The sequence below is a fragment of the Oncorhynchus mykiss genome, chromosome 7, assembly GCF_013265735.2.
Source record: "Oncorhynchus mykiss isolate Arlee chromosome 7, USDA_OmykA_1.1, whole genome shotgun sequence".
NCBI lineage: Eukaryota > Metazoa > Chordata > Actinopteri > Salmoniformes > Salmonidae > Oncorhynchus > Oncorhynchus mykiss.
The window spans coordinates 37,798,399-38,059,619 of NC_048571.1; the positions used below are offsets into that span (position 1 = coordinate 37,798,399).

Below are 261,221 nucleotides of genomic sequence, written 5' to 3' on the forward strand. Positions count from 1 at the left end.
TCATGCTGCAAGGAGGAATGAGGACTGCAGATGTGGCCAGGGCAATAAATTGCAATGTCCGTACTGTGAGACGCCGATCGTCCTCACAGTGGCAGACCACGTGTAGCACCTGCACAGGATCGGAACATCCGAACATCACACCTGCGGGACAGGTACAGGATGGCAACAACAACTACCCGAGTTACACAGGAATGCACAATCCCTCCATCAGTGCTCAGACTGTCCGCAATAGGGTGAGAGAAGCTGGACTGAGGGCTTGTAGCCCTGTTGTAAGGCAGGTCCTCACCAGACATCACCGGCAACAACGTCACCTATGGGCACAAACCCACCGCCGCTGGACCAGACAGGACTGGCAAAAAGTGCTCTACACTGACAAGTCGCGGTATTGTCTCACCAGGGGTGATGGTCGGATTTGCGTTTATCGTCGAAGGAATGAGCGTTACACCGAGGCCTGTACTCTGGAGTGGGATCGATTTGGAGGTGGAAGGTCCATCATGGTCTGGGGCGGTGTGTCACAGCATCATCGGACTGAGCTTGTTGTCATTGCAGGCAATCTCAACGCTGTGCATTACAGGGAAGACATCCTCCTCCATCATGTGGTGCTCATCCTGACATGATCCTCCAGCATGACAATGCCACCAGCCATACTGCTCGTTCTGTGTGTGATTTCCTGCAAGACAGGAATGTCAGTGTTCTGCCATGGCCAGCGAAGAGCCCGGATCTCAATCCCATTGAGCACGTCTGGGACCTGTTGGATCAGAGGGTGAGGGCTAGGGCCATTCCCCCCAGAAATGTCTGGAAACTTGCAGGTGCCTTGGTGGAAGAGTGGGTTAACATCTCACAGCAAGAACGGGCAAATCTGGTGCAGTCCATGGAGAGATGCACTGCAGTACTTAATGCCAGATACTTAATGCCACACCAGATACTGACTGTTACTTTTGACCCCCCCCCCCCCCCCCGCCCCCGCCCCATGTTCAGGGACACACTATTCCATTTCTGCTAGTCACATGTCTGTGGAAATTGTTCAGTTTATGTCTCAGTTGTTGAATCTTGTTAGGTTCATACAAATATTTACACATGTTAAGTTTGCTGAAAATAAATGCAGTTGACAGTGAGAGGACGTTTATTTTTTTTGCTGAGTTTAGTTAATATTTTTGGTAACACAACCAGGGCTCTAAATTAACATTTTTCATTGGTAGCACTGGTGCTCCCAACTTTAAAAAGTTAAGAGCACAACAAATTGTAGGAGCACCAATTGAGATATTGCATAGCCTATATGAATTATATTTTACCTTTATTTAACTAGGGAAGTCAGTTAAGAACAAATTCTTATTTTCAATGATGGCCTAGGAACAGTGGGTTAACTGCCTTGTTCAGGGGCAGAACAACAGACTTTTACCTTGTCAGCCCGGGGATTTGATCTTGCAACCTTTCAGTTACTTGTCCAACGCTCTAACCACTAGGCTACCTGCTTAGTTCTACTTCTGAAGCCTTGTAAATACATTTGTTAATTATAAAAAGGTGTTGATACAAAGTCATTTGTGGAATATTAGGTTTTTCATTATTTAAAAGCACTATTTTCCTATTGAGATGCATTACATTGAAAATGATACATGGTCTCTTTAAGAGCGTCAAGTTCGTGATGACAACATGCAAGAGATCTGTCATTCATTGTTTGCTATGATCATGAAAGGAGCTATCCCTTTTCCTTTCTGTGCCACCAAATGTTTGGATATACTGGTAGAGTTAAAAGGTTGTTAGCTCGGGTCTAGATAGAGGGTCTAAATATGGGTTCAGAAACGAGTAGTTTTAGCTGTAATAATGGTGCATGACACTAATGAATCTGCACTCGGGAAACAACAAGTACAGCGGAGCCTTATCATTACAACAATTATTATTAAAAAATTATAAAATATATATTCTCTCTCGCACTGGTGCTCCCAAAATAAAACAGCAAGATATTTTGTTGCATATGTGACCAAATTGATGGCACTTTAGAGCCCTGAACACTTAAGTTGCCTTATAGAGTACCACAGTAGGTGTCATAATACCCATAAAACCTAACAGTCAAACAAGGAATTGGTTCCAATAATTTTTCCACCATTCATTAGGGGATTTTAGAAAAATGTCAAATAAGGGCTGTGTTTTGTGTAGGCTTACCTTAGCGTGTAAATCTCTCTAGGACAAGGTGAATGTATCAATATATTTGCCTGCATTTTCAATGCCTAGGAACAGTGGGTTAACTGCCTTGTTCAGGGGCAGAACGACAGATTTGTACCTTGTCAGCTCAGGCATTCGATCTAGCAACCTTTTGGTTACTGGCCCAACTCTCTAACCACTAGGCTAGAGACATTTTTAATTAGCTGCTAATGTGGCCATCATAAAGAACTACAAATGCCATGATGATCTGGACGACATTGCTGAATCAAGACAAAGGTAAGAATCTCTGGATTAACTATCTAATGTTAGCTAAATTTAGTAATGAATAAAGTGGCTACATTTATTTAAACTGAAAGTTTTAAATTGACACAACACCTGTTAGCAAAGGTAGCGGGCAGGGGCGGCAGGTGGTTAGAGCTTTGGGCCAGTAACCAAAAGGTTGCTAGATCGAATGCCTGAGCTGACAAGGTACAAATCTGTCGTTCTGCCCCTGAACAAGGCAGTTAAACCCACTGTTCCTAGGCAGTCATTGAAAATAAGTATTTGTTCTTAACTGACTTGCCTAGTTAAATAAAGGTTAAATAAAGGTTCAATAAATAAATAAATAAATAAATATTTTAAAAAGATGTCAGCTAGAGATGACGTACAGGGATTTGTAGTTTTGCATTATGTCTACTTTGACACTAATTAGCATTTTAGAATCTGAAAGTAAATAGAGCCTAATATATTGACAAAATTCTCCTTGTCCGAGATAGTTATCAAAATGGTAAGCCCTACATGAAACACAGCCCTTATTTTAAATGTTTCTAAAATTCCCTATGGGAATAATGAATGGTGGAAAATGATTGGAACCATTTCCCTGTTTGACCAATAGGTTTTACGGGTATTATGACACGGGTATTATCCAATGTGGGGCTCTATACCTGTAACTACATAGTTATAAGAGCAACTTAATGTAAAGTGTTACTAACTTGTGTTATCTTTGTCTCTATCTGAATGGCTGGAGTACAATGTCACAACAACAACAACGACAACTTATTATGCAATTATGGGAAAAGTTGACAATTTTTGACACTATACACAGGCCGGACAGTGCAGTTGGGATGGCGGTGGGTACAGGAGATAAGAGGAACAACACTGATACAGGTGGGCCGCCTTCCCTGGTCCCCGTCCCCAGTCCATGTCCCCTCTCATTTGGAAGACTACTTGGCACCCATAGGGGCACAATCGGAGGGTGGGGGGGGGGGGGGGCAGAGCTGACGGTAGCTGGTACTACTACTGCTACTACACTGTAGTATTTACTACAGTACTACTACAAATCTGAGGGTAGCAGACAATTGTCTACAGCTACTTTATACTGTATGTATCCACAGGTTAAAGGACAATAACACAGATGAACCAGCCTCGTTAACTACTTCCTACAATCCTACTTTTCATTGTTAAGTAGGTAGGTGCTTCCAGTGTTGGAACTTGGAACACAGACACACATTCTAAAAAATAATACAGAGTGGGCTACATCATGTCAGATACCATACATTTTCTGAGTTAATAATGCATGTAATGGTAATAAGCAAGTGTTATACTTTGCTTTGCCAAGTCTCTTAGCTTTCAAGCACTTTAACTGAGCCTGGGTGGAATATGCCTAGACTCACACCTGTTTGTGCTCTTTCCTGCCAAATCCTATTTTATTGAGTTGGCAATACAGCACACACATAGATCTGGGAAAAGGCTATACACAAGCTACATATGACTGGACAATAACCTTGTCTTGTCAACTCCAAAGGAACATTTCCATTCTAGAAGGTGCAGTGCTTCTAGCCTGGTTCCAGATCTGTTTGTACTGTTTTGCCTACTCCATGTCAATGGCAGCAATGAAGCTGGCAAGACATCACAAACAGATCTAGGATCAGTGCTTCACAGGAAAGGAAGATATACTGCATTCACTCTCCATAGCTATAAAAAAGAAAATAAATACGCTGTAGGAATTTGCAAACCATATCCTTTTCATAAAATTATTCTTCATAAATAAAAAGCTGGAAACGGTACATACTCTGGAGCTCATACCTTTTCCACATTGTTACGTTACAGACTTATTCTAAAACAAATTAAATAGTGTTTTTCCTTCACCCCATAATAACAAAGCAAAAACATTTAATTTTTAAATTTTCTTTGCTAAAAACCTCCCAGAAATATCACATACTTTGTTGAAGTACCTTCAGCAGCAATTACAGCCTCGAGTCTTCTTGGGTATGACGCTACAAGCTTGGCACACCTGTATTTGGGGAGTGTCTCCCATTCTTCTCTACAGATCCTCTCAAGCTCTGTCTTGTTGGATGGGGAGCGACGCTGCACAGCTATTTTCAGGTCTGTCCAGAGATGTACGATCGGGTTCACGTTTGGGCTCTGGCTGGGCCACTCAAGGACATTCAAGACTTGTCCCGAAGCCACTCCAGCGTTGTCTTGGCTGTGTGCGCGGGATCGTTGTCCTGTTACAAGGTGAACCTTTGTCCCAGTCTGATGTCCGCTCTGGTGCAGGTTTTCATTAAGGATCTCGCTGTACTTTGCTCCGTTCGTCTTTCCCTCGATCCTGGCTAGTCTCCCAGTCCCTGAAAAACATCCAGGTTTCCTCCAGTCATAACGATTGGCATTCCGGCCAAAGAGTTCCATTTCTTTTGGCAAACTCCAAGCGGGCTGTCATGTGCCTTTTACAGAGCAGTGGCTTCCGTCTAGCCACTCTACCATAAAGGCCTGATTGGTGGAGTGCTGCAGAGATGGTTGTCCTTCTGGAAGGTTCTCCCATCTCCAGGGAAGAACTCTGGAGCTCTGTCAGAGTGACCATTGGGTTCTTGGTCACCTTTCTGACCAAGGCCCTTCTCCCCCGATTGCTCAGTTTGGCTGAGCGGCCAGCTCTAGGAAGAATCTTGGTAGTTCCAAACTGCTTCCATTTAAGAGTGATGGAGGCCACTGTGTTCTTGGGGACTTTCAATGCTGCAGACATTTTTTTGGTACAGTTCTCCAGATCTGTACCACCACAATCCTGTCTCGGAGCTCTACGGACAATTCCTTTGACCTCATGGCTTGGTTTTTGCTCTGACGTGCACTGTGAACTGTGGGACCTTATAGACAGGTGTCTGCCTTTCCAAATCATGTCCAATTGAATTTACCATAGGTGGACTCCAATCAAGTTGTAGAAACATCTCAAGGATGATCAATGGAAACATAAAACAAAACTGTTTTCACTTTGTCATTATGGGGTATTGTGTGTAGATTGATGAGGATTTTTCATTTACTTAATACATTTTATAATAAGTCTGTAACGTAACAAAATGTGGAAAAAGTCAAGGGGACTGAATACTTTCCGTATGCACTGTATTTTCAAGCAATTATTTTTGCTTAAATTACCTACAAATAAGCAAAAAGACATGGGCATATCAAACACCGTTTTACCACCTTTATCGATGCAAGTTCGGATCAGGACGGATGATGAGTTTAATGCTGCATTGTTTCAAATGTCTATAGTGCAGTGCTCCAATCCTCCTTCTTCACAGGAGCAGATAGATCGTTGACTGTAATACTGTTCTGTTTTGTTATTTACATTTTAGTCATGTAGAAGATGCTTTTATCCAGAGCAACTTACAGGGGCAATTAGGGTTAAGTGCTTTGCTCAAGGGCACATCGACAGATTTTTTTCACCTTGTTGGCTCGGGGATTCAAACCAGCAGCCTTTCAGTTACTGGTCCAACGCGCTAGCCGCTAGGCTACCTGCCACCCTGGTATAGACCATTCCTTCCCTTTTCTGAAATAGTCAGCATTTGAACAAGAATACGTCTTAAGAAAGAGTATCCCTCTTTGTTTCAGTAAAAACACAGAGAGAGTATTCTGATATGTTGGAGTATTTTTTCCTCAAAGAAATTTCAGAAACAGTGGATAAAGTAAGAATGTGGTTTGAAAACAGTGATTCAGTCAAAAGTAAGACACCACATACGCTTAACATGGGAGAGCACGCTGCCTCGGCATCCATCCCTTTATAGGGCACCAGAGTTCTCTCCTCATAGGGGATAAGGGCCATCTCGTTCCACTTCCTTACCCTCTACATCAACCACAATCTATCACAGTGGCATGCCCGTTCTCCGGGGGGGTAGGGGAATCCTCCATACTCTTAAGGTCTATGGACCATCTCAGCCACCCACTCCATAGGGAGATCAACAGTGTCCACCACATACCTGCCCTGTCAATCGACCACAAGCTATCACCGTTTGGCTCTTCCCCAAGTCATCTTTTACTCGATTTCTCTAAGGTTATCCTATCCTCCATACTGGTGTGGCCAGGAGTTGAAACAGCAGTGGGTAGGAAAACTAGGGAGTAGGGGCAGGTAACCAATCACCTGGCTGAACCAGCTCCACTCCTATTGCATTCTTGGACCTTGGCTCTGCATTTTGGTGTCCCGCTGTGCAATCTCTTCCTGCTTCAGTCACATGACCATCCTGCTCTGGTACACTCTATCCGGGAAGAAGTTACCCTTTTACACAGATCTACGGTCAGTTTACCCTCCTCGAACCCTAACCTTAATGCACTGGAGGAGAACATAGTAAACCTGACCTTAAATCAGTGTCTTGGGGTGACCTCCACCCCTCCCTAGGAGACACAGCAGCAGCTGTGCCCCTTTAGTTCCTCATCATCTATTGGCTGTTTCAGTTTGAGGATGGGTGGGTCCCCGCTGGCCGGGGTGTAGTAAACTGCGCTGCCATTGGAGGAGACCAGCGGCATGCGGGAGTCCACAGGGCTCTGGGGCTCGGCGGTTTCTGTGGAGCCGTTTCCAAGGTGACCGTTGAGGAGAGGGTGGTTGAGCAGCTTGGCGGCCGACCTCTGCTTTTTAAGTTCTGATAGTGTCTGAGCACGCTCCCTGGGCAAGGAGGAAGAGTCCTCGGGCAGCGGAATGGACGCCATACTCTTCGTGTCAGGGGATGGAGCCTCACCATTGGTGGCCGGCGACTGACTGGGAGCGGGCGTAGACGTCGTCGTGGAGATGATGCCGTTTTGTTTGATGATGCCACTAGGATCTTTAAGGATTTTCTGGAGCTTGGGCCTCTCCGCTGCTGGCTTCACCGGAATCACCTGGGAGACAGAGAACATTAAGATTACTGTTACTAACGGTTACTCAATACTGTTACCAACTACTGCTATCAATTACTGTAACAAACCTTTACTCTGATTTCCTCCACAAACGAAATAGACGGATAGTTGACTAACTAGACTAGAGGCTGGTCATTACTTTGTCAAATGATAAGCTGCATGGTCTTGTTTACACACACAAACATGATTTGCATTTGCGATAGGAGAAACATTCCTCCATACTAACCATAGTAACAGTCGTATTGATCAGATGGCTGTTCTCCTGGTCTGCCTCCTTCTCTTTCTCCTGCTCCTCCCTCCCTCCTTCCCTCCCACCTCTCCACACGATGGCCTCGGTCTCATATTCCTTCACACGAAGGTTGTGTCTGTCAGACAAGCTGGCCCGCCGCACCACTTTTCTATACAGAGAGGAGGAGAAGGGGGTCCAGGAATTAGTTCAGGGGTCATGGTTTCTTTGTCCTAATCCTGGCACACTTTAGTTTTATCCCAGGCTAGTAACTAGGATTCCCAGCACTAACACACCTGATTCGGCTAATAAGAAAATGCAGCTATTAGTTCAATTATGTGTTAGTGCTAGGCTGTAACAAAAACAGCCCATCCCTTATGTTGTGGCTCACCATTGAACAGCACCCAAAACTAGTGTGCAGTTTTCCTCTCTGTCCAGCAGAGGTCAGTACGTACCCACGGCTGCCTGCGCTGGACGTCCTCCTACACAGGGAGGTCTTGTGTTTGAGCTGAGACTTCATGATAATATCGTGTTTGTGTTTCAGGTCCAACAGGATGGCACGGAACTCCTCGTCCTCGCACAGGTCTACAGGTCACAGAAAGGTCAGCAGTCAGAGCTCACACATAAACCAAAACACAACAATCCACAACTTCTGCTCTGGGGTGGCCGTGTGGGGTTCCTATTGGGTTTTAGACCCTAGTACAGTGATCACTTACACAGTATAGCATCATCGTTCTCATGATAAACAGCAGGTCAGGGCAGACCACAGAGATAGAACAACAGAGAGGTCATAAGGTTCTCTTAAGTTTTGATCTCTATAGGGCCGACTTACCAATGGGTGTCTCCTCTAGGTAGGTCTTGGCATTGAGACTGGCACCGTGAGAAACCAACAGCTCTGCTACATGCATCTGGAACAATGGAGAGTATCTATGAGTATTTACATGGCCATCCACAATCACGTTCAGAGAGAGTGTGTGTGTTTGTGTTCATTTGTATGCATCTGTGTGTGTCTGCGTCTGCGTTTGCCCTTGTGTGCCTGAGCCCGTGTGTACGTGTGCCCGTGTACATTTCTGTGCACTCCTCGTGTGTCCATGCTCCCCTGTGTGTGTGTGTTTGTTACCTCACCTGACCCCAGCAGGCTGCGGCGTGGAGCGGCTGCCATCCGTCAGTGTCTCTCAGGTCCATCCTGGCCCCTCCCTCCAGCAGCAGCTCTGCACCCTGGACGTAGCCATTAGCTGCTGCAATGTGGAGCTGCATGGGGTTACAGGAGAGACAACAGATGGAATGTAGTCAGTTTAGAGTGTTCGCTACTTCAACACATATTTTTATTTAAAAAGATTCCCTGCATACTATTTTGATATAAGGCATCTAATGTCCTCTTGGGATTCTTTTGTGTCACTCTTTCTGTCCTTTCTCAGAAATATATTAACCATCGATAGACTGGGACCGAAGTTGGAAGCTAACTCTGATAGGGCTGTTACGGTGAGCGTATTACCGGTATTACCACCACACCAGCATTCACGAGTCATGACGGCAGTCAAATTCCACGTTATGGTAATTAGGCTTCTCCAAGCTATGATGCTGCTTGATGGTCATTAGTAGCATAACAAACCAGCTAACTGCCTGGTACTCAGCACTCTATTGTCCCTCTAATCACTCTGACATCAACGCAAATGTGATCTAAAATCTAAATCAAACACTTCAGGAGTAACCATGAGCTGATGTTGCATAACATTTCCACAGGCTATGCAATTGCATGAGAAAACAGAGTTTTGATGGCCTCTATTAAAAATACTTTCCTATAGGCTAGGCCTAGTATATTTATTTATGAACTTTCCGAATATTAAGCACATTGCTTCACTTTACAACAGCAGTATAGCCTACCTGGCTGGTATGAAGATGAAACATGGTAAAAACTTCTTCCATTTGTTATTTACAGTGCATTATAAAAGTATTCAGATCCCCTCCACTTTTTCCACTTTGTTACAGCCTTATTCTAAAATGGATGAAATATTATTTCCCCCTCAATCTACACACAATACCCTATAATGACAAAGTGAAAACAGGTTTTTTGAAATGTTTGCAAATGTATTAATAATAAAAAAACTGAAATACCTCATTTACATAAGTATTCAGACCCTTTGCTATGAGATTTGAAATTGAGCTCAAGTGCATCCTGTTTCCATTGATCATCCTTGAGATGTTTCTACAACTTGATTGGAGTCCACCTGTGGTAAATTCAATTGATTGGACATGATTTGGAAAGGCACACACCTGTCTATATACAGTGCATTTGAAAAGTATTCAGACCACTTTAATTTTTTCTACATTTTGTTACGTTACAGCCTTATTCTGAAATTGATTAAATATTTTTTTTCTCATCAATCTACACATAATACCCCATAATGACAAAGCAAAAACAGGTTGACATTTTTGCAAATTTATACAAAGAAAAAACTGAACTATCACATTTACATAAAAATTCAGACACTTTGTTGAAGCACCTTTGGCAGCGATTACAGCCTCGGGTCTTCTTGGGTATGACGCTACAAGCTTTGCACACCTGTATTGGGGGAGTTTCTCCCATTCTTCTCTGCAGATCCTCTCAAGCTCTGTCAGGTCAAGTTGGATGGGAGCATCCCTGCACAGCTATTTTCAGGTCTCTCCAGAGATGTTCGATCTGGTTCAAGTCCGGAATCTGGCTGGGCCACGTAAGTACATTCCGAGATCCGAGTCCCGAAGCCACTCCTGTGTTTTCTTGGCTGTGTGCTTAGGGTCGTTGTCCTGTTGGAAGGTGAACCTTCGCCCCAGTTTGAGGTCTTGAGATCTCTGGAACAGTTTTTCATCAAGAATCTCTTTGTACATTGCTCCATTCATCTTTCCCTCGATCCTGACTAGTCTCCCAGTCTCGGCCACTGAAAAACATCCCAACAGTCTGATGCTGCCACCACCATGCTTCATCACAGAGATGGTGCCAGGTTTCCTCCAGACGTGACGTTTGGCATTCAGGCCAATGAGTTCATTCTTGGTTTCATCAGACCAGAGAATCTTGTTAGATGCCTTTTGGCAAAAATAACAAAAATAAATTATTTACATACGTATTCAGATCCTTTGCTATGAGACTCGAATTTGAGCTCAGGTACATCTTGTTTTTATTGAGCATCCTTCAGATGTTTCTACAACTTGATTGGAATCCACCTGTGGTAAATTCAATTGATTGGACATGATTTGGAAAGGTACACACCTGCCTATATAATGTCAGAGCAAGAACCAAGCCATGAGGTCAAAGGAATTGTCAGTAGACAGGATTGTGTCGAGGCACTGTGGGAACTCAAATCATGTCCAATCAATTACATTTACCACAGGTGGAATCAAGTCAAGTTATAGAAAAATCTCAAGGATGATCAATTGAAACAGGATGCACCTGAGCTCAATTTCAAGTCTCATAGCAAAGGGTCTGAATGCTTATGTAAATAATTTATTTTTGTTATTTTTCATACATTTGCTCAAATGAAATGAAAAAATGTTTTAACTTTGTCATTATGGGGTATTGTGTCCATTGATAAGGGAAAAAAAACAACATTTAATCCATTTTAGAATAAGGCTGTAACGTAACAAAATGTAGAAAAATTCAAGGGGTCTGAATACTTTCCTAATGCACTGTATTATTTAGTATATGTAAAGACAACATTAAATTAAGAATAGTCTGATTGGTGACAATATTAACCTAGCACTTGTGAATGATGCCCAGCTTTTCAAATCATAGTCACTCACCTCATGTATCCTAGCCCATATGCCTATATGGTTTAATAAGGTTAGTATCACACCTCATGTATCCTAGCCCATAGGCCTATATGGTTTAATAAGGTTAGTATCACACCTCATGTATCCTAGCCCATAGGCCTATATGTTTTAATAAGGTTAGTATCACACCTCATGTATCCTAGCCCATAGGCCTATATGGTTTAATAAGGTTAGTATCACACCTCATGTATCCTAGCCCATAGGCCTATATGGTTTAATAAGGTTAGTATCACACCTCATGTATCCTAGCCCATTGGCCTATATGTTTTAATAAGGTTAGTATCACACCTCATGTATCCTAGCCCATAGGCCTATATGTTTTAATAAGGTTAGTATCACACCTCATGTATCCTAGCCCATAGGCCTATATGGTTTAATAAGGTTAGTATCACACCTCATGTATCCTAGCCCATAGGCCTATATGGTTTAATAAGGTTAGTATCACACCTCATGTATCCTAGCCCATAGGCCTATATGGTTTAATAAGGTTAGTATCACACCTCATGTATCCTAGCCCATTGGCCTATATGTTTTAATAAGGTTAGTATCACACCTCATGTATCCTAGCCCATAGGCCTATATGTTTTAATAAGGTTAGTATCACACCTCATGTATCCTAGCCCATAGGCCTATATGGTTTAATAAGGTTAGTATCACACCTCATGTATCCTAGCCCATAGGCCTATATGTTTTAATAAGGTTAGTATCACACCTCATGTATCCTAGCCCATAGGCCTATATGTTTTGATAAAGTTTGTGTCACAACTAAAGTGTCCAAATAACTTCTTAAAATTAAGCACATTCATCTGCTTTCTAACCGGTGTCGAGTTTAACTGGCACACATAAGCTGCGCGGGATTTTCTACTTTGGGGGAGATCATTTCCCCCATAAAAATGCACTTTTATAATAAAGCATTACATGCATAATCGCATTTGCCGTCACTTTCGGGAGCAGTGTTTTCCAGCTCATTGATTACATTTTGGAACATTTGCGCGTATAGCCTACTGCTGTATGCACATTGCTATGCTTATAATGTGAAGAAATTGCCTCATAGTTTATCAACATTTTAAGCTAAATGGTCAGCCTAATTAAAAAGCAACGTTTTTTTGAAGCGAGTGGTTGTATTCATTTGGGATCTATCGCATCTCCCCAACTGTTCTAGCGTAGGTTTGGAAAATGTATTTATTGCACAGAAGGACAAGTTGACCAATAGAATAGGTCATTTGTGCTATTGGGGATGGTAGATTGACATGGGCTAGTGATTTTGCTGTTGGCCTACTAATCTCGTTGGATGAAGAAAAGAGAGGTGCTTCGGAGCACGGCAGCTGGAAAATTGAAATGACTATTAGCTTATTATATTCAGCCCAAGGGCACAACGGCCACAAAAGGTATGGATTTTTTAGGGTGCATTTACGGCCACACAAGGAGGATGCCGCCGGGAAATTTAAGGCCTGGTGAGAATATTATCAAGTGCTTGTCAAATTGTGAATGAGAGAGTGATGAAGTGTGTGTAGCTTGCCACTTTTTTCAAATCATCATTAGAGTCCCATCACGCAGACTTAGAATGTATTAACCTTCAAAACATATAGCCCAACGTTTGTATCACAACTAAAGTTGTATAAATAATTCTAAATTAAACATACAGGAGGACCAGTTTCTTTGTTAACCGCTCAACACAGAATAGCTGCATGTGCGCACTTTCTTTGAAATGGTTTGGAAAAAAATTCCAATTGTGATCTTCATACTATAAAATTAAAATATGCCACAGAATCCAAAGCAAATCTTGTCTGCTAAATGAATTAGCGTGAAGAAATAGCAATCTTTTTTTTAAATGGTCTGTTTGAGATACAAGTTTGAGGTGAATTTTTTTAAAGTGTTCTTTCTCCAATTTATGCTTTATCCACAAATAGAAGTATAGTATGAGTCAATAACATTTGGGTATGAGTTAACAGAATATGAACTTTTAAAAAAGTGAGATTTTCATGAGACAGCTACTTTAAAGATTACCGCTGGTTGACAGTCAGCCAAAAGGATCATCCCTTGTCCTCGCCTGGCCTTTCACGCCTGCCTGTACATCTTTCTCTCTCTCCGACTCTCTCTCTCTCTCTGCGTGTGTCTCCCTCTCTTTATGTGTGTGTGTGTGTGTGTGTGTGTGTTTGTTTGAAAGGTTGACCTTTCCCAGTAAACTAGATGCATAAATACTAATCCATGTTATGTGGCCATTGACTGGTTACTGTATATGACCTTTGGCTCATTATTTTGGGATAGTATACTTTAATGTCCACTTCCTGATTTGTTTAATTCAATTGTCTTTATTTTCGATTGAGACATCCTTTCATGCAGTGTTTTTATATCATAATCCTTAATCACAGCATGTGATCCTCACAGTAGGCTAGGCACTGGCATGACACATTCCTTTACAACCTATACTACATTCTTATTGCCACAGCTACTCATTCAGATTCAGTTCCTTCAGTTCTTCAGTTCAAAGCACACAAAAGGTAAAAGCCCCACTGTACATGATCTCTTTATGTATATAGTACCAGTCAAAAGTTTGGACACACCTATTCATTCGAGGGTTTCTCTTTATTTTTACTATTTTATACATTGTAGAATAATAGCGAAGACATCAAAACTATGAAATAACACATATGGAATCATGTAGTAACTTAAAAAGTGTTAAATCAAAAATATATTTTAGATTCTTCAAAATATAAACTACCATAACAAAGAAAGTCACACATTCCATGTGTAATCTCCAAAAATCTTCAAAATAGCCACCCTTTGCCTTGATGACAGCTTTGCACACTCTTGGCATTCTCTCAACCAGCTTCACCTGGAATGATTTTCCAACAGTCTTGAAGTAGTTCCCACATATGCTGAGCACTTGTTGGCTGCTTCTCCTTTACTCTGCAGTCCAACTCATCCCAAGCCATCTCAATTCGGTTGAGGTCAGGTGATTGTGGAGGCCAGGTCATCTGATGCAGCACTCCATCACTCCTTCTTGGTTAAATAGCCCTTACACAGCCTGGAGGTGTGTTGGGCCATTGTCCTGTTGAAAAACAAATTATAGTCCCACGAAGCGCAAACCAGATCGCTGCAGAACGCTGTGGTAGCCATGCTGGTTAAGTGTGACTTGAATTTTTTTTTTTTAATCACTGACAGTGTCACCAGCAAAGCACCCCCACACATCACACCTCCTCCTCCATGCTTCACGGTGGGAACCACACATACGGAGATCATCCGCTCACCTACTCTGCGTCTCACAAATACACTGCGGTTGGAGCCAAAAATCTCAAATTTGGACAGATTTCCACCAGTCTAATTCCATTGCTCGTGTTTCTTGGCCCAAGCAAGTCTCTTCTTCTTATTGTATTGGTGTCCTTTAGTAGTGTTTAAAAAATATTAATTGCAATTCGACCATGAAGGCCTGATTCACGCAGTCTCCCCTGAACAGTTGATGTTGAGATGGGTCTGTTAATTCAACGCTGTGAAGCATTTATTTGGGCTGCAATCTGAGGTGCAGTTAACGAATGAACTTATCCTCTGCAGCAGAGGTAACTCTGGGTCTTCCTTTCCTGTGGCGGTCATCATGAGAGCCAGTTAAATCATAGCGCTGGATGGTTTTTGATACTGAGCTTGAACAAATTTGACAAAGTTCTTGAAATTTTCCAGAATGACTAACCCGTCTTAAAGTAATGATGAACTATCGTTTCTCTTTGATGATTTGAGTTGTTCTTGCCACAATATGGACTTGGTCTTTTACCAAATAGGGCTCTTCTGTGTACCACCCTTACCTTGTCACAACACAACTGATTGGATCAACCGCATTAAGAAGGAAAGAAATTCCACAAAAGTACTTTTAACACCTGTTAATTAAACTGCATTCCGGGTGACTACCTCATGAAGCTTGTTAAGAGAATGCCAAGAGTGTGCAAAGCTGTCATCAAGGCAAAGGGTGCCTACTTTGAAGAATCTCAAATAGAAAATGTGTTTTGATTTGTTAAACACTTTTTAAAAATATTGTATTTGAATTTGAATTACTTGTTAAACAAAATCTCTTTCTCTAAGCAATTGTACTTGAATGAAATAACATAATTGAAAAAAATATGCATAGCTCATGATTTGTATTATTTATTTTAGTATTTTTTTGTTCATCTTCATCAAGGGATCCAATACTTCCAGAAGTCTGGTTGTATATATCATCTCACCAGAGTAGCTCCTTGTGAGTCGTGGCGGTTGACGTCCTCTCCCGCAGTCAGCAGCTCCTGGATATCTCCCATCATTCTCCTCTCTACAGACGCCCGGGTCTCGTTGATCATCTCCTGGGTGATGCCTGTCAATCAAAAACAGATAAGAAGTGATATAAGTCAGACAGACAGACAGATGACACCCTGTTCTGAACCACATCTCTTCCAGCATGGTACCAACAACTACCTGTTGGATGCGTAAACAGGCCAGTAGAGTGCATTCGAAAAGTATTCAGACCACTTGACTTTAGACAGTTTGTTACATTACAGCCTCATTCTAAAATTGATTAAATGCACATTTTTACTCAAATCTACACACAATACCCCATAATGACAAAGCGAGAACAGTTTTTTATGTGCAAATAAAAATTAAAAAAAACTGAAAACCCTTATTTACATAAGTATTAAGACCCTATGCGATGAGAAGTTGAGAAGCTGAAGTGCATCCTGTTTCCATTGATCATTTTTGAGATGTTTCTACAACTTGATTGGAGTTCACATGTGGTAAATTCAATTGAAAGGACATACTTGGAAAGGCACACATCTGTCTATTTAAGGTCCCACAGTTGACAGCGCATGTCAGATCAAAAACTAAGCCATGAGGTTGAAGGAATTATCCGTAGAGCTCAGAGACAGGATTGTGTCAAGGCACAGATCTAGGGAAGGGTACCAAAACATCCCCAAGAACACAGTGGCCTCCATTATTAAATGGAAGAAGTTTGGAACCACCAAGACTATTCCTAAAGTTGGCAGCATCAGACTGTTGGGATGTTTTTCAGTGGCCGGGACTGGGAGACTAGTCAGGATCGAGGGAAAGATGAACGGAGCAATGTACAGAGAGATCCTTGATGAAAACCTGCTCCAGAGTGCTCAGGCCCTCAGACTGAGACGAAGGTTCACCTTCCAACAGGACAACAACCCTAAGCACACAGCCAAGACAACGCAGGAATGGCTTCGGGACAAGTCTCTGAATGTCCTTGCGTGGCACAGCCAGAGCCTGGATTTGAACGCAACACGTAAAGAGTTGGTCCCATGTTTCATGGGCTGAAATAAATACGCACAAAATGCTTATTTCTCTCAATCTTTTTGTGCACACATTTGTTTACATCTCTGTTAGTGAGCATTTCTCCTTTGCCAACATAATCCGTCCATCCGACAGGTGTGGCAAATCAAGAAGCTGATTAAACAGCATGATCATTACACAGGTACATCTTGTGCTGGAGACAATAAAAGGCCACTGTAAAATGTGCAGTTTTGACACACAACACAATGCCACAGATGTCTCAAGTTTTGAGGGAGAGTGCAATTGGCATGCTGACTGCAGAAATGTTTACCTTGCCATATAATTTAATGTTAATTTCTCTACCATAAATCACCTCCAAAGTCATTTTAGAGAATCTGTCAGTATGTCAAACTGGCCTCACAAGCGCAGACCACGTGTAACCACGTCAGCCTCCATGTCGGGCTTCTTTACCTGCGGGATCGTCTGAGACCAGCCACGCAGACAGCTGATGAAACTGTGGGTTTGCACAACTGAATAATTTCTGCGGAACCTGTCAGAAACCGTCTCATGGAAGCTCATATGTATGCTCGTCGTCCACACCAGGGTATTGACCCGACTGCAGTTCAGCGTCGTAACTGACTTCAGTGGGCAAATGCTCACCTTCGATGGCCAATGGCTTGCTGGAGAAGTGTGCTCTTCATGGATGAACCCCGGTTTCAACTGTACCGAGCAGATAGCACACACTGTATGGCGTTATGTGGGCGAGCGGTTTGCTGATGTCAACGTTGTGAACAGAGTACCCCAAGGTGGCGTCGTTGGGGTTATGGTATGGGCAGACATAAGCTATGGACAATGAACACAATAACATTTTATTGATGGCAATTTGAATGCACAGAGATACCGTGACGAGATCCTGATGCCCATTGTTGTTCCATTTATCTACTGCCATCACCTCATGACACAAGAGGGCGCCGTACCGGATGGCCACCGTTTTGCAAGCTCTGACTCACCTTTGCTATTTTGACATTTATTTTTACACTATTTTCAAGAAATGTAACCACTATAATTTCTTACAACTGACAAGAACTCTTGAACATCAGATGAGCAGTACATTTACCCCAATTTCTACTTCGACTCATGGGCTCTCTCTGTAATTCCAACCCAATTTTCGGGCTACCCAAGATGAAACACTGGTGTTACAGAGGCAATATAGGACAGATCCTGGAGAGATAAGGCAAAGGCAAAACCTGCCACCTCTCCCCTCCTGGCTAATGTACAACGGATGACCTCCGATCGTGGATTTGCTACCAACGGGACTCTCGGAACTGCAATATTCTTTGCTCTTCAGAAACATTTCTCTTGGACAAGATACCCCCCACGGCTATCCAACTTGATGGATTCCCCAGTCACAGCACATTGGAGTAGGGAAAATAAAATGGGGGGGTGGGGGGGTTTGCCTCCCCTTCAACCCCAACTACTGTGCCAATTCCAGCGCGGTTGAAGTGTCGACCACTTTTTAAGAATCTTTGAAAACCTGATGGTCAAATGCCGACCCTTATATCTCGAGGGAGTCTTCAGTTGTTATTGTGACTGCTGCATACATTCTATCTCAGGACAAAAGAAATAAGCTGGAGCTTAACGAACACCGAGGTTGGTGTTAAACTAAAGAGCAGGGCTACCCCACACAGAGCTTTCATATACAATCCTGATGCTACGGCAAAAGACAGGAATAAGTACAAGAAGGCCCGCTATGACCTCCGCAGAGTCATCAAACAAGCAAAAGGACAATATAGAAACAAGGTGGAATCATATTACACAGGCTCCAAAGCCCGCCACATGTGGCAGGGGCTACAGTCCATTGTGATAACAAATGAAGACCCAACCGTGATCTGCCCAATGTCATGATGGTCCTGTGAGGATCAGAATGGGTCAGATCAGCTTGGCGGTGGATGACCGTAACCAGAACCTCAGAGGGGAGGATGGAACTGGACCGGTTTGACAGCTTTGGACCGGTTTGATCAAATTAAAGGAAAGGAGATCCAGAGAGGTCTCCCTCTCCAATATTAACCAAAGGAATGTCTTTGTAAACAATCTTCCCGCCGAAACTTTAACAGTTTCTAAAGTGAATACTGTAAAAATATTTCTAACATAAGAATGCGGGGAATGGTCAGAGATGATCTATAGAAAACTAATGTCATATTGGTTTTTATTTTTTGATGTAATTAAAAAGGTTATAAAGGAAATACTGTAACTTGGAAAGTACACTTCTCAAAAAAATAAAGGGAACACTAAAATAACACATCCTAGATCTGAATGAATGAAATATTTTTATTAAATACTTTTTTCTTTACATAGTTGAATGTGCTGACAACAAAATCACACAAAAATGATCCATGGAAATCAAATTTATCAACCCATAGAGGTCTGGATTTGGAGTCACACTCAAAATTAAAGAGGAAAACCACACTACAGGCTGATCCAACTTTGATGTAAGGTCCTTCAAACAAGTCAAAATGAGGTTCAGTAGTGTGTGTGGCCTCCACGTGCCTGTATGACCTCCCTACAACGCCTGGGCATGCTCCTGATGAGGTGGCGGATGGTCTCCTGAGGGATCTCCTCCCAGACCTGGAATAAAGCATCCGCCAACTCCTGGACAGTCTGTGGTGCAACGTGTCATTGGTGGATGGAGCAAGACATGATGTCTCAGATGTGCTCAATTGGATTCAGGTCTGGGGAACGGGCGGGCCAGTCCATAGCATCAATGCCTTCCTCTTGCAGGAACTGCTGACACACTCCAGCCACATGAGGTCTAGCATTGTCTTGCATTAGGAGGAACTCAGGGCCAACCGCACCAGCATATGGTCTCACAAGGGGTCTGAGGATCTCATCTCGGTACCTAATGGCAGTCAGGATACCTCTGGCGAGCACATGGAATGCCACCCCACAACATGACTGACCCACCGCCAAACCGGTCATGCGTCATGCTGGAGGATGTTGCAGGCAGCAGAACATTCTCCACGGCGTGAACCTGCTTTCATCTGTGAAGAGCACAGGGCGCCAGTGGCGAATTTGCCAATCTTGGTGTTCTCTGGCAAATGCCAAACGTTCTGCACGGTGTTGGGCTGTAAGCACAACCCCCACCTGTGAACGTCGGGCCCTCATACCACCCTCATGGAGTCTGTTTCTGACCGTTTGAGCACACATGCACATTTGTGGCCTGCTGGAGGTTGTTTTGCAGGGCTCTGGCAGTGCTCCTCCTGCTCCTCCTTGCACAAAGGCGGAGGTAGCGGTCCTGCTGCTGGGTTGTTGCCCTCCTACGGACTCCTCCACGTCTCCTGATGTACTGGCCTGTCTCCTGGTAGCGCCTCCATGCTCTGGACACTACGCTGACAGACACAGCAAACCTTCTTGCCACAGCTCGCATTGATGTGCCATCCTGGATGAGCTGCACTACCTGAGTCACTTGTGTGGGTTGTAAACTCCGACTCATGCTACCACTAGAGTGAAAGCACCGCCAGCATTCAAAAGTGACCAAAACATCAGCCAGGAAGCATAGGAACAGAGAAATAGTCTGTAGTCACCACCTGCAGAACCACTCCTTTATTGGGGGTGTCTTGCTAATTATCTATAATTTCCACCTGTTGTCTATTCCATTTGCAAATTAAATGTATTGTCAATCAGTGTTGCTTCCTAAGTGGACAGTTTGATTTCCAGAAGTGTGATTGACTTGGAGTTACATTGTGTTGATTAAGTGTTCCCTTTATTTTTTTGAGCAGTGTATATCCCCTTTATCTGTCAAGTTTCCATCCAATACGTTGTGCATGTAATATGAATTAATATGAATCCCAGACTAGACCAGAACATCGCCAGGCTGCAGCTGCACAGGTAAAGTGGTTCAAAATCTGACCATCAACATGAGGTGGAGAGAAAACTCTCCTCTCGGACAATCACTGGTACAGCTTATTACCGGTCATAAGCCAAATATCTAGGAAAGCGAATCTAAGTGGGACCATCCTACTACTCTTCTCAAATCACCATAGTATGCTACTCTCATCACCAATGGGAACCGTCGACATGGCTGGCTAACCACTTCCAAGGAGCATCTTCCAGAGTGAACAACAGTAGAAGACGGGAAAGGGGAGACCCCTTCTGGACAGTTAGAGCCATACAAGCGTGCCGCTGAAAGGCCAACTACCTTCCTAAGGAGGGCTGGTTCCGACAGAGATAAATGGCGAACGAAGCCATTCACATGTACCGTTAAACACATTCATGATTTCTTATTCCAAACAGGTGGTGGTTCATGTTCAAAGTATATGATTACTGTGAAAATAGTTTCTAAAATGTATCAATGACAAGTCTCTCTCTCTCTCTCCCTTCCTTCCTTCCTTCCTTCCTTCCTTCCGAAAAAAAAAATCACCATATTGTGTCAGTCCACTAGGGACCTTTTCCTCATGTATTAAGTGTGTATGTTTATTCTGTGTCATTTATTTATCTAGTAAATAAATAATTAAACCAATTTGTGTAGTACTGAATCACAAGTAAGGCTGGGGGTTTTGCAGATCCAAGAAAGTTTTGACTGTTCAGAATGATGATATGATAAGAGGTTATGATTTAATATGTTGACTGTTTTATGGATGTGATAAGTAAAGACCTTTCGAGTTTAATTCGGGAGATGGTAACTCTTTAAGCAACTGCTCTCGTGGTGCCCCAAACTCCGAATGACTTAATTGCTACATTAATTGCTATTAAAAATAGTTAGTGGATTCGATAAATAACAATCATCAGATTACTGAAAGTAAAGTCACGACACTAAAAATGCCTCTCTACCAGACAAACTTATTGCATTTTGTGCACGCTTTGACAACAACAACATCGAGCCGAGTGAGGGCCATCACTGACCTAGAGGACTGGGTGATTTCACGCTCCAAAGCCGACGTGAGAAAGGTCTTTAATCAGGTCAACACCCGCAAGGCTGCGAGCCCCATTGGTATTCCAGAGTGCGTTCGCAGAGCATGCCCCGAACAGCTGGCAGGCATAATCACTGTCATTTTCAACCTCTTCTTGTCCCAGTCTGTAATCCCCATGTTTTAAAATGACCACAATCATTCCTGTTCCTAAGAACTCTAAGGCTTCATGCCACAATGATTACCGCCCTGTAGGACACACTTCTGTAACCATGAAGGCTGGTTATAGCACACATTAACTCCATCATCCTAGCCACCCTTGACCTACTCCAATTTGCATACTACCCCAACAGATCCATAGACGACGCAATCTCAATTGCTCTCCACACTGCCCTTACCCACCTAAATAAGAGGAATATCTACGTGAGAATGCTGTTTATTGACTACAGCTCAGCGTTCCACACCATTATCCCCTCCAAGTTCGTCACCAGGCTTAGGACTCTGTGACTGAACACCTCCCTCTGCAACTAGATCATTGACATCCTGATGGGCTGACCCAAGGTGGTGAGGGTAGGCAACATCACCTCCAGTACGCTGACCCTTAACACAGGAGTCTCACAGGGGTGTGCTTAGTCCCCTTCTGTACTCCCCTTTTATCCCAGGACTAGGTGGCCACGCACAACTCCAACACCATTATCAATTTGGCTGACGACATGACGGTGGTAGGCCTGATCACCGGCGACGATGAGCCAACAGGGAGTCCGTCGGTGACCTGGCAGTGTGGTACCAGAACAACATCTCCCTCAACGTCAGCAAGACCAAGGAGCTGATCGTGGACTTCGGGAAACTGGGGGGGGGGGGGGGGGACGGGGGACGGGACGGGACATAAAACAACGATACAGATGTAACCAGGTCCCATTCAATGTATAATATGAGCGGCACTGGTGCTCCCAGTGAAAATTACATGTGCATTACACAGGTCACGTTCATAAGGGAGTGTTACTTTTTAAAATCAAGATTAGGAAAGGTTTCGCTCACACCTGAGAGTTACTCAAGGCACACCGGTTGGAAACCACTGCTCATGGGCAGGATTTCCCAATCCTCTCCTTGGGCCGCCATAGAAGTTTCTCATTTTTGTTTTAACCCTAAACTGGCACACCTGATTCAATAAGTCAACTAATCATCAAGCCTTTGACTAACTGAATCAGGTGTGTCAGTTTAGGGTTACAACAAAAATCTGAAATCTCTGGAGGCGCCCCAAGGAGAAAGTTGGGACTCTGTGCTCTAGGATAGCACCATTGTGTAGCCGGAGGACAGCTATTTTCCATCCTCCTCTGGCTACATTGAATTCAATACAAAACCTAGGAGGCCTGTACTTCTCACCCCCTTGCATAGACCTACAGTTGAAGTCAGAAGTTAACATACACCTTAGCAAAATACATTGAAACACAGTTTTCACAATTCCTGATATCTAATCCTAGTAAAAATTCCCTGTCTTAGGTTAGTTAGGATCACCACTTTATTTTAGGAATGTGAAATAATCAGAAACAGAATAATTGTAGAGAATTATTTATTTCAGCTTTTATCACATTCCCAGTGGGTCAGCAGTTTACATACACTCAATTAGTATTTGGTTGCATTGTCTTCAAATTGTTTAACTTGGGTCAAACGTTTGGGGTAGCCTTCATCAAGCTTACCACAATAGGTTGAGTGAATTTTGGCCCATTCCTCCTAACAGAGCTGGTGTAACTGAGTCAGGTTGTAGGCCTCTTTGCGAGCACAGGTTCTCTCAGATCTGCCCACAAATGTTCTATGGGATTGAGGTCAGGGCTTTGTGATGGCCACTCCAATACCTTGACTTTGTTGTCCTTAAGCCATTTTGCCACAACTTTGGAAGTATGCTTGGGGTCATTGTCCATTTGGAAGACCCAAGCTTTAACTTCCTGAATGATGTCTTAAGATGTTGCTTCAATATATCCACATCATTTTCCTGTTTCATGATGCCATCTATTTTGTGAAGTGCACCATTCCCTCCTACAGCAAAGCACCCCCACAACATGATGCTGCACCCCCGTGCTTCACGGTTGGGATGGTGTTCTTCGGCTTGCAAGCCTCCCCCTTTTTCCTCCAAACATAACGATGGTCATTATGGCCAAACAGTTATATTTTTGTTTCATCAGACCAGAGGAAATTTCTCCAAAAAGTACAATCTTTGTCCCCATGTGCAGTTGCAAACCGTAGTCTGGCTTTTTTCCTTGCTGAGCGGCCTTTCAGGTTATTTCGAAATTGGACTCGTTTTACTGTGGATATAGATACTTTTGTACCTGTTTCCTCCAGCATCTTCACATGGTCCTTTGCTGTTGTTCTGGGACTGATTTGCACCTTTCGCACCAAAGTACGTTCATCTCTAGGAGACAGAAAGAGTGTCCTTCCTGAGAGGTATGACGGCTCTGTGGTCCCATGGTGTTTGTACTTGCGTACTATTGTTTGTATATATGAACGTGTACCTTCAGGCATTTGGAAATTGCTCCCAAGGATGACCCAGACTTGTGGAGGTCTACAATTTTATTTCTGACGTCTTGGCTGATTTCTTTTTCCCATGATGTCCAGCAACGAGGCACTGAGTTTGAAGGTAGGCCTTGAAATACATCCACTGGTACACCTCCAATTGACTCAAATGTCAATTAGCCTATCAGAAGCTTCTAAAGCCATGACATTTTCTGGAATTTTCCAAGCTGTTTAAAGGCACAGTCAACTTAGTGTATGTAAACTTCTGACCCACTGGAATTGTGGGTCAGACCAAACATATTGTATTTGCAGCTGTTTGAAGTTGGTGTACAAAACTGAAAGAGAACTTAACGGAAAACACAGAAATAGCACACATAGAACAGATCTACAGCTTCTTAGACATGCTTTCGATGAGAATGACAGATCTATAACACACAATTCTATGTGAATTTGGTCAGGTCGCCCAAAAGGTTAAATATTGCAGCTCTAAGAGGGGATGACCACTCCATCAACAGTGTCAACTCTCTCCTGATATGAACTGAAGCCATGTCTCATGTGCCCTCTCATCTACTGGCACATGGAATATTTATTCTCCAAGCACTGCTAATAGCTTATCCCTTTTCTCTCATTACTGTATGTAGAGTCCATCACATACGCAAACATAATCACATTATTACAAATCAATGTGACTTTAATCCTTCCTTTGATGAACTTATTATTTTTATTTTTATTAAATGAACTTATCATTTGTCTAACTGCATTGTGCTATTGTTTTTTGTTTTCCAAGTCAAATCCTGTCCTCAATGGAAGAGTTGAGCACTTCAACACCATCCATCCATGGTGAGCCTGTCCTGCATTGAAGCCTAGCCCCTGAACATCTCAACCCGTCCTGCACTGAAGTAAAAAAAAAACTCAATTCATATTCTCTGCCTCAAACCCTATTACAGTGGCTAAGTCACTGGCTTACTGGTGCTCTTCCATGCCATCCCTAGGAGGGGTGCACCACTTGAGTGGATTGAGTCGCTGATGTGATTTTCCTGTCCGGGTTGGCACCGCACCTTGGGTTGTTCTTTGGGGGAGATCTTCGTGGGCTATACCCAGCCTCGTCTCAGGATGGTAAGTTGGTGGTTGGAGATATCCCTCTAGTCATGTGCGGGCTGTGCTTTGGCAAAGTGGTTGGGGTTATATCCTGCCTGTTTGGCCCCGTCCGGGTGTACCGTCGGATGGGGCCAGTGTCTCCCGACCCCTCCTTTCTCTGCCTCCAGTATTTATGCTGTATTGGTTTGTGTCGGGGGGTTAAGGTCAGTCTGTTATATCTGGAGTATTTCTCCTGTCTTATCCGGTGTCCTGTGAATTTAAGTATGCTCTCTCTAATTCTCTCTTTCTTTCTCTCTCTCTCTCTCTCTCTCGGAGGACCTGGGCCCTAGGACCATGCCTCAGGACTAGCTGGCCTGATGACTCCTTGCTGTCCCCAGTCCACCTGGTCGTGCTGCTTCTCCAGTTTCAACAGTTCTGCCTGCGGCTATGGAACACTGGCCTGTTCAGCGGACATGCTACCTGTCCCAGACCTGCTGTTTTCAATTCTCTAGAGACAGCAGGAGCGGTAGAGATACTCTGAATGATCGGCTATGAAAAGCCAACTGACATTTACTCCTGAGGTGCTGACCTGTTGTACACTCTACAACCACTGTGATTATTATTATTTGACCCTGCTGGTCATCTATGAACATTTGAACATCTGGGCAATGTTCTGTTATAATCTCCACCCGGGACAGCCAGAAGAGGACTGGCCACCACTCAGCCTGGTTCCTCTAGGTTTCTTCCTAGGTTCTGGCCTTTCTAGAGAGTTTTTCCTAGCCACTGTGCTGCTACACCTGCATTGCTTGCTGTTTGGGGTTTTAGGCTGGGTTTCTGTACAGCACGTTGTGACATCAGCTGATGTAAGAAGGGCTTTAAAAATACATTTGATTGATCGATGGATACAATCATTCAATCACTGCTGTGATCCCTTGCCAACACTGTGTAAGTAGCCCAATAATATTTGACTATAAATGTCTTTATTAAATGGTTTCAGGTTAAAAAAAATTTTAAAAAAAAGACAATCTCTGAAACACGCTTTGTCGTCTCCGTGCAGTCCACGCCTATTCCGTGGGTCTCCCATCCTCCTACATTTTTCAAGTCACCAGCCTCCACTGCTCTACCGTTCAGCTATATTATTGAGGATATCAGAGAACTGGGACTTCAGGTGCTACAGTGAAAGCCGACTGACATATCAAAACAGTATATATATTTTTTTTATTCGCTCACCTCGATTTGCCATTGCGGTCTCGATGATGTCCAGGGTAGGGTCATCTTCACACAGGTCATAGGGCATGTTGCCGTCAGAGTTCACAGCTAACAGGTCTGCTCCACTGGGAAGGTGGAAAACCAATAAGAGATAAGTGTGACTTAATTGGTTAGAGCATAGCGATAGCAATGCCAAGGTCATGGGTTTAATCTCCCCAGGGATCAAAAACATAGTAAAAATGTATGCTCTAACTGTACAGTAATAGTCTTGGACCAAATAAAATACAGATCTGACATTAATAAATACAAGACATATAGATGGAAAGCTGCAGTGTTATATGTAGTGTGACTAAGCCACTGTCTTACTGTTGTATGAGGACCTTGACCAGTCCTGCATGTCCACAGGTGGCAGCAGCATGTAGCGGGGTCCAAAGTTCATTGTCCTGGGCGTTTACACTGGCACTACGATTCAACAGGATCTTTACCATCTCCTCATAGTTATCAATACAGCACTGGGGAGAGAGAGAGAGGTAGCGAGAGAGAGAGAGAGAGGTAACGAGAGAGGTAGCAAGAGAGGAAGCAATGGAATATTAGCTTCATTTAATGCAACAAACTAAATGCATTGATGTAACAAGACCCTGTAGAATCTATGAGACAGAATCTCTAATGCTGTATAAATGTATTTTATAGAACTTTATAATTCCACTGAGACTTGTTAAGAATACATTAAGCATCACAAAGATGTTACTCTGACATCTCCACTGCTGTGTGGGTTGTGTGTGTTCTCAACAGCAGGAAGTGGGCTAAAACTAAAACAAACAAATTACCAGGGTGTGGAAAACAGCTCTTTTCTCCATCAGAAATAATTGGAGCTAACTAATGCTCAGTGGTGGTAAAAGTACACAATTGTCATACTTGAGTAAAAGTAAAGTCACCCCCAGTCAAATACTACTTGAGTAATAGTATCTGGTATTAAATATAATTAAGTACAGTGCTGGAAAAAGTATCAGTTGTCATCTTTGAGTAAAAGTAAAAAGAAAATGCTATATGCTCCTTACAAATTCCTTATATTACGCAAAACGGGCAGCATTTCTATTTATTTAAGGACAGCCAGGGGCAAACTAACACTCAGCCATAATTTACAAACGCAGTATGTATGTTTAGTGAGTATGCCAGTTCAGAGGCAGTAGGGATGACAACACGTTTTATTGATATGTGCGTGCATTGGACCATATTGCTGTCCTGACTGAACATTCAAATATGTAACAAGTACTTCTGGGTGTCAGGAAAAATGTATGGGAGTAAAAAGTACATATTTTCCTTAGAAATATAGTGTAAAAGTAAAAGATGCCAAAAATATACATAGTAAAGTAAGATAGATATCCCCCAAAACAACGTAAGTACTTCAAAGTAGTTTTACCTAGTTACTTTATACCACTGCTAATGCCATGGAGGTGTGTCACTATAATAGGCTGTACAGAGAATGACAGAGACAAATTAAAGAAAAGGAACATAGAGATCAGAGATACTGTATGGCAAACCTTGAAAGACAATAAACAAAGTTCTCTTTACAATTATTTGTTTTGATATCTCACAATGGGGATTCGCTAAGATCACCTACTCTTGGAATAACCAATCAAAATAATCTGTTGGAGACAGACAGGTAGTGGCAAATGATGTGAGCCCATCACCTTCTTAAAATGAGGTACTCTCCAGACCTCTGGTTATTCTCGCTTCTCTTCCTCACAAAGAGAACCATTCTCTAGCTCTCCTCAGATCGACTGGATCCCTGTTTTCCTGCTTAACTGCTCACAAGTGAACCTTAAAGGACATCGCTGCCAAGCGTAGGTCTTCGGACCCTGTCGAGAAGTTGAGTACTGACCGAAAGATTTTTGTTTTGTGTAAAAATTCCTTTCTACTTCTCAGTCTCCATTGGTAGCTTGCTTCATGGCCAGCTATTGCAACTCGATTATCCCATGCTACAAAGCTTAGACTAACTTGGTAAGCTCGCTGAGTGGCACGCTAACCTCACTAGCATACCCTACCTGCAACACGTTAGCATTGTTAGCTCCCTTCTCTCGCGTAATTTAACCTAAGTTCCCCCGTTTGTGTTAACCAGAGCGACGGTCTCAGCCTCGTGGCTCATTCGGTCACAGGAGCACACTATCTGAAGACTAACTGTGCCCCCATACAGTTTTCTTCAGGCAGCACTGAGCTAGCCACGGCACCTTGACCACGAGGTAGCTGCTAGCTAGCTAATGCCCCACTAGCTTCGTGGCTATAGCGTTCTACTGTGCTCATTATTGCTAGATGTTAGCTGCAAGCATTCTAACTATCTAGCTTATTACGCTGTTTACATGAGATATGATTTGCTAGCCACCAGCCCCCACGCTTTACGCTTCTAACATGTTGTCCTTACAACAAGCATTGCTTTGTCCCCCTAGCAAGCCTTGTTCTTCACAATGTTATTGTGAATGTTGTTTTTGGCCATCATTATATTATTGTCAATGTTGTTTTTGGCCATCATTATAAGCCTGCCACACACATTATACGATACATTTAACATAAGAATGAGTGTGAGTTTTTTCACAACCAGGCTTGTGGGAAGTGACAGAGCTCATATAGGACCAGGGCACAAATAATAAAAATCATCAATAATTGCTCTTTATTTAACCATCTTACATATAAAATCTTATTTGCTCATCGAAAATTGTGAATAACTCACCACAGGTTAATGAGAAGGGTGTGCTTGAAAGGATGCACAAAACTCTGCAATGTTGGGTTGTATTGGAGAGTCTGTCTTAAATAATTTTCCACACAGTCTGTGCCTCGATTTAGTTCTCATGCTAGTGAGGGCCGAGAATCCACCCCCACATAGGTACGCGGTTGCAAAGGGCATCAGTGCCTTAACAGCGCGATTTGCCAAGGCAGGACACTGAGCGCAGCCCAATCCAGTAAACTGGCAGTGGCTTTTGATTAAAGTGCGTGGTGAGTTAAGTGGCTCTAGAAGGTTCTCGGACCGAGAAACAGCCTCATACATTTGCAATGACTTCAATTCATTTTAACCATTACGAAAATGACGGCATTTAGTTGACTGATGGACACTGACTTGCTAGTTGACTTTTGTACATTTGCAATATGTTTAAACGGAGAGGGACCATCACCAAAATGGCATTCTGAAATCAACACTAAAAACGGCATCACCATAGTCTCCAGACTGTGCCGAGTTCAACGAGACGCCCCGCTTGACCGTAGCTCGCTCTGAGTGCAGCGACCTTGAAAAAGAGAAGGCCCAAAATGAAGCCTGGCCCTAATTGTCATTTGCTTTTGGGTGACAGTGAGAGAACCGTTAGGATGATCTGTGCAAGCCTAACCTTGACCGTGTGGCATTAACCCTTAAAAGTTAAAAGAAGGTGTTTACATCAAACAGTTTGCATTGACTTCTCTCCCCATAGGAATACATTGCCTGCACCCCTAAATTCAACCTGGTGGGTTATGAATGCCTTATGAACCTGTCTTCGGTGACAATCCATCAGGCCACTCTGAGGTCTACCTGTGTTGATTCTAAGCTTCCTGGAGCAACCGGAAGTGATTAAAAATCACCCTAAAAGTGTATATCCATACCCAACCTGCAGTTTGATAGAAATAGTGCATTCAACCCTGTGTAAATCAGTCAGTTCTTAACATAAATACTTAAAACTTAAAAGCATACCCCAATGAGGATGTGTGTTGACTTATAGCTTCCTGTGTCAACCGGAAGTGTCATAAATGGTGTCACAGGGGCTGTTTCGAAGGGTTAAAAAAGTCAGATCTTTCCAAAACTTCATATGTGTGATTAGGCTGAACTGTAAATCAGTCATTTCTCCCATAAAATTGCAAAGAAAAACAAAATCACACACACACACACAGCTTGGAAGGAGGGACACATTGGGGTGAGTAGAGACATACACTGCCTGCATTAGTTAACCTTGTTGGAACTAGACCTAAAGTTCCAAAACTTTAGAAACCTGTTCTAGACCTCAGGTCGATAGTGCGTGGTGAGTTATGTGGCTCTAGAAGGTTCTCGGACCGAGAAACAGCCTTGTACATTTGCAATAACTTAAATTCATTTTTGCATCACGAAAATGACGACATTTAGAAATGTCCCAGAGTCGCAAGACTAGGTGCATTGCGACCGCCTCGGCCCATACAGACGGACCCCAACGTTTCTGTCCGATAGCTCATTCAAGGACCCCGTAGCAAGGCATGGAAAAAGTGGATTTTCAGCACCAATTAGGGTCTTGCTCGGGCACCAAATGACCTATCGAGCTGAAACTTGGGATTCGGGGTCGCCTCAACTAGGCCTACACATAACATCAGAACTGGACCCGCAGCTAGAACGTAACTACGTGTTTTACGTTTTTATTATAGTTTGAACAGAAGGTGTTGTGAATTTTGGGCCAGCTCTGAAGTATGTGATAGTTGGCTACTAAACGAGTTGGAAAAAGTGGGTTTGGTGTCAGAATGATATCTAATTGACTGATGGACGGCGACTTGCTGGTGACTATTGTCTATTGTTAAACAGTGAGGTACCATCACCAGAGTGACATTCTGAAATCAACCCTAACGAGCGATAGAGAGGAACCAGAATCACTGCCCAGCCATCCCGAGTTCATCGGGCCAGTCAATTTCGCATTCCTGTAGGATTTTTGAGCATGACAAATTCGTGATGGTAAATGCCCATTGAAACATATTGCAAATGCACGTGCACTTGCAATATGATTCAACAGTGAAAAAAACATCACCAATTGGACATGATGATGATGAAATCAACAACAAGCGATTGTTGTTCCTTTCCATCACTGCCCGGCCATCCTGTGTTCATCAGGTCAGTCAATTTTGCAATTCTGCATGATTTTTGAGCATGACAAATTTGTGATGGTAAATGCCCATTGAAACATATTGCAAATGCACGTGCATTTGGCAAATGGACATAACATCCTGATTTTGCATTTTCAAATCTTTCATATTGCATTTGGACATTTCTTATGGCATTTGGCCAAAAAAAAGTAACTTTTGACTTCCTATGAAATCATATTGCAAATGGACCAAACACATGCCTTATGCACAAGTTGAAAAAAAAAAAAAAAAAATTATGATAATAATATTGGACAAAAGTATATTCATACAGTTCTTACACGTGTAATTGACAAAAAATAAATAATAATAATAAATATATTTTTTTTAAATCGAAAGAATTTCGAAAAACGGTCCAAAAAGCACTTTAAGGGGGTGCTAGGCGTTTGAATTTTTTTTCACTTTTTCAAAATGTTACTTTTGGATGTTGACTTGTGTTGCATTTGCAATATGAAAAACCACGGTGGAGCGCGCTCGCCACCTGTTGGATTTTTAAAGTGTTACACCTGACAATTGCCATATGGCATTTGCAATCAACTTTGAACGAAATGACGCCGAATTGAGTGGTATTGGATACCGTGTATATGGTTTATCCAGTGCCAATGACTTCCCATTCATTTTTGTCCATTTCAGGGGGGTGTTTCCTTACATACATTCCCGGGTAAGGGGGCAGGTGCTCTTCGGCTGCATTAGATTCACAACTGTCAGTGTCCATGCTAGCTGGGCAAATGTAGAATTACTGATGCCAGCACTGGATTTGCTCGTGAAAGCAGAACAACTTGTGTAGTCGACAGGTGCAGGTGTAGTACTTCTGGTAGTAGCAGTACTACCAGTAGAGCTGGTACGTGTCTCTATGGACACAGGCCTTACTTTTTTTCACCATTTATCCATTTTTGAGCAAACAGAATGAGCAGCAGCTACGTTTGGCTACATATGGACCGTTAGTGGAATTCCCGCGAGGGAGTAACGGTTAATGTGATATGATGTTAATTATTAGACTATGTTGCCTGTATTTGACATTGTGTTGTTATTTGGCTTAACACTAGATGGATTAATTTTATTTTTTGGCAGTGAAACGAGGCTACTCAGTTAAGGAAAAAAAAATGATATTATTTTTGTCTTACCTGAGTGGCCTCGTTTCACTGCAAAAATAAAAAAATGAAAAAATAAAAATAAAATAAATTGTGTATACATACACACACACACACACACACACACACACACAATTATTATATATTTTTGTATTTGAATCACATTTTTATTTTCCGTACCCCCGACAGCATTGCACGTACCCCAATTTGGGAATACCTGCTATAGAGCATCTACGGATGGACTATCCAAATAAAGTGTTACCTTACCAGGTTCTAACCACTAGATGGTGTTCCCTCAATGTTAATTCAAAACTTAACCTTCAAATGATAATGATTTATAAAATGTAGAGGGAAGAGTTAAAGTTAGAACAATGGGTTTGTCCAGATACATTCATATGAAATAAAAAAAAAAACTGCCAAGAGGACTACTAATTCTTAATTTAGTCTTTCACTTTATTTTCTTGCTTCAGTGCATCTTCTATTGGAGTGATGTCGCTACATCCCAAATGATATTGGCGACCAGTTTCAGTGGTTGGTGCCTTAATGTTGTAGATTGTGCTTGTTTTTGGTACATGACATATCCTCTCTGTTTGGCCAAGAAAATTACCTTGCTGGAAACTTGAATGCTTGAATTTCACCTTCACGTCCAAGTTTTAATCATCCACATCATCTGCAATTCCAATCCAATTTTCATCATAGCAGAAAACTAGAAAATCAGAGGCTCGCACATTCACCATTGTATGCTCATCTATGGGTTTCCCAAGGACCAAGTCAAACTTAAAGGCATAATCTGAGCCAGCTTTCCCAAAAGCATGTTGAGGCTAAATTGAATCTCCGAGCTATCTCCCAAAACCACTGTTACTAAAGATGCACTTGAACACATGCATAGAACACCGAAATCCATATTTAGATGTGTTTCCTCCCTACCACGTCACTTTATACACAGAAGATCTCCTTTAAATGTAGATAAACATCTTGATTCTCTCTCTCTGTGACCGCCGGTAACTTCACAACGAAGTTGACTACGAATACAAAGTTGCCAATGTCTTTGCAGATGTTACAAACAAGTGATAGATAAAAAGATGCTTCAAATGAAAACCGAGATGACTGCATTAAAAGCTAATTACCGGTAGCCTACAGTATTAGGCTACAAATCAATTGTTCATTCATTATTAATTTGCTAATTGTAGGCGGTCTAATTTTTGCCACAATATATTTCACGATGAGTCGGCTAACACCATGTGCGCAATGACGTGCAAAATCTTGATTTAGTGCATAATTATAGGAGTAAGCAATCATTAGAATACGCCACCTCAATATTTGAGGCCATAGGTGACAGTATCTTTCTAGAAGCTGATCTTTCGTCAGTAATTTGGAATTACTCTAAATGAAGGTCAAATTTGAATGGCGAAAGGCTAATACAAGGGCAGCGCTGCCTTCATTTAGATCCTATCAGTATCGACACATGCCTCAAAGACACACTTAGTGAACATGTTTTGTGAAACACACGTTACATCTTCGGCCGTTGCAGTAAATATGGATTGTTAAAACACTCACTCCATCGCTATCGGGAAACCGGGCCTAGGGTAGTACCCAACTTCCGCTGTGGCCAATTAATATCTTGATTGGTCCTTTCTGATAGAGAGTTACTCCTTCCTCATTCTGAATCTAAACCAGAATGGTGAATTTGTATTGCATGTGTAACTGGCAACCTCTAACTTGGCTTTGCAACGCCGTCGGGGGTACGTCAAAAATTCACATTTTCAAACAGTCCATTCAGATTTTCCAATGGGGCAATACATTTGGGTGATGTTTTTTCCCCCTCGCCTGAGTAGCCTCGTTTCACTGCCAAAAATAAAACTAAACTATCCAGTGTTCAGCGAAATAACAACACAGTCAAATACAGGTAGCCTAGTCAAATAATTAACATCCAATCACATTAACCGTTACTCTCTCGCGGGAAGCCTTCACTCTTGCACAGACATTTAGAAACGAAACATGCCAATTTGAAAAAAAAGCCACAGGAGTTTGAGTGACAATTAAGATGACTTTCGAGTAGTAAGACATGTATAAAAGCAACCAATACCATTAATAAGGGGCTAGAAGCATCTTTATATGGTGAGCTACCGAGTGGCTAGGACAGGCAATACCCATACTATTGTGGAGGACTTCATTATTCCTGCTGCCACGGATATGGCTGGGACAATGCTGTGGGAAGTGGCCAAATGCCATTGAAATGCCTTCATCAAACATCACTGTTTCACGACGCATCAGTGACATGGCAGGAGATGTTTAGAAACAATTACTGTTTCGCATACAAGCCAGTGAATTCTACGCATTACAGCTGGATGAGTCAACAGACGTGGCGGGAATGGCACAGCTCCTGGTATGTGTCCGTTATGTTTATGGGGGTTCAAATATGGAAGACATCCTCTTCTGCAAACCACTGGAAACCAGGACAACAGGAGAGGATATTTTAAAGTACTGGAAAGCTTTGTGACATCAAATGGACGTTGGTGGTCAAGATGTGTTATCTGTACTGATTGTGCAAAAGCCATGACAGGGAGACATAGTGGAGTGGTAACGTGCAAGCAGTTGCTCCCGATGCCACTTGGGTATACTGCAGCATACACAAGAGGCTCTTGTAACCAAGGGAATGCCTGACAGCTTGAAAGACGTTTTGGACAGTACAGTGAAAATGGTTAACTTTCTTAACTTAAAACCTCTTAACTTCTTATGGTATAGGGGACGCTCGCGTCCCACTTGGGCATAAGCCAGGGAAAATGCAGCGCGGAAGACTCAATTAAAATGATCTAAAAATCAAACTTTCATTAAATCACACATTTAAGATACTAAATTAAAGCTACACTCGTTGTGAATCCAGCCAACGTGTCAGATTTTAAAAAGGCTTTTCGGCGAAAGCATAAGATGCTATTATCTGATGAAAGCACAACAGTAAACAAAGAGGGTAACATATTTCAACCCTGCAGGCGCTACACAAAAAGCAGAAATAAAATATAAAACATGCCTTACCTTTGACGAGCTTCTTTTGTTGGCACTCTAATATGTCCATAAACATCACAATTGGTCCTTTTGTTCGATTAATTCCGTCCATATATATCCAAAATGTCAATTTATTTGGCGTGTTTGATCCAGAAAAAAACGGCTTCCAAAATGCGCAACGTCACTACAAAATATTTCAAAAGTTACCTATAAACTTTGCCAAAGTATTTCAAACTACTTTTGTAATACAACTTTAGGTATTTTTAAACGTTAATAATCGATCAAATTGAAGACGGGTCTCTCTGTGTTCAATACAGGAACACAACAAAACAAGCTACTTTTCAAGTTTCAACAGTGTTACGCAGTTCCTAGATGGCCGTACTTCTTCATTGCACAAATGAATAACCTCAACCAAATTCCAAAGACTGGTGACATCCAGTGGAAGCGGTAGGAACTGAAAAGTTCCTAAGAAATATTGTTTGCCAATGAGAACCCACTGAACAGAGAGACCTAAAAAAAAAAAAATCTGAACGGTTAGTCCTCGGGGTTCTGCCTGCTACATAAGTTTTGTTATACTCACAGACATGATTCAAACAGTTTTAGAAACTTCAGAGTGTTTTCTATCCAAATCTACTAATAATATGCATGAGTAGCAGGAAGTTGATATTGGACACGCTATTTATCCAAAAGTAAAAATGCTGCCCCCTATACCTTAAAAGAAGTTAAGGATCTGCTAATTAGTGTAGTTGATGACAATTCTCCCGGATCCGGGATGGGTAGTTCCAAGAAAGGATCGGAACCATTTTTCAATTTTTCCTAAAATGACATACCCAAATCTAACTGCCTGTAGCTCAGGCATTGAAGCAATAATATGCCTATTCTTGATACCACTTGAAAGGAAACACTGAAGTTTGTGAAAATGTGAAATTAATTTAAGAGAATATAACATATTAGATCTGGTATAAGAAAATAGAGGAAAAAAACTATCTACTGTTTTTTTTACCATCATCTTTGAAATGCAAGAGAAAGGCCACAATTTATGATTCCATCCCAGGCAAAATTGAGATTTTAGCCACTAGATGGCAGCAGTGCATGTGCAATGTTTTCGACTGATCCAATGAACCATTGCATTTCAATTCAAACTTTAGTATGAAGACTGCCCAAATGTGCCTAATTGATTTATTAAGAACTTTTCAAGTTCATAACTGTGCAAACAATAGCATGGTATTATATCACTGTAATAGCTATTGTGAATTGGACAGTGCAGTTAATTTAACAAGAATTTAAGCTTTCTGCCAATATCAGATATGTCTATGTCCTGGGAAATTTTCTTGCTACTTACAACCTCATGCTAATCACATTAGCCTACGTTAGCTCAACCACGGGGGGGGGGTGTTCCTGTGAAAAGTAAGGCACCTGAACTCTTGGGTGTTTTCTGCATTATGCAATTGATATGGGCAGCGGCCATGTATTGCTTTTACTACATACAGAAGTGCGCTTGTTATCAAGGGGGAAAGTATTGACACATTGTTAAAAAAAATAAAAAAATTTACTGACCATAATTTTCACTTGTCTGAGCGCTTGCATGATGACACAGTCTGTGCCTGATGACAAGTTTCTCACCAAGTTTCTCGACCGGCCTATCTGGGTGATGTTTTTTAACACCTGAATGATCTGAATCTAGGATTACAGGGATTCTCCGCAACTATATTCAATGTGCGGTACAAAATTGAGGCTATGATTAAGAAGCTGGAGCTCTTCTCTGCCTGCATTAAGAACAACACACAGGTCTTTCCATCATTGTCAAATGTGATACAGCGAAGTACTTGAGTTAGCTGGGTGTGCAATTATGCATGTGCTTTCCCGAAACGGACAACAAAAACAACTGAATTCGTTATCACTTTCATGCCCAACCTACAGCCCACTTACCGAAAGCTGAACAAGATAACCTCATTGAAATTGCAACAAGCGGTTGTGAAAATGTAATTTAAAATCAGAAGCCACTGCCAGAATTTTGGATACGGTGGCGCTCAGTGTCCTGCTGTAAGCTGATGCCCTTTGCTACCACATACCTATGCGAGAGTGGATTATTGGCCATCACTAGCATGAAAACTAAATACAAACTGTGTGTGGAAAATGACTTAAGACTGAGACTCTCCAATACAACCCAACATTGCAGAGTTATGTGCATACTTTCAAGCACACCCTTCTCATTAACCTGTGGTGAGTTATTCACAATTTTTGATGAACAAATATGGTTTTATATGTAAGGCGGCTAAATAAAGACGCAAAATTATTATTATTATTATTTATTTTAAGCAACATGTATTTAGAAATGTAATATAATAAAATAGTCCTTTCTGCACACCCTGATGACAGTGATATTTGCCAATAATGTCTCTCAACTGTGCATGTCATCTTTAAGGCCTACCTTCATTACAAGAGCAGGGCTTGCACTAATCCATTTCATGATGGCATGTACAGTAGCTGTAGTTGTCAAATCTGGTATCCTTCCACATGGTTAGCCTCATTATGAGTCAAATCTGGTATCCTTCAACATGGTTAGCCTCCCTGCATCCCACTGCTGGCTTGCTTCTGAAGCTAAGCAGGGTTGGTCCTGGTTGGTCCCTGGATGGGAGACCAGATGCTGCTGGAAATGGTGTTGGAGGGCCAGTAGGAGGCACTCGTTCCTCTGGTCTAAAAAAATATCCCAATGCCCCAGGGCAGTGATTGGGGCCACTGCTCTGTGTAGGATGCCGTCTTTTGGATGGGACGTTAAACGGGTGTCCTGACTCTGAGGTCATTAAAGATCCCATGGCACGTATCGTAAGAGTAGGGGTGATAACCCCAGTGTCCTGGCTAAATTCCCAAGCTGTCCCTCATACCATCATTGTCACCTAATCATCCCCAGCTTACAACTGGCTCATTCATCCCCCGACTGTGTGATCTGAGTATGTAGCAAAAATAAATACCCACAAAATGTTTTATTTGGGTGCTAGATTGACTCAGTTCAAAGTCTGCTCTGCTGGCTGCTGATGTGGCGGCGGAGGTCGTCAGTGAGTGTAGCAGAGGGGTGAGTGTGTAGCACATGTGAGCTAGTTGACAGGTAAGTGCTAGGCTCTTTCTCAATTCATCCTTCGATTCCTCCTTCTAAAAACCCATTGATGAAGGTCCTTGTACCTTCTCCAATACAGGTGAGGAGATAGGATGCAAGTAATCAAGGAGAGACAAAGCACCCATAGCCATCTTGTGGTGATGTAGACCACCCTGAGACCTAAAGACCATGGTTTTGGTAGGATAATGGACACTGCTTTGTGGGTATGAAGTGCTGTTGTGGACAGGGGTTGCATCCTAGGTCAGCCGTACAGAGATCGTTACACCTAATGATCAAGGACTTCAGCTGCAGCTGCAAATCTGTGCAATATCATCAGACAAAATGAGTGTGACATTCAAATAAAACAAGACAAAAAAGGAAAAGTTCAACGACGAAAAAATACACTATACTTAAATCAAAGAGTCAACACTATGTAATATCATACAAAGGATGCCTATGTACATGGTTAGTGGGTTTAGACATTCATCTTACTCCAAAACAAGAGATGATCAGTGGTGTTAAAAGTACCCACATTTTCATACTGGAGTAAAAGTAAAGATACCTTAACAAAAAAAGTCACTCAGTAAAATATTACACGAGTAAAAGTCTAAAATAATTTGGTTTTAAATATGCATAAATATCAAAAGCAAATGTACAGTCGTGGCCAAAAGTTGAGAATGACACACATTAATATCCACAAATTTTGCTGCTTCAGTGTCTGGATATTTTTGTCAGATGTTACTATGGAACACAAGCCTTTCAGAAGTGTCAAATGCTTTTATTGACAATTACATGAAGTTGATGCAAAGAGTCAGTATTTGCAGTGTTGACCCTTCTTTTTTAAGACCGCTGCAATCCGCCCTGGCATGCGGTCAATTAACTTATGGGCCACATCCTGACTGATGGCAGCCTATTCTTGCATAATCAATTCTTGGAGTTTGTCAGAATTTGTGGGTTTCTGTTTGTCCTCCCGCCTCTTGAGAATTGACCACAAGTTCTCAATGGGATTAAGGTCTGGGGAGTTTCCTGGCCATGGACCCAAAATATGTTTTATTCCCAGAGCCACTTAGTTATCACTTTTGCCTTATGGAAAGGTGCTCCATCTTGCTGGAAAAGGCATTGTTCGTCACCAAACTGTTCCTGGATGGTTGAGAGAAGTTGCTCTCGGAGGATGTGTTGGTACCATTCTTTATTCATGGCTGTGTTCTTAGGCAAAATTGTGAGTGAGTCCACTCCCTTGGCTGAGAAGCAACCCCACACATGAATGGTCTTGGGATGCTTTACTGTTGGCATGACACAGGACTGATGGTAGCGCTCACCTCGTCTTCTCCGGACAAGCTTTTTTCCGGATGCCCCAATCAATCAGAAAGGGGATTCAGAGAAAATGACTTTACCCCAGTCCTCAGCAGTCCAATCCCTGTACCTTTTGCAGAATATCAGTCTGTCCCTGATGTTTTTCCTGGAGAGAAAAGTGGCTTCTTTGCTGCCCTTCTTGACACCAGGCCATTCTCAAAAGTCTTCGCCTCACTGTGCATGCAGATGCACTCACAACTGCCTGCTGCCATTTCTGAGCAAGCTCTGTACTGGTGGTGCCCGATCCCACAGCTGAATCAACTGTAGGAGACGGTCCTGGCGCTTACTGGACTTTCTTGGGCACCCTGAAGCCTTCTTCACAACAATTGAACCGCTCTCCTTGAAGTTCTTGATGATCCGATAAATGGTTGATTTAGGTGCAATCTTACTGGCAGTAATATCCTTGCCCGTGTAGCCTTTTTTTGTGCAAAGCAATGACGGCACGTGTTTCCTTGCAGGTAATCATGGTTGACAGAGGAAGAACAATGATTCCAAGCACCACCCTCCTTTTGAAGCTTGTTATTCTGACTCAATCAGCCTAACAGAGTGATCTCCAGCCTTGACATGATGTCTGCTGGTCCTTTTGTGGCAGTGCTGAAATGCAGTGGAAATGTTTTTGGGGGATTCAGTTCATTTGCATGGCAAAGAGGGACTTTGCAATTCATCTGATCACTCCACATAACATTCTGGAGTATATGCAAATTGACATCATACAAAGTGAGGCAGCAGAATGTTAAAATTAATATTTGTGTCATTCTCAAAACTTTTGGCCACGACTGTAATTGCTAAAATAGACGTAAGTATCAAAAGGAAAAGCATAAATTACTTCAAATTCCTTATATTAAGCAAGGCAGATGGCACCATTTTCTGTTTTTTTAAATGTATTAACGGATAGCCATGGGCTCGCTACAACACTCGGACATCATTTTCAAATGAAGCATGTGTTTAGTGAGTCCACCAGATAAGAGGCAGCAGGGATGACCAAGGATGTTCTCTTTATAAGTGTGTGAATTAGACTATTGTCCTGTCCGGCTAAGCTTTTAAAACGTAATGAGTAGTTTTGGGTGGCAGGGAAAATGTATGGAATAAAAAGTACATACTTTAAGGAATGTAGTGAAGTAAAAGTTGTCAAAAATATAAATAGTAAAGTACAGATACCCAAAACAACTACTTAATTAGTATTTTCAAGTATTTTTACTTAAGTACCTTACACCACTGGAGATGATTGAATAGTTAAATGAATATGGGGTTTAAAATAAAATAAGCAGAATGTCAGGGCTGTAACAGAATCCTGCACACCCAGTAGCTAGATCTTGGATGGAGTTTCTTTGTGAACTTCATCCACAGACAGGGAATAGCAGCTTTCACAGGTCTCTGTATCTGAGGTTAGGAAACATAGAAATTAGACCAGTTTAATTATTCTCAAATGATATAACATTTGATATTTCGTTTCAATTGTGCTTTTGTATTGTCATAGTTCTCTCTTTGGGACTGGACATCTGTTCTTTAGCTAGCTAGCTTAGCTACTAGCTTGGTAGCTAACATTGTTAGCAGATTAAACTTATTTTTGTGTCATAAAAAACAACTAATGGATGGCAGTCTATCATATTTACACGTAGGTAGCTAGCTAGATACCTGACATTGCCTAGAATAGATGGTTAACTTAATAAACAACTTACCCATGTGCTACACATCATCCACCACCTCCTGCTGCAGCTAACATTACTAGCCATACATGCAGGCAATGCAGCCCACTGCGTTGCTTCTTTGGGAAATCTATAAACTTTAATTTAGAAAAATAGATGTGTCTCGGGACGTAAGGACCATCCCACCAAGGAATACATTCTGTCAAACTGCAAATTCCTACCTTGAGAAAACAACTAAACTAGATTAGCTAGCTTAGCCAGCTAGCTGTTTACAGCCGCGATTTAACAGACATTCTGCTTATTGTTTACAAACACAATGAAAGTTCTTTGGGGTTCCAGGGTTCACTTCCACTTCTTCTCAAAAAGACATTTGTAAGGGTCAATAGTACAGGTCAGGGAACAATGTCATTCTGTTACCATCATGCTGTTACTGGGTGTTCACCCACTTCACTTACTGTAGGTCAATAACCAAAATAGTTATAATTTCATAGCTGACACCACATTCTTCAGGCATCTTTGAATCTTAATTCAGAGTAGGTATTTAACAGAGTTTTTGGAAAACGTGGTCACATAAATTGGAGGGAGATTTTACAGTCATTCTATTACCAAACTTTACATGTGCACTGTTTGAGTAAATGTGTTTTTGCAAAACTTTGTGGAAATTGTTCAAAGTAGTCCTCGTGCATAGAGTTTTTTTACCTTTCAAATCAATAGTTTTTATTTGGCATACTTTTAAAGTGAAAAATCAGATTATCAGCATCATTCTGTTACCGTGGAATTGCCAACACACAGTATTTGAAACATAACTCTACAGACTATGAGCTTGACAAGAGATCAGTTTGTTCTCGGGATATTTCCCTTCTTAGACACAGAATGTGTATGTCTGTGAGAGAGATTTGTTTAATAACTTCCTTATTGGCTTCAAGGAGCAGAACAGTATGACACATAATACAGGTGGTGGTGCTTATTTCTGTTCTTCCTGTGCGATATGTGTGTGTGAGATGTTTTTCTGCGTGCATGGGTGTGTGTGCATGCGTGCAAACTGTTTGACAGCAGAAGAGACAAAGTTACAAGGTACATGGTACAGTTAGTCTAGGTGATATAACATGAGCCATAGCCACAGTTGGAAAAAAAAAAGTTTCTTTTTAAACTGAAAGTCACCAGGAAGTAACCATTGTTACCACACAATTTCCTATCAAATGCAGAGTAAACACTTGTGGAAACAGTAAAGTCAAATACATTTGTAGGCCTACCAAATATTTGCCATTAATACAGCCCTAGAAACTGGCTCCAATGTGTGAAATGTACAGTAGCTAAACATGGTTTACAACTTAAATGTTGCGTTTGTACTCATGATTGGATGAAGTCAAAATCTTCAGCTTGTGTTAGGCAAAGGGTACATTTAGGCAAAGTGTACAGGCAAACCCAACCGTGTCCATGTCAAAATAATTTACCCTCGTCTGGATTACAGCTTGGCTAGCCCACCATTAGCATTACCATAAGAACCCTCTTTAAAACCCACATATTTGAGCCCACATACTAGCTGTTAGGCTAATCCCCCGAGTCTTTCCCTGTAATTCCCCTGTAGCCTGCCTCCCCCGGCCCTCTGCCTGCGCTAAGACAATGAACCGACCGGGGAAGGAAATAATGTGTCTTTCATAACTGCTCATGCAAAGTATTTAGAGACGAAGGCCTGCCTCACAAAGAGGCAGATTGTGCATCTGTGTGTGTGGATAACAACACTGGCTGTGTTACTGGGCTCTGGCTGTGGGTTGTATGGATTGGAGGGGTGGTGGGCAGGGGAAGAGCAGAAAGCAAGGCTGATGCACTGTAAAGGTCCAGGGTAACAAAATAATATTATGGAGTCAGTGTTTGGTTAATAGTACGGAATCTAATACATAAACTGTGGGCTGAAAGACAGGGGGACTGTTTTACTGGGAGGTTAGGAGTTAATGAAGGGCCTGGTGAAGCGTAGTCTCTAGACAGATGGTTTGCTTCCGGCAATGTATCAGTTGGGACGCATTTTAAGCCCCGCCTACCCAAACTCGTGATTTGTTGAGAGAGTTGTCTGTAAAAAATAAAATAAATAAAAAAATATATATTTTGGCTTACGTTGCTCCAAGGTCAGGGATATCTGAGACTAGATGGGGAGAGGAGAGAACAAGGCTGAAGTACTGTACAGTAAAGGTGTAGGCCAACTAAATATGGCCTCAGTGTTTGTTTAGTTGGAAGGATACAGAGTATGGAATACTGGGGTGTGGTACAGTTGTTTGGTATTATATCAAAACATTCTAAAGCAATCCTGGGTTACTCTTTTATAGTGGTGGAAAAAGTCCTCAATTGTCACACTAGAGTAAAGATCCCTTTTACTTGAGTCATTTTCTATTAAGGTAGTCACCCAGTAAAATACCACTTGAGTAAAAGTCTAAACGTATTTGATTTTAAATATACTTAAGTTTCAAAAGTAAATGGAATTACTAAAATGTACTTAAGCATCAAAAGTAGAAATCATTTCAACTTACTTATATTAAGCAAACCAGACGGCACAAATGTTTATTGTTTTTATTGACGGATATCCAGGGGCACAATCCAACACGCAGACATAATTTAGAAACAAAGCATTTGTGTTTAGTGCGTCTGACAGATCAGAGGCAGTAGGGATGACCAGGGATGTTCTCTAGATAAGTGTGTGAATTGGACAATTTTCCTGTCAAAATATTACAAGTGTGTGTCAGGGAAAATGTATGGAGTAAAAAGTACATTTTCTTTAAGAATATAGTGAAGTAGAAGTAAAAGTTGCCAAAAATACAGATAGTAAAGTACAGATACTTTAAAGTACTACTTAATACATTTTTTGGGGTATTTTTATTTAATTACTTTACATCACTGTTCTTTTATTCTGTGAGCAAGTGAGATTGACTGGCCTTCAGATGTGTTCAGACATTTCTTCACTCGATGTGACACTTTCGTGAAGGCACTCAAACTCACTGATTAACAGGGCATAACTGTGTCCAATTCTCAGATTCCAGTGCACTCATCATCACGTGTGAAGTAGAATACCTCTGGTGGATCTATCAGTGATAAAACAAAGCCAGCTGGATGACGACACCTGAAATTGGTGTCGTGACACTTCAGATGAGCCCGATAGCATGCGCTTACACACACACACACACACACACACACACACACACGTTATGTTCTTCTATCCTCGTGGGGACCTAAAAGAAATGTCCATTCAAAACCCTCTTTTCCCTAGCCCCTAACATCAAATAAAATGTTATTTGTCACATGCGCCGAATACAACAGACCTTACAGAGAAATGCTTACTTACAAGCCCTTAACCAACAATGCAGTTGAAAGAAAAATAAGTGTTAAGAAAGTATTCAAATTAACTGAAGTAAAAAAAGAACAATAAAACAACCCTAACCGCTAACCCTTACCGCAATTCTAACACTAATTGTGACCCTAACACTGAAGTTTAAAATAACCTTTGACCTCATGGGGATGTGGGAAACGGGGCTGAGTTTTCCTCGTTTTACTGTCCCTGGTGGGACTTGAGGATTTTATGTCCCCACAAGGATAAAAGAACCCCCCCCCCCCCCCCCCCCCCCACACACAAATACTTTCACAGTATTTGCAGCAGGTTTAAAAATAACACAAAGCTAGTGTGTGTTCTTCATGTATAGTCAATTGGTCATTATTTTCCTTTCCAGAACCATATTGGATGTAAGTTGTTATATGATACTGTTATGTTATCCTCTTGGATCTAATGTATTCTCTTTATCTATATGTGAAGTATTTTCTAACCCCATAAATAAATCAAACAAATCATTGTGCTCCAACATAGAGGCCTGTCACTGGACCAAGAAGCCCAGACCCCTCAGTCAAGACATGCTACCCATGGTCCAGAATTATGTGCCAGGGAGAGAATAGAACAAACACAAAAGTGAAAACACACACTTTGAGGTGTGGTGCTGACCATCGAAATGAAATAAGTTACTATATTTACATGACGCTGACAGACTAACGGAACATATAAACTCAGAAAATGAAATTAAAGTCGCCTACTCTTCTCTTCTTATGACTAATCGCACAGGAAATTAAATTGAGAGACATTTATTTATTTTCCATGAGAGAGAAGATGTCTTGTCACCCACCCATCACCCAGTGGTGCCAGACAGACAGAGTACAAGACAGAGCAGAGAGCTACATAAATTATACAGTATGTTCGAGATGATCAGCCTGAGCAATGTCACTGCACTGTGCCGAATCTCTCACCAACAACACTTTCTATCCAAAAACAAACAAAAATTACAGGACCAAAGTGGTTTGTTAAAAAAAATGTAACCTCAGATAACCTCCGTCGACTCTTAGATATCGTAAATACTTAATTAGAAACAACAGCTCCTTGGGTTTTATCTCTCGATGCAGAAAACACTTTTGATAGACTAGAATGGTCATACTGTATCTCTGGTCTGTCTTGGAACATATGGGAATTAGCTCCTATTTCATTAAATGATTAACCCTTTACACCCGTTGGAATTGGCCTATATGGATAGGACTAAATTGAAATGTTTCTTACAGAAAAAATATGAAATGCATATCCATGGCAGCAATTGAAAGGGAACCGTTTCGAGATTATGGGAGAATGATTAGACCAAAAGGCGAGGACACAACAGTTCACCTGACACAAGACTGAATCCAAACATTACACTGTAGATTTGATTTGAATTTGACATTTACTGTACTTTGACACATTTGTTGATAACAAAATCGGACAATACTCCGGATACATTCAGTAACATGAGAATATTCCTGGGAAATGTGGGGTAGGTGCAACACAAGACAAAAAACAATGACAAGGGTTTGAGTGAGAGAACTAACTGGTCTGTTCAGAACAACCAAGGGTATTACGCCATGTCATCTTGTAATGGTACATCAAACATAGTGATCGTGAACGTTTTATGATATGGAAATGTGAAGTGCCCAATTGAACTCACGGGTGTTTGCTTGTATGACATCAAAGCGGTATTTATAATAATCCTCAACGTCTCATCTTTCAGAATACCTAGAGTCCCAGGTGCTCAAGTTCAGAACAGGACTTCTGTCAGTCAACACCCATACAGGACTGTGAAGAGCAGAGCCAGAGCTCTGACGTCATGTAAATAACAGCAATTTCCCTCAAATCTACTGATCATGTCATCTCATTATGCATTCTCATAATTTGAGTATAGAAAGACATATGACGTCTCCTATTGCACTGTAAGACGTGGTCTTTACTGATACAGTATATCCCTTAAACAATGTCAACTACGCTTTGGTGCTTTTTTTTGCCCACAAAATGTATATTAGGTGCAAAATTGAAAAACAATGTAACTGGGAATCAAAATGGCCCATCTATACTCCAATATTTCACAATAATGCCTTGCGATCTGGAGGGCGGCCTTTTGCATCCCCCCAGTGATCCAAATGTGGAATCCGTGCCCTTGCCAATATCATGGACAGTAATGGTTTGACAACCTTCCAAGATTTGAACGACGCATACATATTACCAGCCAACTCCTTTTCTATACTTACAATTTAGGTCAGCTATGCTGTCCTAAGGAATCCCTTGGGAAACCCTACTACCAAACCATCCAACGATGGGATTTATAAATAAATGATCTGGGCTCCCGAAAGGACTGATATCTATAATATATAAACTTTTGAAAAACACATTTTAAAACTAGCCATTAAAACACATATGGTTCACAGATCTAAGTGAATTTGAAAAACCCTTTAACTGGAACAGAATATGGGAAAATTGGACCTTGGCATCCCGTAATCTGAACCATCAATTTATACATTTTAAGTTTGTTCAGACTGTATTTAACACCAAGGAAACTGGCCCCAATTCCCAACTGTTCACTGTGTCCCCTGTATCAGGTAGGCATATTCATTCATATGATGTGGGAGTGCTGTGCATTTAAATGCTTCTAGGACAAAGTTACAACATTTATTTCAAAGTGCATGAATGTAAATATTCACTGCTTTGCATTTCCTATGTTACTTAACGATGATAGCTCATTGAATCTCTCAATCAATCAGAGACCATTACTGCTGTCAGACAACACTGCCGCAAAAAAAAGATGTTGGCTCTTGATAGCAATCACTCCACTCTCTCCCAATTCGCCAGTGGATACAGTTACAATTAGAAGTTATAACATTAGAATTATCGACAGCGAGAATGAATGGTGATAGTCAAGGTATAATTGATGCCCAACACACAAAAAATACACACTACCATTCAAAAGTCTGGGGTCACTTAGAAAATGTATTTTTTTTTGTCCATTAAAATAACATCATACTGATCAGAAATACAGTGTAGACATTGTTAACTTGTTATGGCTGCAATCCCCCTAGTGTGCTACATTCAATAAATATTACAAATATTTATATTCATGAAATCACAAGTGCAATATAGGAAAACACAGCTTAGCCTTTTGTTAATCCACCTGTCGTGTCAGATTTTGAAATTATGCTTTACAGCGAAAGCAATCCAAGCGTTTGTGTAAATTTATCGATCGCACGACAAAACATTAAGTACACTTAGCATCAGGAAGCCTGGTCACGAAAATCAGAAAAGCAATCAAATTAATCGTTTACCTTTGATGGACTCCGGATGTCTTCACTCACGAGACTCCCAGTTACACAACAAATGTTCCTTTTGTTCCATAAAGATTATTTTTATATCCAAAATACCTCCGTTTGTTTGTCGCGTTATGTTCAGAAATCCACAGGAAAGAGCGGTCACGACAACGCAGACGAAAATTCCAAATAGTTACCATAATGTCCACAGAAACATGTCAAACGTTTTTTTATAATCAATCCTCAGGTTGTTTTTAAAATAATCAACAATATATCAAACGCAAATGTCTTTCACAGTAGGAGAGGGAAAAGCAATGGCTGCCCAAACTCTGTTGCCCGAGCAAAACTCATGTGACCACTTGACGCGATGTTATCGTTCTGGCTCATTTTTCAAAATAAAAGCCTGAAACTATGACTGAAGACTGTTGACACCTTGAGGAAGCGATAGGAAAATGAATCTGGTTCATATCCCTTTAAATCCAGCAAAAGGAGGCTATGGAACATTGAGTTTTCAAAATAGAAGCCACTTCCTGTTTTGATTTTCCTCAGGGTTTCGCCTACAATATCAGTTCTGTTATACTCACAGACAATATTTTGACAGTTTTGTAAACTTTAGAGTGTTTTCTATCCAATACTAATAATAATATGCATATATTAGCAACTGAGACTGAGGAGCTGGCCATTTATAATGGGCACCTTTTCATCCAAGCTACGCAATACTGCACCTGCAGCCATATGAAGTTAATGTTGTAAATGACTATCGTAGCTGGAAACAGCAGATTTTTTATGAAATATCTACAGAGGTGTTACAGAAGCCGATTATCAGCAACCATCACTCCTGTGTTCCAATGCGACGCTGCCTAGAAGGCCAGCATCCCAGAGTCGCCTCTTCACTGTTGACATTGAGACTGGTGTTTTGCGGGTACTATTTTACGAAGTTGCCAGTTGAGGACTCTAATCTGGTTAGAGCCAGTTTGCACTGTTCTGTGAGTACACAGCGTTGTATGAGATCTTCAGTGTCTTCTTCCATTTGTCGCATGGAATAGCCTTCATTTCTCAGAACAAGAATAGACTGACACGTTTCAGAAGAAATGTCTTTGTTTCTGGCCATTTTGAGCCTGTAATCAAACCCACAAATGATGATGCTCAAGATACTCAACTAATCTAAAGGCGGCAAATTGTATTGCTTCTTTAAACAGAACAACAGTTTTCAGCAGCGCTAACATAATTGCAAAAGGATTTTCTAATGATCAATTCGCCTATTAACCTCTTGGTGTTAGGGGGCAGTTTTTTCATTTTTGGAAAAAAAAACGTTCCCGTTTTAAACGGGATATTCTGTCAGGAAAAGATGCTAGAATATGCATATAATTGACAGGTTTGGATAGAAAACACTAACGTTTCCAAAACTGTAAAGATATTGTCTGTGAGTATAACAGAACTGATGTTGCAGGCGAAAGCCTGAGAAAAATCCAATCCGGAAGTGCCCCAGGTTTGGAAAGCGCTGCGTTCCAATGACTCCCTATTCAGCTGTGAATGTACCATCAACGAGGTTACGCTTTCTACGTATTCCCCAAGGTGTCTACAGCATTGTGACATAGTTTTACGCATTTCTGTTGAAGAATAGCCGTAGGCGGCCACATTGCGTAAGTGGTCACATGGTGGCTCCGAGAGAGATTCTCGCGTAAAATACAGAGGTAGCCATTATTCCAATCGGTCCTAGTGAAAAACGAATTGTCCTGACGGATATATTATCGAATGGATATGAGAAAAACACATTGAGGTTGGATTCAAAACAACTTTTGCCATGTTTCTGTCGATATTTTATGGAGCTAATTTGGAATATTTTTCACGTTGTGGTGACCGCAATTTCCGGGCGATTTCTCAGCCAAACGTGAAGAACAAACGGAGCTATTTCGCCTACAAAAATAATCTTTTGGGAAAAAATGAACTTTGGCTGTCTACCTGGGAGTCTCGTGAGTGAAAACATCCGAAGTTCATCCGAAGTTCATCAAAGGCAAACGATTTAATTTGATTGCTTTTCTGATTTCCGTGACAAGGTTGCCTGCTGCTAGCAAGGCATAATGCTATGCTAGGCTATGATAAACTTGTCTAGCGTTGGCTGTAAAGCATATTTTGAAAATCTGAGATGAAAGGGTGATTAACAAAAGGCTAAGCTGTGTTCCAATATATTTCACTTGTGATTTTCATGAATAGGAATATTTTCTAGGAAGATTTATGTCCGTTGCATCATGCTAATTAGTGTCAGATGATGACAACGGTCCCATTCACGGGATGGGGTGTCACTACAGGTTAAAATGATAAACTTGGATTAGCTAACAGAATGTGCCATTGGAACACAGGAGTGATGGTTGCTGATAATGGGCCTCTGTACGCCTATGTAGATATTCCATAAAAATAAATAAAATATATTTTAAAAATCTGCCGTTTCCAGCTACAATAGTCATTTACAACATTAGCAATGTATTAGCAATGTACACTGTTTTCTCATCAATTTTATTTTAATGGACAAAAAATGATGATTCCATATGTGCTATTTCATAGTTGTGATGTCCTCATTACTATTCTACAATGTAGAAAACAGTAAAAATAAAACCCTATAATTAGGTGTCCAAAATTTTGACTGGTACTGTATATAAATAAATAAAACGTCATTCATCATAGAGGTGTATGTATACATAAACAAGGGAAATGTGAAACAGAATAAGTGAAATTGGGGCGCATGAGGTCCTCTTGTAGGGGGAAAGTTGCACCTCCCAGGAAAACATGAGGACTTGGCATTGTGGAACCTGGCAGGACAGCTGGCGGTTGTAAATAGAAGATCTTCTGCAGTTTAGACCCAAAAGAACTCTTGAAACACTCCACCATAGCTCTCTCGGCCGTATGCCCCTACATCCACCCTTGTAAACCTGTAGCGGGCATCTTCTCTGTCTCCGTATATCGCCTATTTTTTGTGTTTCTCGATGCATAAAGTCTAGTAGATCCTGGGTAATTCGCACAAATTATATTTTCTTGCCAGTCAAGTGTCTCTCTGTGTACACTATTTTATTCTCCCGCTCGCCTCTTCCTTGCTTGAGTGTGTTGTCACTTCCTTGTTTGGCCATAGATGGCTATTACCAGCTCATCGCCTTCTACTGTCCCGGGGTTTATTGCAGCATTTGCCTTTTATTGTTTGTAATTTTTTGGGAGAAACGGAATTGAGGAAACATGAATAGAGACGGAGCCAAAGTGTGTGCCGGGCTGCATTGATTAATGCCCCGTGTCATAACGAGAGCACACCACACTGCAGGTACAATAGCATTGGCCTGGAACAACTCATTAATAACACTACCTCAGACAGGAGGTAGGTTGGGCTAGCCGAGTTATTAAACACACGCAAGTGCCACAACCCCCCCAATCTTTGGATGTGGCTGCTATTTTTTGGGGAGGGCTCAGAAGGCTCAGTTTTATATCCTAAGAGTGCAGATGATCTGGTGTTGTGGACAGACAGACAAGCAGACTGACTCTGAGCTGAAGGCCTGAGCTGGTTTTCTGGTACCAGCTCCATCACACATTACACCACCAAGCATGTTTATTTTATACGCTAACTTTTTGGCACATTTAAGCGGTTTTCAATCAGTTGATGGTGCCGGTTAACCATATATTTTTTTTTAAGTGTCTGGTGTCCTGGATTTTAGAGAGACAGAGCGACTGGGGAGAACTATTTGGACCTAAAGTACGACTGCCACTGAAAAATATGTGGATTGAAGGACTTAGTAATTATATTGTTTATAATTAGTGACAGAGGAACATAAGCTCACCTGGTGTAGGGCAGTGAGTCCATCCTCGTTGCACAAGTCTGGACTGACATTGTTCTTCAGCAGGTAACGTACTGGAACACAGAGAGAGGGAGAGAAACAGAAGGGACAACACATTAACAAACCATGGTAGAAGAGCGTGGACTTCACACATCCACGCCAGACAACAAGAACAACGACAACACACATTTAGCCTCTCTTCACTGGCCAGAGAACCTAGGAAGAGGGGGGCCACTCACAGTAAGTTCCCAGCAGGAGTTGTCCTTCACTCTTTTGCTAATGTCAAACCTCTAGTATATGACAATGCCAGGGGCACTCAGCCATGATTGAACCAAAATGGTACTAGGCTAACAGGAGAAAAAGACCCAGCAGAGTCCCGACAAAACAGTGAAGACTCAGCCAAAGATATTATCCACGGGAATCGATGGACTGCACACAAAGTGCCTAAAAACAGCACAAAGGGACAAAAAATAAAGAGGTTAAAGTGTTGAGATGTGTAGCTAATAAAGGCATCAGCATGCTTCAGTTCGGCTGGCGGCTAGCCGGAACGACCGAGTGTGCTTGAATACTCCCTTACGAGACCTTCGCTTGAAAAATGATTTTAAAAAAGCGTCAATAGTACCGTTTGTCCATTTGAGACGCCATAGCCAGTATACACTTCCCCAAAAGTCAGAATTAATCTAAGATACCTCAAGAAATCTATCATTAATTTGATATTTACCGAAGATGTTTGGTATTTTTCAATAAAAATATAAAAAAAGTGCATCAAAACGAGTATCTAGTTTAACTTCTTCGGGGTACCCCCCCCCCCCCCTTCTTCTCAATTTCTGCCTAAAGACATACCCTAATCTAACTGCCTGTAGCTCAGGCCCAGAGGCAATGATATGCATATTCTTGGTATCATTTGAAAGGAAACAATCAGCATTTTGTGGAAATGTGAATTTAATGTAGGAGAATATAACAATAGATCTGGTAGAAGAAAATAAAAGCAAATAAACATACGTGTTTTCCATTCCATGTTTATGTAAAATAAAAAAAAATTAAACACTCACACAGTATAGCCAATGTGTACTTTACACATTTCATTACAGATGATACAGTGCCTTGCGAAAGTATTCGGCCCCCTTGAACTTTGCGACCTTTTGCCACATTTCAGGCTTCAAACATAAAGATATAAAACTGTATTTTTTCGTGAAGAATCAACAACAAGTGGGACACAATCATGAAGTGGAACGACATTTATTGAATATTTCAAACTTTTTTAACAAATCAAAAACTGAAAAATTGGGCGTGCAAAATTATTCAGCCCCTTTACTTTCAGTGCAGCAAACTCTCTCCAGAAGTTCAGTGAGGATCTCTGAATGATCCAATGTTGACCTAAATGACTAATGATGATAAATACAATCCACCTGTGTGTAATCAAGTCTCCGTATAAATGCACCTGCACTGTGATAGTCTCAGAGGTCCGTTAAAAGCGCAGAGAGCATCATGAAGAACAAGGAACACACCAGGCAGGTCCGAGATACTGTTGTGAAGAAGTTTAAAGCCGGATCTGGATACAAAAATATTTCCCAAGCTTTAAACATCCCAAGGAGCACTGCGCAAGCGATAATATTGAAATGGAAGGAGTATCAGACCACTGCAAATCTACCAAGACCTGGCCGTCCCTCTAAACTTTCAGCTCATACAAGGAGAAGACTGATCAGAGATGCAGCAAAGAGGCCCATGATCACTCTGGATGAACTGCAGAGATCTACAGCTGAGGTGGGAGACTCTGTCCATAGGACAACAATCAGTCGTATATTGCACAAATCTGGCCTTTATGGAAGAGTGGCAAGAAGAAAGCCATTTCTTAAAGATATCCATAAAAAGTGTTGTTTAAAGTTCGCCACAAACCACCTGGGAGACACACCAAACATGTGGAAGAAGGTGCTCTGGTCAGATGAAACCAAAATTGAACTTTTTGGCAACAATGCAAAACGTTATGTTTGGCGTAAAAGCAACACAGCTCATCACCCTGAACACACCATCCCCACTGTCAAACATGGTGGTGGCAGCATCATGGTTTGGGCCTGCTTTTCTTCAGCAGGGACAGGGAAGATGGTTAAAATTGATGGGAAGATGGATGGAGCCAAATACAGGACCATTCTGGAAGAAAACCTGATGGAGTCTGCAAAAGACCTGAGACTGGGACGGAGATTTGTCTTCCAACAAGACAATGATCCAAAACATAAAGCAAAATCTACAATGGAATGGTTCAAAAATAAACATATCCAGGTGTTAGAATGGCCAAGTCAAAGTCCAGACCTGAATCCAATTGAGAATCTGTGGAAAGAACTGAAAACTGCTGTTCACAAATGCTCTCCATCCAACCTCACTGAGCTCGAGCTGTTTTGCAAGGAGGAATGGGAAAAAATGTCAGTCTCTCGATGTGCAAAACTGATAGAGACATACCCCAAGCGACTTACAGCTGTAATCGCAGCAAAAGGTGGCGCTACAAAGTATTAACTTAAGGGGGCTGAATAATTTTGCACGCCCAATTTTTCAGTTTATGATTTGTTAAAAAAGTTTGAAATATTCAATAAATGTCGTTCCACTTCATGATTGTGTCCCACTTGTTGTTGATTCTTCACAAAAAAATACAGTTTTATATCTTTATGTTTTAAGCCTGAAATGTGGCAAAAGGTTGCAAAGTTCAAGGGGGCCGAATACTTTCGCAAGGCACTGTATTTTTATATATTGCAAATAAAATAAGAAAGTCTAATAATATTTCAAAACTAGCTTCAATGAAAGATTCATCTTCCTGAAGCAACTCGGTCTCGCTGTCTCCATCTATTTCCTCTATAATTTGGGTTAATTTGGGATTTAGCTTTTCCGGATTTATTCGCCATAATTGAAATATATAAAATTGTTGAAAATGCTATTGAACATGTACTGCTATGCGTAACACCCGTGGCTCCGTCAAGTAGGATTTGCAAAGGCGAATGAACCTCTTTTACGCCAGAGTTTATGACAAAGGCTGGTCTTAAAAACATACACTGCTCAAAAAAATAAAGGGAACACTTAAACAACCCAATGTAACTCCAAGTCAATCACACTTCTGTGAAATCAAACTGTCCACTTAGGAAGCAACACTGATTGACAATAAATTTCACATGCTGTTGTGCAAATGGAATAGACAACAGGTGGAAATTAGTTATTTAGCAAGACATCCCCAATAAAGGAGTGGTTCTGAAAGTGGTGACCAGACGACTTCTCAGTTCCTATGCTTCCTGGCTGATGTTTTGGTCACTTTTGAATGCTGGCGGTGCTTTCACTCTAGTGGTAGCATGAGACGGAGTCTACAACCCACACAAGTGGCTCAGGTAGTGCAGCTCATCCAGGATGGCACATCAATGCGAGCTGTGGCAAGAAGGTTTGCGGTGTCTGTCAGCGTAGGTGTCCAGAGCATGGAGGCGCTACCAGGAGACAGGCCAGTACATCAGGAGACGTGGAGGAGGCCGTAGGAGGGCAACAACCCAGCAGCAGGATCGCTACCTCCGCCTTTGTGCAAGGAGGAGCAGGAGAAGCACTGCCAGAGCCCTGCAAAACAACCTCCAGCAGGCCACAAATGTGCATGTGTCTGCTCAAACGGTCAGAAACAGACTCCATGAGGGTGGTATGAGGGCCCGACGACCACAGGTGGGGGTTGTGCTTACAGCCCAACACAGTGCAGGACGTTTGGCATTTGCCAGAGAACACCAAGATTGGCAAATTCGCTACTGGCGCCCTGTGTTCTTTACAGATGAAAGCAGGTTCACACTGAGCACGTGACAGACGTGACAGAGTCTGGAGACGCCGTGGAGAACGTTCTGCTGCCTGCAACATCCTCCAGCATGACCGGTTTGGCGGTGGGTCAGTCATGGTGTGGGGTGGCATTTCTTTGGGGGGGCCGCACAGCCCTCCAGGTGCCCGCCAGAGGTAGCCTGACTGCCATTAGGTACCGAGATGAGATCCTCAGACCCCTTGTGAGACCATATGCTGGTGCGGTCTGCCCTGGGTTCCTCCTAATGCAAGACAATGCTAGACCTCATGTGGCTGGAAAGTGTCAGCAGTTCCTGCAAGAGGAAGGCATTGATGCTATGGACTGGCCCGCCCATTCCCCAGACCTGAATCTAATTGAGCACATCTGGGACATCATCTCTCACTCCATCCACCAACCACAGACTGTCCAGGAGTTGGCGGATGCTTTAGTCCAGGTCTGGGAGGAGCTCCCTCAGGAGACCACCCGCCACCTCATCAGGAGCATGCCCAGGCGTTGTAGGGAGGTCATACAGGCACGTGGAGACCACACACACTACTGAACCTCATTTTGAATTGTTTTAAGGACATTACATCAAAGTTGGATCAGCCTGTAGTGTGGTTTTCCACTTTAATTTTGAGTGTGACTCCAAATCCAGACCTCCATGGGTTGATAAATTTGATTTCCATTGATAATTTGTGTGATTTTTTCAGATCTAGGATGTGTTATTTTAGTGTTCCCTTTATTTTTTTGAGCATTGTATAACCATTACATATTGGCATTTATCTCAGCTCATTGGCTATCTTCCAAGCTAGATTTCAAGATGATCAGTGGTCATTGGGCCAAAATACAGTCAATCAACGACAGACCGGTCCTACCATTGGTGCGCAATGAGGTCATTGATTGGCGTCTTCAAAATCGGTTCGTTTCGGTCAATACGTCCCGGGAAAAGAACCATCAAGTACGGTTGTGTTAGTAACAACCAGAGGATTGCAATGAAACCAACCAGGACTGGATAAACGTTTGTTTAGTGTGTGTAATTACCACGAACGCTTTGTCCAAAGTTGAATGAGACAGAAATCACGACGCAAGCGGTTTAAAAATGTTTCGTGTTAGGCTATAAAAATGGACTTTATCAAACAAAACGGACATTCACTGTGTAGTAATACACTTGGCATTGCCACCAGAGGAAGATCTTCAATGGTAAGCAATTTATTTTATTGTTATTTCTGACTTTTGTGACGCTAATGCTTGGTTGGAAAAAGCTAGTAATACTTGTGTGTACGGGGCGCCGTCCTCAGAAAATCGCATATTTGCTTTCGCAGTAAAGGCTTTTTGAAATCTGACAGCGGCTGGATTAATAAGATGTTCATCTTTTAAACGATGTAAATACATATATATCTTACAAGAATGTTTACTATAACAAATGGTGTATTTAGAATGTTAGCTCTCTGCAGTTTCACCGGATGTTGGCCTGGTGGGACGTTAGCGTCTCACCTACCCTCAATCCCTACTGTTGACCAATCACCGACGAAGGGAAGTAGACTTCGGCTTCCGAAATTCAGCTGGCCGTTGAGAAAGACTGTGTGCCCGCACAGCCGACAAAACCCTAACCGAACTCCAAAACGTCAGTCTTTCCACATTCTGAACAAGCCAGCAATACAAACTTGTCAAAATGAACTTGTCGCGAACCCTACCGTACTTTTTTGAACAAGCGGTTGACCCCAGGGTCTCTGCAATCTCCCTCCACAAACTTAAATTATACATGCTGGTCTTTATATGGACAGATGGATAGAATCGTACTGGTGAAGGTACTTTTGTACCTCATCGGTCAATCGATGCTCGAAGTTGTCGTTCGCCATGTTTAATCCAGTTTCGGGCTGAGCCGTCAGGAAGCAGAAACTCGCCTCACCCTTCCAGTTGACCAATCACAGACTAAGGGGCGTAGACTTCAAAATGCGGCTTGCCTCCATTGAACATTTTGTGACCGAACAGCAGTCCAAAACGAACAAAAACTGTTGTAATATATGACCAAACTGTTTCAGCAGGGAAGAATGCATACACCGTAAGAGTTTCGGAATGTGTGATGTTTTTCTGCTATTAACAGGTATTACTACCCTTATTTGTTCACGGAAAAGTGTGCTGTTTGGTGTCTGGAGAGTCAGACCATCTTGACTCAATTGTTTTCAAGCCACACAGAACAATGCAGGTGATAAATGGGGGCGGACTCAGCCCCCAGAACCCTTCCCTCAACTGAACTAATCACAGCTTTCCTGAACGGAGGCCTTACATATTCCTGTTCCAGGTCTACACAACTGAAAGTGTAGAAATGCATTGCCTTGTCACTTAGAAGTCCTGAACTGCTTTCAGATTATATCATATGATAATTGTAACTATTTTATAGTTTCCTGTTGACGAATAACAAACAAGTGGTGCCCAAAATTAATTAGACGTTATCACATGACCATTCTCAACACAGACTATGCTTTCAGACAAAATTAGACGTTATCAGACTATTTTCAATACGTACTATGCTTTAGGGGCGGCAGGTAGCATAGTGATTAGATCGTTGGGCCAGTAACCGAAAGGTTGTTGGATCGAATCCCTGAGCTGAAAAGGTAAAAATCAGTCCTTCTGAGCAAGGCAGTTAACCCAATGTTCCCTAGGCGCCGAAGACGTGGATGTCAATTAAGGCAGTTGGGTTAAATGCAGAAGACACATTTCAGTTGAAGGCATTCAGTTGAACAACTGACTAGGTATCCCCCTTTCCCTTTCAGATCAAATTAGACTTTTTCAAATAGACTATTCTCGAACACCATACTATGCTTTCAGACCAAATTGTGTGTGCAGAACACGCCAGGCTTTCATAAAAGCGTACTAAATGTCTATGCTGGTACTGTAGCCCCAGACCCTCTTTCTGCTATCCTGGATTACCTCTTACATTTGCCCCATCCATCAACCCAGATGCCATTAATTGTGGATTATCATATTTCTAGAATTCATTTGAGCAGAAATTAAAGGTTATTAAAATCATAAATTAAGGTCAGGATGTTATCGCCATAGTGACTTTGGTTGGACAGTACAGCAGGTGATGTAAAGGCTTTTGGATTATTATTGTTCCCTTCCTGTGTGTGTGTGTATGTGCATGTGTGCGTGGGTGTACATGTGTTTATTAAGCCGCTGGATCTGATGCACCGTACAGAATATACTGTATAACCAGCGTGGGGAGAGCTGAACAACATAGTTGACAGACAGGCTGATCTTTCCGGGTTATTTTCACATCATTATCCTCTGTTTTGGCAGCTTTGCCTGTACTGCTTTTTCAATAACGGAAACAAAACAGACCCAGGAATGGACACAACTCTGGGGTGGGTGCTGTGATGGGCTGTGAGCTGGGGGGGTGAAGGGGGATGTTCGTAGGAGGGGGATTTGGAGAGAGAGGGAGCAGGAAAATGAGATTGGGGATGATAATTTTTGCACACATTACTAATTCCCCACAGGGTATCTGTCTTTAAAACCACCAAAACTCTCCCGCAGCTCCACACACACACGATACATTAACACACACCCCTCCCTGTTTCTCACCTCAGCTTGACCCTCTCTCAGTATAGTACGCTGTAGGCCTACAGTATACACTACCTAACCTACACTTCCCAGTTTGTCAGCAGATTTTGTCTAAGGCCTCCAGGGCATTGCTGCCCTCCTCAGCATCCCCGTCCTCTGTGATTACTGTTACTGACACACTACCTCTGACCTTCCTATACCCATGCTCAGCTACGGATTAGAAATATACTAGTCTTCTTCGCACAGCCGCTGTATCTCCAACATAACATGCGGAGCACCGTGTGTCTTGCCACACAGACTAGAAAGGTGTCTTTACTGTAATCACCGAGCGGTGAATCCGAATTTTCACTTCAACTGACATCAATGCATGACCAAGTGAACATTTGACTTCAGTGGAAGTTAAGATTCACCCTTGGCTGATTAGAGATACCATTAACATATTAACCATCTGCCCCACTTAATTGCAATCCAATTTTTTTTATTTTCCTAAACTGTCAGCTATAGCTTGGTCAGTGTTAGAGGTCTTAACGGATACACCTGTTCCCAAATACTCGAGACCCGATCCGGGAGCCAAGTGGGTCCTGATCCAGAATTCTAAATAATGTCACAGGTCTGGGTCAGACTTGATATGACTGTCACGGGTTTCAGGTATGTGTAATTTGAACTGACTTGACAGAAGGGCCTGTACAGATCCGTAAGCGACTGCTGCAGTAGAGAGAGAGACAGAAATGTAATTATTTATGATCTTGCTTTTCACAAGAGTGGAGCGTGGTACGTGTAGCTTGTTGTTGGCCAATCATAAGTCATCAACGCGGCAATAGGCTAAAGTCATAGAGCCTCGCTCTGTGTTTGGCAAAAGTTAGGAGATATCAATGGAAGATGTAATTAAAATGACAGAATTAAAAGTAAAAAAGGAGAAGGACTGGCTACTGTGACCACGAGCTACTTCATAGTTATTTGTAACTGTAGGATGAGAATGAGCATGCACTGCAGGCTCAATTATCCTTGCTAGCTAGCTTAAGTAGCTTCGCTTGGTTTGATGCAGTCAAGACAGGTACTAGGTAATATTATTTTATAATAAATAAGCTAGATATGGCAGCTATCAGTATACTATAGCGCGAGTCGACTTGGTTGGTTTCCGTCTCTAGTCAGTCATAGTCCATGAACTGAAGAATAGAAAACATTTCCTTTTTCAAAATGGAAGAACAGAACAGTCTTTGATTTCCCCTCTGGGACCATCTAACTGTCTGTCGTATGTAAACAATGTTTTAGGATACAGTTTATGCTCGATTTTAAACCGGTAATGATTTGAGTCCTGGATAGCTGTATTATTTTGGTCTGGCTTTTGAGAGGTTTCAGAGATGAACTGATTAACATCCTCTCTCGAGTCAGTGTGCTTGCTTTACTGCGGGAAGACATTGCTCTGTTAGCGGTTACCTTCTGGACAGCAGATCATTAATATAGTAAGCAACATCGATACAGTTATATATCGCAATATTACATCGATACTTTGACTACAAGTATCAATCTGTAAATATTGTGTGTGTGTGTGTGTGTGTGTGTGTGTGTGTATACGTACATACATACAAAAAGCTTATTTCTCTAAAATTGTGAGCACAAATCTGTTTACATACGTTTTCTATTCTTCAGTTAGTGAGCATTTCTCCTTTGCCAAGATAATTCATCTACCTGACAGGTGTGGCATTTCAAGAAGCTTATTTAACATAATGATCATTACACAGGTGCACCTTGTGCTGGGGACAATAAAAGGCGCTGTAAATTGAGCAAGTTTTGAGGGAGTGTGCAATTGGCATGCTGGCTGCAGGAATGTCCACCAGATAATTTAATGTTGAATTCTTTACCATAAGCCACCTCATTTATTATTATTTTTTAAATATTTTTTGGCAGTACATCCAACCAGCCTCACAACCGCAGACCACGTGTAACCACACCAACCCAGGACCTCTCCATCCGGCTTCATCACCTGCGGGATTATCTGAGACCAGCCACCCGGACAGCTGATGAAACTGAGGAGTATTTATATCTGTAATAAAGCCCTTTTGTGGGGAAAATCTATTTCTGGTTGGCTGGGCATGGCTTGGGGGACCTGTTAATTTAACATGGACCTGTAAAATTGACAAGGGTGTTGGATATAGCGACATTTAGGCTTCCTCGTTTCCCCATTCTGCTGGAGTTGACCTAGTATTTTATATTAAACCTACCTTAAGCATCCAGCTTTTCTATTTATAACTCACCCACCAAAATCCCAATATGCTGTTTTACATGTTGTGTTATTTGTGCTGGTCTAATTCCTAGAATGGAGAAGCAGAAGAATCTGAGCTCTCGGTTAATAATAATTGTTCATATGGTGCTCTTCAATCTCCCAGGTTTGTGGCATTGATTAATAAATCATTTAAATAGTACTTCAATTCAGATGTTTATATGTTATGTTTAAAAGGCATATGTATGCATTGTTTACCGTTTTGATTTCTTTAAAAACAACGTAACTGCTGGAGTTCAGGTGTTTGACGTGATTGGTGACTAGGTGCTTTCTTGTCATATAAATATGCGTATTCATTCATGATTATGGATACATTCTGCAATGAGTTAATCTAGCTTTGAATCTGCAACAGCACATGTCAACAAGTTAGTTATTTAATTAGTTATTTAATACAGCAGTGCATTCTGACACCATGAATTGAAATAGCTTTCACCTCGATCATATTGTTAGCAGACATTACAAGGGTTTAAATATAGACCTCCACTGGCTGAAAGGGAAGAGGATGTGGTAAAATAATTGTGTTGCTAATGGAGCTAAGCAGCAAAAACAATTTAAAAAATAAACTAGCCTAGTATTAATGGAACATTGTAAATACCTGACTGCTACTAGGATAGTATTCTGTACGAGACCAAATGCATAAATAAGACATATTAGTTCAATGAAATATGGAATAATAAATGAAAATGTTAAATATATATTTTGTTTTGGATTAAGGAAGCTAGCTAGCTGACAGCAAAGGTGTCAGCTAGATATGACATGCAAGCTTGCAGGGATTTGTAGTCTTGCATGATGTCTACTTTGATGCTAATTAGCATTTTCAAATCTGACAAAAGTCACCTGATAAAAGTCCCCTTGTCCGAGAGAGATTTACACGGTTATCAAAACATCACGCCAGGGAAAGCCTACAGCCCTTGTTTGAAGTGGTTCTACAATTCCTATGGGGAAAAATGAATGGTGAAGAAAAAAACAACACTTGGAACCATTTCTGTGTTTGACCGCTAGGTTTTATGAATATTATGACATCCCCTGTGGGGCCCTATTGGCCAATATTCCACACCCCCTCGGGCCTTATTGCTTAATTACAGCTTCTAATCCCTTCAGTCTGAATCAGACAGAAATTACGTGTTAACAATGAGTGTATGAATCACTGCCTTGCTGTTCCTAGCTTTGACTCAACACATTCAACGTGCAATTACTGTACATCCACACAATACACATGCACACACAAACATGACACAATGTGATACAAGACAACACTACACAATGCAACAACAAAACACAGCATCTCGAGATTGATGATCGTCTCTATGGCTCTAGTTTCTAATTTCTAGAAATTAACGTGCATACTTAAACTAATAAAAGCTCTATAATTGACAGGGAGGGAAAGTTAGAGGACTGAAAAAAGAACAGAGGATGAGAGAGATAGATTAGAGAGGAGAGTTTGAGGTGATGACGCACACTGAGGCCGATTCCTATCTGTTGGTACAAATGTTCCACACCCGTCAGCCCATGGGAGAGCAGAACAGACCACACCGTCTCTAGCAGTGAAAACAGTGGGAAAACACACAGACACACACACACACACACACACTTATGGGGGAGAGAAGGCACAGGGACTTTCTACAATACTCATATAAAGGAATCTCTGAGTGGGGTAGCCATGGTGATTATTGTACGGAATCTCCAAAACGTCTTCCTGGGCGTCGCTACATTCCGATAGAGTGATGAGGGGGAGGGGCTAGATGCTTCCAAAGCGATAAAAGATCAATAAACACAGAAAGTCTGACACACCCTTCCTGTTATCTTAACTAACCGCTGTGTGTGTGTGTGTGTGTGTGTGTGGGGAGCACACAGACCCGAGTGGACATTAAAGAAGGCATATCCTCTGAGTTCTGATAAATCTTTTTCTTTATAAAGTACACTACATGACCAAAGGTATATGAACACCTGTTTGTCGAACATCTCATTCCAAAATCATGGGTATTAATAAGGAGTTGGTTCCCCATTTGCTGCTCTAACAGTCTCCACTCTTCTGGGAAGGCTTTCCACTAGATCAGTGTTTCCCAACCCTGGTCCTCCAGTACCCCGAACAGTACACATGTTTACTGTAACCCTGGAAAAGTACACCTGATTCAACTTGTCAACTAATCATCAAGCCCTCAGTGAGGTGTGGTTGTCCAGGGCTACAACAAAAATGCACACTGTTGAGGGGTACTCGAGGACCAGTGTTGAGAAACACTGCTCTAGGTGTTGGAACATGGCTGTTGAGACATGCTTCCATTCAGCCACAAGAGCATTAGTGATGCTGGGCACTGATGTTGGGTGATTATGCCTGGCTCGCAGTCGGTGTTCCAATTCCTCCCAAAAGTGTTCGATGGGGTTGAGGTCAGGGCTCTGTGCAGGTCAAGTTTTTCCACACTGATCTCGACAAACCATTTCTGTATAATTAGCATAACACTGATATAATTTACCCAATATGAGCAGCTATTAACAGACTAACTGTATGTTCACTAATCATCACATTAGGAAAACCAAGCAGAAAATGCAGTAACCTTATACAAATGACTAAGGGAATAGGAGGTAATTTGTGATAGAACTCTTCTCCCTCTCCAATAGGGCTTATTTATCATCAATTGGTGCAATCTCTCAGTCCACACTGCATTAGTCCTATTCTGGATGTAGGAGAGGTATAACATGTCAAAGGACTGTAGGTGTGTATGGTTATCTTGTTTTTTTTCTTTTTTTAACACACACCTCCTGAGGGTGAAGAATACAGTATATAAAGCCTCAGAGACACATAGGATTGTCTACGATAATAGTACTTACCACCTTTGAACAGATGTACCGTTGGGGGTACTCGACGACTGGAGTTAGGAACCACTGATGTAGACAATAGGTTCTGCGCCAGCACTAGCAATAAAAATCACCTCAGACCAGTAGGTGGCAGTTGTGTCGCTTTCTTATCATCTGAATCAGAGAGGTGCGTGGTGTTGCCTTAAATCAACGCCCGGGGAGCAGCTGTTGTTGGGAATTAATTGCTTTGCTCAGGGGCAAAACGGCAGATTTTTACCTTGTCAGCTCGGGGATTCGATCCAGCAACCTTTCGGTACATTTTTGCCAATTTATTGAAAATGAAATACAGAAATATCTTATTTATTTAAGTATCCACACCGGAGTCAATACTTTGTAGAAGCACCTTTGGGAGCGATTACAGCTGTGAGACTTTCTGGTTAAGTCTCTAAGAGCTTTCCACACCTGGATTGTGCAACATTTGCCCATTATTAAAAAAAAAAGCTAGCTAGCTAGCTAACTATTGTGTAGCTAACGTAGCTAATGTTAGCTATGCCAAAGTAGGCATAATATACAACACACTTTTCTAGCTAGCTAGGCAACGTCAAACAATGTAGATTTTTATTATAACACATGACAATGTTGAATGTTGATTCTTGTTTTGTATAGTTCTGTAGCTAATGAGTGTAGTACTGTGGGGAAACACAGGGGAAAGCTACAGAAGCCTGTCCTACCTGTTCCATGTAGTGGTGTCTACAATTTGCGCAATTGTCTCTGAAACTTGTCACCACCATAGTCATTCATGTGGCATGTAAAAGCTAAGAACCTGATGCTGTAAATTATGTTTTGCTCAGTAAGTAAGTCCACACACTTTCCACCCTGGCAATATTTTTTTTTAAACCATTAAAATACTACTAATAAGGAAAAAGCAGGAGCTTAAGAATCACATTTTAGACCACATCCCTTTCAGAAAAGCTCTAGGCTAGTCTTTCCAATAGAGATTCTTCTAAAGTGATGCAATCTCCAGAAATCCCACAATCCCACCTGTATCAGATCAGGAGATAAAAGACTGAAACGATCTTTCCCCTTCTGTTTCATTTTAATGAGAAGCTCAGTAATATTGACAGCAACTGCAAATTCAGTGGTGGAAAAGTACCCAATTGTCATACTTGAATATAAGTAAAGGTACCTTAATAGAAAATGAATCAAGAAAAAGTGAAAATCACCAAGTAAAACACTAAGAGTAAAAGTATTTAGTTTTAAAATATACTTAAGTATCAAAAGTGAAAATATAAATAATTTCACATTCCTTGTAATAAACAAGCTGGGCGGCACGATTTTCATGTTATTTGAATTTACAGATAGACAAGGGCACACTCCAACAGTCAGACATAATTTACAAACAAATAATTTGTGTATAGTAAGTCAGCCAGATCAGAGGTAGTAGACAAGACCAGGGATGTTATCTTAATATGTGCATGAATTTGACCATTTTCCAGTCCTGCTAAGCATTCGAAATGTAACAAGTACTTTTGGGTGTCAGGGAAAATGAGTAAAAATAACATTATTTTCATGAGGATTGTAGTGGAATACAAGTAGAAGTTGTTTTAAATACAAATAGTAAAGGACAGATTACCCCAAAAACGAATTAAGTATTTTTTTACTTAAGTCATTTACACAACTGAGCACATTTAATCTTAACCTCCATTTTAGAACGTAGAACCATCTTTCCAACTGTACTGCTGAACTCAAGTCATGAACCAAGTCGAATCCTAGTGAGAAATAGGCCTCTCGGAGTCAAACATATTGAATAGTTTAATAGTTTCCATGAATAATAGTCTGGGTTGTTTTAGGAACTCAATCCAATTAGCTGCATGATGTTTGGTAATTACCAGAAATTGAAACCATTAAGATAACTGAGTGTTACAGAGTGTGGCAGTATGCTGACAGTGACTGACTTGAGATAGATGCAACCTAGCTATGAAATAAGGCCACAGTGGAGCTCCCACATGAGGAGGCTATGAGCAGCAGGAGATTGAGGGAGAGAGAATAGAGAGCAGAGAGGGAGAAAGAGAGAAGGGGAAATAAGAGCAACACAGAGAGAACGAGAGAGCAATAGAGAGAAAGAGGGGGGAGAGGGCGAGTGAGAGAAGGTGTTTTAATGGGTTCAAACACATGCTAATTCTGACTACAGTGTCCCTGTAGACCAGTGCAGCAGCGGCAGAGCAGAGGAGACAGGAATGAAAGGGAGCTTATGCAGTAGGTTACATCTGTCTGATGTACGTTGAACACTCCTAATAAACCGAGCTACGAATTCCAGGGTTTTTCTTTATTTTACTATTTTCTACATTGTAGAATAATAGTGAATACATCAAAACTTTCTCTCAACCAGCTTCACCTGGAATGCTTTTCCAGCAGTCTTGAAGGAGTTCCCACATATGAGCTGAGCACTTGTTGGCTGCTTTTCCTTCACTCTGCGGTCCAACTCATCCCAAACCATCTCAATTGGGTTGAGGTCAGGTGATCGTGGAGGCCAGGTCATCTGATGTAGCACTCCATAACTCTCCGTCTTGGTCAAATGGCCCTTACACTGCCTGGAGGTGCGTTGGGTCATTGTCCTGTTGCAAAACAAATGATAGTCCCACTAAGTGCAAACTAGATGGGTTGGCGTATCGCTGCAGAATGCTGTTGTAGCCAAGCTGGTTAAGCGTGCCTTTAATTCTAAATAAATCACCTACAGTGTCACCAGCAAAGCAGCCCCACACAATCACACCTCTACCTCCATGCTTCACGGTAGGAACCACACATGCGGAGATCTGTTCACCTACTCTGCATCTCACAAAGACACAGCGGTTGGAACCAAAAATCTCAAATTTGGACTCATCAGACCAAAGGACAGATTTCAACTGTTCTAATGTCAATTGCTCGTGTTTCTTGGCCCAAGCAAGTCTTCTTATTGGTGTCCTTAATTGGTGTAGTTTATTTGCAGCAATGACCATGAATGTCTGATTTACGCGTGCGTGTCCCTCTGAACAGTTGATGTTGAGATGCGTCTGTTACTTGAACACCGTGAAGCATTTATGTGGGCTAAAATGCCTTTGCCTGGTAACTCTAATGAACGTATCCTGTGCAGCAGAGGTAACTGGGTTTTCCTTTCGCTACGGAGCTCCAACAACACTATCAAATTAATTTAACATAAATTAGGCTACTACTCTTTCTACCGTAGGCTACATATGTTATTTTTATGTACTGCATAGACTGGAGTCCAAATGTATTAATGTCATGACACTTTCTAAATCATTAACTTATTAAAAACAAAAAACAGTTTTAAGTGAGAATAGGCATTGGTCTGAAACTGAAAAAGAAAGGAAATTCACATGAGCACCACAATGCCTATTCCACCCAAGCTTTACCAATGTTTTCCAGAACACAGCTTTGACCTACTACAGTAACTACGATGGTAATGTACTTCAAACTAGAGGTCGACCAATTATGATTTTTCAAATCCGATACTGATTATTGGAGGACCAAAAAAAGCCGATACCGATTAAATCGGACGATTTTTTTAAATGTATTTGTAATAATGACAATTACAACAATACTGAATGAACACTTATTTTAACTTAATATAATATATCAATAAAAATCCATTTAGCCTCAAATAAATAATGAAACGTGTTCAATTTGGTTTAAATAATGCAAAAACAAAGTGTTGGAGAAGTAAAAGTGCAATATGTGCCATGTAAAAAAGCTAACATTTAAGTTCCTCCCTCAGAACATGAGAACATATGAAAGTTGGTGATTCCTTTTAACATGAGACTTCAATATTCCAAGGTATGAGGTTTTAGGTTGTTGTTAATATAGTATTTATATGACTATTTCTCTCTATACCATTTGTATAGGGGAATAACTACTCCAAGTCTCAGAGCGAGTTATTATTACACTATTAGCGCGCAGCCCGCTAACTAGCTAGCCACTTCACATTGGTTACACCAGCCATTAGGCTGATAGGCTTGAAGTCATAAAAAGCGCTGTGCTTGCAAAGAGCTGCTGGCAAAACGCATAAAAGCGCTGTTTGAATGAATGCTTACGGGCCCGATGCTGCCTACCATTGCTCAGTCAGACTGCTCTATCAAATCATAGACTTAATTATAACATAACACACAGAAATACGAGCCTTTGGTCATTAATATGGTCGAATCCGGAAACTATCATTTCGAAAACAAAACGTTTATTATTTCAGTGAAATATGGAACCGTTCGGTATTTTATCTAACGGGTGGCATCCCTAAGTCATATTAACGTAAAATTCTGGCAAATTAGTTTGCAATGAGCCAGGCTGCTCAAACTTAAATATACCCTGACTGCGTGCAATGAACGCAAGAGAAGTGTCACAATTTCACCTGGTTAATTTTGCCTGCAAACCTGGATTTCTTTTAGCTAAATATGCAGGTTTAAAAATATATTATTCTGTGCCTTGATTTTAAGAAAGGCCTTGGTGTTTATGGTTAGGTACAGTCGTCCAACGATTGTGCTTTTGACGCAAATGAGCTTTTGTTAAATCATCCCCCAGCGTTGCATCGATTATAGCCTTCTTAGAAGAAGGCTAGAACTAGTCTTAGTGGAAGGCTAGGATGAAGTGAAGACAGGAGAGGCCCCATTGACAATTGTCTATAGACATTTATGTGACAAATTGCTGCGTGTTCTGAGAACCCCTGGTAATAGCACAAGGTGTTATTTTAGGCATGTATGAGAAGTGTATGTGGTCGGGGAACCACTGAGAACAGCATAGGGTGCAACATGATATATCATACACTGCATTTGAGGAACAATGGGAAAGTAGCTCTGCTTTGAAAGTTGATCAACTTGTAAACACACTTTTGAGAAAATTGCCTTTGAATGTTTTTGGTATCTCGTGAAGAGCTCTTCAGCATCGGTCACATCCTCTTAAGCTTTAGCCCCGCCCATCTCATTTCACTCTGAGCGCACACTTGGCGCTCTTGCCGATGATTTGTTTACCTATGGATAACATGGAAACAGCCTACCCAGCTCTGCTGGCAACAATTTCATGATGCTTTTTTGCAGACGTTTACTGACACCGGCCATATTCAATGGGTGTTCACACGTCACGTAACGTCCGCTAATGAGCCAGCCAGTTAAAGTTATCTATTTAAACAACAATGAACACAGTGCCAACAATGCCCCAGTGCTGGGACCTAACCAACCAGGTTCAATGTTAGCAGGCTCTAACTAGAAAAGCAAATGGCTCTGGGATATGAATAATAATGTCAGCTAGGCAGCCAGCCAGATAACGTTAGCTAGCTAGCTAATAGTACATTTTAGCTTGAAATGAAACAACTTTGTCAAAATTGTAAACATGTAATATCTGAAAATGTAGCTAGCTAACGCTAGACTATCATCATGCATGATGGACACGTCGCCCTGTCAGGAATGCCATACCACGGTTGACCTTAGTTTGAAGATGTAATCCAGAGACAGGTGTTTTCTCCATCTCTTTAGCTATCATACTCTAATTCCACTGATTTCAAAACTTGATCCTCCAGAAAGTGGAGCAACACTTACATGACTTTAAAAAAAAAATTCGCCAGGATTATCAACACAGACTGACGAGCTCAAATAGACTTCTATATGGCAGACCAATCCGAACTCATCTCTCAGCATGTCCAGCCCACTCTATCTCAGCCAATCATGGCTAGTGGGAAGGTTTCTGACTTTTTGTGTGGCTTAACCAACAAGACTCGTAATTTAACAATTTTATTTGTATTTACACATGGAATACAAGTTTGTTAATAAGGCACATGAAAGTTCACATGTTCGAGAAGGCATTTCTGCCAAAGAAGTCTTGACTTGTGACATATGCCTAGTTTCCTAAATCGGGTCACAATCAACTGAACAGGGGTTTAGCCCCGGTGTGTGAGTTGTGTGGGTGTGCAAAGTACGTGTTAAGCTGATTGACATTTGGATAATAAGCTGATTGATTGAAATTTGGACGTTAGGAGATTGAAATGTGGATAATAAGAGGCTTGAAATTGAGCTATTAAGTACTAAGTGAATGAGAGCTATCAGGGGACTATCTCACGTGTGACAGAGGTGAATTAATGCCCCAACCAGTTCTGTGAGCTGAGTTTTTCAATCTGTAACGTTATCTAGGCATCTGTCCAACACCGCCGATGGATCTACAGGTGGAGTTTGATGTATAACGTTATTATGTATGGTGATATGAAAGTTACTATAGATAAAGTAACATAATATTTGTATAATGAGTTATTATGATGACCTAAAGAAGAATATAAAAATAATAATAATAATAATAATAATAATAATAATAATAATAATAATAATAATAATAATAATATGGACTAAGGAGTGGCTTCGTAAGAAGCATTTCAAGGTCCTGGAGTGGCCTAGCCAGTCTCCAGATCTCAACCCCATAGACAATCTTTGGAGGGAGTTGAAAGTCCGTGTTGCCCAGCAACAGCCCCAAAACATCACTGCTCTAGAAGATAACTGCATCGAGGAATGGGCCAAAATACCAGCAACAGTGTGTGAAAACCTTGTGAAGACTTACAGAAAATGTTTGACCTCTGTCATTGCCAACAAAGGGTATATAACAAAGTATTGAGATAAACTTTTGTTATTGACCAAATACTTATTTTCCACCATAATTGGCAAATAAATTCATTAAAAATCCTACAATGTGATTTTCTGGATTTTTTTTCTAATTTTGTCTGTCATAGTTGAAGTGTACCTAAGATGAAAATTACAGACCTCTCTCATCTTTTTAAGTGGGAGAACTTGCACAATTAGTGGCTGACTAAATACTTTTTTGCCCCACTGTATATGAGTGGAGTAAAAATGATTCTGTTCAGAGTGGTCCCTTTATGGATCATTTGTATGATACGGTTAAAGCATTTTACGGGACTTGACTTACCCCTAACCAACAAAAACTATAAACGCTTAGAAGGTTTCCTCCACCCTGGTAATGCATTTTGAAATAAGCCCATACCCTGTTAAATATAACCAATGAATGTTGAACATGATTTTCTGTTAACTAAACTTAAAAAGGTATTTTATTGTACTCCCAATGGAGTTTCCGTTGATATCCCAAATTATGACGTTCTAAACCAATTTGTGAGTAGGCAAAACGGAGACTGCACCCATTTCCCTGTCGTCTCAGGTACCAGACTTATTATGGATGCTTCGTGACATCTACTGGGGACTAAGACCGTGCCAACCCAGTTAATACATATTGATCCCTCCAAAACAAGACATAAAATTCTTAAAATATACATTTCATAAATATTGAAGCAGAAAGTGAATTCAACAGAGATTGGTAATAAAAATATAGAGGAACTGTAGATGGAACAATAGATAGCCACCAGTACACACTGAACTCAAACAGGCTGTGAGAGACACAGTGTGGAAATTAGGAGTAGTTTGTACAGAATTGCATGTCAATGCAACAAAAACAACAAAAGATTACGATTACAAGAGAGTTGTTTACTTTAGAAGGTGCCCATTTGAACTTTACAGGACACCGGATCATCTGATGTGTCTGAAGTATAATTATGTATACCCATGGGTTTATTGACTTCCTGCCCAAGATGCAGTAAACTCAATTTAAGATTAAGAATTTTAAGGACTAATTAAAAATGTAGCATAGTGAAAACTAAGTACGTTTATTTTCTTTATCCCGGGACTGACGGAATGTCCGCTACCAAGTGTATTTTACATGTTTATCAATGATTCTGTATCTCTCCCTTTGGAAGGCTTCCTGTGACTTGGGAGAGCATTTAAAAAGTGCCCAGATCCAGCTGTTAAGGGACCTCCCAAATTAAGCAAGGCCTGGCCATTTTGTTTGTTTGTGTTTACCCCACACTCAACCCACCTATTAATTAATATTTGTTCATGGTTAATACTCTGTTTGATTTAGAAGTGTGGGGTCATTTATTTGGTTTTAGAGGGGTTTTCACAGGTTAGAAAGGATGCTGTACACAAATGAAAATGTATATTGTCAGAGTTTTGGTTGCACACAAATTCTCTTGATTAGAATTGTTTTACTGAAAAACCCAATGTAAACCTGACACACAAAATGTTTTGAAATGTTTGAAATATCTTTAAAAAACATATATTTTAAAAAAACTCACTTAAAACTCACCTGATTAGGTCTGATCACCCTCATGAGGAAGACAGGATTTTTTTTATGCGCCATGTAAAAATAAATAATTAAGAAGTGTATAATTTATCAATAGTCCTGTGTGAGATTCGGACCACGAGAAGGGCAGAGAGAGAACTGTCTAGTCTATTTTACAATTACCTTATGGGATACAACTATTTCCTTATGGATAATTTGATTTGATTTATTCTAAAAATATATATTTTGTATTTAAACAGGCAGTGTTTTTTTAATTTTATTTTTACATTATTTATCCGTTAATTTACCAGGTAAGTTGACTGAAAACACATTCTCATTTGCAGCAACGACCTGGGAAATAGTTACAGGGGAGAGGAGGGGAATGAATGAGCCAATTGTACACTGCGGATTATTAGGTGACCGGGGTTAACCGGGGTTAACACCCCTACTCTTACAATAAGTGCCATGGGATGTTAAATTACCTCAGAGAGTCAGGACACCCGTTTAACATCCCATCCGAAAGACGGCACCCTACACAGTGCAGTGTCCCCAATCATTGCCCTGGGGCATTGGGATATTTTTTTAGACCAGAGGAAAGTGTGCCTCCTACTGGCCCCCCAACACCACTTCCAGCAGCATCTGGTCTCCCATCCAGGAACTGACCAGGTCCAACCCTGCTTAGCTTCAGAAGCAAGCCAGCAGTGGTATGCAGGGTGGTATGCTGCTAGTATGCATGAATAACGATGCGATGTGTCCAAAGGGGGAATTACCGGTCCCATGGCGCCCTTTGGTAAATAGGAAAATAGTTTTTCTTCACATGCCTGCCTGTACATCATTTTACAAAAAATATATATTTTGGTAATGGACAACAGTAACATGCTGACCAATGGCACACGTGCGTGCGCCATTGCGTTCAAGTTGATTTTGTTCACCCACACCAGACACGATTAAGGACACGCAGGTTGAAATATCAAAACAAACTCTGAACCAATTATATTAATTTTGGGACAGGTCAAAAAGCATTAAACATTTACGCCAATTTAGCTAGCTAGCTTGCTGTTGCTAGTTAATATGTCCTGGGAAATAAACATTGAGTTGTTATTTTACCTGAAATACACAAGGTCCTCTACTCCGACAATTAATCCACAGATAAAACTGTAAGCCAAATGTGTTTCTCGTCATCTCTCCTCCTTCCTGGATTCTTTTCCTTCTTTGGACTTTATATGGCGGTTAGCAACCAACTTTACGGTGCATTACCAAAAAGATGAAGTCAGTGTGGACCTCAGTTCATCTTTAAAATCACCCACGTGGGTATATGCTCCTAAAAACCAATGAGGAGATGGGAGAGGCAGGACTTGCAGCGAGTTGAGTGTCACAAGTAGAACCAAGTTATATTTTAGCACCTGGCCACGCAGGCGCAGTGATTGAATAACATGTATGTGTACATTTATTTTGTGATGCGAGGGGTGTGGTCAGTATGTTACTTCAAATGGATTGAAGTTTTCCCCACCTTGAGTGATAGATGTGTATTGCTGTTGTTGTTTTGGTCTTGCTTCAATAACAAATCTCACCAGATTAGGTCTGCTGGATGGTCGGCATTTCTCCCTAAGGATTAGCCCTCTGACTCCATGACTTGTATCGCCACAGTGAGATAGCCAAGATGATAGGTGAGGGGGGTTCAACTGTGTTGTCATATGAAAATAAATAAATATCCCCCTCTCCCTCCCTCCAAAGGTGACCACCTATGCATGGGAGATATTTCGGTCGAGAACAGAGTGTGAACCTCAACAACCCCTCTAACCGGCTGTAAATGTCAACATTGGCTATAATAGCTGTAAAGGACAGTGGTGGCTCAGGTGAGAGACATCAAGGGCCATCCACTTTGAACATGTGCCATTAAAAGGAGCAACTGAAACACTATCTGAAGAACATGAAGAAATGCCAGGGAAGGCAGAATGAGTGCCGTGAAGGGGGGGGGGGGGGGATCAACAGTGCCCGTAATCAACATAAATCACTAAGGACTATAATTCTACATTTGGGTTAGATCATTTATCAAGAGTTATAATTATGATTCGGAAAGGCAAGGCTTCTAGAGACAGAGCTGTGCCCTAAAAATGTGAGGAGAGACACTAGATTGTAGCTTGGGCTAACCTTGCCCCAATCTAATTCTTAGCAAGGTTGGTGTGAAACTGTAATAACATGTATTCTCTCTCCCTCTTCCCTGTGAAATGTTATTAACATACTGTAAGGTGATGTGCCTCTGGCTGATAACATGATAGCTGCTGAAATCGTTTCTACTCCTCCAGAGGATGGTGAAAGGAATAAGCTGCCAACTCTGGATGACCCCGCATTTCCCCCTGTAGATACGGAGAATGAGTAATGATAAAAATAAAAAAAATAAACCTTCAAACAAGCTGGGGGTAAGGTCATCTAAACCCTTAATCCGTTTACATTATGTGGAACACTGAGCTGATGAGCAAGCACCAAAACAAAATTGTTAAACAACTGGTTTTATATTTTGGCTAGGTTGATGTCCCATGGACAGTTAGTGAAAAACGTAAGTCAATCCAACCCGATTGTGGTAAGAGATATGGAAACAATGATTAACATTGAGATTTTATCACCTCTGAATCTATAGACCGTTATGTATGGGTGTGCATTTTTGATACTCACTCCCATTAAGAATCCTTTATTATGATTCTAGTATTACCATACTAATTGGATTGTACAACCCAGAATGAAGGGATTGAAATGATGAAATGTCTGTCTTTTTTTCCAGTGTTGATTTCCCTTATTTTAATAGGAGTATAGAATGTGTTGATATTGAAACTAAAATCTAAATGACTACATTAAAAATTTAATGATTATCACATTAGTGATACGAGGACGGAATGTGAGGGAAATGTTAATGTTTGTGCTTTTCTTATAACTAATTTCTGTGTTCTATTCATGTGCTGTTCTATAAAACAATTTCTGTGTTCATGCAAGTGGCTGACTGTACAAATCCTCACTATCAGTAGCAGCAATTTGGCAGTACTCCCAGACCTTGTTTTGAGAACGAAATATGTGTCAGTTAAGGTCTCAGCTTAGAGAGAAGAAGCCTTGTGAGGTATTGGTCTGTCACATGTTATGAACCAGTATTGGTCTGTCACACGAATGAAATAAAAGGTAATGATTAATGAATTATGCTAAAACATGCTAATATAGCTGTATAGAAGACAACTGCTGGGTCTGCCCAGTCATTCACTATGGTGCATTAAGTTTGTTGGGAACCTCTCCAGCGCGCTGACAATAAACAATTATTAATTTAAGATCGACTTTGAGTATCCCTGTGTAAGAATTTCCACGAAAGTTTGCTCCATTTATCATTGCCTAGATCCTCACTAGTCCCCCAGTCCCTGGCGCTGAAAAACATCCCCACAGCATTGTGCTGCCACCACCATGCTTCACCATAGGGATGGTGCCAGGTTTCCTCCTGACGTGACGCTTGGCATTCAGGCCAAAAAGTTCAATCTTGGTTTCATCGGACCAGAAAATCTTGTTTCTCAGGTCCGAGAGTATTTACAGTGGGGCAAAAAATTATTTAGTCAGCCAGTGCAAGTTCGCCGACTTAAAAAGATGAGGCCTGTAATTTTCATCATAGGTACACTTCAACTATGACAGACAAAATGAGAAGAAAACAAATCCAGAAAGTCACATTGTAGGATTTTTTATTTGCAAATTATGGTGGAAAATAAGTATTTGGTCACCTACAAACAAGCAAGATTTCTGGCTCTCACAGACCTGTAACTTCTTCTTTAAGAGGCTCCTCTGCCATCCACTCGTTACCTGTATTAATGGCACCTGTTTGAACTTGTTATCAGTATAAAATACACCTGTCCACAACCTCAAACAGTCACACTCCAAACTCCACTATGGCCAAGACCAAAGAGCTGTCAAAGGACACCAGAAACAAAATTGTAGACCTACACCAGGCTGGAAAGACTGAATCTGCAATAGGTACACAGCTTGGTTTGAAGAAATCAACTATGGGAGCAATTATTAGGAAATGGAAGACATACAAGACCACTGATAATCTCCCTTCATCTGGGGCTCCACGCAAGATCTCACCCCGTGGGGTCAAAATGATAACAAGAATGGTGAGCAAAAATCCCAGAACCACACGGGGGGACCTAGTGAATGACCTGCAGAGAGCTGGGACCAATGTAACAAAGCCTACCATCAGCAAGGGCATTGAAGATGAAACCTGGCTGGGTCTTTCAGCATGACAATGATCCCAAACACACCGCCCGGGCAACGAAGGAGTGGCTTCGTAAGAAGCATTTCAAGGTCCTGGAGTGGCCTAGCCAGTCTCCAGATCTCAACCCCATAGACAATCTTTGGAGGGAGTTGAAAGTCCGTGTTGCTCAGCAACAGCCCCAAAACGTCACTGCTCTAGAGGAGATCTGCATGGGCCAAAATACCAGCAACAGTGTGTGAAAACCTTGTGAAGACTTACAGAAAATGTTTGACCTCTGTCATTGCCAACAGAGGGTATATAACAAAGTATTGAGATAAACTTTTGTTATTGACCAAATACTTATTTTCTACCATAATTTGCAAATAAAAATTCATTAAAAATCCTACAATGTGATTTTCTGGAAAAAAAAAACATTTTGTCTGTCATAGTTGAATTGTTCCTATGATAAAAATTACAGGCCTCATCTTTTTAAGTGGGAGAACTTGCACAACTGGTGGCTGACTAAATACTTGTTTGTCCCACTGTAGGTGCCTTTTGGCAAACTCCAAGCAGACATGTGCCTTTTACTGAGTAGTGGTTTGTGTCTGCCCGCTCTACCATAAAGGCCTGATTGGTGGAGTGCTGCAGAAAAGGTTGTCCTTCTGGAAGGTTCTCCCATCTCCACAGAGGAACTCTATAGCTCTGTCATAGTGACCATCGTGTTCTTGGACACCTTCCTGACCAAGGCCCTTCTCCACCAATTGCTCAGTTTGGCCGGATGGCCAGCTCTAGGGAGAGTTCCAAACTTCTTCCATGTAAGAATGATGGAGGCTACTGTGTTCTTCGGGACCTTCAATGCTGTATACATTTTTTGGTACCCTTCCCCAGATCTGTGCCTCAACACTATCCTGTCTCGGAGCTCTACAGACAATTTATTTGACCCTGTATGTGTCGATGACAAAAAAATCCAAGTTTATCTAACACTAAATATATATTTTTTGTAAAAACATGCAGAAACATTAGGCAGCTCATCTGCTCATGACATCTCTCTACCTCCCCCTCTCAAATTCAAATTGCTTTATTGGCATGAAAAAACATTGTGTCAATTAGAGGTTGACCGATTAATCGGAATGGCTGATTAATTAGGGCCGATTTCAAGTTTTCATAACAATCGGAAATCTCAATTTTTTTGGCGCCGATTTCCGATAATTATTATAAATTTTTTATACCTTTTATTTAACTAGGCAAGTCAGTTAAGAACACATTCTTATTTTCAATGACTGCCTAGGAACTGTGGGTTAGCTGCCTTGTTCAAGGGCAGAACGACAGATTTTCACCTTGTCAGCTCAGGGGTTCCAATCTTGGAACCACACAGTTAACTAGTCCAACACTCTAACCATTGCACTCCACGAGTAGCCTGCCTGTTACACGAATGCAGTAGAAGCCAAGGTAAATTGCTAGCTAGCATTAAACTTATCTTATAAAAAAACAGTCATAATCACTAGTTATAACTACTAATCCAGGTTAGCAGGCAATATTAACCAGGTGAAATTGTGTAATTTCTCTTGTGTTCATTGCACGCAGAGTCAGGGTATATGCAACAGTTTGGGCTGCCTGGCTCATTGCGAACTAATTTGCCAGAATTTTCCGTAATTATGACATATCTCGAAGGTTGTGCAATGTAACAAGAATATTTAGACTTAGGGATGCCACCCGTTAGATAAAATAACGAACTGTTCCGTATTTCACTGAAATAAACTTTTTGTTTTCAAAATGATAGTTTCCGGATTCGATCATATTAATGACCAAAGGCTTGTATTTGTGTGTTATTATGTTATAATTAAGTCTGATTTGATAGAGCAGTCTGACTGAGCAGCAGCAGGCCCGTAATCATTCATTCAAACAGCACTTTCATGCGTTTTGCCAGCAGCTCTTCGCAAGCACAGCGCTGTTTATGACTTCAAGCCTATCAGTCTAATGGCTGGTGTAACCAATGTGAAATGGCTAGCTAGTTAGCTGGGTGTGCGCTAATACTGTTTCAAACGTCACTCGCTTTTAGATTTGGAGTAGTTATTCCCCTTGCGCTGGCTTTTGTGGAGCGATGGGCAACGATGCTCCGAGTGTGGCTGTTGTCGATGTGTTCCTGGTTCGAGCCCAGGTAGGGGCGAGGAGGGGGACGGAAGCTATACTGTTACACTAGCAATACGATAGTGCCTATAAGAACATCCAATAGTCAAAGGTACAGTGGGGCAAAAAAGTATTTAGTTAGCCACCAATTGTGCAAGTTCTCCCACTTAAAAAGATGAGGCCTGTAATTTATCGTCATAGGTACACTTCAACTATGACAGACAAAATGCTTGCATTCCATCTATAGGCCTGTTTAGCACCATGTAATTTATTGGGCCATGATGCTTTATGGTTGGGTTCCATAAAGGACTTCAATCCTTGTAAATTCCAACATGCAACGTAAAAAAGATTTCATAACTGTTTTTTATTACCTTCAAAATTAGATAAACACTCACAATCCAACCAGAACTATGGGATGGAGATTGCACCGCTGTTCCTGGTTGGAGAGGTCGGGCTGCGGTTTAAAGCGACGTCCTTGAGTCTTGGCAAGGATGGGGACTGCATCCCTGTATAGGTGAACATGGTCATAGAAACAGTCCAGATCAAGGGTGGGACAGGTGTGCAATTGGTCGCAGGGCACAGTCCCGGGAGAGACTCTCCCTCTCTCATATTATTATTTTCTAAATACTTCAAGCTCTGTAAAATTGGTTGTTGATCATTGCTAGACAACCAATTTTCAGGTCCTGCCATAGATTTAAGTAGATTTAAGTAAAACACATACTTTGCCACTCTGGAGCATTCACTGTCATCTTGGTAAGCAACTTCCATGTAGATTTGGCATTGCATTTTAGGTTATTGTCCTGCGGAATTGTGAATTCATCTCCCACTGTTTGTGGAGAAGCAGACTGAACCTCTAGGATTTTGCCTGTGGTTAGCTCCATTCCGTTTCTTTTTATCCTGAAAAAGCTACCCAGGCCTTAACGATTACAAGCAAACCTCCTGGTCTTTGTGGTTGAATCTGTGTTTGAAATTCACTGCTCGACTGGGGATACTTACAGATAATGGTATGTGTGGGGTAAAGAGATGAGGTAGTCATAAAAAATATAAAAAAACTTGTGACTTGTACATTTTTACTCGTGAATTAATTTAGGCATGCCATAACCAAGGGGTTGAATACTCATTGACTTAAGACATTTCAGCTTTACATTTTTTATAATTAATTTATAAAAACGTCAAAAAACAATCCCACTGACATTAATGGGGTATCGTGTGTTTTTAAACAACACATGCTCTAACAACAAAATGTGGTAAAAGTCAAGGGGTGTGAATACTTTCTGAAGGCACAGTATATAATGATCTTGAAAATTTCAAAATTATTGAAGGGACAGGGTTAGGACACAGTAATAAAGACATTTTAATAAAACCCTGTTTTTTGGATGCTTGCTGTTGGTAAATAAGAATGTTCTTTCAATTCTAAATTTGATAGGCATTAGCAAGCCAAAAACTCACTCAATTAGTCACTTGTCCCACTCTAATGGAGGTTTGTATTCGTAAGCTATGGTGTTAGTTCGTTACAGCTCCAGTGATCACGTTAATTCTTAGCGGCCTCTCAGTTCTTCTGCCCTGTTAATCTTGTGATGCCACGGACCATATTGTGATGATGCCTGTTGGTACCATGGGTGCCAGGGAAAGAGGGAATAGTAGTGCCAGTGTATGCCAGCTCTCGCCCGTTGGTAGCAGTGCCATTCAGGAGCCCTCTCTCCTCACAAGCGCAGCCCTGTCTGACTGAACTAAAATGGCCTCAGGAATGTTAATTTGAATTGGAGAGGAAGAGTTCTCAGGAGACTGGACAGACTGTACTACTCGGAGATACAGTACTGATAGGCCACAGACAGTACAGAGTGGACTGGAGTGCCCTGCTCAGAGCTGCAGTATTGACAGCCTACAGACACAAATGACTGACAATAGACAGTATAGGGTAGGCTAGACACACAGACACAGCTAGTACTGGGGGGTCTGGACTGGACAGAGTGTACTACTCAACCAACAACAAAAACGGTTAGCTACTCTTTCTGATACATAAAACGCAACATTGATTATTGATCATTCTCCTCTACATACAAACCACAAGAAAACACTGCCCCAGAATACAGTAACCTACACTGTGTAAAAGGTCTTCTGACCATTCCAAAATGTTGTCAATTACGTAACCTGGTTTTCCAATGCCACAGGGCAAGAGAATGTCAGTAAGGAAGTCAGGTCAACATACTATCATCATAATTGATGTTACAAATCTGTAGTCATTTTAGATTGAGATAGCAACAGGAAGGCTATGGCATGGCAAGGGAGGGACACAAATAAAATATTGTTTGTTGATGGTTGTAGATTAGGTCTACCGCAAGTCGTGCTTAGACCAACTGTCAAGTCAAACTAGCGTAACTGTCAAGTTTGACCCGGTTTAAATAGTGCAACTGTCAAGTCAGCGTGTGTGTACTGTATGTATGAGAGCAGAGAAGGCAGTTATTAGGTCTCAAAGGGCCTGTTGTCTACTCCTACTTCCTTATTAGTGAGAGGAAGAGGTCCACTAAAAGACACTTAGTTTCTACAGGAGGTAATAATAGGGAGAGAAAAAGGGGAAAGCAGACCAATACTACAGTTCCACTTTTATTCTTATGCTCTTAGGGTCTGAATCAGGGAGGAGTTAAGCGCCAGCTACTCTGAATTTTGCGTAAATAATTCAAAGAATGTCGATGGGAGACTTCTGATAAAATTCAGAGTCAAGTATGTAGATCTCAAGTCAAAAATCAGGGATGCAAACTGGTGAAGGCCCAAAAAATATTACCTTTTTTTTTTTTGCACTGAATCCCAGCTAACTTTAAAATGCAAATTTCTAGTGACTTTTAGGCTGGGTTCCTTCTTGAAATTCAGGTTTCAACTGTGTACTAATTAATAACAAAGAACATGATCTACATGATCAGTCTGTGTGTGTAAAATAAAGTGGTTCATGTAAACCTAACTCGCAGCTACAAATTTTCAGGAAAGCAATCCAACGTTATTTGTTGCCTAGACTTTATTGCAAATGATAATCAAGTACACAGAACAAACAATACATTAATATTGCTGTTAGCCATGACAGCCTTTATAATAGAACGCTTGTGACCACACTAAATATTGCACTTAAAGTAGAAATTGTATAACAAAACAGGCATTGTATTTTTGCTCTATTATAGTGGCTAGGATAATAAGACGTCGATCAAGTGCACAAGGCTACATGTGTACAAAAATAACCTTCACTGAGTACATTTTTTAAAAATAAATCACCCCTAAAAGCACACAAGTGTTACAGTAGGTCAAGTTCAACACACCAAAAGCAATATCTTTGGGCTACACTGCGCATTATTACATTGTACACTTTTGCCTGTGTACATCTGTTCTACAATGTGCCAGCAGAGCATGAGACACTTTGATGGCATAATTGATTGATCTATTTCAGGCATAGTAAACCTGACATACCCCTTTTTTATCCACTGTACTGAAAACGTGAGAAAGTGTGTGGTGTTCCTTTCACCTCGATAGTGGCATCCAGCTTAAGCCAGGCCCAGCTCCAACTACACTTGATCCCTGAATCCACTTGTTTAACAAGCAACGCCTCATTTCCCCCTAATTCCCTCATTCTGAAAATTAACCACATAGGGAAAACATTAGTTCATAGATAGCTAATTAACAAACAAACTAACTAGTGAATATTTCACACAGATTGCCAGGTTCCAGAGAGCAACTAATGTTATAGCTTGAGGAACGGGAAGTCGTCGTATACCAGTTAATACTATACAGCTAATTGGTTCCTCGAGCTAACGTTACCTCATCTGACATTGTAAGGTTAGCTAGCTGTCTGACTTTGTCAACCAGCTAATATTCACACGATCAACTCAATTATTTGATCCGCTAAGTTATCTAATGTTGCTCAACATTTCTCTGGCTAGCTAACAGGCAATTCGATCCAGCTAGCAAGAAACTTAATGCTAACAATTCTTGTTCCACCACATGTGCTCCTTCACCTCAAACTCTCCAAATGCCAGTTGTTTTTCGGTTACAGCTCATGAAGTACGCTTCATAACCGCCGTCTCTAGGCTTCTCACCTACCTCTGTTGTCATACAGGGGGAAGCGCTGCTGTAACATACTGACCACACCACTTGCGTTGCAAAATAAATGAACTCATACATGTTATTCAATCATTGCACCCACACTGCTCGCACGCGTCTGCGTAGCCAGGCACTAAAATATAACTTGGTTCTATAACTTGGCATCTGTGATGCTTGACGCGCTGCAAGTCCCGCTTTTCCTCTCTCATGGTTTTTTGGAGCATATACCCACGTGGGTGATTGAAAGATGAACTGAGGTCCACACTCCAGTCCAGTTGGTGGTGGTAATGCACCTTAAAGTTTGTTACCAACCGCCATATAAAGTCCAAAGAAGAAGAAGAAGCCTGAAGGAGAAGAGATTACTAGAAACAAACTCAGTTTACCCTTGTATCTGTGGATTAATTGTCAGAATAGAGGACCTTGCACATTTCAGGTGAAATAACAACCCAATGTTTATATCCCAGGACAAATTAGCTAGCAACAGCAAGCTAGCTAAATTGCCATACATGTTTAATGTTTTTTGACGTGTCCCTATGTTAATATAGTTGCTTCAGAGTTTGTGTTGGTATTTCAACCTGCGTGTCCTGATCGTGTCTGGTCTGGGTGGACAAAAATCAACATGCGCGACCCGGTCTAGTCAGCATGTAACTGGCAAACAGCTTTTCCACACTTCACCGTCTTTCCAGAGCGCACGCTGATGCTGTGACACCCAAGATGGCTGTCTATTTAGTCACATGCTGCATTCTGTTGTTATGTGAACGATTGGCCGAGCCCAGGCTCGAGCCTTGGATATGGCCAGTATTGCTCCAAATGTGCATGACTTGTTCGCTTTCAGCCAGTAGTGACCAAACGCAAACTTTCCTCATCAGATCTACACGAATCACGTAGGTTCCCTATTTTGGATTCAAAATGGCGAATTTCGTCAAAAGGTGACTAGTTTTCATCCCTGCAAAATACCTCCCAAAAGGAGCTGTGCCTGTTTTCACTTCCTTTTAGCGGTCCTCCTCTGTTGTAATGTAATGATGGTGATACGAGAGACATGGCGAGCAGTGGTGGTGAACCAACCGAGCAAAATCACAGTGTCCAAATGGATCTGGGATCCAGAAGGTCTTTTTAAAACATCACTTAGAGGCTTTTTACACACTGCTAGTTAGATGTAAACAGAGCTGTGCTTAGTGCAGTGGGTGTTGACATCGTCATGTGAGCTTGTGGATGCAGCAGAGGAGACAGGAACCACAGAGATGAGACAAAAAAAGTTAAAATAGCTGGCTGGAGATTTTCCTCCAAAATATCTATCTCAGGATTTTCAGGCCGATGTTAAAAATGTGGATATACTGCATATTTGATAGCCACGTCATTTTCATCTCCTGTCTAATTCCCATCAACATGTAGCCCTGTCACATGATGAGGCTGTAAAGAGACAAAAAAGCTAAATCAGTCCCTCCCAATATCAACACAGAACAGACATCAGTCCCAGACACAGCAGTTTCAGAGCAATTTCGCAGCCTTCACGTAGTATCACTGGGAGCGAGACAAGGTCTCAGGGCCTCAGCTCTCGTGACGATTGCTTGGAGTGTAAATGGTGAACAGACAGGAAGCACCTCATCCGCAGCTTCAATAGGGACTGAGTTAGTACAACGTGTAACCTTGACAAGCATGGTTCTGGTCTGAACTGTAATGGACATAGGAAGCGTCATGGCAACCCATGGATAAGCAGTAGAAAAGAGGACAGTCCACATATACGTAAAAATACTTGTGTTTTACTTCATTATATGAGAACACACACACACACCACAAACACAGTACTGTTATGTTCACATTAGTGAGTGTGACTGACTGACTACAGGGTAAACGGGATGATGCTGTGGTTGTATCACACACACAGAGATCATCCCTGCAGTACACTGAAAACCAAACATTAAACCAAAGTTCAAACCATCATCAAAGCAATCTCATTACTGTAGCTAGGCTATGTAGGCTCTGTGGCTACTGGCCAGGCCCTCTAGCTCTCTGCACTCTATAGCTAGGCTAAGCACTAAGTAGTCACCCTCAAGTCTCATTTATTTTCTGAGAAAGCAGTGTAAGTGATTACTCATTATGGGGGAATTTTTTAGACTTTATTAGCAACTTTACTCTCTCGCTTTCTCTCCTTCTCCCTGCCCCAGTCTGTCAATTCCTTTGCATTTTTCTCCCTCCCCCTCTGTCTCTCCCCCTCCGCCTCTCCCCCTCCGCCTCTCCCCCTCCGCCCTTTTTACCTACATCCTTCTGCTTGCTCTCGCTCTCCCTCCCTGTCACTGAGTAGCAGTTTAGGAGCAGAGGGACAGCCCAGATTAAGAGAACCCGACAATCCTCAATTAGCCAGCTGCCACAGAGACTGATTGACTGGGTCTCACTCTGTCACGTCACACACACTGTACGCGGTTTACACTCTAGTCAACCAACACATACACACATCTTAAAAAAAAAAAAAACATTTGTTGTAATAAGGCGTCGCTGTACCATCAGTTCCCGAGTAAAGATTTGTTAACGTCATGCTTGCACCATTAATAAAAAGTGAAAACTTTCTAACCCAAACAGTTCAAAAGATCTGACCCATATCACCTGCCAAAGGTTGTTTGTTTCTTTACCACGGGTTGGGGGAGGCACATTTTACATTCATTAAACCATGTCGCAGGCCGTTCTAAAACTACTCGCGGGCTGCATTTGTTTTACACCTTGTAACATTTCGTGGGGGCAGAAACAAATGAAAATGGATCACTTATTCAGGAGCTCAATGATCACAGCAATGAATGACTGAGAAATGTCTTGCATGTTGTCACCACACACTTGACGCTCCTTAGACTGTGTACAATGTTCAATGCAATGCATCTCAATAGGATATATGTTTCTACATTATGTTAAAGCGGTACTAAAATTTAAAAAGGAACTTTCATTTCAATGACAGGTACTGCAATCAACATTTTCGATTTGTATAGTACACCCCACCGCAGTACACCCCACCGCAGCACTAGCACTGCAATACCATACACAACAGCTCAGCCCACAGGCAATCTGGATATGCTCAGAAGAAGTCCAGCTCAACTATATTTAAAATGACATCGATGTGTAACTGTTGAGAGTTTGTTTATTTGTGCACAAGACTAGAAGGGACACAATAAGTGGTGGCCTGGCAAGCAGCCCACTCACCTCACAAGTTGTGGATTTTAAACAACAACGAATCATAATGCTTTTAGTTCAGTTCTACAAACCACCAGTTTATTTCTGGAACACTGAAAAGTGTACTGTTTTAATCCGGAATAAAATAAGGCAGTAACATAACAAAATATGAAAAAAGGGTAAGGGGTTCGAATACTTTGCAAAGGCACTGTATACAATCTAACAAAACATTCCAGAACAGAAATATCCCATGTGTTCCAATGCCTCTACATTCTAAATGTATCACAGCTAGAACACTAATGTGAATATATATGTGTGACTGAAATCATTCATGCTAATGTGCAGCATACATGAGTAAAAAAAAAACAACACAATTTTCCTCCTCCACAGTCCGAATATAGAAAGTGCCTCAGGCCGTTTTAATGCCAACCAAAGGTTGACAAAAAAAATCTAATTTGAAGATGCAGAAGGCAGTTATCCTTTAATATAAAGCCACAGAAGATTGGATGAAATATACAACAGGTATGCTTTCATGTCACCATAGTTTATTGGCTGAAAGGACAGAACAGCAGCACCAGCTTGGTAGAATCTGTAGTTACACCTAAAAGGCAGACTCTAGTCAAATGTAGTGTACTATACAGGAAAAAGGGTGCCATTTTGGATGAAATCGGTTAGTTACAGAAAGTCATCAACACTTTCTGAACAACTGGGCAGTATTACTCATTAAATAAATAAAATGTAGCAGCATCATACCGGCTGGGTTTCATCTGTAGTTTAATAACAACATCTATTGAAATCTAATGATAGAGCCTGGTATGATTTGGTTGGAGTGGAATAAGCACTTTTTAGAGTTACTGTAGAGAGAAAAATACAATATAATACTAATACTGCTTTTTACTACATCACCCCATCAGGAAACAACTGTTTGGGGTGCTCTGATGGTGAAATTATCTGTATGCGCGTGTGTGTGTGTCCTTTCCTCCTACCTTCGTCAGGGTCGTTCCGTGCCGAGGCCTCTAATAGTGCCACATTAGCTGCAAACGATACATGTCGTTTGGCCTCCATGGCTGCGGCATGATTGGTGTTCCTCCTCTTGTCCGCCTTGCGCTTCTTGTTCTGCATCTCCTTCTCATAGACTGCCCATCTCTTCAGCTGCTGCGTGCGGCGCTTCTGGGCGGCCCTTAGTCGCTCCAGGCTAGGCACCTTATCCAGCTGCTGCAGTTCATTCAGAAGCTCCAGGTGGTTGGCCATGGTGGGGACAGGTGGGACCAGGGCTCAAAGGGGGACCAGGGGTTGTAGACTGGTACTAGCGTGGGGGGCTGCACATTTGGCTGTAGTAGCCAACTCCCATCATCATCATCCTCACCACCAGGACAGTTGTGACTAGACCACCCGCTGGGGAGACAGAGAGAGATAGATGACATTAGTACAAAAGAGAACGCTTTCTTGAACTCCGTAACCCATGAATTTGGAACTAAGAGACTTTTCCAAGAATATGAACCCCGGAGGCTAAAAATACATTGTGGAAGTATATGTATACTAGCCACTTTTCAAATTACAGCTGTTGAATGTCTGGGCTTAAGAAAATACTTAACAGTATACAGTAGTACTCGTAGCTTAGTAAATGCCACAAATACTTCTCAACTCCTTGTTGTTTCAGCAGGCTTAATGCCCGACTTATCTTGTTTCCTTTGATTTGAGCGTCCTTCTCTCAACGGTAGTCTGTTACATCATACTGTAGTGCACACTCACTAGACAGTACCCACTCCCCCCCTACTGTAGTACCCACTCCCTCCCTCCTGGAGTACCCACTCCCTCCCTCCTGGAGTACCCACTCCCTCCCTCCTGGAGTACCCACTCCCTCCCTCCTGGAGTACCCACTCCCTCCCTCCTGGAGTACCCACCTCACTAGAGAGAGTACCCACCTCACTAGAGAGAGTACCCACCTCACTAGAGAGAGTATACACTCACTCTCTACTGTAGTACACACTCATCCCAGTCCCAAGACAGGCAGTCAACAACACTAGTTCATGGGTACAAAAATACAGACACTACCTGCATTATTTTTTATTTTTTTATTTCACCTTTATTTAACCAGGTAGGCTAGTTGAAAACAAGTTCTCATTTACAACTGCGACCTGGCCAAGATAAAGCATAGCAGTGTGAACAGACAGCAACACAGAGCTACACATGGAGTAAACAATAAACAAGTCAATTACACAGTATAATTGTTTTTATTTTTTTAATAAAAAGAGTATATACATTGTGTGCAAAAGGCATGAGGTAGGCAAATAATTACAATTTAGCAGATTAACACTGGAGTGATAAATAATCAGATAGTCATGTGCAGGTAGAGATACTGGTGTGCAAAAGAGCAGAAAAGTAAATAAATACAGTATGGGGATGAGGTAGGTAAATTGGGTGGGCTATTTACCGATGGACTATGTACAGCTGCAGCGATCGGTTAGCTGCTCAGATAGCAGATGTTTAAAATTGGTGAGGGAGATAAGTCTCCAACTTCAACGATTTTTGCAATTCGTTCCAGTCACAGGCAGCAGAGAACTGGAAGGAAAGGCGGCCAAATGAGGTGTTGGCTTTAGGGATGATCAATGAGATACACCTGCTGGAGCGCGTGCTACGGGTGGGTGTTGCCATCGTGACCAGTGAACTGAGATAAGGCGGAGCTTTACCTAGCATGGACTTGTAGATGACCTGGAGCCAGTGGGTCTGGCGACGAATATGTAGCGAGGGCCAGCCGACTAGAGCATACAGGTCGCAGTGGTGGGTGGTATAAGGTGCTTTAGTAACAAAGCAGATGGCACTGTGATAAACTGCATCCAGTTTGCTGGTATTGGTTTGCTTCCAATGGTATTGGAAGCCATTTTGTAGATGACATCGAAGTCGAGGATCGGTAGGATAGTCAGTTTTACTAGGGTAAGTTTGGCGGTGAGAGTGAAGGAGGCTTTGTTGCGAAATAGAAAGCGGATTCTAGATTTGATTTTTGGATTGGAGATGTTTGATATGAATCTGGAAGGAGAGTTTACAGTCTAGCCAGACACCTAGGTACTTATAGATGTCCACATATTCTAGGTCGGAACCATCCAGGGTGGTGATGCTAGTCGGGCGTGCGGGTGCAGGCAGTGAACGGTTGAAAATCATGTATTTGGTTTTACTAGCGTTTAAGAGCAGTTGGAGGCCACGGAAGGAGTGTTGTATGGCATTGAAGCTTGTTTGGAGGTTAGATAGCACAGTGTCCAAGGAAGGGCCAGAAGTATACAGAATGGTGTCGTCTGCATAGAGGTGGATCAGGGAATCGCCCGCAGCAAGAGCAACATCATTGATATATACAGAGAAAGGAGGAGTCGGCCCGAGAATTTAACCCTGTGGCACCCCCATAGAGACTGCCAGAGGACCGGACAACAGGCCCTCCGATTTGACACACTGAACTCTGTCTGCAAAGTAGTTGGAGAAACACTACTAGTGTTCAAACATTCAAAATCAACAATTCCTTCTTACTGTATTTAAAACAGTAACAAAACAAAATATCCAGAAAAAATGCAAATAAAATCTACGTCAGGTTTTTACGCGACCACGTTTTCCAAAAACTCTTAAATATCTAAAGAAAGAATGGGGTGTCAGCTATGATATGGCATCTTGAGTTTGAAAATATCTATTTTGGATATTGAATTACAGTATGTATGTAAAGTGAATTTGCACCCGGTAACAAAATGTCATCATGGGTCCCTGATCTGTACTACAGAGAAATACATAATTATGGATATGAATGTCATTCTCCTCATGTTTCACAAGTCTGGTAATCACAGCGCAGCACAGTTGAGTACAGTACAATACAGCAGAGTAGGGTAGAGTATAGTTCAGTACAATATACCACGTTATTAAAACTTGTGAAACATGCGTCTATGATAACGTTGAGATTTGGTCCAGTTCGGTCCGTCTGTAGACGTTAACGTCAAGTTTCAAATACTTTTCAACATCCATCCGGTGCTCAGTGGGTGAGGATGCGGGATAAAGTAAATAGAAAGTGAAGAGGCTCATGGGTAGGTGTCAGTAAGAGCTGGGCGAGGGGACATTAACTGGAGAGAGGGTGAGAGAGGAGGAGGGGTTATCCAGACTCACTGTTTTAACACTCTTGGTTTGACCACCAGACAAGTGAAAAAAACTGTTATATGCCAGTGGAAGTGAGGACAGTAAAGCAGGTGGCCCAACTGTGGTTTGTGACTATTATGATTTCCCATTGCAGCCAATTCAGCTGCAGTAATTCCATCTCAGATTTGTTGTTAATTTAGGTAATGGAATTACAAGTTAATTTCATAAACAAAATTGATATCAGTAAAAATCCCTATAATTAATTGATGTCTACCTTTCTTGTGAACTTGCATTATCCTTCCTCCTCACATGGGGGAGAAATTTGAAAATATATTGAAGATATATGTGGGTTTTTAGTAACGTAATTACAAGTCAATGTTTTTAAACATACAGAAGGCAAATAATTTCTCAAACTAAATATAAGTGTTGACATTCGTTGGACGGGGTCTTTACGTCGACATTGTGTTTCGATGCATTTCTGATACCTTAAGACTTTCTGGTAGATGTTTTCTAAAATACCTATTTTCCATCGGTTTCTCTAGAAAGCAAAGCCTTTACTTATGCCTCATTTTTAAGATGGAGAATGGTTGAAAAATATAGATCTATGCCTTCAATTCCCAAAAGTATAAACTCTTAGCTTTCATTTGACACCCAATTTGATATGCTCCTATGAACTTAACATGTTGGTACTCATGGGTCCTTTTTGATGAAAATGCCCAGAAGCCCTTTGGTTTTGTAGTAACCAGCTCTGTGATAAGTAGACTTACTAATAACCAGCCTCAGACTTCCGGCTGTAGCAAGCCCTCAACAACAAACCAATAAATGATGTGTCTAACTATAGCAACTGGCGCATAACAGAGAATAGATGTGCCTCAATACATCAAAAGATGGGGAAATTTGTTTACTTGTTATTTCCTCTGTTCGATGCAATTTTGTCTGAACTTTCCATTTGTGAGCAAAATCATACCCTGACCGTTGTTAATTTCTCTGGTGTGCCGTTGAAACCAGACGACTGTCAGATGTCAGCCTCAGTACATTCATTCGACTCCAGTAACCACATCCTGGCCTGAACCCTACTCATCCACAGTATGTCTCACTCCCTCACTGACTGACTGTTCACCCACAACACACTATCAGTCAGGGGGATGGTTGTGACTGTCAATTCAACTCAGAACCCGATCTTGCATGCACTGGCCACGAATACTCGATTAACAGTCTGTCATGAGAGACTGGCTGCTATAATATAAATGGCACACATGGTCAAAACGTCATCATCGGATAGACTACCTATCCTCAAAAAGGCTATACAATATCTGTAAGGGAAATCATACCGAGGCACGGACATCCTCTAACTAGCCATGGTGTGACAGTGATCGGGTATAAGCAATGACTCAAAAAGGTAAAAGGCACAAGGGACAGGAGCGCAGTGCAAACAAGGAGGATTTTATTAAGAAAAATACAATTAAATCCTGGCTCTTTCAGACCTCTACAGGGTCAGACTTTATAACGGTGAAAACAGAAGCATGAAGTCGACAGGACTAGTCAAAAGCTTAAAATCATTTTGGTTGTACTCGTACTATACCTCACGTGACGTGCACTTTCCAAAACAGTCTCACCTTGAAGTCTTTGTGCAATTTGAGTGCTGACATACCCTCTTCTAAGGAACAGTGCTCAGCTGGAGGTCATTCCCCTAGCAACCATTCCTCATGCTGGCTATACTTGACCCTGCTGTACCACACATGGTTTTTAATCAATATGAGCATCAGTTTCCTATTGGGGATTCATCTTGTTAGTGTCATCTCTCATAGAGGCCAAACACAAATCTGTAAATTAAGAGGCCTATATTTTCCACAGTCCAGGTCACAGATCTATTAGGCAGTTTGTTTCACGGAGTTTCCATCTAGAAAACAACCCCCGTTCAAGCCGCTACTGCACAGAACCCTTCTGCGGCTGAAACCCGTGCAACCAACCTAGCTCTCTCACAACACGGACAGGAAGACGGCTGTAACCCAATTCTTCTCTACTGTCATCTTGTGTGTGCAAGGTCAGTGGCCACAAACTTCAGAAAGAGAGAGTAGTGTATGCACGCATTCTCTAAAAGCAGGCAAGTGTAATTCCTCCAACCATCCTTTCTCAAATCCAACGACTGTGCTTTGCCAGATAGAGGTCGGTGGAGATAAGGGATACCAACCATTTTGGAAGATAATAAAACACAAAACAGTCGGACATGGTTCCATGTCTTGGCTTGTCAATCACTTTTCAATAACCATCAAATGATAAAGCCTGAAATCAAGTGGTGGTGTTGTCTTTGTGCCAACCTTTAAAACACAGTCACAGTTCGTCTTTAAGTGGTGAGGGAGAAACGGAACAGAAGGCATTCATTTTACAGCACAGTGATTTAACCAAGACGCCAAACTGGGAAATAGAAACGCACTGATGCAGTTTAATCTGTGCTAGATTTCTATATTTTAAGGCACAGAAGAAAGTCCCAATGGATATGGCTCAGGAGACTACTGGGGTGTGTGTGGACACGGTTTCCTATACTTGTGAGTACCAGAAGTCCTCACAAGAATAGTAAACCAACTAAAATTCAGAGACTTGTAAAAAAAGAGAGGTTATTTTGGGGTTAGGAGTTAAGGTTAGGGAAAATGGGATTTTTAATGAAAATCAATTATTGGTCCCCAAAAAGTCCTCACAAGTATAGTAACACACAGCAGTGTGTGTGTGTGTGTATGTTCTGAACTGGGCTGTTCAACCGATTTCCCCTCAAGTGGTTAACTGTTCTACCACAGGGGAAAATCATGTTGATGCATAATGCAGTAACTAACACACACACACACACACACACACACACACACACACACGTGAGTTTCCTCTTAAGGATGTTAACAAGGCCTGAAACATGTCTTGTAAAGTTGGCTGGAGGTATTAGCAGGCGAAGCGGGCAGTAAAGTGAATTAGCGTCTCTCATGCTGTGTGACAAATAAGAAAATGTCCACTGTTTGTTCTGCTCAGTCTGAAAGCTAAATAGCGTCAACACAGGGGATGAGGGCCTGCCTCTGATCAAATCACAGGGAGAGTAATCACATTACCTACAGTGATTCTCACACACACACAGTATACACAGAAACCTGCTGTACTTTAACTGCTGCTGCCAGTCATTCACCCTTCTGTTTCTCCTTGCCCTATATCAAACTAGACAGTGATAGTGTGCGCACATTCTACAAACATCAGAGAAATGGTTCCGGAGAGTTTTACACTTTTAACCCAGAATTCTGATCTCAAACAGAGGACCGTTTGGGCTTACCGTCAGGACGGTCCAATCAATCACAGATTTAAAGCCAGAACAGATAGGATAACCATGTATGTGACAAATAAAATGTGATTCGATAAGCTCAATAAGGCAGCAGATTTCAGCGTTACCAGAATCGGCTCACAAGAAAAGCAGATTATTTAATGAAATCTGTTTCATCTCATGTATGTCACATATTCAAATGAGAGATGCTTTCAAATATTGTCAAAATATTACAAACTGGGCTATCTGGACACACTGCCAGTCTTTTTTGTCCTGCAGTGTCATTGTGGTCCACTCTTACTGATCACCACTGCTAGGCTAGTTGAAGTCCACTCCTACTGTACTGAGCAGCACATGTAGTGGTTCAAATACCTGCCGTCTGTTCTCTTCTCTAATATTGCTGTTATGCGGTCGACAGACGTCTACGTCGCTCGCAACAGATTTTTGCGCAGCGCCAAATCCATGACTGTATGGAGAGTTCATTGGGATGCTGTGGGGGCAGTGTTGTGTGGGCAATGAAGCTGCGCTGCTTGGTTCCTTGTTCCGATATACATAGGCTATGCATCAAAGTACCATCTCTGCATTCATAACCAAATATAATCTCAGCGACTATTTAAACATTAAACCAAACATTGTAGCCATAGAATCCCCATTAACTACGTGAAAAGGTAAAGGTTTTTTTTCTCAGTGATATGACGACATTCTATTTTCAGCTGGTATGGGAGCAAATGCATGGAAGTAGCATATCAAATTGAGATAATGCCACAGGTTAGGCAAGTGTAAGAATATTTGCCAGGGCATATTATACGTAAGTATAAATCTGATTATTGCGCACGCAGATGTGGGAACCTAAAAAGGCGAGCTAGCTTGCTAAGTCTTTAGCCAGACTAAAGCCAGCTAGCTACTACGAACAAAGGGAGATGGCGGTGACTCTTCCTTGCTTTCACCACAAGTGAGAAAACAAAAGAAAGTTGCTATCGCCCACCTTGTGAATGGAAGTCTAGGAAACACAGACTGGAGAGGGTATCATGTTACCAAAAGGTGACTGCTGCTCCAAAGCACTAGATCTTTGCCTTCCCACTCACCATGTGCCCTTTTGAGTGATGGTAAACTCAGCAAAAAAAGAAATGTCTTCTCAATGTCAACTGCGTTTATTTTCAGGAAAATTAACATGTGTAAATATATGCATGAACATAAGATTCAACAACTGAGACCTAAATTGAACAAGTTCCACAGACGTGACTAACAGAAATTGAATCATGTGTCCCTGAACAAAAGTAACAGTCAGCATCTCGTGTAGCCACCAACTGCATTAAGTACTGCAGTGCATCTCCTCCTCATGGACTGCACCAGATTTCCCAGTTCTTGCTGTGAGATGTTACCCCACTCTTCCATCAAGGCACATGCAAGTTCCCGGACATTTTGGGGGGGAATGGCCCTAGCCCTCACCCTCAGATCCAACAGGTCTCAGACGTGCTCAATGGGATTGAGATCCGGGCTCTTCGCTGGCCATGGCAGAACACTGACATTCCTGTTTTGCAGGAAATCACACACAGAATGAGCAGTATGGCTGGTGGCATTGTCATGCTGGAGGGTCATGTCAGGATGAGCCTGCAGGAAGGGTACCACATGAGGGAGGAGGATGTCTTCCCTGTAACGCACAGCATTGAGATTGCCAGCAATGACAACAAGCTCAGTCCAATGATGCTGACACACCACCCCAGAACATGATCGACCCCCACCTCCAAATCAATCCCACTCCAGAGTACAGGCCTCGGTGTAACGCTCATTCCTTAGACGATAAACGCGAATCTGACCATCACCCCTGGTGAGACACAACCGTGACTTGTCAGTGAAGAGCACTTTTTGCCAGTCCTGTCTGGGCCAGCGACAGTAGGTTTGCTCCAATACGCAACGCTGTTGCAAGTGATGTCTGGTGAGGACCTGCCTTACAACAGGCCTACAAGCCCCCAGTCCAGCCTCTGTCAGCCTATTGCGGACAGTCTGAGCACTGATGGAGGGATTGTGCGTTCCTGTGTAACTCAGGCAGTTGTTGTTGCCATCCTATACCTGTCTCGCAAGTGTGATGTTTGGATGTACCGATCCTGTGCAGGTGTTACATGTGGTCTGCCACTGCAAGGACGATCAGCTGTCTGTCCTGTCTCGCTGTAGCACTGTCTTAGGCGTCTCACAGTACGGACATTGCAATTGATTGCCCTGACCACATCTGCACTCTGCATGCCTAAGGCACGTTCACGCAGAGAAGCAGGGACCCTGGGAACCTTTCTTTTGGTGTTTTTCAAAGACAGTAGAAAGGCCTCTTTAGTGTCCTAAGTTTTCATAACTGTGACCTTAATTGCCTACCGTCTGTTAGCTGTTCGTGTCTAAAAACCTCTTTGGGCTAGGGGGCAGTATTTTCACATCCAGATGAAAAGCGTGCCCAAAGTAAACTGCCTGCTACTCAAGCCCAGAAGCTAGGATATGCATATTATTAGTAGATTTGGATATAAAACACTCTGAAGTTTCTAAAACTGTATGAATAATGTCTGAAAATAACAGAACTTATTTGGCACGCGAAACCCTGAGCACAATCCATCCAGGGGAATGTGTTTTTTATTAGTTTTCTATGGTAAGCCCTTTTTAATAGGAATCTGATTCCTGTTCCTATGGCTTCCACTAGACGTCAACAGTCTTTAGAAATTGGTTGACGTTTTTATTTTGAGAAATGTTGAAGTAGTCCTGTTCTTTCCATGTGTCACTCAGATGGACTCAAGTCTTTTGGTGCACGCGACCTTGCTTCACTTTGTTTTCGTCCGGTATTGAACACAGTATATCCAGTCTTAAATTGTATTGATTATTTATGTTTTAGGATACCTAAAGTTGGATTAGGAATGTTGTTTGAAATGTTTGGACCAAGTTTACAGGTAATTTATTAGAAACTTTGTAGTCATGTTGTGCGAGTTGGAACCGGTGCATTTCTAAATCAAATGCGCCAAATAAATTGACATTTTGGGGATATAAAGAAGGAATTTATCGAACAAAATGACCATTTGTCATGTTTCTGGGACATTTTGGAGTGCCAACAGAAGAATATCTTCAAAGGTAAGGAATTAATTATATTGTTATTTCTGACTTGTGTGTCACACCTGGCTGGTTGAAATATGATTATCATGTGTTTGTATGCGGGGTGCTGTCCCCAGATAATCGCATGGTCTGCTTTCGCCGTAAAGCCTTTTTGAAATCTGACACAGCGGCTGGATTAACAAGTTAAACATTATTTTGATGTATTACAAATGTATGTTTTGTGAATTTTTATTATGAGTATTTGTTTTTGAATTTGGCGCACTGCAATTTCACTGGATGTTGTCAAATCAATCCCATTAACGGGATTTGATCGGGAATGGGATATAAGGGATCCCTAAGAGGTTTTAACGACCGTTCCACAGGTGCATGCTCATTAATTGTTTATGGTTCATTGAACAAGCATTGGAAAAAGAGTTTAAACCCTTTACAATGAAGATCTGTGAAGTATTGCATTTTTACGAATTATCTTTGAAAGACAGGGTCCTGAAAAAGGGATGTTTTTTTTGAGTTTATATACCATTGCTCAAAAAAAAAAAAAAAAAAAACTAGTTTTTTTTTGTATACAGTTGCCGTTGTTCTGAACCCATTGCCCCCAAGTCGGCCTGACAAGTTCGCCAACCCCCACCCCTACCTCGTCCGTTGATCTGCCCTGTACAGAACTCGCTTAAGCCTGGTTGGGGCTTTTTTTCCCCTGGCTGCCAAGTACGGAGATGGCAAGTGCCTAGTATCCAAACATGCATGGCTTGAGATGCGGTCACCGGTCATGTGTATAAAGCAAGCTACCTAGTTTAAATATCAACAATACTGCCACAGCAGCATAACTTTTTTTATATATAGTATATGGTGTTCAGCTATACATCTTTTTTTCAATAGTTAACAGACTTGCCTATTTAAATTAAGGTTAAGAACAAATTCTTATTTACAATGACGGCCTAACCCTCCCCTAACCCGGTCTGCGCTGGGCCAATTGTGCGCCTCCCTATGGGAATCCTGATCACGGCCGGTTGTGATACCCGTGTTCAAACCCGGGTCTGTAGTGACGCTTCTAGCACTGTGATGCAGTGCCTTAGACTGCTGCGCCACTGGGTCACTTGAGAACATCGTCAGTATTCTGTCTAGTTAGCTAATACGGGCAGCAGAGAGAAAGAGAGAGGAGAGGTTGGGTCAGATCGTTTTAGATCCAACTGCATTAACACAGGTAGTCTAGAGGTCGACTGATTAATCAGAATGGCCGATTAATTAGGGCCGATTTCAAGTTTTCATAACAATCTGTATTCTGCATTTTTGGACACCGATCATGGCCGATTACATTACACTCTACGAGGAGACTGCGTGGCAGGCTGACTACCTGTTATGTGAGTGCAGCAAGGAGCCAAGGTAAGGTGCTAGCTAGCATTAAACGGATCTTATCAAAAACAGTCTTAACATAATCACTAGTTAACTACACATGGTTGATGATATTACTAATTTATCTAGCTTGTCCTGCGTTGCATTTAATCGATGCGGTACCTGTTAATTTATCTTCGAATCATAGACTACTTCGCCAGATTATTATTTAACAAGCGCACTAGCGAAAAAAGCACTGTCATTGCACCAATGTGTACCAAACCATAAACATCCACGCCTTTAAGATCAATACACAAGTATATATTTTTAAACCTACATATTTAATTAATATTGCCTGCGAACATGAATTTCTTATAACTAGGGAAATTGTGTCACTTCTCTTGCGTTCTGTGCAACAAAGTCAGGCTATACAGTGGGGAGAACAAGTATTTGATAACCTGCAAAATCGGCAGTGTTTCCTACTTATAAAGCATGTAGAGGTCTGTAATTTTTATCATAGGTACACTTCAACTGTGAGAGACAGAATGTAAAACAAAAATCCAGAAAATCACATTGTATGATTTTAAGTAATTAATTTGCATTTCAGCATTTGCATTTTACGTAATTCTGACATAACATTGAAGGTTGTGCAATGTAACAGGGAATATTTAGACTTATAGATGCCACCCGTTAGAGAAAATAAGGAACGGTTCCGTATTTCACTGAAAGAATAAACGTTTTGTTTTTTCGAAATGAGTTTCCGGATTTGACCATATTAATGACATAACAACACACAGAAATACAAGCCTTATGTTATAATTAAGTATATGATTTGATAGAGCAGTCTGACTGAGCGGTGGTAGGCAGCAGCAGGCTCGTAAGCATTCATTCAAACAGCACTTTCTTGCGTTTGCCAGCAGCTCTTTCCTGTGCTTCAAGCATTGAGCCGTTTATGACTACAAGCCTATCAACTCCCGAGATTAGGCTGGTGTAACCGATGTGAAATGGCTAGCTAGTTAGCGGGGTGCGCGTTAATAGCGTTTCAAATCGGTGATGTAACTCACTGAGACCTTGAAGTAGTTGTTCCGCTGCTTTTTTTCCAGGGTGGCTGTTGTTGATGTGTTCCTGGTTCGAGCCCATGTAGGGGCGAGGAGAGGGACGGAAGCTATACTGTTACACTGGCAATACTAAAGTGCCTATAAGAACATCCAATAGTCAAAGGTATATGAAATACAAATGGTAAAGAGAGAGAAATAGTCCTAATAATAACTACAACCTAAAACTTCTTAACTGGGAATATTGAAGACTCATGTTAAAAGAAACCACCAGCTTTCATATGTTCTCATGTTCCCGAGCAAGGAACTTGAACGTTAGCTTTTTTACATGGCACATACTGCACTTTTACTTTCTTCTCCAACACTTTGATTTTGCATTATTTAAACCAAATTGAACATGTTTCATTATTTATTTGAGGCTAAATTGATTTTATTGATGTATTATATTAAAGTTAAAATAAGTGTTCATTCAGTATTGTTGTAATTGTCATTATTACAAATGAATTAATTAATAAAAAATAAAAAGATAATTGGCTGATTAATCGGTAGAGACTTTTTTTTGGTGCTCCAATAATCAGTATCGGCGTTGAAAAATCATAACCGGTCGACCTCTAGTCTATACTCTAGCTGAACACCATATACTAAAATATCCACACAAGCTAATAGCCAGCCTTCATATCATCAGTTAGACAATGAATATTAAAATTGTGAAATTATTATAAGAGCATTGAAGATAAATTGGTGAAAAGAAAAATTGATAACTAGCAGATTTACAATCAACATCAATGATCAGCCTGCTCTCTTTTTCTGATGTTAATGTCTTTAGGAAGCACTGTGACAAGCTTGCTTACAATTTGTGATGAGCGAGCGTTGTTGAATAGGCTTATGCGTAAACATATGTATTCTCTACAGAGGCAGTTCGTATGTTATGAATTTCAAGATATGAATCATTATGCCGGCGGGTGCCCTTTTTTCCCCATTTTGAGCACCTGCTCCCTGAAAGGTCTGTGCACGGCCCTGGCTGGATCCCTGTAATCACCTTCTCTCTGCCACATCCAGCAGATCAACAGTTTGGCCATCTTATTGAATCACACAGATCAGTAGCGCATGCCCGGTCCAAGGTCATCCTATTTTCACGCAGCCCATGGGACGGCCATCCGATCATCCTATATCACACAGATTGACCCCCCCGCTCCAACTCTCACTCTCCATGTTTTCCACCTGACAGAAATCAATAAACCTAAATGGATGAGAGGCCATGATTGGAACAAATATGATGTGACTACACAAGAGCTGAGAGAGAGAGCTGCACCGGGACATGGCTGAGATACGGTTTAAAAACATGCTTCTATCATCACATAGTGGAGTTAAGAAAAAAATACAAAAAAATACATTTTCACCCCAAATATTAATCCAAGTTATTCATTATTTTGTGACTGTGCAACTTTCTTTAGTCTAAGTTTATGGGCAGTCAGGTCTACTTTTTGGGTGTATTACTCAGTCAGCTCCTACACTTCACTGAGAGGCAATTGCAAAAATAAGAAAGTGGGAGGGGCTATGGGTCCCGACCCCATCCATCATAGGGTTTTTCCTGGGCGACAGCGGAAGGGAAATTGCAGACTGTAGCAGGGTAGAGCTGGTCCCACTGCCAGCTGTGCAGTGAGGAGGCACAGCATTGTATTATAAATAGTTCCAGTCAAGAGCTGCAATGGTTCTCGCTCTCTCCTCCTCCTCCTCTCTTTCCTTGTTCAATTTATATCTGTCAGAGGCAGGGGGAAAGAGGCAGAGTGACAACCACTGTTTTAAATGGCAGGCACACACGCTAGGGTTGGACAATAGTACGATAGTATCATCTAATCGACAATGTTTGTATTTGGATATACTTCATTCAATTCTGGATACCTAATGGAAACGGGCGGCGCACAATTGGCCCAGCGTCGTCCGGGTTTGGCCGTCATTATAATTAAGAATGTGTTCTTACTGTAACTGACTTGCCTAGTTAAATACAAATTTGAACAAGTACTATACCTTCCAAAATGAATCAATGTAGACCCCTTACTAGCTGACTTTGCTGGAAGCTACTTTATTGAGGAAAAATGTACTTGCTATGACTGTGATATGTTGTTGTCCCATAAAGCTATCTTAAGAACTGTAAGTCGCTCTGATAAGTGTTGACTAAAGGACTAAAGTGTAAAAGTAAATTGTGTAAATTCTAGCTCTTTGAGTTGCATTCATCCTCACTACTAATTTAACTCAAGTTCTATTTCCAATAAGAAAAAAAGATGTGAAGATTTCAGTAGGGAGCTTTGTGCTGCCATCTGGTTCTTGCTCAGCCATGAGCTTCTCTGCCAGTTCTTAAGGTAGCAGTCGTTAAAGTACAGTGAGCTAATCACAGACCATTTTAACTACAATGACATTCTCAGTAACGGTTACGTAAACTTTTTAGTTTTTGACCAAACCATTAGGTCAGTTCATTTCTACATGAACGAATCTGGTGCACATCAATTTCCACCGAGTTTAGTAAAAGAGATAAAAACATTCCACCATGAAGCATGAATTGATTGGGTAAAAAAATGAGATGGGGCAAAACTTAAGTGCTGCCCTTGTTGACGGTGCGGACATTTAGCGTCAGGTAGCCTAGTGGTTAAGAGGGTTGGGCCAGTAACTGGGAGGTTGCTGGATCGAATCCCCGAGCCACAAGGGGGGGGAGAGAAACAATCTTCCATTCTTCCCTTGAGCAAGCCAGTTAACCACCACCAACTGCTCCCAGGGCGCCGAGGATGTGGACTTCGATTAAGGCAGCCCCCCCCCCCCCCCCCCCCCGTACCTCTCTGACTCAGAGGGGTTGGGTTAAATGCGGAAGACATTTCAGTTGTGCAACTGACTAGGTATCCCTCTTACCCTTAATGCAAGAGAGGAATGTACAACATACAGAGCAGAGAAGTCCACCAAAAGCACTGAACTATGTCCAGTCAGAACTCTCCCCATCATCGTTTTATGCACAGAGTTCCATCTCAAAAAGTTGTTTGAATAGCCTAAAAAAAAAGGTAGCCAGGGGCCTAATAACGACAGAGAACAAACAATATCAATGGCCAAAGTCGAATGGCACGTTTAATCAAGAGAGAGGAGAGTGCGCGAGAGAAGAGTGAGCGTCTCATGCAGGACAGGGAGAGAGCACGCGCACAAGAGAGAAATTAAACCATTCGACCACAAATAACAAAATTCTAACAAATAAATATCCAATATATACATTTATTGGCCAATTCAATTTACAAACTTCATTGCAAATAGAGATGTCAAATTAGCACAACTTAGTGAACAATCAAAGAATTCAAAAAAGGATTACCAATGTACAAACTCAGTGACCATAGTCTGGCAAGAGACAGAGACGGGCTATATTTCTTCTCTCTAAGGTCAGAGAAGAACTATATAAGGACTGTGGGTCGGGTGAAGTAGAGAATGAGCATCACTTCCTACTCCACTGCTCAAAATGACTCAACCAAAAGTACTTGTCTCTTAAAATGTAAAGAAAGAATTGCAGGATTTCTTGAACTGCCTGTTGAGGAGAAAATCTGTAGTTTCTTAGAAGAAAACGTAGAGACAGTAGATCTTGCTGCAGATTATGTACTGGCCTGTCATAATATAAAAGAGAGAATAGATCCCCCACCATGTCATACACATGAGCCCTTGTACATTTAATTTCTCCACTGCAAAAAATAACTTGTTGTTAGAACTTAACAAAAATGGCCGCCTAAAGTCGGCAAGACGTCGTCCCATGGATGTCCTCGGGAATATCACCGGGACATCCTCGGAACGAGACAAATGTCCCCCAAAGAACGTTCCCTTTGGACCATTACACAACGCTCTTAGAACGTCAGTGGGATAACTTCACACCGGAACCCTTAAGGGGCCTAAAGGGAACTTCGCCGAATGTCCTCAGGACATTTGCCAATTTTCGTGGTTTGTTTTATTTTTTTGTGTATTATTATCCATGTATAATTTTTTTATTGATATATACAGTATTATTGCTGCTCAAACATATTGTTCATTTATGTAATACTTCCCATACATTGCTCTTTCAACAGTGGCCCACCCATTCATGCCAATAAGCATTTATTGAAATAAACTGAATTGAGAGAGAGAAAGAGAAAGGGAGAAAGTGAGAGATGCAAGAGACTGTGGACATGATATCTTTGAAAACACACAATGGCCCTCAGTCAATGGCGGTCGGTGCGGTTTAAGGGAAGACCTTTTTTTTTCTATATGAGAATGGCCTTATTTCTATTACAGCATATTGATGACTGGCATTCATATTCCATTGACCCAGCTCAATGTAGCCTACTACATGATACAAACATTTTCCCTATACCCATTATGTTGCTATAAACTAGCCTACAAAAATAAACGTTTACAACATAGGTACACAGGTCGAGATATTTTTTGTAATCAAAGTGACAGACAATGACACCTTCAATACTTCCTTGCACACTATTGCCCATCTCTACCTTTTATTTATTTTTATTTCACCTTTATTTAACCAGGTAGGCTAGTTGAGAACAAGTTCTCATTTACAACTGCGACCTAGCCAATACCTACCTGATCTAGGGTGTAATCATTAGTCCAACAGTTTTAAACAAGAGTTTCTGTTGGACAAATGAATGTATGTTTATCCCGTTTCGTTCCATTTGATTCCGTTTAAGAAATGTTTTGAATACACCCCTGATCACCGCATACAAGGTTCACTTTTAAATTGCAGCCATATACAAAGAGCATGATCACTTTGCTCATTGCATGATTACTTCTCATATCTATGTTCTCTCCTCCTCTCACCTTTTCCCTTTGCTTCTGGACTTCATTGCACAACACAACAGCTGTCTGTGACCAAGCGAAAAAACCTTCCCAAGCCAAACCTTCATACCATAACCACTACACACATTTTTTTTTGTTATCCGCTACACACAACCTACATTGTTGTCAACATATTGCCTAATGTCATAGTCAACATAGCTACTAGAACTAACACGTTAGTAAACCCACTACAATCATGCAGTACAGTAATCGGTTTAGCAATTACACCGGTGGGCCCCGGTGGCAATATATTTATAAAACTAGAAACTTACCTCGACTTGGAAGAGCTCCAGTGTTGGATTGCCATAGCCAGCTAGCTAACATAGCATCCCCAAGTGTTTGAGTAGCTAGCTGCATTCCCTGGCTAAGTGAAGAAAAAAAATCTCAAATCTAGCCAGCTCTCTCCCACTTCTCCTTCCTTTTTGGGGAAACTAATTTGTTCAAAACTGTTCAACTATTGTCTCCGAGTGATCTACCTCACCCCATTTTATGCACTGCAGTACTGGATAGCTGTAGCTTATGCTTTCAGTACTAGATTAATCCGCTGATCCGTCTATTGGGTGGACAATAGGTCAGTTCATGCTTTAAGGGCCCTGATAGGTTGGAGGGCATAAGTCTATGGAAGGAGACGAGAACCACCATGGTGCTACCACAGAGTGTGCTTTTAAGGCTATTGCAAAACTGTGTTTTAATTCACTATTATTTGGTGATGTGAATATATTTAGTACTGTTAAGATTAAGATTAAGCTGTTTACCTATATTTTTATGAAATTCACTAAGGAGGATTGTCCTCCCCTTCCTCAAGGGGTAGAACTCTCCTTAGCCCACCCAGCCCAGGTCGTATGTTCCAGGCCACTGCCCAGGTCTGCCTAGCTATTTCTACAAGTCCCACTGATTCATGTAAATCACCACCTAACACCAGTCGGACAAACTGATATTCTCGCTCTCTCTCTGACTAGTGTAATACCCTGTTAAAACCATGTATTAAAAGCATTACATTTTACTACGGAGTATATTAAATTGTATTGCATCAAACAAGTTGAGCCAATCACATGAACTGGGTTTGCTGTTGCACGGGAGTTTAGGGCTCGAACGGGTGATTCTGCACATGAGAGAAGAGGGCGACGGACACTTGTTTGTTGAGCTTAAAAATGTTCACATCTTTAAAGATAACAAATTGCATTTAGCAAAGAAATACTTGCATTTAACAGGGGCAACAGCACAGTACCTAATGATGCCTCTCTACCAGACAAACTCAATGCCTTTTATGTACACTTCGATAAAAACAACACAGAGCCATGAGTGAGGGCCCCTGCTCATCCGGAAGATTGGGTGATCTCTCTCCCCGAGGCTGAGGTTTTTAAGCAGGTCAATACTCTTCAGGCAGCAGTGTCAGATGGTATTCCACAGCGGGCCAGCTAGCAGGCCTTTTCACTGACATTTTCAACCTCTCCTTGTCCAAGTCTCTAATTACCATGTTTCAAACTGACTTCCAAAATTCCTATCCCCAAAAACAGCATACAGGGAGAAAGTCAGAGACCTGACAGCATGGTGCCAGGACAACAACAGCCTCTCCCTCAACATTAGCAAGACCAAGGAGCTGATCGTGGACTTCAGGAAACAAGGGCGGGTGCACACCCACAACCATGGGTCAAGAGTTAAGTTCCTCGGTGTCTACATCACTGAGCACTTATGATCCTCTCACACCAGCACAGTTGTGAAGAAGGCACAGTAGTGCCTCTTCTCCATCAGGAGGCTGAAACGTTCTTAATTAATTTTTTTACTTCAGATTATTTTTGTCAATATTTGCACTTTTTAAAAATTACAACTGCATTGTTGGTTATATGGCTTGTAAGTAAGCATTCCACTATAAAAATTCTACACCTGCTGTATTTGGTGCATCTGACAAGTCAAATGTGATTATTAGGCATGGTCCCTAACTTTCACAGCGGCTCCATCCTTTACTGGTTGTACCACCTACAGAGGGAGGTGCGGATGGCCCAGCGCATCACTGGGGGCAAGCTCCCTGCCTTCCAGGACGTACATGCCAGGCGGTGTCTGATAATTATTGACTTCAGCCAGAGTCATGGATTGTTCTCCATGCTCCAGTCTGGCAGACGGATTTCTTTTAAGCGTCCGGATTAGTGTCCCACTCCTTGAAAGCCGCAGCTCTAGCCTTTAGCCGAGTGCGGATGTTTCCTGTAATCCATGGCTTCTGGTTGGAATATGTACAGTTGAAGTTGGAAGTTTACATACACTTAGGTTGGAGTCAGTAAAACTTGTTTTTCAACCACTCCACAAAAATCTTGTTAACAAACTATAGTTTTGGCAAATCGGTTAGGACATTACTTTGTGCATGACACAAATCATTTTTCCAACAGTTGTTTGCAGACAGATTATGTCACTAATAAATCACTGTATCACAATTCCAGTAGGTCAGAAGTTGACTGTGCCTTTAAACAGCTTGGAAAATTCCAGAAAATGATGTCATGGCTTTAGCAACTTCTGATAGCCTAATAGACATCATTTGAGTTGATTGGGGGTGTACCTGTGGATGTATTTCAAGGCCTACCTTCAAACTCAGTGCTTCTTTGCTTGACATCAAGGGATTTTTTTTTTTTTTTTTTTTTTTTTTTTTTTTAAATCAGCCAAGACCTCAGAAAAGAAATTGTAGACCTCCACAAGTCTGGTTCATCCTTGGGAGCAATTTCTAAAACGCCTGAAGGTACCACGTTCATCTGTACAAACAATAGTACGCAAGTACGAACACCATGGGACCACGCAGCCATCATACCACTCAGGTATGGAGATGCATTCTGTCTCCTAGAGATGAACGTACTTTGGAGCGAAGTGTGCAAATCAATCCCAGAACAACAGCAAAGGACCTTGTGAAGATGCTGAAGGAAACAGGTACAAAAGTATCTATATCCACAGTAAAACGAGTCCTATATCGACATTCGGTCAGCAAGGAAGAAGCCACTGCTCCAAAAAACCCATAAAAAAGCCAGACTACGGTTTGCAACTGCACATGGGGACGATGACCGTACTTTTTGGATAAATGCCCTCTGGTCTGATGAAACAAAAATAGAACTGTTTGGTCATAATGACCATCGTTATGTTTGGAGGAAACAGGGGGAGGCTTGCAAGCCGAAGAACACCAAACCAACAGTGAAGTACGGGGGTGGCAGCATCATGTTGTGGGGGAGCTTTGCTGCAGGAGGGACTGGTGCACTTCACAAAATAGATGGCATCATGAGGCAGGACAACTATGTGGATATATTGAAGCAACATCAAGATATCAGTCAGGAAGTTAAAGCTTGGTCGCAAATGGGTCTTCCAAATGGACAATGACCCCAAGCATACTTCCAAAGTTGTGGCAAAATGGCTTAAGGACAGCAAAGTTAAGGTATTGGAGTGGCTATCACAAAGCCCTGACCTCAATCCCATAGAAAACTTGTGGGCAAAACTGAAAAGGCGTGTGCGAGCAAGGCGGCCTACAAACCTGACTCAGTTACACCAGCTCTGTCAGGAGGAATGGGCCAAAATTCACCCATCTTACTGTGGGAAGCTTGTGGAAGGCTACCCAAAATGTTTGACCCAAGTTTAACAATTTAAAAGGCAAAGCTACCAAATACTGAGTGTATGCAAACTTCTGACCCACTGGGAATGTGACGAAGGAAATAAAAGCTGAAATAAATCCCTCTACTATTATTCTGACACTTCACATTCATAAAATAAAAGTGGTGATCCTAACTGACCTAAGACAGGGAATTCTTATCAGGATTAAATGTCAGGAATTGTGAAAAACTGAGTTTAAATGTATTTGGCTAAGGTGTATATAAACTTCCGACTTCAACGTTTTTGCTTTGTCATAGGGTATTGCGTGTAGATTTATGAGGGGGGAAAACAATTTAATCCATTTTAAAATAAGGCTGTAACAAAACAGAATGTGGAAAAAGTCAAGGGGTCTGAATACTTTCCGAATGCACTGTAACTGCGGTCAACTTGCGCAATACTTTAGGAGACAAAAAAAGATTGCGTTTTTCATTTCACTTGTCACATAATTGTTCATTATGAAGCTTACCGGTAGTCCCCAGTCACGTGGTGTTTGTTTAAAACACACAACAATGAGTCCAGAGCCTTGTGAATCACTCACTGTTGTGTAGCATGTTACAGTATGGCATTCACAACTACATTTTTTTGCCAACTAGATATCTTATAACTATTAAGTTAACAGTCTAAAATGTGATAAATGCTCTGCAGGTGTGCATTTGGTTGCTAATTTAGTAGCTAGTTAGCTATCTAGCTATCTTAGCTTCCTCCAAAATCAAGCCTTCGCTTGATAACAGCAGAAAATCACCTCCTGGATGAAGAGCCTTGCTGGATAATATTTGTTTGGTATATGCAGAAAACGGTTTGTTACTTGTATAGTTTAGGTCAGACGCTAACATCTTTGCAATGCGCTTGTTAGCATTTAGTTTACATTCTCTATGGTATTTTACATGTACTTGTCAGCATTGCTAACATTCGAATTACAGAGTTTTAGTGGGGTTTGAAAACAGCACCCCCCTTGTGTTCAGTGCAGGTATATCCAGGTTTGGAACATGGCACAAGGACAGTATGAAAGTATTACAATCTGGATAATGCCCAAGCATAACACATTGATATCCACACACTTACAAATCGCCAACACGCACACACCCAACCACCACTTGCTGCCATACTGTTAACCCATTATTATTATTAATAATCCAGATCACTTTCTCCTAATCCCCACCTATATCTACCTCAGATACTCCAGTATCCCTGCATATTGTACATTTGGTATTGGCACTGACTCTGTATATAGCTTCCCATCGTATTTCTCGTGTTTCATACCATTTTGATATTGTTACTCTACTGTTGGGTAGAGCATGCAAGTTAAGCATTTCACTGTGCATGTGGCATTAAAACTTGAATTTAACCCTACTTTCCTGTTACAAGACTAGTTAAGCATCCATCTATCGAATTTACCTGAATTCACCTGCTATGTGGAAGATTAGCCATCGTCGATTCAACAAGAACTAGCCTTCGTCAGATTGGGAGCTACTTTGTTCTGGGATGACCTGAAGACTTCTTCCATTGCATGCAGGAACATTTTTTGCCCTGCATTATAAATACACATCAGATTTGGAATTATTGTTCCAGGGACTTCAGTACCGTGAGTAACATTGAGATTTCCATTCATTTTTCCTGAATCATTCATAATACTTTTACTCGAGTTACCAATGCATGAGAACATTATAGCTTGCAAGCACGGGCAGTGTCAGTAAGTGTGCACTCTAAATACCTGGGGGTTATATTTTTTTATTATATATATTGAAATGGATTGTATTGAGTGAAATAATTTTTATTTAGCTAATACATTGAAGTCAAATTGCATTCCGTGTGTGGCTGCATTTTCATTGAGTCCCAATGCAATTATTGTTATTGCATGGAAGAACATTATGGAAACAGAAATCTAAGCTTAAACTATATATTAGTAATAGCATCTCGTTTTCCCCATAGCGAGTCATTATCATACAAGTTAATTTACTGAGATGTCTTTTTTACCATTGTTCTCGTGCTGATCTAAATGAGTCTGGTGAGAGGGTTACACTCAGAAGGTCTCTAGGTGTCAAGCAGAAGAGACTCTTCAGAGGAGGAAGGGGAGGCCCATTCTACTCAGTGAATTTGAGAAAATATAAATAGTGAAACATTAAAGTTAAAATTTTTAGATAAAACCACACTAAATATATTGTCCCCGAAAACAGATACAAATTTTTAAAAAAACACTGTTTGCAATGAAGGTCTACAGTAGCCTCAACAGCACTCTCTCGGGTTCGAACCATGGTGTAGCCGGAGGACAGCTATTTTCTGTCCACCTCTGGGTACATTGACATCAATATAAAACCATGGTTCTCACCCCCTTCCGTAGACTTACACAGTAAGTATGGTAACTTCCGGAGGACATCTCCAACCTATCAAAAGATCGGAGAATGAATCTAGTACTGAAAGCATAAACTACAGATAGCTTGCACAGCTGTGTTAAATGTGGAGAGTTGTTTACTCAAATAGAAAGACAATAGTTGAACATCTATGAAAAAAATAATGTCTTAAATTAAGGAGAAGCAGCAGTGAGAGAAAAATAGTTGTATTTTTTTTCACTTTAAATTAGCTAGCAGTTAGCCTACTCACCCAGCTCAAACAGAGAGGAATGAACTTATCAGTATAAAAGACACCTGTCCACAACCTCAAACAGTCACACTCCAAACTCCACTATGGCCAAGACCAAAGAGCTGTCAAAGGACACCAGAAACAAAATTGTAGACCTGCACCAGGCTGGGAAGACTGCATCTGCAATAGGTAAGCAGCTTGGTTTGAATAAATCAACTGTGGGAGCAATTATTAGGAAATGGAAGACATACAAGACCACTGATAATCTCCCTCGATCTGGGGCTCCATGCAAGATCTCACCCCGTGGGATCAAAATGATCACAAGAACGGTGAGCAAAAATCCCAGAACCACACGGGGGGACCTAGTGAATGACCTGCAGAGAGCTGGGACCAAAGTAACAAAGCCTACCATCAGTAACACACTACGCCGCCAGGGACTCAAATCCTGCAGTGCCAGACGTGTCCCCCTGCTTAAGCCAGTACATGTCCAGGCCCGTTTGAAGTTTGCTAGAGAGCATTTGGATGATCCAGAAGAAGATTGGGAGAATGTCATATGGTCAGATGAAACCAAAATATAACTTTTTGGTAAAAACTCAACTCGTCGTGTTTGGAGGACAAAGAATGCTGAGTTGCATCCAAAGAACACCATACCTACTGTGAAGCACACCCGGGGGTGGAAACATCATGCTTTTGGGGCTATTTTTCTGCAAAGGGACCAGGACGACTGATCCGTGTAAAGGAAAGAATGAATGGGGCCATGTATCGTGAGATTTTGAGTGAAAACTTCCTTCCATCCGCAAGGGCATTGAAGATGAAACGTGGCTGGGTCTTTCAGCATGACAATGATCCCAAACACACCGCCCGGGCAACAAAGGAGTGGCTTTGTAAGAAGCATTTCAAGGTCCTGGAGTGGCCTAGCCAGTCTCCAGATCTCAACCCCATAGAACATCTTTGGAGGGAGTTGAAAGTCCGTGTTGCCCAGCAACAGCCCCAAAACATCACTGCTCTAGAGGAGATCTGCATGGGCCAAAATACCAGCAACAGTGTGTGAAAACCTTGTGAAGACTTATAGAAAACATTTGACTTCTGTCATTGCCAACAAAGGGTATATAACAAAGTATTGAGTTTAACTTTTGTTATTGACCAAATACTTAGCAAATAAATTCATAAAAAAATCCTACAATGTGATTTTCTGGATTTTTTTTATAATTTTGTCTGTCATAGTTGAAGTGTACCTATGATGAAAATTACAGGCCTCTCATCTTTTTAACTGGGAGAACTTGCAGAATTGGTGGCTGAATAAATATTTTTTGCCCCACTGTATATGTGTTTTTGAATAATAAAAGTACCAAATGTGCTTCATGAGTAGTGCATAACCTCAGGTTTCACAATTCCTGACATTTAATCGTAGTAAAAATTCCCTGTTTTAGGTCAGTTAGGAACACCACAATATTTTAAGAATATGAAATGTCATAATAATAGAGCGATATATTTCAGCTTTTATTTCTTTCATCACATTCCCAGTGGGTCAGAAGTTTACAAACACTCAATTAGTATTTAGTAGCATTGCCTTTAAATTGTTTAACTTGGGTTGAACGTTTTGGGTAGTCTTCCACAAGTTTCCCACAATAAGTTGGGTGAATGTCGGCCCATTCCTCCTGACAGAGCTGGTGTAACCGAGTCAGGTTTGTAGGCCTCCTTGCTCGTACACGCTTTTTCACTTCTGCCCACAAGTTTTCTATGGGATTGAGGTCAGAGCTTTGTGATGGCCACTCCAATACCTTGACTTTGTTGTCCTTAAGCCTTTTTGACACAAATTTGAAAGTATGCTTGGGGTCATTGTCCATTTGGAAGACTCATTTGCGACCAAGATTTAACTGATGTCTTGAGGATGTTGCTTCAATATATCCACATAATTTTCCTGCCTCATGACGCCATCTATATTGTGAATAGCAGTGGCTTCTTCCTTGCTGAGCGGCCTTTCAGGTTAAGTCGATATAGGACTCGTTTTACAGTGGATATAGATACTTTGTACCGGTTTCCTCCAGCATCTTCACAAGGTCATTTGCTGTTGTTCTGGGATTGATTTACACTTTTTGCTCCAAAGTACGTTCATCTCTAGTAGACAGAACGCATCTCCTTCCTGAGTGCTATGATGGCTGCGTGGTCCCATGGTGTTTACGTGCATACTATTGTTTGTACAGATGAACGTGGTACCTTCAGGCGTTTTGAAGGTGATGTCAAGCAAAGAGGCACTGTTTGAAGGTAGGCCTTGAAATATATCCACAGGGGACACCTCCGATTGACTCAAATTATGTCAATTAGCCTATCAGAAGCTTCTAAAGACATGACATCATTTTCTGGAATTTTCCAAGCCGTTTAAACTTTTTGGGATAGGGGGCATCATTTTCACTTTTGGATGAACAGCGTGCCCAGCGTGAACTGCCTCCTACTCTGTCCCAGATGCTAATATATGCATATTATTAGTATTGGATAGAAAACACTGAAGGTTCTAAAACTGTGAATGATGTCTATGAGTATAACAGAACTCATATGGCAGGCGAAAACCTGAGAAAAATCCAACCAGGAAGTGGGAAATCTGAGGTTTGTAGTTTTTCTAAGTTTGGCCTACCGAATACAGTGTCTATGGGGTGAAGTTGCACTTCCTAAGGCTTCCACTTGATGTCCCACCGTCGCTAGAAACTTGTTTCAGGCTCTGCTATAAAGGACGGGGGAATGGAAGCTGAATGAGTCATGGGTCTGGCAGAGTGTCTCAGACTCGTGACACACGCTCCCGACAGAGTTAGCTCTCGTTCCAGTGCTTTTCTTCAGACAAATCATTATGGTTCCAACCGGAGAATTCCATTATGTTAAAAACATCCTAAAGATTGATTCTTTACATCGTTTGACTTGTTTCTACGACCTGTAACGGAACTTTGAGTTTTTGTCTGGGCGGAGTGGTCGCACCTCATGAAGATGGATTACTGGGCTGAACACGCTAACAAGTGGCTATTTGGACAAAAATGATGGACTTTATGGAACAAATCAGTCATTTATTGTCGAACTGGGATTCCTGGGAGTGCCTTCTGGTGAAGATCAAAGGTAAGTGAATATTTATAATGTTATTTCTAACTTCTGTTGACTCCAACATGGCGGATATTTCTTTGGCTGGGTTGGGTTCTGAGCGCCGTTCTCAGATTTAGCTTTTTCCGTAAAGTTTTCTAAAAATCTGACAGTGGTTGCATTAAGGAGAAGTCTCTTTAATTGTGAATAACACTAGTATCTTTTATCAATGTTTATTATGAGTATTTCAGCAAAATCACTGGATGTTTTGGAATCAAAACATTACTGTACGTAATGCGCCAATGTAAACTGAGATTTTTGATATAAATATACACATTATCGAACAAAACATACATGTATTGTGTAACATGATGTAGAAGGAAAAGCTGTGTACATTTGCAAATACTGTATCAAAATCATATGTGAAAAATGCAACAAAGATGCAGAATCATCTGGCCAGCTCACACAAAAAGCAATCTCTGACAAAAGTCCCTCTACTTCTATTTTTCAGTGAAAATTATGAATCAGACACCTTATCGATAGCAATAGCTCATGGTCCTCCTGGAATCAGATTTTTTTGTGACTAATTGGAGGAACGTAGTCAGAGAAATGCTGATGAATGTCTTGCTCAAGCTGTGTATGCAACTGGTTCACATCGGATGCTCACAGGCAATGTGTATTGGAAGAGATTTCTGAATGTTCTTTGCACAGCATACACCCTTCCAACCAGAAATGCTTTATCTACTCATTTGCTGGATGCAGAGTTCAAGTGAAGGCCAAGCAAATCATAGAGAAAGCAGAATGTACTGCAATCTCTGATGTGTGGTCGAACGTTTGTGGGCAAGGAATAATTAACAAACATCTCCACCCCTCAACCAGTATTCTACAAAAGCACAGACACAAGGGCCAACAAACACACCAGTCTCTACATTGCAGATGAGCTGAAGGCAGTCATCAATGAGCTTGGACCACAGAAGGTATTTGCACTGATGACAGACAATGCTGCAAACATGAAGGCTGCTTGGTCTAAAGTGGAGTCTTACCCTCACATCACACCCATTGGCTGTGCTGCTCATGCATTGAATCTGCTCCTCAAGGATATCATGGCACTGAAAACAAAGGATACACTCTACAGGAGAGCCAATTAAATGGTTAGGCATGTGAAGGGTCATCAAGTTATAGCAGCAATCTACCTCACCAAGCAAAGTGAGAAGAATAAGAGCACCACATTGAAGCTGCCCAGCAACACCCATTGGGGTGGTGTTGTCATCATGTTTGACAGTCTCCTGGAGGGGAAGGAGTCTCTCCAAGAAATGTCCACATCACAGCCGATATGGGACAGACCCATCAAAAGGATCCTCTTGGATGATGTGTTTAGGGAGAGAGTGGTAAACTGCCTGAAACCTATAGCAGTAGACATTGCACGGACTGAGGGTGACAATGCCATTCTGTATGATGTTCAGACTCTTCTTGCAGATGTAAGACAATAAACTGTTGGAATCATGGAAATAGGATGATTATTCTAATTATATTGTTAAAATATAAATAGTGGGCACTTTGAATACAGTATTGTTTGACATGCCAACGAATGAAAATTTTTGACAAGGTAGGAACCAAAGTGTTGATAAGTGCTTCCTCAGGGATCCTATAATCTTTGGCTACATTGAATATTCTCTCTTAGCTTCTTCATGGAGCTAACATGTTCATTCTTTGCATATTCCTCTGATTTAGAAGATATCGTTGCATAAACATGCTGATTTAGGTCTACATCGTCACTGGTATTATCAGGCTATATAGCTCATTAAGTTTGTTCTGACTCAATAGATTTATTAGCTAGCCAGCCAACTAACTAGCGATTAGCATTAATGGCTAACAAAGATTTAGGCCCAACTTGCTAAGAAAAGACAAACTAGCTGTTTGCAGATGTAAGAAGCAAACCAATAGTGCAATTATAAAACGCTAGTGAATTTATATTAAGAAGCAAATTGAAAACAGCATCGTTGTCATCAACATTGGCAGGGTAGCCTAGTGGTTAGAGCGTTGGACTAGTAACCGGAAGGTTGCGAGTTCAAACCCCCGAGCTGACAAGGTACAAATCTGTCGTTCTGCCCCTGAACAGGCAGTTAACCCACTGTTCCCAGGCCGTCATTGAAAATAAGAATTTGTTCTTAACTGACTTGCCTGGTTAAATAAAGATAAAATAAAATAAAAAAATTGTTGCATGTGCTGCAATGACCATGCAGACTGGATACAAGCGTCTCATGGTTGAGGAACAACAAATGCGCTCCTTGAGTGACAAGTCTGTATGGAAAGTAATATGGAGAGAGATGACTCAAGTAGCAAAGTACACTATAAAAATGTACGACACACACAGCGTATCACTTTTAACAAACAAAACATTCAAATACTGTTAGAGGTATACCACCCAGCCCTAGTAAATGCCCTTATCTCCTACTTGCCCTCATCTACTCTCTCCTCTTACTTGTACCACTCCTCCTCAAATGCCTGCCTGTCTTCCTTACTTCATCCCTCCCTCCACCCATTCCCAGCATCTTGAAAATTCTTTACCTTCCTCGAGTTTGTCCACCCCTCTATTACTCCCTACTCCATCCCCAAGGACTTAGGAGGATGTTTTATTCAGTCTGGATTACTTGTCCTACTTGGCGCTGCGGGGGGGGGGGGGGGGGGATAATGTATAATGAGAAAGCTTTCCTTGGTTGATTTAAAGCACTCAGGTCAACCTGATTCTAGGTCATTGTCTCCCCAGACGTTGTACCAAATCAGGCCGGTTACACAAAAGACTGTCTTGGCTGCTGAAATACTGGTACCCAGCCAGCACACAAACTTCAGCCTTCAACACACAAGGGAATCTCCACTTCAAATAATGTTTCGCTACCACTTTTGCCAGTAACCGACAATATATGGTTCTCCTCATTGATTCTCCTAGCACTGTAGAGCTGACTTAATCAATGTTAGCTAACTATCTGAGGGACCAATCAGCAACATCCTGTTGAGAAACAATGAAAAATAGACCAGGAATCTCAGTACCACGCACAGACAGGAATAAATTACTCCGGTAAGCAGAAGGGCAGAGGGGTGCATTTCATGATTAACCACTCATGTGTAATTCTAGGAACATACAGGAATTCAAGTCATTTTGTTCACCCGACCTAGAATACTTCACAATGAAATATCTCCCAAGAGAATTCTCCTCCGTCATCGTCACGGCCGTTTACATCCAACCTCAAGCCGAAACCTCGATGGCCCTCAAAGAACTTAACTGGACTTTATGCAAACTGAAAACCACATATCCTGAGGCTGCATTTATTGTAGCTAGGGAGTTTAACAAAGCAAATCTGAGGACTTGGCTGCCGAAGTTCTATCAACATATTGACTGTCCTACTCACGCTACTAAGACTCTCGACCATTGCTATACAAACTTCCAGAATGCTTACAGGGCCCTCCCCCACCCTCTTTTCGGCAAATCTGACCAGAACTCCATCTTGCTCCTCCCGTCCTATAGGCAGAAACTCAAACAGGAAGTTCCCGTGCTTTGTACTATTCAACGCTGGTCTGACCAATCGGAATCCACGCGTCAGGATTTTTTTGATCACGTGGAATGGGATATGTTCTGGGTAGCTTGCGAATATAATCTAGACGCATACACGGATACGATGACTGAGTTCATTAGTAAGGGAAGACCCCCATAAAATTGACAAATTGGCATTGGGCGAACCATATACACGATCGCAAATACCACCCAAATGGACGACAGTTCATCAAAACCATATATCAACCGGAACATTACAAGTGTAATAAACCAAAAAATCCCATAGAGGAGAGCGCACTCCACCATAGATTTTCATATGGGAAATGGTCACAAAGTCAGGTCCCAGGGGTGACATTAATTTATTTATTTTTGTCAATTATACCTATGTAGTAAACTGTATGGACATACATTTTTCTTATTTGATTGAGTTTGTCCATTAGGCCTGTTTTGTCGATTTGCCATATACGATCATAGAAAGTCGGCTTCCGAACACGAAAGTCAGTGAACCATGTCCAAATAGCATGCAAGCATGTCCATTTCATAATGGGAAGTCCTTGTGGATATACATTGGCAATGGACACTGTCAACTTGCAGAAATTCATATTCACACTGACAATATAGCATATGTGTAATGGACACTGTCCAGTCGCTCATTGGTGTTGATTTCAGCCTGTCCAGTTGGTGATGTTAAAACCCTCATTAAATACATTGGAAATGTACACTGTCCACTTGCAATATAAAATGTACAATGCCAATATATTATACTGCCATCAAGTCAGCCATCAGTCAATAAGATATCATACCGACACCAAACTCACTTTGTCCAAATCTTTCAGAAGCCAACTCTCACATATTTCAGAGCAGCCCACAATTCATAGCGCCTTCTGTTAAAACCATAAAAACATAGTTCCAGTCGAGCTGCGGGTCCAGTTCTGACATTATGTGTTGGCCTGGCTGAGGCGACCCTGAAACCCATAGAGACTGACCCTACACGTTTCTGGTCGATAGGTCTTTTGGAGCCCAAGCAGCGACCATACCCTTTTGTGACTAGGGGGCAGTATTTTTATTTTTGGAAAAATAACGTTCCCGTAATAAACAGGATATTTTGTCAGGACAAGATGCTAGAATATGCATATAATTGACAGCTTAGGATAGAAAACACTAAAGTTTCCAAAACTGTAAAAATATTGTCTGAGTATAACAGAACTGATATTGCAGGCGAAAGCCTGAGAAAAATCCAATCCGGAAGCGCCTCATGTTTTGAAAGCGCTGCGTTCCAATGCGTCCCTATTGAGCAGTGAATGGGCTATCAACCAGATAACTTTTTCTCTCTGTATTCCCCAAGGTCTACAGCATTGTGACGTAGTTTTACGCATTTATGTTGAAGAATACCCGTAAGCGGCTACATTGCGCAACTGGTCACCTGATGGCTCCCAGAGTGATTCTCGCGTAAAAATATAGGAGGTAGCCATTGTTCCAATCGGTCCAACTGAAAAACCAATTGTCCCGGAGGATATATTAACAAATAGATATTTGAAAAACACCTTGAGGATTGATTATAAACAACATTTGCCATGTTTCTGTCGATATTATGGAGCTAATTTGGAATATTATTCGCCGTTTTCGTGACTGCAACGTCCGGGCGACTTCTCAGCCAAACGTGAAGAACAAACGAAGCTATTTCGCCTACAAAAATAATATTTTTGGAAAAAAGGAACATTGGCTATCTAACTGGGAGTCTCGTGAGTGAAAACATCCGAAGCTCAAAGGTAAACAATTTAATTTGATTGCTTTTCTGATTTCCGTGACCAAGTTACCTGCTGCTAGCTGAACAAAATGCTATGCTAGGCTATCGATAAACTTACACAAATGCTTGTCTAGCTTTGGCTGTAAAGCATATTTTGAAAATCTGAGATGACAGGGTTGATTAACAAAAGGCTAAACTGTGTTTCTATATATTTCACTTGTGATTTTCATGAATAGGAATATTTTCTAGGAATATTTATGTCCGTTGCGTTATGCTAATTAGTGTCAGTCGATGATTACGCTCCCTCATGCGGGATGGGGAGTCATTAGAGGTTAAATAGTGCTGAAAATTAACTTTTTCCCGTCGTTGCTATGGGGTCCCTGAAAGAGCTATCGAACAGAAACTTCAGGGTGCGTCTCTATGGGCAGAGGCGATTTCAATGCACTTAGTCTTGTGATTGTGACTTTTCTAAATGTCGTCATTTTTGCGACATTCAAAATGAATTGAAGTTATTGCAAATGGACGAGGCTGTTTCTCGGCCTGAGAACCTTCTAGAGCCATAACTCACCGTGCACTACCGGCATAAGTCCTAAAACAAGTTTATAACGTTTCAGAAATCTAGGTAGGTTGGTTCTTTGATGGTTCGAACGCAGGTAACCATTGCAGGCTCTGTGTGTCTGTAAGCCCCACACTGTCACTCCACATTGAGAGAGTGTGTGCGAGTACAGAAAAATCACAGAAATGACCTAGAGCTCCGAAACCCACCTTAACACGCGGCAACTGGATATAACTTTTTAGAAGAAAAAAAAACTTTTGTTTAACCATCAAACGGACGTTGTACGATTTCTCATAAAATTACCATAGATAAATGTCTGGTTCTATTTTTCCTTACACCGAAGGTTTATGTACTTTAAAGGGAAGTTGTCAAATTAGTGCTGTATTACCGTTTTCACCCTTTAATCCAGGAAAATGAACATTAACTCGGAGCGTTGATACCTCGACGCCATCTTGTTTCTGGGCTAAAAGGACATTTGGCCAAACCTGTGCTCACCGAGTTTTGTCTTCGAAGTCTTTTCCATTTCTGAAAAGCTGCCATGTCTATTTGGTGCTGTTTTGTCCATTTGCCATAAGCAGCCAGTCGGCATCTGGTGGAATTTTCCGGTACAACAGAATTATTTTTTTATATCAAAAAATGTATAACGTGGAAACCAAATGTCCTAGAGACTTTATTTGATGACTTCCCGGAAGACCGGGTCCTGGGGGACGACCTGAGGCCATCGGCCTATTTTAATAACACTCGCGGATGCCTAGTAAGGGGCCGTACATTTTCAATATGGAGATCCTCAATCATACCGGAAATGCCACCCTTAATGTATGGAAGAGTATAGGAGATGTAGTACCCACTGACTATTAAAACCTACCATAACCAGAAACCATGGAAAGATGCTGGCATTTGCTCGAAACAAAGCACGAACCACCGCATTTTTATCCATGGCAAGGTGACTGGTAATAATATAAAACAGTGTAGTTATTCACTCCGCAAGGCAATCAAACAAGCTAAACGTCAGTATAGCGATTAAGTGGAGTCGCAATTCAACAGCTCAGAGACGAGACGCATGGCCACCATTGTTCCTGTATCCAAGAAGGCAAAGGTAACTGAATTTAATGACTATCTTCTGGTCAGGCTCCGTAGACGGGCACATCGCGCACCGCTCCCGAGCATACTACTCGCCAATGTCCAGTCTCTTGATAACAAGGTAGATAAAATCCGAACAAGGGTAGCATTCCAGAGAGACATAAGAGACTAACGTTCTTTGCTTCACAGAAACATGGCTCACTCGAGACACGCTATCGGAGTCAGTCCAACCAGCTGGTTTCTTCACGCCTACAGAAACAAGCATCTTTCTGGTAAGAAGAAGAGTGGTTATGATTAACGAGATGTGGTGTGATCATAACAACATACAGGAACTCGGGTCTTTTCTGTTCACCTGACTTAGAATTCCTCAAAATCAAATGCGGACCGCAATATCTACCAAGAGAATTCTCTTCGACTATAATCACAGCCGCATATATTCCCCTGCAAGCAGACACATCGATAGAGTCAAATTAAGTTTGTTCAGGGCTATGTAAACTGGAAACCACATATCCCGAGGCTGCATTCATTGTAGCTGGGGATTTTAACAAGGCTAATCTAAAAACAAGACTCCCTAAATTCTGTCAGCATACCGATTGTGCAACCAGGGCTGGTAAATCCCTGGATCATTGTTATTCTAACTTCCGCGATGCATATAAGGCCCTCCCCCGCCGACAGAAACTAAAATAGGAAGCTCCCGCACTCAGGTCTGTTCAAAGCTGGTCCAACCAATCTTATTCCACGCTTCAAGATTGCTTCGATCACGTGGACTGGGCTATGTTCCGCATTGCGTCAAACAACAACATTGACGAATACGCTAATTCGATGAGCAAGTTTATTAGCAAGTGCATCGGTGATGTTGTACCCACAGCGTTTATTAAAACATTCCCCAACCAGAAACTGTGGATTGATGGCAGCATTCGCGCGAAAATGAAAGCGCAAACCACTGCTTTTAATCAGGGCAAGGTGACCGGAAACATGACCGAATACCAACAGTGTAGCTATTCCCTCCGCAAGGCAATCAAACAAGCTAAGCGTCAGTACAGAGACAAAGTAGAGTCGCAAATCAACGGCTCAGATACAAGAGAGGTATGTGGCAGGGTCTACAGTCAATCACGGATTACAAAAAGAAAACCAGCCCCGTCGCGGACCAGGATGTCTTGCTCCCAGTCAGACTAAATAACTTCTTTGCTCGCTTTGAGGACAATAACAGTGCCACTGACACGGCCCGCTACCAAAACCTGCAGACTCTCCTTCACTGCAGCAGATGTGAGTAAAACATTTAAATACTGTACTCTATATCATCGACTGTATCCTTATGTAATACATGTATCACTAGCCACTTTAACTATGCCACTTTGTTTACATACTCATCTCATATGTATATACTGTACTCGATACCATCTACTGTATCTTGCCTATGCTGCTCTGTACATCACTCATTCATATATCCTTATCAATCAATCAATCAAATGTATTTTATATAGCCCTTCGTACATCAGCTGATATCTCAAAGTGCTGTACAGAAACCCAGCCTAAAACCCCAAACAGCAAGCAATGCAGGTGAAGAAGCACGGTGGCTAGGAAAAACTCCCTAGAAAGGCCAAAACCTAGGAAGAAACCTAGAGAGGAACCAGGCTATGTGGGGTGGCCAGTCCTCTTCTGGCTGTGCCGGGTGGAGATTATAACAAAACATGGTCAAGATGTTCAAATGTTCATAAATGACCAGCATGGTCGAATAATAATAAGGCAGAATAGTTGAAACTGGAGCAGCAGCACAGTCAGGTGGACTGGGGACAGCAAGGAGTCATCATGTCAGGTATTCCTGGGGCATGGTCCTAGGGCTCAGGTCCTCCGAGAGAGAGAAAGAAAGAGAGAATTAGAGAGAGCATATGTGGGATGGCCAGTCCTCTTCTGGCTGTGCCGGGTGGAGATTATAACAGAACATGGCCAAGATGTTATGTTATGTACATATCCTTTATCCCCTTACACTGTGTACAAGACAGTAGTTTTGGAATTGTTAGTTAGATTACTTGTTGGTTATTACTGCATTGTCGGAACTTGAAGCACAAGCATTTCGCTACACTCGCATTAACATCTGCTAACCATGTGTATGTGACAAATACATTTTGATTTGATTTGATAAACGTGTTAACCCTTGCAAGGTTGCAGTCCCAGACGGCATCCCAGCCGCGTCCTCAGAGCATGCGCAGACCAGCTGGCTGGTGTGTTTACGGACATATTCAATCAATCCTTATCCCAGTCTGCTGTTCCCACATGCTTCAAGAGGGTCACCATTGTTCCTGTTCCCAAGAAAGCTAAGGTAACTGAGCTAAACGACTACCACCCCGTAGCACTCACTTCCGTCATCCTGAAGTGCTTTGAGAGACTAGTCAAGGACCATATCACCTCCAACCTACCTGACACCCTAGACCCACTCCAATTTGCTTACCGCCCGAACAGGTCCACAGATGACGCAATCGCAACCACACTGCCCTAACCCATCTGGACAAGAGGAATACCTATGTGAGAATGCTGTTCATCGACTACAGCTCAGCATTTAACACCATAGTACCCTCCAAACTCGTCATCAAGCTCGAGACCTTAGGTCTCGACCCCGCCCTGTGCAACTGGGTACTGGACTTCCTGACAGGCCGCCCCCAGGTGGTAAGGGTAGGTAAAAACATCTCCATCCTGCTGATTCTCAACAGTGGGGCCCCACAAGGGTGCGTTCTGAGCCCTCTCCTGTACTCCCTGTTCACCCACGACTGCTTGGCCATAAACGCCTCCAACTCAATCATCAAGTTTGCAGACGACACAACAGTAGTAGGCTTGATTATCAATTATGACGAGAGCCTACATGGAGGTGGTGAGGGCTCTGGGAGTGTGCTGCCTGGAAAACAACATCACACGCAACGTCAGCAAAACAAAGGAGATGATCGTGGACTTCAAGGAACAGCAGAGGGTGGACCCCCCAATCTACATCAACGGGACCGCAGTGGAGAAGGTGGAAAGCTTAAAGTTTCTTGGCGTACACATCACTGACAAACTGAAAATGGACCACCCACAAAGACCGTGTGGTGAAAGGCGCAACAGAGCCTCTTCAGCCTCAGGAGGCTAAAGAAATTTGGCTTCTCACCTAAACCCTCACACATTTTTACAGATGCACAATTGAAAGCATCCTGTCGGACTGTATCACCGTCTGGTAGGGCAACTGCACCGCCCGCAACCGCAAGGCTCTCCAGAGGGTGGTGTGGTCTAACAAACGCATTACCGGAGGCAAACTATGCGCACTCCAGGACAATTACAGCACCCAATGTCACAGGAAGGCCAAAAAGATCATAAAGGACAATAACCACCCGAGCCACTGCCTGTTCACCGCACTATCATCCAGAAGGCGAGGTCAGTACAGGTGCATCAAAGCTGGGACTGAGAGACAGCTTCTATCTTAAGGCCATCAGACTTAAATAGCCATCACTAGCCGGCTTCCACCCGGTTACACAACCCTGCACCTTAGAGGCTGCTGCCCTATATACATGGACTTGGAATCACTGGCCACTTTAATAATGTTTACATACTGCTTTACTCATCTCATATGTATACATTATATTCTACTGTATTTTAGTCAATGCAACTCCAACATTGCGCAATCTAATATTTATATATTTCTTAATTCCATTCTTTTAGATGTGTGTATTGTTGTGAATCGTTTTTAGATACTACTGCGCTGTTGGAGCTAGGAACACAAGCAATTCGCTACACCCGCAATAACATCTGCTAAATATGTATATGTGACCAATAACATTTCATGTAGACTTCACCGTGAAATGCTTACTTACGAGCCCATTCCCAACAATGCAAAGTTAAAAAGCAAGAAAAAGTAAAAAATATTTTTTAAATAAATAGTACAAAGATAACGAGGCTATATATAGGGAGTACCGGTACTGAGTCAATGAGGCAGTTGAGATAATATGTACATTTCAGGTAGGGGTAAAAGTGACTAGGTAATCAGGATAGGCAATAAACAGTAGCACATGTGAAAGAGTGTGAAAGTATGCACACCCACACACAGTTGTTTCTCTTACTGCTAGCTTTTCAATACCACATCTCTTACCCACAGCCAGGTTTAGGGACAACTCTGTCTGGTCTGCAAGTTCCTGCTTCTAAAGCTGCAATGTGTTATGAATGGGGGGAGGGGGGGGGGGGGTTAGTGTTAGGACATAGACAAACAACACCATGATCCACAATCCATCCCCAGGTGGCAGCATCTACCAGGTCTAAATGCTGAGCCAAGCCTTTATTTGCACACAGGTGCTGCCAAATAAGGTGATAGTGAGTGACCTTTCTGGCAGGGCCATGAGGCTGCTGGTTTTATTTGATGGCGGTAAGGCCTTTAGTTTGTTTTTGAGTTTCTAGATTGGACACGCCTTGCGTATTTTTTCTTTTTGTACATATTTATATTTCGTCACCATCTGAACAAAAATTCAGAACAAAATAATAATAATAAAATAATAATAATAATAATAATAATAATAATAATCTGCCGACCAAGAGGGCAAGAAGGAGCTGGCCCTGGACCTATGGTAAGGTAGATGTCTCCTGGGTACCCACAGTCAACAAACACCTAGTTGCACACCCTTACTTCTCAAATTCATGCACACATCCAATCAGGTTACAGACCATGTAGCTAGGCCTAAGACCCCTAAACATGACAAGTGCAGCAAAATAAGTAGGTTAGTTATTGTTTTCGTAACAAATTATTAACATGATTTGTCCAGAAGAGAGAGACACACACAGAACACCACCTAATTTACCTCATCAATATTTCACAGCATGCAGATGTCAACACGGCAGAGATGAGCTAGAATCACTTAAAGTTGTGAACTAAAAAAAAAGGTTTTTAATATTAGGTTAGGGCTTCCACCAGACACACGCACGCAGCACTGATGCAGGAGGAGACCCATATTTCACTACGTCTTAACTACAACAGTGTGTTAGTCTTACCAAGCAGAGAAATCTCCTGCCCAAGTATACATGTTCTCCATAAGCGCTACATTTTCCATATCATAAATTAACTAGGCTTTTTTTTGTTTAAGTTTCACTTCACTAGTCAGAAAAGTCCTTATAGCATTCTCCCATGAGAATGAACGATATGCATCTTCTAGTGATCTATTGACAGAACAGGCACCCTTGTCAGTCACAAAGTGAGCGGTGACAGGGAAACACTGTCAGTCTACTGTATGTTCCACCCCTCAGTAACTATCCTTGTGCGCTGTGGTTGGCTGCAGTCAATTTCTTTCACGGAGGATTAAGAGAGAATGGTGCTTCTTCATAGTCTTCTGTGAGTGAATCCCTTGTAAATGTACAGTACCGTCAGAAAAGTATACAGTGCCTTCAGAAAGTACACCTTCACTTTTTCCACATTTCGTTGTGTTACAGCCCGATTTTAAAATGGATTCAATTGAGATCGTGTCACTGGCCTACACACAATAGACTATAATGTAAAAGTATAATTATATATTGAAATTTATTCACATTTTATAAAAAAAATTGAAAAGCCGAAACGTCTTGAATCAATACGTATTCAACCCCCTTGTCGTAGCAAGACTAAATACGTTCAGGAGTAAAAATGGGCTAACCAAGTCACATAATAAGTTGCATGGACTCAGTGTGTGCAATAATAATGTTCAAATCATATTGATTTATATAGCCCTTCTTAGATCAGCTGATATCTCAAAGTACTGTACAGAAACCCAGCCTAAAACCGCAAGCAATGCAGGTGTAGAAGCACGGTGGCTAGGAAAAACTCCCTAGAAAGGCCAAAACCTAGGAAGAAACCAGGCTATGAGGGGTGGGCCAGTCCTCTTCTGGCTGTGCCGGGTGGAGATTATAACAGAACATGGCCAAGATGTTCAAATGTTCATAAATGACCAGCATGGTTAAATAATAATCACAGTAGTTGTCGAGGGTGCAGCAAGTCAGCACCTCAGGAGTGTTTAACATGATTTTGCAAATATTGTACAATCCAGGTGTGCAAAGCTCTTATACTTATTTATTGTCTCAGGGGTGTGAATACTTCAATAAATTTGCTAAAAATAAACATGTTTTTACTTTGTCATTATGGGGTATTGTGTGTAGATGGGTGAGCATAAATTATATTTAATTCATTTTGAATTCAGGCTGTAAAACAACAAGGTGGAATAAGTCAAGGGGTACGAATACTTTCTGAAGGCACTGTAAGAGTTGAATTTTGTTTTTTGGCACATTATGTATTGGGTTAGGGCTTCCACCACACACACGCCCGCACTCCAGGCACACACTGATGGTGGAGGAGACCCATGTCACGACATTCCAAACTGCCTCTGGAAGCGACGTCAGCACAAGAACTGTTTGTCGGGAGCTTCTTGAAATAGGTCTCCGTGGCCGAGCAGCTGCACATAAGCCTATGATCAACATGCGCAATGCCAAGCGTCGGCTGGAGTGGTGTAAAGCGCACCGCTATTGGAATCTGGAGCAGTGGAAAGGAGTTCTTTGCAGTGAAGAAATTACGCTTCACCATCTGTTAGTCCAACGAACAAATCTGGGTTTAGCGGATGCCAGGAAAACGCTACCTGTCCCAATGCATAGTGGCAACTGTAAAGTTTGGTGGAGGAGGAATAATGGTGTGGACCTGTTTTTCATGGTTCAGGCTAGGCCCCTTTGTTCCGGTGAAGGGAAATCGTAATGCTATAACAATGACATTCTACTATTCTGTGCTTCCAACTTTGTGGCAGTTTGGGGAAGGCCCTTTCCTGTTTCAGCATGATAATGCCCCTGTGCACATTATTAGGTCCAGACAGAAATTGTTTGTCGAGATTGGTGTGGAAGAACTTGACTGGCCTGCACAGAGCCCTGACCTCAACCCCATCGAGCACCTTTGGGATGAATTGGAACACCGACTGAGAGCCAGGCATAATCGCCCAACATCAGTGCCCGACCGTACTAATGCTTGTGGCTGAAAGGAAGCAAGTCCCCCAGCAATGTTCCAACATCTAGTGGAATGCCTTCCCAGAAGAGTGGACAGAAGAAAAAAGGGGAACAACTCCATATTAATACCCATGATTTTGGAATGAGCAAGTGTCCACATACTTTTGGTAATGTAGGCCTACTGATTTGATTAAAGTGTCAACAATGGAGTAGTCAACTGTTGCTTTCTGTGTTTCAAAGGCCCTGTTTAACACCCGCTTTATTCTTCAAATCATGCCTGTAGGTCTATTCATGGACACCTGACTTTGTATAAAAGCGGAGGTGCAGTCTGGCGGGGTTCCTACCCCTGAAAACTATTTGTTTGCCACAAACTGAAAAGGGTAGGCTACATTTAAAAAAATTGCAACAATGAATTCAATTGAAAGAGTAGAGAAGCGAAGGGCGAGAGCCGTGCGTCCTCCGAAACACGAACCAGCCAAGCCGCACTGCTTCTTGACACAATGCCTGCTTAACCCGGAAGGAAGCCAGCCGCACCAATGTGTTGGAGATCTGACCAACAGCCCTGGTACCACCAGGCACTGAGTCATGCTGTCCATTTACATTGAAATGGGGCCAAAAGCAGAGCAGAGTGATGTGGAGCCCAGAGTACCAGACAAGAGATAAAACATCTATTTTACAAAGGATACCTTTTTCAAGATAAGTGGCATAATAATAACCTCTTAGAAAGCCATCCCAGAGGTTAAGGAAGTAGGTTGGTTTGCTCTGGCAGGAGAGCTAGCGTTCTCCAAATATGACCTTGAGCTAGCTCTACCCCGCCGCCGCTCCACTCTTCTGCGCCGCCACCGCCCCACTCTTCTGCGCCGCCGCCACCCCACTCTTCTGCGCCGCCGCCACCCCACTCTTCTGCGCCGCCGCCGCTCGGCTGTGCTTGGCTCGTCTGTGCTCGGCTTTTCACAACAATAAACCTCACAATGGCCCCACAGGTCACACGCCTTCCTGACATTTATGCACAGGCCGCAAACACTGAGCTAACTTCCTGTGGACACTGAACCACAGCCATTGATTGGTGCAGCAGGAGTAGACTAGCATGCTTGGGGATACTGTAGGAAATGTGGTGTTAGTGGTAGCCAGTTAGTGAGGTAGCCAATGAGAACAGTGTCAAAGGAGAAGTTTACCCAAAATCCAGAAACTCCCAAGTGTTTCCATACATTGAAACCATTTCAGTGGAGTTTGCCCTCTCCCCCGCTCTCTCCCTGGAGTGCAGGACAGAGACAGCTGCAAAAACAGTCACGTGACTCCTGATGTTGCTGGATGCAAACCTTGCTCTGCTCCGTTGTCAGTGAATGCTTGATCCCCAAATCAGCGAACAGTGGACAAATGCATTGTTTTATTGAATGTGTACGGCCGAATTAGCTATTTTTGTCAAAAGTACTTTTTCACCCAAAACATTAATTTATATAATTGAGGTAGGCGAATGCCACAGCAGCGAAGAACTGCACATGTGCGCCCATGTGGGGGGAAACCATACTAAGTAGAAACATATTTTCCAGTAAATTATACAGAAATAGTAAATACGATGTAAATACTCCTGCTGCCAACCTGTCTGTAGCAAGCACTTCAGTGAAGATGCATATGAAGGAGAGATGCCATCTAATGATATAGCTTTTGCGATTGTGTTTCCATGGACTGGATCTGGCGCAGTGCCAAAATACAAAAAGGCACATTTAAGAGAAAGTGACAAAAGCAAGCGTGCAGAGATATGCAGCCTAGCCTGATCCTTGAATTTTGAGGTGCCCTTATTGTGTTATCGCCATTGCACATGGAGACATGGACAGAGTGCGCAAAATATTAGGAATGTGTTCCCTAATGTTGAGTTGCACTCCCACTTTTGCACTCAGAACAGCCTCAATTGGCTGGGGGATGGACTCTACAAGGTGCCAAAAGCATTCTACCTGGATGCTGGCCCATGTTGACTTCAATGCTTCCCACAATTGAGTCAAGTTGGCTGGATGTCCTTTGGGTGGTGGACCAAACTTTCTGAAAAGTCCAGCAACCTTGCAGGTCTTGACACACTTAAACCGGTGCGCCTGGCACCTACTGCCATACCTCTTTTAAAGGCACTTCAATGTTTCATCTTGCTCATTCACCCTCTGAATAGCGCACACAATCCACATCAATTGTCTCAAGGCTTAAAAATACTTATTTAAACACGTCTCATCCCCTTCATCTACACTGATTGAATTGGATTTATAAAGTGACATCAATAAGGGATCATAGACTGACCAGGTGAACACGATCATAAAAAGAGAAGGTGTTCCTAATGTTTTGTGCACTCAGTGTTCATGTGAAGAGGGTAAAGCAGTATATGAACATTATTAAAGTGACCAGTGTTCAATGACTATGTACATAGGGCAGCAGTCTAAGGTGCAGGGTAGAGTATCGGGTGGTAGCCTACAAGTGACTAAATTCAGGGCAGAGGCCTGCTTAGTCGTGACAATTGAACAGTCTGATGGCCTGGAGATAAAAATACAATTCTATTTAACTCGACAAGTCAGTTAAGAACAAATTCTTATTTACAATGACGGCCTACGAAAAGGCAAAAGGCCTCCTGCGGGGACGGGGGCTGGGATTAAAAATAAAAATACATAAATGGGGCGGCAGGGTAGCCTAGTGGTTAGAGCGTTGGACTAGTAACCGGAAGGTTGCAAGTTCAAACCCCCGAGCTGACAAGGTACAAATCTGTCGTTCTGCCCCTGAACAGGCAGTTAACTCACTGTTCCTAGGCCGTCATTGAAAATAAGAATTTGTTCTTAACTGACTTGTGAAATTAAAAAAGACAGAAGCTGTTGTTCAATCTCTCGTCCCCAGCTTTGATTCAGGAAAAACAGTTTTTGAGTTGTGTGATTGAAATATCAGCAGTCTCTGGTATAGCTCTTCATGCATCATTCAAGACTTATCTGTAAAGCTGAAACGTTGTAGATTCCGCAATACAATAGAAATGTAAAGGTATTTTCAGTTTGAGATGACAAATGCTAAAGCGTGAAATGTTCCTTTAAAATTTGAATCATGCAGTACAGCTGAACTGCAATACGGATTGAATAGAGCCCGTAGTTTAAATTGTGTGCAGCACAATGGATATATAATGCACAATGTCTCAGGAAAGACTGTCTGGGTTGTCAATATTCAGTAAAGAAAACAGTCGGGCACACAACCAGGATCTACAGGCCGTGGTGAAAACATTTGCACACAAAAATACAAGGCGACGCAGTTGCATACTGCTACTGTAGGCCTCTGCATTTAATTAATTTTTTAATTTACCTTGATTGAAGCCCATTTCTGTAAACTATTAGCCAGACAAAACCTGCTAAGTTCAACAATAAATAGTGGCTAAATGTATCCTTAAGCTGACTACTTTTTCCTCATTGTTAGGCTATTTGAGGTGTCATTTTTTTATAGAAAAAGTATAAATACCAGCTAAATTCTGTATACAGCTATACTGCATGATGAAGAATTCCATAGTAAGCTAGTGTTGAGGGTGGACTGACTATTATTTGGCATTGACAGACTGGTTTTACACACAACAACTTTCTATACAAGCTGGTAGAGAGTGAGGATGACATGTCATGCAGTTTCAGATAGGCTATAAAGGACAGTTGTGTGTGTATATATGTACACACACACACACATATATGTATATTTTTTTTATATACTGGTTGCTGATTAGTATGCTGTTTTATCGAAAATGATTTTTAAAATCTGCAACGTTTGAATTCCCAACTTTAGTTACTGAAAAAGTAAATCCATTATTCCAGAGAAACTGTTAAACCAGTGGTACTTGGCTGTTTTTTGTAAGAAAAACTATAAAGCAACTGTACCATCTTCAGTACCCCCCCCCCCCTCCCCCCAAGTAAAACAAGAATCTCTGACATCAAGCTCCATATAAGGGAATATTGTGATGTTTCTACATAACAAGGTTTCCCCCATGAGGGTGCACATGTGCGCAGCTGTTACCCATCTCTGCTGCTGTGGCAGTCAGCTACATTTATATAAAAAAAAAAAATATTATATATATATATTTTTTTTTAGGTGAAAAGTACACATTTCCTGACAAAACAATTCTTGATAGTACTTGACAAAAATAACTTATTTGCCTGTATGCTTTCAATAAAACAATACATTTGTCCACAGTTCGCAAATTTGTGAATCATGCATTCACTAACCCACGGAGCAGTGACGTGCGTTTTGTCCTATATTTATATATTTTTAACCCCAGCCCCTGTCCCCGCAGGAGGCCTTTTGGTAGGCTGTCATTGTAAATAATTATTTGTTCTTAACTGACTTGCCTAGGGAAATAAAGGTCAAATACAATTTATTTTTTTTAAGAACGAGGCCTGCATCCAGCAAAGTCACGTGACCCGTTTTTGCAGCCGTCTCAGTTCTGCACCCCAGGAAGAGAGAGACAACTCAACTGGACTAGTAAACTTCTCCTTTAACCAGAGGTCGAGCAGGTGAGGTAGAGCTCATGTAGGGCTATAGGACAACATTCCTCGCGACAAAGCGTCCGCAGGAGATGCCCTTGTAGCCAGTTAGGTAGAACACCGCTAGTAATTGGTGCAAGGCAAGGCTAGTATGCTTGGGGACAGTACAGGAAATGCTGTATTTTTTAGCCATTGAGGCAGAATGACCGTCACACTACTGTCTGTAATGCAGCTCTAGATGGCTCAATGCGGGAAGGCCAAATACACAGACATTCACTTTTGCACACATTATCAGTCATTACTATCTCACTGTACCTGTACTAGTAGAAATAGATGACAATACTATACTCCTGCTTTGGGTATGCACTGCCGTGTGCACTCTGAGGAACTAGTAACTGGATGTATAATATATTCTGTCTCTGTAGTTAGTTTTGTACCCCAACTTCTGCATTATTCCAACACTATGATTTAGAGATTTCTCTTCTCATTAAATATTGACACCTTCGATGCCCGGGAGGTTCAGCTTGTAGACTAGTGGAAGATCAAATCCATGATGATTGCTATCAAAAGCAGTTCCACTTCAACATGATATCCAGCCTGCTTATTTTTCAGAAGCAGAAAGCTTATTTCCTTGCTGCTATGTTCACACACACACACGCCCGCTGACCAAACCCAGTGCTTTTATGTTCTGGATTTTTATTCAGATTGCAACATGTTGGTTGATAACGACCTGGGCTTTGTCAAATGTCCTCTCCGCTCTAAGCCATGCCTGTTCACTTACCATGCAGTGATTATGCTCTATCAGTTATCTGATTACAACAAGCATGTTGGAATGCTTCCTGAGGTGTGTGTGTGTGTGTGTGGGGGGGGGGGGGGGGGGGGGGGCAATTGTTCCTGTGTGATTATGTCTCTACCAGCATGTGTGTGTGAGCACTGTGTTTGTGTGGGCAGTGGGAACAGTGTATTATGTCTGATGGCCCATCCCAAAAGGTAGCTGATAGCCAGTGCAGATGAGGAGAGAAACAGCAATAGAAACCTCTCAAGACGTCCCCACACATCAAACATTTAAGGGCTACACTACCCAAAGTGCCAGAGAAAAGTGACAGAGAGCAGAACATATTACCAAAGGCACATTTAGCAACAACAACAAAAAGGACATGGCCAATACTATACCAGGCTTATGCTGTTATCTTGAGCGAATCACACCCTAAAGAATGTTTGATTCGGAAGAATACCACAAACAAAATGCGTACAGTGTAAGCAAAACCAACCAAGCTTCAGGCAACAATTTACATTACCAGTAATGCTGTAATTAATCTAGTCTAGTAGGCTACCAATATTGCATAGTGGGCTAATTAGCAGTGGTACTTAAAAATACTTGAAAGTACTACTTAAGTCGTATTTGGGGGGGTTTATATTTTTTTGGACAACTTTTACTTTACTACATTCCTAAAGAAAATAATGTATGTTTTACTCAATACATTTTCCCTGGAACCCAAAAATAAAATTAAAAAAACATTTTGAATGCTTAGCAGGACAGGAGAATGGTCCAATTCACACACATCAAGAGAACATCCTTGGTCATCCCTACTGCCTCTTATCAGGCAGACTCCCTAAACACAAATGCTTTGTAAATTATGTCTGCGTGTTGGAGTGTGCCCCTGGCAATCCGTAAATTAAAACAAGAAAATGGTGCCATCTGGTTTGCTTAATATAAGGAATTTGAAATTATTCACACTTTTACTTTTCATGCTTAAGTATATTTTAGCAATTACATTAACTTTTGACACTTAAGTATATTATTTAAATATCAAATACTTTTAGACTTTTACTCAAGTAGTATTTTACTGGGTGACCTTCACTTTTACTTGAGTCATTTTCTATTAAGGTATCTTTACTTTTACTCAAGTATGTAAATTGGGTACTTTTTCCAACCACTGCTAATTTGGCTACTCTGTTATTGCATTCTAGTAGTTGTTTTCGGGCATTAGCCTACACGAGTGGAATAAAGCAGTCTATTGGGACAACACTATTATTCATTGACCAATATAAAGCCTATGTTATACTGCCAGACGGCATAGTAGTCTATATACAAACAGACAGCCTAACCGCTCTCTTGTGAGCTACTTTAAAAGAATGAATACAGGAATCTATCTGAACATTATCATAAAATGCCCATGGCAGTCTTTCCCCATCGAACGCGCGGTACTGTGACTTCTGGAACGAGTAGTAACTAAATCTATCAAATTGAAATGGACAGTCATCCTTCTTTCGGTCCTTCCTCCCTACACCTTACGAACTGGTGTAGCGAACACTGTTGCCTCTTCAAATCCCAAGTGGCCAGCCAGCAACATACAAGTAGGATTGAAACATTGTTGAGATCTAGTGCAGAAATCAGTATGATGTGTTTATTTTCTAGAATCTGGGCAACATTTGTGGAGCCAGCAACGGCAAAGAAGAATTGGTTACAGTAATGTAACGGTAAAGCTATAGACATGCCTTCTTGGCACCCTCCCAATGCCGCTATCCTCACTGCTCTGAAAATACCTCCTTTCTTTCCGCTGTTTCATTTGAATCAATCGAACAGAAGACGTCCACCGAAAACGGATCGCATTTCTAAAATAATGTTGTACTCACCGACTGTTACTTGGTTTTCATTAGTTCCAATTTCACTCACTGGGATAAGCCTGCAGCAACGTTTAGCGTCTTGTGGCTAACTAGTAGCGACACAGAAGAAAAGCCACCGTGGCTGGGCAGGCAAGCAGCTCTGTCTCTAGTTGCCGCCCCCTGCAGATATGAGAACGCCCCTAGCGAGAAGTCACTTCTCGAGTTCGGGTCTGCGGATGAGGCAAAGAGAGAAGGAGGAGACCCGGGTAAAATGCAGACAGACAACACAGTGCAGTGGTGGGGGGAAAAAAGTACCCAATTGTCATACTTGAGAAAAAGTGAAGATTCCTTCATGGAAAATGACTCAAGTAAAAGTGAAAGTCACCCAGTAAAATACTATTTGAGTAAAACGTCTAAAAGTATTTGGTTTTAAGTATACTTAAATATCAAAAGTGCATGTAATTGGTCAAATATACTAAAATATCAAAAGTAAAAATAAAAAAATAGAAATCATTTCAAAGTCCTTATATTAAGATAACCAGATGGCATTGTTTTCTCATTTTTATTTATTTACAGATAGCCAGGGGCGTGCTCCAACACTAAATTACAAACGAAGCATGTGTTTAGTGAGTCCACCAGATAAAAGGCAGTAGGGATGACCAGGGATGTTCTCTTTATAAGTGTGTGAATTAGACCATTTTATAGTCCTGCTAAGCATTCAAAATGAGTACTTTCGGTTTTCAGGGAAAATGTATGGAGTAAAAAGTACGTACTTTTCTTTAGGAATGTAGTGAAGTAGAAGTTGTCAAAAAATATAATAAGGAAAGTACAAATACCCCAAAAATCTACTTAAGTAGTACTTTACACCACTGATACATTAGAAACAATTAAAGGGTACTCTCAGGTAAGCAAGTATAAAGCAATATCTCTGTACTGTAGCTCAACTTCTGTGACTTAAATTGAAACATATTAATACCACAGAAGATAATAATTCATTCTGGGCACCCTAACTTTACTGGCTAAAACCCAGAAGAGAAGAAAAAGGCAGTGAGTCGATATCTCAGAGCCCATGAAAATTAAATGAGATATGCATTATCTCTCTCTCTCTGGCCCTATTCCCACTACTGGAGAGATGGAGAGTCTGAGGAGCAGAGTGGCAAAAGAGATTTAAACTTTTAAATCCACATGACATCATTGCCTTACCTTTGCTTTGTGGCTGGCAACGTGACATTCTCATTGCGCAGCTCGAATTGAGCCCCACAGTGGACACGCTTAAAACCTAGCAGTCAAACACGGAAATGGTTCCAAACGTTTTTTCACCATTCATTTTATCCATTGCGGGTTTTTAGAAAGACTACAAATATGGGCTGTGTTTCGTGTAGGAATACCCAGGCTTGATGTTTTGATAACGTGTCAATTTATTTTGGACAAGGTGACTTTTATCCCTATATTCCACTCTATTTACTCTCAGATTCAAAAATGCTAATTGGCATCAAAGTAGACATCATGCAAGACTACAAATCCCTGCAAGCTCCTGCACATCTACTAGCTACCTTGATCCAAAGCTAAATATATATATATATTGAACATTTTAATTTACTGTTCAATATTTCATTGAACTAATATTTGTCTTATTTATGCATTTGGTATTTTGTCTTCTACAGAATACTATCCTAGTAGCAGTAGCAGTCAGATATTTATGTGCCATGAATACTTTTTTGTGAAGAACCTATATAACTAGCTAGCTACCTAGTTGATATTAGTAACACTCTTATTTTACCAGATCCTCGTCTCCTTCAGCCAGTGGAGGTCTTTATTTAATCCCTTAGTGTTCTGCCAACACTATGAACAAGGGGAAATATAATTAAATTCATGGTGTCAGAATGCCCTGCTGTGTTGAAGCAATTCATAATTAACTTGTTGACATGTTGTCACATCTGCTCCTGCAACGCCCTCTACTGCTCATCCTGTGTCTACTTGACCTGCCTGTGTCTACTTGACCTCTCTTCCTCTCCCTCTGTGTGATTGTGTGGGCGGAGACAGGTGTGCTGGAGTCAGAGCAGATCCCCACCAGCTGCAACCTGTTCCATAATCAAGACCTCTACAAATACTCATCCCTGCCACTTCCACACTGCCAGGTCGTAATCTCTGCTCAGTCAGTCTATGGTTCTAGCTGTTTGTTACTATTCAGATCCTGTTATCATGTTCTGCCCGTTTTCCTTGGTTGACGCCATTTTCCTGTCCGCTACAGTTCTGCCCGCTCTGACTGTGGTCCCTGTCTCCAGTCCCACATCTCGTCATCCTGCTACTCTGTCCTGGATTCCACACTCTACAACTCCCTTGGATTCCCCTCCGGACCTGCTTTCCCTGTCCCAACCACTCTCGCTCCAGCCTCAGCACCTGGTTTCCTGCAACCCACCTGAACGTCCCCTGGCCTGCACTCCATCTCCTCCTGAGTTGCAATAATATACCTTGGTTACTTCATCCCAGTTTCCTTGTCTGAGTCTGCTCTTGGGTTCCCTGTTCCACTCCAAGTAACACATGCTCTGTTGCAGATTCAACACTAGATTAACCAATTGCAGAATGTATCCATAATCATGAGTGAATAAGTATATTTACTTGACAAGAATGCACCTAGTAACCCATCAATCACATTAAGAGGACCACAATGGTTTAAGTCCCAGACTTTGTGTTATCCTCAATGATTTTACTCATGTGCATGTGTCATAACTCTTCAAGTTATGTGTTCTTTTTTTTATGGTCGAATTAATACACTAAATTCCAACAATTACATTGTTTTAAAGAAATCAAAATAGTAAACAATGCATTTATGACTTTTATACATAACATATAAACATCTGAATTTAAGTAAATATTAAATGATTTATTCCTCAATGCCACAAACCTGGGACATCGAAGAACATCATATGAACTATTATTACTATCCTAGAGCGCACAGATTCTTCAGATTTTCCATTCTAGGAATTAGACCAGCACAAATAACACAACATAAAAAACAGCATATTGGGATTTTGGTGGGTGACTTATAAATAGAAAAGCTGGATGCTTAAGGTAGGTTTAATATAAAATACTAGGTCAACTCAATCAGAATGAGAAACACACTTAGACTCAAAACAAAGAAGCCATGCCTAAACGTAGCTATATCAACACCCTTCTTGTCAAGGTCCAGGTTGCTACTGTCAATTGTGAGCAGCACATGTACCACTGCATTCAATTTGAACCCCAGAATGAGGACAGCATTAAATAGGTGGGGGAAAAAAGTATTTAAACAATTAATATTTTATACAAGACACTTACACTTTGTCACTGAGTCTAGATGTTATCAAATCAGAAGAACAAGTGAAGGAAGCAGCATAGTGAAAAGGGTTGAAGGTAGGGCATGTTTTTTCGAGATAAGATGGAGAGTTCCAAAGTGTCAAAAATTGAGGGACCATGGTGCATTAAAGGCATAGTGTGGAATAAGGGGTAGCTAGAGAAAAGGTTTCCCATGGAATAAACGTAAATGGGGAGCTGGTTTGCCTCTGCACCCCTTTTAGGTCATTGTCACAAAAACCTGGCCCATGTCCAGTCATACGGGTCTCAGCCCGTGTCCCTCGACATTATTCCGTCACAGTTGCAGCATTCAAATCGTAGTCATCACTTAGGCCTGCACATCAACCAGTACTGGGATCATTGGAAACTTGGGATGCTTGCGTTCAAAGTGTTCCTTGCAAATCTTTGGGTCTGCATCTATTAAGGTCAAGAACAAAATTGAGAAAGTTCATCTGTGGCTTAGATTGAATTTAAAGTTGACACATTATAACCAAAGCAATATGATCCAACAAACTACTACCTTTATAAAAAAAACTGACTGTACAACCCAGGCCAGTACAATAGCCTACACATGGAGAGGAACCTAAAGGTACATACAGTACCAACCAAACTACTCACCGACAGATTGGGCAGGTGTGGACCAGTGCTTCCTTGGCTGCAGTCCTCTGGTTCGCAGCTGCTCCCTTCTTACCTTGGCATCAGTCAACAAGTTCAACTTCAACTTAAGAGTGGAGCAGGAGTTAGATATTAATCCCCCCCCCCCCCCCCACCCCAATTGTACCCATAGTTCAGAATAATGACTTAAATGGATGGACAGCTCCAGATCTTAATGGCAGGAGTGTGAATAAGCTTTTGTTTCAGCTCAGCCCCATACCTGATTACAAATCATAGCCTATCGCCGTGATTCGGTATGTTGATTATTTAGGTCAGGTAGAGCAGGGCTGGGACAAAACCCTTTACACACTCCTGCAATGACTGAACCAGACCAAAGCAGGAGAATAGTGTTCCAGGTTGAAACAGTTGACCTAGTTGAGAGGTGATAAGTCAGGCACAAACATTGGTTCTGGAAAAGAGAAGGTTTGCAATTTGGCATCAATAACGTGACAGTAATTCTACCTAAAAAACAAGTCATTTAAAACCCACCATAGCAGGTAGGACTAAATAAGGTTACATAACCTTGCCTACTAGATATACCAAGTATCTGCTGTCCAGAGGGTAACAAGGGAAAAGGGGATACCTAGTTGTACAACTGAATGCATTCAACTGAAATGTGTCCTTTGCATTTAACAGCAAACATATCAATGTTTTCCTGCAGTAAAGTATGCACACTGTTGACTCGAGAAGATGAATCGGTTCATCTCTGAAACCTCTCAAAAAGCCAGACTAAAATAATACAGCTAGTTTGTGTAGCTACAAGTCAAGTAGTACTTGAAGTAGGCTGCCCACCGCTCACCCACAGACAAACATTATCAAGAATGCCTAGCCCTCGGTTCACCATCCAAGTTAGCTAGCTCGTTAACTAGCAAGCTAGACGGTTCATTTATATAAGTCAATGAAAGGGATTTAGCTAGGCTACTGTTGCTAACTACCTAACAATGAGCTAGCTAGCTAAATAACAGCAATTTTCAATTAAAAACTTAACCAAGGCAGTTCACAGAATTGTACATTTAAACAAATTTAGCCAATTAATTTATAGTTAATCCAGAGATTCTTACCTTTTCCTCAATCCGGCAGTCTCGTCCAGATCATCATGGCCCTGGTGAGTAATGTGAAGGTTTAACAGCTTTAACAGCTTATTAGCATTTCATTTTGGGGTGCTAAATACAGGCAAATATATTGGTAAAAGTCCCCTTGTCCGAGAGAGATTTAAACCGTTATTAAAACGCCACGCCAGAGCAAGCCAAAACAAAACACAGCCCTTATTTGAAGTGTTTATAAAATCCACAATGGATCAAATTAAATGTGGAAAAATGATTGGAAATATTTCCGTGTTTGGCCGCTAGGTTTTATGGGTATTATGACTGTGGTAGACTATTGACCACAAATATCACAGTAGCCACTAATTATTTAACAATCTGGGCAACTTTTCTTCTAAAACATATTACAATATTGAATAATGCAACCAAACCATATTACACTTTTGAATAATGCAACAATCCACGAGCATGTGCAGACAAGTAAATGGTTTATTTTCTCGTCCGTACACATTCAATTTGCTAACAATACATGGTGCAATAACTCAATTCATCCTTGCAGTCTTTAAACACCATTTTTAAAAACTTGAAGGTTAAAGTCTACAAAACACAGTTGACTCTGATACAGATTCTACTTTTCGAAAGAAAAAACTGTTTGGAGATCAAATGCTTCAATGAGAAAATTTGCAGAATGCGGCTAAAATCCATTTAGCTCCATCTCCTCCCACTACGCATACTGACCAGCTCAAATAAACAGAAGCATGCTACATGGTAGACCAATCTGAACTCATCTCTCGGCATGTCCAGCCCACTCACTTTCTCAGCCAATCATACATAGCAGGAATTTTGCACGCTTTTTCATGTGGTTAAACAAACTAGGCTCGTAATTTAACAATTTTATTGGTATTTACAGATTGCATACACGTTTGTTTTTAAGGCACATGAAAGTTCTCATGTTCCAGAAGGCATTTCTGCCCAAAAAAAATGCTTTTTGAGGAGAAAAAAGTTTACGTTCAAATGGCTCTTTTGTGAAGTAGTGACGCGTGACATACACCTAGTTTCCTGAAACTAGTCACATATTTGGTACTGAGTGGAAATGCCAAACAGATGCTTTACATTTATACATCCAGTGAAATATATTTCTCAATATGTATACATCCAGTGAAATATATTTCTCAATATGTATAATGATCAAGTAATGTTAGCATATCAATAATGAATGTTTAGCCCTCTTTTACAAATATAAAAGTACAATAACATTACCATACTGTAACGGTTTTCTTCCTCTTCTGACGAGGAGTAGGATAGATCGGACCAATATGCAGCGTGGTACATGCCCATGTTAATATTTATTTAAACTGAACACAAAAACAAAATAACAAGAGAACGAACGTAAACTAAACAGATCTGTCTGGTGCAGACAGAGACAGAAAACTACTCACAAATCATAGTGGGAAAACAGGCTGCGTATGGTTCTCAATCAGAGACAATGATAAACAGCTGCCTCTGATTGGGAACAATACCAGGCCAAACACAGAAATACAAAAACATAGAATGCCCACCCCAACTCACGCCCTGACCAAACTAAAATAGAGACATAAAAAAGGAACTAAAGTCAGGACGTGACACATACACTGTCATTAATATTATAATGTAGGCGACACAGCTAGGTAACATTAGCTAGCTAGCTAAACAAAATAATTGCTGCATCCTCACATAAACACGCTGGCAGTAGCTGAATGCTGACGTTTAGCTGAACCATAGCTAGATAGGAGCTCTTAGGCTTAGCTACCATATTAAAGTTACATTAGAACAAACCAGGCTTCATTTTGTCAATATCATGGAAGTCATTACATGAGGTTAAAGCAAATTGAGACTGAAAACTTTGACAATTCCCTGGGGAGTTGCTTCTTGCCTGGATCTCGTGGCTCAGTGCAGTCAAGCGAAAAATGAAATACTTGAGATTTAAAGCTATGGGGACAATATCATCATTAAACCGGCTGTTACTACAATTTAGGTAAAGATTCAACAAGTCAACTTACTGTTGAGTTAGAATAGTACGATACACAAGGTGCAATTTCGAAACTTAGCTGTGCATCAGCAGTTTTCCTCTTGTTATACACTGAGTATACATAGACTGATCAGGTGAACCCAGGTGAAAGCTATGATCCCTTATTGTTAAATCAATCAGTGTAGATGAAGGGGAGGAGACAAGTTAAAAAAGGATTTTTAAGTCTTTAGACAATTGAGACATGGATTGTGTATGTGTGCCATGGGCAAGACAAAATACTTAAGTGCCTTTGAATGGGGTACACTGCTATTGGGTTTTTCACTCTCAACAGTTTCCATGTGTATCAAGAATGGTCCACCACCAAGGACATCCAGCCAACTTAACACAACCTTGCTAAGTAATGAAGTCAACATGGGCCTGCATCCCTGTGGAACACTTTCGACGCCCTGCAGTCCATGCCGCGACAAATTGAGGCTGTTCTGAGGGCAAAAGGGAATAGGATTGAATCAAACAAGTCAGCTGTGACTTGGGAGGAGGTAAGTGAACTGGCAACAGGAGTTGATTGTTGACTTCAGGAAGCAGAGGAGGGAACATGCCCCGATTCACATCAACGGGACTGCAGTAGAGAGTCAGCAGTTTTAAGTTCCTCGATGTCCACATTACTAAGGACTTGACATGGACCAACAACATCACCACTCTTGTCAAGAGGGCGCAAGTGTCTCTATTTGATAAGGTTGGCTGAAGAAATGTGGTATTCCACACTGGGTCTTATCCAAATACTACGTCCTGACCGGTTGCATAATGGCCTGGTATGGAAATTGCTCCGTCCACGACCGCATGGCCCTCCAGCTGGTGGTGAAGACGGCCCAGTACATCACTGGGACCATTCTCCCACCCATCAGGGACATCTACTCGAAACGGTGCCTGAGGAAGGTCCGCAGCGTCATCAAGGACCCCACACACGCTAGCGATGAGCTGTTCACTCCCTTACCGTTGGGCATACAGTATTGGAGCATGAGGTGACACACATCCACACACGTGCGCGCACACACACACACACATTCATGCTACACACAATCAACTCCTTTGTTTTGCTGAAGTTGAGGGATAGGTTGTTGTACTGGCACCACAATGCCAGTTCACTTACCTCCTCCCTATAGGCTGACTCGTCGTTGTTGGTTATCAGGCCTACAACCGTGGTGTCGTCAGCAAACTTGATGATGGAGCTGGAGTCGTGCAAAGCCACACAGTCGTGGGTGAACAGGGAGTATAGCTAAGGACACACCCCTAGGGGGGGGGGCCCTGTGTTAAGAGTCAGTGTGGAGGTGTTATTACCAGTCCTCACAGCAGTGTCTAGACCCAGGGCTCTGAGCTTGGTGTCAAGCTTGGAGGGAACAATATCATTGAATGCTGAACTGTAGTCAATGAACAGCATTCTCACATAGGTGTTCCTCTTGGGCTCTTTTTACATCTTACAGGTTAAGGGAGACATTAGAAGAGTTTAGTTGAAAATGCACAAAATGTATACATTTACGCAGGCCTACACACCTTCTATTGTGAAAAATGGATCATGGATAAGAATGTAACACATTTTCTGACCTAAAGAAAGCAAATATCTGCATATAAGGACACGCTCTGTTGGCACATCATGTGTGCTTGGCGAGCTAAACACTGAGACCAAAATCCTGACTTGAGATCCGTGCTCCTCTTTCAGACTTTTGTGTAAATCATGCATTGAGGTCAATTGCAGATTTATACCAAAACTAGCACACAAGCTACGTGTGCAGATCTTAAGTTAGGATTTTTTCCCTGAATTAGGAAAAATGTCTGCCTTGTGGTTAATATCATACTGCACTACACGGCTAAAATACTGCATTTGATATCTTAGCGGTCTTACTACTGATTTGCTGAATCTAGGTCAATGGCTTGACAGAGCAAAGTCACCCCCAGCCTTCCAACCACTCCTCCTCCCATACTGTTCCGACAGTACACACCCAGCCTCTCCTCCTCCTCTTCCTTTCCTACACCCTTAACCTCCTAACCCATCCTCCTCCAATTTCCTCCATCATAGTTGCTAAGGGTTTTTAGCCATTTGTAGACTGTTTAAAACTTCTTAGGGATCGCCCCCTTTTTTTTAAATGTTAGCCTAAAATGACATACCCAAATCTAACTGCCTGTAGCTCAGGCCCTGAAGCAAGGATATGCATATTCTTGGTACCATTTGAAAGGAAACACTTTGAAGTTTGTGGAAATGTGAATTGAATGTAGGAGAATAACACAATAGATAGAAGAAAATAAAATGAAACAAACCAACAGTTTTTTTTTCTCTACCACCATCTTTGAAATACAACAGAAAGGTCCCAGATCTAGTCATCACTCTGGTTCCAATTCCGATGGTGTCCACAAGAGGGCAACAGTGTATGTGAAACGTTTCAGACTGATAACTTGAAGTACGAGCAAGCTACATGACATTTAGTGTGAAGTCACCCAGGTACATTTGGGCAAATTGTGAAGGACTCATTTACATGTTTCTGCAATATCATTGTCAAATCTGTATACCTGGACTTTGATTTAGCTTTTCCAATATTATTAGCCATATTGTAAGTTCAACATTTGCAAAACATCCAGTCTTCATAACTTCGTAACTCTCCATATTCTTGCCATTTTTGTCCAAAACGAAAACGGTTGCTGTTGCACAATGTTAGCATACTCCCGTAAAGCCCAGCTCATTGGCTATCTAGCTAGCTTTTTTTGACCCCGATTGGTGCTTATTTGACAATGTTACAGTCAATCAAGTGAAGACCACCCGCGTCATCGGCGCGCCATGAAGGCGTCGCTCTCTAACCATATTTGGTGTCCTATAGGATATACTACACTCCTAATGAAATAGTGAAGTCTGGTTACATTCTAAGATCTCTGAGCAATAAATACGAACATAATTTGACGGTTTGAAACAAAGTTTAGGGTTAGATTTTTCACAGATTCCTTTTTTCGCAAATTGAAAGAGTGGAAATACAAAATCGATTGTGCATGCTATATGGACCCTTTTAGGATATGTAAAACGATTTTATCTAACAAAACGATGCTTCATGTTATCTCTGGGACCCTTTGGGTGATAAATCAGAGCAAGATTTCAGAATGGAAGCACACATTTCACCTTCAGAGTTGAATTTATCAAACCTATCGCAGTGAAAAAAGTATTTTGTTGTTACGAGCTCTCCTCAAAAAATAGCAAAGCATTTTTTTCCCGCAGTAATAGCTACTGTAAAATGGACAGTGCAGTTATATTAACAAGAATGTAAGCTTTCAGCCGATATAAGACACTTATATGTACCGACATTTGTTGTTTCTCTAAAATCTGCAATAGTGACACACGGCGCTGCATGATTTACAACATCCCCGTTGACGGGACGCCTATCCCTTAAGTCTGAACATGTTTCATGACATCATACAGAGGCTGGGATGTTTTTACACACACAAACAAAAGACAAACTAGGATATAGAGGGCGAGACGGTAGGACTACATCAGGTTCTCTCACACACACACACACACACACACACACACACACACACACACACACACACACACACAGTAGTTTAACATCATTTAACATTAAAAACACCAGTGGTTGTCAGAGATGGAATGAAGGTCAGCAGAGATGCTGACTCCAGCAGCGATGAGCAATGGGGGACATAGCTTGCTTAAAATGCATTTAAACTGATGTTGAGTTAAATTATTTTTGATACGCATGTACTGCAAACAATCTTTGAAACACGTCACATCAATAAAACTGCATCTGTAATTGCGCAGAGATAAAATGCATACAATTAATATAATACATGCAGGCCGACCTTTGTGATTTTGTGACTGATTTATCCATCAACAAGTGAATACAATCATCTCTGGGCGTCTTCAGACACACAAAACTGATTGCAATGAGATGAACAAGACTGATTGTAGTGAGACTGCAGGACAGGTGGAATCTGAGAGGAGCTATTTGCATTGCTAGCTCAAGACAGACAGGTTGTCTTCACAGTTGTCCTGGATAATTTTATGTTAATTCAGTGTCAAGCGTAGGACTATCTATAGCGCTCATTTTACAATACAGCAAGACAAATGAGATTGCGCATGTGACAAAAACAATTTACAGAAGGTGTAAAAGGTGCAGTGAAATACTTGTGTGCTAGCTTCCTCAACAATGCAGCTCTTTAAACAAGAACAATAACACCAATAATAAGAGTCAAGTAAAAAAAAAAAAGCAAGTAATAAGAAAAGTCTCTGTACCAGTCAGACCCCTAGTGTCATGTCTGTGTGTAAGATGCCATCAACAAGGGTCAGTAGTGTAATGACATGGCAACTGGAGTTTGGTGCAAAATTCCGGTTGGTTGCGAGGATTTCTTCAGCTATTTGGTATTGCCTGGATGTGTTTGTGGTTGTTAGATGTCCCTAAAACTATAAAACAGATTGTGATCAAGCATCCTCTTTTGCTTTCGTTATATGTTTACCGTAGAAAAGGATGTTTATTAACCCTTATTTGACCAGCTAAGTTGAATTGGCACATGCTGACCAAGGCTCTTTAAGGGTTAGTCTGGTCAAATAGGGTCACTTTGTAACTTTTTAGAGGCTGGAGGATATTTTTGTAAGTTGGTATATAAAGTGTGCTTCTTCAATCCAGGGGAGGTCAGCCTCCTGGGGAGACTCACTGTGTTTTCCAATCGCTGGCTGGCAGACTTAAAGGATTTAATAATATATGAACTGGTCTGGAATAGGGGGGATTGACTTCATTATAATGTCATTTCATCAAGTTTCTGTTTGTAAAGCAGTGCGACAAAAACAGCAACAGAGTTACACATGGGATAAACAAACGTACAGTCAATAACACAATAGAAAAATCTATGTACAGTGTGTGCAAATGAAGTAAGGAGGGAAGGCAATAAATAGGCCATAGTGGCGAAGTAATTACAATTTAGCAATTAACACTGGAGTGATAGATGTGCAGACGAGGATGTGCAAGTAGAAATACTGGGGTGCAAAAGAGCAGAAGAACAAAAACATATATGGGGATGAGGTAGGTAGTTGGATGGGCTATTTACAGATGGGCTGTGTACAGCTGCAGCGATCGGTAAGCTGCTCTGACAGCTTATGCTTAAAGTTAGTGAGGGAGATATAAGTCTCCAACTTCAGTGATTTTTGCAATTCGTTCCAGTCATTGGCAGCAGAGAACTGGAAGGAAAGAAAGCCAAAGGGGGTGTTGGCTTTGGGGATGACCAGTGAAATATACCTGCTGGAGCGTGTGCTACAGGTGGGTGTTGCTATGGTGACCAGTGAGATGAGATAAGGCAGAGCTTTACCTAGCAAAGACTTATGGATGACCTGGAGCCAGTGGGTTTGGCAACGAATATGTAGCGAGGACCAGCCAACGAGAGCCTGCAGGTCGCAGTGGTGGGTAGTATATGGGGCTTTAGTGACAAAACAGATGGCACTGTGATAGACTGCATCCAATTTGCTGAGTAGTGTTGGAGGCTATTTTGTAAATGATGTCTCAGTCAGGCTGCTCAACTGAACACAAATCATTTGTTTTGACAGTTACTCTAATGAATCTTTAAGAGGTGACTTCCTGTTGGTAACAGCACTGTAAATCATGGTCTTCTATCAGTTACTGCATCTGCAACTTCCTCTGACCTTTTGTAACCTTCTGTAATTTGTCCCAAAGCACTGCTACTGCAATTTTGATCGGTCTCACTACTTTGCCAGAAGTATTTACTTTAATAATCAAAATAAATCACTTAATCTTCATTATGGTGTATATCAGCCCTTGGATCAATACTATTTTTAATCTTTCAAATACTTTTAGCGTTTTCTTGAGTCTCCCTGCAATACCAGATGGGCAGGGTTTTCCATTTTGGAACTTTTTTTATTGGTTAATTAAGCCGGGCAAGCTCAATAAAACATATTTAACGTATTTTACATTTTGATTGTGACTTACATTTCAGCATTGTGTTTCATGTTTATGAATTGTACTATATATTTGTGAGTTGTAACCCACTCTACACATTTACATAATGTTACCACTTATCTGTCTCTGTATCATTATCTGCTGCCTGTTTGAGCTTGTTCATGGTCAGTTTTCCATATTTTAGATTTTGACCTTCAAATCTACAAATCGTTTTTTTTTTTGTTGTTGGAAACTGCAGAGTAAGCCTCGGTTGTCTGATGTCGTCAGTCACAGCCCAAATGTAGCTGTCAGGCTAACAAACATGTCAGCTTTTTGGATTGTCCTGGTTCTCTCGCTCAGACCTGTCAGAGCCAGTCATGATTACCCACCAGTGTGTCTCTACAAGAAGACTAGCAAAGTGTCATGCTGTGAGTGACAATAGCAACGGGATGGAAGTGTGTGGCTCCTACAGTGAGGCCTACTGTGATCGTCTCTGCAATCTATTTATATCTTCACAATTTCTCATCTCTGTGTTCAATGATTTACCTAGCTACGGTAAAAAAAAAAAAAAAAAATGATAACACACTGAACAAAAATACAAACGCAACATGTGAAGTGTTGGACCCATGTTTCATGAGCTGAAATAAAAGATCCTAGAAATGTTCCATACGCACAAAAAGCTTTTCTCTCAAATGCACAAATTTGTTTCCATCACTGTTAGTAAGCAGATAATCCATCTGTCTGACGGGTGTGGCATATCAATAAATCTGATTAAACAGCATTATCATTACAGTCACCGTGTGCCATGTCATGCTGACTACAAGAAAGCTGTTGCCAGAGAATTTAAAGTTAATTTCTCTACAATAAGCCGCCTCTAACATTGCTTTAGAGAATTTGGCAGTACGTCCAACCGGCCTAAGAACCACAGACCACATGTATGGCGTTGTGTGGGCGAGCGGTTTGCTGATGTCAACATTGTGAATAGAGTTTCCCATGGTGGTGGTGGGGTTATGGGCAGGCATTAGTTATGGACACAATTGCATTTTATCGATGGCAATTTGAATGTCAAAAATACCGTGATGAGTTCCTGAGGTCCAATGTGAGGCCCTTTTTTAAAAGGTATCTGTGACTAACTAATCTGTATTCCCAGTCATTTAAAATCTGTAGATTAAAGCCTAATGAATGTATTTAAATTTACTGATGTCCTCATGTGACCTGTAAGTCAGTAAAAATCAATGGAATTGTTGCATGGTGCACTTATATTTTTGTTGAGAATAGATCATTAACTTCACTGTCCATGGGTCTCTTCGCCACTGGCGTTCATTGACCAAGTCCACTTTTCAAGTTAGTGCTTCTGTTAAAGTCAAGAACATCAGTCACGGTCAGGTAATTTCTCTTTGAGTCATGGTAGTTTTGTTTGTCAGTAAGTTAAGACTCGGTAAACTAAACAAAAACAGTAAGGTTAGTTACATAGTCATGTAAATGCCAGTTATGCTCTGGTGGAAAACATGTCGTTTTGGGCCTGCGTCTGTGACCAGAGCTGAGGGAGAGTAGAAGTCTGCGGGAGATAGTGCAGTGAGAATGCCCATAGATGACAGTGTAATATATTTACACAAGTATACTATACTTAACCCGTGTGTGGTGTTCAGGTCTGTGGAACCCATTTTCAATGTTTACTAAAAGAAAAATGATACAATGAATACTTTTTTCCACCTGAGGCTCATTTACCTTGGCTCATTTTCTGTGAAGAACATGTAAAATAATACATTTTCATTGGGTGCACACTGCGTCCCAATGTAGGTGAAAACAAGTAAAAATGAAACAAAAAGGTTTGCTGTGTGCCTTCACTCTGTCTTCCTCCTCCCTGGGCCTGCTTTTTCAACATAGACAGGTTCTTGGTGCTGTCTCCTTGCCTGTCTGCCTGTCTCCTGCTTTACTCGCACTCTTTACCCTTTGCAGTATGTGAAACCACACAATGTCTTGCGGGAACCTGCACAATGTTATTACAATACATTGTATAAAAAAATCTGTATTTTCCCACACTACCACTGTAAGGTCTGCTTCCAACTCACACTTTCAAACATGTAGATCCCCTGAACGCAGCCCACTTTCCAGCCCACACTCTCAAACACATAGATCCCCTGAATGCAGCTCACTCTCCAGATCCCAATCACCTGAATTCTGATCTCCTGTATGTCATCATCACACACCATTTATTTCAGTTCTTTGCACCCCATCATTGTGAGTTTTTTTTGTGACAACCTATTCGGAGCTCTGTTTTTCCCGTAATTTGATCCTCCAGTGTATGATAGTTTTTGCCTGCCTCACTAACGACGCCTTTTGCCTATTCCCTGCCTGTATCTTAGCCGATTGGATTTCATGTTATCAACCTATTGCCTGATCCCGGATGACGTTACTAGCATTTTGCCTGCCTGTACTGTTGACTTTTTGGACCCCCTGTGTATGACCTTCTGCCTGCCCCTGGACCCAGCTACCTGCCTCCTTCTGTGGTCTTTTACAAATAAACACCTGCTGCACCCTGCACTTGAAATCAGCTCTCTGTCTCCCATCGAGGTCATTACAAACCCAGCCAGGTGCAAATTGGAGGAGGGACACAACAAATAAATAGCTTTGCATGTGTAGCTCCTTACCACAATCAACCAGCATGTCAAAAATCCTCTGCTCAGAGTGCCTTGGAAATAATTTTTGCAGAGAGAGAAGCTACCGTGGAAGGAACGTCTTCCACTTTGGAAGATGAAGAATTCTCTGAATATGAGGATCATGTCTGACAGTTCCTGCTTCCTTCAGAGTCTGACAGTGAGTTGGAAGAAGAGGATGCGATTTACCCTTTGCCAGCCCCAGGACCAGCCCGTCAGCAGCCAACCCCAGGACCAGCCCGTCAGCGGCCAGCCCCAGGACCAGACCGTTAGCAACCAGCTCATCAGCAGCCTGCAAGAGGAGAAATTGAATGGTCTTCTTGCCCAAGGAATGAGACTACATAGCTACCAATGTGATAAGGATGCAACCAGGCCCGACGCAGATGGCAGTTACTCATGTGGACATACAGTAAAGTCTTCTTTTGAACTGTTCATCCCAGACACCATCCAGACAATCATTCTGGACTGCACTCAATTGGAGGAAAGGCGTGTTTTTGGATAGCGATGGGGTTCTTTGGGGTTCTTATCCTTGCTGATGTTTTCAGATCCAATGGGGAATCCACAGAATCCCTGTGGGATGCAGAAACTGGCAGAAGAACTCCTTCCATGCAACAATGTCTCTGGAAAACTTCCACATTTTTTCCAGGATTATCCGCTTCGATAACCAAGACACCAGACCAGCTCGGCGGCAGAGAGACAAGCTAGCTGCAATCAGGTCAGTGTGGGGAGGAGCCCCTGAGAAGAACCAAGAGATGCGGGTTGTCCTGGACGTGACAGGGACTCCGTGGCCTCAACATCATTCAATAACTTTTTACTTTGCGCAGCTGGGACAGGAGCTCCTCAAGAGGAAGCTGACGATGGTACAAACAGTACAAAAAAACAAGCCAGAGCTCCAACCTCAGCTGTTGAATACACAGAACAGGCCTATCAATTCTAAGTTTGTGTTCACGGCCGACACGTCCCTAGTGTCCTACGTGCCAAATAAAGGCTAAAATGTGGTACTCATGAGTACGCTGCATAGGGATGGGAGAATCTGTGGCCAGGAACATCAAAAATCGTAATGGATAATGCCACAAAAGGACGGGTAGACAATTTAGACAAGCTGGTGACTGGCTACATCTGCAAAAGTGATACCCTACATTGGCCACTTGTGATATTCTTCAACATCTCGGCATACAACGCGTTTGTCATCTGGATGGCGTTGAACCCAGATTGGAACAGAGGGAAGCTCCAAAGGAGATGGCTCTTTCTCAAGGAGCTGGGCAAGGCATTGGTAAGACCACAAATCCAGAGGAGGCAACATGCCCCAAGGACCCCAGTTTCTGAGGCAATCGTGAGGAGGATTTAGGAGGAGGATGCTGGTGCCCCATCCGCCCGACCCACAGAACCAACAACTCCAATAACGGAGTGTGTGTGTCTATCAGTTTTGCACATCGAGAGACTGAAATTTTTTCCCATTCCTCCTTGCAAAACAGCTCGAGCTCAGTGAGGTTGGATGGAGAGCATTTGTGAACAGCAGTTTTCAGTTCTTTCCACAGATTCTCGATTGGATTCAGATCTGGACTTTGACTTGGCCATTCTAACACCTGGATATGTTTTATTGAACCATTCCATTGTAGATTTTCCTTTATGTTTTGGATCATTGTCTTGTTGGAAGACACATTTCCGTCCCAGTCTCAGGTCTTTTGCAGACTCCATCAGGTTTTCTTCCAGAATGGTCCTGTATTTGGCTCCATCCATCTTCCCATCAATTTGAACCATCTTCCCTGTCCCTGCTGAAGAAAAGCAGGCCCAAACCATGATGCTGCCACCACCATGTTTGACAGTGGGGATGGTGTGTTCAGCTGTGTTGCTTTTACGCCAAACATAACATTTTGCATTGTTGCCAAAAAGTTCAATTTTGGTTTCATCTGACCAGAGCACCTTCTTCCACATGTTTGGTGTGTCTCCCAGGTGGCTTGTGGCAAACTTTAAACGACACTTTTTATGGATATCTTTAAGAAATGGCTTTCTTCTTGCCACTCTTCCATAAAGGCCAGATTTGTGCAATATACGACTGATTGTTGTCCTATGGACAGAGTCTCCCACCTCAGCTGTAGATCTCTGCAGTTCATCCAGAGTGATCATGGGCCTCTTGGCTGCATCTCTGACCAGTCTTCTCCTTGTATGAGCTGAAAGTTTAGAGGGATGGCCAGGTGTTGGTAGATTTGCAGTGGTCTGATACTCCTTCCATTTCAATATTATCGCTTGCACAGTGCTCCTTGGGATGTTTAAAGCTTGGGAAATCTTTTTGTATCCAAATCCGGCTTTAAACTTCTTCACAACAGTATCTCGGACCTGCCTGGTGTGTTCCATCTTCTTCATGATGCTCTCTGCGCTTTTAACGGACCTCTGAGACTATCACAGTGCAGGTGCATTTATACGGAGACTTGATTACACACAGGTGGATTGTATTTATCATCATTAGTCATTTAGGTCAACATTGGATCATTCAGAGATCCTCACTGAACTTCTGGAGAGAGTTTGCTGCACTGAAAGTAAAGGGGCTGAATAATTTTGCACGCCCAATTTTTCAGTTTTTGATTTGTTAAAAAAGTTTGAAATATCCAATAAATGTCGTTCCACTTCATGATTGTGTACCACTTGTTGTTGATTCTTCACAAAAAAATACAGTTTTATAACTTTATGTTTGAAGCCTGAAATGTGGCAAAAGGTCGCAAAGTTCAAGGGGGCCGAATACTTTCGCAAGGCACTGTATGTGAGTGAGTACGTTAGTAAAATTCCCTAACTAAGTGTTTTCATCATTCTAGATTGCAGCCGGTAGCAACAACAAGAAGCACTGCGATGTGTGTGGACCTAAGAAGGACAGAAAGACACAGTACACAAGCATCAAGTGCAAGAAATACATTTGCAACACACACAGCAAAACTCTGTCCCTCATTTGGTGTGTAGGCCGACCTTAATGTGTGTTAAATGGGGCTTTTATTGATACATGTGATCGAGCAGAGGTAAATAGCAAATATGAACCATGTGTGCTGTCTATATTACTTGTAATTGATATAAGTCAACATCTAAGTATTAAGTATTTTTACGTAAACTGTTATGGCTGTATTGTTTTAAAAACCCAATAATGTTGTGGGTCCATCACATTGGGTGAATAACAAAAACATGAACACCACACAAGGGTTAACACTAAGGGAATCTTGATTCAAACTTTGTCACATCCAGACCACAAAGCACCAGTATGACATTCAATTCTAGCCAAGACACATGCACAGCCGTATCAGCATTTGTCTGAGAAACAAGAGGCCTGAACAAGCATTGTGTAATTTTAGTAGAAGGGGGCCAAGAGGACTAAGATATTTACATACAACTCTTAAATCAAATTGGAGAAAGGTCAAATAAACCTCAACGGATTGGCTATAATATCACACTGCACCACCGTATGTAGAGTGAGATTTTTGTATTGAAAGCATATAGCTCCACCCAGTGGTGGAATTAGGTAAGTAAAAATGTTCAATACTGTGTGGATGGAAAAAGTATATTAATAATTTTAAAGGAATACACAGATAAGCACTGACAGACAGGGAACATGCTAATCCCCTATCCACCTGGCCACCAATAAAAAAATGTTGCCCATATATTTATAAATCAGATGACATAACATGCTTTACGGATTAGTACTGGTACAAGATATAATCTAGTCCACAGGGTGGTGCTGGTGGCGCTTTACTAAAGTCGGATGGAGCTGGGCTGGAACAAAAGCCTTCACACACCACGTCCCTAAAAGACCCGAGTTACCCAGAGGAAATACTGTAGTAGGGCTTCCCTTTGCCATCTTCGTTTGTTTGCACATTTCACTATAGCCTGCAAAATCCAATAGTTCTGATCAGGAACTAAGGTGACAGCATTGCAATGCTGCTTTAATGGTTACATCCACATGACAAATGGTGCGTGTAACACAAGCAACGCAGCTACAAACGCTGTCGTTGAGATGTGTTTACGTCATGCTATGCTATCCATTAAGGAATCCTTCTTAGCTCTGAGAGCACAGCCTACACGTCACTCTTCTAATGCGTGTTAATGATATCGTCAGGCAGCTTCTAACACCTTTATATTACAACACGCTTATGTTTAGAACACAGCTTTTAACGCCTTTACATGTAGGTTGTACTCGGTCTGTACTCAGCTGTGGTGATTATTCTAATATCCCAATGTTTTGTTTGATGAGTAAAATCAAGCAAAATCAAAACTAATTACTTTCATCACAGGCTGTTTCTGTAACCCAATGGATCTATTTGAATTATTTTGAGAAGGAAATCACACTTGCAGGAAATGATCAAAATGTAGGCCTACACATAGAAATAGAATGTGCGTCCCCATTCAAGTAAATTATGGCATAATGGGTGGATTGGCAGCCAGTTTGAGTGTACCCATAGGAGCAAAGCAGGATGTAAAAGCAGGAAGTGTACCCATCAATCTGTGCTGTGATTTCATGAGTCAACTTTACTGACATGACACAAAATACATTCCATTGCATGAGCCACATCAGTTAACATCATTTGAATGAACAGTCTACATTACCATGGAAATGATTATTATTATCACAATACCAGGCAGCCATTGTGAGTGTCCCCATAGATGCGGTAAAGGAGTCAATGGAACGCCGACCGTTCCAATGACCAGATTGGCGCACATTCAACACATCTGTTCTAACAAAGTGTATCTGTCATATTTGTATTGATTTATGTATTGTAACAGGCCCGCAATGTGGTTACTTAAGTCTGATTTGGATATATTTGGTGTTTTTTGCTGCATAACATTTAAAAGTTGTCCCTTTTCAGGTTTAGAAGAAGTGACTGTTAAATTATAACTCCCGTTCGTATAAGGTGGTTAACATAGCTAGCACACAGACATGTGGTGGTCATTCGTTTTTAACTGTAATTCAGTTGATTGGTGATGATGACATGAACATGTGTTGCGGTTGACATCCATAAAATCATTATACTCAGATTTGTACCTCAACATATACACAAAAGCCTAAATGCAAGCTAAATTTGCTGGCGGGCAATGAGGAGATTCGGGATCTTTACCCCATGGCCCTTTCCCCCACCCATTTCCATGGCAACTCCATTGTTTGGTCGAGTTTGATTTACCACATCTAGGAGTTTACCAGTCAAATTGCCACAGTTAACGGTTCCAAGCCCGTTCTATTCATTATATTTCTATGTGCCTACACTTCTACCACCCATCCCTGCCTCCACCCCCCTGACCCCAGACTCAAAATGCCACTCTTAGATCAGGGTTAATCTCTGCTCAGGATATTACTACAGTATAAATGAATAGTGGGAGAGGAGAGCTGGCTAAAAATAGCAGGAGATTTGGTCCTGCTTCAATAGCAGCCATTGTTCGTTACTTTACATAATACCCACTGAAGTGAACCCTTATTGTGCTAACCCAAAGTAACACCATAAACCATCTAATCGAACACATCTGTATTTGTGTCCATAATGTTCACTTGCATACATCCAGTAAATATAGTTTATGACATGTGTTCACTAAATATAGTTATATGCAATAATAAGTCGTCACATTTTATTTACAGTGCATTTAACATGTCTCAATACACTTTACAAAGACAACAAATAATACGCATGCTTGATGAGTAGGCACACATGCACCCAAACACATATGAAATAGCTATCCCAGTTCTACAGTATTCTCTTACATTGTAGGCCTGAGGCCATCTAAAGATGTGTCCACAGAAATAGAAGCAATGTTTCTATGACTGGTCAGTAATTCTATTTCTATGGCTGTGTCGCTTGTTGATGACACTTTAGTAGGCTCGTGTCACAAGACTCCTTCATGTGCGTGTAAAATGGGATAGACACTGTAGATAGGCCAACACAGATGCCCACTGGACCTTTACCAAGTAAAGGCTTACGATCTTAGTAAGCCATGCAGCAGAATGCACACGTCAGCAGACAAGCCAAATGAGGCCTGAACCTGAGTTTCCAATGCAAACAAACATTCACAGTTTCAGTTGGAGACAAACCAGGTGACGCAGGCAAGATCTTTCACAGAGAGTCTACTCTGTAATGAAAATAGAACTACGCAGACTATTAATAATCTTAGTTTGTTAAAGAAATTGTAAGTAAGACAGATCTAAAATACTGTATATAATGGTTTAACTGTGCAAAAAAAACATTTGGTTAAAGACAACGTTGGCTCTATTTGAACAAACATAAGCCAATGGTAAACCTAAGCATTGGCCATTGAGCTATAGGTCTAGGAGTGTGCCAGAAATATTTTCTCTATTTTCACAACAGGAATTATGAGCGCAATAGCTGGCGGTGGCATGAAAGGGCTGGGTGTCACGTCCTGACCTTAGTTGTCTATGTTTTCTGTATTATTTTGGTCAGGGTGTGACGAGGGTGGGTGTGTGTGTTTTTCGCTTGTCTAGGGTTTTTGTATATCTATGGGTTTTTTGTATGTCTAGGTAAATGTAGGTCTATGGTGGCCTGAATTGGTTCCCAATCAGAGGCAGCTGTTTATCGTTGTCTCTGATTGGGGATCCTATTTAGGTTGCCATTTTGGTTTTGTGGGTTATATTGTCTATGTCTAGTTACCTGTGTCAGCACTTGTTGTTATAGCTGCACGGTCGTTTTTGTTAGTTTGTTTAGTGTTCTTCGTTTCATTAAATAAGAATATATTCATATCACGCTGCGCCTTGGTCTCATCAATACGACGAATGTGACACTGGGTTTTGATGAGTAAACAAGTTGTAGGTGTGAAAAGGGCTTGGCCACTCACTTAAGGAACGCCGTTTGGGTCTTTGCGTGTCAAAAAAGATACCCGTCAAATAACACTATTTGACGCGTCAAATAACACTATTCTATTATAGAATGTTGTGTGTGCTGAATTTGCACATGCTAGCCAAGCGCCACCACTACGTTGGTAATAAGGCATTATTTGTTCGACCAAATGGGAAAACATCTGTGTGAGCATTTGAAATAAGAAATAAGAGTAGGATCAAACGAGCAGGATACATTTTTTTTGCAAATATCTTTGATACAGATGTTATTAGAAACTTCTGTGGTAGGTAGCTAGCTTTAGCGTGGTACCATCCTAGCTAGCACCAATGCAACCAGCCTGAAAACAATGACAAGAAACTGCAGTAATTTTCAATATTCTTAGCAATGATTTAGGAATCCATGTGAGTATTAGCTAGGTAGCCACATGTTGTTCTCCTATTAAAATCGAACTTCAGTTCATGAAAATAACTGACTAGCAGGCTACCAGGGTTGGGGAGTAACGGATTACATATAATCTGTTGCATCTGTGGGATTACAAAAACCGGTAACTGTAATCCATTGCATTACAATGAAAAATATTTTTCTCCCCATGATTTGCTTTGAGGTCTGTGTTATTGTCTTCAACATCAAGTGCTAACACAGCTTAAAACCAAAACGATTTCAATTCAACTTTAAAACAACAATATTTCTAAATAGGATGGGGTCAGAAGCATGATATCATAAATTGCTTATCTCATTCCATGGCACTGTGTGCAAATATAGGGCCAAATAAAATAAAATCTCATTTTGTCACGTGCCGAATACAATGAATACTAACTTACAAGCCCTCAACCAACAATGCAGATCAAGAAATATAGTTAAGAAAATATTTACTAAATTAACTAAAAGTAAAGTTTAATATAAAGTAACACAAAATGACATAACAATAACGAGGCTATATACAGGGGGTACTGGAACCAAGTCAATGTGCGGGGGTACAGGATAGTCGAGGTAAGGTAGGGGTAATGTGACTATGCATAGATAAGAAATAGCAAGTAGCAGCAGTGTAAAAACAAAAAAGTTAGGGTGGCCATTTGATAAATTGTTCAGCAGTCTTATAGCTTGGGGGTAGAAGATGTTAAGGAGCCTTTTGGGCCTAGACTTGGCACTCCGTTACCACTTGCCGTGCGGTAGCACAGAGAACAGTCTATGACTTGGAAAACAGGAGTCTTTGACAATTTTTTGGTCCGTCCTAGTATATAGGTTGTGGATGGCAGGAAGCTTGGCCCCAGTGATGTATTGGGCCACATGCACTACCCTCTGTAGTACCTTACTATTGGATGCCAAGCAGTTGCCATACCAGGTGGTGATGGAATCGGTCAGGATCCTCTCAATGGTGCACCTGTAGAACTTTTGGAGTATATGGGGACACATGCCAAATCTTTTCAGTGTCCTGAGGGGGAAAAGGTGTTGTTGTGCCCTCTTCACGACGGTCTTGGTGTGTTTGAACCATGACAGTTTGTTGGGGATGCGGACACCAAAGAACTTGAAATGTTCGACCCGTTTCACTACAGCCTAGTCGATGTTAATGGGGGCCTGTTCGGCCTTCTTTTTCCTGTAGTCCACAATCATCTCCTTTGTCTTGCTCACATTGAGGGAGAGGTTGTTGTCCTGGCACCACACGGCCAGGTCTCTTACCTCCTCCCTATAGGCTCTCATTGTTGCCAGGGATCAGGCCAACCACTGTTGTGTTGTCAGCAAACTTAATGATGGTGTTGGAGTCGTGCTTGGCCATGCAGTCATGGGTGAATAGGGAGTACAGGAGGGGACTAAGCACACACCCCTGAGGGGCCCCAGTGTTGAGGCTCAGCGTGGCAGATCCATCAGGAAGTCCAGGATCCAGTTGCAGAGGGAGGTGTTTAGATCGAGGGTCCTTAGTTTAGTGATGAGCTTTGTGGGCACTATGGTGTTGAATGCTGTGCTGTAGTCAATGAACAGCATTCCCACATAGGTGTTCCTTTTGTCCAAGTGGGAAAGGGCAGTGTGGAGTGCAAGAGATTGCACTCCATTTACGATTGTGTCATCTGTGAATCTGTTGAGGCGCTATGCAAATTAGAGTGGGTCTAGGGTTTCCGGGATGATGGTGTTGATGTGAGCCATGCCCAGCCTTTCAAAGCACTTCATAGCTACCGAATTGAGTGCTACGGGGCGGTTGTCAATTAGACAGGTTACCTTCGCATTCTTGGGCACATGGTGGTCTGCTTGAAACAGGGGTATTATGGGACTCGGTCAGGGAGAGGTTGAAAATGTATTTGAAGACACTTGCTAGTTGATTCGTGCATGCTCTGAGTACACACCCTGGTAATCCATCTGGCCCTGCGGCCTTGTGAATGTTGACCTGTTAAAAGGTCTAACTCGCATCGGCTATGGAGAGCGTGATTAGACAGTCGTCCGGAACAGCTGGTGCTCTCATGCATGCTTCAGTGTTGCTTGTCTCGAAGCGAGCATAGAAGGCATTTAGCTTGTCTGGTAGGCCTCGTCACTGGGCAGCTCGTGGTTGGGTTTCCCTTTGTAGTCCGTAATAGTTTGCAAGCCCTGCCACATTCGACGAGCTTCAGAGCCGGTGTAGTAGGATTCGTTCCTAGTCCTGTATTGACGCTTTGCCTGTTTGATGGTTCATCTGAGGGGATAGTGGGATTAGTGTCCCACTCCTTGATAGCCGCAGCTCTAGGCTCCATGGCTTCTGGTTGGGATATGTACAGTTGAAGTTGGAAGTTTACATACACTTAGGTTGGAGTCATTAAAACTCGTTTTTCAACCACTCCACACATTTCTTGTTAACAAACTATAGTTTGGCATGTCTGTTAGGACATCTACTTTGTGCATGACACAAGTAATGTTTCCAAAAATAGTTTACAGACAGATTATTTCACTGTATCACAATTCTAGTGGGTTAGAAGTTTACATACATGAAGTTCACTGTGCCTTAAAACAGCTTGGACAATTCCAGAATGATGTCATGGCTTTAGAAGCTTCTGATAAATGATGTCAATTAGGCGTTGTAGGGGGGTCATACAGGCACGTGGAGGCCACACACACTACTGAACCTCATTTTGACTTGTTTTAAGGACATTACAAAGTTGGATCAGCCTGTAGTGTGGTTTTCCACTTTAATTTTGAGTGTGACTCCAAATCCAGACCCCCATGGGTTGATAAATTTGATTTCCATGGATAATTTGTGTGATTTTGTTGTCAGCACATTCAACTATGTAAAGAAAAAAGTATTTAATAAAAATATTTAATTCATTCAGATCTAGGGTGTTAGTGTACCCTTTATTTTTTTGAGCAGTGTATATTTCAAGGTCTACCTTCAAACTCAGTGCCTCTTTGCTTGACATCATGGGAAAATGAAAAGGGAAAAAAATGAAAAGAATCAGCCAAAATCAAAAAAAAAAAATGTAAACCTCCACACGTCTGGTTCATCCTTGGGAGCAATTTCCAAATGCCTGAAGGTACCACGTTCATCTGTACAAACAATAGTAGGCAAGTATAAACACCATGGGACCACGCAGCCGTCATTCTGCTCAGGAAGGAGACGTGTTCAGTGTCCAAGAGATGAACGCACTTTGGTGGCGAAAAGTGCAAATCAATCCCATAACAACAGCATAGGACCTTGTGAAGATGCAAAAAACAAAAATAGAAATGTTTGGTCATAATGACCATCATTATGTTTGGAGGAAAAAGGGGGAGGCTTGCAAATCGAAGAACACCATTCCAACCGTGAAGCACGGGGGTGGCAGCATCATGTTGTGGGGGTGCTTTGCTGCAGGAGGGACTGGTGCACTTCACTAAATAGATGGCATAATGAGGCAGGAAAATTATTTGGCTATATTGAAGCAACATCTCAAGACGTCAGTCAGAAAATTAAAGCTTGGTCACAAATGGGTCTTCCAAATGGACAATGACCCCAAGCACACTCCCAAAGTTGTGGCAAAATGGCTTAAGGACAACAAAGTCATGGTATTGGAGTGGCCATCACAAAGCCCTGACCTCAATCCTATAGACAATTTGTGGGCAGAACTGAAAAAGCGTGTCTGAGCAAGGAGGAACGGGCCAAAATTCTCCCAACTTATTATGGGAAGCATACCTAAAATGTTTGACCCAAGAGAAACAATTTAAAGGCAATGCTGGCGAATACTAATTGAGTTTATGTAAACTTCTGACTCACTGGGAATGTGATGACAGAAATTAAAGCTGAAATAAATAATTTTAGTATTATTCTGACATTTCACATTCTTAAAATGAAGTGGTGATCCTAACTGACCAAGACAGGGAATTTTTACTATGATTAAATGTCAGGAATTGTGAAAAACAGAAATGTATGTGTGAAATGTATTTGGCTAACTTCTTATGGCTGCGATCCCGCCAACGGGATCGATATGACAGCCAGTGAAAGTACAAGAGTGCCAAGAGTGCCAAATTCAAACAGAAATCTCATAATTAAAATTCCTCAAACATACAAGTATTTTATACCATTATAAAGATAATCTTGTTTTTAATCCCACCACAGTGTCCGATTTCAAAAATACTTTTCAGCGAAAGCACTACAAACGATTGTTAGGTCACCGCCAAGTCACAAGAAAATACAGCGATTTCTCCAGCCAAAGAGGAGTCACAAAAAGCACAAAGAGATATGAGCGTCATCTGATGAAGATCAAAGGTTAGTGATTAATTTCACTAACCTTTGATGATCTTCATCAGATGACGCTCATAGGACTTCATGTTACACAATACATGTATGTTTTGTTCGATAAAGTTAATATTTATATCAAAATCTCAGTATACATTGGTGCGTTATGTTCAGTAGTTCCAAAACATCAAGTGATTTTGCAGAGAGCCACATCAATTTACAGAAATACTCGTCATAAATGTTGATGAAAATACAATTGTTATACATGGAACTTTAGATAAACTTCTCCTTAATGGAACCGCTGTGTCAGATTTCCGAAAAACTTTACGGAAAAAGCATACCATGCAATAATCTGAATACGGCGCTCAGAGACCAAACAGCCAAAGAAATATCCATCATGTTGGTTAGTCAACATTAGTCAGAAATAGCATTATAAATATTCACTTACCTTTGATGATCTTCATCAGAATGCCCTTTGACGTTCAGCCCAGTAATCCACTTTCATGACGCACGAGCAGACGACAAGTAGAAAAGTTCCGTTACAGTCCGTAGAAACATGTCAAATGATGTATAGAATCAATCTTTAGGATGTTAACATAAATCTTCAATAAAGTTCCAACCGGAGAATTCCTTTGTCTGTAGAAATGCAATGGAAAGCAAGCTAACTTTCTCATGAGGATGGTCAGCTCGTGGGACTCAGGCAGACCTCTGACTCATTCCCCTCTCATTCAGCCCCACTTCACAGTAGAAGCATCAAACAAGGTTCTAGAGACTGTTGACATCTAGTGGAGGCCTTAGGAAGTGCAACATGACCGTACATTTCCCACTTCCTGTTTGCATTTTTTCTCAGGTTTATATGAGTTCTGTTATATTCACAGACATTATTCAAACAGTTTTAGAAACTTCAGAGTGTTTTCAATGCAAATCTACTAATAATATGCATACATTAGCATCTGGGCCTGAGTAGCAGACAGTTTACTCTGGGCACCTTTTTCATCCAAGCTACTCAATACTGACCCCAGCCATAACAATCTAAGGTGTATGTAAACCTCCGACATCAACTGTACATACGGTCACTGTGGTGAGGACGTCGTCAAAGCACTTATTGATGAAGCCGGTAACTGAGGTGGTATACTCCTCAATGCCATTGGATGAATCATGGAACATATTCCAGTCTGTGCTTGCAAAACAGTCCAGTAGCTTAGAATCCGCGTCATCTGACCACTTCAGTATTGAGCGAGTCACTGGTACTACCTGCTTAAGTTTTTGCTTGTAAGCAGGAATGAAAAGGATATAATTATGGTCAGATTTGCCAAATGGAGGGAGATGCGTCTCTGTGTGTGGAGTAAAGGTGGTCTAGAGTTTTTTTCCCCTCTGGTTGCACATGTGACATGTTGGTAGAAATTAGGTAAAATGGATATCAGTTTTCCTGCATTAAAATCCCCGGCCACTAGTAGCGCCACTTTTGGATGAGCATTTTCTTGTTTGCTTATGGCATTATATAGCTCGTTGAGTGTGGTCTTTGTGCCAGCATCGGTTTGGGGTGGTAAATAGATGGCTACGAATAATGTAGACAAGAACTCTTGGTAGATAGTGTGGTCTACAGCTTATCATGAAGTACTCTACCTCAGGTGAGCAATTCCTCGAGACTTCTTTAAAATTAGACATCACGCACCATGAGTTATTGACAAATAGATACACACTCCTTCCCCTCGTCTTACCAGACGCATCAGCAGGACAGAGCAGCTGCACAGAAAACGCAGCCAGCTCTATGTTATCTGTATCGTTGCTCAGCCACGACTCTGTGAAACATAAGATATTACAGTTAATGTCCCGTTGGTAGGATAGTCTCGACCGTAGATCATAACATTCGCACATCAAAACAATATACTAGGTATCTGTCAATTGATATGTAATTATAGGAGGTTGAGTTGAGGAGCATCTTTGGTAATCGGACGAGGGATGCTCTTTGAAAATGGGGATTGGTAGCCCACTTGAAGTGAAGAGGTTTGCAGGTATGTGAATTGTGAATAATGAAAAAGCATGACGCCAAAAACCAATTACTTCAAAGCACTCTCAGTATTAAAACCCCTTGATTCATAGGCTACTTGGCTAATGGCCGAGATAATAAGACAAACCTATGCAATGCTGATAAACCAGCCTTGATTAAGGGAAGGGTAGGCTGTGCCAGGGCAAAACTATACATTTTTTAATGTTTCTAAATTTGAGATTCACCGGTACACATCTCTTCCATGGGCACTGTGCATCATGGCTGGTTAGGCTGTGCTTCCGCTCTCCAAATCCATGCCATGATCAACTGCGTTACCCTATAAGACCAGCTGTTTTTTGTGGAACTTCCCATTAGTGCTGCATTAAATTGTTACTTTTGCGCTTGTTTTACCTCAAATATTGCCACCCCTCCCACCTCAGCGCAAGCGAGCTGATTAGACAGATATATTGCCGAACCTGGCGTTAGGGCTGGAAAATGCCAGTGTGCAGGTTTTTACATGACAAAATTGGCACTTGTGCCTCAGCTGAAAATAGAGCCCTGGGATTGATCAGATCTTCTGGAGTCAGTGATTTTTATTTTATTTTTAAGAATGTGTATCAGAATACCTCTTTAAATTCCTTCTTATAGGCTACTCTAGCATCCATTTTAGGTAGGCTTACCCCATCTGCAGAATTCCTGCCATACTCACTGTATCCATGGAAACTATGATCAGTGCGTGGGAGGAGAGACTTACCCAGAGTGTGTGGCCTAGCCTTCATCTGGTGTGTGTGTGTGGGGGTGTGTGTGATGGAACAATGGCAGGAAGACAGTTGGTTTGTTTTACTGGCCTCAGTGCTCACATACAACACGAGGTCTGACTGACTGAAGTGTCTGCAGAGAAATCAAGAGGGAAATGAAAACAAAAACAGGATGCTGGATAGAATTCTATCTGTCCAGTTGAAAAATAAGATTATTCTATAGGCCAACTGTACGGTGTTCAGAGTTACTGTAGACCCATATAGCACAATCTGTTCTGTGTTGTATATGACCTTCAGATAATGGCACTTTTGAATTAATAAAAGTGTGTTTATGATAAAAAATGACATTGTATTATTTTATTATATTCTATGGTACAGTAGTATGCTACCCTCAACAACGACAGTACTGTAATCAATATTTCAAAATCAAATAGTTATTCTATACCCTATTAATATTTGAATGTTTAAAACGAATCAATGTCATATTTATTTTCTTTGAGTTGAGATATGAAATTATCTTGGACCTGATAGGCTGCACCACTCTTGAGTATTTCATGATTCAGATATTTTTTTTAAAAGTAATTTCCATGGAATGCACAACCATAGCTGAAGAAATGCACAGAGAGGCAATCCTCCAGCAATCCTCAACGCTACAACACATTGGAAGGGGGGGGGGGGGGGGGTTGTTTTTCACCCATACTGTAGTGATGACATCGCAAGCAAGGTTGAATAGGATAACGTGCATGGCAGCAGCCCCATACCATCTGTTACGTTCTACAGCATAATTTCATTGCTGTCAGATCCTGTCACTTCGCCATTACCGACATACACTACCCATATTAACCAGAGACCGAGTCGGAGCTTCACACAGGAGGTTTGAATGTTTCTTTAAAAAAGGTAAGAATGATACAGACTAGCCTATGTCTTGATTCCACTTCATTCCAATAGTTTATCACTTCATCATTTCACAGCATGTTTAATAAGAGACGTGCATTCATTTTAGAGTTCAAATGTGCATTTTGCAGTTGTGTTTCTGTAATCCTGTGTCTTGTCGTGCAAAGGGTTGCAGGTTGCTAGGGTGCTGAGACCTGTTGCTATGGGCGCATCATGCTCAAGTGCCTGTAGTATAGGCTGCTACACACTGCAGCAAACGTGTTTGACTGTTACACTGCCATTCCATAAGCATTGCTGTGTCTACTGCCAGCTAGCATGAGGACGAAAAGGCAGTTTTCCGGGAAAACTGGCAGTATTTCAATCTTCTCCATGTATCAGTGTGGATAAGGGTAAAATGTGGAGTACAGTGGCAGATCGCATCCCTGCATTGAGGTATGTTTCCCGACCCATATCACGCACCAGCCCCCACGGTGTCTTGATGTAACCGTGACTGTGTTCAGAACCCAGTGCAGCTCAGTGTAAACAAGTGTAGCGGTAGGGTCAGTATTTTCTGGTGAATCTGTTGAATCAGCCTTTGTTATAGCCTATATGCCTATTGTAAGGGTAGCCGGAGGGCTCGGTTTTTAATCCTATTTAACAGGAAACAAGCAATTCATGAAGGAAAATAAAGAGTTCTAAATATATTGGTCACCAGCATCATCTCATCTCTCGTTTCATGATGGGCACATGGACACATGTAGCCTACATGGAGGGGTTTTTACACACGTTCAAAACGGGAGCTGGCTCAAATAACGTATGCATACGCAACACATAGATAAAAAGGGATGTCCACTCACTGTTTTGCCGCACCCAAACTTGATATTTTAATGAAGCTATCTCAAAAGGAGATAAAGATATCCCAATTCCTGTGATAGTTTAATGTTTCTAGTGTTGTTGATCCGGTCATCTGCTCAGTGGACAGAAGATTCCCTGATGACACTTTCTCACTCCTCTCTCTCGCTCTCTCTGATTGAAGAGGTCAGCTACCTCAAACCCTGATCAGATCAACCTCAGGCCCTTCTGGCCTTTCAGGAGCTCTTGCACACCTGGGGATCATCACCTGAATTATAGTAGGCTACAATCCCATAGGCTACATTATGTTGTCACTCTCACAATTCAAGTTACACACTTGGGGGTGCCCAACATCTACTGGGGATGGTCAAACGTTTTTAATCAACCTACATTGATATTTCAATTATTATAGGGGAGACCTGATTTGTTATGGGGGTGCCTATGATGTAAGGCTTCCTCTATGATCCCTGAAGAAAATATCATATGCTCCACCTGCACTGCACAAATTCCACATTGTGTGTGAGTGATGACCATTGTAATGCAGGGCAGTGGGTCTACTACACCTCTAATTACAGGTAGGCTATGGGTAGTGACAGTGGTGCGGTGCAATCCACTTGGCTCCATATGGCGTGAAGGGCGGGGAAGGGAGGGAAGGTTTACAAGAAGGGCTTTCATTGCTCGTTGTCGTAAACTCCAGTCAGATCATCTGACCAACAGGGAGGGAGAGTGGTTTGGTTGGGAGGAACGGCATGGCATAGACAGCAGGTGTTTACAATGGGACAGTGTTACTGTCTGGGACGGTCTGTCTGTTACTAATCTGGGGCAGCAGGGTAGCCTAGTGGTTAGAGCGTTGGACTAGTAACCGAAAGGTTGCAAGTTCATATCCCGAGCTGACAAGGTATAAATCTGTCGTTCTGCCCCTGAACAGGCAGAACCGTCATTGAAAATAACCGTCATTGAAAGTAAGAATTTGTTCTTAACTGACTTGCCTAGTTAAATAAAGGTAAAATAAAAAAATAAAAACTGTGTGATGCTTTGCTGCAGAATGTGTACGTCAGACATGTGTGGTTGGTTATATATTGTATTAATGCCAGGACAGGGATTGGGAGAGGATCTGATCATCTCAAGTGAACACACTAATACACCACACCCAGGAAACGAAAGGTGTGGGGTTGAAGCTACAGGTCTAGGACGCAGGGAAACTGATCACCATAGGTGAACCAGTTAAAGCATTCACAACCGGTATGTTTTTTTGGGGGGGGTGTGGGGGGTCCGATACCGATTTTTGAGGGGGACAACATTTACAGATACCGATATACAGCTGGGAATTGGAAAAAGTGGCATTTTCCCAGACGGACTTCTGATCAGTCAGGTGAACTGGATAATACACTACACACAGGATATGACACGTAGTTGGTTGACGCTCTGGATCTGTCCGATGCTGAGCAATTATCTGATAGGCATGTTAAGCATCGTCTGGCATTGTGTCACATGTGAGTAAGGGCCAAAAGGACAGTTTGAAACCAAAATAAACTCAAGGCCATTCCTTTTTCACCTGTGGGAGATGAATGTTACATTTGGCATATTCTGGAATTTAGTTTACTGTACCAGTTATGATGTAATATTATGGCCCTAAATGTGTAGGATATGTTTCAAAGAATACACAGGAATTTCTCTGTCTTGTGCAGGCAGCCAGGCAGCACAATGTCACCAGGGAACATTGGTGCCGAACCAAAGTGTTCAATGTCAGCCCAGATATTTTATTTTCAGATTGTCAGCTTTCCAGCACAGTTCCAGCCACCTGGCGTGGCTTGGTTCAACTCGGTTCAGTTTGGCTCAATTCAGTAGTGTGAAAAGGTCAAGTGTTTACCTCTGAGCCAGAGTGTGCCATGTGGTGCCTCCTCGGCTGAGTGTCATGGCATCTACAGATTAGCATCATCTACTCATCACCATCAGGGCCTGGAGGAATACAATGCTGCTTTTAAATCCTTTCAGAGAGAGACAAACATCTCTCTCCTCACTAGCCCTGGCCTGTCACTGACCCTTAGAGGTGAGGTGGGGTGTGAGGTCTTACCAAGACAGGGGGCCAAGAGAAGATCAGATGGGCAGGGTGCAAAGCTCAACCAGATCTGTCTCCCTCGCTCAGATCACTGTCACATGCCAGGGTCACCGGGGTCAGGTCACCAAGCAACACAAGGCACTCATCATGTTCTACTCTTCCATGGCTTAGCCTAGCTGTTACGGGATTCTTCCTGGGAAGGAGAGGCGGACCAAAACGCAGCATGGTTATTTATAAACATCTTTAATAAAGATGATAACTTGAACATGTATAATACAAACTAAGAAACCGTGGAAAAACCAAAACAGCCCTATCTGGTGCAACAAAGACAGGAACAATCACCCACAAAACCCAACACCAAACAGGCTACCTAAATATGGTTCCCAATCAGAGACAATGACTAACACCTGCCTCTGATTGAGAACCATATCAGGCCAAACACAGAAACAGACAAACAAGACACACAACATAGAATGCCCACTCAGATCACACCCTGACCAACCAAAACATAGAAACTTACAAAGCAAACTATGGTCAGGGTGTGACACTAGCTACCTGTCTGTTGCTTTAAACAAGTTGGGACAAAAGCACCACACCTGACATCTTAGAATTTTCCCCACATCACCTGACTAGCAATTTAGACCAATAAGATAAACAATTGTGAATGCACACGAGGTGTGATACCAGGTAGGGGCGGTGATATATTCAGATTCGGCTAGGGAAGACTGCTCAGAACTATGTAATCAGTCCCGAGTCGGTTGTATAGTGTAAATCTACTTTAAGGCTAAGGAGGATTCCCAGGAGAGAAAGGGCTTGGTGTAGGCCTTGCAGGGAGACAATAGGAGGGAAAGGAGGGAGATGGTGGGATGGAGGAGAAAGAAGAGAAATATGGAGTGAAAGGAGGGAGGTATGGAGGCATTGGCCAGGAGGTGAAAGCCTCAGGGTGTCCTCATAATCGGTGGTGATCTGAGCTGGTTATACAATACAGTCGGAAATGATTCAGGCCCCTTGACTTGTTCCACATTTTGTTACATTACAGCCTTGTTCTAAAATGTATTGAATCGTCCGTCCGTCCGTCCGTCCCCCCCCCCATCAATCTACACACAATACCCCATAATGACAAAGGAAAAACAGGTTTTTATACATTTTTGCAGAGCTATTTTCAGGTCTCTCCAGAGATGTTCGATCAGGATCATGTCTGGGCTCTGGCTGGGCCCCTCAAGGGCATTCAGAGATTTGTCCTGAAGCCACTCCTGTGTTGTCTTGGTTGTTTGCTTAGGGTCGTTGTCCAGTTGGAAAGTGAACCTTCTGAGCACTCAGAAGGATCTTTCTGTACTTTGCTCTGTTAATCGTTCCCTCGATCCTGACTAGTCTCCCAGTCACTGACGCTGAAAAACATCCCCACAGTATGATGCTGCCACCTTCTTCACCGTATGGATGGTGCCAGGTTTCCTTCAGACGTGACGCTTGGCATTCAGGACAGAGTTCAATCTCTGTTTTATTTTTTTAAATGTAACTTTTTATTTAACTAGGCAAGTCAGTTAAGAACAAAATCTTATTTACAATGATGGCCTACCCCGGCCAAACCTAGATGATGCTGGGCCAATTGTGCGCCACCCTATGGGACTCCCAATCACGGCCGGATGTGATACAGCCTGGAATTGAACCCGGGACTGTAGTGACGCCTCTTGCACTGAAACATTTCAATGATGATCAATGGAAACAGGATGCACCTGAGCTCAATTTCGATTCTCATAGTAAAGGGTCTGAATAATTATGTAAATAAGGTATTTCTGTTTTAGATTTTTTTATACATTTACAAACATTTATAAAAACCTGTTTTTTCTTTATCATTATGGGGTATTGTGTGTGTGTGTACATTGATTAGGGAAAAAAACAATTGAATCAATTTTAGAAAAAAAGCTGTAACATAACACAATGTGGAAAATGTGAAGAGGTCTGAATCCTTTATGAAAGCACTGTAGATGGACAAGTGACCGTTTAGGATCCAGGAGGTTGCTGGGCCAGTTGCCCATGGGCGTTTACCTACACTCTTAGAAAAAAGCATTCCAAAAGAGAATGCTGCACGGGGCGGCAGGGTAGTGGTTAATGCGTTGGACTAGTAACCAGAAGGTTGCAAGTTCAATCCCCTGAGCTGACAAGGTACAAATCTAGCGTTCTGCCCCTGAACAGGCAGTTAACCCACTGTTCCTAGGCCGTCATTGAAAATAAGAATTTGTTCTTAACTGACTTGCCTGGTAAAAGGTAAAATAAAAACTTGTCTTCTTTTTCCAAAAGAGAACCACTGGCATGATGTCAGCTGGTCCTTTTGTGGCAGGGCTGAAATGCACAGATCTGAGGAAGGGTACCAAAAAATGTCTACGGCTTTGAAGGTCGCCAAGAACACAGTGGCCTGCATCATTCCTTTTCACACATACCAACAAATGGGCTGTGATCATTCTGCAGTGTTCCCTGCAGCGTATACTCAAACCGGTGTGATTAGAACGCTTATTTAGAACGTCCAGTTGCTATTGACGCAACAGTCAGCATTTGAGCTGGCCGCACTGTTTTCTCACAGAAACATTTAGCAAAAAACACAGTCCTTACAAAGTTATGTCCAGCATGTGATCCGTTTATTTTTGGAAACAAAATTCAGACATTCACAGAAGTAGCTACAGCATAAAACCATCATCCAAACCGGAAAATGTAGGCTACATTTGTCCTAGCTCTAACTGAGGAAAGATTGTCAAAACACAAGTAGTCATATTTTTACAACTCTCGGCTGACAGAAACTACAATATGAATTAGCTAATAGCAATTACTATTTACAATTAATCACATCATGGGTGATCTAAATAATTGAGTAAAACACTTTCTAGAAATCGAAAGTAATACGACGATTGGTAGTTTGTGTGTGCCGCCATGTTTGTTTTTTTCGCATCAACCAAAGATAACAAGAGGAGACAAGATGAGTTAGATCTGTTTATAGCATGCATGTTGAAGGGCGTGTATCATCTACGATCATTCACTTCCCTTCATTCACTTCCGTAAGTTTACCCGAAAGATAAGTGAACCATAATTCCTTCACCTCATTCTAACATCTTTGGTCTGACAGACGTTTCTGTGACACCCAGAATGCGTATAATGCCACACATAGCAGGCAAATAGCTTAGCATTAGCTCATTATAATCAGTACAAACTAAAAAAGCATTTTACACACATCATAGATGTCCAATACAATCTATGCAATAATCAGAGTGCATTATTTGTCACCAGTTCTTGAAAACGTGAATAAAACTGTAAATACGCTATGCTACATACATACATACATACATACACTACCGTTCAAAAGTTTGGGGTCACTTAGAAATGTCCTTGTTTTTTGTCCATTAAAATAACATGAAATTGATCAGAAATACAGTGTAGACATTGTTAATGAAGTAAATGAATATTGTAGCTGGAAACGGCTGATATTTAATGGAATGTCTACATAGGCGTACAGAGGCCCATTATCAGCAACCATCACTTAGCTAACACTTGTGTTAGCTAATTCAAGTTTATAATTTTAAAAGGCCGTAACATAACAACATGTGGAAAAAGTCAAGGGGTCTGAATTCTTCCCGAATGCACTGTATATCCCGTGTTTTTATGTCAAACGGTTTTGTTATATTTCAGTGTTCTGTGATGTATACAAAGTGTAATATTTGGATGCAAAAAAAACATTGAATACATTTCTACTCTATATCTGACCTGGTACAGGTGTCTTATTTTTTAAGCACATAATCATGTGTGTGAGGTGTACTTTTGTTTCAAAGTATATTTGTTTAAGACCCAAGAAACACTCTGCGTGACCCTGATTTAGCCCCCTGCCATAAAAGTAACCTACTGTCCATACCAAACACAATCTATCATACTAATTTGAGTGTCACGGATTTACATTTACTATGTTACGTCTATCATACTAAATGGATTGGCATGGATTTTTGTCAAATATAATATGTTTTGCTCTGAGACCAGACTGCATTGGTTAGACTCAGCTACGCATGCTGCCCACAACCCGCAGCCCCCTATCCCAGTAACCATCAGCCCGGCCTTCTCCTTTCCTGTCTCAGGATGCGACGGACAGCGTGACGTCCCACTAACACAGTGAGACCAATGAAACGGTCCCTGTCCTAACTTCCTTGCTGACTGTAATGTGTTTACGGCCTGAGGCGATTACAAGGAAGCAGCTTGCAGAGTGGAGCGAGTGGGGAAGGCCGGGGGGCAGCTGCTGTTTCCTATACTACTACGCTGCAGCAGGCAGCATTAGCAGCAACAATCACAGCCTGCCTGGGGTAGAAAGGGAGATAGGCAGGATGCCATTGTGGAGAAGTGGCTCCCGGGCCAGGCAGCAAGGCTCAGAAAAAGCTAATGGACCACCCAGACCCAAGGCCAGGTAGGCTTATACTTGGCCCTTATAGGCCCTAACCTCAACTCAACTCTGGGTTTATGGGACTGTGCAGCTGGATTATGTAAATTAACTCTCTTCACTCCTTACTGGACATGTAATTGACTGAGATACAGTGTTGTCATATAGAACGTCATTCTGAATTAATGGATTACTTCTACCAATGCTCTTATTTTTACTTGGAAGCACAATACATGGTGTGCTGGGTATAGACAAACAGTTCTGAGTACTAATTGATTGATAATGAGCTATGTTGTCAATTTACAACCGATCAGAGTACTAACCAGATCACTTTCTTTCCTTTCTTCTGAACCTTTCTTTCCTTTCTTCTTCCCTCCCATGTACTGTGGTGATCACCCGTTGAAAGAAAGTCTCTATCCCAGGTCTCTGCATTCGTCTGGGTACCGTTTTTAAATATTTTTTTTTACATTTGGGAGATGACAGGAGTGGAATGTTATAGCTGAATAGAGACTCCAACCAGGCTAGGTCTGCATGACTTAACTGTTGAATTCTCTAGTACATAAGAGGATTCCAAAGAAATTCAGCTGTTAGGATTAAGAATGTGGCCTAGTAGTCTCTAGTCTGTCAGTGATGAGACGACCGAGTAGATTACTTAATTACTTGACTTGGTAGCCATTGGGTTACTCTGGGTTGTGATAGTATTAACTAGGCTTAAAGTCCATGTTGCAGATCATGGACCTTATCAGATATGTATGTAGTTGGTGCTATACATTATCAAATTCACATGGGTTCTAACTTGAACAATTATTTGTTAGTTTACGATGGAACAATTTATTTTCTGCACATATAAAAACCATGAAGACTGCCGGAAAGCCCCGAACGCAGGATCGTCATTTTCTATGACTCACACAGTACAGGAATATATTGCCTGTAGCCTTATGTACATGGTAAACTGTAAATGACACTTCACTTTTTTGTATAGATTTTGTTGTGTTTTTGTATGGATTGTTCTACAATATTCACAACATATTGCTACAATTACAGCCTTTATAGAAAGTTAATTCTCTCCACTGTTTTAGCTTGCGGCTATCACTGTCTAACTGGCTAGGTTAAGGATAGTTACTAGTCCATACCAGTGACAAACTTAGCGATGCTATCAACATGTGGCAGTACACGAACAAAATCTATCTCACTTACAGTGTATTGCAAGAAATAGCCACAAATTCATTCAGAAATGGAGGAAGAGGATAGTTAGCTCTAGCAAGCTAATGTTATCTGCTGCCTCTTCAACAAGAAGATCCAAAAATAAACTTTCCCATGGATCAAAATTCACAATCAAACCCCTCCAAAGAAAGCCGATCAGGGATTGGCGATCAGATCCATAGCCAAAGCGTCGCATTTCAGTTTAGCCTCCACTCGGCAGGCCATTCAGCAAACTCCCCCAGAGCCACAGAGCAACCGAATTACCGCCACACGCAGTCCCCACAAACACCTTGAAAATGACTCTTTCCCATAGGCTTGTGTTATCTATGACAACATCAGCAGTTAGCTACCAACAGCTGGCAGACATGTTTACATTTGGTTAGTTTTATCTGTGTTATTTAGATGGAAGACGTGAGCTAAATGCGGTAGCTCTATACCTAACTAACATTAGCATAGAGGTAGCAAGCTCGCTACCGATCTCTTTCACTTAGCAGGTTCACTGAAATCTCATGGGAATATTCCTGTGGTTGTAAACATTGTGTGGGACTTCCTACGGACAGTTCTGCTCTGAGCTGATTGTATTTATTTTCAAATGCTTCAAGACTGGTTTTCTGACAACAACAAAAAACAAAGCCTAATAATAGCCTTTTTCATACCTTTCAAGAAACTACTCTAATGGGTGACCTGATTATGAAAGCATATGTAATATGCTACTTGCGTCACCACTTTCCCGCTTCCATACAATAGGCTGTAAGGTTCAATAAATGTTGAATCAAAATGTAAGCATATCAGCCTCAAATCAGCCTGATCTGCTTATACTGATGATACCCTTGACTTTCTGCTTATACTGCTGTAAGCATTTATCTGATATCAATATTGAAGATAATGTCAAGCTTACATTTGACATACAATGAGGAGAATTTTGATATCAAGCTAGTCTGTTGTTGTTAGTCTCAAAACAACACGATTTCTCCCCCCCCCCCCTTTCACCTGATGTAGCCTGTCTGTTCTGTTGACATCATCTCCTGAAAAAATAGTGTTGTCGGGAGGGGAGAAAGTGATAGAGGGAGAGAGAGTGAAAGAGAGTAGATGAGATAGGGAGGATGAGGTTCATTAGCAGATAATGCTGGCAGGCCTGTTCACCTGGCTTTCTCAACCATGTCACCTTACACAGGTATGGAGACTATTAATAACCAGGTATTTATCTTCAGGGAATGACGATGTCACTACAGCTATCTTCCTCATGTTGATTTATTGGATTGAGTTTTGTGAATACGCAATTACATGACATTTACATGACATTTACATTTTAGTCTTAGCAGTTTGCTATATCTGCTACAGCAAACCAATTTATGGTCTGTGTGAATGTGGATGGTAAAAAGGAATGATTCGATTTGTATGTATAAATTTAGTGGCAGTTCAAGGGCTACTAGTGTCTGATCTTGGTAGGTCTAATCAGGGTGGGGAATTCAATTTTTGGTCCAACAGTTGCAACCAAATGTTTTTCAGAAAATAAATAAAGAATGAAGATAAATCACAGAAAACAAGGTACCCCATCCTGCTTTCACCACTCTAGCATTGAGGTTCTCTCTTCCAGAGCTGACACTCTCTCTCTCACACACACACATACACACACACACACACGTATGCTTTTTAATGCTCTCAAATGCTCTGGGGAACCACCCACCAATGTGGCTGGTAAGAATATATATTATACGAGCCAATGCCAAAATCTACCAGCATTTCCCACCTTGGGCCTAATTATCTTGTGAAATGTCAACGTTTCTGTTATCAATAACCTATCAGCTTTGGTGCACTGACATTGTCTTAGTTGGAGTTGATTTGTGATGAGGGTTTGTTTTGGACTTCGACTGGCGGGAGCTGCAATGTGTGTTTCTGTGAAAGTTGTGTGTGTGCTTTGTGGGCGGGAGTGTTGCTAATCCCCTTTGGCTCTGGATGTGTAGCAGTATAGGAGCCAGGACTACAGGGTTAGGGTGTGTCCCCAGAGGGAGGGGACAGCTAGCTAGGTGTTGATGACTGATGTGGCGTGGAGGCGTAGCCACCATCGCTAACACATTCCTCTTTCAGTCACCCCACATACCTCTAACTCTACATGCACTTGGCCAGCAAAAGCCCTGGAGCATTGACCAATTTTTGATTTGAGCGGAAACTGAAGATGGATTGCTATCCTATTCGAAGACTGGTAAAAGCCAGTTGATTCTGCTGTTGGAGACATTTGTTGAGTGGGAGGACATGGGAGGCAGAAAGGAAGTAGTGAGCAGGCTCGCTCCTATGTCCAACTCTTCCAGGCAGTTTCTACGTCACACGCCGCTAAACAGACTCAGGCTCCGACTGACCCACAGCCCCCTCAGTAGTTTGCGATCCAAATCAAGCTCCCAAGCTACCAACAGGTATGTATGCTTCTGGAGCTGCTGCCTGCTCAGTTATGGTAGAATTTTAGCTTGAGATCACAGGCTTTACTCAGACTTTGAGTAAATTATGATGTCAATTCTTGAGTAATGGGGCACTTTTACATACTATATGCCCACTCCATGGCACAGTACTGTCTCACTATCAACACAGGTTTCAATTAATCAACAGTAGTTTCCTTAAGGTTGTCTGACTGACTTTGGAAGCAAAATGTGTTTGTTGCTGATGATGTTTGTTAGCCTATTTTGTCTGTAGGACTTAGTTCTGTGGGGCATCATGTGCTGTGCGAGTTCCACAGGTTGTGGCAGGTTCAGCCTATTTTAGGAGGGGACAGATGGAGAAGGAATGGGCTGTGTGTGTACTGCAGATGTTCTGTGGTAAGAGCAGGCCTGATTCTGTTCATATGATTTTGTGTGGAAGGTTATCTGAGCATTAATAGTCAGGCTTACAAAGTTGTGAGGGAAAATACCAGATACACTTTTTTAATAAAAATGATTTGTTCTCTGTTGTGATTTGAGGAACTTAACCTTTCTATTGTATGCCAGAGAAATAGTGTAGAATGCAAAAAAAAGAAGAAGAAGAATGATGGAATCAGAAATTGTCCACAAAATGAAAATTTGTATTTTTTATCCATTCGTTTTGGGTCTTTCTTTGGGACAACTTGCGAAATATCCTGTTGTAAGAACGGTGAGCCTGTTCTTGGATATCAAGGGATTATCTGTTTATTTCAAAATGATTCTAAGAAGCTTTTTAAAGGGTCACAGAAACTGGCAACACCAGTCAATCCTCCCCTGTGTACTGGGCCGGGTTAATGCAGGGGCTTACCGGGGCTGAAAAGCCTTGGAACAGGCCTGTGGAGGGACCCAAGAGGCAGCAAGAAAATAATAAAATAATAATAATAATCATTAAAAATGGGTGATTGTCATCAATGCAAAGGGTGGCTACCTTGAAGAATTTTCAATAAACAAATCCAAATGTTTTTTTATCACACTTTTTTTGGTTATTGCACGATTCCATATGTGTTATTTCATAGTTTTGACATCTTCACTATTATTCTAAAAGGTCAAAAATAGTATAAATCAATAAAAACCCTGGAATGAGTAGGTATGTCCAATTTTTTACTGCAACTGTCAATCACAGGAATATTCAGGAGCACTCTCTCAATGAATGTAGACAGCCTGCTCCTGATGCTGTAGAGAGGAGGTAGGGGGCACAAGTGGGTAACTGGGGGGGGTAACTGATTTAATAAATAAGATAAAAACAGCATAATAATTTGACTGGTCAATTGTGTGAGTCAGGGGCTGGGTCAAAAAGTCCCCAAAAATATTTACATAATTTTTATAGTTATATATATTTATCTCAATGTTCAAAATACACCAAAGACCAACATTTAGCCGCAGAGGATCAATAGTTGCAAAAAAAAATATGATTGTGGATTAAATGTTATCAATAGCGCATACAGGTAACTGAATATAACTGAAAATAAAGGAAACCAACTATAAGACTGATATATTTTATTGTCTAGGCTTTAATTATGTCAACCATGCTTAGAACACTATGCAACTCTTGTATCTGTATCTGGAATTCATATCGATACACATTAATGCCATCACAATCAGTGGATGAATTGATCTAAATGAGAGAAAAGCTTGGTTGGAAAGAGCGCCACAGCGACATCTAGGGGTCTCACACAGTATCACGCCTGCGGGACTATTCTTGAGAACAATGGAAATCTGAGTCTTTGTGTCCAGTCCACGCTCTCTCTTCTACTTCCTTCCCTCCCTCCATGCATCCCTCCTCCAGTTTTTTATCTCTCCATCTCTCTGGAATCTGGATCCTCCCTGTCTCTCTCTCACATTTTATTTTCCTCTCTCTGTTTATCTTCTGATATGTTATTATTGTTTCTTCCCGTCTATCTGGTTGTCAGGAGCCCCAGTCCCTCCGAGATGAACGGTAAGCCTTGGGCCAGGCCAAGCTACCAGGACCAAGCTGCAGCTGAACACACACAGGACAAATGTACAGCGTCCCACCAGGAACCACAACAACAGCACCCTGACAAACTGTGCCTGGACTCCTTCTGGAGTGAGGTGGAGACCATACGCAGCCAAGATAGCGGTTACATTGACCTTGACACTGACAGCGCCAGTCGAGACTCCAGACACTCTGAAGGTAAGCACAGAGACACAGGACTAGTGTCAGTCAGTCAATTAATGACCTCCATAGGCCTATTGTTATGATGTGAACAATGAAAATTGGTTGTTATATGGTTGCCTGTTGTTTTTGTAGCGAGTTGTGTTCTGTTGAACCATGTGTGTCTGCTATACATGGAGCGACAATATTATGTGCAATACTGCAATGTACTCTCCCTCTAAAAAATACAGTTTAATCATTCCTCAGACGGTACATGTGTTATGCATGGAGCTGCAAGTTGTAGTATAATATGGACAGTCACATAAGCATGCATGCAAGCACGTATGCACACACAGATGCAGACAGGCAAGCACACACGCGTACAGAAGCATGCCGTATGTATAGTCTCTGTCATGAAGCTGTTATGTGTTTCAGAGGGAGAGCAAGAGGAGCAGTGGCTCCAGGATGCAGGTCTGTCCACTCTGATAAGACAGCAGCAGCAGAGACCAGACAGAGACAGAGACCGGGAACAGGACAGGGAAGACCAGGATGTTGACCAGGCCATCCTACTGTCCACTCTGACCCGTACGCAGGCCGCAGCCGTCCAGAGGAGGCTCGATTCCTACACCCTGTCCCTGAGGAAGAGGAGCAAACCCCCGCCGCGCGACGTCAGGGACGTCTTTAGCTCATCACCCTCCTCCATTGCTCAGGTCAGACTGACGACTTACTTTCACACTGATATGGTACAGCCTGGAGGCTGTGTGACTATGTGACACATTTTTTTTTGGGGGGGGGGGGGGTACTGGCTCTGTTCAATCAAGGTGCATTTAAACCGCAGCTTTTCTGTTTCCTGTGATAACATGTTTCTGTTTCCTGTGATAACATGATGGATTTCCTGTACAAGCAGCTGAAACAAAACAAATACACACATAAAATTGGATGTATTCTTTCAAATCAAATCGTATTTGTCGAATACAACATGTGAATTGCTTACTTACAAGCCCGTAACCAATGATGCAGTTTAAAGAAAAATAAGTGTTAAGCAAAAAAAGAAATAAAATGTAAACAACAAATAGTTAAAGAACAGCAGTAAAATAACAGTAGCGAGGCTATCTACAGGGGGGTACCGGTACAGAGTCAATGTGCGGGGGCACCGGTTAGTTGAGGTAATTGAGGTAATATGTACATGTAGGTAGAGTTAAAGTGAATATGCATAGATAATACTCAGAGAGTAGCATCAGCGTAAAAGAAGGGGTTGGGGGGGGGGGGGGACATGCAAATCTAGTCTGGGTAGCCATTTGATTAGCTGTTCAGGAGTCTTATGGCTTGGGGGTAGAAGCTGTTAAATTAACAAGCCTTTTGGATCTAGACTTCGGTACCACCGTGCGGAAGCAGAGAGAACAGTCTATGACTTGGATGGCTGGAGCCTTTGAACATTTTTAGGGCCTTCCTCTGACACCACCTGGTATAAAGGTCCTGGATGGCAGGAAGCTTGGCCCCAGTGATGTACAGGGCCGTATGCATTACCCTCTTTAAATGCCTTGCAGTCGGAAGCCGAGCAGTTGCCATACCAGGCAGTGATGCAACCCAGTCAGGATGCTCTCGATGGTGCAACTGTAGAACAGTCTCCTGAGAGGGAATAGGTTTTGTCGTGCCCTCTTCATGACTGTCCTGGTGTGCTTGGACCAGAGGTGGGACCAAGTCATTGTTTTACAAGTCACAAGTAATTCTCAAGTCTTAGCACTCAAGTCCCAAGTCAAGTCCCAAGTCAAGACAGGCAAGTCCGAGTCAAGTCCATCAAGTCAAGACTCAAGTCCTAAACTTTGAGTTTCGAGTCCTAAACAAGTCATAATGTGCTCTTCACCAAATGTAATACCATTTCATATGTTTAACAAGAGTAATAGTTAGTATATTACATTTACGCAAATCATGTATGCTTTTAAAAATATCTATATATTTATTACTTTCCAAATAAACGTTATATTTCCATGGAAATACATGGGTAGCCATCAGAAAGACCCCCCCCCCTGTGACATCGGGAGAGGCGTGGTAGGCTGGGTCGGGTCGTGTGGGGTGGTTGCATAGAAGTACATCACCTACAACAGCCTTTGCCGTGTAGAATAGAGAATGGAGTACAGATCTATATATTGCATTTCTATCTGGAAAACTGTATCTGCATGTGGTGCCTCAGATGAAATAAGCCGACGTTCTTCATTCATTATCAATGGAGAAAACTGAGGAGGACAGCAGAGAGGGGAATGGTGGGATTTGTGTGAAGCATAAACACAGAGGTTCAAGCACTCGCCGTAATCAGCAGGTTAGGAAGAGTACACAACCATTCTAGGAGGCACTCTGCCACAAATGTGCTCATTTGATCTTTTCCAGCTCCAAACAGCGTGGTGGCGAGTCAATCTGCAAGTCTAATCTAGGCAAGCAGTGAGGAGCACACATAACAATACAGGCTCCAGACATCACAAGCCAGCAAAAAGAAACTCATGAAACAAGTTACACACACACAACCTTGTGTGATGGATAGCTATCGGCTATATTAGCCACGACTTATCGTTCTTTGTGCAACTTCAAATGTCGAACAAAGTTGGAAATTGTTGCGCCTCCATCTGTAATTTTCTTCCTGCATGTCCTGCATGAGTTCACCCACCGATGTTCCTCTGCACTGCCACGCACAATTTGATTGGCTGCTGTCCGATTCAAACTATAATCAGTTAAATGAAGAGTTGATGCACTGCACACTTTTTTTAATAGCATCATTTTTAATATTTAGGCATGGGGAGGGTATCAAGTCAGGTCTAGTCATAAGGCTCAAGTCCATGTCAAGTCACGAGTCATTGGTGTTAAAGTCAAAGTCGAGTTGCAAGACATTATATTTGTGACTCGAATCCAAGTCATGTGACTCGAGTCCACACCTCTGGCTTGGACCATGTTAGTTTGTTGGTGATGTGGACGCCAAGGACCTTGAAGCTCTCAACCTGCTCCACTACAGCTCCGTCGATGAGAATGGGGGCATGCTCGGTCCTCCTTTTCCTGTAGTCCACAATCATCTCCTTTGTCTTGGTCACATTGAGGGAGAGGTTGTTGTCCTTGCACCACATGGTCAGGTCTCTGACCTCTTCCCTATAGGCTGTCGCGTTGTTGTCGGTGATCAGGCCTACCACTGTTGTGTCGTCTGAAAACTTAATGATGGTGTTGGCGTCGTGCCTGGCCATGCAGTCATGGCTGAACAGGGAGTACAGGAGTGGGCTGAGCACGCACCCCTGAGAGGCCCTCTTGTTGAGGATCAGCGTGGCAGATGTGTTGTTACCTACCCTTACCACCTGGGGGTGGCCCGTCAGGAAATCCAGGATCCAGTTGCAGAGGGCAGATGTTTAGTCCCAGGGTGCTTAGTTTATTGATGAGCTTTGAGGACACTATTGTGTTGAACGCGGAGCTGTAGTCAATGAATAGCATTCTCACATAGGTGTTGCTTTTGTCCAGGTGGGAAAGGGCAGTGTGGAGTGCAATAGAGATTGCATCTGTAGATCTGTTGGGGCTGTATTCAAATTGGAGTGGGTCTAGAGTTTATGGGATAATGGTGTTGATGTGAGCCATGAACAGCCTTTTAAAGCACTTAATGGCTCCAGACGTGCTACGTAGTCATTTAGGCAGGTTACCTTGGTGTTCTTGGGCACAGGGACTATGGTGGTCTGCTTGAAACATGTTGGTATTACAGACTCAGTCAGGCACAGGTTGAAAATGTTAGTGAAGACACTTGTCAATTGGTCAGCGTATGCTCGGAGTACACGTCCTGGTAATCCATCTGGCCCTGCGGCCTTGTGAATGTTGACATGTTTAAAGGTCTTTCTCACATTGGCTACAGAGAGCGTAATCACACAGTTGTCCGCATGCTTCAGTGGTGCTTGCCTCGAAGTGAGCATAGAAGTAATTTAGCTCATCTGGTAAGCTTGTGTCACTGGGCAGCTCGTGGCTCTGCTTCCCTTTGTAGTCTGTAATAGTTTGCAAGTCCTGCCACACCCGATGAGCATCGTAGCCAGTGTAGCACGGTTCAATCTTAGTCCTGTATTGACGCTTTAACTGCTTGATGGTTTGTCTGAGGGCAGTGGAATTTCTTTTAAGCCTCCGGGTTAGAGTCCCGCTCCTTGAAAGCGGCAGCTCTACCCTTTAGCTCGGTGCGGATGTTGCCTGTAATCCATGGCATCTGATTGGGGTATGTACGTATGGTCACTGTGGGGACGATATCTTTGTCATCTGACCACTTCTTTATTGACCGAGTCACTGGTGCTTCCTGATTTTGTTTTTACTTGTAAGCAGGAATCAGGAGACTATAATTATGGTCAGATCTGCCAGATGGAGGGTGAGGGAGAGCTTTGTACGTGTCTCTAGATTTTTAGATTTTCCCCTCTGGTTGCACATTTTACATGCTGGTGGAAATGAGGTCAAATGGATTAAGTTTCCCTGCATTAAAGTCCCCGGCCACTAGGAGCGCCGCCTCTAGGTGAGCATTTTCCTGTTTGCTTATGGCCTTATACAGCTCAGTGAGTGGGGACTTAGTGCCAGCATCGGTTTGGGGTGGTAAATAGACAGCTACGAAAAATAAAGTGGAAAACTTTCTTGGTAAATAGTGTGGTCTACAGCTTATCATGAGATACTCTACCTCAGGTGAGCATAACCTCGAGACTTCCTTAATATTATATTTAGTTTACCAGCTGTTGTTTACAAATATACACAGACCGCCACCCCTTGTCTTATCGGAGGCAGCTGTTCTATCTTGTCAATACAGCGTAAAACCGGCCAGCTGTATTTTATCCATGTGGTCGTTCATCCACGACTCGATGAAAAATAAGATATTACAGTTTTTAATGTCCCGTTGGTAGGATATTTGTGATCGTAGCTCGTCTATTTTATTATCCAATGATTGTACGTTGGCTAATAGGGCTGATGGTAGATTACCCACTAGCCGTTGGATCCTTACAAGGCACCCCGACCTACGTCCCTGATATCTCCGTCTCTTTCTCCTGCGAATGATGGGGATGTTGGCCTTGTCGGTTGTCTGAAGTCAATCCTTTGCGTCCGACTCGTTAAAGAGAAAATCTTTGTCCAGTACGAGGTGAGTAGTCGCTGTCCTGATATCCAGAAGCTATTTTCGGTCATAAGAGACGGCGGCAGAAACATTATGTGCAAAATAAGTTACAAATAATGTGAAAACATACACACAATAGCACAATGGTAAATGGCAGCCACCTCCACCTGCGCCATTCAATCAGTCTTTTATTCTTTGATTTTGCACCAGCAGCTACTGCTGAGTCAAGTAGACATCAGCAAAGATGAAAAAAATGCAAAACACCTTATCTCTTTTGTTAAATAGTCTAATTAATTCATTCCACTGGTGTCCATTCTCAAAGGAGCAGAACAGTTGTAACTGACTCTATTAAGAAAGACAGTTGACCTATCAGAATAAAAGGAAATCACGTCTCTGAGCGGCCCCGAGATGGGAGTGGAACTGCTGTTCCTCTGATCATATCAGTTATTTAACACTAGAAAACACCTCTTCTCTCGCCCTACTTCTATTCATCTGACAGTGAAATTATGCAAAACGACAACTAGGATCACAATGGAAATAAGTGTTGTTTAATGCTTTCATGTGTTATCCTCTCTGGGATTGGTATTTTCTTAAGTGTAGGCCACAATCGTATATAAAAATAAAAACAACAAATCAGGTCAACTGTTACAGTAGCTTTTCAACCCCATTGTTTCTGATTGATGCCTTCTATCCTCCCCATGCAGACGCCTCTACCAAAGTTTCAAGACCCTGACCCTATAGAACCTAGCGCATCTATATCATCTATACCAGAGGACAGCATGGAGACTATCACCAAGACCCTACGACAAGGTATCAGCTAGCTCCACATTCCTACTCCACATCCTCTGTTCTGATTGGTTCAGATGAATCCTGAACTCTCTCTCCCCAGACTAGCTGGCCTTGCTAGCCATAATAAACTACACTTAATTTAAGATCCCCTTCGGGATCAGCATGCACTGAGCGAACATTTACTTGTGTTGTATTACCTGAGATAGCTCCAGCATGCTAACCATTATGACTACTATGAGGCACACTATTAGGGCGACAGGTAGTCCAGTGGTTAGAGCGTTAGAGCGTTAGGTCTAAAACTGAAAGGTTGCTGGTTCGAATACCCAAGCTTACAAGGTGAAACATTTGTCGATGTACCCTTGATCTTGGCACTTAACCCTAATTTGCTCCAGAGACGTCGTACTGTTATGGCTGACCCTGTGAAACAACACATTTCACTGTCATATTGAATCCAGTTTTATTGGTCACATGCACCGAATACAACAGGTGTAGTAGACCTTTGCCTGAAATGCTTACTTACAAGCCCTTAACCAACAATGCAGTTTTAAGAAAAATAAGAGTTAAGAAAATATTTACTAAATATACTAAAGTAAAAAATAAATAAATAAGTAACACAATACAATAACGAGGCTTTATAAAGCGGGTACCGGTACCGAGTCAATGTGGGGTTACAGGTTAGTTGAGGTAAAATATACATGTAGGTAGGAGTAAAGTGACTATGCAGAGATAATAAACAGCGAGTAGCAGTGGCTTAAAAAAAGGGGGGAGGGTCAATGCAGATAGTCTGAGTAGCCATGTGATTAACTGTTCAGCAGTCTTATGGGTAGGGGATAGAAGCTGCTAAGGAGCCTTTTGGACCTAGACTTGGCGCTCTGGTACCGCTTGCCGTGCGGTAGCAGAGAGAACAGTCTGTGACAATAAACATAATTTTTGTATATTTTTGTACACATTCATTAACACATCAACATGTGTATGTTTGCCAGAGGTCAGCTTGGAGCAGCAGCATGGAGGAGATCCTAAAGAGGATGTCTTCATCACAGAAGTTGCATACTGTGAACAGGCGGCCATCTTGTTGAAACAGGCCATGCTGCCACAGATACAGAACAACGGCCGGAAGAGGAAGGAGGACGGCACACTGCCTGTAAGAGTGTCTCTCTCTCTCGCCCCCCCCCCCCCCCCCCCCCCCCCCCCGTACAGTATGTTAGATAACAGTGTTAGGAAATGATATAATTCATTATTAAGTATAAGACAAAGAAAGTACATCTTCACTTCTAGTACATGTTTGTCTTTCTCACGCAGAGCTTGAAGTAAAACGCAGTGAGACACCTCACTCATAATATTATATAACCGGGGTTACAGTAAGTAACTTGAAGTTATATTTAAATTACTTGTTCGTTGCCCCACTATGGGGATATAAACAACTCCCTTAGTGTTCATATACTCTCCGAAGCCAAGTCTAGACAGGATCAACCCTCAGAAGTTCCGACACTAAGCTCCATGTGCATTAACAAGGGCGCAGTGACGTTGTCAGTAGAACCTCATGAAGTTCCCCAACATGCCTCATTACAGACCTTTTGAACAGAGACACTTTGAGCAATGCCCATGATGCAGCCATACCTCTGGTGGAGTGAGCCCTCGGGATCTCCGGAGGTGGTAAACCCTTGCTATTCTATGCCACTATAATAGCCTCCACTATCCAATTGGATAAACGCCGGAGAGAAATGGGTCTCCCTGCGTGGGGAGGTGCCCAAGAGACAGTGCTGATCGCTCTTTTGTAGGGCTCTCGTCCTGTCCATCTACAGTTGAAGTCGGAAGTTTACATACACCTTAGCCAACTACATTTAAACTCAGTTTTTCACAATTCCTGACATTTCATAATTTTCCTGTCTTAGGTCAGTAAGGATCACCACTTTATTTTAAGAATGTGAAATGTCAGAATAATAGAGAGAGAATTATTTATTTCAGCTTTTATTTCTTTCATCACATTCCCAGTGGGTCAGGAGTTTACATACACTCAATTAATATTTGGAAGCATTGCCTTTAAATTGTTTAACTTGGGTCAAATGTTTCGGGTAGCCTTCCACAAGCTTCCCACAATAAATTGGGTGAATTTTGGTTTGTAGGCCTCCTTGCTCGCACACTCTTTTTCAGTTCTGCCCACACATTTTACATAGGATTGAGGTCAGGGGTTTGTGATGGCCACACCAATACCATGACTTTGTTGTCCTTAAGCCATTTTGCCACAACTTTGGAAGTATGCTTCCAAAGTTGTCCATTTGGAAGACCCATTTGGGGTTATTGTCCATTTGGAAGACCCATTTGCGACCAAGCTTTAACTTCCTGACTGATGTCTTGAGATGTTGCTTCAATATATCCACGTAATTTTCCTGCCTCATGATGCCATCTATTTTGTGAAGTTCACCAGTCCCTCCTACAGCAAATCACCCCCACAACATGATGCTGCCACCCCCATGCTTCAGGGTTGGGATGGTGGTGTTCGGCTTGCAAGCCTCCCCCTTTTTCCTCCAAAAATTGACCATGGTCATTATGGCCAAACAGTTATATTTTTGTTTCATTAGACCAGAGGACATTTCTCCAAAAAGTACGATCTTGGTCTTCATGTGCAATTGCAAGCCGTAGTCTGGCTTTTTTATGGTAGTTTTGGAGCAGTGGTTATGTCGATACAGGATTCGTTTTACTGTGGATATAGATACTGTTGTACTTTCCTCCAGCATCTTCACAAAGTCCGTTGCTGTTGTTCTGGGATTGAATTTCACTTTTCACATCAAAGTACGTTCATCTCTAGGAGACAGAACACGTCTCATTCCTGAGCGGTATGACAGCTGCATGGTCCCATGGTGTTTATCCTTGGGTACTATTGTTTGTACAGATGAATGTTGTACCTTCAGGTGTTTGGAAATTGCTCCCAAGGATGAACCATACTTTCTGAGGTCTTGGATGATTCTTTAGATTTATTTTTCTTCTTTTGATTTTCCCATGATGTCAAGCAAAGAAGCACTGAGTTTGAGGGTAGACCTTGAAATACATCGACAGGTACACCTCCAAAAGACTCAAATGATGTCAATTAGCCCATCAGAAGCTGTTCCAAGCTGTTTAAAGGCACAGTCAACTTAGTGTATGTAAACTTCTGACCCACTGGAATTGTGATACAGTGAATTATAAGTGAAAGAATCTGTCTGTAAACAATTGTTGGAAAAACTACTTGTGTCATGCACAAACTAGATGTCCTAACCGACATGCCAAAACTATAGTTTGTTAACAAGAAATTTGTGGAGTGGTTTAAAAACAGGTTTTAATCACTCCAACCTAAGTGCATGTAAACTTCCAACTTCAACTGTACATATCCCAACCAGAAGCCATGGATTACAGGCAACATCCGCACCCGGCTAAAGGCTAGAGCTGCGGCTTTCAAGGAGTGGGACACTAATCTGGACGCTTATAAGAAATCCCACTAGGCCCTCAGACGAAGCATCAAACAGGCAAAGCGTCAATACAGGACTAAGATTGAATCCTACTACACAAGTCAAGAAATTTGTGGAGTGGTTGAAAAACATGTTTTAATGACACCAACCTAAGTGTATGTAAACTTCCGACTTCAACTGTAGAGGTGGAGTTGGAAAGAGGTGGAAATGTTATTCCTCCATGGAGGAGAAGAGTGGTGGATGAAAGGCCAACAGCTCTAAAGTGAGGCGATTATAAGCACGACTGACTTCAGGCACAAAAGCGGGGTTAGGTTGTAATGTAACCTCGGATAAGCCTGGGGCAAAGCACAGACACGAGTGGTGGGCTGACAATGCGTGCAGCTCTCCTACCCACTTGTAATGGCTAATAGTAATGTGGATTTAAAGGAGTGAAATCAAATTTCCACGCATTCCAGCGGCTCGAACGGTGGCTGTGAAATGGCCTCAAGCATAACAAAAAGATACCAGGATGGATACCAGCTGTTGTCTATTAGACGTAGGCGACACCCGACCTTCATAAAACATCAGATCAGGGAGAGATGGCTGCCAAATACACCTTTTACAATGAAAAAAAGTTTTTTTCATCGTCCAAAAGGTCCTGTAGAAAGCAGAGTACGTCTGGAATGGAGCAAAAAAATTGAATTCTTTGTTTTTTCCCCATGGGGCCTGGGTCTGCGGGGTATACAGAAGTTCAAAGGCTTCACCCTCCTTCTTACAGATGTCACATTTCTGAAGCATGTAAGTGACAGATGGACCAAACAGTAAACAGCGGGCACAAACGATTGGTCACTGCCTGGGGGATAGGGCTCTAGAAAATCAGCAGCAGCCCTCTTCTGATAGTGGGCGAGGGAAAAATCTGTCTTCTTCATGAGAGGGGGCAGGGCCAGGCACCATGTGAGCTGTGCCCTAATCCTCTCTGCCGCTGTGGACAGGCCCCTAAGCCGGTCTGGTTGCACCCTCTGGCGGCTTTTATGGAGAGTCGCTCCCTATAGAAATCACACGTCTCTGTACCCCTTGGCAAGGGGGAAAAATAGCATTATATTTCTGGAGGTGAAGTGCTGTAAGCATGGTGTGGGAACAGTGCTTGGTGGCGACTGAATTTTACCTGTCCAGCCTTGGCTTGAACACAAAGTGGTACAGAGGGTAGAGCTTTAGCTTGTGGGCTACTTGTGTCCAGTTACAACTACCATCATCTAGCCTGTCTCAATGCCATCTCATGGACCAGATCATAGAATTGGGACAAAGAAACTGGGTGCTAGATAAACTATGTATGAGGGTAGGGAAATGGGAACCTGGCGTTTTGCACCCCGACAGCACAAGCACAGGCATCGTGACCACCCTTACATGGCTAAGAAGGATGGGCCCTGAAAGTCCCCCTGAGTTGCTCGCGATCTGCCTTGGCTGTCTCTTCCAGGCCCAAAGGGCAAATTGGGAGAGGAAGGTGGAGTCTCCCTGGGTACTGGCCACAGTCCTGGGGGGATACAAACTCCAGTTCCAATGCACACCACCGTCCTACAGAGGCATCTGGGTCATCTCGGTGGCAAATGGGGTGAGGAAGGATACGCTCCGGGTGGAGATAGCCTCGCTCCTGAGCATGGACGCAATCAGAAAGGTAGAGCTACTAGAACAGCTAAGTGGGTTCTACTCCACGTATTTCATAGTTCCAAAAAAGGATGACAGCTTTCGGCTGATCCTGATCCTGCACGGCCTCAACAAATGTTTAAAAGAGCTCAAGTTTAAGATGCTCACGCCAGCGCGGGTATCAGGCAGTCTAGAGCGGCCAATGGTTCACCACGCTTGACTTGAAGGATGCGTACTTCACGTTCCTGTTCATCGAGATCAATGAAATGACCTCCGGTTTGCCTTCAAAGGAGTGGCTTACGAATTTAAAGTCCTCCCGTTCGGCCTCGCTGTTGCCGTCCGTTCACAAAGTGCATGGACACAGTCGTGTCCTAGGATATTCTAGTGCTGAACTGCCTGGACGACTGGCTGGTGTGTGCTCAATCAAGAGAGCAAGCTACAGCAGACACAAAGATAATCTTGAAGCTCATTCAAGACCTGTGCCTCACCCTGAACAGGGAGAAGACCTGTTGATCGACTCAACTCTTATGAGAGCACGTCTACCTCAGGTGAGATTGGAGAAGATACAGGCCTACGTAGACCGTTTCCGGCTTGGACAAGCCGTGTCCGTATTAGAGTGCCAGAAGACACTTGGCCTCCTCACGTCAGCTTCTCTGTTGATTCCGCTGGGCCTTCTTCACAGCAGGCCACTCCAGCGATGGTTCCAATATCACCATATATACCAGAGACGACACAGACATTGTCAGCGACAAATGCATGTGTGAGGACTCTGTTGAAATGGCACTCTCACTCCTCCTACCTGTTGGAGGGAGTAACACTGAACAGAGTTCACCACAGGGAGCTTGTGAGCAGCGATGACTTGCTAGCAGGTTGGGGGGCAGTCTTCAGAGGTATGGCAGCGAGCGGACTCTGGAGCTCCACATGGAGTGGCAGTGTGCTGGAGCTCAGGACAGTTCGCCTGTCACCCTTGCCCTTCTTGGAGGGGAATTTTGTATTTTTTTATTTAACCTTTATTAACTAGGCAAGTCAGTTAAGAACACATTTTTATTTACAATGACAGCCTACACCGGCCAAACCCGTACGACGCAGGGCCAATTATGCGCCGCCCTATGGGACTCCCAATCACCGCCAGTTGTGATACAGCCTGGATTCGAACCAGGGTGTCTGTAGTGACGCCTCAAGCACGGAGATGCAGTGCCTTAGACCGCTGCACCACTCGGGAGCCCATGTCCTGATCAGATCAGACAACACCACGGGAATGGCGTATATCATTCACCGGGGGGGGATCTTCCTGAGACTCCTCCCCTGTGAGGCATTACCCGTAGTGAGACACAGAAGGAGCATTTGAAATGGAACACGTTAAGTAAACACACAAGGCCAACAATATCTTTGTTTTCATTATTTGAGTTATAGTCATTGCATACACAGAGAGAGAGAGAAAAAAAATGTAGAGATGTCTAACAAAAACAAACTGTTTCTGATCCCTTGCTTATATTCTCTCCCCCCCTCACATACAGAGGATGACCTGCCCTCAGTGTCGTCTGGGTGTGACTCGTATCCATGACCTGTCCAATCAGGACATGAAGAAAGTTCGTCAGCTGGCCCTCATCGAAATGACAGCGCTCTGCGACCTGCTGGAGCTCGACGTGAAGAGACACAAAATCTGCAAGAGGAAGATACTAGGTATGTGAACTCCCTGTAACATGACATGAACGCATGCACACCACATGCCTCACCTGTCTCTGCTGCTAAACGCATGTGTCAAGCCCAAGGAGAATGCAAAGTTGTATAGGATTGCTATGCTAACCTTTCTCTCGCTCTCTCATTCAAAGAGAGCGCCTTGTATGGGGTCCCCTTGGCCATGCTGTTGGAGAATGATCAGAAAATCAATCCCACTGCCACCACTCCTCTCATCCTGCAGGCGGTAAGCTAAACAGCTCTAGTTAACATCATCCCATTTCTAATATCTACTGTATATTGAAAACCTGTGCAAGAGCATGATGACCTACATGATTACTGCCCTTCTTAGGTTTAGTTCTATTTCTCTCTCTCCTCTACAGCTGCTCTCTTTCCTGGAGAAGAGCGGAGTAGACTCAGAAGGCATCCTGCGGGTTCCAGGCTCTCAGTCCAGAATCAAGGTGAGATCATTTCAGAATGAACAGACACTTTTTTCCCCACAATCATTCATATCCTCCCTGTCCCTTTCTTGGCCATGGCATATTCTGAGTATATGGAAGGAAGGAATATGACTGAGGATATAGCGCACAGAACTATACCTATTGTCTGTTTTTGTCCCGTGTTTTTTTTTATTAGAAGTTGCAGCAGGATCTGGAGCAGAACTTCTATAGTGGAGGATTCAGTTGGGAAGAGGTCAGCCCCAACGATGCTGCAGCGCTAGTGAAGAAGTTTATTCGAGAGCTGCCTTCTCCACTGCTCACCACAGAGCACCTCAACGCGTTCAGCGCTGTCAGGGGTGAGCCAGAGCAACCACAAACCATACACCAGCTCGTTCCTACACGGCATCAACTCCATGTGCACCAAGACATGTGCTGATTCAGCGGTCACCCATTAGTCAGAGTAACACGCTCATGATGATGTAGCCTGTGATTTACTCGGGCCTTCACAGACCTGCATACTGTGCAAATAGCATGGCAACGTGTCTGAGTGTCATTACTGTATCGATAGCAGAATATAACCCTGCTTGCTCAGTCACGCAACCCGTAGTGTGCATGGTCATAACTATCTAAGCCCGAAGCATAATTACCTAAGTCTTTGCTACTGTATCGATAGCGGAATATAAAAACGCTTATCTCTTTTGTACTTGGTACTTAAAGGTCTAAGAGAAGATAAACAACTTAATAGCCTTTAAGCTGTTCTAATGGAATATGCTAATAATGCAATCGCTTCCTGTACCATTGAATGTCAGCAAAGAAATTATGTAATGATAGACTACCATAATAAATAACGATCTGATTGATGATGACTAGCTCGGCCTTTAGCTTGTGAGGTGAATCTTTATCATTTGTAGACACCTCTTTGTCTGCAGATCAGATCATTGTTGAGCTAAAGGAGAGGAAATTATAGTTCAGATCTATTTATTTAAAAAAAATATATATATACATACACACACACATATATGTGTGTGTGTGTGTATGTGTGTGTGTATGTATGTATGTATGTGTGTATATATATGTGTGTGTGTATATATGTGTGTGTGTATATATATGTGTATACATACATACATACATACATACATACATACATACATACATACATACATATACAGTGCCAGTCAAAAATGTGGACACTCCTGCTCATTCCAGGGTTTTTCTTAATTTTTTACTATTTTCTACATTGTATGTATGTAATAACACATCATGTAGTAACCCTGCTGCTGTGTTCTGTTCGAATTGGACCGATCTACACATTTTCTCTCTGAGAAATTGAGTTAATTTAATCTGATTGTCATAAGATTCCATGACTTTGTCCACACAGGGCATCTCAACACACAAAATACATTTAGATGATTTTCATTACATTTTGGGTGTTTTATTTCACTTGATTTATTTAACACCTTAGGTGTTCCAGGTCCAAAATGACTGGTCATTAGAAATGAATGGGTGAGACTACAATTAGTGTATAAAATTGAGTTCAGGCAGATGGCCATTCATCAGATGGACACACTTCCTCTCCCAGACCCCCACATGCATGTGTGTTTGAGCACACACACACACCTCATTCCACTTCTTGGCTTCCATTGGCAACCCCCACAGGAACCTTTCCCCATTAGAACCTTTCCCCCACGGGAACCGCACCTGCTGGCATTGTCACAAACAATCTCAACATTGTTTCAATAATATATATAACTTTTCTCACAGCTCTGGTATATAAAGCTTTTTTGAGGCCTTGCTCACAATTCATTCTGTGGCAGCACAGTGACCAAACAATATATTGTATGTGAGACTCTTGATCATATCTTTTGATCATGACAATGGTGAGGAAGAGATTGTCCATGTTAAACTTTGACCCAAAACAGTCTGTGATAAATAACACTGTGTTTCATCTGAGTACTTGTTATAGTCAAAATAATCCATACATTATGCTGTTTTTTTACTCAAAAACGAGTTGTATGAGCTCAGGTCAATAAGGCCTACAGGCCATAAATAGCAAATAGAAGTTCAAAACTTGTAATGTTCACAAGAACTTAAGTTGATAAAAAGATCTAACACAATATTAGGTGATAATATATGTATTATTATGGATTTATAATCAGCTATAAATGGGGCGGTGACTTTGGACCGGGAAGACAGAATTAATTCAATATGAAAACAAACAAAACGGGAGGGTTTAACAAATCAAAGAATATTTGAGATTTGAGATTCTTCAAAGTAGCCACCCTTTGCTTTGATGACAGCTTTGCACACTCTTGGCATTCTCTCAACCAGCTTCATGCGGTAGTCACCTGGAATGCATTTCAATTAACAGGTGTGCCTTTTTGTGGAATTTCTTTCCTTCTTAATGCGTTTGAGCCAATCAGTTGTGTTGTGACAAGGTAAGGGTGGTATACAGAAGATTGCCCTATTTGATTAAAGGCCAAGTCCATATTATGGCAAAGAGAATAAGCAAAGACAAACGACAGCCCATCATTACTTTAAGACATGAAGGTCAGTCAATTTGGAACATTTCAAGAACTTGGAAAGTTTCTTCAAGTGCAGTCGCAAAAACCATCAAGCGCTATGATGAAACTGGCTCTCATGAGGACCGTCACAGGAAGGAAAGACAGAGAGTTACCTCTGCTGCAGAGGATATGTTCATTACAGTTAACTGCACCTCAGATTGCAGCCCAAATAAATGCTTCAGAGTTCAAGTAACAGACACATCTCAACATCAACTGTTCAGAGGAGACTGCGTGAATCAGGCCTTCATGGTCGAATTGCTGCAAAGCCAAGAAACACGAGCAATGGACATTAGACCAGTGCAAATCTGTCCTTTGGTCTGATGAGTCCAAATTTGAGGTTTTTGGTTCCAACCGCCATGTCTTTGTGAGACACAGAGTAGGTTAATGGATTATTTCTGCATGTGTGGTTTCCACTGTGAAGCACGGAGGAGATGTGGGGGTGCTTTGCTGGTGACATTGTCTGTGATTTTTCTAGAATTGAAGGCACACTTAACCAGCATGGCTACCACAGCATTCTGCAGTGATACGCCATCCCATCTGGTTTGGGCTTAGTGGGACATTTGTTTTTCAACAGGACAATGAACCAACACACCTCCAGGCTGTGTAAGGGCTATTTGACCAAGAAGGAGAGTGATGGAGTGCTGCATCAGATGACCTGGCCTCCACGATCACCCGACCTCAACCCAATTGAGATGGTTTGGGATGAGTTGGACCGCACAGTGAAGGAAAAGCAGCCAACAAGTGCTCAGCATATGTGGGAACTACTTCAAGACGGTTGGAAGAGCATTCCAGGTGAAGATGGTTGAGAGAATTCCAAGAGTGTGCAAAGCTGTCATCAAGGCAAAGGGTGGCTACCTTGAAGAATGTAAAATATATTTTGATTTGTTTTACACTTTTTTGGTTACTACATGATTCCATGTGTGTTATTTCATAGTTTTGATGTCTTCACTATAAATAGTAAAAGTAAAGAAAAACCCTTGAATGAGTAAGTGTGTCCAAACCTTTGACTGGTCCTGTATATTGAGTTATATTCTGAATTTATTGAACTGATAGAGAGAGAGATTGTGTCAAAGGGCAGTAGGTCAAATTCAAACCTATGCGGACACTGCATGTGTGCCGGAAGCTGCGTCATTACCCATAGACCAGCCAGGCCATAGTTCAGATGTACAGTATTTTGGTTCATTCACACACTGCCTTTCTGTTGATTGTTTTCTGTATTGTTTTATACATACATTTCTGTCTGGTCAGTTCATTCACACCTCATCCTCTGTTTGCTCTACAAAAATAGCATACTGATAGTAATTCTCTGTCCTCTCCTATCCAGACATCCCTGAGCTGAAACAGAAGCTACATGTTCTGAACCTTCTCATTCTTCTTCTGCCTGAACCCAACAGAAACACACTAAAGGTATGTTGATGGATTTTCAAACTGAGGAAGCTCAATAGAGATTTGTTCATACAGTCAACTCCTAATAAATACAATGGCTCGGGACTGTGATTGCATGCACTCAACCAGAGAATGTATTTGAATTGGAAGTGGCTACTAAAGGATTTACTAGGTAGTAGACTAAAGTTATTCCGTGAGGGACCCAAATGTCTATTAGCGATGCACTTTAAATCTCATGCACATCTTGAACTTTCACACTTTTACAGTGCCTTCAGAAAGTATTCACACTTTTACAGTTCCTTCAGAAAGTATTCACACTTGTTGACTTCAAAAAATAAAATTGTGTTACAGCCTGAATTTAAAATGGATTAAATATACGTTTTCTGTCACTGGATTACACACAATACCCCATAATGTCAAAGTGGAATTATGTTTTTAGAAATAACAAAAAAATGTAAAAGCTGAAATGTCCTGAGTCAATAAGTATTCACACCATTTGTTATGGCAAGCCTAAATAAGTTCAGGAGTAAACATTTGCTTAATTAGACACATAAATTCTTTGTTTCATGACTACATCAGCTCTGTAACCCACACATACAAATTATCTGTAAGGTCCCTCACTCGAGCTTTGAATTTCCAACACAGATTCAACCACAAAGACATGGGACGTTTTCCAATGCCTTGCAAAGAATGGCACCTATTGGTAGATGGGTAAAAAAACAAAACAGACATTGAATATCCCTTTGAGCATGGTGAAGTTCTTAGTTACACTTTGGATAGTGAATCAATACACCCAGTCACTACAAAGATACAAGCGTCCTTCCTAACTCAGTTGCCGGAGAGGAAGGAAACCGCTCAGGGATTTCAACATGAGGCCAATGGTGACTTTAAAACAGTTACAGAGTTCAATGGCTGTGATAGGAGAAAACTGAGGATGGATCAACAACATTGTAGTTGCTGCACAATACTAAACTAATTGACGGAGTGAAAAGCAGGAAGCCTGAATAGAATAAAACATAATCCAAAACATGCATCCTGTTTGCAATAAGGCACTAAAGTAATTCTGCAAAAAATGTGGCAAAGCAATTCACTTTTTGGCTTGAATACCAAGTGTTATGTTTGGGGCAAATCCAATACAACACTGAGTACAACTCTCAGTAAAAGTAATCACTGCCAAAGGTGCTTCTACAAACTATTGACTCAGGGGTGTGAATACTTATGTAAATTAGATATTTCTGTATTTCATTTAAGACATTAGCATAAATTACTAAAACCATGTTTTCACTTTGTCATTATGGGGTATTGTGTGTAGATGGGGGAGAAAACACAATATTTAATCCATTTGGAATTCAGGCTGAAACGCAACAAAATGTGGAATAAGTCAATGGGTATGAATCTTTTCTGTTGGCACTGTACATAACATAATGTAGGAGGGGCATTAATGATATGATATGTCTCGCTGACATAATATATTCTGTAAGTGTGCGTTAACTCCTCCATGTATGGCATGAGAGGGCACTCTGTTTCTAGCTTATATATATATACCTTCACATAACTAGGCCACTTTTATCTAACAGTTTTTAATGGATGACTCAAAGTATCTGATCCAATTTAAAGTATAAACGTCTGTTATGCTCCTGCCTTGATGGTTTAAAAAATGTGTGAACATTGTTTTTTAATTAGAATTATATTTCTCCCCAGAAGGGAAAATCCACAGTGTATATCAGACAAAACAACATCTCCCTATGGTTATCACCATTCAAATCAACCATATCAATCTCAACAACAACAAAATGTCAACGTTGACAGGCTCTGTTGGAGTTTCTGAGTAAGGTGGTGTCCAGAGAGAGGAGGAACCGTATGAACCTGTGGGCTGTGTCCACCATCATGGCCCCTAACCTGTTCCTCCACAAAGCCGTGCCCTCCCGCCTCACTGACGGGGGGCCAGGGGTGGAGAAGGGACAGGCCGAGAAGGCTGCTGACATCATGAGGCTCCTCATACGCTACCAGGACTTGCTCTGGACCGTAAGTTAAAGACCTCCAGGCTTTACCACCAACATCAAACAAAACACAAACACAACATTCAAGTATCTTTTTAATCTTCTTCCTCCTTAGCATCTAGGATGGGTGGTAGGTTCACGTTACGCAACTCACACTCACTGTAAACAAAATGCCGTCAAACAGCTGAACCGGGTGAATTCATGAAATTGCTTCTCCCTTATAGATCCCCAACTTCCTGATGAGCCAGGTGCGAAAACTGAATGAGAACCGTAACCGGAGGTACCAGTTCTACGACCGACGCATCAAGAACCTGCTGAGGAAAATACACCAAGACAGCAAGGACAAACCTGACAAGAACTCATCAGAGGTAGGCTCTCAAACTGGCCAGGATGTTTGTTGTGGAGTTGGTTGGGAGAAGAAGACCCTGGGCCATTGTCACTTGTAAATGAGATTTTTAATCTCAACGAAGGTCACCCATATAAAGGATGTGAATAAAATAAGCAGAAGACTGTATGTCGCTCTGGATGACTGCCAAATGATGCAAATGTAAAATGTCAGAAAGATTTCCGTCGTCACAAATGGATTATTATCCCCTCCCTCATCTCCCCCCACCAGCCGTGTCGTACAGTGAAGATCCAGGTGGGAGATCTGATGAGCAGCACCATGGAGGTGCAGGTTAACATCAGCTCTAGGGCTTCAGACCTGCTGGCTCAGTTCCACAGGCACCTCTGCAGCTCTGACAACACCAAGAGGTACAGTACACTACAATCAATCAATCAATCAAATGTATTTAGTATAAATCCCTATAGACCAACACACAATTTTAGAAAGCTAATACTTCAGAAATACTGCATTGCCTACTCACTGGGTAGAAATGGAGAATGTGGAAGTTTTGAAGGTGTTTCACAAAATCAATTGCATCCGTTTGTACTTTATCATAGGAACGGTTCGGTATCCCACCCAGACTGTGCCATCTATGAAGTGGGAGGAAATATCGGTAGGTACCACAACACAAACCTTTGCTCCGTAATAAGACTATTTACCAGACCCTGCTTCAAATACTATTTGAATTCTTTCAAATACTTTCAGTGTTTGCTTTCTTTCTATTGGTTCAATTTCAACAGGCGAGCTCAATCAAGCACAGCTAAATACACGATTTAATCTAGCATTGAATCCAGGTTTGCTATCTTCTCAGGCTGAGAGCCACATTAGAAAATTACATGAGTGACTCTGACATTTGCATGTCTTTCTGCTCATTGAACTGATTACACTGGCCAGGTCTTACGCAATGAACTGGATACAGGGAAGGGGCATAGAGAGGGAGAGAGGCCGAGAGAGGGGGAGCAGGTGGGGGGGAGCGAGCCATCTGTGTACATCTGCAGTTATCGGAGCAGACAAATTCTTACACATGTATCTACTGTATGATACTGTGCTCTCACAGACCCAACCACTCAAACACACTATTTCCTTTGTACGTGCATTCACGGAACTTAACCATTCCCATTCACATGATTGCGCCAGGGGCAAAGTTGGCACCTGTTTGACAGTAAAGCAGAAAACACTGTTTCAAACTGTTATCAACATCTCTCTCGCAGAATACATTTTATCTCAATGACAGTAACCTGTATAAATCAAATCAAATTTGTATTTGTCACATGCGCCGAATACAACACGTGTAGACCTTACAGTGAAATGCCTACTTACAAGCCCTTAACCAACAATGCTGTTTTAAGAAAAAACCTTTGAAAAATAAGAGATAAGAATAACATATGATTAAAGAGCAGTGGTAAATAACAATATACAGGGGGTACCGGTACAGAGTCAATGTGGAGGCTATATACAGAGGGTACCGGTACAGAGTCAATGTGGAGGCTATATACAGGGGGTACCGGTACAGAGTCAATGTGGAGGCTATATACAGAGGGTACCGGTACAGAGTCAATGTGGAGGCTATATACAGGGGGTACCGGTACAGAATCAATGTGGAGGCTATATACAGGGGGTACTGGTACAGATTCAATGTGCGGAGGCTATATACAGGGGGTACCGGTACAGATTCAATGTGCGGAGGCTATATACAGGGGGTACCGGTACAGAGTCAATGTGGAGGCTATATACAGGGGGTACCGTTACAGAGTCAATGTGGAGGCTATATACAGGGGGTACCGGTACAGATTCAATGTGGAGGCTATATACAGGGGGTACTGGTACAGATTCAATGTGCGGAGGCTATTTACAGGGGGTACCGGTACAGATTCAATGTGCGGAGGCTATATACAGGGGGTACCGGTACAGAGTCAATGTGGAGGCTATAACAGGGAGTACCGGTACAAAGTCAATGTGGAGGCTATATACAGGGGGTACTGGTACTGATTCAATGTGGAGGCTATATACAGGGGGTACCGGTACAGATTCAATGTGCGGATGCACCAGTGTCGAGGTAATTGACGTAATATGTACATGTAGGTAGAGCTATTTAAGTGACTATGCATAGATAATAACAGAGTAGCAGCAGCGGTATGCAAATTGGTGCGGTATGCAAATTGGAGTGGGTGTAGGATTTCTGGGATAATGGTGTTGATGTGAGCCATGACCAGCCTTTCATGGCTACAGATGTGAGTGCTACGGGTCGGTAGTCATTTAGGCAGGTTAACTTAGTGTTCTTGGGCACAGGGACAATGGTGGTCTGCTTGAAACATGTTGGTATTACAGACTCAGACTGGGAGAGCTTGAAAATACCAGTGAAGACACTTGCCAGTTGGTCAGCGCATGCTCGGACTAAACGTCCTGGTAATACGTCTGGCCCTGCGGCCTTGTGAATGTTGACCTGTTTAAAGGTCTTACTCACATCGGCTGCGGAGGGCGTGATCACACAGTTGTCCGGAACAGCTGATGCTCTCATGCTTGTTTCAGTGTTACTTGCCTCAAAGCGATCATAGACGTTATTTAGCTCGTCTGGTAGGCTCGTGTTACTGGGCAGCTCTCGGCTATTCATCCCTTTGTAGTCTGTAATAGTTTGCAAGCCCTGCCACATCCGATGAGCGTCGGAGCCAATGTAGTACGATTCGATCTTAGTCCTGTATTGATGCTTTGCCTGTTTGATTGTTAAATTACAAAATCTGTCCTTCAGTATTGAATCAACCTTGTGTTGTTCTGTTCTGTCCCATAGGTGAACACTGCCTAGACCCAGAGACCCATCTCCTGGACCTGTACAACACCAACCCCAGTGGGGAATGGGTCATCAAACTGAAACCACTGGTCACCACCAGGGGGCTGCACCAATAAGAGACAGCCGCAGGCAAAGGGAGAGACCAGTAGGGATCTTCAAGAGCCAGCCAGAGGAGGAGAGAGACCAGGAGGAGGAAGTTGCTGCTGCTGTTAAAAAAACAAACCACCTCAATATTGAGCCCTCTCATTGAGCCTTCTCTCCCCCTTTCCTCTGCTCAATGCAGGGGAGGCCAGACTAGGAGGTGCAAAGCAGAGAGAGACAGAGAGGGGGAGCTACTGCTCAAAAACACTCCACCTCCACACCTTCAGATGGAAGAGAGGCTGAGGCTTCTTCTTGGCTTGGCAGCTCTCAGCCAATCACCTCCCAGCATCCGCAGGAACCCAGATGGGGATCTGATGCACCGCTGCTTACAACAGCAGCCACAGAGTCTCTCTCACTCCCTCTCTCTCACTCTCTCTTTCTTTTTGCTAGCTCTCCATTCCTTCTTCTCAGACATTTGATCACAAAAGGAATGGGAGTGGAACATGTACAGTATATCTGTTTTCCTTTTTTGTCTCTTTCACAGAGGGACAGTCAGAGACTCTAATGAGCTGATAGCCCCATGTCCTGTCCCTTCTGTATGACTTTGGCTCTGTTCTTTCTGGGGCCTTTGGGCCCTGTCCCTGTAGACTCTCAATAAGAGCCCTAATCAGAGCAGAGGACAGAGATCCTTCTTCTCTTTAAGGGGTCAAAGGTCAGCCTTTAGGACATTACTACTGGACCCCATAAAGGGAACCGTTGTTTAATAACAGAGAGTGAAGCTGGACTTCGTTTCTGTTTTCTCATTTTTGTTTTTGATGAATGAAGGATTTTAAGTATTGAATCTGGCGATGGATTGATTGACTATTTATAATTGATTGGATGTGTCTATCTGTATGTACGTGTATGTAGTCATGAATGTTGTCCTTTGAAATGAATAGGTATGTTTGTTGCTGAAATAGTTAGTAACATAAGTCATGTGAGCTCATCCAGTCTTTTTGGGGGCTTTTTACAGTGTTATTGCTCTTATACAGTACCTTGGTTGATGAGTTGTATTTTGATGCACTTCTGCATCCCTCTTTTTCTATTTCTATTACCCATTTGTCATCCGTTCCTCTTTAAAATACATGTCATACAGTTCCAGTCAAAAGTTTGGACACGCCTACTCAAGTGTTAAACAAATCAAAATATATTTTATATTTGAGATTCTTCAGACTGTTGGAAAAGCATTCCAGGTTAAGCTGGTTGAGAGAATGCCAAAAGTGTGCAAAGCTGTCATCAAGGCAAAGGGTGGCTACTTTGAAGAATCTCAAATATGAAATATATTTGTATTTGTTTAATACTTTTTCTGGTTACCACATGATTCCATATGTGTTATTTCATAGTTCTGATGTCTTCGCTATTATTCTACAATGTAGAAAATAGTAAAAAATAAAGAAAAACCCTTGAATGAGTACGTGTCCAAACTTTTGACTGGTACTGTATATGAAATGTATTAATAGTGTTTACACGTTTTTGATGATGCTCAGATGTTAGAGACAGTATGCAACACCATCATTGGAGGCTGTTGTGGGAAGGACGACTCATACTATTAGCAGGAATGGAGCTAATGCAATGCTATCAAACAAATGGAACCCATGTGTTTGATGTATTTGATACCATTCCATTTATTCCTATCCAGCCATTACCACGAGCCTGTCCTAAGGTGCCACCAACCTCCTGTGACCACCATGTACATTATTTTCCACAACATGACAACCTACCATTGATTTACAGTGGGGTCTGAAATGACTGACACCCTTAATAAAGATGAGCATAAATGACTGTATAAAATAAATCATTCAAATACTGAGCTATATCGTATACTAAAAAAAATAGGAAATTATATTATTTTATTCGAATTGAATTGTTCAGAGAACGAGATTTTGTGTAACAAATAATATTATAACCATTTATTTGTGGATTTTGATGTGTGCATGAGGTTATTCTCTTGCTGGACGATCCACTTCCTGCCAAGTTTCAGCCTCCTAGCAGAGGCAACTAAGTTTGGGCTAAAATGTCCTGGTATTGGGTAAAGTCCATGATTACGTTGACCTTAACAAGGGCCTCCGGACCAGTGGAAGCAAATAACCCCATAACATCAAAGATCCACCACCATATTTTACAGTAGGTACAGTGCCTTCGGAAAGTATTCAACTCCCTTGACTGTTTCCACATTTTGTTGAGTTACAAAGTGGAATTAAAATGTATTTCATTGAATTTTTTAAATAATCTACACAAAATACTCTGTCATGTCAAAGTGGAAGAAAAATTCTAACATTCTTTTTTAAATATGAAAAATAAAACTAATATGTCTTTAATTATTCAACCCCCTGAGTTAGAAACACCTTTAGCAGCAATTACAGATGTGAGTATTTCTGGGTAATTACACGTGTAAGAGCTTTGCACACCTGGATTGTACAACATTTGCCCATCATTCTTTAAAAAATGATTTAACCTCTGTCAAGTTGGTTGTTGATCATTGCCAGATAACCATTTTCATGTCTAGCCATAGATTTTCAAATAAATATAAATCGAAACTGAAGCATGGCCACTCAGGAACATTCAATGTCATCTTAGTAAGCAACCAAACTGTAGATTTGGCCTTGTCATTTGTCTCCCATTGTCTATTGGAAAGCAGACTGAACCAAGTTTTCCTTTAGGATTTTACCTTTACCTATTCCATTTATTTTTATCCCAAAAATAATGATCTTGTCCATGCCGATGACAAGCATACCCATAACATGATGCAGCCACCACTAATGCTTGAAAATATGAGTGGTACTCAGTGATGTGTTGTCTTGGATTTGACCCAAACATAATGCTCAGTATTCAGGACAAAATGTTAATTTCTTTACCACATTTTGTGCAGTATGACTTTAGTGCCTTTTTGCAAGCAGGATGCATGTTTTGGAATATTTTCATTCGGTACAGGCTTCCTTCTACAAGGTTAGTATTGTGGAGTAACTACAAAGTTGTCAATCCATCCAAATTTTCAAATTACTATTGGCCTCATTATGAAAGCAGTTTACTTCCTCTCTGGCAACTGAGTTATGAAGGACGCCTGTATCTTTGTAGTGAATGGGTGTATTGATACATCATCCAAAGCCTAATTAATAACACCATACTCAAAGGAATATTCAGTGTTTTTTAAAATATTTTTTTTATACCCATTTATCAATCGGTGCCCTTCTTTGCGAGGCATTGGACAACCTCCCAGGTATTTTCGTCGGCCCCAAGCAAAATTTTTACCAATCAAAAAATTGTTAGCTGACATTGCTAATTGATCAATTGTCAGTGACTGATAAAACAAGGAAAAACTGCTGATGCACAACCAAATTTTGAACTTACACCTTGTGCATTCTACTATTCTAACTCTCAACAGTAAGTTTAGACCCCGGGACTGAGTTCCTAAAATATATTTTTTATTTTTTGGTTGAGGCCCCCTCAGCGGTCGGGGCCCTAAGCGACCGTTTATGTCGCATATGCCTGGAGCCGGCCCTGCTCCCTGGTCTTTCTGGGGAGATTCTCTACTCACTGAGGGACCTTACAGATATTTGTATGTGTGGGGTACAGAGATGAGGTAGTCATTCATAAATCATGCACACAGATTGGAGTCCATGCAACTTATGTGATTTCTTTTTAAAAGCAAGTTTGTCCTCCTGAACTTATTTAGGCTCGCCATAACAAAGGGGTTGACTACTTACTGACTCAAGACATTTCAACTTTTCATTTTTCTATTAATTTGTGAAGATGATATTCTTAAAACCCAATTCCACTGACATTATAGGTTACTGTGTGTTGAGTGACAAATTGTGAATCTCAATTGAATCCAATTATAAGTTCAGGCTGTAACACAATAAAATGGTGAAAAAGTCGAGGGGGCTGAGTACTTTCTGAAGACACTGTATGGGATGATGTTCTGTTTATGTATTCTCATTGGAACGCCAAACTCACCGCTGGCGTGCGCGGCCAAAGAGCTTCATTTTCATGTCTTCCAACGAATGTAAACGTCTGGAGTTCTCTAAGCGGCATTCGCACTTGGATTGTAACCGGTGCTTTGGTCAGATGACATGAAAATAAGAGCTCTTTTTTGGCCACGCACGCAAGTGGTGGGTTTGGCGTCGAAATGAGAATGCGTGAGCAGAAAATAATTTGGGCGGAAGTGGATCTTCCAGGAGGACAATAACATTTACACATCAACAACCACAAAGAAACGGTTAATTTGCCACAACAGCAACATTTTGCAATGGCCGTCTCAGTCTCCACACTTGAAACCCTTTGAAAACCGGTGGTTTGAATTGAAGAGGGCCGTCCATAAGTGCAGATTAAGGATATAAAGGATCTGGAAAGATTCTGTATGGAGGAATGGTCTAAGATCCCTCCCAACGTGTTCTCCAATCTCATAAAACATTTTAGAAAAAGGCTCAGAGCCGTGATCCTCGCAAGGTGAGGTATTGAAAGGTATTGAAAACATGGGTGGCAATCATTTTTACCCTTACCTTTTTCTCTGAGCAATTGTATTAGTATAAAATAATATAATTTCCCTTTTTATTTTGCATACAAAATAGCTCAGTATTTGAATTATTCATTTTTACTCATCTTTATCAATGGTGTTAATAATTTCGGACCCCACTGTGTATGCTACTCTTCGCAGACATTATGCACCGCTACACACAGTTTAAAATGTTTACACATGCTCAAACACACACACGCTCAAACAAACTGTATAGATCTCATCTCAGTCACAGAAAGTCCTGGTTCTATACAGAGCCAGAGCCACAGAGGAGCCACTACTTCTGTTTGATAAAGAGAATGCTAGTGTGTGTGTGTGTTTTGAGCTTCATTACACAAGCCCAACTGGGCTGTGGCTGAGTCCGTGGCACAGTTCATTGCCCCAGTACAAAGCACTGATGGAACACACACACACACAAAGCAAAGCACTGATGGAGCAGACCTTCTGCTGACATTAATCAGTGGAACTAGGTCACCTTTAAAGCTCTGTTATTCTCAGGGGAACTAGTGACACTTTACACCCTAGATACAGCCCAGCCCAGGCCAGAACACGTGTGGATGTAATGTGTGGGTACATACTGTACACGCTTGCATACTCCATGCACACACACACACACACAAACACAAAATCAACTGAACAATCAACTGGGTCACATGTACTGTATGTGGAGTACTGATGCATGTCCTCCCTATATTGTACTGTTCAATGGCCAATTCTGTGTCCTTTCGTTAGGGCGTAATGTAATTCAAGCCCTTAAAAACAGTGTAATGCAAATGATATGAGGAACACTTGTGTGACAAGCACCTAAGAGATCGCCATGAGAGGTAGCACAAGAAAAGAACAAAAACAGAAACTGTTATTTTACGGTAAAAACCTGAGTCGATGTGTCTTGAGAATATCTTCAATGAATGGACATTGCTTTGTAATAATCTACTTACTATCAAATGCTCCCGCAATGCTCTCAGTTGTACAGCTGACAAAATAATGTAACCTACTGTAGGTTACAGTGGTAGTTGTGTACAGTGGGCTCCGAAAGTATTGACACTCTTGGTAGAAAGGACTGTTTAAAATAAATAATTCAAATACTGAGCTATATTGTATCATTTTATACTATTACAATTTCTCAGAGAAAGAGGTTTTGTCTAACAAGTTATCTTTTTTTTCTTAAAAAGGTAAGGGTGAAAATGATTGACACCCCTGTTTTTAATACCTTTGAATAGCTCATCTTGAGAGGATAACGGCACTGAGCCTTTTTCTAAAATGTTTTATGAGTTGGAGAACACATTGGGAGGGATCTTAGACCATTCCTCCATACAGAATATTTCCAGATCCTTTATATCCTTCATCTGCGCTTATGGACGGCCCTCTTCAATTCAAACCACAGGTTTATAAAAGGTTTCAAGTGCGGAGTCTGAGATGGCCATTGCAAAATGTTGATTGTTGTGGCCAATTAACCATTTCTTTGTGGATTTTGATGTGTGCTTGGGGTTATAGTCTTTGACACTCCAGGTTTTTGGGCTAAAATGTCCACCACCATATTATATTTTACGGTACTGTAGGTAAGGGGTTCTTTTCTGCTCATGCATTCTCATTTCGTCGCCAAACCCACCACTGGTTTGCGTGGCCCAGGAGTTCTATTTTCATGTAATCTGACCAAAGCACTGGTTCCAGTCCAAGTGTCAATGCTGTTAGTAGGATTAGACCCTTTTTTCCCCATTTTTCACCTAAAATGACATACCCAAATAACTGCCTGTTAGGCCCTGAAGCAAGGATATACATATTCTTGGTACCATTTGAAAGGAAACACTTTGAAGTTTATGGAAATGTGAAAGGAATGTAGTAGAATATAACACAATATATCTGGTAAAAGATAATACAAAGGATTTATTTTTTAACAACCATGCAAGAGGAAGGCCATAATGCATTATTCCAGCCCATGTGCAATTTAGATTTTGGCCACTAGATGCGCAAAGTTTTAGACTGATCCAATGAACTATTGCATTTCTGTTAAACATTTTGTATCAAGACTGCCCAAATGTGCCTAATTTCTTTATTAATAACTTTTCATGTTCAAAATTGTGCACTCTCAAACAATAACATGGTATTATTTCACTGTAATAGCTACTGTAAATTGGACAGTGCAGTTAGATTTTCAAGGATTTAAGCTTTCTGCCAATATCAGATATGTCTATGTCCTGGGAAATGTTCTTGTTACTTACAACCTCATGCTAATCGCATTAGCCTACATTAGCTCAACCATCCCGTGGAAGGGACACCATTCCTGAATAAGCAAACTCTAGGCGTTTACATTTGTTGAATGACATGAAAATATAGCTGTTTGACCGCTCACATCAGTGGTGGGTTTGGCACCGAAATTAGTATGCATGAGCAGAAAATAACCCCATACCTACTGTAAAATATGGCGGTGGATCTTTGATGTTATGGGGCTATTTTGCTTACACTGGTCCAGGGGCCTCTGTTAAGGTCAACGTCATCATGAACTTTACCTAGTACCAGGATAATTTAGCACATTGAGAGGTTGATTAAAAGCCATTAACTTAATGGACAAGATTAATATGAGATGAAAGGCGAGTTCCTAGCAAGTTCAGGAAGTCAAGCTAAAGCTCTATGTGACGTTCACACCGGTGGGTAGATGTTTTGATCAAGAGAGACCTTTAGGAAATATGGCCAAAAAATTCTAACACTAAACAGGCAAAGATATATTTTACAGTTATAAGGAAGGTGCAATATTATCGTTTTTGGTTTTATAATTTAGAAACGAATATAAGCCATTTCAAGCCTTAATCATACAGTTTTGTATGATTGAAATATTTCCTATCATATTTGTACTGTGTACTTGAGCTTGTGTACTCAAAAGTGACTATACCTCAATTTTTTTTTTTTTTAATCTGAGAAAAGTGAGATTTGAACCTTTCTTGGAGTATGCAGCATTGCTAGTTATTATTTATGGTCCTCTCGTGATTAATAATACCTGGGTGGGAATACTTAGATTACATTTTATATTACATGTAGTTATATTTAAGAGGTTTTAAATATCTGCTACGAAATTAAGATTCAAAGACATCTGCAAAAATAACGGGGTTTCAGCTATGACATTTTTTTACATTTTGGTTATTGAACTACAGTTGGTGAAGTGGATTTACACCCGGTAACGGCATTACAGTAACGGAATTACATCATGGGTCGCTGATCTGTACTATGCAGAAATGTCGAATTATGTATCCTGAATAGGTACACAAAGGTAGAAATATGCAATCTTTTTTTTTTACCATATTTGGGTTCTATTCTACACACTGGCTATCATTGAAATGATCTCCTCCCCCAAACAAGACCACATATGGTTGGTCCAGACCAGACCAAATCTGAAACAATCATAGACATCTATGTTCCACAAGTTTGGACAACACAGTCGAGCACTGTAGAGTACAGCACAGCACAGTAGAGTACAGCACAGCACAGTAGAGTAGAGTTTAGAACAGTAAAGTAAATATGTTCATTACAGTAGAGTACAGTATAATACAGTACATTATACTGTACTCTACTCTCGTGTACAGTTTTGTACTGTACAGTACTGTACTTAACTTTTCTTTGCTGTACTCTTATGTACTGTACTCTACTGTGCTCTACTGTACTGAACTATGCTGTCCAATCTTGTGAAACATAGACGTCTATGATTGGTTCAGATTCGGTCTGGCCAGGGCAGACGGATCAAATTTCATCTACTTCCCAGCGTCCATGAATGTCCGGTTTTGGTCGGTGCTCAGTGGGTGTGGATGCTTGTTACAGTAAATGGAAAGAGGATAGGTGTTAGGTGTCATTGTAGGTGTCAGTAAGAGCCGGGAGAGGTGATATTAACTGAAGAGAGAGAGAAGAGACAGAGAAGGAGAGCGAGAGGTGAGAGGGAGAGGGAGAAGGAGAGGGAGAAGAGAGAGGGAGAAGGAGAGGGGGAAGAAGGAGAGTGAGAGGGAGTAGGAGAGGGAGAGGAACGGGCTGTCCAGACTGTTTTCACAGTCTTGCTTTGACCACCAGACAACAGAAAGAGAAAAAAAAACAGTTATATGCCAGTGGAAGTGAGGACAGTAGCAGATGACCCAACTGTGGTTTGTGACTATGATTTCCCATTGTTGCCAATTCAATTGCAGTAATTTCATTACAGATTTTTCTGCAATTCTGTTACCAATTTGGTATTAGAATTATGAGTATTAATCATTTAATAATTCATAAACCATCTTGATATCAGTAAAAACACAAACTAGGTCTAACTTTACTTATTACTTCTGTGAATGTCATTATCCTCCCTTATCATGATGGAGAGAAATTTTAAATTAGGTATTTGGTAAATGGAATTACAAGGCACAAGTCTTAAACTTACAGCAGGCAAATCATTTCCCAACGCTAAAATCTAAGTGTTGATATTACTTGGCAGGGGTCTTTACTTCAACATTATTGTGTTTTGATGTATACCTTTAAAGACTCTCTGTTAGATGTTGTCTAAGACCCCTTTTCCATCTGTTTGGCTAGAAATTAAAGCCTTTGCTTATTCCTTATTAATAGAATGGAAAATAGGTTGAAAAATGTATATAATTAAGTTACCATAGCATTACAATACAAAGCAGTGTCAAATTTGCATCAGAGACGGGCCTTTTCTTGGTACGAGATGATTTACTACCCATTTCAGCAAAGTCAAATGTCCTGTCTGGTATACCCAGGCAAATGCAGCCTGCCCCTACTACAATAGGCCGACTAAACCTCAGGCACAAAAACGATATTTCTAACCTCCTGCTGCTAGATCTAAATGACTGTAATCAGTGGGTGAATGGAAATCAGCTGCTTTGTTTAGAGAGGTGATGGAAGAAACCCCCCTAACTCGTATACCCCCTAGTCTCTTCCCTTCTACCATCTACTCAATACCCCCATCCTGCCCTCTCTCTCCACCAATCACAGTTCTGCATCATTCAATCATGACATCTGCTCTTGTCTATCTTTCTCTGTCTGTATTCCACCGGCAAACTGTACCACACTTCCTTTATAGCTTTATTAAGGACAACAATATTTGCTAACAATTTATAGATGTTATTCAAATACAAAATTCAAATGCAAAAATGACAATGAATTGTGGAGAAAATTCTCATCTTGGAAAATACATTTAACTCACAACGCTACATGGCAACTACACTGTGTTCCTCTTTTTCTGCAGTTTATATGTCTGGATTTCGCTGTATCAGATATTCCTTAAGCTGAAAGGATAGACTGACATCAGGGCATCTTACAACTATCTTCTTCTCTAAAGAAGAAGTGTCGAAAATAAATAAGATGTTGTCCAGATTTAAAGGATGAGAGAATGAAAGAATGCAGTGAGGTGGAAGACAGACAAAAGTGTGAGACAGAGAGAGGGCCGGGGAGAAATGAGAGGAGGGGTGAGTACTGTAGATCTGCCATGAATGAGAATGTCTCCCCCTCAGTCACATGGCCTCTCCCCCCTCCTTCTCCCCCTCTAGCTCCTGTCCCCCCTCTCCACCCTCTCTCTCTGTCTCCCAATCTCTGCTCCCAGCCCACTCTCCCCTCAAACCCTCCTTTCCCCCCTCCCCCTCCTCCCACTTTCTCTCTGCTCCCGGCCAGGGGTGGGATTCTAGCATTTATCTGTAGCATCCAGCCCTCGAGTCTCCTAGCAACATGGCATGGATCATTTAGCTGTCCATGCTCTATTTTCCCAAATCACCATGTAATGATGGTGTGTGTGTGTGTGTGTGTGTGTGTGTGTGTGTGTGTGTGTGTGTCTCAATAGTATCAATGGTATGTTTAACGAAAAAATGCAAGTACCCACGTACACACACACACACACACACACACACAAGGTTATTCAGTCAATATGTGTCACTCTCAGCTTCAGCAGGTGCATAAATCCTCTACAATCAATGGAGAACAGGCCAGGAGGACTAGGTCCTCTGTTCTCAAAGCCTTGTGCCTCAGAATCAATTAGCATTTAAATGAATGACGAGCGTAATGAACACACAGAATGCTATCTGCTGAGAGAGAGGCAGGCAGGCTGCTGCCAGCACCATGGTTCCAAATCTGCATCAGGAAATACATTGATACAGTCAAAGGAACATCAAAGACATTCAAATATCCAGTTTTCCAGTTAAGAAAAAAGGAAATCTGTTTAATTAAAAATAGGTCTGAATAGACCTAGCTATGTCATGTCATTTCTGTATAAAAAGTCCATCATTAAAGTGACTTATAATTAAAGATGAAATTATGAGATCACAAAACATCTGTTATTTTGAATAATATGCTTGAGAGGAAATATACTAAACAGAAAACCTAATCTTGTTCAAATGACCAGAGTGATTTTATTAAAAGAATTAACATACAATTTATATTCATATCTGAGTCATTCAAATCAGATGGACGGTGTCTGCTGGTAAACACAACTACGCACACACATTACTCAGTGAGGATCCCTCCTGACAGAATATGTCCGTGTATTTCTGTCAGGCTGCAGACAGCAGACACTCTGAGATGTTGGTGACACACACACACACACACACCTCTGGCTGTTCTTTCCAGCATGTCACATCACACCAACAGACACTCAGTCCCCTGGGGCAGCACGAATACTGAGACACTCACTCACACCAGGAGAGAGAGCGAGAGCGAGAGAGAGAATACAACTCCCTAAAGCAATGTAGAGTGCTCTTCATTACAAAACGGATGGAGGAAGAAGAAAGGAGGAGAGGAAAAAGTGCCTCCCTAATATTACTCACTACTTACAACTCCCCCCCCCCTCCCTCCCCACCCCGGAAAGGATGGCGGGATAGATTAGGAGAAAGGGGAAGGGATGAGGAGACGGATGAGGAGAGGGGGGTGGGATGAGGAAGAAAGTGCTTCCCTACTTCCTGAACATGACTCACGAATCCACCCACACCCTACCTGTCCCCCACAGCCGTGATCCACCCACACCCTACCTGTCCCCCACAGCCGTGATCCACCCACACCCTACCTGTCCCGCTGCATTCTACAAGGAGAAGGGAGGGACAATGAGTAGAAGGGAGTGATGACAAGAACAATGAGAGGAAAGGATGAAAGGAGGGATGACAGGGATGCTTTCATCCCTCCCTCTCCACACGTGATTCCCATCACCCATACTGACCGTCCCGCCACAGCCGTGATCCACCCACACAGCTCTCCCACCACCCACGTCCCAGATACGTCACTGCAGGTCAGGGCCACCATACAGTCACAATCACACGTAGACAGAGGGAACACCCAACCCAATATGCATCATTACTTTTTCTTATGTTTTCCTTCTTTTTGGACACTCCCACCTCTTGGGAAAAGGAGGCTGAGTGTGCGGGGTCACATGGCTGAAAGATGTGAGTGGATGGGATTAAGGGGGAGGAGGGTGGGGGAGAGAAAAAAAGAGGGAAACAGGATGACAAAGGAATGCTGGGGGTCATCTTTACCTACAACACTGACAGGACCTCTCACTGAAGCATCATGGAGAATACCCCCTCACTATGATGTCATGATGTCAGAGAACACCCCGAGTGACTAACTCCCTCTATTCAGCTTTTACTTGATCTGACAGCACTAATACAACCAGACAGTCAGAGAGTGAGACAGAGAGTGAGACAGAGAGTGAGAAAGACAGAAAAAGAGGAGAGAGAGATAATGACACTGAAAATGTGCTCATCCAAAGAAAATGATGCAGTATTAGCTTATTGGCTTAATAGCAAGCTGTTGCATCAATTGCATTGATGTTTTACCAAATACTTTGTATTATAATTTGTTATCCTAAAATGTTGTAAATGTGAAATTGGCACAATAAAACTATTGCCTCTCTGAGGATTAAATAAATACAAACCACACACCAGTCAATTTGAAGTGCTGACTCGAAACCAGAAATGGAAGTCAGGACACACTTCTCTCTATTGCAGCGCAAGTGATTTATTCTCACCAGTGTTTCTCAGCAGTAAGCAGCTATACTGGACAAAAATACAAATGCAACATGAAAAGTGTTGGTCCCATTTTGCAAGAACTGAAATCAAAGATCCCAGAAATGTTCCATATGCACAAAAAGCTTATTTCTCTCAAATTGTGTGCACACATTTGTTAACATCCCTGTTAGTGAGCATTTCTCCTTTACCAAGATAATCCATCCACCTGACTGACAGGTGTGGTACATCAAGAAACTGATTAAACAGCATGATCATTCCACAGATGCACCTTGTGCTGGGACAATAAAAGGCCACTCTAAAATGTGCAGTTTTGTCACACAAGTTTTGAGCGAGCATGAAATTGGCATGCTGACTGCAGAAAATGTCGAACAAAGCTGTTGCAGGAGAATTGAACATTAATTTCTCTACCATAAGTCGCCTCCAAAACCATTTTAGAGAGTTTGGAAGTACATCCAGCCGGCCTCAAATCCGCAGACCACGTGTAACCACGCCAGTCTAGGACCTCCACATCCAGCTTCTTCACCTGCGGGATTGTCTGAGGAGGAGGAGGCGGGGGTGCTCAGGAGTATTACTGTCTGTAATAAAGCTCTTTTGTGAGGAAAAACAAATTCTGATTGGCTGGCCCTTGCTCCCCAGTGGGTGGACCTGGCTCCCTAGTGAGTGGGCCTATGCCCTCCCTGGCCCACCCATGGCTGTGCCCCTTCCCAGTAATGTGAAATCCATAGATTAGGGCCAAATGTATTTATTTCAATTGACTGATTTCCCCCTATGAACTGTAACTCAGGAAAAATCTTTGAAAATTCAAAAAAGGTGCATTACCACTCTCCACTGATAGACCGCACTGTTGCCTCAAACTGCTTGTAGGCTCCTGCTTCCTTCCAGACTCCTTCCAGTTCTCACACAGCCTCTCCTCCTATTTTCAACCCGAATTTCTCTTCTATTTCTCCCGTTTCCTCTTCCCCCCTCCTCATACCCAAGCCCCACTCCATCCATGTCTGCCTCCAAATGAATATGACCGCAGCAACGATCTGGGAATATGGCCTGTAGACAGATTTACTATTACTGTACCAAGTCCACTAGCTTAAATGTATGTAAATGCAGCATAATGTTCATTCTAGACATTCAGCTTCAAGGTAAAAATTCAACATAAGCGGGCGGGTGGAGCAAGCAGAGCAAGGCGGTTGGAAAGGACAGGCAGGCAGAGCAGTGACTGTATGCTAGCAGGATAGTCTCCATATCTCTGATAATCTGCGTATCTTTCCAGCCTGATCTCATAGACTAGACTAGATTTAACATTGTCAACGTAAATCCATAGTAAACGTAAATCGGGAACACTGTAATTAGTTTGATATGTTACCTTAACCCTAACCCACAGCCTACATTAGCCACCTAGCTAGCATTAGTGTTAGCCACCTAGCTAACGTTTGTAATTTGTCCCGTATCATACGTTTTGCAAAGTCTAGTGTACGAATTGCAATACGTAACATATCACACAAAATGAATGATGGACATCCACAAATGAATACATACCATACAAAACGTAACATATTGTCACGTTCTGACCTTAGTTCCTTTGTTTCGTCTTTGTTTTAGTATGGTCAGGGCGTGAGTTGCGGTGGGCAGTCTATGTTTGTTTTTCTATGTTGTATTTTGCGTTTGGCCTGGTGTGGTTCTCAATCAGAGGCAGGTGTCGTTAGTTGTCTCTGATTGAGAATCATACTTTGGTGGGTGATTGTTTTCTGTGTCTGTGTGTTCCACATGGAACTGTTTCGGTTTTCCTTTCTGTCTTTCAAATTTGTTCTTTTGTATTTTCGTGTTCAGTGATTTTGTTCATTAAAACATGACGAACACGTACCACGCTGCATATTGGTCCGATCTCTCATACTCCTCGTCAGAGGAGGACGAATCCCGTTACACATATCATACTAATTGGAAGGTCCAGGATTTACATGTACTACTTTACATCTTCCGCTGAGTCCATGTTGATCTTTCTGAGAAAGACAAAACTGTATTGGAGGTGACTGAACATATAGTACAGTTCAAACTAAATACAAAAATGCCAGAAATCTACAGTAACAAATAAGAAAAAATCCTTTATTTAAATAATCTTGAAAGAAAGGAACATTAATAGATTTTAACTATGTATCCTGTTCGCAATTATTTCTGCCTTTTGATGCTGATGTGCATAATGTTGATGTTTACTGTTCTCAGTCATTTTTAACTATTTTCAGACAGAATCCTATATTAATTCAGTATTTGTTCAGCCTGCCTGCCATTTACACAGAAAGCTCTCAGGACCAGTTGTCCATGATGCCATTAAGACCCAATATAAAGACTACAGGATAAGTAGGATTAACCATCGTGGGATTTGAGTAAATATAATGAACAATTTGGTAACATGAACATAGTTTGAATAATACTTTTGCTAGTATATAACCTAAGATGATTTACATGTGGACTACAGAATTGACAATTTAGATTTTTGGAATCAAAATATCAATACCATTTCAATAGTGTTGCTTAACTTAAGACCAAGAGAAGGCTTAGTCTGGGTCTGGTTAATTGGTCTGAAAATCTTGTTTTACTAAGTGCATCTAGACCTGGATGATTCTAAGGAAGTCCAGAGAGGACGAATAAATAAATAAAAATAATATTTGTATTTATTTTTTATGATCAAGACATGAAAGTTGTTTCGTCAAGATCACAAGATAATTTTCTGGTGCTCACAGTATAACAAACTTTTTTTTGACGAGATCATGAGATAAACTATCAATAGGAGTAGACATATTGATGATAGATTGACAGTATGGCTGTGGCAGCAGAGCCCAAAGTCATTTTATTAGGGAGGAACCCAGGCAGCAATTGCATTATATCTGTCAGTTATACAGTTGAAGTCGGAAGATTACATACACTTAGGTTGGAGTCATTATAACAACTCCACAAACTTCAGGTTAAGAAACTATAGTTTTGACAAGTCTGTTACGACGTCTAATTTATGACACAAGTCATTATTCCAACAATTGTTCACTGACAGATTATTTCACTTATAATTCACAGTATCACAATTCCAGTGGGTCAGAAGTTTACATACACTAAATTGACTGTGCCTTTAAACAGCTTGGAAAATTCCAGAAAATGATGTCATGGCTTTAGAAGCTTCTGATAGGCTAATTTACATCATTTCAGTCAATTGGAGGTGTACCTGTGGATGTATTTCAAGGCCTACCTTCAAACTCTCAAACACTGCTCCAAAACCGCCATAAAAAAGCCAGACTACGGTTTGCAACTGTACATGGGGACAAAGATCATACTTTTTGGAGAAATGTCCTCTGGTCTCATGAAACAAAAATAGAACTGTTTGGCCATAATGTGAGCCCACTCCCTTGGCTGAGAAGCAACCCCACACATGAATGGTCTCAGGATGCTTTACTGTTGGCATGACACAGGACTGATTGTAGCGCTCACCTCGTCTTCTCCGGACAAGCTTTTTTCCGGATGCCCCAAACAATCGGAAAGGGGATTCATCAGAGAAAATGACTTTATCCCAGTCCTCAGCAGTCCAATCCCTGTACCTTTTGCAGAATATCAGTCTGTGTTTGATGTTTTTCCTAGAGAGAAGTGGCTTCTTTGCTGCCCTTCTTGACACCAGGCCATTCTCAAAAGTCTTCGCCTCACTGTGCGTGCAGATGCACTCACACCTGCCTGCTGCCATTCCTGAACAAGCTCTAAACTGCTGGTGCCCCGATCCCGCAGCTGAATCAACTGTAGGATACAGTCCTGGCGCTCGCTGGACTTTCTTGAGCGCCCTGAAGCTTTCTTCACAACAATTGAACCGCTCTCCTTGAAGTTCTTGATGATCCGATAAATGGTTGATTTAGGTGCAATCTTACTGGCAGCAAAATCCTTGCCTGTGAAGCCCTTTTTGTGCAAATCAATGATGACGGAATGTGTTTCCTTGCAGGTAACCATGGTTGACAGAGGAAGAACAATGATTCCAAGCACCACCCTCCTTTTGAAGCTGCCAGTCTGTTATTCGAACTCAATCCGCATGACATAGTGATCTCCAGCCTTGTCCTCGTCAACACTCACACCTGTGTTAACGAGAGAATCACTGACATGTCAGCTGGTCTTTTTGTGGCAGGGCTGAAATGCAGTGGAATTTTTTGGGGGGGGATTCAGTTCATTTGCATGGCAAAGAGGGACTTTGCAATGAATTTCAATTCATCTGATCACTCGTCATAACATTCTGGAGTATATGCAAATTGCCATCATACAAACTGAGGCAGCAGACTTGGTGAAAATGTATATTTGTGTCATTCTCGAAACTTTTGGCCAAGACTGTATTTGACTAAGTTGTATGTAAACTTCCGACTTCAAATGTAGATGGCTTCCAGTTCTGGCTCCAATAAATCCAATCATATTTTAGAAAGTATTCAAACACCTGGACTTATTCTACATTTTGTTGTGTACACAGCCTGAATTCAAAATGGGTGAAAAAAAATAATCACCTATCGACACACAATATCCCATAATGACAAAGTGAAAACATGTTTTAGAAATGTTTGCAAATGTATTGAAAATTAAATACAGAATTATTTAATCAATGTAAGTATTCATGCCCCTGAGTCATTACTTTGTAGAAGCACCTTTGGAAGCGATTACAGCTGTGAGTCTTTCTAGACAAGTCTCTAAGAGCTTTCCACAGCTGGATTGTGCAACATTTGCCCATTATTCTTTTCAAAATTCTTCAAGCTCTGTCAAATTGGTTGTTGATCAGACAACTATTTTCAAGTCTTGCCATAGATTTTCCATCAGATTTAAGTCAAAACTGTAACCTGGCAACATTCACTGTCGCAAGTGTAGAAATGGCCTTGTGTTTTAGGTGATTGTCCTGCTGAAAGGGGAATTCATCTCCCAGTTTCTGGTGGAAAGCAGACTGAACCAGGTTTTCCTCTAGGATTTTGCCTGTGCTTAGCTCCATTCAGTTTATTTTTTATCCTGAAAAACCCCTGATTTCTTAATGATTACAAGCATACCCATAACATGATACAGCCACCATTATAGTTGAAAATTGTGTTGTGTTGGATTTTCACAAAACATAACACTTTGTATTCAGGACAAAAGTTAATTGCTTTACCACATTTTTTGCAGTTTTACTTTAGTGCCTTGTTGCAAACAGGATGCATGTTTTGGAATATGTTTTATTGTATACAAGCTTCCTTCTTTTCAATCTGCAAATTAGGTTAGTATTGCAAAGTAACTACAATGTGGTTGATCCCTCCTCAGTTTTCTGCTATCAAGGCCATTACACCTGCCTTGTTGATAGTGTTGTTATTAAGAAGGCAGAGTAGCACTGTATCATGGACAGACTTCTCCCCATTTTAGCTACTGTTGTATCAATATGTTTTGACCATGACAGTTTACAATCCAGGGTTACTCCAAGCTGTTTAGTCTCCTAAACTTGCTCAATCTGTAACTGTTTTAAAATCACCACTGGCTTCATGGTGAAATCCCTGAGTGGTTTCCTTCCTTCCCATCTACCAATAGGTGCCCTTCTTTGCGAGGCATTGGAAACCCTCCCAGGCCTTTGTGGTTGAATCTGTGTTTGAAATTCACTGCTTGACTGAGGGACCTTACATATTATTGTATGTGTGGGTTACAGAGATGATGCAGTCATTCAAAAATCATGTTAAACACTATTATTGAGTCCATACAACTTATGTAACTTGTTAAGCACATTTTTCTCCTTATTTAGTGTTGCCATAACAAAGGGGTTGAATACTTATTGACTCAAGTCTTTTAATCTTTTAATATTTTATTAATTTGTCCCCAAAAACTTTGGACATAATTCCACGTTGACATTATGTGGTATTGTGTGCAGGCCAGTGACAAAATACATACATTTAATCAATTTTGAACTCTGTGAAGCATTTATTTGGGCTGCAATTTCTGAGACTGGTAACTGTAATGAACTTATCCTCTGCAGCAAGAGGTAACTCTGGGTCTTCCTTTCCTGTGGTGGTCCTCATGAGAGCCAGTTTCATCATAGCGCTGGATGGTTTTCGTGACTGCACTTGAAGAAACATTTAAAGTTCTTGAAATGTTCTGCATTGACTGACCTTCATGTCTTAAAGTAATGCTGTTCTTGCCATAATATGGACTTGGTCTTTTACCAAATAGGGCTATCTTCTGTATACCACCCTTACCTTGTCACAACACGATTGGCTCAAATGCATTAAGAAGGAAAGAAATTCCACAAATTAACTTTTACCAAGGCACACCTGTTAATTGAAATGCATTCCAGATGACTAACTCATGAAGCTGGTTGAGAGAATGCTAAGAGTGTGCAAAGCTGTCATCAAGGCAAAGAGTGGCTACTTTGAAGAATCTCAAATATAAAATATATTATGGTTACTGCATGATTTCATATGTGTTACTTCATAGTTTTGATGCCTTCACTATTATTCTACAATGTAGAAAATAAGAGTGTTACCAGTCTCAGAAATTGCAGCCCAATTACAATGTAGAAAATAGTACAAATAAAGAAAAACCCTTGAATAAGTAGGTGTCCAAGCTTGTAGCTTCATACCCAAGAACACTTGACGCTGTAATCACTGCCAAAAGTGTTTCAACAAAGTTCTAAATAAAAGGGTCTGAATGCTTATGTAAATGTGATAATTCCGTTTTTTTACTTTTAATAAATTTGCTAAAATTTCTACAAACCTGTTTTTGCTTTGTGATTATGGAGTATTGTGTGTAGATGTTTGAGGAAAATAAAACAATTTAATCAATTTTAGAATAAGGCTGTAACGTAACAAAATGTGGAAAAATGTAAAGGGGTCTGAGTACTTTCCCAATGCACTGTACAACAGATGTGCTCTACTCAAAGGTCTTGGGCCCTTTTCCCACTAAGAGATATGAAAGAGAGTCTGAGGAGCGAAGTGCCAAAAGAGTTTTCTACTTTTAAATTCAAATTACATCCTTGCCTTACCTTTCCTTGTGGCTGGCAACATTATTGATCCGCAGCTCAATTGACCAATAATATCACAGTAGCCTCTAGCCAATAAGCCCAAACTACTCAACAATGACAGAAACTTTTCATCTAAACCATATTACACTCTTCAATAATGCAACAATTCACAAGCATGCGCAGACAATAAAGGATTTATTTTGTCATCTGTAGGCGACACTCATTACATTTTGGCTTGAAGAAAAAAAGCACAGAGTTGCTACCAGTATGTCTTCATCAAGTAATGTTAGCCTATCAAAAATGAACGATTCTCACACTAAAAGAAAAGTACCTTAAAACATGACATTAAACCCGGCTTCATTTCTATCAGTATCATGCAAATGTGGTGAAAACAAATTGTGACTGAGAAGGTATAAGTGAATTCAATGGGACAAGCTGTTTTATATGTAGAAGCCTGAACCCGTCACCAAAAATATATATTTTTTAAAAAGGCCTCAGGAACTGTCAACTTACACAATTGGTCCATGCTTCAGTCCGACACGACGCAATCCTGCATACAAATCATCACGCAATGTTACAAATGAGAAAAGATGTCCCATTTGCATGATCTACCTGGGTTTGGAGGTGGGGATCGGCTTCCGTAGTTTTACCTGGCTAAGTGCAGTCGGCAACTACTGTGACAATTTCAGAATGTCACAGGCTGTTACTGCAATTTCAGGTAAAAAAAAAAAAAAAGTCTAAAAACAAGTCTAAAATATTAGGAAAATGTCTATGCATTTCAGCTGTTTAAAAAAACATGACTCTGCTATTACCATTTATACTGTAGGAGTGTTGGCTCAACGAGACAATTCCATTTACAATGCCCTGCTTCAACGGGGGCAACTGTCAGGCGAGTGTCGTGCGCTACCTCCGAAGGTAGCGGTTGAGACGTAGGAAGCACACAAGTTTACATTTGAGTAATAAATGTAGCTGACGGTGTGAAGTGTGAAGAAACTCTTAGATCTTTGTGGTCTTACTACCTCTGGTGCACTATGACACTACTGTCAATCAATACGTTTTTTATTCATATGTCCTCTCTGGTCAACTCTTGACTTTTTCAAATATCTTCCCCCCCATACAATTCTACTCATTTTGCCATGGGGCGGAGAGAAAAGGTTGCAGTTTCAAATGTAATATTCTGCAATTCTAAACATTTTGCCATGAGGTAGAAAAACACTTTTGCAGTTTTAAAGCTAATTTCCTGCAATTCTAAACATTTTGCCATGAGGTAGAAAAACACATTTGCAGTTTTAAAGCTCATTTCCTGAAATTCTACACATTTTGCCATGACTTATTACATGTTCACATAACACCTGAGTGAGAGTGACCAAAAAAAATCAATTGGGGCCCCCTGGATGTATTTGCATGTATTATTGCTCGCCAGCACCTACTCTTCCTGTGGTCCAAACACATTAAGGCACATCACACAACAAAAATAAATAAATAAATAAAACAGTACATCATATAACATCATTACACCACTTCATATCTACATCACAAAATGTATAATACCGCCATACAACAATATTAAAATGCACGTGTGTGTAGAGTGCTTGTGCTAGTGTGTGTGCGAGTATGTGTGTGCTTGTGTGTGTGTCTCTTCACATTCTGCGTTGTTCCATAAGGTATAGTTGTATCTCAGATTTTACTGCTTGCATGAATTACTTGATGTGGAATATAGTTCCGTGTAGTCATGGCTCTGTGTAGTACTGTGCGTTTCCTGGAGTCTGTTCTAGACTGTGTGGCAGGTCTTGTGGGGTATGTATGGGTGTCAGAGCTGTGTGCTAGTCGTTTGAACAGACAGCTCTGTGTTTTCAACATGTCAATACCTTTCAGAAAGACAAGTAGTGCTGAAGTCAATCTCTCCTCTACTTTGAGCCAGGAGAGATTAACATGCATGTTACCAATCATGGCCACTCTTACTGACAGTTGTGGTTGCTTTTTGTGATGTATGGTTGTCTCTACCTTCTTGTCCTTTGTGCTGTTGTCTGTGCCCAATAATGTTTGTACCATGTTTTGTGCTACTACCACGTTGTGATGCTACCATGTTGTTGTTATGTTGTGTTGCTACCAAGCTGTGTTGTCATGTGATGCTGCCTTGCTATCTTGTTGTCTTAGGTCTCTCTTTATGTAGTGCTGTGTAGTCTCTCTTATCGTGATGTGTGTTTTGTCCTATAGTTATATGTTATTTATTTATTATTTTTAATCCCAGCCCCGCAGGTAGGCTGTCTTTTGGTAGGCCGTCATTGTAAATAATAATTTGTTCTTAACTGACTTGCCTAGTTAGACAAAGGTTAAATAAATAAAAAATGTACAACAATGTATGTTAGATCTCTGTGTACATTTAAAGGCCAGCCGTGCTGCTCTGTTCCGGGCCAACTTTAATTTGCCTATGTCCGTCTTTGTGGCACTTGACCATATGACTGGGCGGTAGTCCAGGTGCGACAAAACTAGGGCCTGGTTAGGGTAAAACCTACCCTAACCAGAAACAGTGGATAGATGGCGGCATTCGTGCAAAACTGAAAGCCCGAACCACCGCATTTAACCATGAAAAGACGAGTGGGAATATTTCAGAATATAAACAAGGCAATCAAACAAGGTATAGGGACAAAGTGGAATCGCAATTCAACAGCTCAGACACGAGACATATGTGGCAGGGTCTACAGGCAATCACAGACTACAAAGGGAAAACCAGCCATGTCACGGACACCGACGTCTTGCTTCCAGACAAACTAAAAACCTTCTTTGCCCGCTTTGAGAATAACACAGTGCCACCGACGCCCCCCCCCCCCCCCCTCCTCCTTCTCTGTGGCCGACGTGAGTAAGACATTTCAATTTAAACGGGTTAACCCTCGCAAGGCTGCCGGCCCAGACGGCATCCATAGCCGCGTCCTCAGAGCATGCTCAGACCAGCTGGCTGGTGTGTTTACGGACATATTCAATCTCTCCCTATCCCAGTCTGCTGTCCCCACATGCTTCAATATGGCCACCATTGTCCCTGTACCCAAGAAGGCAAAAATAACTGAACCAAATTACAATAGCCTCGTAGCACTCACTTCTGTCATCATGAAGTGCTTTGAGAGGCTAGTCAAGGATCATATCACCTCCACCTTACCTGCCACCCTAGACCAACATCAATTTGCATACCGCACCAATAGGTCGACAGACGATGCAATCGCCATCACAGTGCCCTATCCCATCTGGACAAGAGGAATACCTATGTAAGAATGCTGTTCATTGACTACAGCTCAGCATTCAACACCATAGTACCCTCCAAACTCATTAAGTTTGAGGTCCTGGGTCCCAACCTTGCCCTGTGCAATTGGGTCCTGGACTTTCTCACGGGCCACCCCCAGTTAGTGAAGGTTAGAAACAACTTCTCCACTTCGCTGATCCTCAACACTGGGGCCCCACAACGGTGTATGCTCAGCCCCCTCAAGTACTCCCTGTTGACCCATGACTGCGTGGCCATGCACGCCTCCAACTCAATCATCAAGTTTGCAGACGACACAACAGTAGTGAACTTGATTACCAATAACGACAAGACAGCCTACAGGGAGGAGGTGAGGGCACTCAGTGTGGTTTCAGGAAAACAACCTCTCACTCAACGTCAACAAAACAAAGTAGATGATCGTGGACTTCAGGAAACAGCAGAGGGAGCACCACCCCCCACCCCCTTATCTACATTGACCGGACAGCAGTGGAGAAGGTGGAAAGTTTTTAGTTCCTCGGCGTACACATCACGGACAAACTGAAATAGTCCCCCCACACAGACAGTGTGGTGAAGAAGACGCAACAGCGCCTCTTCAACCTCAGGAGGCTGAAGAAATTTGGCTTATTACTTAAAACTCTCACAAACTTTTACAGATGCACAATTAAGAGCATCCTGTCGGCCTGGTACGGCAACTCGCCAGAAGGCAAGGTCAGTACAGGTGAATAAAATTTGGGACCGAGAGACTCAAAAACAGCTTCTATCTCAAGGCCATCAGACTGTTAAACAGCCATCACTAAACACAAAGAAGCTGCTGCCTACATACAGACTCGAAATCATTGGCCACTTTAATAAATGGATCACTAGTCACTTTGATAATGCCACTTTAATAATGTTTACATATCTTAGATACTCATCTCATATGTTTATATTGCATTTTATACCATCTATTGCATCTTGGCTATGCCACCTGATCATCACTCATCCATATATTTATATGTACATATTCTTACTCTATCCCTTTAGATTTGTTTGTATTAGGTTGTTTTTGTGGATTTGATAGATTACTTGTTAGATATTACTGCACTGCCGGAACTACAAGCACAAGCATTTCGCTACACTCGCATTAACATCTGTATGTGACCAATTAAATGTGGTTTGATTTGATTTGTGTTGATAGCAATGTCAAGAAAGCAGAGCAGCGCCTTATTATGGACAGACCTCTCCCTATCTTAGTTATCGTTGCATCAATATATTTTGACCATGACAGTTTAAAATTCAGGGTTACACCAAGAAGTTTAGTCTCCTCAACTTGCACAATTTCCAAGATTTAGTTGAGGTTTAGGGTTTAGTGAATGGTTGGTTCCAAGTGGAAAACTGCTGACGCACGACCAAATTAGATATTTTATCTTTCAACAGTAAGTTGTGAGACCCCGACTGAATTCCTCTGCGTATAGGCAGCGAAGTCTGCGTATAGGCAGCCAGTACTCCACCAAATCATAACCTTCAGCTGGTGTGCAGCCACTCACTTCAAAATGGGGCATTTAAATTGATATAGGTCTTTTCATCCTTCAGAAAGCACCAGCTGTAAGAAATAAAACCACTGGGACTAGGGAAAGAGAGGGGGTGAGGGAGAGACAGTCAGAGACAAGAGAGAGAGAGAGTGGAGGGGAATGGTTGAGATAGAGGTAGGAGGGAGAAAGAGCCAGACAGGGAGAGACAAAGAGAGAGATGGAAAGAAGTGAGAGAAATGAGTCAGTCTGTCTGTCTACCACAGACAGACAGACTGACACACACAGAGAGAGAGAGAGAGGCTTGGATGGTTGAGAGAGACAGATGGGGAGATGAGAGAGAGAGGCAGACAGGAAGAGATGGAGAGAGAGAGAGAGAGGGAAAGAAAAGAGAGAGAGCAAGAGAGAGAGAAAGAAACAGGGTACTATTCACCTCCTGCCCTGTAGCTGCTGATAACAACACAGCTTTAGGAGGGTGATTACTCCAGTCAGGTGGCTGGGTGGAGGTATGATCACTACAGAACAAAAGAAACGAGGGAGGAGAGGAGAGGGATGTAAGGAGAGAAGAGGGGAGCAGAGGAAGATGTGCGGACATGAGGGATATAATGGTTAATGGTGGATAATGTCGGCAAGGCAACATGAAAGAATGAGCAAAGGGGGGGGGGGGGGGGGGGGGGCTAGGTGTGGAGGAGGTGCACCTAAAGCCACAGAGGGTGAAAATTATAGCAATTCCCCCAGCCTGGCTGCCTGGTGCAGTTCTGAATGGAAACAAAGAACTGAAAACTGGCAGTGATTATGTGGAGGAGGCGAGTCAGACAGGGGTAGTGGCACAACCATCCAGCCCAAAATGACAACAATGTTGGAGGCTACCACAGAGGTAGGGGGGGGGGGACAAGAATTGTGGAGGAAACCATCTAGCTAAAGATGTAGTCCTTTCCACTCACAGCCCCCATCATCCTGTATATGGATTGAACACATGGCAGATTTTGTCATTGATAAGCACCTAAATTGGAATGCAGTGGCTGTTCAGTAACATGCTATATGTGACATAAGAGCTCATGCTCTCCACTTGTCAGCTCTGTATGGGTTTTGACTGATAGACATTCTGAACTTGAGCATCGCGTGTGACAAGACGAAACCCCCATCCCTCCCGCTAATAGGGCTACTTTAGCACATTTGCTGTCTGAGTGAGGGAAACGCTGTAAATCGAGGGGTGTCGATGTGCTCTGAAAGATAAGATGTTGAGGATTGTAATAAATACCGCTTTGATGTCATACAGGCAAACCACACACCCGTGAGTCCAAATGTGCACTTCACATTTCCATATTTGAAAACGACTGTAATTTACATTATTAACATTTATTGTCTTGTTTGACTCACGATCCGTCCGGATCGCCCTGCACCTCGCCCTCCGGTCGTCCCTGAGGTGTTGGCCTCAGGTCAAGAAGGGGGGGGGAAGAGTACTGTCACGAAGTCGTTTCCTCTCCTTATTCGGGCGATGTTCGGCGGTCGGCGTCAACGGTCTTCTAGCCATCATCAATCCACTTTTCATTTTCCATTTGTTTTGTCTTGTTTTCCTACACACCTGGTTTCCATTTCCCTCATTAAGTGCTGTGTATTTAACCCTCTGTTCCCCCCATGTCTTTGTGTGGAATTGTTTGTTTGTAAGTGCTTGTGCACTATGTTACTGGTGCGCGTCGGGTTTTGTACCTATGTAGGTTCATTTTTTATTGCCGTTGGTTTTGAAATTAAACTACTCCAGCTATTACCTAATTCTGCTCTCCTGCGTCTGACTTCACTGCCACCAGTTCCGCAACCATTACAATATGGAATCACGTAGTAACCAAAAAAAAAAAGAGTTGAACAAATCAAAATATATTTTAGATTTTAGATTATTCAAAGTAGTCACCCTTTGCCAAACGTTTTGAAGGAGTTCCCACATACGCTGAGCACTTGTTAGCTGCTTTTCCTTCACTGCGGTCCAAACCATCTCAATTGAGTTGAGGTCGGGTGATTGTGGAGGCCAGCTCATCTGATGCAACACCATCACTCTCCATCTTTGCCAAATAGCCCTTTCACAGCCTGGAGGTGGGTTTTGGGTCATTGTCCTGTTGAAAAACAAATGACAGTCCCACTAAGCGCATACCAGATGAGATGGCATATTGTTGCAGAATGCTGTGGTAGCCATGCTGGTCATTGTGCCTTGAATTCTAAATAAATCACAGACAGTGTCACCTGCAAAGCACCCCACACCATCACACCTCCTCCTCCATGCTTCATGCTGGGAACCAAAAATCATACATTTGGACTCATCAGACCAAAGGGCAGATTTCCACTGGTCTAATGTCCATCACTCGTGTTTCCTGGCCCACGCAACTCTTCTTCTTATAGGTGTCCTTTAGTAGTGGTTTCTTTGCAGCAATTTGACCACGAAGGCCTGACTCAAGCAGTCTCCTCTGAACAGTTGATGTTGAGATGTGTCTATTACTTGAACTCTGTGAAGCAATTATTTTGGCTGCAATCTGAGGTGCATTTAACTCTAATGAATGTATCCTCTGCAGCAGAGATAACTCTGGGTTTTCCTTTGCTGTGGCGGTCCTCATGAGAGCTAGTTTCATCATAGCGCTTGTTGGTTTTTGCGACTGCACATGAAGACATTTTCAAAGTTCTTGAAATGTTCCGTATTGACTGACCTCAATCCCTTCGAACACCTTTAGGGTGACTGGCCTGCACAGGCCCAATCGCCCAACATCAGTGCCCGGCCTCACTAATGCTCTTGTGGCTGAATGGAAGCAAGTCCCCGCAGCAATGAACCAACAACTGGCGGAAAGCCTTCCCAAAAGAGTGGAGGCTGTTATAGCAGCAAAGGGGGACAAACTCCTTATTAATGCCTATGATTTTGGAATCAGATGATCGACGAGCTGGCGTCTACATACTTTTGTTGTGTATTTTATAACCTAGCTATGCATGTTAACAATAGAATAAGCTTTCAAATAATGCCCACCTGACTCAGATTGCGGCTTATAATGGAACGTTTTTGGATTGCGTAAACAACAACAGTAATTGTGTGATGGTGGGGACACAGGTCTGTGTTCCAAACAAAATAATACAAGTGTAGTGGAAGTCGTAAAAGTGCATTGAAATGATTTAGGAACTGTGCACAGTTTGGAGAGGTGTGTGGCCACTTGGAGACAACAGTTAGACCTCTCACTCAAACCCTTGTAATCGTTTTTTTTTTTATCTTGCACCTACTTCAAAATGTAAATGAATATTCTTATTCTTATCCAGAGTATTTTCAGGTTTCGTTATTGACAAATGCTGTGAAAAGTACAGTACATATAAAATGCACATAAAATCAACAGTGTAATGTTTGGATTCAGTCTTGTGTCCGGTGAACTGTTGTGTCTTCACCTTTAGTTAGATCATTTCCAAAGTGCTCTCTTTTAATTGCTACCATGGTCATGCATATGCTTTTTAGAATTATTCTATTAGAAACATTTCAATTTGGCCCTATCCATATAGGGCAATTTCCACAAGTATAAGGGGTTAAATGGTAGAAAATCTAGTATATATGGCAAAATGACACTTAGGCAAGGGAAATTCCTTTTCTCCATATCATAATGTAAATGTAAAACTTGAGGGTGACAGAGACAGACTACCATGATAATCCTTCTATTTACTCATGTTATACATTATCTCTGGAGCCTCAGAAGAAATCATTGCACACAAATCAAACACCGTACATCTTTTTTAACTTCTGTTTCTTATGAACAGAATTGATCAGTTTTTCCCCAAAAAATACAATTCCTCCTCCTAATATTCCTAAATGGAATTTCTCTAGATTGATCAGTACTGCCGCTGATCAGGTTGCAAAAATCTGCCCAGAAACAAACCAATCAGACACACAGAGGTAGCTAGTGTGTGTTCACATGGTCAGCCAGAGCTAGGGTGTGTGACAGGGATTGATGGAAGCTCCTGACCAGAATCAAAGATAGAAGAAAAAGACAAATGAGAGTGGAAATGGGAGCATTCTGCTTTGAATGTTTTATTTATTTTGAGCTCCCAATATCAAGATAAGCCTAAAGCACCAACCTTAGCTTTTTTATTGCCTCATTGGTATATGGGTTATACGTGTCATGAAATACAAAGACTGTTGCCTGTTAGTCTCTCTAGACGGGTTGGCTATCACATTGTACCAATGCTCCAGCAAGGTCTAGGTTTCCCGGGACGAGTTGCCTATTTTAATAATGGATCTGCAGTCAATAAAATGATCACTAGAAAATATAACCTACTATCTGCGTTTCATAGCTCAATGGAAAAACAGAAGACAATGCAACACGCGTTCTCCTCCTCTCCCTCACATCAGCAGCTAAACTGTGTCAGGTGCACCTTGTACCTCTGGCGTCTCTGCGATTTCATTAGCCAATCTAAATTAACATTACTCGTGTTAAAACGGCTCACTTGACCTTTGGATGGGGCCTACTCTCAGTACGCCGGGGAGTGGGAGAGGGAGTCTGAGAAGGCCACAGTATCAGTAGGTCAGTTCCCTGTCTGTCTACCCTCCTAGACGGCAGCGGACACACAGGCAGCTGCTTCTAGCCAGACCACACCTGGGTTCAAACACTACTTGAAATCCTTTGAAAATGCTTTTGCTGGGCTTGATTGAGCTTGCCTGGTACAATGGAACCAAAGGAATAGTCGCAAAACTCCACAGCCGCCATCCATCTGGCACTTTAGGGAGGCTAGAGCAAAAACTAACAGTATTTAAAGGATTTTCAAACAGTATTTGAACCAAGGTCCAGCTGCTGCTGCAATGCACCCTGGGGCAGTGCTTGTGTTCCATTGCTCCCCCAAATGAGAGGGCCAATGCTGTTTAAACAAAACACGAATGAGATCAGAAACCAATCAGTGGTGAGCGACGGTGACACAGGGAGCCCCCAGGGCGAGATGGAGGAGGGGATCCGATATTTCTCAAGAAACTGTAGTAGTGCTGTATTGAGGGTTGTTGTTTACAGTAAACCACATAGGTATACACCAACCTAATTCAGTGTTTTGTTGTACATAACATACCAGTAGGAAATGGCCAAAGACAAGCAGGACAAGTGCAAATATTGTTCCTGGCACATGACATACATTTTTATTGTTCCTGGAGAGACAAACCAATCCTTGGGTGTAGAGAGCCTGTTCTCCTGTAGTGTGATTGTGAAGTGTCTGGCACATCAGTACAGGAATCAATAGCTGTGTCTATTCTACTGGGCATGTGTGACTGTGGCTATTATATTGTGACTGGTGGGTGATTTTAAGTGCTTGAGTTTACTAAGTGTGAGTGTGCAGCCCACAATAGACATTAATGACATCCAGGAGTGGCTGTGGCTAGCTGGATGGTTGGACGACACACGCACACACCGACAGAGAGAGAGAGAGAGAGAGACAGAAATATGCTCGCAAACACACACACACACACACACGCACGCACACAATCAGACGTTTATGAAGGCAAACAGCTTTTTTTTTTTTATTATTCAACCTGACTGAAGCTATACTAAGGTTGGCTAAAACATTCCAGTTCAGAGCTCTGCTAGCTTCAATTAAACCAAAGGGTTCCCTGGCTGTATCCATCCAGAGATCATCACAGTGAGTGCTGAAAAAAAATACCTTTCCGGAGTTCTGAATGTACTCAATTCGGAGACACTGTGGTGCATATCAATGGAATCCTTCAGAGTGAGTGTGTCCCAAATGGCACCCTATGTTCCCTACATAGTGCACTACTTTTGACCAGAGCCATAGGCCCTGGTCAAAGGTAGTGCACTATGTAGTGGACAGGGTGCCATGTTAGACTCACACAGTGATTGGAGGGTGGTGAGTGCTATGCTAATAAAAACGGGGCTTCTGCTAATTGAAACAAGGTGGATACCGCCGATTTAACGGCCCATGCAAGATGCTAGAATAAGGTGGGACAAAAACTAACCCAACCAGGAAAAAAACGACACAATTACAAGGTTTGAGTGCCTTGTGCCTTGAAAGTGGGAGATCGAATCACACCCTGTACGAGTATAATTGACTTGCTAAATGTTTACAGACAGCAATGGCCTGAGGTGGGAAAGAATATACAGTATGCAACATGGACTCATTTAAATGTTAGTCATTTAGCAGACGCTCTCATCTAGAGCGACTTACAGCTAGTGCGTTCATCTTCAGATAGCTAGGTGGGACAACCCCATATCACAGGCATAGAAAGTACATTTTTTCCTCAGTAAAGTAGATATCAGTTGAGTCAGAGCTAAAAAGGGGGGAAGGGGGTCAAGTGCTGATCAACTCACTGCATTGTTTAACGTACTAACCTAGGACTTCAGATTTTTGACTTGAACAGAATTGACAAATTCTGACTTGGAATTACTCATCAAAAAATACATCTCAAAAGAAATTAGGGGTATGCTGGCAGCTTCAACTTACTTAGTCATATACTGTACAGACACCAGGGTGGTGGTGTTCAGTAGGGCACACCATAGCAGGAATCTGTGTTCTTATTGGTCAAGCTTCATGTAGTACACTACCTCCCCGTTTCAAAACACTTTCTCTCTATTGAACATGGCCCAGGGCTGGGAGTGGGAGCCCAGGGAAGGCTGACGATATAGCAGCATTTCTCACACACATTCAATATTAATGAGAACAACATGCTTCTACATGATCTACTGTGTCTGTCTGTGACTCACTACAAGGAGACAAGAGCCATGAGCTGCCACATACACACACACACACACCCACCCACCCCAGGCTCTAGAGCGCCCATGCTGGATTAAGTGTGCTATCCATTGATTATTCCCATTGCCACTAGCATGACAGTCAATTATTGTATACAAATGAAACTATGTTGTGTTACGATCTCCATGTCGATTTCAATCATTTACAGGTTCACTACATACTATTTATCATTCTAACGGCAAACGTTTGCAATCAGATATGTTTGAACAGTGTGTCAAACCGTTCATGTGGGAGTCTTCCATTCAGGCTTGTCGCGGCTGCTAGGCTTTTTATCCTCAGGGATTCCCTCAGTGTTTGCAGTGGCACCTGAGTAACGGTCTGTCCACTGCTGTGGTGCTGAAACATCCGAACTGCGCTATCCCTGCTGTCCGTGGTGTTGAAATCACCATCGCCACTATTTGCTGCTTGGTTTAAAAGACATTGTCTAGAGGGTAAACACTAGGCAAGTGGCCAACCATGTATGGCCTGAGTCCTAGTTGAAAGTGGTTACGTTATGGGTTATGTTGGTGGTCCTTTCTCGGCAGTTAGTGTGATAAATCAATGGCGTAGTTCATTGTGCCAGCCCCGGGCCATAGCCGCTAGTCCCAACGGACCAGCTGAGTTTATTGTGTTCAAAACGAGAGGTAAAAGGCAATTACAATGTTAATGTGTCGCAGCAGGAAGGTGAAAACCGGGCTAGGGCGAAAAGACGAACGTCAAAGGTGATGGAGTGAGCGGAGTCACCCCGGTTTAACAGCAAACGGCGTCTGGGGAGCACGCGGAACCGCAGAAAAAACAAAGCCACTTAACCAGGAGAGAAAACCACCGGCACCGAGAGTAGAGACACCACCGACCACACATGCGCTTTTGATGAGGAAATAGCTAGACCTACTTTATGAAAAATTAACAAATTAAATAGGCCTAAACTAATTTTTATTATGACAACTACAATGATTTTTAAAGGAATCACATTGGTTGCTCTTTTTGAAAATATTATTTGGTTAAAACCACTGTAGCCTAAATGATCTACAGAATATATATATATATATTTTAAACGTGTATATGTGTTATTTTTTTTAACCAGAAATGCTATTCCTCGCCTGGCAAAGAGCATACAGGCCCAGCGGGCTAATATAAACCACTTCGCCGGTAGCCCTCTCGGGGCCTCATAATAAGCCATTAAACAAACGCATTAGGACCATAATGAAAAAGCTCTTAGCGTTTACCACCGCGCCACCTGGATGCATCTCTGGGGTTGGTTTTCCTGACGGAGACAGAAGCATGTGAAAAGGTAAAATCTATATATATTGCCTATTTTTCTGAGATTGTAGGCCTAGGCTCCCACTCCCTTTTCAATAAGTAGCCTTGTTTTTTCCCCCAGGCTGGTATTCATTTAGTTAAGATGATATACCTATTATAGGTCGTTATATTATTTCATAGAAATAACACAATGCTTGTTATTTTTCTGTTTGGTTGTAGTAGGGGGTCTATGCATTTAATTGAAGTTGGCAATGTAATTTGCCTCAATATTGGCTAATCAATGAGATAATGCAGTCCCTGCCTACCTGTGATTGTGATGCTAATGTTATTGGATTCAGGAGAGAGAAAAGATCTCTGGATAGGCTAATTCCCTGCGCCGCGCGCGGTCCCCAGAGAGACCGAGTGTCTTTTCAGCTTCCCTTATTAATTGAAGTGTGTTATGTGTTCGTTTCTGCCTCGCTGAGCAGTCTATGATGGGACCACGTCAGTCAGCCAAGGGTTCTTAGGATATAAAATAGGTCAAAGGTGCTACACTCTTGGTGCTATGTAGAAACTAAAAGGGTTATTCGGCTGTACCCATAAGAGAACCTTTTGAAGAACCGTTTTTCGTTCCAGGTATGACCCTTTTGGTTCCAGTTAGAACCCTTTTGAGTTCCATGTAGAACACTTTACTGATAGGATTCTAAATGGAACCTAAGAGTTCCGTTTAGAAGACCAAAAAGTGTTCTACCTGGAACCAAAACATTTTATCTTTTGGGAACAGTTGAAGAACCCTTTTGGAACACTTTTTTCGAAGAGTGTAGCCTTGAATGAAATCATTGGATCATATTACTACACACGTCATGATGTTAGACCTCAATGTTGTTATTGTTATATCATACAAACTTGATGTGACAAGGGGTAACCTACTTCTGTAAAATGGACACAGCTGACATCAAAACACAGGCATACAGAAGCCTAGACTATGTTTAGCTCGTGAGAATTCATACATCTGTCGCCAGTACCAAGTCCCTATTCCCTTATATCCCAATTGTTTTAGGCAATGCATGAGCAAGATGCTCGGGCTCTCTCTGAGGCGCACAGTGCGGTCAGTGCTCCGGCTTCAGTGACAGTGAGCGTTTTCATTTCTCTTCGCTGAGTATATTGTAGGAGACGTCTCCCAACGCCATACATACTGATCCACGTGCCCGCCGCGCGTTCACAGAATAGTCACGGGTGGTTCACACACTTTATTATAGAATATCTCTGTCTCTCTCACACACACACACTTGAGAAAAATATCGTATTTATGGAAACTATACGATTGTTATTTTATAAATTGTTTCTGGCATGGCTTGCTATCATTGCCTACATGTGTTGGTTTGGTTGTGTTATAGTTCAACCACAAATAAGAATATTTTACAAACATAATCTATTCAGTGGCTCCTATTGTGCCAATTAGTCATTTTGTGGTTCGTGGAGGAGGAGGGGGGCATGAAGCCAAAGAACCAATTGTGCCAGTTCAGCCATGTGTGTAATGGGGAAAGGACCGAGCAGACTGCTCCAGAGCCAAGGGTGAAACTGGGGTGGGAGGGGGACTAGAGACCCACCGGTGAATGGATGTGAGGAAAGAGGCAGCAAAATCACAATGAGCTTTCGATTGACTCCACCATCATGCAAAAAATATGGCTTGTGAATATTTTTTCCCCATCCCTGGTTAGGCCTATACAACACACAAGGGTGCTTAAAAAACAATAGAGCATCAAAACGGATTGGCTACGTGCGATATGAGACAAGCACTTCTTGGCTATCTTCACTTAATCTGTATTCTCAACGTGACAACAAATAGTTGAGAATCCTCCTGGGACCTGACATCTTCACCCGTCATTGCCTTCAATGATAGGTGATAAACTGAGCAATGACTGGATAAAAATCACTTTCACCTACATGCAATTGAACAGAAAACCAAAGAATACTTTCGAATAAATATTTTCGACAAAACACACAAACACAGACGCACACAAACACGTTAATTTAGGAACATTTAATTGCTGATTCTATTTATCAGAATTAAAATAGAATATTGTGTACATGTTGGTATAGCTGCAAAATAACTGCAGGGCCATATCTAAAGACTGAATGATGGTGGGGGAAATCTGACAGTGAGACAACTCTCAGTTTCCCTCGATTTCCATTAACGTTAACTGATGAGTTTTGGGGGTTTTGCACCTGCATAGTCCTGCCATCACACAAAACGGTAATACCACGATATTAAAGGTCCAATTCAGACGTTTTTTTTTCTCTATATCAAATAATTTCTGGGTAACATTTATTTTACCTTACTGTAATTGTTTTCAATTGAAAATTGTCAAAAATTAACAACAATAGCTTCTTGGCAAAGAGCAATTTTTTTCAAACGAGATTTTTGCTAAGACTAGTGGTCTGAGTGGGGAGGGGAAAACTGAAAAATAACTGCTATTAGCAGAAGTGTGGAACTCTCGTTCTTATTGGTCTATTAACTTATTTACTGCCTGTTGATGTCACCAGGTGGGCCAAAACTCCATCCCACCTATACTGGCTGAAATGTCACTTTTCAAACAGCTCTTACACTAAAAGAGCATGATCATAATTTTCACAATTTCACAGTATTATTCCAACCTCATAGTTTTGATATATATAAAACATAGGAAAATCACGTTTTTGACTGCACTGGGCTTTAAATGTGGTCATGGAACATGAGCGCGCTTGACATAATAATCATGATTTATGACATCATTGAGCTTTTCCTTTTGTGCAGGTATAACGTGTATAAACATTTTTGTTTTGACAGTTTCACTTATATTCTTCATAATAAAAATATAATTAAAAAATATGATCTGCTAATTTCCTGAATGTAAAGAAAATATATATATCGTTAAAAATAATAGGCTACTAAACAGTCGTTATTTGTAAGCAAGTCTTGCTGTAGGAATCGACCTTAAATTCAGCCCTGAAACCCCCCTTTCTTTTCGTGTCACGGTTGTTCTTTTCATTTTACAGGACATTCAATCAGACAGTCGTAAGTACAGATCAGAGGATGTCTGGACGGGCTGATAACGCTGCCTGTGATTAACCCTTTCACTCACTCTGGGGACCGCGTGTATATCTCTGCCTTCTCTCTCAGCAAAGCAGAAAATACCGTTTATGTTTGGCATTGCCATGTGTAAACCCCCCTTTCTCATATATTTTATGGAAAAAACTGTAGGCTACACTTTAAACCACAATTGTTGCAATTGAGATGGCATAATAAGATTTAAATATGCATAAAATTGCCAATCACTGGTGGGATTTTTAACAATTGTTTTTCATAAGATGTATTAAAGGTATTTTCCTGAAAATTCCTGGTGATGTTTGATGTTTTAGTGTAGCCTATTTTTTTTGGGGGGGGGGGGGGGGGGGGGTTAAGATGCACGTGGCTACTGGGCTGTAGGCTAAAATGCAATGTGAACATACTATGGCAAGCTGCTACATGGACCCTTCAGTAGGTTTGTATTCCTCTGAATATAGTCCAGCAGACAGACAACAAATATAGGCTAAACCCAAACAACCAAATCAGCGACGTCGGTCAGTCGTTGTTTATCTGCGCATGGTGCTGAACCTCAATCAGAAAATAAAGAAAGCACCAATTAAGTGGATAAAGACTAAAGCGCTCCAATCTCGTCGCCATAATTAGTCCTCTAACTGATGAATGGATTCCCCCATGCCCAGAACAACATGAGGTTTAAAATCTCAGAATATCAACAGTCACTCTGTTGAAAATAAGACAAAAAAACAAACACATGCCTATAGCATGGAGCTAAGAGAGGAGCATCGTCCTATGTTCCCGCGGCCGAACGCCAAAAAGAGCTGTCAAATAATTTAAAATTTAAGTCACCTAAATTACAAAGCATTTTCCAAATCAAATTGTACTTTTCATTCAGCACCAAATAGGTTGAACGTAAACTAGGACTAGGCCTAGAAAACTAAACTCATCCTAGGCATTAGAGTCTGTGTCACGCTCTAACGTGAACTCTTTATTTTGGCCCAGGGAAACACTGGAAGGCGGCACACGCAAACGTTCAGTGACGTGAGAAATGAAAAGCTGTTGGCGTGACTTGCTGTGGGCCTATAGTAAAAATGTAGCTAGACATCTAGCTCGCTCCTATTTGCAGGCTTCTGCGACGCCCGGTCCTTGCACACTGCATGTGTAGACCTATATAAAAATATTCTTAGATCGCTGAACTTGGAATGACTATTTCTGGCAAGTTATTTGTTTATTATAATTAACACTATTACAAACTAGGCCTACATGTTTTTTATTTTTATTTAATAGATGTGGTATACTATCTGAAAATTTGTGTTTTTAACAACAACAAAAAATGTACACTGTTTGGACTCATGCAGGAGTCAATACTTTTAACTTAATATTTATAGCCTAGTTAAAGGAAAATCCATGTCCAGGTGTATAGCAATAAACCTGGAGATTATCCCATTGTTAAACCTGCAATCCCCTTACACTGTTTGAACTTCCAACTCTTATCAATCTCAAATAAATAGTTTGCTCTGAAAAGCTATAGTTATCCCAATGATAGGGTATATTAAAAACACATGAAGGAGATAGCTTCATATAAAAAATTATCTTGATGTCGTACACAGTAAAACGTGGTATAGCCAATGCATTGATCCTGAAAATGCAACGGTTTTAAACCCAATTTCGAAATTAATTATTGGCCCCGTTTTAGAAACAAAACCAATTATATTATTTTTCGACTTAGATACAGCCCTAAGGTAGGCCTATCAAGAAACGGTGTTCTAACGAATGGAGAAGTGTTGGTGCGTAAAATGCAAGCCTAAGAAATAACGCAGAATTTAAATTTATATCAATAGCAAAAAAACATGTTTTTCTCTCTCTATTGGCTATGTGGAATTAACTTCCACCTTACCATCGATAGCCTATTTTAAAACAACGAAACAATAAAATAAGCATTTTCTTCATGAATAAACGAACGATAATTTGACATTCGATCCACATTAATTCCAGTAGGCTAGGCACATCAACTATCGTTGCCACTGAAGACACGCGCGTCCACTTGTCGTAAAAAAACAACAACTAATGGTCAAGCAACAAATAGTTGGTCAAATTATAGTCTGAAAGTTACATAACCCGGTCCAAAGAGTTGATGTTTGTCTCCTTTCAGTTTCCACCTAGCTCCTTTTATACACGTAACGTAATGCAAGACTCAAAGCCCCCAGAATGTAATTGGATGTTAGAATGAAGTTTTGTAGAATACGGGGGTGGGGAGGGGACAAGGTACCGCAAGCACCTCCCCTAGAAATGCAGCAAATCTCTCCCGTTTTCTTCCGTGGGGTGTCTACGCGCTCTGGGGGCTGGAGACGTGCTTCCCGAAGCCGAGTCCTTGTATTGGCAGGCTGATGATGACACGTGCCTCCTCCGTGCCACCCCCAGGATCTAGCGTACGGCACTGACCTCAGTAACCGCGAAGGAAAAACCAACTGTGGAAGCGTTGCTGCAACCGTTATTATCAATAAACGAACTGAATATAATAAATTGCAACAATTTTGCGTAATCCTCTGCGCAATACATTTCCACCCCCTAAAAAAATCGTGCATCAAGTTCGAACGTTTTCGTCGAGTGCGGTCACTGACTGGAGTGCAGTCACAAGATGCGAAGACGGAGCGCCGACGTCTGAAGGTGAAATGAACCTGGGGATGATCAAGAACAGGAGTACTTTGATCAAGAAGTGGAGATAGCAACTTAAAAACCATCAGGGCTTTATAAAACCACCGTCCGTACTATAGCTTAGTTTTATTCATATCCAGAAACAGAGACGCAATCTAGTTATTGACTAATTATTTTATTTGATCAACCACAAAAAAATTGTCCCCGACGGGTAGACAGAGAACGCAACAATGGCACATTTAATTCGAAGCAAATTTCAAAATAAACTGTCAAATGCGGCCACCTCCGTGTCGAATAAATCCACGGCGAAGGTGAGCGGCATGATGGCCAGGATGGGCTTCCAGGCCGCCACAGACGAGGAGGGACTGGGCTTCGCCGCATGCGATGATTTGGATTACGACCACCGGCAAGGACTGCAGATGGACATCATGAAATCGGATGAAATGGGTGGTGGTGACACTGGAGAGGGGAGCGGAGAGGGTGGGATGGGTGGAGGAGAAGATGGAGTGGCGGCTGGGGACAGCCACTACCAGAGAGATGGCACCGGCCCTCCGCTCTCCGCCTCTAAAGCCTCAGGTCTGGGAGAAGAAGAAAAATCACCGAAAATCACCGCGTGGGAAGCTGGCTGGAATGTCACGAATGCAATCCAGGTAAAGACGCATAATTACAACAGCATGGCGCTTGCAGGTGTCCTTCCCACTCATTCATTCAATGATTACTTCGTGTTACCTGCCATATAAAGGGATAGCCAAATGTTAATAAATGTAAGCCTACATAGCTGTTCTTTCAGTTATCACCAAATTAATTGCGAACACAAATCCCCGGTGAAAAGGCCAATAGAGGCTAAGGCATTCGATATTCCAACAGTCTCGTGAACCCGACCCTAGGCAACAGCAGTGACTGTGTTAAGCCAGAACATAAAATAAATGGTGTGAGGCATCCCGGATGTATAGAAACACTAATATTCCAAGGGTTCCTTATATAAATAAATAACAAAAATTGCCCGAGCCCAATTCACACCAAAACAACCTTTTGATTTTGGATAAGGAGATGAATTGGGGGTATTTGGAGATAATTGACGTGGTTTGGGAAGGTTCATAACCTATGAAAAAAAAATAGGATAAACTACACACTGTTACCGTAAGAGGTTAACCAATGGGGGAAAAAAGGTAATGCTTTGTTGCATTTCATTATCTGAAGCCATACACATAACCTAGAGAATAATTATAAAATATCTAGCATATATACACAAATATTCTAATTCCATGTACTCTCATAGACTTCCAGTTGACGAAAGAACGTGACGCGTACTGATCTGTTGATGCGGCTTTACGCACGAACTTGGCTCTGTTGCTCTGTAGCGCATTCCTGCAGCAGTTATACTATTCGAAAGGACTGAATCTCTCCTTCAGATCGACAGGTGATCTTCTAGATAGTCATTTCGTCAAGGTAATTTGGATATATAGCCTAAACTATGCTGCGCTGTGCTTTCCTCGATAGCCTATCATATGCGTTATAGCTAGTCTATAGCTCATTCCATCGTTGCATTACGCGCAGGCTATGCGTGTCTATCACCTACAAATGAGTAATAGCGGGTCTGGGGCGACCTTTGAAGTGTTAAAATGTACTTGTCAGTGTATCTGTATGTGGCAAAAAGTCCCAAGACAAGCGCCGTCCCATCATGCGTTGTTAACGCTATGATCATCATCATGACAGTCACCATTTAACCAGGACGTGTCTCCACCCTATTGATGACTACAAAATGAGCTGGAAAGGGCACGCTCGCAGCTAAATGGAATGTCCACCAGAACCCACACCAACAAGCAAGCATGTCACCCATTGAATCATGCACACTATCTCATAATGCGTAATCCATGTAGGCCTACGTAAAGTGCAATAGTCATTCAACAAATACTCAATTTTTGTAAAATAATTATTTAATTGGCAATCCTATATTTACGCCCACCCATCTCCAACCTGTTTAGTTATTATCAACAAACACCAGGCTACATTTTGTAAACGTTTATCTTGAATTGATCTGGTTATTATGCCCATAAATAACTTCCTGTGTGTTTTCAGGGGATGTTCGTTCTGGGTTTACCATACGCCATTCTCCACGGGGGATACCTCGGACTGTTTCTCATTATTTTCGCCGCCGTGGTGTGTTGCTACACGGGGAAAATCCTCATCGCCTGCCTGTACGAGGAGGACGAAGACGGTCAGCTGGTGCGTGTAAGGGACTCATACGTGGACATTGCAAACGCCTGTTGTCAACCGAGGTTTCCATCTTTAGGTGGCCATATCGTGAATGTAGCCCAGATCATCGAGCTGGTGATGACGTGCATCCTGTACGTGGTTGTGAGCGGAAACCTGATGTACAACAGCTTTCCCACCCTCCCCATCTCACAGAAGTCCTGGGCCATCATGGCCACCGCCGCCTTGCTGCCCTGCGCCTTCCTGAAGAACCTCAAGTCCGTGTCAAAGTTCAGTTTGCTGTGCACTATCGCGCACTTCGTCATCAACATCCTGGTAATTGCCTACTGCCTCTCTAGAGCGCGCGACTGGGCCTGGGACAAAGTCAAATTCTACATCGATGTGAAGAAGTTCCCCATTTCTATTGGAATCATCGTATTCAGTTACACGTCTCAGATTTTCCTTCCGTCACTCGAGGGGAACATGGTGAAACCCAGCGAGTTCCACTGTATGATGAACTGGACCCACATCGCTGCATGCGTCCTCAAAGGCCTGTTCGCCCTTCTGGCTTACCTGACCTGGGCGGATGCCACCAAGGAGGTCATCACCGACAACCTGCCGTCAACCATCAGGGCTGTTGTGAACCTTTTCTTAGTGGCCAAAGCTTTACTGTCATACCCATTGCCATTCTTCGCTGCAGTTGAAGTATTGGAGAAATCATTTTTCTGTGAACGAGAACGCACATGGTTCCCAGATTGCTATGGAGGCGATGGAAGGCTGAAAGCCTGGGGCCTCACTCTCAGATGCACCCTTGTGGTGTTCACGTTGCTCATGGCCATTTATGTACCGCATTTTGCTCTTCTCATGGGTCTGACCGGCAGCCTGACGGGCGCGGGGCTTTGCTTTCTGCTCCCCAGCCTCTTCCACCTCAAGCTACTATGGAGAAAGCTGCTATGGCACCACGTGTTCTTTGATGTCGCTATATTTGTAATAGGGGGCATATGCGCCATCTCTGGTTTCATCCACTCAATGGAGGGACTAGTAGAAGCTTACAAGTATGGCATAGAAGATTAGCCAAGCCACTGTCTGCTGGATATCGATGTTTTTGCACATCTCCTTATAGTGTATAACTGAAATCCCCACTGAGCGCAGTCAGTGCATCCCTGCTTACATAATTCATGCGAAATAAATGCGTGCACCGAAATGCAGTGCAAGCACTCATTACACACACACACACAGTGGGACAGAGTCTAAATATGATATGGACAATTCAACTTGTAATTAATAAATATGAGAACAACATGCATATCCATATTTTTCAGTGGAGTGAAGGTTTACAATAGTTCAATCGACCTAAACAAAATTGCAAAATGGGACACGTTTCTTCATCTCTCTGTGGTGTTTTCCCATCTTGAGAGACATTTCATTTGAAATGCAAGTATGTGGTTTTGGACGACCATTTGACGGCATCGTGACTAAATGGTATAAACAATTGTGTGTTTGATATGATGGCACTTTCTTCTACACGATTTTCAATGTTTCAGTGGGCAGTGAATGTGATTATTAATTAACACATTGACATACTATAATGTGGACCTATTATGATGGGAACTACTAAAATGGCAATACATTTTAGGCTATCAGCAAGACAACATAAACATAATACATATCGTGAATGATGAAACAGTGTGTTAATGAATACTAGGAATATCCCAAATATCTTGGATATTTATTTAGAAGTAATTTGTATTCTCTCCAAGCGCTATTTCGAAACAGCATTAGCTACATTGAATGTATAATATTCAGACAAAAGAAAAGTGTTCAGGAATTAGGACGCGGAAAAGAAAACGTTCACAACCTGAGTAAGGAAAGACGTGTTTTGGAAATTTGAATAAACATTTAAACACATGGTTAGGCCTAAACACATATCGCACAGGTTATGAAATTGGGAAGAAAAAAAGACGGCAAATGCCGGTGAAGTAATAGGCTGTGTCATTATCGTTTGAAGAAGGCCCCACAAGTCAGTCACTTGACCGATATTCGCCACATGATTAAGATCACCATGGAATTCGGTCACTGTAAATTCGAATTTATCCCCTAATGTTTCATATTATAATGCATTTTACTTGTAAACTATACCTGCGAGATTAATTGAAATGATTCGATGTCCGGAATTAAGTGTCTGAATCATACAAATATGAAGAGATCATGAAAATAAGAAAATGTGCATAAAGACATTTTTCATTCTGCACAATCCAACGGTCCTGTGGAAATGTTATAAAACCGTATGTGTAGTGTATTGTGGTTTCAAAAAGATGGAATGTAAATCTCAAATCGTGATCATATATCGTGAAAATGAATATTAAAGAATAAAGAAACAAGTTAAATTATATCATATACATTTGTGTGGTGGGTTTTATGTGATAAAAACGAAAAACCGTGAGAACATGTACACTGAACAAAAATATAAATGCCACATGTCAAGTGTTGGTCCCATGTTTCACGAGCTGAAATAAAAGATCCCAGAAATTTGACATACAAAGAAAAAGCTTATTTGCATAAATGTGTTTACATCCCAGTTAGTGAGCATTTCTCCTTTGCCAAGATAATCTATTCACCTGGCAGGTGTGGCATTTCAAGATTAAAGCTGATTTAACAAAATTATCATTGTACCTTGTGCTGGGGACAATAAATGGCCACTCTAAAATTAGCAGTTTTGTCACACAATGCAATGCCACAGCTATGGGGAGCATGCAACTGGTATGCTGACTGCAGGAATGTCCACCAGCGCTGTTGCCAGAGAATTTAATGTTAATTTCTCTACCATAAACCGCCTCCAACGTTGTTTTAGGGAATTTGGCAGTACGGCCAACAGGCCGAGACCAGCCACCTGGACAGCTGATGAAACTGAGGATTATTTCTGTCTCTAATGAAGCTCTTTTGTGGGGAAAAAGTAATTGGCTAGACCTTGCTCCCCAGTGAGTGGACCTATGCCCTGTGGGTATGCACAACCAAAGAATTTCTGCACAAAGAATCAGAAACTGTATCAGGGAAGCTCATCTGCGTGCTTGTCGTCCTCATCTGGGTCTTGACCTGACTGCAGTTTAGCATCTTAACCGACTTCAGTGGGCAAATGCACACCTTCGATGGCCATTGGCATGCTGGAGAAGTGTGCTCTACACGGATCAATCCCGGCTTCAACTGTACTGGGCAGATGACAAACAGGGTGTATGGCTTTGTGTGGGAGAGCAGTTTCCTGATGTCAATGTTGTGAACAGTGTGCCCCATGGTGCCAGTTGGGTTATGCTATGGGCAGGCATAAACTACAGACAACGAACACAATTGCATTTTATCAATTTGATTGCACAGAGATACCGTGATGAGATCCTGCGGCCCATTGTCGTGCCATTCATCCTCCGGCGTTCACCTCACCTTTCAGCATGATAATGCACGGCCCCATGTCACAAGGATCTGTACACAATTCCTGGAAGCTGAAAATGTCCCAGTTCTTCCATGGTCGGCATGCTCACCAGACATGTCACCCATTGAGCATGTGTGGGATGCTCTGGATCGACGTGTACAACCACGTGTTCCATTTCCCACCAATATCCAGCAACTTTGTACAGCCATTGAAGAGGAGTGGGACAACATTCCACAATCAACTGCCTGATCAACTCTATGCAAAGGAGATGTGTCGCGCTGCATGAGGCAAATGGTGGCCACACTAGATACTGACTGGTTTTCTGATCCCCTACTTTTACATACATATCTGTATTCCCGCATGTCGCATATTTTTTGTTCAGTGTATTTTTTCTGGATAAATATAATAAAATATGGAAATTTGTTTTGTAGAATTATTGCAGATATAAAATAATGATTAATGAAAATACATAGCATTTCTTTGTTTGATGCGATTGATTAGGGTTATTCCTGTGTCATAAGAAATCTAAATTACAGGAATTCTATGCAATTACATTCCAGACCAAAAAGGTAATGTCTGTCTCTCTGTGTGTGTGTGTGTGTGTGTGTGTGTGTGAGTGAGAGAGAGAGATCTAACAAGCTGCACTGCTAACCACAGTGAGAGTAGGTGCACAAGTCACATGCCATAATTGTTACCATTTGCTTCTATGATGGTCAATTTTAACCAGTAGTTGTCTCTGAATGACTGTAGCCTATGTCATTTTTGCTAATGCTTGTAATAGCCAAGCCTTACAGATCTAAAATATTGTTTAGTATATAAAAGGTACAAAAGGGTATAGGACAGGCGTATTCCAGGCAGGTCACCCGCGATACAAGTCAGTATTTGATGCCCATCCCTGTCTGAGAACGTCGGGAGATTACCTGGAAAACGGTCAATAGCAGCGCTGTTACCTTCAACTCGGTTTTGGTTTCATTAAGGCGTTGTGGACTGGTATGGCGGATGTGCATAATCACATGCGCTGATTCAAAGGTTGCGTGTTCAAATTCAGTAATAAAACAAAAAATACCAAAAATAACTTTCTAAGCCTATGCCAAACCTTAACCCATACCTTAAGAATTCAGAGTTAATACCTAAACTTAACCTCAACGTTTGGAACAAGTTCGAAATTTGACATATGGGAAACATGGATGAACATCTAATCCTGACGCGAGACAGAGCTTGTAGGGTATTCAACCTGGGGATCACGCAAATATGTTTGTCCCAAAAAAATGTCCCATTGTTTTTATGAATGTCGCTAGCGACTAAACTCATTTTGATTTACACAACATTAGAAAAGAGGATAATATATTTCTAATGATGTCAACTTTATTTCTCAACTCCTAATAGTGAGCTAATTACACTCACTGGAGTATCAGACATAGGCTTTGAAAAGCACCCATGAGTAGGCCGACCAGTTGCTGCAAGTGATGCTGGCTACTGGTAAGCTTTCTTGACATGGACAATTGTTTTGCCAACACATGGCTAACCTTTGTTTAACCATAGTTAAACAGCTGCTATTAGCGAAAATGTGTTTGGAGTTATCTTTCTAGTTAATATGCCATGTTAGAGTTTACACTTCTTCCTGTTATACACTGAACATAAATATAAACGCAACATGCAACAATTTCAAAGATTTTACTGAATTACAGTACATATAAGGAAATCAGTCAATTAAAATAAATTAATTAGGCCCTAATCTATGGATTTCACACGACTGGGAATATAGATATGCATCTGTTGGTCACAGATACCGTTAAAAAAAAGGTAGGGGCGTGGATCAGAAGCTGGGGGCGTGGACTTGAAGCTGTCTACCTGCTCCACTGCTGCTCCGACCTCATCCCTGTAGGCTGACTCATTGTAGCCTGTGATCAGGCCTACCACCGTTGTGTTGTCAGCGAACTTGATAATGGTTTTGGAGTCGTGCATGGCCACACACTCGTGGGTGAACAGGGAGTACAGGAGGGGACTAACCACACACCCCTGTGGAACCCCTGTGTTAAGGGTCAGCGTGATGGAGGTAATGTTGCCTACATTCACCGCGTGGGGTCGGCCCATCAGGAATACCAGTATCCAATTAGAGAGGGAGGTGTTAGAGGGAGGGAGGAGTCCTAAGCTTGGTGAGGAGCTAGGAAGTGACAATGTTATTGAACGCAGAGCTGTAGTCAATGAACAGCATTGTCACATAGATATTCCTCTTATCTAGGTGGGTGCAGGCAGTGTGGAGAAAAACGTGCGGATAACAGACTGGGACAAGGAGAGTTTGAAAATTACAGTGAATATGCCTGCCAGCTGTTCTGCGCATTTTCTGAGAACGTGCCCTGGAATACCAACGGGGCCCGCGGCCTTGCGGATTTTGACCTGATTAAAACACAATTTTCACATCGGCCTCACGTGACTCGATGTTGTTGTTGTCAAAGCATGCATAAAATGCATTGATTCTAGTAGAGGCATCATTGGGCAGATCATGTTTGGGTCTTCCTTTGTAATCCATAATGGACTATAGCCACCTTATATTGTCCTTTTGCTCATTTGATGACTCTGTGGAGGTCATAGCGGGCCTTCTTGTACTTATTCCTGTCTTCGGCCGTAGCATCAGGGTTGTCTATGATAACTCTGTGTGCGATAGCCCTGCTCTTTAGTTTAGTTCCAACCTCTGTGTTAATCCAGGGCTTTTGATTGGGGAAACAGCGAACAATCACTGTGGATCCAACAACGCCAATGCATTTTCTAATGAAGCCGGTGATGGAGGTGGTTAGCTCGTCAATGTTATCGGCAGAGTCTCGAAACATATTCCAATCAGTGCTAGCAAAGCAGTCTGCAACATACCCTCTGATTCTGGTGACCATTTCTCAACAGAGCGAATCGCGGGTACTTCCTATTTCAGATTCTGCTTGAAATCAGGAGTCATCTGATTTGCCGAATGGCGGACGAGGGAGGGCCTTGTATGCTTGCTGGAATAGCAGTGGTATAGGACTTTATCACCCTTAGTGGCATTGGAGACGTGTTGATGGAAGTTGGGCGTAGTGACACCGGCAACCAGAAAGTCAGCCTCTGGGTGTAGGGTTTCCTGCTTGTTTATAGCCTTGTACAGTTCGTTAAGCGCCAGCTTGTTATTTTTATTGTCCTGAGGTGGAATGTATACAGCAATCACATTAACAGCTGAAAACTGACTCGATAGGTAGAAGGGCCGGCATTTGACCATCAGGTATTCCAAGACAGGTGAACAGTGGGTTGACACATGAACCAAGCTGGAATTAGCACACCAGTTGGAGTTGATGAAGAGGTAAACCCCTCCCCCTCGATTTCCAAGACTCCACTGTCCTATCAACCCTGTGAATGGAGAATCCATCGAGTTGGATAGCAGTATCTTGTCTGAGAGCCATGTTTCTGAAAAGCAGTTCCGAGAGTCCCGTTGGTAGGCAAATCCGCGATCGTAGGTCACCCACCTTATTATCAAGTGACTGTACATTAGCCAGTAGAATGGAGGGAAGAGGTGGCCAGTTTTTCCTTCGCCTTAATCTCACCAGTATCCCCCCTATCTTGTCTATGTAATGCCGGCGTTTCCCATTAGGCAGCCCAAAAATTGGGTTGGAATTACACAGAGAGCCCAGGGAGGATGAGTCGAAATAGAAGCCGTAATTGGGGTAAGTAGCTGCCGATCTGATGTTCCAGAGTTCTTGTCAGTTATAAGAAAAGCGGATGTATTTCGTGAAAATAGAGAATAAATAGAAAACAAAAGAATTACAAAATAGCAAAGTCGGGTCGTTGATTACAAAACAGTAGCCATCCAGTTTGTTGTCCGTAGCTTATGCCTGCCCATACGATAACCCCACCGCCACCATGGGGCATTCTGTTCACAACGTCAACCACACGACGCCATACACACGTCTGACAGTACAGTTGAAACCAGGATTTATCCGTCACGAGCACTTTTATTTAGCGTGGCCATTGAAGGTGAGCATTTGCCCACTGAAGTCGGTTACGACGCCGAACTGCAGTCAAATCAAGACCCTGGTGAGGACGCCGAGCAACGCTCCTTCCTTGAGACCTTTCTTGACAGTTTGTGCTGAAATTCTTTGGTTTTGCAAACCCAAAGTTTCATCAGCTGTCCAGGTGGCTGGTCTCAGATGATCCCACAGGTAAAGGAGCCAGATGTGGAGGTCCTGGGCTGGCGTGATTAAACGTGGTCTGCGGTTGTGAGGTCGGTTGGATGTACTGCCAAATTCTGTAACGAAGATGGTAGAGAAATATGGTCGAGAAATTAACATAAAATTCTCAGAGGACAGCTCTGGTGGGTATTCCTGCTGTCAGCATGCCAATTGTACGCTACCTCAAAACTTCAGACATCGGTGGCATTGTGTTGTGTCACAAAACTGCACATTTTAGAGGGGCCTTTTATTATCCCCAGTACAAGGTGCACCTGTGTAGTGATCATGCTGTTTAATCAGCTGCTTGATATGCCAAACCTGTTAGGTGGACGGATTATCTTGGCAAAAATAAGTGGATGGATTATCTTGAAGAAATGCTCACTAACAGGGATGTAAAACATTTGTGCACAAAATTTGAGAGAAATAAGCTTTTTGTGCGTATGGAGATTTCTGGGATCTTTTATTTTAGCTCATGAAACATGGGACCAACACTTTACATGTTGCGTTTAGATTTTTGTTCAGTACATTTGGGGGATGTGAAAATAATGAAAACCTAGCAAATCTAGTCATTTTTAAATGTTGATTATTTCTCCTTGCCATTATCATGCACCTGATAAGAAATGTGCATTTTTTTTAGTAACATATGATGGGGGTCCCTGGGTCGCCAGTTTCCCTGGGCGGGGGTCAAGAAAAGGTTGAAGACAGGGCAAGAAGGGCAAGAAAAGGTTGAAGACACCTGGTATAGGCTAATAGTTGAAGGTATGTGACGCTTGTAGAACTTGTCCACTTTGATTCATCATCATGTATATGGAAATAAGTTTTAGGTTAACAGACGGTGTGCTATTTGACAGATTTATGCTGTGGGCACAAATAAGCCTGCCTGTTCACTGAACATGTGGATTTGTGTTCAGAAAAAACATCTGGACTGTAGTTTATTTATTTGAAAGGACCTGCACAGTCTCTCATTACAGTTCATAATCTGTTGATAAATATGTACATTAGTGGGACAGGCCTATGCTTATAAAACTGCCTTCTGTAACGAGTGCATTGAGAGTCGGGACGCAAGTTCAGGGAGTGTGTTTTAATAAATAAATGTAACATAATACAAAACCACGAACAATGCACAGACAAGAAACCGAAGCAATGACACCTGGGGAAGGAACCAAGGGGAGTGACATATATAGGACGGGTAATCTAGGAGGTGATGGAGTCCAGGTGAATGTCATTATGCGCTAATGCACGTAACTATGGTGACAGGTGTGCGCCTTTAACGAGCAGCCTGGTTGACCTAGAGGCCGGAGAGGGAGCATACGTGACAACCTACACCTTCTGTTAGCCCTCTCTGTGTCTGAAATTCGGCTACTAAAGAGGATGAAGTTATAAGATAGAAAAGATGAGACCAAAAAAGGCGTTGCTGTCTGACTATTTGAGCTAGAGTACCAGTCAAAAGTTTGGACATACCTACTCATTCAAGGGTTTTTCTTTATTTTTTACTGTTTTCTACATTGTAGAATAATAGTGAAGATATGAAATAACACAATACGTGCGTCTCACAAAGACACGGTGGTTGGAGCCAAAAATCTAAAATTTGGACTCATCAGACCTAAGGACAGATGTCCATTGCTTGTGTTTCTTGGCCCAAGCACCCTTTAGTGGTGGTTTCTTTGCATCAATTTGTCCATGAAGGCCGGATTTACGTCTCCTCTGAACAGTTGATGTTGAGATGTGTCTGTTACTTGAACTCTGAAGTATTTATTTGGGCTCCGATTTCTGAGGCTGGTAACTCTAATGAACTCTGGGTCTTCCTTTCCTGTGGTGGTCTTCATGAGAGCCAGTTTCCTCATAGCGCTTGATGGTTTTTGCGACTGCAACTTGAAAAGTTCTTCTAATGTTCTGGATTGACTGACCTTCATATCTTAAAGTAATGATGGACTGTTATATCTCTTTGCTAATTTGAGCTGTTCTTGCCATAATATGGACTTGGTATTTTACCAAATAGGGCTATCTTCTGTATACCACCCCTACCTTGTCACAACACAACTGATTGACTCAAACGCATTAAGAAGGAAATAAATTCCACAAATTAACTTAACAAGGCACACCTATTAATTTAAATGCATTCCAGGTGACTACCCCATGAAGCAGTTTGAGAGAATGCCAAGAGTGTGCAAAGCTGTCATCAAGGCAAAGGGTGGCTACTCTGAAGAATCTCAAATATATTTTGATTTGTTTAACACTTTTTTGGTTACTACATGATTCCATATGTGTTATCACTATTATTCTACAATGTAGAAAGTAAAAAATAAACTATTGCTTCATTACCGTTAACTATTGACATTCACCTCCCAGTGGTGATATGACTGATTGCACCAGGTAGGCTGCAATCAAACCAACCGATCATTATAGACACGGAGAAAGACGTTATAACCATTCGCATTATTGGACCAGTGCTAACCACTTACTTCTCCTGACACATAAGCTCAACCAGCTGGATTGTCCAAAATGAAGTGTTGAATTATCAACCCATTTTAACACGATATTGACAGCTGGACACGTGTATAAAGCTTACCTTATGCTTCCCAGTCAAAACAGTTCATGCATATGACGTAGTTTGTTTGGTCTTCGGTTTTTCATGCAAACATTTTTTTCGTTAAGCAAATCGAAGCCCCTTCTTCGGTGATTGGTCAACAGTATTACTCGTAGGAGTGGGAGCTGTGGACGGGAATATTCCATGTAGTGTTTGTCATTCAACGAGAGATGATTCGTTTTCATGCACATTTTTTTTTCACTTGAGAAACATTTATGTTGACGAGGCACAGGAAGTGACAGTCTATTGCATACCATAGGTCTATAACTGTAATAAGGCATAGCCTACCACTGAGACGCAGGTGAATTTATTACGACACCTATGTTTAAACACCAATCACAGTTTGTGTTTCATAGTCAATTAAAGTACATTGGAATTGCGTGACACGTGTACGCACCAAGAAGTCAAAACAAATTCTTTACTTCTCCCATAAATCAACATGTTGATGCATTGCTTCTTCATCAAAATGAGTGGGGCCCATCTAGTGGCAATAAAGTATATTGCAATGACAGGTGGAAAACAGTCCTTGCATTTGTGTATTGAATGATTGTTTGTACAGTTTGGTTTGCTTACTGTATTTTAACAATATTGTCATTGTCATTCAGAGCACCTGTGCATTAGATAAAGCAATAACAAAAATAACAAATTCCACATATTTATACCTCATGAACATTGCTACAAGATTTAAATTCAACATTTATTTAATCAAGAAATGACAGGAAATTCTCAATTTTACACACAGTAAAACAATTACAAAGACAAAATGCCATAGAAAAGTAAAAGGTGGCAGACATTACAAGGGCATAAAGATGACTGATGACGAAACATTGATTTCATAGTATGGTGAGTAGTATGGAAGTCAAGCATTAAGCATGGGTTGTGTCATTGGGCACCAAACGTAATAAAATGCACTGAAACATGTTCCGTTGCGTGCCCTAATGAACAAGACACTGGTCACAGTAATGTGTAGGACAGTTCGTTGGTGTACATCCCAAAGGGCAGCCTATTCGCTATATAGGGCACTTATGGGCCCTGGTCAAAAGTAGAGCCCTATATAGGAAATATGTTTCCATTTTAGACACAACCTAGGAGTTCCTAATTTGCTCAACCCTACCCTAGTAGGATCTCAGTCCTCATTTGCTTTGCTCAGGTCTGTGCGACATGGCGGTTGGCGTCTTGGTAGAGTTCTCCTCCACCCAGGGATGGGTCAGGACCCCCTGGATAGGGAGCCTGTGGAGAGGGTTGTGTTTCAGCAGCTTGCCTTTCAGGTCTCTGCTGCCGGTGCTGACATTGGCAGGGTACGTGAAATCCACCAGCAAGAACGAGAGAGAATTCAGAGTTTTATTCCAGGTATATAATACATGCCACTTAGCAAATGCCTTTATCCAAAACAACTGTGCAGTTCCAAGAAGTGAACCCACAAACTTGCCGTTGTTAATAGGGCTGGGTGGTATACCATATTTTACTATATACCGGTATTGATGTGTGGACCGGTTTGGGTTTTTACTTTGCCTTCCATAAAGATATGTGACCTTCCACTCCATTTTTATAGTTTACACCTCTACTTGAGTCATCCACCCGATTAGACTACAATCACCCTATTAAAAGGTGGAAGTCATCGTACCAATCTGGTATGACCATTTCCTCCTTTAAATGGGGTGATTGTAGTCTAATCGGGTGCACCCAATCTCCTTCTCACCAAGCCCCGCCCCTGTCACTCAAGGAGCACAGTCATGGTTGGTCGAGCACTGTTCTCTTCAGTCTGCATGGTCAGTGCAGCAGATGCAACAATATGTTGATTACCACTATGCCGTTTTCCTCAACATAAATCCACAAGCGTTCTGTAACTACACTAGTTTGTGTATCTTACTCTCTGCAAAGAGCTAGTTTATATTGTCTTAGCAAGTTGTGGCTAAAATAAATTGCAGCTAATGCTGAATAGCTAATAAATGTACTAGTGGGCCATAGAAAACTATATGCTTTTGTTTTCGAGGCGATTGATCAATCTATCTCGAGGAAGAAGCTGGTTTTTACATTGCGCATATTTATTTCCATTTGTTGGTGAAGTCAATTCTTGCAAATTTTTAAATTAATACTTTTATGGTCGATAGCTGTTCAGACAAACACTGCAGAGTACTAAACTGTAAACCAATCAAAATGTGTGTACTATCCATGTTAACGCCTAGCTAAGGTTACGTGATTGGTGTCTAAGGCCAGCAAGCCACGTTTCTTGCCAAAATCTTAGCTATGACGATTCAATAACAAGTCATGACTTCTCTCCCATCATGGATTGATGAATATTGGTCAAATTGACACGGGAGGAAGAGCTGCTCTGTCTAGTCGAGGTTGAGCTTGAGGTGGTGTACTGACATCCAAGCTGAGATCTCTGCGTGCCTGGCAGATATGAGGATATGACGGAGCCGAGTGACTTGATGTACAGTTGAAGTCAGAAGTTTACATACATCTTAGCCAAATACGTTTAAACTTAGTTTTTCACAATTTCTGACATTTAAGCCTAGTAAAAATTCCCTGTTTTAGGCCATTTAGGATCACCACTTTATTTTAAGAATATGAACTGTCAGAATAATAGTAGAGAGAATGATTGATTTCAGCTTTAATTTCTTTCATCACATTCCCAGTGGATCATAAGTTTCCATACACTTAATTTGGTAACATTGCCTTTAAATTGTTTAACTTGGGTCAAACGTTTCAGGTAGCCTTTCACAAGCTTCCCACAATAAGTGGGTGAATTTTTTCCCATTCCTCCTGACAGAGCTGGTGTAACTGAGTCAGGTTTGTAGGCCTCCTTGCTCGCACATGCCTTTTCAGTTCTGCCCACAAATGTTCTATAGGATTGAGGTCAGGGCTTTGTGATGGCCACTCCAATACATTGACTTTGTTGTCCTTAAGCCATTTTGCACAACTTTGGAAGTATGCTTGGGGCCATTTTCCATTTGGAAGACCCATTTGCGACCAAGCTTTAACTTCCTGACTGATGTCTTGAAATGTTGCTTCAATATATCCACATCATTTTCCTACCTCATGATGCCATCTATTTTGTGAAGTGCACCAGGCCCTCCTGCAGCAAAGCATCAAAGGCCCTCCTGCAGCAAAGCACCAAAACACACATGATGCTGCCACCCCCATGCTTCACGGTTGGGATGGTGTTCCTCAGCTTGCAATGCATCCTCCTTTTCCCTCCAAACATAATGATGGTCATTATGGCCAAACATTTCTATTTTTGTTTCATCAAACCAGAGGACATTTCTCCAAAAGGTACGATCTTTGTCCCCATTTTTTAAATTTTACCCCAATTTCATGGTATCCAATTGTTTTTAGTAGCTACTATCTTGTCTCATCGCTACAACTCCCGTACGGGCTCGGAGAGACGAATGTTGAAAGTCATGCGTCCTCCGATACACAACCCAACCAAGCCGCACTGCTTCTTAAAACACAGCGCGCATCCAACCCGGAAGCCAGCCGCACCAATGGAGGAAACACCATGCACCTGGCAACCTTGGTTAGCGCGCACTGCGCCCGGCCCACCACAGGAGTCGCTGGTGCTTGATGAGACAAGGATATCCCTACCGGCCAACCCCTCCCTAACCCGGACGATGCTAGGTCAATTGTGCGTCGCCCCACGGACCTCCCGGTCACGACAGAGCCTGGGCGCAAACCCAGAGTCTCTGGTGGCACAGCCCTTAACCACTGCGCCACCCGGGAGGCCCTGAAAAACAAGTTAAAATGACTCCAACCTAAGTGTATGTAAACTTCCAACTTCAACTGTAGGTAGTGTGTCTGAATTGAAGTATTTAGGTATGTGGTTTGATGAGAGGCTTACGTGGAAGAGACATATTGAGTATATTGAAATTAAGTGTGGGAAGCTGCAGAACCTCCTGAGGGCAGTGGCAAGATATGAATGTGGATCAGATAGACAAACACTGTTGTATATGTACCATGCATTGATCAGGTCATCTTTGGATTATGGGTGCTTTGTATATGGATCGGCAGCCAAAACGCTTCATGAGCTCCTGGATAGGGTGCAGTCAAGGGCACTGAGATTGTGTGTGGGTGCCTTCAAGATGACACCTGATTAGACATTGCAGGTGGACAGTGGAGAACTGCAACTGAGGATAAGGCGGTTCCATGTGGCACAGTTGGTAGAGCATGGCACTTGCAATGCCAGGGTTGTGGGTTAGATTCCGACGAGGTACCAGTAGAAATGAAAATATATGCACTCTGGACTAGAGCGTCTGCTAAATGACTGAAATGTAAATTAACAAAATAAACTTGCATTAGCGTACTGGGCGAGGTTGAAAGGGAGTTCAGAAGGACATCCTGTGGTCATGGCATCTGGGGAATGTAAGTGGGTAAGCAGAGGGTGTATGAGTGGACAAATGGGCAGAAAGTGATAAAATATGGACTGGGGGAGAGAGAGACAGGGCTGGCAATTGCATTGGGGAACGTGCTCCCCCAATGTAATTGTGTGGATATGATTGAAGGTAGGAGAGAATGGGGAGTGGAGAGATATACAGTGCCTTGCGAAAGTATTCGGCCCCCTTGAACTTTGCGACCTTTTGCCACATTTCAGGCTTCAAACATAAAGATATAAAACTGTATTTTTTTGTGAAGAATCAACAACAAGTGGGACACAATCATGAAGTGGAACGACATTTATTGGATATTTCAAACTTTTTAACAAATCAAAAACTGAAAAATTGGGCGTGCAAAATTATTCAGCCCCCTTAAGTTAATACTTTGTAGCGCCACCTTTTGCTGCGATTACAGCTGTAAGTCGCTTGGGGTATGTCTCTATCAGTTTTGCACATCGAGAGACTGAATTTTTTTCCCATTCCTCCTTGCAAAACAGCTCGAGCTCAGTGAGGTTGGATGGAGAGCATTTGTGAACAGCAGTTTTCAGTTCTTTCCACAGATTCTCGATTGGATTCAGGTCTGGACTTTGACTTGGCCATTCTAACACCTGGATATGTTTATTTTTGAACCATTCCATTGTAGATTTTGCTTTATGTTTTGGATCATTGTCTTGTTGGAAGACAAATCTCCGTCCCAGTCTCAGGTCTTTTGCAGACTCCATCAGGTTTTCTTCCAGAATGATCCTGTATTTGGCTCCATCCATCTTCCCATCAATTTTAACCATCTTCCCTGTCCCTGCTGAAGAAAAGCAGGCCCAAACCATGATGCTGCCACCACCACGTTTGACAGTGGGGATGGTGTGTTCAGCTGTGTTGCTTTTACGCCAAACATAACGTTTTGCATTGTTGCCAAAAAGTTCAATTTTGGTTTCATCTGACCAGAGCACCTTCTTCCACATGTTTGATGTGTCTCCCAGGTGGCTTGTGGCAAACTTTAAACGACACTTTTTATGGATATCTTTAAGAAATGGCTTTCTTCTTGCCACTCTTCCATAAAGGCCAGATTTGTGCAATATACGACTGATTGTTGTCCTATGGACAGAGTCTCCCCCCTCAGCTGTAGATCTCTGCAGTTCACCCAGAGTGATCATGGGCCTCTTGGCTGCATCTCTGATCAGTCTTCTCCTTGTATGAGCTGAAAGTTTAGAGGGACGGCCAGGTCTTGGTAGATTTGCAGTGGTCTGATACTCCTTCCATTTCAATATTATCGCTTGCACAGTGCTCCTTGGGATGTTTAAAGCTTGGGAAATCTTCTTGTATCCAAATCCGGCTTTAAACTTCTTCACAACAGTATCTCGGACCTGCCTGGTGTGTTCCTTGTTCTTCATGATGCTCTCTGCGCTTTTAACGGACCTCTGAGACTATCACAGTGCAGGTGCATTTATACGGAGACTTGATTACACACAGGTGGATTGTATTTATCATCATTAGCCATTTAGGTCAACATTGGATCATTCAGAGATCCTCACTGAACTTCTGGAGAAAGTTTGCTGCACTGAAAGTAAAGGGGCTGAATAATTTTGCACGCCCAATTTTTCAGTTTTTGATTTGTTAAAAAAGTTTGAAATATCCAATAAATGTCGTTCCACTTCATGATTGTGTCCCACTTGTTGTTGATTCTTCACAAAAAAATACAGTTTTATATCTTTATGTTTGAAGCCTGAAATGTGGCAAAAGGTCGCAAAGTTCAAGGGGGCCGAATACTTTCGCAAGGCACTGTATATACTTTTTACCCCTTTTTCTCACGAATTGGTAGTTACAGTCTTGTCCCAGTACTGCAACTCCCATATGGACTTGGGAGAGGCAAAGGTCAAGAGCTATGCATCCTCTGAAACACAACCCTGCCAAGTCACACTGCTTCTTGACACACTACTCGCTTAACCCGGAAGCCAGCCACACCAACTGGCTACCGTGTCAGCGTGCATGCGCCTGGCCCGTCACAGGAGTCGCTAGAGCGCGATAGGAAAAGGACATCCCGCCGGCCTAACCCATACGACGCTGGGCCAATTGTGCGTTGCCTCATGTTGCGTCTCCTGGTTGCGGCCGGCTGAAAAACAGCCCGAGATCGAACCCGGGATTGTAGTGACGCCTCAAGCACTGCATTGCCTTAGACCGCTGTGCCACTCGGGAGGCCGCAGATAATCGGTTTTATTTGTTTTTAAGGACATATACGGATGTTTCAAAGGATCCAGTCAGTGGAAGGGTGGGGGCAGGGGTGTATAGCCCAGATTTCAATGTTAGAGTATGTAAGCAGTTAACTGATTATATGTCAGGGTATGCAGCCGAGTTGATGGCCATGATAATAGGTTTGAGATGGGTGGAGGAGGTGAAAACACTGGTGATCTGCTCTGATTAGGCTGCAGTGTTGAGTAGTGTGAAGACGGGTAGGTCAGATAGGGGAGACTTGTTTGTGGAGATGACAGTGTTGTTGATGGGATTGAAGAGGATGGGAGTGGTGGTAAGCTTTTGCTGAGTTCCTGCCCATGTGGATGTGGAGGCTGATGTGGTGGCTAAGAGTCAAGTCCTTGATCCGGGGAAAAGGGCTCTGTCTTTGGCAAAGGGAGTGGGATGTTACGAGTAAGGGGAGGCAATTGTATCATGTGCACCGGTCGGTTAAGGAAAACGTGCGGAGTATGGGATGTACAGTAGGAAAGAGGAAGTTGTGTGGAGTAGACTACGGCTTGGGCACACAGGTTTGAATGCCACGTTGCAGATGATAGGTCTGTGTGATGAGTGTTCAGTGGAGGAAACGGCGGAGCATGTGTTAGAATTTTGTGAACTGTGTGACGTATTTGATTTATTTCACCTGTATTTAAGCAGGTAGGCCAGTTGAGAACAAGTTCTCATTTACAACTGCGACACAAACAACACAGAGTTACACATGGGATAAACAAACATTCAGTCATTAACACAATAGGAAAACGTCTATGTACAGTGTGTGCAAATGAAGTAAGATTAGGGAGGTAAGGTAATAAATTGGCCATACTGGCAGAATAATTACAATTTAGCAATTAAACACGGGTGATAGGTGTGCAGAAGATGAATGTGCAGGTAGAGTTACTGGGGTGCAAAGGAGCAAAAAAATAAATAGCAATATGGGGATGAGGTAGTTGGGTGGGCTATTACAGATGGGCTGTGTACAGGTGCAATGATCGGTAAGCTGCTCTGACAGCTGATGCTTAAAGTTAGTGAAGGAGATATAAGGCTTCAGTGATTTTTGTAATTAGTTCCAGTCATCAAACTCAAGAGAACTGGAAGGAAAGGCAGCCAAAGGAGAAGTTGGCTTTGGGGGTGAACAGTGAAATAAACCTGCTGGAGCGTGTGCTACGGGTAGGTGCTGCTATGGTGACCAGTGAGCTGAGATAAGGCGGGGCTTTACCTAGCATAGACTTATAGATGACCCGGAGCCTGTGGGTTTGGCGACGAATATGAAGCAAGGGCCAGCCAATGAGAGCATACAGGTCACAGTGGTGGGTAGTATATGGTGCTTTGGTTACAAAACGGATGGCACTGTGATAGACTACATTCCATTTTCTGAGAAGAGTGTTAGAGGCTATTTTGTAATTGACATCGCCAAAGTCAAGGATCGGTAGGATAGTCAGTTTTACGAGGGTATGTTTGGCAGCATGAGTGAAGGATGCTTTGTTTGCGAAATAAGAAGCCGATTCTAGATTTCATTTTGGATTGGAGATGCTTAATGTGAGTCTGGAAGGAGAGTTTACAGTCTAACCAGACACCTAGGTATTTGTAGTTGTCCACATATTCTAAGTCAGAACTGTCCATAGTAGTGATGCATGACGGTTGCGTGGGTGCGGGTAGCGATCGGTTGAAGAGCAGTCATTTAGTTCTACTAGCATTTAAGAGCGGTTGGAGGCCAGAGAAGGAGTGTTCTTTGGCATTGAAGGCAAGGTAGGATAGATATAGGTCTGTAACAGTTTGGGTCTAGAGTGTCTCCCCCTTTGAAGAGGGGGATGACCGAGGCAGCTTTCCAATCTTTAGGGATCTCAGAAGATACGAAAGAGAGGTTGAACAGGCTAGTAATAGGGGTTGCAACAATTGCGGCCTGTAATTTTAGAAAGAGAGGGTCCAGATGGTCTAACCCAGCTGATTTGTAGGGGTCCAGATTTTGCAACTCTTTCAGAAATGGTGGAGGCTTGAGAAAGTTGCTGTGGGGGGTGCAGAGCTGTTGACCGGGGTAGGGGTAGCCAGGTAGAAAGCATGGCCAGCTGTAGAAAACTGCTAATTGAAATTCTCGATTATCATAGATTTATTAGTGGTGACAGTGTTTCCTAGCCTCAGTGCAGTGGGGAGCTGGGAGGAGGTGCTCTTATTCTCCATGGACTTTACAGTGTTCCAGAACTTCTTGGAGTTTGTGCTACAGGGTGCAAATTTCTGTTTGAAAAAGCTAGCCTTTGCTTTCCTAACTGCCTGTGTATATTGATTCCTAACTTCCCTGAAAAGTTGCATATCGCGGGGGCTATTCGATGCTAATGCAGTACGCCACATGATATTTTTGTGCTGGTCAAGGGCAGTCAAGTTTGGAGTGAACCAAGGGCTATATCTGTTCTTAGTTAAAAAAAAAATAATTGGGCATGCTTATTTAAGATGGTGAGGAAAGCACTTTTAAAGAATAACCAGGCATCTTCTACTGACAGAATGAGGTCAATGTCCTTCCAGGATACCCGGGCCACGTCGATTTAGAAAGGCTTGCTCGCTGAATTGTTTTAGGGAGCGTTTGACAGTGGTCGTTTGACCACGGACCCATTACGGACATAAACAATGATCGCTGAGATCCTGGTTGAAGACAGCAGAGGAGTATTTAGAGGGCAGGTTGGCCAGGATGATATCAATGAGGGTGCCCGTGTTTACAGATTTAGGGTTGTACCTGGTAGGTTCCTTGATAATTTGTGTGAGATTGAGGGCATCTAGCTTAGATTGTAGGATGGCCGGGGTGTTAAGCATATCCCAGTTTAGGTCATTTTTTATTCATTTGAAAAATCAAATGTTCTTTCACATAACAAATGTGGAGTAAGTTGTGTAGATTGTTAGGGGGGAAAGAGGTGTGTAGACTTTCACTAGCGTCTGTATAATGAACAGTGTCTGTATCAACCCTGGGTACCAGGGGGCGCTGTATTGAAGCCAACTCCCCCACCATTGTAAAAACTACTTTGTACGCTATAGAAATTCAGTTTATTAATGTCTGCATTTGTTTTTAACACATTTATTTGATTACAGACACCTTAATGCATGCTTTTAAATGATCTAATAAACCAATGTGGGAAATTGTTAACTCTGTGTTACGTAGACCAAAATTAGTTTGGTTTAAGAGGAGTGTGGAGTGTTAAGTACAGAAGGGTGGGTCAACCATATGTACTCCAAACATTTTCTGTCTCTCATTGATAATCAGTTTACATCCACAAAACTGTAGAAGTGAGGTGAGGTTCTGTAAAGGATATTCTGATTGAACAAACATAATTCCAGCATTCAAATCAAACAAAATGATCATGCCATATTATGGACGACTCTGAAAGTTCTCCAAATACCTGTAATTTTGAACAGTCACCCATCAATTTCTTTATTTCTTTATTTTTATTTCACCTTTATTTAACCAGGTAGGCTAGTTGAGAACAAGTTCTCATTTACAACTGTGACCTGGCCAAGATAAAGCATAGCAGTGTGAACAGACAACAACACAGAGTTACACATTGAGAAAACAATAAACAAGTCAATAACACAGTAGAAAAAAGAAAAGAGTATATACATTGTGTGCAAAAGGCATGAGGAGGTAGGCGAATAATTACAATTTAGAAGATTAACACTGAAGTGATAAATGATCAGATGGTCATGTGCAGGTAGAGATACTGGTGTGCAAAAGAGCAGAAAAGTAAATAAATAAAATAGTAAATAAAAACAGCATGGGGATGAGGTCGATAAAATGGGTGGGCTATTTACCGATGGGCTATGTACAGCTGCAGCGATCGGTTAGCTGCTCAGTTAGCTCGGTTAGCTGCTCAGCTGCTCAGAATGTTAATTTACTATAATGGAGAAATGCTGTAGGTGTATTCAGCTGGGAAGGAATGATTTTAAATGGATCATTCAGATATATTTTTCATTCAAATGTATTTGACCTAATGCCATATACATACTAAACAAAAATATAAATGCAACATGCAAAGTATTGGTCCCATGTTTTATAAGCTGAAATAAAAGATCAAATTTTCCAGCACAAAAAACATATTTCTTTCAAATGTTGTGCACACATTTGTTTACATCCCTGTTAGGGAGCATTTCTCCTTTACCAAGAAAATACATCCACCTGAAAAGCTGTGGCATATCAAGAAGCTGAGTAAACCGCATGATCATTACACAGGTGCACCTTGTGCTGGGGATAATAAAAGGCCACTCTAAAATGTACAGTTGTGTCACACGACGCCACACAAAAATAGGACAA

General features: G+C 41.8%; 3 protein-coding genes and 1 long non-coding RNA gene across 6 annotated transcripts; 2 read left to right on the forward strand and 2 right to left on the reverse strand.

The window, feature by feature from the left end:
- Positions 1 to 5,415: 5,415 nt before the first annotated feature.
- Positions 5,416 to 134,061, reverse strand: LOC110527702 (protein phosphatase 1, regulatory subunit 16B). The gene is made up of 11 exons (XM_021609156.2): positions 133,939 to 134,061; positions 86,941 to 87,349; positions 51,803 to 51,873; positions 26,641 to 26,786; positions 26,296 to 26,399; positions 15,535 to 15,659; positions 8,645 to 8,770; positions 8,352 to 8,427; positions 7,975 to 8,104; positions 7,520 to 7,691; positions 5,416 to 7,275 (listed from the first exon to the last, which is right to left on the reverse strand). Exons 2-11 carry the CDS (start codon positions 87,203 to 87,205, stop codon positions 6,796 to 6,798), a joined length of 1,695 nt encoding a protein of 564 aa, XP_021464831.1. The 5' UTR covers positions 87,206 to 87,349; positions 133,939 to 134,061; the 3' UTR covers positions 5,416 to 6,795.
- Positions 134,062 to 136,972: 2,911 nt separating this feature from the next.
- LOC118965380 lies at positions 136,973 to 137,978 on the reverse strand. Its single transcript, XR_005052706.1, has 2 exons — positions 137,860 to 137,978; positions 136,973 to 137,658 (listed from the first exon to the last, which is right to left on the reverse strand). It is a non-coding gene; the product is annotated as an uncharacterized LOC118965380 (long non-coding RNA).
- Positions 137,979 to 164,489: 26,511 nt separating this feature from the next.
- On the forward strand, positions 164,490 to 201,240 carry LOC110527703 (rho GTPase-activating protein 40). 3 transcript variants are annotated; one of them, XM_036983194.1, is made up of 15 exons: positions 164,490 to 164,668; positions 177,524 to 177,765; positions 178,162 to 178,436; positions 183,526 to 183,631; positions 184,594 to 184,751; positions 190,191 to 190,356; positions 190,506 to 190,597; positions 190,734 to 190,811; positions 190,987 to 191,146; positions 194,676 to 194,758; positions 196,547 to 196,762; positions 196,962 to 197,105; positions 197,354 to 197,490; positions 197,680 to 197,735; positions 199,908 to 201,240. In XM_036983194.1, exons 2-15 carry the CDS (start codon positions 177,543 to 177,545, stop codon positions 200,021 to 200,023), a joined length of 2,010 nt encoding a protein of 669 aa, XP_036839089.1. In that variant the 5' UTR covers positions 164,490 to 164,668; positions 177,524 to 177,542; the 3' UTR covers positions 200,024 to 201,240. The 3 variants fall into 3 exon arrangements, with proteins under 3 accessions (XP_036839089.1, XP_036839087.1, XP_036839088.1); XM_036983192.1 differs by lacking the exon at positions 164,490 to 164,668 and adding an exon at positions 171,744 to 171,990; XM_036983193.1 differs by lacking the exon at positions 164,490 to 164,668 and adding an exon at positions 175,211 to 175,577.
- A 36,357-nt stretch (positions 201,241 to 237,597) lies between these two features.
- LOC110527704 (vesicular inhibitory amino acid transporter) lies at positions 237,598 to 242,539 on the forward strand. The gene is made up of 2 exons (XM_021609158.2): positions 237,598 to 238,599; positions 240,029 to 242,539. Exons 1-2 carry the CDS (start codon positions 238,180 to 238,182, stop codon positions 241,214 to 241,216), a joined length of 1,608 nt encoding a protein of 535 aa, XP_021464833.1. The 5' UTR covers positions 237,598 to 238,179; the 3' UTR covers positions 241,217 to 242,539.
- The last annotated feature ends 18,682 nt before the right edge of the window (positions 242,540 to 261,221 follow it).

Coding starts and splice junctions, on each gene's coding strand:
- LOC110527702 (XM_021609156.2), bottom strand. CDS start 87,205: ATGGCCAACCACCTGGAGCTTCTGAATGAACTGCAGCAGCTGGATAAG. Junction 15,660..26,295: donor GACCGCAATGGCAAATCGAG/GTGAGCGAATAA, acceptor TTTGATTGACAG/GCATCACCCAGGAGATGATC. Junction 8,428..8,644: donor CCGCAGCCTGCTGGGGTCAG/GTGAGGTAACAA, acceptor CCATTGTTCCAG/ATGCATGTAGCAGAGCTGTT.
- LOC110527703 (XM_036983192.1), top strand. CDS start 171,749: ATGTGTTTACGGCCTGAGGCGATTACAAGGAAGCAGCTTGCAGAGTGG. Junction 190,357..190,505: donor CTGCAAGAGGAAGATACTAG/GTATGTGAACTC, acceptor TCTCATTCAAAG/AGAGCGCCTTGTATGGGGTC. Junction 190,598..190,733: donor CTCCTCTCATCCTGCAGGCG/GTAAGCTAAACA, acceptor TCTCCTCTACAG/CTGCTCTCTTTCCTGGAGAA.
- LOC110527704 (XM_021609158.2), top strand. CDS start 238,180: ATGGCACATTTAATTCGAAGCAAATTTCAAAATAAACTGTCAAATGCG. Junction 238,600..240,028: donor ATGTCACGAATGCAATCCAG/GTAAAGACGCAT, acceptor GTGTGTTTTCAG/GGGATGTTCGTTCTGGGTTT.